At 58.6% G+C, this 281643-nt stretch overlaps 1 protein-coding gene, 1 long non-coding RNA gene and 1 other non-coding gene across 7 annotated transcripts; 1 reads left to right on the top strand and 2 right to left on the bottom strand.

Moving 5' to 3' along the window:
* Positions 1-132789: 132789 nt before the first annotated feature.
* LOC123811833 lies at positions 132790-135823 on the bottom strand. Its single transcript, XR_006784445.1, has 3 exons — positions 135740-135823; positions 133523-133611; positions 132790-133036 (listed from the first exon to the last, which is right to left on the bottom strand). It is a non-coding gene; the product is annotated as an uncharacterized LOC123811833 (long non-coding RNA).
* Positions 135824-142157: 6334 nt separating this feature from the next.
* On the top strand, positions 142158-257012 carry COBL (cordon-bleu WH2 repeat protein). Of its 5 annotated transcripts, none has more exons than XM_045826911.1 (16): positions 142158-142544; positions 185225-185428; positions 188588-188798; positions 190887-191115; positions 193433-193477; positions 196298-196398; positions 198119-198193; positions 205031-205213; positions 218538-218661; positions 221865-222035; positions 238859-239168; positions 248714-248814; positions 248988-250843; positions 251910-252029; positions 252578-252841; positions 255808-257012. In XM_045826911.1, exons 1-16 carry the CDS (start codon positions 142504-142506, stop codon positions 255823-255825), a joined length of 4053 nt encoding a protein of 1350 aa, XP_045682867.1. In that variant the 5' UTR covers positions 142158-142503; the 3' UTR covers positions 255826-257012. The 5 variants fall into 5 exon arrangements, with proteins under 5 accessions (XP_045682867.1, XP_045682863.1, XP_045682865.1 ...); XM_045826907.1 differs by lacking the exon at positions 142158-142544 and adding an exon at positions 170857-171303; XM_045826909.1 differs by lacking the exons at positions 142158-142544; positions 193433-193477 and adding an exon at positions 170857-171303.
* TRNAL-UAG lies at positions 186664-186745 on the bottom strand. Its single transcript has one exon. It is a non-coding gene; the product is annotated as a tRNA-Leu (tRNA).
* Positions 257013-281643: the final 24631 nt, after the last annotated feature.

Below are 281643 nucleotides of genomic sequence, written 5' to 3'. Positions count from 1 at the left end.
GAGGAAGTGACTGAAAGCTGGCGAAGGCTGAGCAAACACCATCATTCCCTCTCAGACCCCTCCCCCACAGACAGTGCCAAAACACAGCAATGTGAGTTGCCCCAGCCTGGCCAATACCTAAGGCTCCACCCCTTTCGATGTAACAGGCATTCTGAGACCAAAAAATATGGCCCAAATTAAAGAACACATCTAAGCTCCAGAAAAATACAACTAAGCAATGAAGAGATAGCCAACCTATCAAACACACAGTTCAAAACACTGGTAATCAGGATTCTCACAGAATTGGTTGAATATGGTCACAAAATAGAGGAAAGAGTGGAGACTATGAAAAGTGAATTAAAGGAAAATTCACAGGGAACCAACAGTGATGGGAAGGAAACCAGAACTCAAATCAATGGTTTGGACCAGAAGGAAGAAATAAACATTCAACCAGAACAGAATGAAGAAACAAGAATCCAAAAAAATGAGGAGAGGCCTAGGAATCTCCGGGACAACTTTAAGCATTCCAACATCTGAATAATGGGGGTGTCAGAAGGAGAAGAGGAAGAGCAAGAAATTGAAAACTTATTTGAACAAATAATGAAAAAGAACTTCCCCAATCTGGCAAAGAAAATAGAATTCCAGGAAATCCAGGAACCTCAGAGAGTCCCAAAGAAGTTGGACCCAAGGAAACACACACCAAGGCACATCATAATTACATTACCCAAGATTAAAGAGGAGATCATCTTAAAAGCAGCAAGAAAAAAAGGAGACAGTTACCTACAAAGGAGTTTCCATAAGACCATCAGCTGATTTCTCAAAAGAAACCTTACAGGCAAAAAGGGGCTGGCAAGAAGTATTCCAAGTCATGAAAGTCAAGGACCTACATCCAAGATGACCCTATCCAGCAAAGCTATTATTTAGAATGGAAGGGCAGATATAGTACTTCCCAGACAAGGTTGAGTTAAAGGAGTTCATCATCACCCAGCCCTTATTATATGAAATGTTAAAGGGACCTATCTAAGAAAGAGATGATCAAAACTATGAACAGTAAAATGACAACAAACACAACTATCAAAACCAAACCTAAAAAAAAAAACAAAAAAAAACCCTAAGCACACAACTAGAACAGGAACAGAATCATGGAAATGGAGACCACATGGAGGGTTATCAGCAGGGAGGTGGATGGAGGAGAACAGGGGAAAAGGTACAGGGAATAAGCAGCATAAATGGTAGATACAAAATAGATCAGGGAGGTTAAGAATGGTGTAGGAAATGTGGAAGCCAAAGATCTTGTATGTGTGACCCATGGACATGAACTAAAGGGGGGAATGCAGGTGGGTCGGGGGGTGCAGGGCGGAGGGAAATAAAGGGGTGAAAATGGGACAACTGTAATTATGCTATTACATAATTAGCATAATTATTGATTATTAGCATAATCAATAAAATACATTTAAAAGAAAAAAAGAAACAGATTCATAGATACAGAGAACAAACTGACAGCTATGAGAGGAGAGGGGGCTGGGGGTCTGGATGAAAAGGGTGAAGAAATTAAGCAAAAGAACCCCAAAACTCACGGGCACACGCAGCAGCGTGGGGATTATGAGAAGGAAAGGGAGTGGGGGCAGAGGGGCGAACCAGGCCTTGACTTGGACGGTGAGCACATGGTGTGCGGATGATGTGCTATAGAATCATACACCTGAAACCTCTATAATTTCACTAACCAGTGTCACCCAGTAAATTCAATGAATATGTTTCATATAGTACAATAAATAAATAAGTGAATAAAGACTAGCATGGGAATAACAAAGAAAGAAAGACCTTGAGACATAGGAACCTATTCTTTTTTCTTCCTTTTATTGACTTCTTTTTTCTTTTTTATTTCATTTTATTTTTTTACCATTGTTTATTGTTGTTCAAGTACAGTTGTCTATTTTCCCCCACCACCTCCCCTCACCCCAGCCATCCCCACTCCCCACCCCCGATCCTACCCCCTTCGGTTTTGTCCATGTGTCCTTTACAGGTAGATTGTTCCTGAAAACCCTTCCCCTCTTCCCCCCATTATCCCCTCCCCGCTCCCCTCTGGTTACTGTCAGTTCCTTCTTCGTTTCAGTGTCTCTGGTTCCGTTTTGCCTGCCTGGTTGTTGCAGTGAGTAAAAGTTGCTCCAAGCGGTGTCTGTGACCGTGAGTCCAGCCCTCTGTCCTCTCTGCTGGCTCCTGTCTGCCTTGGCAGGCTTCCTGTGACAACCGTGACACAGAGCGAGCCCTGGGAGAGCATTTTCTTTTTTTTAAGATTTTATTTATTTATTTTTAGAGAGGGAGGGGAGGGAGAAAAAGAGAGAGAGAGAGAGAAACATCCATGTGCAGTTGCTGGGGGTCATGGCCTGCAACCTAGACATGTGCCCTGACTGGGAATCGAACCTGCCATGCTTTGGTTCGCAGCCCTCGCTCAATCCACTGAGCTATGCCAGGGTGGGAGAGCATTTTCTTCTCCCCCAAGGTTCCGGTCCCGCCCCTCCCAAGGTGGGAATGCAGCGTCTCTGTGTCACAGCGGAGGACATTTTGGTTCAGTGAAATGTATAATACGGCAAAATAGTCAAATGTTCAAGTGCTAAGATCAACCCCCCCATCTAAGCCCAAATGCCACACGTGCTCTAGAATGCTTCCTAGTCTCGGCTAAAGCCCGTCTGTAGAAGCAGTAGCCCACAGGCTCTGTGTCTGTACCACAGCATTCAAGGGCTGGCTCCAGCTGGGGCTCCCACTGGCAGTTGAGCAGAGCACCTGGGTTCCCGCTCCCCGGGCCCCGACGGCACCACTCACAGGTGACGGGCCCACTGGGTGTGCCCACTCTGTGCCCGCAGGGGCCAGAGCGTATTGCTGTTGCAATCCTTTCATTTTTCCTTTGACCTTGGAATCCACTCCCTGACAGCCCTAAATGGTTTCTCCCTCTCACAGAAGCAAGATGAGCAGGAACTCACTGCTGGAAGAGCTCTGAGACACAATATGCTCAAAATAATGGATTGAATTGGCAATGCGAATCTGTAAAACCTATTTCCTCAAAAAAATCCTTGTCTGTGTGTAGCCATAGATATATCTTATTAAAATAAAGAATTTCCTAAACTAGAGCTTACTTTGCAATTATGAATCCATTCCTTTTGCTTAATATTGTGAAACAGAGCAGTTTTGCCTAAACACATGCTAATAGTTAGCCTTAAATTGCAATGATAATCTGCTTAATAAACCCGAGCGTGAGGTCGGCTGCCAGTTGCATTTCTGCGCAGGCAGCAAGAACAAGTGGCTCCTGTCTGGCTGTCACACACCATTTAGGAGTTGGGAAAGGTCGTGAATGCCACGAACACTTTTTTTCATTCGCTTTATTTAGAAAGTCCAGCCACGGGTCCGAAGCAGATTTTTTCGGATGTGTAACGTGTGGGACTCTTTCAAGGGGATAGGCTACTGTCAGAGGGAACTCACAACGCATTGTGTAGGGGAGGGGCCTTGGAGAACCGCCCCCCTCCAGGGCAAACCCCCGAGGACAAACGTCTGATGCAGTTGGTAAAGCTAGAAGAGGCAAGGCCCTCGCTGGGTCTGCCGTCAGGTGGGAACCTGAACTCCCCACTCACAGAGAGCGTGGCCTTCTGAGTTCATGAGGGCCCTGTCCCCAGGGGAAGTCCAGGTGGTGGCTCACGATTCCGAAGGGTTTCCCAGGCCGTGCTGAGGCTGCACGGGCATGTCGTCTGCAATAATGCGGTCCCCTGTCTCCGTCACTCAGTGTCCCTGGCCTGGACAAAACCGACTGAGAAAAGAGTGCGGCTGTGGTAGGGAAGAAGATCTTGCACTGACCCCTGCGGTGTCCCCGCATTTCTTCTGGACCTCGGAGAAGCCACAAAGGACACTGGGGGAGGAACGTCTCCCTTGGCAGGAGGAAGCCCACGACAGGACGTGGTGTCCCAGAGGCCAAACCACTCTGCGCTTCAGCGTGGACAGAGTGGGCCATTGCTTCCGAGGCAGGCAAGAAGTTGAACAACAAGTGCACAGAGCACTGGTCACTGGCTTAGGAAAGTAAAGCCACCGCAATCTGGTGAAAATGGAAGCAACCGGTTGAGGGAGACAAGGCAACATGAACTGAGAGAGTGTGGGTGACTGGGGCAGGGAGCTTCCTTGGAATGAACAGCACAGCCACAGCCAGACCTGAAGGGGCTCAGGGAGGGTCCGAATCTCTCAAGTTCATGATGCCTTCCGTAATGCAGTTTGGACCCTTGTCTCTCTTGCCCCTGAGTTCAAACAGTTGACAGCCTAGTACTGGATATTTATGGATGCATTTGAGTAAGTAGACAGAGAGTGAGGGAGAAGAATGAAGAAGGGGTAAGTAAAACCCCAGGAGACTACTCCTGGGGTTGGTGCGGAGGGGAACCTGGGGACCTTCCCGGGGGCGACTGCCGGAGGCGGCCCCTGCAAGGCTGGCGGGGGAGGGGGGGGATTGCAGTCGCGGTGGAGCTGGGCGCAGCGACCTGCTTGCTCCGCCTCCAGCAGAAGAGCGTCTGGGGGTCAGCAGAAGACGGGGAAGTGGCCGAGCGCAGACGAGTCCCAGATGCCCCCAGATAGTTGCCCCCTGGTGGTCTCACCCCCGGCTGGGGGCTGGGATTAGAAACTGGTTTCCAAGGCACGGGCTATGGCAAAAGCGATGCGAGGACGTGGGGAATGTGGCAGCCCCACACCGGGGTGCACCAGACCAAGGAGCACATTGTGCGGCAAGAGAGAGCTAGAAACGGACCGCGGGGCGCCCCGGCCTTGTCTGGGTGACGCCGCAGGTCTAACGGAACTGCGCAGTAACCTGCGTCAGCTGCGGGGAGTGGACACCTTGGCGGCACGCCTGCGCGGTGGGGTGCCGCACCCTGGCAGGCAGCACAGCACGTGCGCAGAGGCCCAGACCGGTGGTCCACAGGAGGCCTGAGTTCTCGCAATCTGAGGGTCAGCCAAGGTGGGGGTCTGGACGCCCAGGGAAGGGTGCTTCTGCGGAGGGAAGCACCACGGTGTCTCGTGGAGCTTGCCTGCGGCCCCCAGCTGGTCACGTGTGTGAGGGGCAAGGACCGCTGGTTACTGTGAGGGGCCAGGGGGCCGCCCTGCAAGGAGCGGGGAAGCAGTGCCAGGCACCTGCAGGGCGTTGTCCAGGGACAGCAGGACAGGGGTCCATGCAGCACGGGGGCCAGCTGAGAACAGGGCACCTGACGGCCTACTACCTCTCCTTTCAGAGAGGAAGTGGGGACCTCCTGGTTGCACGAAAACGGAGTCTCAGGGGGTACTGTGGGAGTCACAGGTGACACAGGTGGTGCGGGGCTGAGTGGGGGTCACGTGCCACGCAGCTCCGCGGGCCCACTCGGGCTGCTGTCACAGCTGCTGTTCCTGGGACCAGCCCCATGTGCACGGGGCAGACCCATGCAAGCCCAGGCGGCCAGAAGGTCACTCTGTCCCTCCCCGGGTCCCATCCGAGGCCCCTGAGTGTCCCACTCTGACCCTGTGTGTGTGTGTGTGTGTGTGTGTGTGTGTGTGTGTGTGTGCTTACCTTACAGAAACCGGACATACACCCCTGGGTACATGACTGTGCGCTTCCTGCCTCTTCCTCCCTGTTCACGCTCATGAGCAGGGGTGCACCTCCTTCTTAAAGAGAAAGCACAGCCCCGCCCCTCAGCCACACTCTCCGGGGAACTCCGGCTGTCCCCACCTCTGTCTGTCCTGCCACAAGTCACGTCTATTACATCCTGGGCGTCTCTTCCCTCTCACTGCTGGTCTGGGCCGGGACTATGTCCACACGCCTTCCAGGAGGAGGCGGAGGCTCCCTGGGCTCATGCGCCCTGGTACGCTCAGTGCCCGGGACGGTCCCTGACAGATCTCTGGCACCCCATAGTATCTGCGAAATAAATAAAAAAAAATAATCCTCCAGCCATCCCCAGAGCTTAGGGCTCCAGCGGCAGCTCCAAAGTCCCCCTTATTTGCTCCTCCGAGAAGCTAGGAGGTGACAGACAAGCAGGCGCCCTGCTGCTCTGCTCTGAAACCCCGCAGTTCCCACGAGCCCCACCCCCGCCCCCCGCCCTCCTGTGCCCGCGTCCTCTCTCCACGGAATGAGCAGCTCGTGGGGGGTCCACGTGACCAGCCGACACCCCCGTTCTGATGAGAAGCCCCCACCCCTCAGAGGCTCACGCAGACTCACGTGTACAAGGGAACTAGCCACCGACTTGGGAACTGCTTCAGCACCAGCGTAAACCTCTGGGGAGTTGGGGGACTCTGCTTAAATACTTCCATTTAAATAATATTAAATATTAAGTGATTTGCCTCTAACTGATAAATGATGAATGAATTTTCCTTCCCAGCATGGTTTAATAATGCAGCGGAAAAATCTCTCCTTGCACCTCCAAAATCATCTATTTCCAAATGGAAAGATAGGAGAGAGGCAATAGTTATTTTGCAAGCTCCGATGCCTCTTAACACCACAGATGGTCAGGTCCCCCAAGTCACAAAGAATCCCAAAGGGTTACCAGGAAGGGAGTGGCCTTGGGCAGAGCCCGGGAAGGAAGGACCTGGCTGGAAACCCTTGTGTGGGGCCCCCCAGAGCAGGACCCAGTGCAGCCAGAGGCCTTGCCCTCTGGGGGGGCTTGAAACTTCCTGAAGTGGGTCCCTGGCATGCGTGCATGTCTGCCCTCCGTGGGGAGGGCCACCCGAGGCTCCTGTTTTGAGACCATGCCTGGGAGGTATGACCCCTTAATACACAGCGTGGCCATTCTGGGAAGAGAATACAGTCCCTGGCCGAACTTGACCCATGGTGGAAGCCTCAGGGCTAGCAGTGAAGGCACCTGGCTGCACTGGTGCTGAGGGCGGGAAGGAGGAGCTTGGAAACCTGGGGCTGGAGTCCCAACCCGCATGCCTCTGTCTCTTCGTGGGAAAGCGGTGGAAAGAGTAAAGTCACAGGGTGGCAAGGATAATTAAGTATGACCTTGGCCTTCTAAAATCTTAGGTGCTGTATGTACAAATGTAAGCTCTTCTTCCCTGACTCTGACCTAATCGAAAGGGGAGACTCTGATTCATGGAGTCTGACCAATTGTCACGGTGCTGAAGGTCCCAATCCTGGCTCTTCCGAGTCCTGGCCACGTGTTCTTGGCCAAGGGACCTATCCTCCCCAAGCCTCAGTTTCCTCATCTGTGAAGTGGGGTGCACGCCAGCACCGAGCCCACCGCCTGCAGCACGGTCTTCAGGACTGAACAAACCGGCCAGCACAAAGGGCTTGGGAGTGCCTCTCACAGGCCGCACACCATCATTATTTTACGGAGCACCTGGAAGGGTCTTCCACACTTCATGGGAAACAAGCAAATCCTCCAGGGTGTTTAAAAGGCATATTTAATTCTGGAAATCTTCATAGTCATCTTCTAACTTCACTTTTATGCCAACTTTTCCACGCACGTACGTGAACTTCTGGCAGCACGAGTCCACGGGCGACGGAACGGCACCTCCCAGGACGCAGCCCTCCGTACCTGGCTGTCCCCACTCCTGCCTCCCTCCCAGCTCACAGCACAGGCTCCGGCGCCCTCTGCGGCAAGCAGAAAGCGACAGTGACACCGCCTGGGAAGGGTACACGCCCCTGCACCCCTCTGCCTGGACTCATCCTCCCCAGGAGCACTCCCCGAAACACGCTTTCATCGGAATTCTGCAGTCACGACTCCGCGGAGAAACCTTACCCGGTGACTCCCTCTGGACCGTTGCTCTCGGTCTGGGACCCCCACGAGGATTTCTTGAAAGCATGTGTCTGACTCAGTGTTACGGGTTTGGGCCTGTCTGTCTGTTCGTTTTGCTGTCACTACCTGCATTTCTTTGTTGTCTTTGACCTAGAAGGGAAGAGGAGGCCGTTTTCTTTCCCGAGAACCCTCCTGCGCGCTAGAATCTCGTTGAGGGAATCACGCGGCCGGTTGTAAGAGACCAGCTTATGATAAGTGGACACCCCGGCTGGGTCGGCTTCTCGAACGTGACACCGGACCGTAGAGTGGGAGCGTGTTTCTCCAGTTCACAAAGTGGGCACGGAGGTGGTCCGTCTCGGACCCCTTCCTTGTTCCAGCTCCATCACCCCGGAACATGACGCTTGTCTTCAAGGTTACCTCCCGCTCCGGGGCAGCGGGGAGGGCCCAGCCATCACGACTGGGTTCCACTCTCGGGGAAGGACAAGCCCTGACTCCTCCACAACGGTTTCCCAGAATTCCTGCACCTTTGCCCCTACCGGTGCCCAGCATCACCTGCTCCACAGCCACTCCTAGCAGCAAGCGGGGCTGGGGAAACACGGCCTTCACGGGGCACCAGAATAAAAGGGGGCTTGTGTTAACCAAAGGATGGGTAACTGGTAGACGGATGAAATGAGTAGTCAGTGCTACATGATCTACTAATGCAATTATCACGTCACTGAAATGGTTTCCTTATGGGCGTTACTTTCCAGCTTGGGAGGGCTGTGAGGACAGAGATCTCGTTTACTTATTGTTCATGTCACAGAGTCTAGTTCAATGCCTCTGTGCCTTGAAGAGATTCAATTTGCTGAAGGGGTGATTAGAAGGATGAATAAATAATTTAATCAGCAAACAAACAGATGTCGGAAATTAAAAGAGAAACACTTTGAAAATGCACTTCAACAATCTCATTCTACTTGAGCTTTTTCAATTATTGAATGCAATATTTATTCCCATTTAGAGTTTAACAAATTGCTTAACAGGAGATCTGAGATTATTCTGACATTTCAAATGAGAGAGAATTTTTCTTTGCAAACATCACAGTGCTATAAATTTTCATTAGTTAAGTTAGCCCATTCTCTAACATGGATGTGGCTTTTTTTTCTTTTCAAAGGTTAATTGTGTTTTTCAAATGTCTACTTTTGTTAACCTACATCGGGTACAATATTTAGACATAGTGACCTCATCCTTTTTCATATTTTACTAGCATTTATTCTAATCTTGTTACTGAAGAAATTTGAACATAACATTCCGAAATCTAATTCAGTTGCTTTCAAATGACATTGACTTAAATTTACTTTGGATTTCTAGAGCTTTTGCAAGAATATGCTGTTTCTTTTCTAAAGTAAACAGGTGCGTTTTATTGAAATTTGCTACTATAAATAAAATGTGAAGGCGGGGCGTCTATTCCTCTAAATCTTTAGGTTTTAAGAAATGGAAGAGTGAAGTGCTGAATTTCAAATATCCTTTGATTTGAAGTTAATTGCTGACTTAGATACCAGGGCTTTTATCATCTGTGCGCATTTAGCTGGAAGTGCACTTGGAAAAGTAGCACATTTCATGCATCATTAAGCACTTTAAATAATTAATAGTTGATTATTGTCTCTTCTAAGACGGTCTCATTTGTAATTCTGCCTCAACAATGAGATTGACCTTTAGGTTAAAATCCAGTGGCATTTCTATTTGGAAAGCAGGTCTTTATTCAGAGAATACAGCAGGTGGCACTGTCAAGCTCTAGGCCATGTAAAGGGCAAAGGTTTGGCCAATGTTATATAAACATTCAGTGGGGGATCAATGATCATTGTAATAATGCAATGCTCAAAGTGGCGTTTTCAATGCCTGACCCCTGGGGCCCTTTGCTAAGCCACCACTTGTCATCCGGTAAACAAGACACCACCCAGGTGGAGCGTTCATCCTCTGACCAGGGTTGCAGTGGCAGCCGTTGTAAAGCCAGGCCACAGGGAGGGCCCCCCCGCCCGCCGCAGCTGCCAGCCTCGCCCAGCGGGTTGATTTCGTGGCCCCCCGCCTGCCGCACGCGGGGGTTGAGAAGGAGCTGGGGAGCCTCGCAGGGAAGGCGTTGGCAGAGAGGGCTCGAGGTCCCTCGGGTGGTGGATGGGCTTCTCCAGCGCAGTGCCGAGTTCCCGAGTCTAGGTCCACCCCGGAAGGAGCCTTCAGCAGCTACCATCTAAGCCTTTGCGATCCACTGAGATCAGAGCAAAGGGGAAAATGTATGTAGTTCCTGGGGAGAAGTCCTCATGACAAGGCAGTTAAATAAAACCGTGTGGAGCCCCAAAGCACAAATTCTCTTCTCTCCACAACTGAGCTCTGAGCAGAGCTTGCATTTAAGTAAGACGCTAACTTCAACCCCAAGTTCCCCCAAGTCCCCAAGACAAAATGTGAAAAAATTTCAGGAGGGTCCAGTCAACCCTCCATAGCGTCAAGTGAAGTGAGGTGCCACTGACTGGTCTGACCTCTGCTGGTTCTCACGAAGAACCTACCCTTTGGCCTTTACCTGAACCCAGAGGTGTTCTGCGAACATGTGTTCCTCTTTGGAACTGTCGGAACCGTCAGCTGGGCCCTGGCAACTTCGGGTGCACGTGACCAACAAAGAAAATTGGCCTGGAACCGACATGCCCAGTGGCTGAGGAAGGCTGCCCCACCGAGGAAAGGAGGAAGAAACAGATGCACAGAATTCGACAACTGTATTTACAAAACAAGCTCATTCAATCCCCTTGATAGTCCTCTATGGTATACAAAAGTTGTCCAACTTCCAAATTAGGATGTGGTGGCTGAAAATGGTTTTAACTTAACATTTATTTAAGTAAATTACGAGAAGTCTGCAATTCCACAATGTTTGGGAATGATAGATGACGAAGGGAGAAACAATGTGGCTTAAGAAGGAAATAAAACCGTCACGCAGATACCATCTCTCTGGTCGTGAGCAGATGGTGAGGTAGGGGGAAAAGTGAATTCACGAAGTACAGACTTGAGCATCTGCTTCTCAGACAGAGCTTTTCAGTCCTGGAGTCAGAAATCTTTCTCCACGCCTCCCTAAGTGTCCTAAGGTACAGTTCCACCCACAAGTGATGCACGGCCATTCTGCCGTCGTGGGTGGTTCCACTTATGGTACATGAATCTTGTAGAGATGGCTAGCTGGAAGGCCAATAGAATGGTGGGGTGTTTCTGAAACCTCATCCTGCCCCTTGGCCCGCCTGGGTTCGTCACGTGCTGCAGGTGGGTTAACTTTACTCACGCACTGTGGAAAACATATAAATCTCGGTGCGCTGCAATTGTCTTCAGGGAGGTATTGACTTTTTATGGATGTAATTACTTTATGAATGATCACAATGTCTTAGGCCTTAGAGTGATATTTCACAGTGAGTGATGGTGTTTCACTGCGTTAATAGTTTCACGGATCCTTCCATGGCCAGAAAGTTCCACAGCAGGGACAGCAGGCATCTGAGCTGCCGGACTGAAGGGAGGGGGGTCTTGGAAGACAGACCACAGGGAAATCTGAGGCTAAGTAGGTGGAGATCGCATATGGAACATATGTTTGGACTCTTTCTTAACCCAAGTCGGCCGCATATTTGCAAAATCAGGGGATTTATTATAAGAAACATGTACATCTCAGAACACCGGCGACCCGGAGGCCGTGAAGAACCCCAACGGCTTCCTGCTCATCTTCACCTCCACTTCCTTCCGTGCCTCCAATGATTCTTCTCTTCTTTTTTTTAGAACACCTTTTTATTGTACATCAAATGATGAACATTTTGATTGCTATGTTTTTTATATATTTTCAATTCAAACAGTAAAAAAAAAAAAAAAATACCAGCCCTGTCTGAGACAAAACCGCTGGCTACCGATCCAAGATTGCAGGGCCAGGTTTGCCAAGCCAGCTCCGGATGCGTGTCCGGTCCTGAGTGCACGCACCGCGGGCTCCAGGGCGGCCGGCAGGTGACACTGCGCCAGCTTGGCGCAGAGCAGCCGGGGCTGCAGCTGCAAGGCAAGCTCATTGACGCTGGAAGCCCGACTGCAAGTTGGTTACACATGTAAGTTGGTTCTGCGAAAGATGAGTGAACTGGGCATGACTCCTCCTACTTTTCTCTTCTCCCCAGCACAACACAACACAACACAGTCGGAATGAAAGAAATAAAAACCAGGAGGAAGCGTGCACAAGGGCTGAAACCAGGCAAGAGAATGCTGCACATCAACCTAGTCCTGAGGGTGGCGCAGGCGGGAGCACGCTCCCGTATTTCCCTGGTGCATTGGGAGAGCAAACCCTGGGGAAGCCCCAAATTCAAAAGACCAACAGTGGGAACAGAGTTAGTATTTCACATGAACCCACTTCACTCCCTGGAGCTCATCAATGTACAGAAGTGGCCACAAGCACGGCAATGTTCGCAGACAGAGCTCCACCGACAATTGACAGACGTGCCCCCCGAATGCCAAGAACAGTGCTCCTGGCTTCTACGACCAAGAGTGGGAGCAGGAGCGCAAACACAGGCAGGTGAATAAAGATGGGGTCCGGGCAGACCCCATCCGTGGGTTGATGGGACAAATGGGACACAAAGAAAGAAAGACTAAAGCAACAAAACAAGCTAATGGATGAGATGTCATTGTGTGTATGTAATATAATTTCTCCATCCATTCAGCTGCTGATAAACATTTAGGCTGTTTCTTTGCTTGGCTGTTGTAAACAATGGTGCAGTGAACGTGGGAGTGTAGATACCTCTTTAAAATCTGGACTTCATCATATGGTAGTTCTAATTTTTTAATTTGGGGGGGAGCTCCCATGGCAATGGCACCATTTTGCATTCCCACCGAGGACACGCAAGGGTCCCAGTTTCTTCGCATCTCTGCCAGCAGTGATCTCTGTTTAATAGCAGCCTTTCTAGCGTGCGGGAGTGGTACCCCGCTGTGGTTTTGGTTTCCATTCTCCTGATCGTTAGTGATACCGAGTAAGTCTTTGTGGGGGGGCCATTTGTTTGTCTTCTTTTTTTATTTGGAGAAATGTCTGTTCAAGTGCTTTGCATATTTAAACTGGCCCATTCTAATTTAATGATTTTGCTATTTAGTTATATGAATTTCTTATATATTTTGGAGATTAACTTTTCATCAGATGTATTATTTGCAAACATTTTTTTCCATTTTGTAGATTGCCTTTTTAGTGTTTGCATTGTTTCCTTTGCTGTAAGGAAATCCTTCCCCTGGAGGAGACAGCAGTGGGTCTGGGGGGCTCTCCGCTCTGAGAAGGAATCAGTCCCGTGGGACAGACGGGCGGGGATGCCCCTCGCAGGAGGTGCCTGCCTAACACTGCCACACCCACAGAGATAGGAGCTGCAATGGCCACTGCCAGGCCATGGGCAAGGGGGAAATGGCAGGTGTGTTCCACGGGAACAAAGTTACAGCTGGACCAGGTGAAAAAGTCCTGCAGTACAACTAACACAGCCCTTGTGGTTCGCACTGCGGTGCGGGGCCCTTGTTAGAGGGCAGAGCCGGGTCAGGCGTCCTCACACACACACACACACACACACACACACACACACACACGGAACCTTCTGCAGGTGTTGGGTATGTTTATTACCTCATTATGGTGATGATACCACAGGTGTGTGCATATGTCTAAATTCATGAAATTGTGTACGTCTCATAGATGTGGTTTATCGTATATTGATTTTACCTCAAAAAGCGACCAAAACAAGGACACTATATATTATAACAGTAAAATAATATGCGGTCATAATAAACAAACTAAAATAGGAACAAATAAGAAATTAATGACTTTTTTAAATTAAAAAAAATAAAAATAAATCAGATTCTATTTTTAATGGACAACATAATGCAAAATTAACTAATAAAAATTGTACTGGAACATGACAAGGAGGCATTAAGTCTATAGTGAAGTTAAAGACAAGTTCTCCCAAATTTATAAAGGACAGAAAATTCTCATTCCAGATCATGAAAGGGAATTAAAAATAACAATTAGTATTTTCTACTCTCTCTTAAAAATCCAACAAAAGGCTGACATCAAAACTAGTCGAAGCAATTCAAAGAACACAGCATCTTCGAATGTGTATGCAGGCATCCTGACCAGAATTTGAACAGATTGATTTTAGCATTACATTAAAAGAGCAATGTATTGTGGTCATGATACAATAACTTAAGAACAATTTAATATTAGCAGAAATATAATAATGAATCATCACACTGATAATTAAAGGGAGAGAAAGCACACGACAGTTTTGAATCATTCTGAAAGACTTCTCATAAAATTCAGTCTGTTACTTGCAATATTGTTACTAAACTAGTAATACATTCGTACAACTATGAGATGATAGAGAAAAATCACATAAAAACAACACAGATCGTAATTAATAGAGTATCACCCACAAATCTTAGAAAATACGTCAGTGATGTTTACCACCCCGCTGGTTAGCATTGCTGTGGAAGCCTGTTCCTTCAGACGTCAGCATGAACAAGAGACATAAATATGGGGAAGACTAAACCGTCACTATTACTTACAGAATTATGGTGCACACTAGAAGAACAAACTGAAAAGCTCTCAGAAATAATGAGAGATCACTAATGAAGTCATATATAAAGTAACTATTAAAGTAACTGTTCTTCATTACAGCACTGTTCACTTCCATACACAAAACCCTTTCAAATAGTTTGAAAAATACAAAGTGCACCCAAATAGCATTCAAAAAGAAATAGGTATACCATATGAAAAAAAATTACACAGCATTACTGAGGGAAATAAAGGTTGACTAAATGAATTCAGGTATCAGGTTTCAAAACGGGATCTTTCCACAACTGTAAAGATTTAAAAATGCTACCATTTTCACAAAACTGTGATAAAATCACATTGGTATTGCTCTGGAACTTGTCAAGTTTGTTCTAATTATCATCTGGAAAGAAATTGGAAGGGATACGATGAGAGTTAAGTTTTGTTCCCACTGAGTGGGTTCTGCAGGCGCAGAATTCTATGGTCCATGTGGAAATAATTTTTTTTAATGAGAGCATAGAAATAAATGGCAAAGAGTGAATAAAGTGACTCAACCATTTATTTAAATTGAAAGTGGGACAATCAGATTAAGCTTAGCAAATTTCCACATGTTAATTTATCAGCTGGATATTTACTCTGATACAATAATTTGGGGGGATATGATATCTCGTTTGAAAGAACACCCACATCTAGGAATTCCAAGTATGGAGAAATCAGGCATAAATTTTGCAAGCATTAAAAATACGAGGGAATACAATACCATTCTGGAGACGACGACTGTGGCACACTCTCCTTCACATGTTTTCCCTGAGCCTACTGTGTGCAGCGAGAAGGGCTACATGCCTACTGAGTGTAGCGAGGACAGCTGCAGAGCCAGCCCCTGTGAGTGGTAAGACCATAAGATCCTCCTTCCTTCTCCACCATCAGTAAAACTTATCAAGAAGATGCCAGCCTAAGTGATTCGGGGACAGGTAACAGGGTTTCTATTTTGGAAAATACGGTGCATTCTTCCACCTGGGATCTATCTGAAAATGAGTAAATAAGCGTGGGGACACAAACCACCTTTTCCCTCTGGCGCAGTTCCAACTGGAAAGCCAGAAAATGAATTGTCATTAAGGTTCGGAGCCATGTTTTATCCTGAATTAGAAACAGGAAATTGATATATGCCCCTGCCACTAAATTAATCTCCCCTCGGTATTTCATTTTATTCCTCTCGTCAAAAATCAATGAACTCCCACCACCTGGCAAATATTACGTGAATCACTTAGTCCGCCGTTCTGTGCCCTTGAGGTGCTGACTTAAGCTTCTCTCTCCCCAAGACTATTTCGTGCTCTGGTCCAGCTCTGTCCAGCGGACATACAATGGGAGTCGCAGCTGTAATTTTAAATCTTAGTCACCCATTGAAACATGAGAAGAAAACATGAAATAAATGTTGACCATAACTTTATGATGATACCCAATATATCCAAAATAGTAAAATATTAATGTCCTATATTTCACTCCTTTTTGTTTCGTTTAGCACTAAGCCTTTGCTATCCAGTACACCTTTTAATAATTTGCAGCACCCCTCAGTTTGGACTGGCCACGTTCTCGGTGTTCAGTCGCCAGGTGTGGCTGGCGGCTGCCACGTTGGACGGCACAGCCCTCGCTGGAGCACGAACTCAATTCTCCCTTCGCTCCGTCGCTCCGCACGCCCCCTCTGCCGGCACTGCCCCTGTGCCTGTGGGGTGCGGCAGCCCCCACATTTTGAAGCCTCTTCTGTAGGGTTTCCTCTACGCCACGTCCCGTCCTGGAGACCAGACGTTTCAGGTCCAGGAGGGGCGTCGCCGATATGCCCGATCACGTCACTCACGCGGAATGGGGCGGCGCTGACGGGGGCCCGCTCTGCGATGCGCCCTCTGCGGTGTGACTCGGTGACGCGGTCCCAGCATCACAGCAAACAGCACGCTTGGTGTGCGTGCGGGTGCAACCTACAGCTCTCCCGGCTTTGTGATTCCAGTCCCCGCCTTCCTCTCCTCACTACGTGCTATTCTAGCCTAACATGCGTCTTCTTTTTTTTCTTACATTTTTGATACCTGTTTCTTGGAAAAATAAGACCAGTGCAAGGGAACAGTGTGGCCGCTCACACAGAGCTGGTTGCCCTCGTGGCACCAGTTTACAAATGGAGCGTGGACGGCTCGTCCTGTGGAACAGCCTGGATTTTGCGGATCTCGGAGGCAGGGAAATGCCAGAGTGACAAGGACAGATTGCAGGGCGAAGGGAGCTCACTGGGCTCCGGGGATGGGCACACGCTGACAGGTAATCTCCAGAGCGACGGGCGAAGGGGAAGAGAATGCACCTGGGAGGAAAATCTACCCCATTTATAAAATGATGCGCTGAGCTCTCACTTTTGAGGCAATCGTGGAAGAAGAAAGAGGTGAGCGGCTCCTTAAGCACGAAGGGCCATGGGTACTGAGTTGGCTTGCACAAGGCAGCAAACAGCGCCAGAATTAGCCAAGAACTAGGAACCAGCGCTGCGCTGGAACTTACGATGAGCCAGCTGCCAAGGGCTGAACAGGCACGGCTCACAGGAGAAGCCAGGAGTCAGAGACCCAGAAACGGACGTGCCTGCTGGGCGGTTCCTCCAGAACTGCCTGGTCTCTCCACCCCAAAACCTTATCAGCAGCACGCAGCGTTGTTTCTCGCCTGCAAACCCCTAGAGAGTATGTTTCTATGAGGGGGGACCCAACAAACCCCGGAATCATGTTCTGGAGGGCGGGCCCCTTGCAGGACAGGCCTCCCCCACTAGGGAGTGCTCTGGGAACCCATCTGTGTCAGTGCACCAGCTGGCGTTGTTGTGAGAGGCTGTGTTCAGCTTCAATGAATGATTTTTTTTTATGTCTCTTTCAGTGCGTTCTGCCCATTTCATGACGGGTGACTTACGAGCGCACCTGCCCACGTTGCACTGAGTGTTCCACAGTTCTTGACCAAACACGGTGTGAAACATGTCTCATCCTCCCTATTCACCCAGCCTCACCTCCACCCCGAGCGACTATTTTTTTTGTTGTTGTTTCCCCAGATGAAAAAAAGTCCTCGAGGGGAAACGTTTTGCTGATATGGAAGAGGCGGAACAGAAAACAGCAGGAGCTCTAAAAGGCATCGAAACGGATGAGTTCAAACACCGTTTGGAGCAGCGGGAAAAATGTCTCTGTAGGCGTATCACACATGCTGGAAAGCACTTTGAAGGCGACTGAAGTCTAAACATGTGAGAATCGATACACAGTTCTTTATAAATAAATCCTGGGTTTTCGGGGGCCTCCCGCTCTTACTCCTCGTGTTTTAAAGGCTGCCAGGTTCAGTTTTTAAAGCCCTCTGTGTTTCCTCTGGAATCCACTTTATCATCAGAAAATAGCGCTAGAAATACAGTCTGCCGGGCTTTTGTTTTCTAAACTGTTCCTTGTTGCGGAGGTCAGGGAAGGCAGCCCGCCAGGGCCAGCCACAGGGGGTTGCGGGAAGCCCCGCAGAACGGCCCCGCGTCGCGGTGTGTCTCTGTGACACCTGGACTGCGCTCCCTCGTCATTTCAATGTCTTGTTTGCTCTCCCCCAGCTTTCAAACCGCATCGAAATATCCTTCGGGTTAGTCTGAATTGAAGCTAGATTTAGGGGGGAAAAAATAGAGCAAAAGGCACGCATCTTTCAAAGAGTTTTTGCCGTCCTAAATATTTCATCGGGGAAGAGAGGGCGGTTTCAGCCTGAGTCCTTCCCTTTTGCAACACGCTGCTCTCCAGGGGACTGGTGGCCTTCCCCACACGTGCCCGCTCGTAGTTCCCGTAAGAAACACTGGTGGCCTAGATGTGAGCCCTAGGGACGCTCTTCATTCATTCTGCCTCCGTTATCTCCTCCTGTTGGGAACCGAAAAGGCAGCTGCTGCGATGCCGTCACTGACTGGCACGAGTCTCCATCCTGGTTACTCCATCTAGATATGTTAAAGGGCCCTGACTGTAGGCACTGACTTTAAAACTGTGAAAACGCAGGTGATGCAGGTCTGACCAGCGTGTTTATCCACAGCGGAGGTGAGGAAGGGCAGCCGATCACCCGCGCCCCCCACCACGGGGTGCCTGGAGGGCCCGGGCGGCTGTGCCCGCGTTGGTTGTGAGGCCTGAGCACCTGTCACTCCCTCCGCCCTGTGTCCAGGCTCTCGGTAGACACCTGTTACTGGGGCCACACTTAGAAATGATTGGAAACCTGGAGGGCTGCACGTTTTGCCCTGAAAATCTGGGAGAATGTTCTCAGTCAACGGGAAGAAAGTTGCATTTAAAAAAAAAAAATCTCCTCTGCTCCTGATGCGCTGGGAAGGCGGAGGAGCGGGATTCCTTCAAAGATGAAAGCGCCCTGGGGGCGGGACTTGGTTCTCAGGGCAGACGCTGTGCCCCCAGGCCCTCAGGAGAGCTGGCCCCGCCCCCGCTACTGCCCCGCCCACCTTTCCCCTGAGTAGGCGAGTTTTCCAACTGGTGGGGAAAACTTGAACTTCATAACGAGTCAGGTGCTTTTCCTTTTTCCGTGGAGACCCTCTGGTCTTCCTTCTTTTGCATTTGACAGTCCTTACATCCTCAGCATCGCCGGTCATCAGCCCCCCGTGATCGCAGTGCCCAGCGCAGCCCCCACCTCCACGTCCAGTGTTGGGGGGTGGGGAGAGAGAGGATGCATCCAGGCATCGGTTTCTGGGGATGTAGCTACCAGCAGACTAGCCAGGCCGGACGTTCTGCCAGAAAGGACAGAGCTCAGTTACCCACTGTTGAGGTGAAAAGACAGAAGACAGACACCTGGTTGTGGGGGCCCCAACGAGTCCTGGGGCGTTCGCTCCCCCCTCAGGACGCAAGAGAAGTGCACGCGCTGTCAGGCCCGCAGACTCCGGGAGGAGCGGGAACAGGCGGGTGCTCGGCCACAGCGGCACAGCCGTGGCGGCGCCGGGACAAAAGGGAAACAATCACTGCATTTCAAGTCAGGACTCCTAATTATCCGCTCCTTTCCAAATCGGGGGAGTGCTGCTATATCCGTCTTCTCACTATAGAACACAATGCATACTTATGTCCGTCTAGGACCTCAAGATACTGTTTATCTTATGCAAAAATGTCCCCCCATTTTCTAGCATTATTAGTGTATTAATATCGTTATAATGTGCCTGGTTTCCAGAAAGTATGGTCAGATTTAATCTATTGCAGCTATTTCTTCTTCTGAGGCTGTGACTCTATGAATGAAACATAAATCGGGCTTTGAAAGATGCTGTTATTTTTACGAATTATTTTCTTCTTTTCCTTGTATTTGGCATTATTATGCCTGCCGCTGAAGAAAAGCAGGGTAGTGGGGAAAAATAGAAAACCGTGGATTTTAAACCTAACCCTGCCATGTAATATTGAAGGGAAATGTATTAACTTCTCTGAAATGCATTTTGAAAAAAAAAAACAATCAAGGAATAGCATGAATTTCCTTATACACTTGAAAATTAAATATAATAATGATTTTGTGTTAATTCTCCCACAGTGAGACAGTAGCAAACACTAAGTATGTGTCAAATGCGGGGATACAGAATCTCATCACTGTGGTCCCTGAAGGCCATACCATCCCAGACGGGGTGCTGCCCGGTCGGCCCTCGGCTGGGGCTAGCTCAGGGGCCGGCCTTGCAGGACGGCGCGAGTGCAGCCGCCTCGCCGGATGGCCGGCTGCCCTAGAATTCGACGCTAACCAGGGAGACACGCTCAGCTGAGCCTGGGCAGTACACCATCATCAGAAGGGCGCTACCCTTGGCATCCGGTAGACTTCGCCAGGGGCTGGCTCTGCTATCCCTGTGCCACCTTGACCTTGCAGCTCCACTGCTCTGAGTGTCTAGCTCCTCCACTGCCCCATCAAGAGACAGCTGCCACCTCAGCTGCTGGGTGCGTCACCTGTTAAAATTCTAGCACGGTGCTTGGCCTCTGAGTCTCCGATCACTCTGGCCACCGATGTGGTTAATTGTGTTCGCCTCAGCTTTACTTTGTGTGCCCGATCCGACTTCCTTCCAGGCCTCCCGCGGGTATAGACACCCTCCCCCACCCACACACACACACAGCATGAACAGCATTCACGTACACACAACACACCACGCACAAAGCCCACACCCAAGCTCCCGTGGGCAAGCCCGCAGACGTGAGCTGGTAGGACTGAGTCATTCCATCGGACTCAGAGGTCCCCACGCCATGGTTAGGAGCCAGCCACAGCGTCCCAGGAGACCAGGTCTAGGCACCCAGGTTCCCCACGCTGCAGGCCTCCCTCAGCCTCCAAGCCGTGGAGACACGGCTCATAAACCTGTTCCTGCACTGTCCTTGCCCGTTCCCCGCTATCCCCGCTCCCGCGGGGTCTGGAGCGTAGCCCGGTGGCCAGGAAACAGGGCCCTCTACAGGCCGTTGTGAGAGCAGAGCCTGGTGATGGGTCCCTATCCCCGACCACAGGCCGGCAAGAAAGCCAGGTGCGGAGTCCAGGTGGGGCCTAGGGGTTATTCCACCCAAACCCCCGTCAGCTGGCTCAGCTCTAAGCACTCCCAAGCCCTTTGCTAGTTTTTCTCATTTCCCAGTTTTTCTGCTACGAACAGGTGACTTCTCTACCAAGAGTCCCCTAAGCTAGGGAGAGACAGGAAACTCCTCCCTCCTAATGCCCGGCTGCCCCCGCCAGAGCCGCCCCGTCTTCCCAGGAGGCTGGTTCGGTTTTCAGTCACGCACTCCTAGCTTAAAGTGGCCTGGGACAGGCCTGGACTCCCCCTTGCCCATGACGTGGGGGTGCCATAGGAGCCCGACATTGTTCCCACCCCCGCCCCAGCTCTGACCACCTCACCCCCACACACGGACTCAGACTCCGGGGTGCATTCACCCTCCATGCCCTGCGGCACGGGGCAATCCAGCCCCGGGCACCGTGGGGGAAAGCACTTCAGGGTCAATTTCTTGAGCCTGCTGGTGGGATGGACTGCAGTGTTCGCCGGCGGAGCGGCGGGGCCGAGGCCATTAGAAGAAAAAAGACGGCACCATCCCAGGGGGGCCTCAGAGGGAGCCAGGAGCCTAAACTCATTTGAAACGAAAGGGCAGAATGAATCAATACATCTGAACTTGCAGTTCAAGGTTATTCATTCAGCTGAAACCTCTTGAACATTTCAAGTTTCCTTCCTTTAAGTTCAAAAGGTTCATGCATTTGAAATGTGGGAAAAAGAAAGGTCAAACTTTACATTTTCACAGAAGGTGGCTCGTCTCTGGAGTAGTGGTTATTTGGGCTTCTGTGCGTTGGACCATTTAGTCAGGAAACTGCTGCTATTTGACTTTGTCCCGCAGCAGACGGGAAAGTTGAGAGGTGCTTTGGTGTGACACACTTCATCATCTTGAATCATGTTCGTCTCGTTGGGATGCTTGAATCACGCCTTTCTTGTAGTAAGTCAGTTTAACTGATATCCTCCTTTTGATTTATCTAGCCTTTTTTTTTTAATGTGAAAGGCAGCTCGAAGACCGAAGCCGGATACATGTCCGTCTTTGGACAGAGAGCCAGACCCTGCAGAGCAGAACACGCACCCAGCTGCCCTCCTGCTCTAGAAACATAAACACTTTCCGGGCGGAGGATACCACCCACCGCACCACTGACAGACACCCCCGCACGGACGGGGTTCTCAGAGCAACGAGGGCACAGATGGGAGTCCCCCCAACCCCGACGGCGAGCACAGAGGAGAGTTCCTCCGGAGGGAGAGGGGCCGGGAAACCTGGCGCGTGTCCTGCCCTCCTTTCCTAAGAGGGCGCTGGCTGTGCAGGAGACCACAGCCGCTGTGTCTCCTGGGGTCGGAACGGGAACAGGCGGGAACCTTGCTCAGCTCCCCGTGGCCCCGGTGCTCACCTGCATAGTGAGGACTGACACCATCCCCCTGCCCCTGCAGGGCTGTTTTGAGGGACAACTGATCTGTAAAGCACAGGGGACAGTTCGGCCACGAGATAAAGCGCTCCCTAAATGTTGCTATCATTATCCTCATCGTCCTCCTCACCTTCGTTCTTATCAAAACCAGTAGGGGCACTGTATATAAGGAAAAAATTTAACATGAGTATTGAAATCCAGAAAGGTTAACTAATTCAGGACCCCGAGGGCAGCCAAAAAGAAAATGGCATTCATTCAGGAGGGGTAAGGTGATGTGAAAATCACTAGAGATAGAAATGCCATTTTGAGAAACTTTTTTGCTGCACAGACCACTAGATTCGAGGTGAGGGGAATCGGGGAGCCAGCTTCACGCGGCCCGAGCCTTGCGCGGGATGACGACGCAGGGCCCAGCCCCCTTCCTCCCTCCGCTCCCCGTTGAAGAGCCTCTCTGCCCCCTGGAAGTGTTACAAGAATTCAACAATACGACAGGGGAAACACTCTGAGAACCACAAAGCGCTGTGAGAATAATTACAACAGCTAATATTTACCATGAGCTTAATTTCCAAAGAGCCTGCTGATTTTCTAAACTCTTTCCCCATGTTAATTATTTCAGCGTCCACAACTTCGCGATGAGAAGACACCATCACTCTCCTCACTAGACAGGTGAGGCCCGGGGGTGAGTGGCCCGTCCAAGGCCACACAGGTGCTAAGGCGTCCACCTGGCGCTTCAACACAGCCTGTGTCCAGGCCCTGACCCCAACCACAGCACACACAGTCTGGAAAACCACACAGTCAATCGATTGCTTGTTTGATCCCACAAGTGTGCCTTGAGCTCTCACCACCAGGGCCTGACACCAACACAGGCCCTGGGGTTCAACACTGACCCTGAACGACAAAGCAGCCGTCCTCAAGGATACTGCCTTGTAGTGTAGGAAACTGACCGAAAGGCAAACTGCATCGTTAGGTGGCAGACGTCGTGAGGAGAGAAGTAAGACCATGGAAAGGGGCAAAGGCGTCTCAGGGCACAGACACACCCGAGAGGACCTCCCAGGCAGGACGCTCTGCTCACGCAGCACAGGCAAGCGGGCAGAGGGTGTGAAGGAGGAAGGCAGGGGTGGCCACAGGCAGGGGTGGCCACAGGGCGGACAAATGCCAGACCCTTCTCTTTGTCTGTGGAGCGCACGGGCGGTCTTCGGGTAAGACAGTTGCGGGACAAGAAGGGCCAGCGGGTTCCAGGGAGAGGGAAGAGCAAGGGACGGCGTTGTGGGGCCAGGAAGCCCGGTGGGGCGGCGCTTAGCGAGCACAGAGAGAGAGACGGTCGGAGTGGCCGGGTCCTGGCTGTGTGGAGTGCACGTGAGCCTTGACGTGGGATGCCTGGGACACAGTGAGGAAGTGCCTACAGTTTCATTTGCGTCTTGGCACCCACAGTTTTATTGACAATTATAGTGTCAAAATCTTAAGTGCAAGCTCATGAAAAACGAGTTAACTTAACCAGACCACACACTGAACCAGAGGGAAGCCAGCCGGAGGGAGATTGGAGCAAGCAGACACCCTCAGCGTGAGGCACTGGTCGTCGGAAGGCCACTGAGTCACCCGCCAGTTTGATGGAAACCACGCTGTCCCTGGTGAACACCACTCACCTGCAAAGTGCTCTACACACGTGTGATTTCATTATCCAAACAGCTTCCAAAATATGCCCGTAACCAGGCATCCAAACAGCTTCGTATAGAAACACTCAGAGACAGTCATGGGAACTATAGTTTGTTGTGCGTTAACAAAACTTTATCCGTTTTCCTATTGTGTATACTTGTCAAGTGAGAGTGGCCAATCATCTATCAAACACCCACTAAAGTTTCTGAAACAACTGATTTATGCTCTCAGTAGGAAAGGTCAGGGTTCTTGGATTCTAACAACATCTGAAAGTACCCATCTAATTAGACCTTTAGAAGTCTGAGGAGAATTCATTTTACCTGCCTGTCACCTGAGCTTCCGTTGTCGAACTTTCTAACCAGTGAAAAGCAGCTGATGAGGTTACGCCGCCAACGAGACGACAGCCTGCCCAGTGCTGACGCCCTCGCTCGGAAGGGGCAGTGAGTGCCGGCCGGTGTGGTGTCAAGGAGACACGGCTGCTTTGTTCGGGGGTCCCCAGCCTCCGGTCCCCCAGCGCGCGTGCTTGTCTCTGACTTGACTCCGGCACCTGGCGCAAGTGCGTGCAGCTTTGCCTTTTAAACCAGGGACGTGATGTCACTCACGCTGACACGGCTGTCCAGTTACGCCATCGGCGCGCCCCAGCGGGGCTTCCTGGGGCGGACGATCCCCGGCACAGCACGGGCAGAACGGGACGGAGGAGACGGTGTTGGTGTTGCTGGACAGACATGCAGGGTGGCTAGAAACAAGGCAGAAGAGGTAACCCTGGACTACATCGAGGAAGGCCTTGGGCGTCACATGCTGTGACCGGTCCCTCAGGTCTGCTGCCAGAGTGCTGCCTTCCCCACAGAGGGGACAGCCGTGGGGACCCGTGTGGATGTAGACAAGGAGAGGTCGCTGACAGTGCCGTCAGTCCCCACTTCACGTTGTTGGTAGGTCCGGTGAATGGGAGCAAAACAACTTACAGTAAAACCAATTTTCCATAGTCTAACTCACACAAACAGGAATTAAGTTCCTTCCGTATCTCATCAGCATTATAATGAAACAACTTTGAGCAAAAGGACATTATTTGAGGACCTGCTCTACTCTGGAGGTACAGCTGCGAAACCACGGGCATCCAGGGTGGGAGTGAGAGCTTCCAGGTTCCCAATTCTTACAGCTGAGGACTTGGTGTAGTAACTCCTGGAAGGCACCGCGTGTCCCGGGCAGCCGCGAGGAACCCCGATTCCATTCCCACACCGTGACACATTCCCACCGACGGGGCTGACACCCGAGAGGGTGGACTCCTTATGAGCGCGTTTACTCTGCTCTGTTGGGTTTTATTGTTCAAGTAAGTGTGTCAGACCTCCCTCAAATGATAGAGCTAAAATGCTCTTGTCAACAAATACAAAACACAATGCGACTGCACCTTGGAAACACTGGGGAATCGTGGGACGTTCTTAAAAGTAATCAGAACAGGACTGGAGGGAAACCACCTTGGGTAGTGATGTAAGGAGAGGGTTGGGGGTTACTGAGACTGTCCCAGCTATTTAAGCGATGCAGACACAGTGCAGTGTCAGAAGGTGACGTGTTGACCAGGCTGTGGGAGGTAGAATAAGGGACACTCACCAACTGAACGCAGAGGGTGAGTCAGAGCAAGACTCCCGCAGCGGAGCTTAGTGGGCTGGGGGCTGGTATTACTGTGATTTAGGATAAAGGATATAGAAAGAAAATAATATGGGGGGTAAAATTAAAAATTCTTTTCTTAACAGGTTCATTGATGAAGTTAGGAGACTCAGTGCTGAGATATCCGCTATAGCATTGTTGCTCGAAATGGGATTCTGGACCAAAGGCTCACTTTTTGAAGTCTTGGGCAGATGGAGAACAGTGGTCCCCCGGGAAGGACGCTGTGGGAGAGATGGAGAACAGTGGTCCCCCAGGAAGGACGCCGTGGGAGAGATGGAGAACAGTGGTCCCCCGGGAAGGACACCGTGGGAGAGATGGAGAACAGACATGTGTTACTCACAGTACAGCCATTTGGTTGGGAAAAAATAATAATAATGGAGACGAAGAGGATAATAATGGAGAAGAGGAAGAAGGAGAAAGAGGAGAAGGAGAAGAAGAAATCAGCTTCCTTTGCATAAGCAACTATCAATGAGAAAACAGAATAGAACACTTTCCAGCCAGGACGTAAATGCTAGGACACTTAAAAAGATATTTAACAGGGATGGTGCAAGGCCTTTCAGAAGGCATGTGACTTCACCAGCAGCTTAGACTAAGCACACTTAGACTAAGCATATTATTACCAAATAAACCATCCCTAAACTATCAGTGACTTATAGAAGCACAACCTGTATCTCTCCTCCTGCTACCTGTACATCACGGTCAGCCGGGGCGCGACTCTGCTCGTCTTTGTCTGAGGTTCAGGCTGGAAGGACAGACCTGCAGAGACGCTTTGAAGGGAAAGAGGACACAGGAGGAGAAGAGGACCTGGTAGGGTCACCCCACGTTGGAAAGCACCTTCCCGAGTACGAAAGCGCCCCTTCCAGTCACAGCTCCCTCCTCAAATGTCCAGGTCTGACGTCTGTGCAGCCGATGGGTGATAAATGCCACAGAATTTAAACAGTCAGACTTTCCCATCCATTTTTACTGGCATTGATAAATTTTATAGCAAAAAAAAGGTGATTTTTTTATAGAAAAGTCAATCTTGTATAAATAAGGCAAAAAGAAAATGGACAATCATTGGCAAACTATTGGGTTGGCCAAAAAGTCCATCTAAGTTTTTTTTTCCATAAAATAAAAGACACATGTTTCATTTTCACCAATAGCTTTATTGGTTTGGGTATTTTGATTATGTCGGTTACATCCCCCATAGTAGAACATTGATTCTTCCCAATTAATGTCTCAGTTTGATCCCTATCAATTTCAGCTTGCCCACCCAACCACGGAGGATCATCCAGTGAGAAATCTCCAGCACAAAACTTCCCAAAGTGCTTCTGATATGTTCGACCCATCACAGAACCTGCTCCATACACTGTACAATTTTTTTTGCATTTCAGTTGCATTTTTACCTTTCTTGGGAAAATGAAGCTTAATATGCCAAAAATGTTGCTCAACTCCTTCCATCTCCAACATTAAAATGCTCACACAAAAGTTCACCAATTTTGATGTTTTTTAATGCATGCTGATATGACAGCTACATTACAACAAGATTGTTTTGAATGAGGTTAAAAACAGCTAAGTGCTACTAGAGCTGTCTTAAAACGAATGAAGGAAAACACAAATGAACTTTGTGGCCAACCCAATATACAAGATGAATTATCACCGCAGACTTAAGAGCAGTCTCCTAGAATGCAGGCCAACTGAGTCGTTCTGCCCTCCTTGGAGCCGCCCTCCCCAGGGGACAACTGCGCGGGAGGAAGCAGACGTATCTGTGTCCTTGGTCCACTTCACACCAGGCCTCTGGGTAAGACGGCATCGTACCTTCTCTTTATGCGTCTTTATACATATTCATTGCTTTTGCAATTAGCAAGTATCTTTTTCACAGGAATGGTAATGATCCTAAAATTGTAAGAAAATGGTTAACACTCCAATAGATGGATGGGTCATTATTATGAGTGGAACCATCACAAATTAGAAAATAGAAACAATACAGAAACATATGGAAAATGTCCAAGAACATTTTGTACTAAAAAGCGTAGAAATCTAAGGAATAATAAAATTCAATTTTACACCTATTAAATTAACATAAATCTAAATACATGTTAGGATTTAATCAAAAACGAAATGGAATCACACTAATTCCTTCCCAAGAATATTGCAAATTGGTTCAATTTTGGAAAACATAATGGGAATACATTTCAAGAGCTAAGAGAAAGTTATTAATCTTTGACCCATTAATCCAACCCCTGGGTGTATATTCCTGAGAAATGATTCAATGGAGGAACTCTCTCCAGAGCTTCATTATTTTGCTAACACAGACTTTAATTGAAACTTAGCTCATAAAACCATTTCCCCTTAGCCCTTCCGAGTGGAGCTGCCCATCGGTTGACACGGCCTAGAGTTGGGGTGAAGGGGTCAGCACGCACCCTCCTAAAGCTCCGCAGCTCCCACAAACCCCAGGCTTAGATGCAGCTAATTGGGAAGAAGCAATGCAGAACATGGCGAGAGCTCAACGACGGCTCCTCGGATGACTTAATTAAGGACCTCGCCATAGAGAAATTATCTTAATTATAAAACAGTAGCACCCAAGAATGTTATCAGTGACATAATTGGCCAAACTACTGAGTTTGAAAAATAAAGAAAGATGAGCTGAGTAAGGAGTAGTTTGAAAGGTCAAGCTCATTACTATGCGGCTGTCACTAAGAGAGATGCTTCTGAGGGGAACCTCAAGGTACGTCCTAAGCAAGGCAGTCACTGAGAACTGCCTTCCTTCCTGCTGCACGCAAGGAACACGCGTGCCCCCCACAGCCCCCCACCTCGGTCACAGCTCTGCGGAGCACGAGGCACACACCTGCACACTGAGACGTCATTCTTCATTTCAACGTTCTGCAGAGCCCGTGCCTCAGGAAATGGGGTGCGGAGTTGGGGGGGCGGAACCTGGCTGCCGAAGCTGAGGGCCAGGCTTCTGCGGGCAGCGCCTGGCTGCACCCAGACCCCTGTACCCCCCAACTTCGATGTGCTCCATGCCCACCGCCAACAGCCTGCTGACGGGACCCTCTGGAACATTCCACGCATTGCACTTTTAATCTTTCAATTAATCATCACCAAACTTCTCCTTTTAGTATCGATTGACTTAAACTCCAAATGCCATTAGCCCAAATTTTGAAGAACTTATCATATCATCCCTGCCTACTCTGATGTTTCTCATGTTCTTCACTTTGGGTGTGCGGTGCCTTTTCGGACGTGAGTTCTCTCTGCCCCTGCAGCCAATTCTCTCCTCGTTGGGTCTTCATTAGCCCCCACATGGGCCGCAGCGTCTGGGCCGGCAAGTCTCCTTCTGCAAATGGTCTCTCCCTAAGGAGCTCCGTCCTCAGGCTGCCCACAGGGTGATGAATTCCCGGAAAAAAAAATATGCCTGTATCACTCACTCTTTCTCCCTTGCTTTAAATGAGCTTCTCGCTTCCTTTCGTTTCCCATCTTCTCCAGTGACGGTCAGCGAGCGAGACTGAGCGCAGGTGCCGGGAACCACCCACACGGCACAGGTCTCCTTGCCCAGCCGATGGAGTCTTCTCTAGGTCACTTCTCCCGGGGGGGAATCCTTGCTCAGTCGCTCCAGGTCGCCCCAAAACAAACAAGACAGGTGACAGTTCAGGCCGGTTGCCCTCCACCCATGCTGAGTTTCTGAAACCTGTGAAAGTCTGGAAAGGCTAATGATACGTGGGCACCTGCCGTGAGCTCTCAGAGGAGCCCCGTGACGAAAACAGGGAGGTTTGTCTAAAACTTGCTTCTGTTCATTCACATTTTGATGTTCGCATTTCATAGTCCAGGTGTCTGATCTTGCGTTAGCAATTTCTGTACTTTTGAGAGTCCCTCATTTTTCTGGCAAAGTCTTTTTCATCCCACTCACTTCTCACCATTATAGAGTTCTTACCTCTGCCACGAGCCGCAATTGCGTTTCAGAATCTAATCTGCCTGACAAAACACAGACAGTGAGACGGGGCAAGAAAGCAGTCCCTCGCCACGAATTTCAGTGGGGCTGCCGGCAGCACATGCCCGGGCTGGGTAAACAGAGGAGTGGGTAGGCAGTCAAGGCCAAGGAGGGGCCACGTCTGAGACCCTCAGTCTTGCCAAGACCCTTCCGTGCAGGCTTCCCTGGGGTTCCGTGCAGGGACCCAGCGTCCCACGCCAGGGAGACACACAAAGGCACAGTCAGACCCCGGTGACACTGTAGCTAAAGGCAACACGCACGGCTGTGTTTCACGCCTGCTCGGCCTGCGGAGAGCTGTTCAGGGTAAAGTCAAAAACCTCCTCGATGAGAAAACAAAGAACATCAATCACCATAACGTGAAACTTGCATGCGATGGGGGCGCTATAAATAACTCCGAATGTTTATTGAACGCTACAGTTGCTTCAAAATATATAAATATAATCAGCCCTTGGATTGATGTATTCCACATCATGAACATTATCAGTTCCGCAGAAGGTAGTTTCAGTCCTTCTTCTAGGATCACAGAACACAGACGTAACGACCCAGTGCTGCGCTCGCTCCCAAAAAGGTCATTTAGCGACGAGAATCCTCACGAAAGGTTTTGAGCCGTGAAAACTGGGGCTCACGGGGTTCTGCCCCTTCCGTGCGTGGCTGTGGGGGGACATGTGAAGGGGTCCGCCCACCTCGGAATCTGTCCTCTGCCCCCCCCCCCACTGTGCTTCCCGTCCTCCCAGGAGGGCCCGCCCCACCTGCAGCGCGTCACTTACCAGAATTCATGCATTTTTCAGCAGCACTTACTTTACACCCAGGGAATAACTTGGGTATTGAAAAGTTTATGTCTCACGGTCTAACCTAGGGGCGATGTATTTCTGTTTCTTTCCTTTTCCAAGTTTTAACTGATACTTCATGTCACCAAGATGGAGAAGTAAGTGAAATTGGTCCTTGCTTCCTCCTGAACTCATCTTTGACACTAACTACTTGTCTCCGAGTCTCCTCCTGGGGCCCCGAGAAGTAATCATTAAGTCTCGCCCACGTGACAAGGTCCCGCCTAGGTGCCTCCCCCTCAGAAGACCCACCTTCTCCCACTGGCCGAGTTCCTGTGTCCAGAGGGCTCTGCGATCTGGAAGTCAGTCCCTCGCTGGTGTGTTAAAGAATGTAGCTGTTTAGACTTTGGAAAACTTGTACGGGCATTACCTAGCTGAACTGTGAGATAACCTGGTAGAAGTATTTCCATGTGATATAGATGGAGACATGAACCAAGTTGCCCAACAGTTAAATATCAAGTGGAAATTTTTAAGTTCAAATGTAGGTCTTAGAGCCCCATTTCCAAAGCTCCCGGTATTTCCAGTTTTATTCAAGGTGTGTTAACAAATGGCATGGACTTAAAAGGTGACACCACAGAATTCTGACAAGGGACTGGTCATCTCTGGCCCAGTGTCTCATGGAGTGGTCCCTGGGCCGGCGCCCTCCACCTCACTTGAGGACGTGTGCCTGCAAATTCCTGGGCCCCTGCCCACCCCTGCTGAGTCGGGGGCTCTGGGAGCAGGCCCGGCACCTGCGGGAGGGTGGGGATGGAAGATGTGTATGGGATGCAAGAACCATCGCGCGGCCGTAGGAGTTGGCAGGAGTTCAGCTACCTGGGATGCAGGAGCCTGCATCTGGCCATCGTTTTCAACCTGTTCCACCTCTAAGAGCTGTACACACGGGAAGCTGACATGGAAAGTTTAAGATGGCCTTCGACCCTCTAGTGCTGGATGTCCCGGGTGAGGCAGGGCCGGGGGGGGGGGGGGGTGGCGGGTCACAGAACTGGCCGCAGAAGACGGAGAAGCCCCGCAGCCCCACCGGAGGGGGGAGCGGAGCGGTGGCCCCACAGACTGCTTTTCTTGAGCGCCCACCTGGAGGGGGAGGAGGTGCTTGTGCTGACTGTTGCTTCCAGATTTTTAGAAAGTCACCACCAAGGGGGTGACTTCAAATAAGTCGTTAACGTGTTTTCTGAGTCTTACTTCACTCATCCGGAAAATCAAGGATTTGACTCACCCGTTCTTGAACTACGCATGACACAGTGTGCACAGCACTTCCTGTAAGTACCACTGGAAAAAAGGCAAACCGTATCTTATCAAACTTTTAGAGTGCCCCCTGCCGCAGTGACAGGAAATCAAGGGGTGGAGGAACGAGGTAGGGGCACCAGGGGGTGCTCAGATACCCCCATGGGGGGGGGGTCGGCCGACACACTCAGTGCCCTTGACATTCACTGCCTTGGGCTTCCGAAGTCAGGGGCTGCTCCAGAACTAATGAAGTTAAAGAGATAGATTCACAGACGCAATGTAATGCGTGGCACGTGACTGTTTCTTTGGTTTAGAAACATTCGGCTGAGAGAAGGCAGAGAGAGGCTGGCAGACATGCACGTACAGAGAGACTATTGCAAAATGGTCACCGGTGTTGAACCTAGATGGGAACGGATGGTCATTTTACTGCTCTCTTCGAATTTGTGTATGTTTGAATTTTCTTCAAAATTAAATGTTGATGAAAATAACAAAAATAAAGAAGGTTATATATCAGGAAGGATATTTTTAAATCCTTGCTATGTCTCTCTTCCCTAACCATCTATGAGTAAAGAAATCTGAATAAATATTTTTTTAAAAAAATAGGGAAGCGAATACACTTTTGTTGAACCACCTAGCCTATTTCTTCACCCTGTCCTATGATAAGAGACCAAAGCCCCTGGCTCTAAAATACGTCTCTTCAATTCGTATCAGGACTCCGAGGGCTGGGAGACCGTCCAAACATCTGCCAGGGCCGTGAGACAACTTCGAATCGGCTGCTTCAGGCTCCTCTGGCCCCTCCCTCTCCTGGGCTGCTGTTCTCCATGGCCTCCTTCTTAGACTCTGAAATATAACACGGAGCGTAAGGAGGATTGAGCAAAAGGGTTTTCCAGTCCTGGTGATGATAGGTATTAACATACACACACGTACATGCATCTGGGCGGGGGGAGAGATTGGTTGGAGGAGGTGGGCATCAACAGTCTCTGAAAGCTTCGTGAAATCATATTAAATTCTTTTTAAAGTTTGTACAAATAACAATCTTACTTCGAACTCTTCTAAATATTCCATTCCCAAATGAAAACATTTCAAATATTTCAGGGTTACATCACAGAACCACATTTTTTAAGAATTAAAAAGATACCGCCATGGCTCCTGAGGCTCGTACACCACCCTCTCAGGCCCCCCCCCGCCTTCATCTGGGGGCCCTTGCACCTCCCAGCCCCGGGAGGAGAGTGGGAGGCCCGTCTCTGGGCGGTGCCAGATCTCTGAGCCCGTCTTTCCCACACCACACTGCACGCACGGCGACGGAGACAAAGGGCGTGCATAGACAGGTGTGTGGTGTGTGTGTGTGTGTGTGTGTGTGTGTGTGCCCGAGACAAAACGTGACTCGTGTGTGTGCACGAAACCTTCCCTGGCTGCTGCTGTTTGGAACGAAGTTTTGAGAAGCAGGGGTTTGCTTCATGTCCTAGGGGTTGCACTGTTGGGTTATTTGCTTCCTTTCTCTCGTGAAATCTTCCCCGGGCATTTATTATTTGGCTGAAATGGAGCAGATGCGGGCGGCAAAACCTCCAGCTACGGCACCGCCGCCTCATAAAATAACGGTACAGCTGCCCAGGCCCCGTCCCCAAGAGGAGAGGAAATAACAACCTCGAGATGAGAACACGGAGGGCTGTTAATCACTTTCTAATATTCCGTGCACGGCAATATGGATGAGCCATCGGAAACCAGGCCCGCGGGGCCTGGGGTTTTGCTTTTGCGTCTTAGAGGAATGAGGCCGCCGCTGAATGTCGGGCAGTCGTGGCGCCATGGGACCGGGGAGCCCGCCTCTCCCCTGCCTCGAACAACCCAAGTGTCACGGTGACCTCATCTCCCGAAGAATTAAGTCCCATGGACTGCTTCAGGGCTCGAGTTTTCCTGGAAAATGTGCTCAGACCTCAAGTGTGTTTTGCTGCTGTGGCTTCTCAGAATATTCCAGGGAGGCTGAGGAGGAACCGGCCCAGGAGTGCAGTCCCTTCGCTTTGGGGTAGAACACAAGAAGCACCAGTGCGAGTTTCTCTGCACTGCTGGCCTTGTGTCATATGCGTGTCGACTGGGAACGAGACCCAGAAACACCCCCTAAAAGTGAACCCCTCTCCTGGCTCTGCCACAGCAAAGGGACGCTGTTCACAGATTGCTAATGATAAAAAAAAGAAGTTGATAAAGTTGAGCTACCATCATTTGCTGACAGAAGTTTGTTCTGTAAGAAAACCTAATATGTATTTGATATCATAAAAACAGGCCACGTTTATTTAATTGATTTTCTACGCCTAAAAATAAGGTGCAATTTCTTTTGCCAGGAAATAAATTATGGTTTCATCCTTGATTGAACACCCTGATTCTAATTTTATTTTCTCCAATAAAATGGCAGATTCTGAAGCTGGATTGATTCTTCCCTTTCTTCGGGCCCAACTCACTGCACATTTCTGCTGAAACAGAGAACTGCTTCATTTGGTGTTCCAGCAAATTCGCAGTAACAGCACCGATAGCCTCTGTTCCAAACATTTCTGGGAAAAAATTCACAAAGTAATGGAGGAGCTGTTCACTGTACGATAGTATCCAGACAGGAATTCAATACTCGAGTGCCTCAATTTCACTGAAACAGCCACTATAAGTGTGAATAAATAATGGCCCCTGGCTGGCGCAGCTTAGTGGATTGAGCGCGGGCTGCGAACCAAAGTGTCACAGGTTCGATTCCCAGTCAGGGCACATGCCTGGGTTGCAGGCCATGGCCCCCAGCAACCACTCATTGATGTTTCTCTCTCTCTCTCTCTCTCTTCCTCCCTCCCTGCCCTCTCTAAAAATAAATAAATAAAATCTTAAAAAAGATTGTTATTAATGGCGCAGTAATGACCAGTCCACACCTCAGGCCTGCTTGCGCCGCCTCTGACGAGCAGCGCACAAACACGCGGTCAGTCCGTTACGGGCCTCACGAAATTGTTGTTCACGTGTCAGGTGAGGAGCCCCATGTAAACAACTCTACCTCCCTAGGCCATGCAGCCAGAAGGCTCAAAAACTGAGATTCAAACTCATGTTTGTCTCAGCCCAGTGATGAAAATTTTTAAGTCTTGAACTAAAAGGCTTCTCCTATCAACCCCAAAACTATCGCCAGAATACCTTTTTATCAATTTCAACATATACAAATCTGACATGGAAATTAATTATAACTTGCAGTTTGTACAGGGCATTTTTTTTTTTTTTTTTACTTTTCTACTCGGGGGAGAGGGAAGCCATCGTCAGCAGGATGGCAATTTAACGTGTGTCTGTCGTGTCCTCTCCCGAACCTCCTCCCCTCGAGCCCGCCAGCCACCGGAACTGCCCTGCTTCCTGTCTCGGGGGAAGCGTCACCTCACCTCTGGGGGGGGCTGGGAGGAGGCGTGTGAGGCCAGGCATCCCTGAGAAAGGAAGCCAGTAGCCTGAAGTGCAGGGTAAACGAGCAAATCAGTAACAGAGGGCGCTCAACGGAAACATCAGAAACCCCAAGCGTGGCTCTCCTTTCGCGACAACCAGTCTGCCCAGGCAGGCTGTCCTCCACGTGGGGGCGGCTTCCCTGCTTCGTCAACACGGCTTCACGGTTCTCAGTGAGAGCATGACCGCGACTTGGAGAAGACAGCCCGCTGCCCAATCCTCGGTCTCCTCCAGCAGGTGCTGAGCCCCTGAGGGCGAGGAGCTGAACCCTTCACCCACCAGAGCCCACGAGGGTGTGAAGCTTAAGCGCTTTGAAGACAAGGAGCAGTGGGCACCCACGGGAGCAGCTCTATTTTAAAATTTGGAAGAGACACCAGAGAGGAAGATGCCCAAATGCCAGCGGTTACCAGGACTGGGCGCACCCAGCACCACCACCGTTTGAGAGCATGGATTTGAACCTGATTGGCGCCCCTCTGCGACCTCCGGGCAGGCTGGCCTCATGGGCAGGTTCAGTGTAAATCGCACAGACTGTGCCGGTGCAGGTTGGAAACGCACGGAGACGGAGACGTTCCCAGCCCCATTCACAAAGCGCAGACGTGGGGCCTGTCATCCCCAGGGGAGCTCGCGAGGTTAGCATCTTGGGAACAGCAGCTCACTGACAGATTCTTAATGAGTGGTGAGAAAGAAGAAGGAAAGATGGGTAAAGGGTACGTTGTGATCGCCAGTCCCCTTCCGTTCCGTGTTATCAGACAATGCCACGGAGTCCACCACCGACCCACCCCGGTAACTGGAATAGCCTCACTTCATGCAGGCCTTCAGACATTGGACACATTCCGTCACTCCAAGTTTTAAAAATCAGCTCTGTGCCTGATCATTTCTTCAGAAAATAGACAAACTATCTAGGAAAAGAACACTGTGGCTTGAGAAACATTTGACCTTTTTCACCTTTCTCTGCTATCAATTTTGCACTCAAAATATATGCTCGTGTAAATATGTTCTTAAAATCCCAGCTGTTTAAACACATTTGAAAGGTAATGGAAGAAACGTCCCAACGCATGTATATAAAAGGTGAAACTAAGGACAAAATAGTGTCAGCCTTACCACTAAAAATCTCACAGTTATTGGAATAGCGATAATAATCTCGGTTCCACTTCTTCTGTTTTAATATAAAACACCGAGGAAACCAAGCCGGCAATGCATTTCATTTCTTTTCAGTGCTACACCACCAAGAAAAATGTTAAGGTTTCATTGTTTTACTCTCTTCTCTGTTTTCTATTTCATTCTCCTTTGCATTGAAATTACTTACTGAAATACGTATTCCAAAGTGACTATATGATGGTTTAAATATAAAATGACTGTAATATAAGCCCTGTGAAGGAAAATGTCCTCTCTCTCTCCTCCTCTGTTGGCATCGCTCTCTGTTTCTTGATGTGTCTGTACTGCTACCATTTCAAACAGATTTAGGGCAATCCAAAACGTCAGATTACAATGGAACCAAAAGTCGACATCACACAACAGCACGCACGGTGCAAAGAGAAAGGGGAAGAGAGAATGGAATGCCAGGAACCTGACTTAGAAGACCCACAGTTGCAGAGAACTGTTAGCTCCTCACTCGGTGTCTCTGTTTAATTTATCTCCCCCTTCTCACGCCCCCGGGAAGAGGGATCGGAGCTCTCCATGCATCCCTGCCGAAGTCACCATGGGGAAGCGGCATCGGAGCACCCACTCAGGGCTGGGCACCACCCCCCACAGCCCCCTCCTCCTCATGCTGAAACCATGGAGAACAAACAATGCAAAATAGTTCTTAAAGACAGATTTGATGTAGCTCCACTTGACCGTGTTTTGCATTTGTGCTTGGGCTTTCTGGTTCATAGCCAAGCAATGATCGCCAAGACTAATGTCAAGTTTTCCTACGAGAATTGTATAGTTTTAGGTCTTGAATTTACATCTTTTTGCCAATTTTGAAATTATATTTTTCCGTATGGCATAAGGTAGGGGTCCAATTTCATTGTTTTGCATGTGAATGTCAAGTTTTCCCAACACCATTCGTTGGAGAGACTGTGTTTCCCCACGGAGGGTTCCTGGCACCGCTGGTGACGAGGAGTGGAGCGTACCCGTGTGGGTTTATTTCTGGCTCCTCTATCCTGTCCCATGGGTCTCTGTGTCATAAACAAGGGGGATTAAATCAAACTAAATTGCTCTGAACAGCAACCGAAACCAGGAACAGAATGAAAGGGCGACCTATGGAGTGAGAGAAAATATTTGCACGCCGCATGTAACTCTCAGGGTTCTCCTGAGACGTAGAACTAATGGGGATTACAAGGGGCCGACATGGCGGTTCAGGGCGCTGACCCCGGTGCCGTCAGAAGTTTGGACTCACCAAAAACTTCTAATGGCGCGCTGTTGACTGGGGGAAGCCTTACCAATACAAAAGCAGTTAATGAACACATGCTTTGTATGTTATGTGTATTACATGTTGTATTCTTACAAAAAAGTAAGCCAGAGAACAGAAACTGTTTTTAAGAAAACTGTAAGGAAGAGGAAATACATTAACAGTGTTTATTGAAAAAAATGCACATATGGGCAGCCCCATACATTCAAATGTGTGCTGTTTGAGGGTCAGCAGAATATATAACATTGTGAGAACTGACTGAGAGGGATTGGCTCACACAGTTACGGAGGCTGAGTCTCAGGCTCACGATCCCCTGTCCGAGAGCTGGAGGGAGACCCGGGAAAGATGGCGGCAGCCTTTCAGTCCTAGTGCAAAGGCCGCTGGTGTTAACCCAAGTCCAAGGGCAGGAGAGGACCCATGTCCCAGCTCAGCAGGCTGGTAGGAAACCAAAGGGGCAAATTTGTCTTCCCACCACCTTTTGGTTCTGTTCTCGCCCTCGATGGATAGGATGCGGTCCACCCACACTAGAGAAGGCAGTTTATTCGACTGAGTCCACAGACTCAAACGCTAATCTCACCGAGAAACACCCTCACGGACACAGCCAGGAATACTGCGCACCTGTGCACCCTTGGTCCAGGCCGTGACGCATAAAGTTAACTGTTGACCATATATTTGATAAGGGGTTAATATCCAAAATATATAAGTACGTCCTACAACTCATTTTACAATAGTAAAAGCAAACCAAAAAAAAATAACCTGTTTTCAAAAATGGACAGAGAACTTAAACAAATGGTTTCCCAAAGAAGACATGCAAGTAGCCAACAGATACATGAAAACATGTTCAACACCACAATTCATCGGGGAAGTGCAAATCAAAACTACATTCAGATAACATCTCACGACAGGTGGGTGTCTAGTATCCAAAAAACACTGCAGAACATCGTAAGTGTTGGTGAGGATGTGGAGAAATCAGAACCCTTCTACCCTGGGGGTGGGAATATAAAAGAGTGCAGCCCCTGTGCCAAACATGGAGGTTTCTCAAAAATTAAAACTAGAACAGTCAGATGACCCGATAATCCTACTTCTTTGTATACATGTAAGAGCTTTGAATTCAGGGTCTCTGGGAGATACCTGTACTTCCATGTACCGTGTAGCAGCATTGTTCTCGAGAGTCAAGTCATGGAAATCTTCCAGATGTGCACTGCATGTGTAACTGAATAGTACTCATCCTTTAAAAAGAAAGAAATCCCATCATCTTGTGGCAACTTGGAGGAACCCGGAGAGTAATAGGCTCCATGAAATAAGCCAGTCACAGCAGGACAAATACCACATGATCCCACGTATATAATATACCCAAAATATTCAAACTCATGGAAGCAGAGAGGAAAAGAGCGGTTATCAGGGTCAGGGGTCAGGGAGAGGAGAGCTGTTCGACTGGTCCGAAGTTTCAGGTGTGCAGGAGGGGTCCGATCCGGAGACCTGCTCTACAGCATGGCGCCCACAGTCAGTGACACTGCATTGTGCACTTAACATTTCCTTAAAAGGGCACATGTCACATTAAATGTTCTTACCACCAAAAGGAAGAAAGAGGAAACAAAGGGACATGCGGAAGCTTTCGAAGGTGGTGGACAGCTCTTCTCCCTTGATTACGGCGAAGGTACCACACATGAATGCAAGGACATGAGACCCAAAACTTCTTTTTGTAGATAGAGTTCAATCCACATGAGTCTCCTCCCTATCACAATATTACATTCCCAATAAAATCTGCTCTCATCACGCACTAGGGTCCAGCTATTTTTTTAATTAAGTATAGCTGGTATAGGATCTTATATTAGTTACATTCCTTTCCAAAGCCTAAACTACTCCCTCTCTGGTCCTTTATAGGATAAGTTTGCTGGGCCTGCCCTGGAATAATGCCCTCTTTTCGGTCATATCTGAAGAGAAACCAGTGTGCCCACGTGCAAGTCCTGGAACATAGAAAGGGGTGAAGAAGCGGAGTGGCCGTCACTCAAGGACGTGCGCTGGAAGCTGTGCGTTTTCCTCGTGTCCTGTCTTGTAGACCTGAACTTGGTCAGGTGCAAAGCAGACTGGGGGATTTTGCCTCACCCTGTGTGGCCCTGGGCCCAGGCACAACATTAAGAACCCCATCACTCTGTGAAAAGGTGAGAATTGTGGCCCTCGGAATGAGCACTAAGGCTGTCCTCATTTTCACTCAAGCAAGAAACAAGCCAACGCAAGGGCATCTAATGCCTCCGTATGTGTGGTGCTGCACAAAGGTGTTTCTTGGAAAGCGACAGTGGTCCTTCTCTCAGTCAGCCCCTGATGCCGTTTCCTGGAGCCCCGGCATTTTACGACTATACACAGAGCCTCCTGCAAGCCATGTGCTGGGTTCCGATTACTTCACAGTTCCATGAGGATTGTATTTATGGGGCTTTGGCCAGGAAAATTCACACATCATTAAGGACACGGTGAGGAAGCTGATAGAAAAACATGCATGTCACCCTTCCCCTTGGCTACACACACCCGGTCCTCCTCAATTTTTGATCAAAGATGATCAAAGTAAGTTCAGGTGTGTGTGTACAATAAATCTGCCCTCATTAAATTTTGCCTGATGATTTACATAAATGTGGGAATAGTGCAAACTGATCACATAAATCATTCTTGAGGTTTGCCTAGCTGAAATGTGTATAGATCTCTGACTGGGCTTTTAAAGGTCCTCTCTCTCAGAGCTACAGAGGCAAGCCAAGAACCCACCAGGACTCACCTGCACTTAGACCAATTCCTCCCTTCTCAGAGGTCTTCACGTGCACTAACATCACTGTGTTTCCCCACCTGGGGAAGGCACTTAAGAAAGAAATTGATGATCATCTGATAAATAAAAATAGCAGATATTCTTAAACTCTCTGAATATCTGCTTATTTAGGGAGGACCATAACTAGTCCCAGATTATTAACTGGTCCCAGATTAGGAAGTATATTAACTTACCAAGTTTGTGTCTCTGTTAGCAAAAAGGAAATAAAACAATTTTGCAATAAATATGATGGTCAGGGCCACTATCTTACCTACTTTAGGGATGTGTGACATACTGCAGATTTAAAATTTTCTGGGTGAATTTATAATGCTGCTTTAATAATAGGCATTCATTTGAATGTTTTGCAGTATAAAATATACTTGTTCATTTAACATAAAATCATAAACATTTTCAATGTTGCTTAATAATAATTTGTTTGAATTGCTGCTTAAAACTCCAGTGAATACACTAAGAAGTTTTGCACAGAACGAGTGACTATCAACAAAATGAGAAGACAACCTAATTCATGGAAAAAGTTATTTGTGAATGATACATCCAATAAGAGGTTAATATCCAAAAATATAAGAAGCTCATACAAGTTAAAACCTAAGAAGTGATTAAATTGAAAAACAGACAAAGAGCATGAATAGACACTTCTCCAAAGAGGACATACCGTTGGCCAACAGACATATGCAAAGACATTCAACGTCACTAATCACCAGAGAGATGCCAATCAAAACCACAGTGAGATATCACTGCACACCTGTCAATGTGGCTATCACCCATAAATCAACAAACAAGAGCTGTGAGGACGGGGAGGAAGGGGTGCCCTCACTCACTGTTGGTGGGGATGCAGAGTGGTGCAGCCATTGTGGAAAACAGTATGAACATTCCCCCCAAATTTAAGAATAGAACTGCCATACAGGTGTTGTTCTGGGCATGCACACACAACCTGAGTATGAGCCTGAGAAACAATGTGACTCTTGTTCCCAACACCCACACGTCACATCCCTATTAACAGCCACAAATAAACAAGTAAATCATCGCAAAAGACCTGCCCTGTTGCCTCCTGGTCAGCGTCAACATCTGTAAACCCACATCTTCCAGGATGCCATGGTGACGCAGTCCTGAGGAAGCCCCGGCTCCGTCTTCACTACTCTCAGTGTACGGGGCCTTGGGGGAAGCAGTTTATCTCATTGAGGTGGCAGGGGGTGGGGTCCTCTGCTGTAACATGGTGGTACCTGAGGATCGCACACCTGCGATGGCTTGGAAAGCAGGTCTGTTAACCCGGAACTTGGCAACACTGAACCGTGGGAGCTCGGACGGCTGTGGCATCGCTGGGGCCGTTCGGTCCCTGGACGCTCATCTGATTCCCTTCAAGCACCAGGGAGTCAGCGTGTGGGGGAGCAAAGCCGGGTGCAGAGCGGAGAAACCGCCGAGCTGACCGGTGGGAACGGCGGCAGGACGGGAGCCCAGAGCTCGCCCTGCCGCATGCCATGGACCTAACCAGTGGCTGCTCCGGCCCAGCATCTGAGAGACGCTGTCGTTTTTCAGTTAATCACAAGCCATCCGTTCAGAAGAGAAAATAAAACTTGTGTTGTGTATAAATTTGAGAAAATGTCTTGTAAGAAAGACGTAAAGTTTTCGGGGCTGTTTTGAGTGACGAACACGTTCTGAGACTGCCTGGGATGTACAGTTGCACATATACTAAAAATCGCTGAATTGTGAGCGGTGGGTAGAATTATATGGTGAGTGGATCTTATGTCCATGAACCCGTCAAAAGTAATTGAGGGGTTTGAATAGAGAGAGCACGCCGTTCCTTCCAGCCACCTGAGAAAGACGAGGAGCACACACCACAGGTGAGCTTGAAACTGAGGAGACTAAAGCCTCAGCTTAGATGCACTTCACTCCAGCTGGCGACAGTGAAAAATTACCCTGCTCCCCTGGTCCTCGGTGCAGGAATCAGCGAAAATCGGTCGGTGTGAAGGCGAGAAATGGAATCCAAGCACAGGGTTTTGGTGACTGTATGTGAAAACTCCTGTCACATCAAAAAATGTCCATTTTGTTTATTGTTAAAATTCTAAACTATTACTGGCTGGCGTAGCTCAGTGGGTTGAGCGTGGGCTCTGAACCAAAGTGTTGCAGGTTTGATTCCCAGTCAGGGCACATGCCTGGGTTGCAGGCCATGGCCTCCAGCAACTGCACATTGATGTTTCTCTCTCTCTCTCTTTCTCCCTCCCTTTCCTCTCTAAAAATAAATAAATAAAATCTTAAAAAATTTTTTAAAAATTCTAAACTATTAGAGAGCTGGCTACATTGCTGTTTAAAATGGCGTACCCTTCCTCAGAGCAAGACTCTGGCTATCAATAGTGCACCAAGGAGCCGCAATGTTACATACAGAAACGCATGCCCTTCTCCAAGAGCTGGGCAGGTAGGTGCCTTGACGGTGTGTGGCTTTATGAGTGCAAATGACATTCAGTCTTGTGTCAACCAGCACCAGCTATGATCCCACCAACCTTGTCAAATCTTCTTACCAGTCTAAAGAGAAATCGCTATATTGGGACACGGGGCTGGTGGCAGTGTCCCTTCCTCTAGTCGCCATGGGCTCCAGGTGGCCCCGGGAGCAGGACAATGAGCTCCGTGCCCACAGACAACCGCTTGCCTGCCTGCTGTCCACTTGCTGGCCCTTCACTGCCAGGCACAGGCCGGATCACGCGGAGGCTCACCCGCTTGCTTGCAAAATGCTCCTAACGATGCCTGTCTCGTGGACTCATGATAGAAAACCAAAGGAGTATTATGCAAATATCGCCTAGTTCCACAGGAGAGGCCCATCAGCCTTTGCTTCCTCCTTCTCCGTGAAAATGCAAACTGTGGTCGTCAGATCTGCGACATAGACAGTCCCAGATGCAGGTGGAGCCCTACAAATTGTAGTTCGTTAGCTCGGCTTTCCTTCTGCCCCGATATCTGGGGGCTGACCGCGGGGTTCTCACCTGAAACGTGTCCCGAGGGTTGGGAAATGGAAACCCCTGCTCCTGAGAAACCCGTTGGGGCCGTGAGGAGCTGGCCGGGACGGCCGTCGCAGAGACAGGGCTCTCCGTCCCAAGGGTCTAGTGTGTCGGGTTCGCACTAAACTGAGAAAGACTTTTTTTCCCTGCTGTCCCAGCATCGCTGCCCTTTGGCTTTATTTTTCTTCAATTCTTGGGGGAAGAAAACATAAAAACTCCCCAAACCCTCGAGTCTTTCCATCTCTAACCGAGGGTGGTGAACTGCCCTTTTCTCCTGTGTAGATACGAAAGGACATGGGCTCCCCTCTGGTGGTACTGGCTCCGTGGGAGAGAAGCTGAAATAACGCTCGGGACGCAAATAGACTGCAAATGAGCGGAGCCCTTTGAAAAATCACTCTCTCGCTATCGATTTTCCTGGGAAGGAAAGCCAGCGGCCTCATGGCAGCCGGCCCTGGCTGTGCTGCCCCAGGAGAGGCGGGCAGGCCCTGAGAACCTCTCATGGCCAAGGGCACTTAGCAACCTGCCCACCAGCGAGGCGAGCTTTCACCGTCTTCCAGCCTTTGGAAGCCACCCAATTTATTCTCAGCACACTCTTGCCCGCAGTCAAGTGAGGAGTTTGGAAAGAAAAATGAAATTATTATTGAATACAGTTGCTGTGACCAGCAGAGATATAGTAACACCATACATTTTGTTTTCCAAAGCTCCTGCCCGAACACGATGGCGCTGGAAGCCTCCCACATACCTGTGAGGGTTCACCTTCCGTCCCCAGGGGGCCTCCCGGGGCTGCCACAGGGCCTAGCCTCTGACAGGAGGGGGCAGGTGGGACCCCCAGCCTCTGATGCCTGCTTAGAGCGATCACGCCTCACTAGGAGCCTCCGGGGCTCGGGGCAGAGCTGGGAAGGCACCTTGAGCCTCTGTGCGGGACCAGTTAATGACTCATGTTAGAAACACACACGGAAAGTGGTTTAGGCTTTTGACACATGCGGTAGCATTGGGCACTGACACGGAAACAGCTCCATCTACACTGTTTTGGGGGGAGAGCAAGCAAGAACGCCAGAGGGGAACAGAACAATTTAATTGCAGTTTGGGAAAACCTTACGACATTTTAAGTATCTTTGCAAGGAGGTGTTAAGGGGGGCTCACAAAGTACTTAACCAAAGGCGTTACTCCCTCTGGAGGGAGCGGCAGGACTGGTTTGGGGGAGGGTGTTGGGGACAGAGGAGCAACCAGCACCTTCTACTTTTTCCAGCGACAGAGAAATGGCACCAAGTCCCTCGCCAGCCAGCCTGGGCTCGGACGTACCCAGCCAATGAGGTCAGAGTTGGGGCCTCGACGTTCCTTCCAGCGTGTTCGTCAAGTAACAGAACCATTTTGAACAAATAAAACAGCCCCGGGGCTGCAGTGCCTCTCTGCTCCGTCACCACCGCCCCGCACGGGAGGCGGCCCTGCGCGGTCGGCCCCCACGTGACACGTAATGGCTCCTCCGTACGACTGCTGCTGGGACAGGAGAGGTCTGCGCAGCGCAGGTCCCCCTACGTGGGAGGAGACGCCAGGAGTGAACGGGAGGCCCGCCCCTCGCACCGCACAGCGGGTGTCGTCATCTCGGTGTACCTCGGAGAATCTGAGGCCCGGCCAGGGGGCGCCCGAAAATGAAATCATTGCTGACTGCAGTAGCTGTATTCCCGCCGTCTCACGCAGAACCTGCACCCGGATCCGCCACAGCGGTCCACACTCAGCCCCCACTGCGGAGGCGAGCACTCACGGGAAGGGGGCGTTTACGGAGAGGAAGACCTTAGCCCTGGTCTCGCTTCTAAGACGAGCAGAGAACACAGGGAGGGACAGAAGCCGTGACTCGCCCCAGTCTCAGGAGCAAGCCACGCTCCTCCAGCCCCAACCTCCGCTCTCAAGGTACAGTAGCGACCTGGCCTGTTGACCCGTCCGCCCTCTGCATGGTCTGGAGGACACTGGCCTTCTCTCTGGCCGCCGTCCTGGGACCCCTGGGACGGGGAACTCTCCAGCTCGTGAATCTCAGGGGGAGGCAGGGATTGCCTTCGCTCTGGAAGTTCACAACACACGAGAGTCCCCTCCACAAGGCAAGGACAGGTGGCCTGGGTTCATCGCTCACGTCCCCACCCCGGCTGGGAATAGAAACCCAGTCGTCCAAAGTCGCAGAAATCCCACAGACTGCACCATGGGAGTGACGGCCTCCCTCTCCAGGGGCTGCGGTCGAGGTAACCCCAGAAGTAATATCTACCAGGAAGGGCCCAGGACTTGGGGTGCCTGCCAGTTTGGCAAGCAATAGATTGGAGGCCGCGCAGAGCAGGGAGTGAAATATTCATGATTCCTGATTTGTAATGTGATCTCAGACTCTGGGTTCTGGCATGGTCTTCGAGCATGAACCTGAAGCTCCCCTGGAAATTGTCTCAGCCACTCGATACCTTATAATATATTACCCTTCTGCTAAGGTGTGCCAAAGCCCATTGCTGTGGCTCAGCACCCAGATTAGCTGCTGGCTGGGGATTTATTGAGTGCACGATAAATGTGAATCAATGGTCAATGGGTGAGTTCTTCTTAGTGTTTCTACCCCTTGACAATGTCAAATCAATTGCACACGGACAGAAAACTGTATTTATTCCCTTTGTGTGTTCCTCCCCAGTCAGCAGCAGAGCATAATCTTTAAGCTCCTGGGAATACTATTTCCAACGGCGAGTTCGTCCCATTCACACTGTTCTGAGCCACACGCTTCCCTGCATTCTCCACTCTCCTCGTGGCGACCCCGACGCCACAGGGTGCGGTGCATTCAGCACAGGGCGGCAGCGGGGAGACAGGGGGCCCCTGCCGAGCTGAGCAGGTGCACTCGGGTGGAAACAGAAAATATCCTCCTGGTGTGTGCGGTCCTGAGGCCATTTGGCCACACCCCTGCGGCCTGTGCTGGAGACACGCCCTCTCACCGCCCCGCGCAGGCACGCCGCACACAGCCCAGGAGAGGACAGAACTCACCAGAGCCACCCTTCTCAGGGGACGCATCGTCCCCGTGGACTGCGCCAGTCATGGGCACCCGTTTCACCTCCCCGGGAAACGGGCGCTAGTTCTAGCTCCTTCTCTCTTGTTGGTAGAACCGTCCCGTCTCCACCATCCCATCGTCCCACCCAGGCCAACCTGGGGCTTATCATGCTCCTCGAGACACCGGGCACCAGACTCTTCCATTCAGAATCACGGCCAAACCTCCAAGGAGACTCTTTGCGTCCCGCCCACTCCCGGCCATGCAGCTAAAATCACCAGAGGGGTGGGCAGTGGCCACGCAAGTCAATGCTCCTCCATGTGGGTCTCCTAGGCCATCATTCAGACACTCGCCGGCCTCGCAAATTCTGCGCCCTGCCCAGGCCGTCCAAGTCAGAAAGTCTGGGGGTCCCAGAGGTCCCCATTATCACAGGCCCCAGAGGGGGCACTGCTGTCCACTCAGCTCAAAAGCCACCGTCATAACTCACCCCCGAGCTGCTCCTCCAATCCTCGTCCGCAATTCGGACGTGCCCATGTGACAGAGCCTCGCTGCCCACCCCCGCCTTGCTCGCCTGGGGAACCGCTGCCGCCCGGCAGGCATCTGGGTGACAGTCAGAACAGCACGACTCTGAGTTTGGTTCTGTTTGCTTGCGGCTCTGTGGAACACTGAGCATCCGTGTGTGCGCACATGCATGTGTCACCTGTGTGCATGTGTGAACACGCGTATGTGCTGCACAGTGCCAGAAAGGATAAGAAAGCGCTTATTGTCTCAAGCTCTTGCCACAAGCGAACCTTTTCTAGCTCATCCACCTGCACCTTCTTTAAGCAACTGAAGAGCCCGCCTGCCTACTTCCGGCCCCCGACCTGACCCGGGGCTAGTGACACCGGCCCCGTGACAGCACCTGGAGACTCAGCAATCTGCCCGAGGCCCAAGGGGCCTCCTGAGGGGAGTTTCTGGGGCCTGAGTAGGCCCCTTCCCACTTTTCTCTCCAGGATTTCGTGGGGCCTGCCGCCCCCTTCCTGCTGCAGGGATGGGCGTAGGAATGGGACTGTGGGAGGGAGAAGGGGTGGCGTTGGCCGAAACGACTCTGCACCCTCTTTCGGGCAGGTCTTCCGGGAGCACAGGGACTCCGAGCCCAGGGCGGAGGCGAGCACCGAGCTCTGTGCGTGAGCCCATCACGTAGGGGCCGGAGCGACCCCTTCAGAGGGGCCGGCCGTGGGGCAGAGGGGAGCTTTGGCCTCCATGTAGTTCAGGACGAGAACTAGAAGAACACTTGGAAGCAATCGGGAGTTTGGTTAAATCCAGTTTAGAAAGACAAATAGGGCTCAGATGTGTGTAGGTGCGGGGGCACCAGTCACCGAACTCCAAGGGCTGAAGTTTTATCGAATAAACACCCTTGGCACTGTCGGGGGTTTCCGCGTGCACCCAAGACTCATTTCAATCGCTACATGAGAAAAGGTATGGAAACAAAGTTGAAATAAGCCTTTTGGAACCTGTAGCTGCACAAAACCATTGTACATGGAAAGTGCAGAAAAAACAATTGGAATTATTTCAGGCTTTGAAAACTTATAATTATAGGTGAGTGGCTATTATGTTATTGGAACAGCCATTATAACTGAAAGGTGCAATTTGAGACACTATACGTGGGAACATTAATACACCATTGGATTTTTAAAGCAAGAGCATCCTCACACTGCATCCAAGTTCAAGTTCAGGGTCACCTTCCCAGATTTTTTCTGTGTTCAGCCCTTATTTTTAAATAGAGCATTTAGGTGAGCTAATGGCATCATTTCTCAAAAAAAAAAAATTACAATAATTTTTGGTTGGGCATTTTTTTACTACCATTAAAAGTCTCCAAAGTCTTTAACATTTAAGGAAAATAACCAAAATCAGAATTACCCATCATTACATTCTCCACATGGCTGTCACCTCTAAATTACTTTTGTTAATTGAATGGAGCTACGGCGTGGATAATCCAGAGGGAGAGCAATGTGGAAATTATCTGTGTTTACGCCTGTAATTTACATTTAAATGGAAATGTGGTTTGTGCTTTGAGGACGCCCTGGCTGGCCCCTCAGCAGAGTGAGGGAAGGCAGGGGACAGAGGGGCCGAAGGGGTTCTGTCCTGGCCTCTCTTCCCTTGTCATTCGGGAACAGGCCCAGTTCCCTGAGCCTCGGCGCCCTCATGAATCGAACCTACCCTGTGCTTGTCCTGAGAGTCACAGGGATGGACAGAAGGACACGCACGGGCAGAGGTGAGGGGCCGCGAGGGGGCCCAGAGAGGCCTGCACAGAGGAACAGGTGCAGACGCCGTGCGTGGTCCCGCGTGGGAGGCAGCTTCCTCCCGCCCCGTCAGGCGGATGGCCGGCGGTGGAACGGCTCAGCCGCCAAAACCGCATGAGCCGATTCCCACAAATAAAGAAATGAGACATCACATATTTTATATAATGTGTGATTGTCTGTGAGTCCTTCTCTCTGTAGAAGTACGACTAATTCTAGGGCCCAGAAACCAACAAATAGAAATCAAATCCCTGCCCTCTGGGATGGCACCAAAAAATTCTCTTCTTTCTTTACCACCCCCTTCTCCTGCTCACACTCGCTCACTCCTGAGTGACAGGACGCCTCACCCAGTGCAAATGATTAGATGAGCTTTGTTCCACTGATTCTAAACATTTTAAATATGAGTGCACAGACAAGGAAGAAACAAAAAATCACAACCTTACTCTACAACCAACCAACTTACTCTTTTGGAAACACACACACTGAAAAGGAGAAATTTTTGCTCTCACAGCCTCTGAAAGAGAGGCACTGTGCTCTCGCCACCGCCGCGCAAAAACAGTCCGCGCAGGCAGAGCCTGCGGGCCGTGCCACCGCGATCCACATACTCTTTCGACCCGGCCGCACGCTCACACGCGGCATTCCGTTTTCAGAACGCATTTAATGGGCAATATGGCCAAGTTACAGAAATACTTCCCGAGCATGTGCTCTCATAATGTACGAATAACTGCGGTGCAAATTAGCTGAATTATTCATCGAGGCGCGGTGCCAAACCACATTATCTAGGCTCGAATTCCTTACAGGTTTTGTTCATTTTTCAAAAACCGGAATTGACAGCTCCTTATGATGCCTGAGCGCACACCCAGTTCGCGTCTATGTGATGGTAAAGCGTTCGTGGGGAACAGGAGGCACTCGGCCAGTCACCCTCCGCGTGCCTCTGCCCACGGCCCAGCGCATCTGGGTGAAGACTCTGCACAACGGCATCCAGTTGACAAACTACGATGTTATGGTGAAACCTTGAAACAGGGTTGGTTTTTGATGGTTTTACAGAATGTAAGTCAAAGCCCTGGGTGTCGTACGTGGGGCGGAGGCCAGAACACGCTGAGTGACCCACGCCGACGGCATCTCTGGCAGCTGCAGCAGCCAGGGCAGGGGCGAATAGGGGCCCTCTCTTCACCCGAACACATTCCCGCCCTCTGTTTGCCTCCGGTCGTCTTTGTACAAATAAAACCCCTGGTTCGGGATAGATAGTTTCTTTAAAGGGAAACTAGATTCTCTTCCCAAAAACTGTCACGGAAAATTATTTGCAGCTGGTGTTCCGTATGTTCCGAGGGGAGCACCCAGCCAGAGGCTCGCTGGATGGGGTGCTCCACGGGGCTGTGGGCCCGATTCCCGTCCCAATTCCCTTTCGTGTGAGCCTTAGAGGGTGTTTTCCTGCACACCCAGCCCTGGGACCCTCCCGCCCGACCCTCGCCCTGGCGCTGGGGGCCCGCAGGACTAAGGAAAGCGGTTCTGCAGGAGTCTCTGAGTCGAACAGAAGAGGGAGGGAGGGTCGTTATGACGGAGATGATGACCTCCGACAGCCCCCACCCCACCGCCGCCGGTATGTTCACACTGCCCCCTTCCCTCTAAATCTGGGTGGACTTCCTTCCGGCTGATGCTGCTGTGCCACTCCTAGGTCTCCTTCTCCATAGGCCGGGCAGCTTCCACCTTTTCTCTCTGGGGCCCCAGGCCCCACCCTCAGAGGAAGCCGGTCGACACCGCCGCTGGAGGGAGGGACCTCAGGCGGCGTCCAGGCCTGTGAGTGGAGCCTCTGGAGAGTCCCAGACTCACTCACGGGGCCTCCGGTTTGCGAGTAACGGAGGATGAGCGACCCCAGCCAATTGGGGCTTGGCTGGATTCGGCCGACGCACAGAATTGTGACGAGCAAGAAATTGCGGTTGTCTCGATCCCCTGGGAGTGGCATTGTTATGCTACAGCGGACAGCTGAAGAAAGAGCTTCTAGTGTCATAGCACAACACATGTGGGCGACTTTAACTTCGGGCTTTTGAGTCAGGATTGTCACGCCGCATGAAAAGCTAAGGCAGCGGTCCCTCAGACGGGGGGTGAAGCGTCGTCTCCCAGAACCTGAAACAGCCGCCGCCCCCCACGTAACAAGCAAGGGGGAGCACCCTGTCGGGAAATGTGGAGGACAGGAGAGAAATGCCCAGTCTGTTAACAGGAGGGGCCTGACTCTCCGTACTGACACACGCGAAGATCAGCCAATCTGTTGGCGCGCGCTCGGTCTATCAGTGATGCAGCCCCCCGGAAGAGAATGGGCCAAGCTAAGGCTGGGGGGTGGGGGGCGGAATGCAGAGGTTCAGGGCAAAGCAGGGCGGCAAAGGGAAGAGCCGCAGCAGGCCGGGGTGGCGAAGTCCCCGGGCAGCCGGAGAGCCCAGAGAGTGAGCCCTTTGCTCTGAGGACGTACGTAGTTGGGGGGGTGGGAGTAAAACGGTTACATATCGGTGGCAGGTAGAAGTGGTGCCAGCTTTCCCAGGGAGACGTGACGACCCAAACTTAGGTAAGTGCAGGGGGCGGTCTGTTAGCCTGAGTCCTTATCCTGCTCCGACTGCATGTGTTCGCCTTTTGTAAAACAGACACATGACGGGTAATGAAAGTCGGGCAGTTACCCAAAGTTGTTCATGGGCTGTTTCTCTGGACACTGTGGACCCTCGCCCGCATTTCAGGCCTTGGGATAAAAGCACAGTTTCAAGGCTTTTCCCCCAGAGAGTGGAAACGCTGTGTAGAATTCCAAGGCCTTCCGTTCCCCCCACCCCCCCGCCCCCGTGCTAACACGGTGTTGCTTGTGGTGTTGGGACAGCTGGCGATATTATCGGACCAGGCTCGGGGCTGCTGAGTTGGCGGGTGAGACTCGTCTCCCTCCCCCTCCTTGCCTCGGTTTGCTGTTCATTCTACCCGAGTGCGAAGAGGCGTTTCCTGGCAACCAGGATGCTTGCCGCTGGCCGGCAACAGCGGTGCAGTCCCCGAGTTCTTCCTGTGCCGTCTCCTGCCTCAACTCTAACCGCAGAGGCATGCTGGGCTCCAGCCCTGTGATGTCACAAGCATCACATCAGTGAAAGTCCCTAGCATGGTGCCCACATCTGTCATGTGTGTCTTTCGGAGTGTGATCCCCAAGGGGTGAGAAAAGATCACCAGCGTGTGCACCAATGTGGAGTACAGGAAAAATACAGTCCCGCGGACTCCGGATCTCATTTCCCTCAACCCGCCGAGCGGGCAGGGCCGGGGGCGTGCTGGGCTTGTCACGCCAGCCAGGGAAGTGAGATTGTCATGCACGCTTATGTGCTTTCTTACGTCCCCCGCCATCTGTCCCCAGCACGGAATATACGCCGTGGCCTCGGCGATGTCCCCTCCTCAGTGGCGTCCTTTCGCCGCTCACCGCACACAGAGCAGGCCGGACCGCGCCACGGCTACGCGCACAGGTTCCAGAGGGCGAGGGATGGTGCCGCCACGCCATCTCCGTCGAGCTCAATGTTCCGTTTCACAGCCTTTGCAAGTGGGAGAAACCGGGCGCCCGCAGCCCCAGTCATCCGGAACTCTCGGCTGTCCTGTCACGGGACGGCGCTGTTTAGTCGCTGAGCCACGCACAGATGAACTCGTCGATGAGAACCCCCGACTGTCAGAGCTAAACCTGGGCCCCTTCGAGCCGGTGGCCAGGGGAGCACGATGGGCCCTGCATCCAGGGAACTAGAAAAATCCGAGAGACCGCGTGCAGAGTGCCGCAGACGCCTAGAGAGGAGAGGACGGCGGCCCGGGGATGTTTTATTGGATTCATTCAACTTCTATTGAGCACCTCCCCTGCGCTGTGTGTGCATGTGTGAGAACAAGACGGGCAACAGGACTCTGCTGAGTGAACACTGCTCTTGCCTCTGAAGTCCTCACCCCTGGGGATTTCAGCAGCGAACGATGAAAAAAATGTCCCGTTCTATCATTTAATTAAGAAAACATATTTTCCCAGCCCTGGCTGGCATAGCTCAGAGGATTGAGCGCGGGCTGCGAACCAAAGTGTCGCAGGTTCGATTCCCAGCCAGGGCACATGCCTGGGTTGCAGGCCACAGCCCCCAGCAACTGCACATTGATGTTTCTCTCTCTCTCTTTCTCCCTCCCTTCCCTCTATAAAAATAAATAAATAAAATCTTACAAAAAAAGGAAACATATTTTCCCATTATGTGGCCAGCTTGGCCCTGGGGCTGGAAGTGGTTTAGAAAGAGCCTAGACGGCACAGGCATTGTAAACATCCGGCACACGGTGCGGCACCTGGGTGACAGAGGCACACCCGGATGCCGCAGGTGTGGCTTCGGGGCCCGCTTTCCGGTTTAATCCAGTTCTGGAGACGGATGGTGGAGAGTCACGCGGTGTGAACGTCCATCATGCTACCGAACGTGCACCGGGAAAGCGTTGGGATCGTGAGTTTCATGCTTTGTGCAATTTGCCACGGTAAAAAAAAAAAAAAGTGTTTGTAAATGAAAAAAAATACAACGGGGGAGATACGGTGAGTTTTCAAGCAAAGAAGGAGATCATGTTTTCCGCACTGAGGAAAGTCAGGCACCAGGCAGAAGAGGCCGGAAGGCAGTGGAACAGAAATACTGGGAGGAGGCGCAAACACACACCCGAACCGGCACCGCGAGTGCTGCGTGTGACAGAGCGACGGGAGACCGCACACTCGGAGACACGTGTGCACCCACCTCGTCGGAAGCAGACGGGAAACCCGGGACCTGGCCCGCGCCTGTCCGGGCTGGGGAAACGGAAACGGCGCCGAGGAAGCCGCGGAGGCGGCGAGGGCGCTGCGCAAGGACCCCTGGAGGGATGTTTCCCACGTGAAATGACCGGGCAGAGCCCCGCCGACCGCCCGCCGGTCTCGCGCTCCGAACAGACTTGGCCCGAAATACGCAGCCGGAAATGCGGCCCTGGGGGCCGTGGGAGCCCGTGCGGGGGAGGAATGACCGCCGGGGCCTCGGCGCACCGCCCCCCAACCCCGGGACACCGAGGCTGGAGGGACTGGGCCCCCACCACCACGTGCAAACCTGACCACTCGTCTGCTGTGTTCCCTCGGAGCAAACGGCGGATGTAAAATGATGGCCAGTACCGTTTTGGAAATCACCATTTTCAGCACTGCGAATCTGCAAGTCACAGCGGTTTGGGATAAGGAAACAAATCCTGTGAGGGGTCAGCGGTTACCACCTCAATTTTTAGAAGAAAACATTGCATTAACCTCTCTGGGCGCCCCTGTCCGGCAGCAGAGCGGTGAGCCCTGGGCTCACACCGTCAGGGCACAGCCGCCCGGGGACCTCCTGCCGCAGCCCGGAGCTGAGGGGCTGCAACCTCCGCTCGCGGGGGCCGGCTCCTTCCACTAGAAAGGGCGGGGGACGGCGGGACCTCAGCTGTCCCCCGAGGCCACATTGTTGTTGCGGGTCAGGTCTCCCTTCCGCACAAAGCCCCGGGTCCCCGGGTCCCAGAGCGCGAGCGTGGTGCTGTTTCCCCGCAGGAACCCTCCCCACGGGGGCAGTCGGCAGCACCCACGGAGGGCGGGGTGTGCCGTCCAACACGCTGGGGAGGCGGCGGCTCTGTTGTCTGCACCGGCGTTGACCGCTGCGTAGGTGATGCACGTTCTCCGAGTCCGGTCTGTACATGCGAGGGCGGGAAGAGGGGCCCGCCCACAGCGCCAAGGCCAGGCCCCGTCGCGCCCCCACGCTTCGGAGAAGACCAGGGCGGCGGGGAGGGAACCGTCTCTGCCCAGGGCCTCCGCCCGTGGTGGGTCGTGTCAGCCCACTCTGCAGGGGCACTACGGGGGCCACCACCCCCTACCGCTGGCCTGCATTCATCCAGGGGTGGCCACCGTGCTGGGGACGTCCGGCACGGCGTCCCGGGAGGAGGTCTGCCTGCTGGGGGTCCGGAGGACAGGCTGGGGGGCGCTAGGAGGGGTGTCCACAGGATTAAAGGGCCGTGCGGTGGGTGTACAGGAAAAGGCACGTTTTTACTCGCCCGGATGCAGGGTCGGCACACTGGGAGTCCTGCAGGGAGGGGCCGCCTTCCCCAGGAAGGGCAGGCAGGGCCTCTGGGTCAGGAGCACCCACGGTCCGCAGATCCACCTGCAGGCGACCAAGGTCGCCCTGAACTTCCTGCGCGGCGCCCCTTGGCCATGACCCAGCCCTCCCCCAGTAACACTTTCGGCAAGAAGATCCTATCAGGGAAATAAAATATTCTGTGCTGCAACTGCGTAAAAGGAATTTTTAAACCTCCAATTTGTTTTTTTAAAAAGACGTGTGTGGTGGAAGATTATTTAGTGGTTTCAATCAACAGATACTTCAAGTCAAGAATTCTGTTTTTTCCTCAATCAGATTTCCCAGCCCCCTCGAGAGCGGATCACCCAGGGGTGTTTTATCAGCGACGCCGCGTGGGAGTCACAGTTTCAATTACAGTTCCGTCTCTTGTCTTCTGGGCCACACGGTGTGGGTCCCTAATTCTCACTTGTAATTTGTGGGTAATTACTCATGACTTGCCTTGTGGTCTGAAAACAAATAAGAAGTCGTGTTTCAAGGGGTGAGAAGGGTGGGTGTAAGTGAACTGCCTCCCCCCACGGTGTGCACGGCACGGGAAAGGTATGTTTCGAGGACATTACAAAACGATGAAGTGCGTTAGGTGAGGGCACACGCAGAAGGGAACGCTCACATTGTTGCCCACGGAGACTGGGCTCCCGCAGAGTCCGGAGCGTGAGAAGGCCAGGGAGGTGACATTTTCACGCACACACGCACTAATTACAGTCCCTGCCAAGGAGTCCAGAGCCGTTTTTACTTTCTTCAAGGAATGATAGATGCGGCACCCAAAATTTTAGTGGGAAAATTAAAGACGACATGTTGGTCTCTTTAAGAATAATTGGGTCGTTTAAGGAAATGAAACCCAACGTGAAACATGCGTGGGTTTTCAGCAAAATCTGTGAGTTCATTGTGCGGCGATTGTCCAGGACGTACAGATAGGATTACATCTGAAAGCAAAGACAAGCGGCACGGACCGGCGGTGTTGCATTTGTCTGGACTGGAATTGCGCATGGTGGGGATCAGTGTGTCCCTGGAGGCTCCGTGAGTGAAACACGGCCGCAGGGAGCCTCGGAGGCGGCCATGAGCTGAGACTCCGAGACGTAACTGGGAGTCCGGTCTGGACGGCAACCCAGACGCAGCAGAAACCGGGTACCGGCCGGGGCAGCGAGGGTTATGGGCAGCCTTCCAGCGAACAGAGCCCCAAAGCTGTCGATTCTTGGGACCCAGTGCAGTCAGTGTGAAATGAAGCAGTTGGAATTCCACGCCGATGGGCTAGAAGTTTTTCCAGTTTCTCATTCTTTTTAATGTTGCTTTTTACATCTTCCCATGTGAACAGCAACACGGACTACATGTATTCACTGCACACCAAACGACGGGCGTGAACCTCTTGCTTCTCGCGTTAACGCTCCTCAAGACGGACGTGGGGCTCTGAAGCCTCAACTGTGTCGCTGTCACTCGGCACCAGACGTGCCAGCCGCAGGCGCCACACTCAGAGGCCCGCCGGGGGTCCGCCTCGAACTGCCCCTCCTTTCCCGCGTGGTCAGAGACTCCTGCCGCCGTGCCTCTGCCATGGTCCTCATGGCGTCCTCCCTTGCAGCTGTCCTTCAGTCACCAGCCACTCTCCCCAAGGACAGGCACAGAGGGGGGCGAAAGGTCCACCCGTGGAGGCGCCACTCTCAGCTTGCCCCCCACCCAGTTTAGGGGAGGAGGTGGGCTTGTAAGCACCCAGGTGAGGCGTCAAGGTGGGAGGGGCTACTAGTTCTAAGGCGACAAGCCCTGCGAGACCAGCACAAGGGGGAAAGGTCAAGTTTCCTACAGCAGGGAGAGCAGAAACGGACTGGGAGATGGTAGCCATCGGGCAGGATGCTGAGACATTCGGTGCTATTTGGGCCTTCGCCTGATTGGACGAGGCCCACCCACCCGAGGGAGGGGAATCTGTTTTACTCAAACGGGTGATTTAAATGTGTCAATCTCATCCAAAAACACCCTCACAGAAGCACCAAGGACAGCAATTTTCCACCTTTTGCATCTCACAGCACACATAAACTAGCGACTAACCTGCAGCACGCCAACACACGTATGTTCTGCTGATCCGACAAAAATAGGTATCATTGTGATGGCTTCCCACTGGACAGCTATTGTGTTGGCTGGCATCAAGGTTTTTTTAACCGGACAACCTAAGGGGAAAAGGTCAATGCCCCGACCAAACACTCAGGTGTTACACATTTAGAAAATTTCTTGCTGCACACCAGTTAAAAATCTCTGACCTGGAATCACCTTTGACCAGACATCCAGACATGTTGTGGCCCAGTCAACTGGACACGTAGAACTGGCAATCGCGGTATAAAATAGAGACAGGGTCAGTGTTAGCAAATCATTGCCTGCCTCAGGCTAGTGCATAACTCGCCATGGTCTCCGCACAGCTCCTCCGTGAGACGGTGCCTCTTAAAAGCGAGACCCCTGTGACGCCAGCTCTGTCCCCCAAGGTCTGCACCGGGCCACGTGTGAAGAGAGGGCTCCGTAAGTGTGCATTTCGTACACAGCGACGCAAATTAACTTGTTTGGGGAAGGAAGGCTCTCCGAGGTGACATCAGCCATATACATGTACCGGCAAACAGCCCAGAATCCACTTACATTATTCCCTTTGGATGTTACTGTGAACTGCTGATACCAGGTCTGCGAATGAATGGAGGCTAGTTACACTCTCCCACCTTTCATGAGTGTGACCTAATGGCTGTAATTGCAGGAAGGGTGGTCCAGGACAATGGAAACAGATTCTCAGCAGACGGCTGCGCATCTTGCAGGCTGCCTGGTGACCTGTGCGATGGGAGCTCAAAAACCGAGGCTTGAGGGCGTGGCTTACCTTGACCTCGACGGCGTGTTCAGGGGGCTATGGTCATGTGACATGACCACAGGTCACACCCCAACTTCGGGGATCCCCAGTATTGCCTCCATGATGATCTCCCTACATGTGTGAAACATCAAGAGGCCACCCAGCGCCGCTTCCCTGAAATGTAAATATCGTTTGTTTTAGGATGTGTACAAACAGTATGCCACTGATTTCTGCTTTTGATTTGTATATCTGCGCCGAAATGCCACCGAAGCACAGATGATTTTGAAAATATCCAAACGCCATTCAAGCCTTTCCTCCACAAAGTCAGTGTTACCTGAAGTCGACTTAGAAGGGCCCACAGCACTGTTCCGGTCAGGCAGAGTAAACACAGCGACGTGAAAACAAACTTCAGCAGTTCTCCACCCCCAAAATTCGACTCTGAATAGGCAATTGTTGTGGTTGGATTCCTTGTTTGCATATTTTCTCGATCCGAGTTTGTATTAATGTTAGCTTCTTACTCAGGTCAGATAGATGCCTTTCCCCCCAACCACACTGTTCTAAAGTGAAAGTTGAGAATACGTCTCCCCCAGATCTGCCCATGGCTCTGACCGCCCGACAGACAAGGTGGTTGCCTGTGTCCCCTCGCGTGGGCGCCAAAATGTGCCAGCACACAAAATTCCGGAATGTCAACTAAAATGTTTCTCCGCAGCACTGCTTGTTACACTCTGACCTTCCTCTGTGCGACGGCTAGACCCAGGGGCATCCCCGGCTTCAAGGAAATGTTTTTATAACACGAGCAGCAAAGCAAAAAATAAAAAAGGCAAATATTTGGCTTTGAAGTTTTGAGAGCTGAGGTGCAGGTGTCAGAGACGAGGGATTGGATGTGACCCGTGCAAATCACCTCGCGGGCACGGAGAGAGAGCGGGGCGCCTTAGAGGATTTCGGCTGAGAAAACAGATGATAAAGCCGGCGACCCCGGCGACCCAGCATCAGCTCTGCAGACGCACGGCGCCCTGGCAGCAGCTGCTGCATGAATCCGCCCAGCTGACTGGGGTTACACCTCTAATGCTAGTGGTAAGCACAGGACACGTAAAGTAACATTTCTTACCTACCTAAGACGGTGGCTTAAGATTTGCATCTGCTGCAATAAAAAGCGCCCCTCTAGGGCCATCACGAATATAAAGTGAGGTGAAAAAATAATACCTCTTTCATGTTTGCTGTAGGTAGACATCCAGTTCTGGCTCCCACTACAGTTTGCATTCATAAACGAAAGTACCTCTTTTTTTTTAAGATTTTATTTATTTATTTTCAGAGAGGGAAGGGAGAGAGATAGAGAGAGAGAGAGAAACATCAATGTGCAGTTGCTGGGGGTCATGGCCTGCAACCCAGGCATGTGCCCTGACTGGGAATCGAACCTGCGACACTTTGGTTCGCAGCCCACGCTCAATCCACTGAGCTACGCCAGCCAGGGCTAAATAAGTAAAGTCTTTAAAACAAAACCACAGACAACAGAGAAATGAGCTTTGTTATCTAACACACACGATTGGCAGCAAACATGCCTAAATGTAGCATTTTTGTCCTCGTTTTTCCCACTTACATTCCTTCCTTAAGTGTCTTGGGTGTCCCTATCATCATGATTCCTACCAAGATATTTCAGAATTTCGCTCCTGTCTTTCCTTCGCCCCATCTGGCTGTCACTGTCCTGGTTCCCCAGGTGCCGCTGGTTTCTCTAGAGGTGACTCTGCTGCCTCTGAATTGTAGGGCGAAGAGGTTTTTTGTTGTAGGGGATCAGTCACAAAACTACAGGAAGGACAGGCACAACACTACGCAGCACAGGCTGAATGACAGTTTCCTACGCTTACTTTTATTCCAAGCGACTTTTTAAAAGGCAACTTACAGCCCTCCCCTTTATGAAACACGGTGCCAGCATCGCATCTAAACAAGAAAACAGCCAAGTGCAGCCCTGCCCTCCCTCTGCGAACACCGCACTGCGGCAGAGAACTAAGGCGCCGGACACTGGCAGGCAGACACGCACGGACAGGAAGATGTGAGCGGACGGATGAACGGACAGCTGATGCGGGTGGACCGTAAGGAGGAATCTAATGCAGGACGGACTCAGCAGAGAGAAGACATGACAGGCTTTTAAGACGCTGTCCTGCTCCTCCCACTTGGAGTTTGATAGGAATGGGGCTGTGGGAAGAATGCCAGCGTGAAGAGGACCGCTGTGGCTAGGAAGCGTGGTTCCGAAGTGCTCCGGAGAAACCGGACACTTCGGGGGCGCGGCAGACCTACCCTCCTTGCAGGCCGCAGCCCTGTTCCCACGGCGGAACCGCCGAAAAGTCGGACAAAACCAGTTAACGGGGAATCAAATGTCATCCTCTAGTTGGAACGTCTAGATTCAGTTATTAGACATAATGAAGAAGAGTGTCCCAGGTTCGATTCCCAGTCAGGGCACATGCCTGGGTTGCAGGCCATAACCCCCTGCAACCGCACACTGATGTTTCTCTCTCTCTCTATCTCCCTCCTTTCCCTCTCTAAAAATAAATAATTAAAATACTAAAAAAAGAAATAATGAAAAAAAAATAATGAGGAAGAAAGAGGCCCATGTTTATTCTCATTAAGTTTGCTTTGTTCACCAAGGATCAGCTTGCAACTTAAAATATCCAGAGAGAAAACAGGCCTGATTCTCATCATAGGACCAACAAACTGTGGAAATCAGTATTGCAACTCCCAACGCTGTGGCCTGAAGCAAAGCTTCCTCCAAAAGGTTTGTCTTGAGGTTGGGCTAGTTCTTGTCACATCGAGCCCCAAGGCCCCCTCCCACACCTCAGCAGCCAGGCCCAGGGGACAAGCAAGCCCACGTCGGCAGGATTTAAGGAAAGCCAACGCGGCATCAGAACGCGGTAGTGAACTGAGGGCCTCGTGGGTCCCATGCGTCATAAACAAAGTTCAGGCAGGTCGCTAGGGGACACCGAAGAGGCGTCGCAAATACTGAGGTCTGACAGACAACTACAAATATCACGAGTCGTCCGGCAGAGGAAAGGACAAAGGAATTTCGGGGACAGTGCTGGCAGAAAAGCAGATTGGAGGCCTCAACTCTGAAAAACCAAGAGCAAGTATTCCATCACAAAAAAATGTCATTAATAGCAGTATCATAAAGTTGTCAAGTTTCTTTAAGGCCTTTTTAGTTCCAGCTACTACTCTTTATTCCCTGGAAGGAACCTTTACTGAGCCCACATTCTGTAAGAGAAGCGGAGGGGCAGGGTCTCAGGAGCGAGCCCAAGTCACCCAGCGGGCAAACACGGGGGGATGAGTCCATCCCCGATCCCACTCCGAGTCCTTGCTGCTGTGAACAACGGCATCTCATGAAACTGCGTGCATGCATGGGTGTGCTCACGTAGGAAGATTTACACGTTTTGTGCACACACGCATACATACACATTTTAATTAGTGTGCGAGTGCATGAGTGTCAACCAGACCCCGCATGTGCAGGTTTGCAGAAATGCTGTAGGATCGTTGTTGGGAGGGCAGCGTAACAAGGCCCAGCTGCTGGTCCTTGCCCGTCACTGGCGGTGCCCTCCCACTCCAGTCGCGGGCCCTCTCTACGATGCGGTTTTATCTGTCAAATGGACATGCTCTTAGTACCAATCTCCCAGCATCTCGAGATTACACGATTTTTGTATCTAAAATGCTTAGAACCTTCCCTGGCACATTGTAATCGCTATGTAATTGTTGGCTATTGTTGTCACCATTGTCGCTATTGATGTGTTTTATTGAAAACTTTTCTGTTTCCTTTCTTCTTACCTTTTTACGGTGCAGGGATTTTGTGTATTTGTAATTTCTTGTTTTATTTTCCATAAGGAAACTCCAGCGGATTTTATAAGCCAAATTTATCTGAAGCAATGAGAGATTCAACTGCTTCCCAGGAGAGAAATCTCTATTTTATTGGCCAGAGTAAGACCTCTTCGCAACTGGCAGACACCCCAGCAGGGCAACAAAATTGACATACTGCCGCAGGGTTGAGCCATCGTGCGGTTTTTTCTTCGCTCCAGAGAACGGGTGGTGGTCACAAGAAAGAGGAGGGTCTGCCCATGCAGGGTCCACAGTGGCCATCGCAGGACATGTGCTCAGCACACCTTCCGAGGCCCCGGGCCAGATGCATCACGGACCTACGGCATCACTGGCCATTGATCCGAGTGTGGACAATGTAAATGCTCCCATGCAAGTTCCAGAGTCCAGTCTATCTTCTGTCTCCTGCTAACAAAACATGGCCCAGCCTATTTTCTACTCAATTAACTATTTACTATTTTCAGTTTCCCAAAAACCCAGTGTATCTCAACAGCCTCCTCGTCTCAACATGCACTGAGATGTGCATCCCACGTGTGCATTCAAACTTGGGTTTCCCCGGCCCTCTGAGAAGAATTTGCTGGAAACTCAAAACAAATCGATGTCAGCTTTACAGCATCATCCTAAATCTCAGCCAGGAGAAAACCATACTCTCATCAAAGTGACTTTTATAATTTTCCGAATGAAATCCATTTTTACAGGGAGCAACCAGATCTAGGTGCTTAGAATAATGCCATAAATTGGCTGAGCCAAGTACAATGGAGAAAAAAAACCAGTTAACTCAAATAAATTGTTCCATCCTTCTTGAAACTCAACCACCCACTCCCATTTCCACAAGGAAAGGCCAAGCTGAAGCCCTCTGCACTCAGTAAGCACATGGCAACCAGTTAATTCTTATCTACAGCCAACACACACACAATGTACATACATAAATGTGTGGACCCACACACATGCGCACGCACACACACACACACCACGAGGAAGGGGATAGTAGAACCTCCACCCTCCTACGCCTTTCCACAGTTGTGTTTATACAATGTGTGTTCTATTCTGCAACAGGCTTTCTTATCTTGCTTAAGGGAACTCAAATAAGTCTGTTATATCCAACCAAAAGCAACTTAAAATAACGGTTATGTTTTTAACCTATCACAAGGGTCTCTTTTACTTTCTACATGTTGAGGGCTGCAGAAAGGATCTTTCCCTGAATATTTCACCTGTTCTAGCAGGAGGCCCCATCTACTGAAAAAAAAAGAGACCTACATGTATGAATGCACACATACTCCTCAGTAGCATTCCAATTATTTGTAAAGAAATATCCTAAAATGTCTCCTTTGCAGATTTTTTGGAAAATAAAAGTTGGTCCAAACAGAAATGGATTTAAAAAACAAGCATGTTGAAAATGTTTTAGGTCCTTGGTTTTTTGTATTTTGTTCATTTTTATATGTAATTGGTCATTTTATTATGTAAGTTTTACAAATTTAAAAAGTTTACTTATTTTTTAATTTTATGTTCAATTATGTGCTAACAAAAGGTTTTCTTTCTTCCTCCCCAGTCTGTATGATTTATATTTCCTTTTCTTATCTTATTGCATTTGCTACACTGTCCAGTATCATGTTGAATGAGACTGATCAGAATGGACATCCCTCACTCGTTTGTGATCTTAGGGAAAACGCATGTAGTTTCTCACCATTAGCTCAGATGTTAACTGAACATGTTTGTAGATGTTCTTTAGGAAGTTAAGGAAGTTTCTTTGTAGTCCTAGTTTGCAGAGAACTTTTTTTTTCATTAAATGGTGTTTGATTTTGTCAAATATCTTCTCCAGATATTGATAATGATTTTCCCCTTTTTGATTTATTGATATAATAAGTTACAATCATTGATTTTTCTAATGTTAAACCAGCCTTGCATTCCTCACATAAGCCCCACATGGTCATGGTGTGCATTTCCCTATAAACATTTTTGCATTTAATTTACTGTTGTTTTGATGGGGATTTCTACATCCACCTTTATGAGAGATGCTGCTCTATAAGTTTTCCTTTCTTGCAATGTCTTTGTCTGGTTTTGGTATTCATGTCATGCTGGCTTCAGAATAAGTTAGGAAGCATTCCCTCTGCTTCTACTTTCTCTGTAGATTATGGGGGATGGGTACCATTTCTCCCGTAACTGTTTGGTAGACTTCACCAAAGAAAATATTTGTGCCTAGTTCTTTCTGTTTGACAAGATTGTTAATTTTTTATTCAATTTCTGTAATAATTTGTGTTTTCTCTCTATTTCCTCTTTGTTACTGTGGCTAGAATTTTATCAGATGCATTGATTTGTCAAAGAAGTTGCTTTGGTCAGGTTAATTTCCTCTACTGTGTTCCTGTTTTCAATTTCATTGATTTCTGCTCCAACATTGTTTTCTTCTATCTACTTTAAGATTAAATTTGATTTTCTTCTTTCTAGTTTCCTAAGGTGGAAGCTTAGATTATGGATTTTAGAGTTTTCTCTTTTCTAACAATACTGTAAACGTCCCCCAGGTCACTGCTTTCTCTGCACACCTCACACATTTTGATAGGCTGTATTTTTGTTTTCACTTATTTTAAAATATTTCTAACTTGTCTTGAGACTTCTTCTTTGATCTATGTGTTACTTAGAAGTGTGTTTTTTTAATATCTCAAATTTGGGGATTTTCCACCCATATATTGTGACTCATTTCCAGGTTAACACCACTGAGGTCTGAAAGCACACTCCATATGATGATCTCTGTCTTGGCAAATCCTGGTAGGCTAGGCCCTGGTAAATCAGTGCCTCCCGAGAGCCGCCCGGGCTAAGGAGAACAGGAAGCCTGGGTGAATCTAAAAGTGGTGGCTTTCCCACGGCTCCTGCCTGAGCCCCAGGCGTCTTCTTCTGCTCAGCACTGCGAGGACCCGCTGTGAAGCTGGCAAACTCGTGGAAGTGGAGGCCCGAGACTGGGAAACTTCGGAGGTTTCGGCTCTCAGCCTGGCCCACCCCGATCCCCCAGCCAGCCAGCCAGTGTTCCTGCCCGTGCTGGCTCTACCTGGCGCCTCTGCTTCCGGCACGTCCTCCCCATGGGCAGTGATTTTCTGAATCCTCCAATCCGCCTCCTGGTTTCCGGGCAACAGTTTTCTCTGTGACCTCGATTCTGTCATGGGGCTAAAAGGAGATGTTAACTTTCAGTTTTGTTCAGCTTTTTTCTTGTTGTGAATGTTGGAAGAATGGCTTCCAGGCACCTTCCATATAGGATCAGAACCCAGAAGTTTCCTGACCTCAGTTAAATACCTAGAGCCATGGCTAGGAACACCCAGCAGTGTTCTCCCAAGTTAGCACTTCATATCACCTTTTCATTCCATTGACTCTGGTATAAGGTAAGCTCATTGCACCAGCCCCAAGCCAGTTCTGCTGATTTCTAAGCCAGTTCTATTTCTCTTTTTTTTTTCGTGCCCTCAGCTCTGATGACAATACAGAATTAAATCTTAGAAACTGACCATTATGCTGAGATTCTGGGTCAAATGAAAGTGCCAGGAGAGTAAATGGTTTATTTCGAGTCAGTCAGCACATATCATCGGGGTGCTATTGCTGCAAGGCATAGATTCATGCAGGATCGGCACAATGTCTGGATTAGCAGGATGCTTGCAACCTGTCACGATAAAGTAAAGAATTCCTGCTAAAGGCTTGTATTCTCAAAGTCAGAATGGACCATTGGTCAATAAGCCAATAGAAAAAGTCATTTTCTGATCCTACAAATCTCAAACCAGTGGTCATTATAGATGCCAGGTTCCCAGAAGATGAGAACTATTTCTCTCCAGGGTGCTCTTCTATCCCCTGTACTTAGTTATCAGAGTGGAATGGAACAGCTGCTCATAACTATTTGTTGACTTAAATAAATGAAAAAATAAATTGCAAAATGTCTGCATCCAATCAGAATCATATGGAGATTCACCTGATAGCAGAACCTTAGAATTTCGGAAATTGAAACAGGATGTCAGCGCCTGAGTTTCTGCAGCAACTTCATTTTGAAGGTGAAAATTAGGGAGGGAGGGCGAATTGACTCAATAAACTGCCATTATTCACACCCACTGTATACCCCAGAGATCCCTGAGGATATTTTACTGGAACAGAAAATATATCGTTAGCTTTATCAATGTGGAAAGTTGAGGAAGAATGCATTTCATTAATCCTGAAGCTGACATGTGCCTGTCAGCCAAAGTGAGCTAAAACAGGTATACACAGCATCTGTTATTTACTCCCAGAACCTGTACTCACTCCGCAACCAGAAGTCCTATGCGGGGGTTTATGAATGAGCTGTGGAGGTCTTTGAATCCCCAGCAATCTTGTGCAAATGCTTTGCATATTCCTATACTTACGCAAGAAGAGCAGCGACTTTCGTCAGCTGCTGAAGTGATTATGCCAAATGGAGAAGGGCAGAATGGTAGGAGCAGCGGGGAAATGCCCCAGGAGCGTGTGCGCCACCTGCAAACGTGCCCTGCTGCCAGGGAGCAGGGGATGCCAGACATCAGAGAGTGCACACTCTGAGGAAGGAAAGACGGACCGACTGGCCTGCACGGACATCATGCCGAGCACTGAGAAGCCTCATCCCTGCCTCTCTGTGCAGCCTGGCCCTCAGGCAGGACAGAGAACAGACGCAACAACTGGCAGGAGAAGTTTTGAGATTGAAGTCTGTTTGAGATCTATTATTCATTTCCATTTATATAACAGCTGATCAATCCTTCCACTTTTATTTTGACACAAAGTATCTATTTAACATATTAAATTGTCATCAGCTAATGAGTAATCATTGTCTTTAAACAGCTGCACCACAGGAAAACAATAGAAAAAATCCAGAATCTATAATATTTTCATTTCCATTATGGCTGATTTAAGGACTCCTCTACACATCCCAACTCGGCAGCATTTTAAGCAACATTTCATGGAGGCTGATTCTTTCCTGCCTTCTCGCTCCTGCACAATTTATCACACTCCTTCTTCCTTCACCTTTGCCAGCCAGGGCACAAAAAAAGGCCAAATTCTCTTGACTTGCTTCACTTAAAAAAGGGTAAAGACCGCAAAGAGAAGCAAATATAGCAGATGCTCAGCACACAGCTCAAGGCAGCAGGAGAAAAGGTGTTTTGCCAAGTCAGGAAAGGGCAGGAAGGGGCGGGAAATGATGGTACCAGCAAAGGTCAGCAGCATCCTTAACCGTGGCAGCCAAATGTTGGCTCACTAATTGGACCATTTGCCTCCCAGAACTGTGACAGGCTTGCTCATCTGCAGTTCTCGGACCTCTAAACCCTTCTACTGATCCAGGGGCTTAGAAACTAAAAGATCCTGCTAATTAGTGTTGATTCCACAAGACGTGATTTTCTGTGGCGCCATGTCCAGAATGCCCTTCCTCCTGACAGGGAAGGAATGTTCTTTGTGTCTGGCGGGTAGCAAAGAAAGCCCTGAATGAGCAAGGGAAAATAAGGCACGTGATTTTAGCAAGAAAAACCAGCGCCCATGGACATTTTTTCTGCCACTTTGCCTGAATTTTGGTCTTTTGTTGGCACAGTTTCTGCACCCATGCCAATGAGCAGGTGCCAGGTGAAGGGAGAGGAGACATCCTAGGTGAACAGAATTCAAGGGAATGTTACAGATCCATGTGGAGACAAGTCCCTGTGCCTACACATTTGAAGGAGCTAAGAGCTTCTTTGAGGATCTAGACACTTATTTTTTAAAAAATATCCAGACCTAATTTCTTTCTCTGTACCTGGTCATGATGCTGAAGGCATCTCAGACACAGGAAACAATGACAGACTCATGGGTTTGAAGTCTTTACCTTAGTGATTTTGGGTTGAGTTTTGGGGCAGACATATTTTAAGGTACCAGCCTTATAAATAACATATTTGTTTTATAAGAGGCAATTATACAAAAAATTTCAGGTTGTACTTTCTTAAAAGTATTCTAATAAGCATAAATGTGTGTGTCTTTCTGGAAGCCAATTCACAGCAAGTATCAAGAATTATGTATACAATGTACACAATATGCAATGCACACATCTATACAATCTTATACACACATATACAGTACACGCAGCCTCACACATGTGTGTGCGTGTGTGTAGCTTTTGACCTAGTAAAATCACTTTAGGGAATTTTTCCTATAGAGGTGACTGAACACACATGCACAGATACATACAAAAAAATAAGTTTCCTGACGCAGTGCTGTGATCGTGAATGACTGGAAACTACTCTCCATCGATGGAAATAAATTATGGTAACGAATTATGGCACATCCACCCCAAAGAAAAACCTCCATCCGTCAGTGATGATGATACAGATTTATTTATCCACATGGAGACATCCTGAAGATTTAGTTGAGAGGGGAAAAAAATGATTAAAAATCATCACGTATAATAATATAGTGCCGTATGTTGGGAGGGAAAAACATCTGAGAAGTTTATTAAAATGTCAATGTCTGGATGGAGATTGTTTTCACTTCTAATATTTAATGTTTTTACATTTTATGTATAACCCTAAGTAACGCAATAAACCCGTTCTCCTTTTAGAGAGGAAAACCCCACATATAAAGAAGCATACAGAGTAGCTTCAGCAGAGTGTATCGAAGTAGCAAAACAACGGACAGTGATGGCCGCAGAAGGTCACAAAGCTCCCACGTGGGACCTGCCTCCAAGGCCGCCGGGCCGGGCCGGCCCGCGGGTCCCACCGGACGTCTCACGCTCTGCACTGGAAGCCGGCAGCTTCCCAAACCGCTGGGTGGTCAGAGGTTGCCCCAAGGTCGCAGCGCCGCAGCTCCCTGCGGCCGGGTGTGTCCCTCTAATTTCAGCCGTGCGGCACCTGCCACCCGGGGCCGGGTGCGACGCCGCCGCCGTTTCCACCCGGCCACACCCCCCGGAAGAAGCCAGGAGTTCCGAGGAAGACCCGCCCCCGCCCCCCCGCCCCCCCACCGCAGGCGCGAGGGTGCGACGCCAAACGGGCACGGGCGGGATGCGAGCACAGAAATCACAACGTAAAAAGGGGAGAACGCTCTCGGGGCCGTGAGACAGGCCCCGCGGGGAAGCGTAAGAAACAGCTGCGGCCCACGACGCTTGGGGGCAGAAGGGACGAAAGCAGAAAACGGCTTTCCAAGAGGGAGAACCCCCCAAAAGTCCAAACTGTGGTCACACCGGAACCGGAAGTGAGGGACCGGAAGTGAGAGCCCCGGAAGTAAATAGCTGGGGCGTGAGCAACAGGGAAGTGTCAGTCCCAGATGTTGACCCCAATGACCCGGCTTGGGAGACGGAGAAAGGGAGGCGGGCCATGGAGAGGTGCTTTGCATTAGGATGACACCTTGGCTAGCCTAGTAGTGACCTTAAAAAGCTGCGCTTGCGCCTGGCGCAAGGGAGATGGGCGTGACTTTGGTGATGCAGCTCGTTGTGGGAGGAGGCAGAATTTAAATGGGGCCCATTTAAACGAGAGTGGGCAGTGAGAAGGGAGAGGTAAGCGAGCAGCTCGGTGGTTCACAGTGAGGACGGAGGCCGGGCGGCCTGGACTGATAAGAAGGGAGGCGCTGCTGCAGCGATCGTGCCCGCTGTAGCTGACCCCGGAGCTGCAAAGGACTTCCTTGCCACATCCGGTCATCCCTGCCGCACCCGGACTGTACCTCGACTTTTAAGACCTGTGCCTGTCCTGAGTTTCACCGTGACCCAGAGCAACACAGGCGCATGCTTTTCTCTACTGTCACGCGGAGGCTGATGAGAAGTATTTCAGGTCCTGCACAGATACGGGCACGGAGAATTTGGGGGGATGCTTTAGGCTTGTAGTCTGGTGGGGAGCATGGGAAGTGCTGGGTCTCATGGGAAGGGAGGGGTCCGAGTTGAGGTGCTCTGAGCTCCCCCCGCCAAGGTTGCAATGTTGTAAATAAAGGTTTGCTCTTTACAGCGTTAATTGTTGGGTCATTCACCAAGGCGCCATGTGCGTGGGCCCCAGTGGGCTCAGCAGCAAAGTGAAAGGCAGGAAGTGAAGGGCAGGAATGTGAGTGACCGGAAGTGAACCCCCAGGAACACACTGCCCCAGGAACAAACTAGAAAACACACTGGCAACATAGGGTTCCATGTGGATCTGTGAGGACATCTCAGCACCCCTTAACCATTGCAAATAAAAGCCCTTAAGAAAGAAGAAAAAAATGGGTGTCTCTGAGGAAAGGGGAAGAGATGAAATAAGTGCACACATAAATTCACATGTCCAATTAATATGCTGAAAGTGTTGAACATCTACTGGCAACGGTTATACTACTTTTTTGCATACATGAACATTCTTGTAAATATTGGATTTATTCCCAGTATTGTGGAGCACAAGGACATGGACACTCCCATAGTCTTTCCATAAAAGTCTACTTAGTGCAACCTGCCTGGAGGGAAAATTAGGCAGCAGGAAGAGAAAGCCTCAAAAAAAAAAAAAAATAACAGCATGCATTTTGATGAAGGAGTTTTATTTCTAGCAGTTCGTCCTAAGGAATCAATCACAGATGTTTAAAAAGATGCATGTGCAATGCTGTTCCTCGCAGCATAATTTATAATAGTGAAAAATTGGAAACAATCTAAATGGCTGCCAATAAGAAATTGGTTTTTAAAATATGGTACATATAAACTATGATGAAATTCAAGAGAATGATTAGCAGTCATGTGCAAGAATACCAAATGAAACAGAGACATGATCAGTGAGAGAAGTAGGCTCAAAATAATTTACAGTGTGACCTAAATTTGGTTAAAATATGTGCAAATATAATGCTACTATCTGTATGTATAAAATATATGCAAGGGAAGGGGCTGCCTTTAAATAGAACATCATGTTACCGGAGACCGTCTAATTCAACTTTACAAATAAAGAACGAAATGGGAGGTCTTCCACCGCCAAATAGTGAGATATACTACAAAGCCTTGGAAAATGCCAATATTTATTGGCCCTTAAGAGGTGTCTATAAGCCATGGGTCTGGGCAGAGATACCAAATGTAGAAGGATTTGTATACAAAAATTTATCATTTGATGAAAACGTCACCATAATTAAATGGCAAAGTTTGAGATAATGTTCAGAAAACTGGTTTATTGAATGGGGAAAAATAAAAGTGGGTTTCTACCTTAGTGACAGATACAAAAGTAGACTTTAGCTATATTAAAGACTTAAATACAAAAGCAAAAACTTACAGTTAAGAGGAAACACTGTAGGAGACAGTTTTTCTGACACAGAGAGGAGTCCTCTCTGTAGTTAACAACCTAATTAAGATACAAAGAACTGCACATACTCAGTGTGTGCCGTTTGGTGAGTTGGGATACATGCAAACGCCCAGATGCCTTCTCTGCAGTCGAGATGGCAGACACTCAGCCCCTCCCAGAGCTTCCTCGAGTCCGTACGGTGCATTTGTTTTGTCTTTGCGCTAGAACCCTTACCACGAGATCTGCCTCCTTGGCAGATGATGTATTACAGAATTGTACACCTGAAACTTACAGAATTTCATTGCCCAGTGTCATTCCAATAAGTTCGATAAAACTCTTTTAAAGTATTACATAAAGAAGTAGACACGAGGCACAGAAAGAAGTTGAATGGTGTTTCTGTTAGTTATGTAAACATAGATGTCTGTTTTTTGCTTCTCCCTCCACCAGCCATTCATTTATCAAGCTGTATCTCTGCAATTAAGAACCAGTCACATATTTTCAAAATTAAAATGCACTATTAGATAAAAACAAAATGTCATTCCTCAGAGATGTTTAAGTAATGTTGCGGCATAACAAGTAAGCCTGGGTCACACCTCACAGAAAACGCTATGCAAGGGAGTCACTGAATACAACATGAAAATACTTTGTTCATGAATCAGTAAGAAGGCCGGACTGTATGTTTCTGTTCTACACAGTCAGGAATACGGTGTCAGCACTGGAGTCCCAAAGGATGTAATAACATATACAATGTAATGCCCCCCCGAGAAGTCACGCTCAGGCACCGCCATCAGGAGTAAGATGATGTCTTCAGGCTGATGAGTTCCTCCGCCCTTGCATCCAGACCCACTGGAGAGCTTCAGCTACACCTCCACAATTTGTATTTCCAGTGAAAAAGTCAATGAACTGAACATGCTAACTAAATATATTTCAGCTAAGTGAAAGGAAGGCTTCCTGACTTACTTGCATGAGTAATTCAAAATGTGGTCGTTCTAAGGAGGAGAGAAAAGTATAAAACAAGAAAATCCAGGGTCAGGGAGAACCACCACCACCCCTGCTGTTCTCAGAGGCATAACCAACCTCTTAGCTCAGCCTTGGTCGACAGTACTTTTTTTCTCTACCGGGAAATGGCAGCAGGGAAATGCCCGAGATAAATCCAAGCAAAAACACAACAGCGTCCACGTGCAACTTGAAATCTCCCTGTGGCAGAACAACTCAATAATTCCTATTAAACCCGCGGCTGATTTAAAAGTAAGCTCTGGCTTAGCGGATGAAGAGTTATTTTATAAACAAGGGTTTGGATGAGAAGCAGGAGAAAGCAGGCAATAAGTACATGTCCTAGACGTACGTTTGCAAATCGATTTTTCCAGACTGGAAAGCCATCGCCCCGGTGAATTTCCCTGGAATGTTTTATGGCTCTGCCTTCTAGTCCCAGCGCTTCTTTCCCTTCTGTCTGAGCGTCTCCGAACGGAAGGCTAAATAAAAACAAATGAAAGAATCGCAATAAAATTGCCTTCGAGAACATTTTAAAGATGTTTCTCGGATCAGTCCAGAAGCCGTTGGATGACATTGGCGGCTTCGTAGGACAGCATTGTGACATTGGGGTTCGCTCCCCGATTGGAGCCCTGCACCTGGTCAGGGTAACTGGGACAGAATGGTTCCAGCTAATGTGACTGGACAAGGGAATCTTGAGAAGAATATCAAGTACAAACAGAATTGAGAGGAAGGGTAGAAAACCAGGATCACAAATATAAGGGTAGATTCAGGAGCCTTAGAATTGAAAATTTAATAATAACAAAATTAACAGCAACGAGAAGAATGTTAATAATAGTTCATGTCCATGAACGAATACTACATAATAAGCATTACACTACACACTCTACAAGTATTGTCAGTAATTCTCACAATGACTGGGAGACAGTAACTATTGTCCTGCTTTAAAACGACAAATTGAAACAGAAAGTTCCTTGCCGAAAATTCACCTGCTTGGGACGCGGAGTCTGTCGAGAGACACATTGTCACTGCCCACAGTGACTCAGTCCCTTTCAGGGCAAAGGGCCAAGGGATTGGCCCCAGTTTTCTCCGTCCCCCCCACCGCTGTGTTCGAGGCCCGAAGGCCTGAGGAGACTCTGGAACCGAGGGGCAGCAGGTCCTCACACGGGGCCTGGAGGTCTCCCCGACTTCCGTGCCCAGCTCAGGAGGCTGCACCAGAGCTGATGCGCACAGTCTCATGTAGCCCGAGTGGCTCTCTCGGTTCGGATAGTGTAGGAATGCGTTCGAAGCAGCACATTTACTCTCCACTAAAAAGTCTCGTCTCACACATGAGGCTTGCGCATGGCGCACACCAGCCCTAACGGCGTCCGGCCGCACCCCGGTTGTGACCAAGGACAAGTAGAGCCTCGAGCTAAGGAGGAGCAGCCGGGACTCACCAGGTGGCCTCCGCACCGAGCCCTGAGCACCGTGGCTCACAGTGGCATTCTCACCCCCTGCTCCGAGGGTCCCGGGAGCGCAGGTGTGGCGTTGTAGGTGAAGACGTCCTGTTCAGAGACACCGGGAAGCTCTCAGGGTGAGCACCGGCCAGCGGCCCCGGCGTGACTTCCACCCAGTGTTTTTGCTCCCAGAGCCCACGCTTCGGCCCGCAGCCCGGGTCTGGCAGTGCTCGCCTCTGTCCGAAGTCACAGGAAGTGAAGGCCACACGTGGTCGGCAGGACCGCTGGGTCGTCTCCGAGAAGCTGGAGCTCCGGCCCTAACTCGCCATCATCTACGCGGAGAGAAGCTGGCGAAGTCACCCCAGGGCACGATGCTTGACCCCCGATGAGCCCGGAGAAAGTCGGCAGACCCGCAGAGAGCAAGCACACCGGGGCCGCCCAGTTCCCGTGGACAAGCAGAGGTCAATTCCCCTGGAGACAACCAGCCAGTCTCTGTCTCTCCAGCGTCCTGCCCCCTCTCCCGGTGCCCACGCGTGCTCTGTCACGGTGCCCTCGACGGCTCCTGAGACTGCAGGGCTGCATCGAGGTGCGTCTTCCAGTTCTGTCCCGGGTGCCGGTCTCAGGTTCCGGGGTGCCGTCACAGACACAGCTTCAGACCTGGATTCCAGCTCAGGGAAACACGAGTGGGAAGGCTGCTGCGGCAGAGCTACCCAGCAGAGGCGAGGAGCGGCCGGCCGTCTCCTGGTTCACGGGGCCCACCCGGCCAGCCAGCTGCGAGCAGTGAGGCGGGAGCTGGGGCCGGCTTCCGAGCGGGAGTCTGAGCAGGAGTCCGAGCAGGTTCTGCGTGAGCAGTGATGAGAGCTCAGCGAGGCGCGGCCTCCATCTGCTGCTCCAAGAGCAAGGCTGGCTTCAGGCTGCAAGGAGGAAAAAACGGCAATAAAACGTTAAAAGCCGTGGAAGTAAACGTTCCAGCTGAGCTTCTCAACCAGACTGCGGTACAGCGACAGAGCGTCTTCCCCCCCGTCCCAGTTCCCCTCTCCCTCCGGGCTTCCGGCTGGACTTTTTAAATTTCTCCATAATTAGATATTTTCACTACATTTTTCCATAATTCAATTTTTTGCAGTTCTGCAGAGCCCCTAGAAAAGTGTTTTACTGTGCGACTGAGAGAGAAAACTGCAGGCACCCTCTTCCTTGGGCTGATCAAGGCTTCCTGAGGCCGTGGCCGCGGCCGTGGCGAAGAGGGTAGCTCCCCGGGGATGCACCGCTGGGATTTCAGGGGTGGGCCCTGGGCGCCAGTGTGGGGAATGCTGCCCCCACCCCCCAACCCTCTCCGGTGGGTCCCACCTCCTGCCGACCTGCCCGTTCTTGAGGAAAACCAGATCCAGCCTAGCCAGGAGTCTTACTTTTTATTGTGATATGTTTGATACACAGTGTACATTCAAGGTGTGCAGTGTAATTTGATACATTTACATCCTGTAATATCACTGTCGTGGCAGTGATACTTAGCACCTCTATCATGTCCCATGATTATCACTCATTTTTGATAGTTGGAATAAACATGATCTAGTTTCTTAGCAAGTTTGATGCCTATAACACGACATCACTGTACTGTGCAGGAGGTCTCTAGGACTCGTTGAGTGCTCGTTGCAAATCTGAGAACACTGCAACTTTGTTTATTCGTTTACAGATACACCTCTGAGCCCCGGATGTTGAGAACGCACTGCCCGCCGTGTCCCCCTGGCTCAGCGAGGGCGAAAGCAGCCTGCACTCCCGAAACGCAGGGCCCTGCCTCCTGTCCCCCACGTCGGTGAAGTCACGCATTGGCGTTTTCCTGCTCTGGCCCCACACGCCTGGTTCCCCACCGTCTCGGCCTGCTCTTTCTCTGCCACCCTCTGTCTGCGCCGGCTCCTCCAGAACATTCTCTCAGCTCGTTCCCCAGTCTGTCCTCGTCCTCACAGCTCGCCCAGGTCATCATTGGCCCCTCCCACACCAGGAGCGAGTCTGGAACAGCGTGACTCCGTGACCACGGAACGAGAAGCACACGGACAATGCTTGTAGTTCTCTAGCGCCTGCATGAGAAGGGAGTGAGGAGAAATTAGCTTCAATCGTATATATAGCTGCGCCCAGTCTATTCAAACATCATTATTGTAACATGTGACACCAGCCACAGTGCGAGTGCTGAACAGCGAGAGGGCCCTCCCCACCGGCAGCCACAGCAGGGGGCGGGCAGACCCAGCACGCGCCGAGAGCTCTCACCGTGGGGGACGGACTCTCCGTCTGCCTCCCACAAACCCTGTCCTCTCTGCTTCACAACGAGAGGCCTGCCCACCAGGACACCATTCGTGGGCGGAAGAGCTGGCCTTCCGATTCAGATGTCTCTCTCGCCCCAGAGGGCACGCTCTTCCCTGTCACCGCACGTGGGAATCCCTCGAGCACATCCCTCGAGCACAGGCCCACCGCCCTGTCCCACGGCCAGCTGCTGCAGAGGGGCAGCAGCCCTCGGGAACCTCCTCCCTCCAAACACAAGGTCAGGCACAGGACAATGTGTTAGTCGCCTCCTCCACTCTCTGTGCCCTTGATATGTGGAGAAGGAGGGGCGGTGGGGAGAGAGAGTGGGGTAGAGGAAGGAAGGGGAAGGAAGAACCTAACCTCTATGAACGTGCACTAGCCAGATGCTGAAGCACTCTCAAAGCTGCTCAGCAAGCTTGCGATTTCCCGTGGACACTGGCTCACGTCTTGATGTGTTTAATAACCTTAACGTCTGGGTCACGTGGCTTGTTTTCCTCCTATCCTACTGAAACACTTTCGGAGGTCATCTTTTCACATTGTATCAAGTGGTCATTCCTCAGCCTCCCAGGCTCATGGGGGAACCCGTTCCTCTTGGGGACAAACCTCAGAACTTGTTCCACCTCCTCAAGTAGGAGCACAGTGCCTTGCAGATCAAAGGTGCCCAGTAAACATTTTGGTAAGTTATTATTCACACAGAGTCCTTTCTGTTTCTGCTGAGAGATGCTATACCGCCATCTCAATCTGCTTGAGCTGACACTGGGCCAGTTATAGGTCCATCAGAAGAGAACTTCTTCAAAAACAATGTCCCTGTGTTCCCTCACATTTCAGTAGAAAATATCCATTAACCTACCTTGGTCTCTAAATATATTGATTTAGAAAACTCTCTAAATGAGGATTCATTGGTGGTCTGTCTAAATAAATGGCAATCATGTCTAGTTTTAAATGTTGCTATTTCATCTATGGTTACAAGACAAATGAGGCTTCAGTAGAAAAAAAAGAAAAGTATTAAGTTCCTAAAGCACAATTTTTCCATAAAATTGTTTTATAGATCTCAAAAGTTTAAATTAAAATAAAAAGATTCTAGAACAGTCTGTGCCTGAGTTGAGGATGATGACTGTCTCATTGGCCAGTGCGGGGAGTGCGGTATTCTCAGGGAATGAAGAGATTCCAACCTTCTCCTTCGTGAGAAAAGTGCTCAGTCACCTACATGTGCCTTGCCCTTCTCCCTCTAAACCCCACCGCGTTTTCCTCGGCTCAGTGGCTGTCCAGGACGAGTGTCTCTGTTGCTCCCAAAGGCCAGCATTCCCGAGACCTTGATCTCATGGTCTGATCCCATTCACTCCTCTCTTCCTTTCTCACAACTTCCATCTAAGTTCTTCTAATATTTCTCAGTAACTTACTTCCTTCCCAAAGACCTTCTGATGGAGTTTTCTAGAAGGTCAGTAACAGCCAGCGGGCTTCTTCTCAACCTTGATGTGTTTCTGTTCCACTGACCAAATGTGTGCATTCCCGTACACCCCCGGTGCCCTATCGGAGGTTTGGCATGAAACTGTGCTCAACAAGAAGCTCTGGAATGAATCAACAAATAAATGGATTGATGGCTGAGTGACTGAGTGAATACGAGTTTTAGGAGGTACTCAACAATGTAGACTTCTGTGCACAAACACTCTGGGAACTGCCCCTACCGTACCATCTCCGGACAGTGCACACTGGTGCATTGAAGAAGCAGAGCCGGTGACCCCGGATCAGCAGGACCCCAACCTGTAAGCCCCTGGAGACCAGCTGGGATGCCGCAGGGGCTCACGTGTGTTGAGGGCAGAACCAGTGGGCGCTCGGGCACTGAGCTCTCAGAGTCCATGCTGCTGCTGGGACACAGAGGCCGACCCTGTGTCTCCCTCCCCCAGAAGTCCCCCCTAGAGCCCACAGGAGATGGCCCAAACCGCCCGGAAGTTGGGGTCGGGGCCTCTGGTGTCTGCTCCAGCCCAGGTAGGAGACGTGACTGTACTAGGCATTCGAGGCTCAGGGTCCCCACATCTGCCCTCAGGCTGATGGGTAACTCAGGGCCCAGAGAGCTGAGCGGGGGGTGAGGGTGGTCCACACAGGGAAGGTCTGGGTGGGGAGGAGTTGCTTTGTTTCTGCCCGTGGAGATAAGCAGTATATGTGAAATGGACACCTATAAAATAGTACGATACATTACACATGGTGTGTGTGTGTGCATATAGGCATGCGTGTGTGTACAGTACATATGTGTGTTTACATATTTAGTGCATGTTTAAAAAACAGGATCCATGGTTAACAGTCTTACAATTCCATGTTTATGCCCATTTCCAAGACTGACCAGTCCTTCTGACGTTACCAGGAGATCCCATAGATGCTGTTTTGAAAAGACTCTGAAAACAGGGAAATCTGATTTGACCACGCTGGATTTAATGCTTGCCCAGGTGAAGGCTTGCTTGATTTTAGTCTAAGCAATACAATGAACAATTCCGGTACTCCGCAGCCAGTGGAAGCACTAAAGAAACATGCTTCAGAAGTTCCGGAAGTTCGATCACTTCAAACAAAAAGCGAAGCGATGTAAGGGAATGGGGGGACAGTCGGTGGGCTGGACGTGCCTCTCTCTCTGAGAGACCACGCAGGGAGGGCCCTGGTGCTTGGGACTGGGTTTGTAAGTCAGATTAAAAATAGCGTTATTGTTCTCTGCCGCAACCTCTGGCTCGGACTGCAGACGGCCCTGGGGACGTGTCAGGAGATGAGGAGTGGGAGGGACCGGAGAGGCAGTCCGGGGAAATACAGGGCGTGCGGAGAGGAGGAGGGGAGGGAGAGGAGCCCCCAGCCGCCTTCTGTTCGGTCTCAGAAAACACCAGATAGTGATTCTAAGGAAGTAAAGGTTTCAGTGATACAGTCAGGGCAAAGATTTTTAAACAATATGATAGAACTTTGTAGTTGAAAGCAGCCTCGTATGATGCTGTTCTAAAAAAATAAGGGAGAAAAGATGTGTTTCTATCTTTAAGATGTGCTTTAATTCTCCCAGTTAATTGACCTGAGGGACAGGTGCGGACCGCTAATGAGCTGCGGATGTCCGACAGCCAGAGGCAAGCGAGAAAAGCATGGCTTGCCGGTGCTTTTCGAGAAAAGAGAGGAATGTATCTCCCTTCCTTCCCCATAAGCTCTGCTGTCCTGGAGGAACATCTCTGGCTCCCTCTTCAGAGGAGTAGTGTGCGTGCAGCTTTGAGAGAGGCGCCGATCTCCGGAAGCCCAGACCGGGGCGCCGCAGCGACCCAGCACGCCGCCCCCGGCCTGGCGTCCACCAAATTCCCGGACGCCCGAGACAGCGGGGCACAGACTGGCCGCCTGACCGTGGCTTTCTGAGCTTCACTCTTGCAGGCTGAGAACACGCTTGCTTCCAGGACGGATGCACAAGGTGCCTGGAAAGGTACGAGGTGCAGCAGGAGGTGGGCTGGGCTCCGGGCGTGTCTCTGGAGATGGAGAAAGACCCAGGCGGCTGCGGTGGGCGGGCAGCGGGCGCGGGGTGCCAGGACGCCCGTGGGCAGTCATGAATCGGCTCAGAATGCCGTGGCTTGCACCTTCAAGAGCCTGCTCCGAATCGGAGGTAGCTTGATTCTGACGCTCTGACCCACGTCTAGGGCAGAGGGGTCAGGGGAGGAGCTCCGATGAGCCCCAGGAGAGCCGGCTGTCCCTCACGTGGGACAGGGGGCTGCCGCCTGCCTTTGCAGCCAGATGCCCACGGCCAGTACCCCGAGCACCCACCCACAGGAAGCAGGGATGTCCATGCAGTGAGGGGTACTTCTCAAGGTCAAAGAATAAAGGAGAACAGACACCCAGGTTTCTTCCCCGCCCCCTCCTGAGGATGAGCTGGATTAAAACACCATTGCAAGGACAACGTGGCTTTCTGTGGGGCCTGGGGTAACAGGCAGGAACTTTTCAAAGCCGCCCCACGGTGCTCGCCAGACACGCACAGGCGGCCGTCAAAGCACCCGCCCGGGTGCCTGCCTGCCGACAGTAACCGAAACTGGAATGCAAGAGAGCCGACGCTTACAGGAGTTCTGCTTTTCAACAGGAAACTAGGGAAAGCCACTCGAGCTGGGCCTTCTTTCCAGAAGGTACCTGAGCACGAGCGGGTGCGGCAGGCCGTTCGCGGGGCTTTCTGCTGAGGGTGGGAGCAGAGGGTGACCCCACGGCTCCTGGACTCGACCCCACTCGGGCCCCACCACCGGTCAGGCCCGGGGGGGGTGCCTCCTGTTCTGTCTCCTCTGCCTTCCTCTCTCTCAGCCCCTGGGGACAAGACAAAACAAGCAAACAACATCATCTCAAAGACGCTGGTAGGAGCTCTCGGAGGTGGGACTCGCGGCACTCACATGAGGTTTGTTTCCTTCAGCCGGGTCACCGTCTCTCAGCCGGGTCACCGTCTCTCAGCCGGGTCACCGTCTCTCTCAGCCGGGTCACAGTGTACACAGTGAACGATGCTAACCGCGGAGCATGAAGGGGGAAGGATCAGTCTCAGAATATTTAGGTCACTTTTCACTCCAATTCCTTTTTTCCTTCTAACGCCGCCTAGAAAACATGCCAGCGCTGTTTCAAAGACGCCTCCTCACTCACAAAAGGCTGGGCACGTGCTCGCTGCTCGCTGCTGCAAGAAAACTTCAAGTTCTGGCAAACTGCCGCTTTCTCCTGGCCCTCGGACAAAGAAGCTGTTTTGAAATCCTGACTGCATCTTGGGGAAGAGAAGACATACCCCAGGTTTTTAGAAAACAAGGCTAGCTTATTGCCCAGCCTGGCGCGTGTCCGGTTAGCGCCTGCAGGGCAGGAACCGGCTGTTGAGCACAGATTGGGGTGAACGCAGCACCCGTGCCCCCGAGTTCCCACGGGGATTGGACTGTGCCCCTTGCCTGGACCCGTGCACCACGCCCTCAGATGCCAGAGGTCCCCTTTTCTCTGGAGCCCCCAGCCAGGCCTGCCTCCTCCTGAGGGAGACCCTCCTGGGGGCCGAGAGTAGCCAACGCAGGCCCAGCTGCCCGCTGCTTGGGAAGGCAGTACTCGGGAGGCAGGTGCTGGTGGGAAGGGAAGGGAAGCGGTTTGTTTGCAGGCGCCGGCTTCCCAGGAGAAGGGGAACTCTTTTCACAAAGCCCGTCTCCTTGGGGAGAGAGGGGACTCACATCTCAGAGCCCGTCTTCCGGAAGACGGGCACTCACGTCACAATGCCCCCCTCTCAGGGGGGAGGCAGGGGTTTTAAAAGGAGGGAAGGGAACAGGACAAAGAGGTCAGAGGAGGGGGTTGCAGCGTTCTCTACATGCCGACGGGCACCGTGCATCCCAGTAGGGCAAGTGACAGCGAGGTGTGCGCTGTCCTGATTTAGTCCCCTGGCCTCACGTCACCCTGGCGCCACGGCTGAAGGTCAGCGAGTCTCCCAGGGCTGGGAGGCCTGGAGGTCAGAGTCTGCATCTTCTGAAGTGAGTTCCAAGGATTCTTGCACAAACATGCCGTTCAGCCACCAGCTACACATCAGAGTCAGCACGTACTGAAACTGCCTCAAAGAAAGGTGGGGTGGGTACCAGTTCCCCACGGTTCCAATCCCCCACGGTTCCAATCCCCCATGGTTACAACTCCCCGCAGTTCCGATCCCCACGGATCCAGTCCCCCAGGGTTCCAATCCCCACTGACTCCAGTCGCTCCTGAGAAACGACTCCCCCGCACCTTTCTCTCTGTGCCCCGAACAGCACTTGCCCTGCGTCTGATGCTTTCCACCCCGCTCCAGCTCCTCCCTTTGGAAAAAGAATGTAAAACTTTCTTTAATTAGAGACTCAATCTTCGCTTTGCTCGAGTGGATGCGTGATCATTTCCACAGAGGAGGTGGGGACCCAAACTCCCTCCGGTGCCCAGCCTGCCAGTCCCTGTACCTACCCCCCTCCCACCCGCCGGCTGCCCTTGGAGGGCTGCGACCCATCTGCTGCCCCAGGGGACCTCGTGGTGAGATCCCCAGTGGAAACGCAGAGGGGAAATGGCTTAGCACCACAGTTATCACCCAGACCCCCACCCGCGGGGTTCAGTTTCCTGCAGGCATTCTCCAAGGTATTTGTTTGCTCGCCACCAAGCCCGGTCCTCTCTCCCTAGAGGTCCACCGGGCACACGCTGAGAGGACCCGGCCCAGGTGGGCCTCGCAGGCGCCCGGCATTTGGTGGCCAGAGGTGCAGCGTGAGCCTGGAGTCTCGTTTGTTGACGGTGAGTCAGTGAGCAGCTGTTCCTTAGAAAAATCAGTGGGGTTTGTGCCATTGTTCCTGGGAACAGATTTAAATCGAAACAAAAATAGAGCTGCATTTCCTGAGTGAGTGTGGGAAGAAAACAGTGTTTTCTCTCGTGCCCCTAACTCTCCGGTGGTCCGGGGGCCTTCCCCCCACCGGGGAAGTGGGCGCAGCATCGCCTCCTAGTGGTGAGACTCAGCAGTTTCAAACCCGGTCTCTCTGAAAGGGAATGTCCGTGTCAGGGTGGATTTTTTTTATTTACGCCTCGCAGGTACATTTTCGTATGAAACGTGTTTCCCGAGCACAGAAACACAAAGCGTGGAGGCGTGAAGAGTCTTCTTCAGTAAAATGGCAAAGGCGGCCACAAACCACAGCCACCCTCACGGCCCGCGGTCCTCCATCCCAGCAATCGGAACTCATTTTCCTTCGTGGGAGACACTCGCGCTCGTCAGCGGTGGAGGCGCTGTGTGCGCCCAGGTGCTGCCGGCCTCTGCCCGCAGACAGCGACCTCAGACAGTCACGTGGGACCCTCACGTGGGCTCAGCCCCAGAGCCGTTACAGCCCAGGCGGAGGCGCTTAACTGGGCGTTCAACGTCTCGGCTAACTAAGTGCTGGCATCCATGCAATGCATGAATATATTACATGCCGTATGGATATAAAGTGTGTTTTCCATGAATCACACAGTCCACACGCATCAGGGACATTTACATGTGCGGTTCCCTCTATGTACACCAGACACGCCGGCCCACGATGCTCTGGGCGTTAGTTATCATCCCACGACTGAGGGGGCGGGTGCAGATGGGTGAAAACGCCTACAGCGCCTGAAACAAATCCGCACTGAGGCCAGTTTGCACGTGTAACGTTGAAGCAACATTGCTGCGAAGTTCCCCGCTGCCTTTGAAAAGTCGCTGGCTGGCACAGCACAGCACCCCGAGGACCTGGGCTGGAGGCCTAGGGCCGTGCGGGTCCCAGCCTCCAGGGCTCACGCGGCTGCCTGCACAGGTGGCAGGTCCGTGCCGACTCGGGACGGGGAGGGGCGTGAACTCTGAAAGACGTCTGGGAGCCTTTTCTTCGTCCGCTGCTCGTCCAGTAACCTGTTACTCCTTCTGCAGCGGGGTCCAGCTGAGTCATTGTTAAGTGACCTCTCCTGGTGTTTATTCCGCGCCCAGAGGGGGGCGCCACAGCCCACAGTGCGGGGAGCCAGACAGGACCACGGGGGCCCTCGGAAACCTCCCAGGGTGCCAGCGCGGGCGCCGTGGCTGCAGGATCCCCGCGGCGTTTCTGGGAGAACGCACCACGCTGTTTGGTCAGCCAAGACCCTCCGGGCACCCCGGCCCCCACCCTGTCGTGCGCTTGTTTTCCCGGCGGAGATTTGAAGCCGCTTTGGTCGAACAGACTTTAAAAATGCCGCCGCCACCAGAGAAAAGCATTAGAAGTAAAATGTACATACAGCAGATCAGCACAGTGTATACAGTTCACACATCACAATTTATGCTCGCAAACGGAAGTGTGTGCAGGCCTTCCTAGCACGGGGAAGAAGAGGCAGACAGTAAAGCTCATTGTATAATAACCAGCCTGGTTTTATAAAGGAGATATTTTTCTCATAATGATTTTCTGACAGAATTAACGAATGCCCAGACCAGTGCATTAAGAAATAATAATATTCTCACCATGGTACTTGCTGACGAGGGTCAGACTTTCCACGCGGCTGGGCCTGCGAGCAGATAATTCAACGGCCGGGAGACGCGGGAGGTTATATTTTCATTTTACAGTAATTAAAATCATTTTTTACTCTACACAAAGAATCAATGGCATTTCTTATTAAATTCCATCTTGCAAGGAAAAGAGGGAGAAAAATCCTTTTATTCCGAGACCCCAGCACAATAATAGGCTTCAAATGTTCCCTGGTGTTCCCAATGCCCGACGGTCAACGCGGACAGAAGAGCAACGCTGGGCGCCGTCCCCCCCCTCCCCGCCCCGTGGGGCCCGCGCAGCCGGGGGCGGCAGAAGCCCGCAGGCAGGACCCCAGCGTGTGTGCCCGTCTGGCCACACCCAGGGCCGGGCGACACGTCAAAGTCGGAAAACCTGAACGTTTAATTCCACATCCAAGTCCTTGAGGGAAACCTCGTCGAATGGCACTTACTTAGTGCCATCGACTTTTTGTTACATGCGCGACCACAGTGCTCACAGGGGTCATAACGTGACTTTACATGCGAGGACAGCCAGGCTCTCGGGGGCTGGAGCCCCCCCAGTTGCGTGGCAGTGGAGCCAGCGGGGAACCGCAGTGTCTCTGCCCCTCGGGGCGTCTGTCCGGTTGGCCAACGTTACCCCCCCACCCCGCCCAGGTCCGGGCGAGAAGTCTCACTCGGGACCGCAGGGGAAGAGCAGGTTTCAAGGGAAGGCGGAGCCAAGGACTAGGTGTGATTAGGTGCGTGCCGGAAACCAGCTCACAGGAAGCACGCAAGGAAGGCCCGGCTCCGTGGCAGCAAAGGAGGCTGCGAGGTCGGCTCCAGGCCCCCTGAACTTCCGGTCCCCGGTGCAGGGAGCTGGTGGCCTCCGCGTGGAGTGACCAGGGCATGTGACTGGAGCACCAGACCTTAGCAGCCCAACAGGGACCAACTGGTGCAGTCACTTCCTGCTGAGCACCCCCCGCGGGGGGCGGGGGGCACCCCCAGAGGAGCTGGGTGGGAGAGAAGGAGGCAGGAGCCGGCACTTCTCCGCACTGGTCAGTGCGGAGACGGGCTTCCCGGTTGGCGGGTCCCGCATCTCCCGGCGTGGGGAAGCCGTGCCTTCTCTGCAGTCTGCAGCCATTACCAGCCGGTCGCGCGCGACCCCGTGCCGGGGCTAGGTACGCTCCCACACGCAGAAACCCATTCTCGAGTTCCTTTAGCGGACCCCCCACTAGAGGGCTCCGCTCCGACGTCCAAAGACAGGAGATGAAAACGCGGGCTGCTTTGAGGGCGGGGGGCCGCCGTGAACAGCCAGGTGAGAGTGTTCCCGCTCAGGTCCCTCGGGAGGAGAACCTTTTACATTATTTATTTTTAAACTGAAAAGAAGGCTTCCTTTTTTTCTCCTTTCCCTGCAAAGAGAGAAAGAAACATTCATCAGAGAGGAACCAGAGAGCACAGGAGCTCTGACAGAACCGCAGAGACCCACGTGGGCGCTGCTCGCGCGGAGCCGTGGTCCACACTCTGTGGGCCTCCGTTTCTGAAGCGTGTGCATGTGTCTCCGCGCACGTGTGTTCAAAGGAAGACAAGGAAGAGCCGGCTCCGTCTCTGGTGAGAGGGCTGGAGTGGACATGCAGCCGGGAGAAACTCCAGCCGCGGGGGTAGCTGGCCGGCCTCTGGGCCGTGGCGGCCAGCACTCAGCTGTGTGGTGTTGGCTGCCCTGGACCCGATGTCCCCAACCACCTCCACCACCGCCCCCCCACCTTCAGCAAAGTCTTCTCCCTGCAATGGTTCTCCGAGCGGCCATTTGGCGCAGAAGAAAAGGGAAGAGGCACTGTAATCAACGTTTTAGGTGAATTGAAGTGGAGAGAATTCAATACTCAGAGGAGCCAAGGTGCAGAGCGGAGATGGAAAGTTCCATGTGAAAATTAAATCCGCGGGCCCCGAAAGAGGCCCCCCCGGGGGGGCAGGAGACAGCCGGGGCTCGTGGTGCTACGACAGCAGAATCTCCAGACAGAGTTCTGAAAGCACGGGGCTGGGGGGTGCTCCAGAGTGACCTAGAATTCGGGGACACAAGAGTGACTGAGAAATCTTCTCCGGTCTTGAGATGTGGAGGGTGGCACCCCACTGCATACACCACAGCCCAGCCACCAAAAACAGCTCAGAGTGCTTTGAATGTCCGTGTAGTCTTTCCCGGCAGCGCCCACGGGAGTGCAAATCCGGGCTTCAGCCCTGGGGCGGGTCCTGCCCCCCTGCCCCCCACCCCGAACCTGACTCTGTCCTCCGGGAAGTGCCTGGCCAAGCACACTCACGCCACGGCTGGGAGCGCCCACAGAGCAGGCGCGCACCCAGCACCCGCTGGGGAACCCGCCGTCCTCTCTTCCCAGCCCTGCCTTCTCCTGCACCCGTGCTGGGCTCCGCTGGTACCCCGCCCCACCCCCCCCACCCCCGCTCTCTGCAGCGTCCCCCAAACCCCCGCTTCCCACATTGGAGTTCCCTGGTGAGAACGTGGCAGGTTCCTGTCTCACCTTCCTTCCTCGGATCAGACGCTCAGCGCCTCGCAGGGCGGTGATGCCAGACGGTGAGGTCGGTCGGCAGGAATCGCCGGTGAGAGAGGGGCAAGCAGCGTGCTCAGCCTCCTGGGCCCCCCCTGGGAGTCTCAGTCTGTCCCCTTTCGGATGCCGCACCCCGGGGACACCCGGACAAGCTGGGAGACGGCCGGCCGGGGGAGAAGAAACGGGAAGAGGGGCTCTCGGCGGCGCCACCTGTGAAACCCCTGCAGGGCCGTGCTGAGACCCGGAGGGGAGAGGAGACTCGGGACAGGACACGGCCATCTCCTCCTCGAAGACCACGGCCGGGACTGGTTTCCCCCTTCGACACTCAGCAATCGTCCGTCAGGACAGGTAGGCATTTGGGAAGAGTGTGTTAGTGACGCACGCAATGGCGTCGGGGGGCGCTTCCTTTGCTGGGGGCCCCAGATAAGTGTGGCTGCTGCCTCCCTGTCCCCCGAAGTCCAGGGCGCGAAGGGCCGGGGGAAACGGGACTGAAAGATGGCTGCGCCGGGAACGCCCAGAAGCCCCCGGGGCTGGCGCCGCTGTGCCCGAGGCGCAGAGGAAGCTGTGCCACCTCCTGGCGGGGCCGGGCGTGTCCTGGCCGAGAGAGCAGCGACGTGAAGTAAATCTCGTGTTAAGTTTTCATGCCTCAAGACTTTAGTTTATCTACTTCATTTGCACGGACTGTGTTGGTTATATTCACTTTGGGTAATGAATGTACGCAGGTTGCGGATGTACAGTTCTACGATACGTCGTCCGTCTGTGGTGCCCTGTGTCCCCCACCCACAGTCACGTCCCTCCCCACCAGCATGTCCATCCCCTCCTTCCCCTCCCCTGCCTCCCCCTCTGATGGAGTTCTGAGCCCCTCTGGTCCTCAGAACCCCGTCAGCCCCGGCCGAGACCCCATGCTCCTCAAGGGGGAGGGGGTGCGCTCACTCTCAAATCCGTTATCCGACATCTGCAACCAGGTGCAATGCGCAGCCCCCCGAGGGCCCGTCGCCTGGGCTGACGCGGCGGCTGCAGGCTGCACACGGGGGCCTGGCCAGCACCTCCGGGCCTCTTCCCGCTGCCCCTGCCGGAAGGGCCTGGGGTCAGACAGAATTGCAGACTCACCGTGATCGCGCCTCCGTTTCTCCTGCTAACGAGATCAGGATGGAGAAGGAACAATTGTGCCCTCCTGATCTGGATCTTTGTGCGAGGACTCGGTGCAACCGTGAACTTCAGTGTCTGTGGGTCAAGGTTAGGTCAGGATTAGGATCAGGGTCATGGCTAAGCCTAGGACTGGGGTTAAGGAAGTAGGGTTAGAGTCGAGATCAGAGTTAAGGTCAAAGCCAGGGTTAAGGTCAAGGTCAAGCTAAGGACTAAGGCTAGGGCTAGAGTTAGAAGTAGGTTTAGGGTCGGGTCAGGAGTAAGGAGTAGGGCTAGGACTGGGGTTAGAGGAAGGGCTAGGATCCATGTTCAGGTTAGACGTACGGATGCAGGGAGTGCACTGTCAAGTTCTGTGACCCCCAGTCCTGCCCTGGCTGCTCCGAGCGTGGGACGACAGCAGGGGGCGACAGCAGGGGGCACCCAGACAGTGTGGCCAGCCCACAGGAGCCCGCACGGTGCCTTTCCGGAGCAGGCGCGGCCCAGCTCACGCCAGCTCCGCCATCCTCACTGCCGTTAGCCCAGAGTAACGTGAAGTGTCAGGAGACGCATCGTGCCTTCAGGTCCCAAGATAAAGCTTGTAGCTACCAAATTCTCATCTGTTTTTTAATCTGGAGCTCTGTGGTCCATACCGACCCTCGGGAGTGTTGGGTTTGCCGAGTCCCCAATTTAACGTGTGCACGTGACCTGGCCCTGGCCCTGCCCGTCCCCTTCACTCTCGCCCCACAGCCCCGCGCACCTCCTGCAAGAGCCTGCCCTGGGCAGGCCGCCCTGCCGGACGTGCGACCACTCCTCGGGCAGGAGGGCTGTCTCCGCCTCCTGCTTCCCGGCCCCGCGCACACCCCACACTGACCTTAGGTGTGGGCTCGGGCTGAATTTCACCCCTGTGAGCAGTCCTGGCATCTCTGTGAGGTCGGGAAGTCTGGTCTCCTGGCTTGTCGGGTGGAGGTGACAGCCCTTGCCCCTCGTGGCTACGGTGAGATTTGGGAAGATGTCCCAGCCACGGGGCTCATAGTCACCTCAGTCCTGCCCTCTCACCGTCACCGAGCAGCTGTCCCAACGCGTCCAACCAGCCACACCCGGTCTCTCCGAGCCCCCACAGGGCTCCCCCCCTCCAATAAGGACTGTCCGCCCAGCACCTCGATACAAGTGCCTGTTCTTGCCATAAGAAACAAGACTGCAGTAAAGAAACACACAAAAAGCCCCGGCTGGCGTAGCTCAGTGGATTGAGCGCGGGCTGTGAACCAAAGTGTCGCAGGTTCGATTCCCAGTCAGGGCACATGCCTGGGTTGCAGGCCACGGCCCCCAGCAACCGCACATGGATGTTTCTGTCTCTCTCTCTCTACCTCCCTCCCTTCCCACTCTAAAAATAAATAAATAAATAAATCTTTAAAAGAAAGAAAGAAAAAGAAACACGCAAAAGCCACAGCCCAGCCCCGAGGGCCTCTCTTCTCCAGCACCAGGGGAAAGCCTCTCACACGTGGTTGCGTCGAGGGTGGGGAGCACCAAGTAGCTGCTGCCGTTTGAAGAGCTGGTAAACATTTTCTAGGCCGCCTGCCCCCCCGCAGAAGCATTTTTTTTATTTTTCATGTGATAGGAAGCACTGCGTTTCTCAGGGGGTTAGGGAGCACTCGGAGCTGTCTTCGAAATTTCCATGAGCTGCTACCCAGATGCTGTTCTTGTGGAGATTAGCGAATGCCGGCTTCCCGCAAACGCAGTTAGACGGGGCTGGAGAGGTTCTCACTGCAGGGCCCGGTCGGGGAGCTGATTGCATTCGGTTTCCTGCGCTGAACCCAGTTTCCTCCTGCTGCCGGGGAGCCTTCTCTCTGAACTGGGTCTCCCCGCGTTTTCTGCAGGGTGAGCCAGGACCGACGGGCGTTTGCTAGGAGCTGAGGGTGACGGGGCTGAAAACAAGACCCTGCCTGACCGTGACCTTGCAGAAGCTGGCACCTGTCAGTGTGAGGGGCAGTCGTGGAGCGAGTCTCTGCGGCTCCATCACCCCCCCCCACACTCACATCCAGGTTTCCTGGGCCCCCCCGCCCCTGGGGGCAGGAGCAGGCGATGACCCATCCTCAGCGCCACCTCCTTCTCCCTCGTGCATATCACACCCTGGCCCTGCTGGCCTCGCTCCCTCCGCCTGACTTCTGTCTCCTCAACGGCAGCAAGCTCCGATCTCATAATGAGACCGCAAGGTGACCTCGAGGAGGTGGGCGGGGTGTTACGTGTTTGATGATCGCATCGTGAACAGGCTCTGCCCAAAGCAGCTCCACCGCCGGGGACATCGTGTGGTTCATATATGGAATGTTCCGGTGTCCACATTTAAAAGCGACAAGGAGCCACACTGATTGTAATAACAGTGGTAGCCTAGTATGTTCAACATGTCATCATGTCAACCTGTAACACATGTGAAAAATGTTCACCATCTTCTCTTCGTACCAAGTCAAAGCCCCGTGGGAGCTGTAACTTGCAGACACGTCCCCCTGCAGCGGGCCACACTTCCCGGGCGCCGGAGCCCCTGGGGCCCCGCGGCAGCCTGGTGGGCAGAGCGGCTGCGGGAGTCACTGTGCCCGGGAGCAGAAGGAGTCCCGGCGAGCGAGACCAGGACCCCTGTCCCCAGGACGTGCGCTCGCGCCGGGGTGGCCCACAGAGGGCCATTCAAGCCCTCCATCCTTCGCTGTCCCCAGCACATCCAGGAACCTCTAAAGGTGCCAGCTCCCCTCCTCCAGGGCGCTTCCTGGGGGCGGCTTTTACAGGGCACGTGCCCCGCCCCCCCCGCAGCGGCGCGAGACACCTGGGAAACGCCCTGCCGTCTCTCTGGGTCTCTCTCGGGCTGCGTGATCGCTCTCCCCCCTTCCCCGGCTACGGTCTCCCCGGTGGTGTCTCCAAGGGCACCAGGAAACATGCCAGACTGACTGGCCTCTCCCGAAAAACCCAATTAATTTATTTTAGCTACGCCGAGAGATTAAAAAAAAAAACCCAATTTGCTGCTGGTCTCCTCCTCACATGCTCACTCCCCGGCTCACTGAGGGGCTGCACCTCGTCCCCCCTCTAACCTTGGCCCCTGGGACTGGGGTCCAGCCTGCTCCCCCGTGCTCATCTGCAGACGCACAGCCGCGGTTCGCTCCCGGGCGTGGAGTCCCACCTAGCCCTGACCCAGTAGCAGGAGCAGGTTCCTGCCGCCCGCTGGCCTCTGTCCTGTCGTGCCCGCAGAAGCAGCATCCGCACCTCTGGCCCCAAAGGTGCAGGCGCGCGCCGGCGGGCACGAGGTTTGCCTCCCGCAAACCTGAGTCAGGACGGCGCCTTCCGGGGGCACACGGTGCTCCCCCCTCTCCTCTTCTCTGCATCCGGTGCTCCGGGGGGAGGCCCCTGGGCGCCCTGCAGCCTAAAGGAAATTCTCAGGCATCGGGGGTGCCGTCCTCGCCAGGAAGGAGCTGAGTGGGACTTGGATGGGAGAGGCAAGCAGGCCTGACCGGGCTGGGGCTCCCAGATGGCAAAGTCAGGAGCCTGGCCTTCCACCCGGGGTCCTGTCCCGGGTTTAACGTGATTCTCCACTGAGCCGGATTGTCTCCTCTCCTCTGATGTGGTCGCTGCGTGCCCACCGTGCGCCACCCCCGAGAAGAAGTCAAAGATGAGTAAGTCGGTTCGTTCCCGCCCCAGGAGCTCACGGCCCTTGACCCGGTGTGGCGAGGACCCCAGGCCACAACCAGGAGCCGGGCACAGAAACACACACGGTGACTGACGTTCAGAACACCCCAACGTGGAAAGTAACCATCTATCCAGCCGCATTGAAATGAATAAGTGAATTGAGTTATAGTCTCATCGTAAAATAATACGTGTCGATGACAATATGTAACACACACCACCGAGCCTGAACCTGAAAAAGGTCGTGCTGAGAAAAACAGACCCTACAGTGCGGTCCCACCTCCGCGGGGGAAAACCAGTGAGGACGGCGCGTCGTTAGGGGTGCGCAGGGTGGGGGGGCGGCGGGCTGCAGAGAGAACCAGGGGTTGGTTAGCACGGGGGCAGTGGTCGTCTGTCTGACTGTCTGTCTGTCATGAGAGGAAGGACATGAGCGAGTTTCACAGAGGGCAGCCGGTGCTGCTGCGGACTCCAGCTCAGGGGCCCCGCCGCACCTGTGGCCCCCAGTGGCCAGCAAAGGTGGAGAGTCACAGGGCTTCCTGGGAGCTGTCACCAGCCTTGCGGCTCCGTAGAGCCCAGGAGAGAGGCCCCGCCTCCGCTCCCAGGCCGGCTCGCGGGACTTCCTCTCCCTGGTCCCCGCGGCCCTCCTCGCCCCGTCCGCCCCTTCCATTTGTGGCTCCGCCCCCTCGTGAAGCGGTCTGAAGTCCTTCTGGAACAAACTGGGGGGAAAGCACGAATATGTCAATAACTGACCAGATGGAACCATGAGGTGCCCAGGTCGCTCCTGAGAGACGCCAGGGAGCTTTGCAGACGACTCTGGCTGCCGCCATTGACCGAGCGAGCGATTCCACCCTGGAAGGTTCCGGAACAGTGAGTCTGAGGAAGTGCCCTCACCAGGGGTCCAAAGAGCAGGGCCCCTGCAGCCGCAGGCTCTGCACACGGAAGGGCACCGACAAGACCTGCTGTGGCCGGCCCCCAGGGAGGGCCGGGAGAGCTGTGGCAGAGTGTGGCCTGGCCGGGGACAGGGCGTCTGGCCCTCAAGGCTGTGGGGGTGAGAGCAGGGGACACGGGCTTCCGAACGAAACTCCCCGTCAGCCTCCCTGGCATCTCATCGCTACCTGGCAGGTGTCACCTTCACTTGCAGGGGTAGCTCGCATTGTCGGGACCGTGGCTGGGCCCAGAGTGAGGCTGCGTCTGCGCCTGCGCCTGGAACAGACACCTGGCCACGGCCCACGGCACCTGCTGGGCGGACTGCACCACTCGGGGCCGTGCTGACCGTCACCCCCCACGTCCTCGCCCCGTCTGGGGCTGCTCCCCCCGGGGACGGGGGCGTGACGCACGCCTGCTGCTGGGACCGTTCAAGGGTCCACGTGACAATCTGCTGCCAGTGCCATCCCCAGACTCTCAGAGCAGAAAACGTTCGGGAAATGTTACACTGTGCATCTCTGGCTTTTAAGAGCTCGCCCCCGGGAGGCGGTAAACCCCGAGAAGGCAGGATTATTTTACCCAGAACTTCAGAGCAGCGCCCGGGCCATGGCAGCCCACTGGACAGGAGGAAGTAGCCCTGCTCCAGTCCCAGGGCCTCCCAGGAGGGCGAGGCCGGCTCTTGTCCTGCAGCTGCTGGCCAGGGGTGGGGGGCCATCCCCAAGTCCCTTCTGACACTGACCCGAAGACAAAATGTCCTCCAGGCCCACCTCTGCCAACACGGGCAGACACTGGAACAGAACTGTGGGTCTCGCCTAGATGGCCTCAATGTTGAGGAAGCAACAGAAGCAAAAACAAAGAATTGTGAATGTGTGTGTGTCTGTGGTGTGTGTGCACGTGTTTGTGGTTTGTGTGGGGGGTGCATGTGTGTGGTGTGAGTGCACATGTGTGTGGTGTGTGCCATGTGTGTGCTGCATATGCATGTGTGTGTGGTATGTGCACACGTGTCTGTGGTTTGTGGGGGTGTGCATGTGTGTGGTGTGTGCCCGTGTGTGGTGCATATGCATGTGTGTGGTGCATGCATGTCTGCGGTGTGTGTGCACGTGTTTGTGGTTTGTGTGGGGGTGCATGTGTGTGGTGTGAATGCATATGTGTGTGGTGTGTGCCCGTGTGTGTGCTGCATATGCACGTGTGTGGTATATGCGTGCCTGTGGTATATGTGCACGTGTTTGTGGTTTGTGGGGGGTGTGCATGTGTGTGGTGTGTGTGCACATGTGTGATGTGTGTGTGTGAGATGGAAAACCTGCCCGAGCAGGAGGGACCGGAGCTCAGACGCCCGAAGGCGCCGTCCCCTGAGCCCCGTGCAGAGCTGGCACGCGGAGGATGAGGCGGGCGGCGGCAGTTGTGAGTGGGAGGGAAACGAAGTGATCCACGCAGCTCTGCTATTCTGGCCGTCCCTAAAACCTTCTGTCTTTAAAACGTTCTGTGCCTCTAAAGTCAGTTTCTGAGGCTGCAGCTGCAGCCGGTAAAGAGGTGCCCGGCCAGCTGAGAGCCAGAGGACCCTGCCTCCCGCCACCCCGAGCTCAGCGCCTGGCTGCCGGGGACAGGCCCGGGCGTCGGCGGAGCCCTCCCAGCTGTGACCACCGCAGGGCACCAAACAGTAACAGGTAATGCGGGGTCACGTTTAGCACCTGCCGACTGTCCTGGAACCCTGACAGGCAAGGGCCATCCCGGCAGGCGAACAAGGGGTTTGGGAAGAGTGCTCATGGCTCCACCTGCCCGGGTGCAGTGACTTGGGACGTGGGCAAGTTACTTAATTCTGCTCGTTTTCATCAACAGTGAAATGGAGATAATGGTCCCTCCCTCCTAGCGTCGTATGAGGGTTAAGTCAACAGCCACAGAGGGTTTAAAATGACACCTGGCTCACGAAAGCCCCGGCAGCGTCGGCACTCTGCCGGCTGCGAGTCCCCGACCAGCGTTCCCGAGCTCCGCCCCTCCTCTCCCACGCCTGGACGCGGAGGGGAGTCCCAGCGCACCGCCCCTCCTCAGGGCCTGTGTCCCCCCGGCCAGCCCCGGCCAGCTCCGCCACGGAGGCCGGCCCCACACCTGCTCCCCCCGCCCCGCCCCCGCTCACGAAGGCCAGCGGTCCCCGCCACGGGCACCGGGCCGCCACACGCCTGGCTCCAATGCAAGCTGCCGCGTGTCTCCCTCCCACGTCCGTGCAGGGAGCCTTGCGGACGGGCAGCCCTAAAAACCTAAAAGCACGGATACCGCGCCATGTGACGCCGAGTGCAAACACTCGCCCTCGCTCGGCCGCAGTCTCCTGCTCCGCAAACGGGACCAAATGGCAGCAGCGTCTTCTTCTCCTCGGTGGTCACAGAGGGTGCGTGAGACGGCGGCCGTGGCGAAGGGCTCCGTGGCCGGCGCGCATTTCGGGGACTGTGGTTCTGCCGACACCGCGGGGCAGGGGGCGGTGGAAGGACACTCCAGTTGCCTGCCACCAAGTTGTCAGCTTGGCAGGGACGGCTGAGCCTTCGCTCTGACACCGACCGCAGCCCCCGGTTTGGCGTGCACACCGGTCCGCACGACGCCACACCCCAGCCCAGCTCGGTGGCGCAGTTGTGTGATCTGCCCCCCACCCCCGTGCTCAGAGCTTCAGCGGTTCGTGAAAGCACCCGCACAGCTCGTCACCCCCCGGCCCAGCAAATCCCAGCTTCCGGAGGGGACGGTCCCAGGTGTCGGCAGGACACCTGAGCGCCCGGAAATGTCCAGTGGGCCACCAGTGCTGGGAAGCACAGTGCCTGTCTTCCTCCCCGCTGTTCACTCAGCTGCGGCCCTACTGTGTGCCGGGCACTGCTGTGGGCAGCAGCGACACAGAGGCAGCAGGGTGACGCTGCCCCCCACAGCCCACCGAGAGCTGCGAGTCGGGGAACCAGCAACGAACCACCCCAGCGCCAGTCCCCGGGGCACAGCCCCGAGCGCGGGGACCACACGCACGCGGGCGTGGGAAGGCAGGGAGTTTGTGCAGAGGAAGAGGCGTTTTCGAAGGAGGGAGGGGACTGGGGGAAACGACCTTCACCGGACTGAACTGCACTGGGAGGCCTCCAGGGTCTACTCGGGGCCGTGGTCGTGCGACACTTGGCTGTGGGTTCTGTTTGTGAGACGTCTCCCCGGGCGCCTCGGTGCCCTCCTAAAGGGTTCTCATCAGAAACGGCTTTCTGGGCCTCCTCCTCGCTCTGCAGAACAGAAGGAGTGTTTTCTTTTTTCCTCTAGCTGTGGTTTCTGCAGACGTGTCCCTGCTGGCCTTGAACTCCAGACATTTCGCAGACAGGTTTCTATTCACCAGTAAAGGTTGCACGCACAATTACGGGTGGACTCCGGGAGCATTTCTCCTTTTATTTTTCTCGCTTCAGGATCAATGCTGTTATTTTTAAAATTACCTCCGACCCTCTTCTTTGGAGAAGGTGGAGAGAAAATAATGAAATACAAAGGTCACTGCTCTGTAATCCCTCCATAGCCAGACACCGGTGGCTCCCACTCCCCGGTCTGGCTGCGGAGAGCAAGGACAGAGACTCGAGTTTGTTCAGCGCTGGGTGTGCGGCGAGCCATTCGCTCTGTGCTCGCGTGCGGTGTCTGAACCGTGTCTCCCGGGAACACCAGGGTCTGGGGCCTCACCTCCCCCGTTTCGCAGCCGCAGGGAGGAGGAGGTTCGGCAAGCCTGGGACCCCAGCCCGAGAGGGGCCTGGAGACCTGCGTCGTGGTCGGGGCCACCACAGCGCTGCTGGGCCCCTCCTCCGCCCCAGGCTCCACTGTGTGGTTGTCCGGGACCCTGTGCCTCTCTCTCCAGGGACTTCTCGGGCACCAGTCCCCAGGCTCAGCCAGTCCCCATCCCGGGTCCCTTCTCGCTGATTCGATCAGTTAAGCGTATTGTTGGTTGAGTCCCGTCCAGGGGGCGAGTACTATATTTTGTGCATTTCAGGGTTGTTCATCGCACGTATTGTGTAGCGTTTTTCTTGAAAGCGTTCCGTGCTCCATACTTTCAGTGTTTCATCATACAAAACACTTACTGAAGCTGTTTAAATCGTCACACGATGCCATACTTGCCACAAAGTAAATAGACTGAAAAAAATGTATAAAACTATTATTTAAAGTTCAAAATAGCCCTGGCTGGAGTGGCTCAGTGGGCTGAGCCCTGGCCTGCAACCAAAGAGTCGCTGGTTTGATTCCCAGTCAGTGCACATGTCTAGGTTGCAGGCCAGGTCCCCAGTAGGGGGTGCATGAGAGGCAACCACACATTGATGTTTCTTTCCCTCCCTTTCTCCCTCCCTTCCCCTCTCTAAAGATAAATAAATAAAATATTTTTTAAAGTTTTAACATAATATCTCAATGATGGTTTTTAATATTCAAGGGAATTACTTTTAAAATATCAGTAGATTTAAATATTCTTGCGGTTTCTCTGACTTTTATCAATAAAGATACTCTGGCTAGAAGAAAGAAAGAGATAAATTAGAGCTGCAGCCTGCTCCCGGAAGGGAATTCACAAGCTGTTACTGGAGGGAGAAACACACACACACACACTCGTGAAAACCAACACACGGGCACATCCTATTGGAGACGTTCTCTGCTCACTGTCAGGCGGTGAAGGCCACGGGCAGACGACCCCCTTGGGAGCCCGCCAGGGGGTGGGGGGTGGCGGTGAGGTGGGGCCTGAGGAGATCAGGACCTGGAGCCAAAATGAAAGAGAGAAACAGCCCGTGGCCCCCCACGGGCGTTCACCGCTGTGACCTGAGTCGGCCCCTCAGGGAGCTAGTCACAGGGCCGGTGCCGTCTCAGGCGGAGGGTGGGACCCGGGGTCCTGCATCTCCACCCAAGCCCTGTGTGAGGCCGAGGCTGCGAGTTCGGGAAGCACAGTTTGAGCAGCGAGGGCAGAACTGTGAGGTCCACGGGAAAAAAGGCCTGAAGGCCAAGGGGCAGGACACAGGAACGGGCCAAAGCAAGGGCGACGTGGGGGCCCACCGTGGGAGGGCGCCCAGGTCAGGCCCCGAGGGCATGGAGACGCCGGGTTCCCTTCCGAGGGCTGGACGTGGCCGGCCGTCGGCCCGAATCCTCGAGAGGAGGGCGGACACCCACGGGAAGCTCTCACGTGAAATCACTAGCCAGCGAAAGGTGAGGGTGGCGACCCCTCGCACTGCTGAAGTGTGCCGCGGCCCGGGGCCCACGCTCACCTCCGGGAGCCCGCCCATGTGCCTTCCTCCCACGTGTTCATCCACCTCCGGGAGGAGGGCGGCGTTCAGGTCGGCGCTCGGGTCGGCGTGGGCGTATTCCCAGCCCCCGGGGAGTTTCAGGACGGCCTCTGCACGCTGAGCTGCCCTCGTGCAGGAGCTCACAGGTCTGTTCCACGTGGAAGGGCTGATGCCCAGGCGCTGTGCAGAGCCAGCCCCGTGGACAAACAGGAGGGGGTGTGAACACTTCCTGGTGTCCCTCGCTGGTGCCGGGAAAATCACCCTGCAAAGCACCATCTCAGCCTGGAGCCCCGCAGCACCCCATTATTCTGTAGCATGTATGCAAATGCGGCTGCACAGCCCGCTGAGAACTTGGGGTTTGGAATCGTTTTCCTCGTTGTTCTGGTTGCTGCAGGAGCGCGTGTGGTTTTCGGAAGGAGTCTGACTTCTCCGTCTGAAGCAAAATAGGAGAGTGGCAGGCAGGATAATTTGACAAAATGGGCTGTTGCAGAAACTTCACACCCTGTCCTCCAAGGTCACCTTCCAGAGGCGGGGAGAGCTTGAAGGTGAACGCCAAGGACACAGAGATCAAGTACACGCCACCCCAGCGGCCCCAGGTCAGCGGCACCCACAGGTGAGCCCCGGGCCTGCCGGAGTGAGACACCAGCTCTTCAATAGTGAGGGAAAACCCGCTTGGGTCTCAAGTTCGGTTCCCGGTTCCACGTGATATAAAGGAACAGGATGTTGGAGTGAACAAAGACAGGCTGCCCAGCTCCAGAGACACGAGTCATCTGAATTTACGATAGATGGGGGTCACCTGCAGCAGGGCCCGGGAATCCACTCCCAAATCCAGGTGAGGGACAGTCTCTGGGGGTCCTGGCAGCTTGGTTCGTGGAAATACCGTAGTGGGACTTTCAAACCGTCTCCACTGTCCTCCAATAGGTGATGGGACGAGGGACGCATATTGGAGGGGGGGCCCAAATCGATGGGAACCTCACCCAGTGACGGCCTCTGTGATTGCACGTGGACGTGGAAGACCTGACGCGAACACAAGGGAAATGTGACCACGTGTCCCACAGGCTCAGAGCCTGACGTCATCCCTCCCCCATCATGCACTGGGGCAAGCAGCGGGCCAGGAACAGGGGAGAAGGGGTATTTTCGGTCCCATTTCTCGGTCCGACCAGGGACCGTGGCTCTCCAGACTCGGCAGATGGCAGACTAGACAGTTTTGCCTGATGAGCTAATTAGTTTTCAGCACCTCATTATCACCTCACAATGGATCTAAAATAAAAGCTTGGAGTGCGGAGTGTTTAAAGGGCCTCTTTGAAGGCAGTCAGGTGCTTTTCTCTAAGTTGAATTCTCTCATCAGAGCTGGGCTTCGTCTGCTCAGGAGATATTTGCACAGGATGAAGACTTAGGGGAAAACTGTTAATAAAATAGCAAGTCTCTAACACTGAAATGTTGTCAAAACTGTGACGTGCGCTCCAGACCAAACCCCGGTGAGCACAGTTTGTAGTAAAAAGGTCCCGGGGACCAGAAGATCTGATGCTCGTTTCATCTCAGCCACCGTCCGACCACCCGGCTGGAGGCAAGTTGGTTTCTCCTGGCCCCACTCCTGCATCCACGAAATGAGGTCGCGGGCCGAGCAGATGAACTCCACAGAGCCTTCCAGTCCTAAAATTCGCTTGTTTGCATGGGCTGTGAACCAAAGCATCGCAGGTTCAATTCCCAGTCAGGGCACATGCCTGGGTTGCAGGCCACAGTCCTCAGCAACCACACACTGATGTCTCTCTCTCTCTCTTTCTCCCTCCCTTCCCCCTCTAAAAAATAAATAGATAAAATCTTTAAAATTCTCCTGATTGACTGACACTATGATAGGGTCCACTCTGCAGCCATCCAAGGCACACTTAGGGGACACAATTTTTTCAGATAAAACAATGTGCAACGTTGTTCCGAGTTACAAAGCATTTTTCTTTCACAGCGTAGTGGCTCTGGCGGGTCCAGCCCGCCTCCAGCCACGGCGTCAGCACAGCCCGTGCCCAGAGCTCTGGTCAAGCTACAAATGCTGAGCCTGTCCAGCTGACAGTCAGGGGCTGGGGGTGAAATGAGAGCCCAGCTCCAACCCCGCGGCGGTCCGGGCCCAGTGGCATGCTTGCTGAGTGTGTCAGAACCTGCTGGGGGACACTGCGTTGTCCTCTTTCAGCGTCCGGCCCCCGTGCGGTGCTTGGTGATTTTTGCATAAAGACATGATATAAAGCGTTTTTGCACAATGGTCAAAACGCACTGAGATGAAGAATTTTTCCCTCCTGGAGTCAGGTTTTTCTTTTCTCTCTTTTTTTTTCTGACATGACGTAAAAGCTGCCACCATTTCCAAACCTCAAACGTTTCTCTACCTTGCACTCTCACAACTGCCCCATCGGATGGCCACAGGTCACGTGTGCCTATTTAAATGTGATTAGCATTGGGCAGAATTTAAAATGCAGCCTCTCGGTCACACTAGGCCATTTCACGTGTTGTTGACTGTCACGTGTGGGCTGGCAGGTGCCACGTGGGTCAGCGCCACATGCGGACTGGTGGCTGCTGTGTGAGACGGTGCCAGCTGACACCCCTTCCGTCACCATGGTGAGTCCCGTGGGCAGCGCCGGTCCAGACCGACCCACCCTGACACCACGAGGACACGACCCGCACTGAGACAGACACTCTCTGTGTGTCATCGGCCCTGTAGGGACTCTACTGCGGGCCACCAGGGGGCAGCAAACACGTGACTTATCTCACGGTATCACCCAGCAATTTCTGTCATTTGTCTTTGGACGAACGCCAAGGGCTCTCACCAAAAAATGCGCTAAAAGCAGCTAAAATTGGGCAATCTTAGGTCAGAGTTAGAGGTGTTCGAGGGAAAGTGACCGGGGAACAATGTGCACCTTTGTCGTTATTTCGTAAGTAAAGTGTCGAGCTGACCCAGCCTTCACTCCCTTGCGGGAGCAGGGCCGGGCGGGGTGTCGTGCGGGAATGCGGGCTCGGAGAGGAACTCTCTGTCCCCGCCCGGTTTACCTCCTGCCCTCCCGGTATTCACCTTTGTTTTCCTACCTCCATTTCTTTTTTGTAATACTTTATTGTCGATGCTATTAAAGGTGTCCTAATTTTTCCCCAGTTGTCCCAATTTTCCCTCCATCCAGCCTGCCCCCAACGTCCATAGTCAACCCCCACTCCAGCGTCCGTGTGCACGGGTCCTTCGTGTGAGGTCTCTGACGAGTCCCTTCCCCTCCTCCCAGTCGGCCCCGCCTCCCCTCCCCCTTCCTACCGCCGCCCGGCTGCTCCTCGATCCCGTGGCTCTGGGCCTGGTTCGCTCATGAGTTTATGTTGTTCGTTAGATTCCCCTTAGGAGTGAGACCCTGCGGTGTCTGCCTCTCACTGACTGGCTTATTCCCACTTAGCATAATAGTTCCATCCACGCTGTTGCAAAAGGTGAGGCTCCCTTCTTCCTAATGCATGGTATTCCGTTGTGTAAGTGCAGCACGGTTCTTGTACCCACTCCTCTGCTGACGGTCACTCAGGCCGTTTCCAGATCCTGGCTGTTGCAAACGGCGCTGCTAGGAGCGTGGGGGTGCGTGTACTCTTTCGGACTGGTGTTTCAGGGTTCCTAGGGTACAATCCCAGCAGTGGGATCACTGGGTCAAAAGGCAGATGCGTTTTTAGTTTTCTGAGGAGGCCCCGCAGCGGCCGCACCCGTCTGCATTCCACCAACCGTGCGCGAAGGTTCCCTTCTCCCCGCGCCCTCGCCAGCGCTTACTTGTTGATTTGTTAGTGACAGCCATTTGGGCAGCTTCCTCTCTCTTTGCTCTAATCCAGAGGCTGGTTTTGTTTGCCTCTACGGTCTTCTCATTGTAGAGATTTTTCTCCTCTTGACCCCTCTTCCTGGAGAAAGGTTAACTCATAAAAAAATGCTGATAATTATTTCTCCATGATCACGAACACTTTGCCTACTTTGTCCTCTTTCTTAGAGAGGTTCCCTCCCTGTCCCTCTGTTCGGGGTGGTCTCCTTGGGGCGAAGCATGGCACACGCCAGCAACCGAGGCTGTACGTATGTAGAGATTGCTTACAATGCCTTCAAACACTTTTTTCTTAAAATATGGACTCTCACAGTACTGGGTCATGTCAGAAATTATTTTGGCACGGTGCATGGGCTCGTGTCTCGGAATAAACAGGGGATACCCGTGGGGTTGTCATCTGTCTCTACTCCCTTCTTCCAGGAGTGACTCCTGGCTTTTCTCCTGCGGCTCCTGCCTCCTCTGCTCCAGGGAGCCAGCCAATCAGAGACCCCCTCCCCCGGGCCCAGGGCCGGGCTGATGGGCAGAACCCATTCAGGGCACCACCATCCACCTGGCCCAGCAAGGGCTGGCACCAGGTCTGCTGTCATGTGCTGTGCCCACGACAGCGATCTGGAGGGAGCAGAAAACCTGCACAAGGGAGAGGGTTTCGGGGGACACACAGAGAACCTGCAGGCGGGGGAGGGGGCATCTGCCCCCCTGAGTCCAGCTAGCCCGGCTGCCGGTCTCTCTGCTCCAGGACCTGTCCCCACCTGAAGCCTATGACAAGGATGGCACCTCGTGGGACTCCCGGCCCACAGCCTGCACATTTCTTCAAAGTGCGGGGCTCCAGCAGTGAGCGTCTTTCCAAAACACCTGAACGTGGTGACGCCGCCAAGCAACTTCCGTGCAAACACTGGCGAGGATTTCGGCTGAGGGCGGCTGTCCTCAAACCTTCCCACGCGCAGCGACAGCAGCCGCAGCCGCAGCCGCAGCCGCCGCCGCACGGGCGGAAGCGGCCAGCCCCGCTGTAATTAATAGGCACCTCGTTAAGTGAATTACACAAGATTAAAACACCGGCGAGGGGACGGAACGGGAGATGGATGTCCTCATCGGCGCTGGATGCAGCTCTTCTGGGGAACGGCGCTAGAAAGTTCTTTAATTCAAAAAATTACATTGCTGGGGCCTAGTATTGTCAGAAAGACAAATAATCTGGCTCGGAAAGAAATATAGATTTAGAGGATTGTACTTAAGGGCCCAGCTGGGTGGCTGTACATCACTGTCAGGCGGGATGTGGCCGGGCCGCAGGCGCCCGAGCCTGGCTCCACGGCCGAGTGTTGGCAGCCGAGGTGGCGCTGACCGGCGGCCCTGAGTGGGAGGCGGGGGGCCAGCCTCTGCGAGGTCACACGCACGGTCCTCACACGGGCTCGTGGCGACCCGGGGACAGCGAGGTCCACCAACCAGAAGACAAGCCCTGTTGAAAGACGGTTTCTTACTCACACACCCCGAGAAGGGGGCAGGCCTCACCGCAGGGCGACCAGGGAAGTGCCAGGACCGAGACGAGACAGACCAGGGCGTACCGTGGGCGAAGCTGCGGTGTGCGGAGGAAGGAAGCGGGTTCAGGGTTAGCGAGACGGAACACTTTCAGTGGGCCGTGGGGCCCAGGGCTGCCCCTGGTTGTTGGTCCTGGGCCCTGCGGTGATTGGTGGGGGGAGGGACCGGTGGCTTGTGGGAGCCCCACAGCAGCGCAGGGAGTGTGAGCTCTGCATCCGTCAGTTTGCATGTGAAGTTTGTGTCTCCAGGAATCTTACTAAGAGCGGGGCCTGGCCCTCCTCTGTCAGCAAGGCCTGGCATGCTAAAGAATCAGAATACCGAGAACAAGACATGTGGTCAATGCCCACAGGGACGGGCCCGCCCTCAGTGCCTGCAGGGACGGCTGGCAGTGTCACCGGGCGGTGCCCTTCCCAGCTCATACTGCCCGTCCCTGTGACCAGACCCTGCAGAGCCAGCCGACAGCCTGAGCGGGGCCAGCCGGCCCACCGGGGCGTCCCCACGAGGAATGTGGGCACTCAGTTTCCCACCCTTGGGACCTGAAGTGCCCCGAGGGCGTCCCTTTAAATACATGGACAAGGCGTGGATTCCGGAAGGGGTGCCTGCTCCTCGCAGCCCCCACCCTCTCCCGAACCCCTCTTGGCAGGGCTGCAACAATATTCTGGACTGGGGAGATGGCGGGCCCCCCACAGGCCCCAAAGAATCTCCACACTTTTGAGGGCCCCGTGAAGACCCGCAGGGGAGGAGAGGAGGCTGCCGCCCGGTCGTTCCCGGGGCCTGGAAATTGCAGGGCCCGGCTCCGGGAGGAAGCGGGCTCCGGCAGAGCAGGGCGGGCCGGCCTGCGCCTCCTGAGCATCCGGACGGGAGGGGACCAGGAGAAACGAGGCCCCAGCAACAGCCCCTGTCCAGGGGGGCTGCAGAGAAGCTCACTCTGCCCCGCCCTGGGGACAGGACAGCCGTCTCCTGCGGCCCCACCTGGACTGGCCCCCACCTCTCCATCAAAAAGCAAAAAACAAACCCAGAAGCCCAGCCTGTCGGCCCGAGGGAGCCTGGCCCTTTTCTCCAGCCTGGGGGACTGTGACAAGCGAACAAGATGGGTTCCCTGACTCCGAGCCCACCCGTCCCCGGGGCACCCGAGGTCCGAGCAAAGGTGCAGAAGAGGAAAGAGGAGACCCGAATCATGGGGGCTCGTTACTGAAAGGAGGCAGGTGCCCGAGGGCCCAGAGCAGGGCCCCGACTGCGCTGCAGGCCGAGGCGAGAGGACCCCACCCCATGGGCTGTGATCCTCCCCAGCCAGGTCCCCCGGCCGCTCTCAGAAGGACCGGCCGTCACACCCCAGGCGTCGGTCAGACTCGGCCGCGGGACCGGGGCGGGCCATGCGGGTTGCAGAGACCCTGCACACTCCAACCTTCAGCCCCAGCTGGGAGGCACTGTGAACAGACGGCATCGCAAGCCATTGTTTCTGGTTTTTAAATGTAATAAAGGACATTTATCATGAATGTTTATTATTATTATAAATAATAAGAATGTCATAGTAGAAGAAATTTTCCTGAGCCGAAGACAGACTTGAATGGTCCACAGACATAAGCCACCGTGCACCTCGCGGGCCCTCGCTAGCCTCCCGCGTGACTCGGCTGCTTGGGGAGGAAGCAGGACGAGACCCACGGGGCAGGCCGACCAGCCACCAGGATGGACGACGTGCGGGGACAGTGCTGGGGACACACACCCGAGGTGCCGGCAGGGGGACTTCCTTCCTGCGCAGATCCACCTTGGCTGTGAGCGGGCGAGGGGCCCAGAACCACCCCCCCGCGCCGCAGGATGCAGAAAAGGGGGCCCCCAGGCTCCCCACCAGCTGCCTGACGACCACGCTCGGTCAGAACAATGATCGCAAAGTGCAAGAAACCAGAGCAGGAGCGAGCTTTACAAAAATCCAGATTTCCACCCCGATGGCACCGTGGCCTGGCTTAGCGTAGGCAGCGTGGGTTGAAGGAAGACAATTAAATTTCGGGTTTCAGGGAGAGGGGGCCACGAGGCCGGTGGGCGGGGAGACCAAGGTGAGAGAGAGGAGTGCGCTCAGAGCGGGTGCAGCCCGCGGGCCGGACCCAGGAACCCAAGGCCTCGTGTCCGAGGGGCTGGCGCTGGGTGTTTCAGAGACTCGCCCAGGACGCCTGTGGGAAGGTACAGCCTCAGGGACCTTCCCTCCGACTCAGTTTCCCCTCAAAGACCTTCCCTCCGACTCAGCCTCTCCTCCTGGGTTTTTCTCGGACACCGTGGCCCAGGTCCCTTCCCAGGACCGGCCTCTGACAGCCCGCACCCTGCGTGGGGGGAGAGCAGTCTCAAGAAGTATCCGTGTTGTGCCGTCTGTAATGTGAACCCACGATTCTGACCTAGACTTTCAGGAAAAAGATCTTTCATTTTAATTTTTTTAAGATTTTATTTATTTATTTTTAGAAAGGGAAGGGAGGGAGAAAGAGAAAGAGAGAGAGAAACATCAATGTGCGGTTGCTGGGGGCTGTGGCCTGCAACCCAGGCATGTGCCCTGACTGGGAATCGAATCTGCGACACTTTGGTTTGCAGCCCGCGCTCAATCCACCGAGCTACACCAGCCAGGGCTCATTTTAATTTTTTAATTCATTTTTTTATTTACTTATATTTACATACTAGTTTTCTGTGTTATAAAGGAATTTTTAGCATTTATTTTTGCATATGATATCATTATTGCTTTCTAGAGTTACTGTTAATGCAGAAGCATAAATAAAAGAATTAAAAGCACTTATATAGATACAGAATTAGTACCACACGTGTATAATGCTCATCCTTATTTTCCCTCAAAAATGTGGACGAAAAAGTGCACATTATACAGGACAAAATCCAGTTCAGCCGTCAGTGGGCCAGACCCCAGTTTTCCAGCTGGTGCTGGGGACCTGATCAGGGGCTGGGAGGCCAGCGGGGTGGGGGAGGGAAACTGGGGCGGGGGCCGCCATGTCCCACATGAGTCCCAGGTTCCATCCCGGGCTGGCGGCCTAAGCAAGCAGGCACATAACGCTGGTACCCACAGCATCGCTGCTTCGCCACCTGTGCCGGCTCAGAGGCGTGAGAGAGAGAAGCTGGGCCCTGGCCAGGTGGGTCTGCCGGTTGGAGCGGTGTCCTGTACACCAAAAGGTTGCGGTTCGATCCCCGGTCAGGACACATGGGGGAGGTAACGAGTCGCTGTTTCTCTTTCTCTCTGTCTCTCTGCCTCCCTCTCTCTCTCTCTCTCTCTCTCTCTCTCTCTCTCTCTCTCTCTGCCTCCCCTCCTCAAATCAATAAAAATATACACACATCCTCCGGCGAAGATAAAAAATTTAGTTCACCTGTAATTCTGCTACTGGAAGACAACAAGCAGGTTTTGCTCCTGCCGCTGTGAGTGAGCACACGCGCGTACAGCGCCCCTGCCTAGCGCGCACAGGCCACGTGGTCCCTTTTCCAGGTTCTGCTGCCCGGGGCCGCGTGCAGCGTTTGAGAGCTTTGCATCGCGCCCCTGGACGCGTTGCCCGTCCGTCCCTCGGGCAAACCTGGATTGCTGCGCCGTTACATTCACGCGCTTTCAGAACGGGTTTCTGCCCCGTCGGGAGACACAGGCACAAAGGGCGAAGCGCTCTCCTCTGAGGGTTTTGCCGGTGCTGGGCGCCAGGCCGGCAGAGAGCCGGGAGGCCCGTGGGGCGACGTGGAGCGGGAAGGACCCGGCGCCCCCGCGACAGGAGGCTGTGCGCAGGCGCTGCGCCCTCCCCTCCCCCCTCTGCGAAGCCCCTGCCCTGCGAGGGGCCCCACCGCACAGCGACTCAGACCGCACTGCTCGCTGCTGGGTCTGCCGGCCCAGGGAGCGCTGGACGGGGAGCCGCAGCCCTGGGCACCTCAGTTGGACAGGCAGGGTGGGCAGCGACCCCGTGACACCACCCTATGCGACCTCTGCTTCCCGCAGCTCCGCGAGCCCCATTGAACAATAGTAAATATAACGACAACGTGGCTAATATTCATTAACTGCCTGCTTTCATGTAGTTACTGTTCTGAATGTGATCCTGTATTTATTTGCATCTGGAGCGTTTGCTATTCCATTACAAGCCCAGTCGGAACTGGACGAAGGTCACCTGGACAGAAGGTGCGCCCTCGGCCACAACCACCGAGCGGGGGGAGGGAGGGAGGGAGGGTGGGGACCTAGGTCTATAGGCGGTAGGAAGGATTCCTCAAGGGGGTGAAGCTGCTGACCCCAGAGCTAGGCGGGTGCAGTGCATGGCCCCACCTCCGGGGGGCTGAGGGGCGTGGCATCAACTCCAAAACAGTGCCTTCCCGCCAAGTCCCTGTGCCAACGCCAGCCACGTGGTGCGCTCTGAAGGCCTGTGAGCCGGAACTCAGCACGGGAGATGAACACGAGGCGGGACCCCAAACACCGTGCAGCTGCCCGGGATTTAACGAGGGACTGCGTCAAATGTGGGGGACTGTCCTGGGCCCTGAGGATCGCGTCCTTCTGCGTGCGTCCCGTTCCGCGCAGCTGCAGCCACAGCCACAGCCACAGCCACAGGGAAGGCACAGCGACCTCTACCGGCGGCCCGCGCGCGCGCGCACTTTCTCGGTTCCCCTTCCTCTGCCCTGTTTCAAATACTGCTTTCCCCGCATAGCTATCGCCGGGAGAGTCTCTTCTCAATATAGAAACTACCCCTGGGGCATCTCAGTTTTGCCGTGGCTTCATACAGCTGTAATTTAGGTGAAAACTCAACCCAAATAAATACACCCACTCCGGATCTGTCTCCTGAGCCCCCGCCTCGGCGTGCAATGCCTTAGAGAAATCACGGGGGCGTGAGCGCAGGGCCGCACACGCCCCACGGCGGAGAGAGTGGGCCTCCCTCCGGAGGCCCACTGTTTGCAGCTTCACTCTCAATGAGGAGTCTGCCCTGTGCCAATTTCATCTAATTACTCCCCCCTCTGCTTGCTATTTATACTCTATGTATGTATGATGACACAGTTCTCCCACATCTCCTGCCACCGCTCCTACCACTTCCAACTAAATCGGTGGATCTCCCCACAGTCCTGGTGACTCAGAACAGAGGTCTCGTCCGCCACGGCCGAGGCTGGCTCCGAGGGGCTGGCTGGCTGGCCGGCCCTCCCGTCTGCCCGGGGACAGTGGGGTTTCAACATGCCACTGAGGCCGGAGCCTCAGCCTTGGTGGCCTCATTATACGAGGGCTTCGAGGTGAAGATTTCAGCGAGGTGAAGTCAGTGTGACACTTCTGAGGGTCCAGCCATTGACGCGTGAATGTTCGAGTTGGGAGGGAAACTTCCACGGGACGTGATCAGCCAAGTTCAAATGCAAGGAAATCGGAACAACCACAACTGCCCCGTGCCTTTATCGTCTCGAGGAAGACACTGGTACCCCATACCCAACTTCTGAACCCGACACCTTTCCTTGCCTCCTTCCGATCGCAGCCTGCCTTTCCCAACTGCTGGAGCTGGGAGTTCCTTCCATCGGTAGCCCCATGAGGACACCCCCACTTGCTGAGCCTCACTCGCCATCACGTCCCAACGCGCCCTGTGCAGGTAACTCCACGATGACCCCACAGGAGGCCAGTGCGCATCTCCACATTTTACGGGTAAGAAAACTCGTGACTGCAGTCGAGGAGCTGCCGGGGGTCCCCTGACTTGAAACTCCGTCCCTCCTCTGTTATGTCCCCCCACACTTCTGAAATGCATTGCCAAGGGGACTCTTCCGGTTGCAGGTGGAAATGAGACAGGGGCGGGGCCTTTTCCTTTCAGTGAAGCCAGAGGCCTCGAATGGGTGGGGAAAGCGTTTGCCCTAGGGACAAGAACTGACGCTGCCCGTCTGCAGAGTGTCGGTCTGGACGTGGAGCCCCCCCCCACCCCCAGCTGGCCCTGCCTTCGTGTGAGCGTGAGCACAGAGTGAGGCCCTTAGACGCAGTCCGCCTCCAGCACCTCGGGGTGGTGGTTGGGGTGGGGGGGACTCCACAGTCGCCTGAGAGGGACTGCAGCGTCCCCAGATCTGCTGATTTGATAACCGTGTCTCTCAAACCCCCAGGGGTGTCAGCACCACTGTCTGTTCCAACGCCCAGCAGCGAAGCCGGATGACCTATCTGCAGAAGGCAGTGCATGTACGAGAGACACAAACACACTCAGACGGCCCTTGTGCCCGGGGCTCCGTGCTGGAATGGCCAACGTCCTTCGGGGGCCCACGCGGCACGGGTCGTCACCGTGGCAGAATAACCGCGCACTCCCCTCGCCCCCTGTCTGGCTGCAGGGCCCTGGCCGGGGCCTGAGGCCCCCGGTGAGATGTTTTCTGTGGGGCACGCCTCAGCCTCCTCGGTCCTCCCGTCTCCAGATTCTGCCTGAACTCCCAGGCTGCATGGCTCCGCAGACCTGCCCCGGCCTGGCGACCCCGGAGCGTCTCATCCACCAGAGAGTCTCCTGCTCAGCGCCGCCCAGGTCCGGAGCGGAGCAGACCCGTCTGGCGGTCCGGTGAAGGGAGGGGAAGGGGCAGAGCAGAGCCGGTGTCCTCGGAGCCCGGGGGGTGCGCTGGGGCTGGAGGCGACCTGGGACCGGTGATTTGATTCCGGGAGTCAGCTCCCGGGTCCCCAGAGCAGCTGCTGCTGGGCACGTGGTTGACGCTCGTTAAACGGGAATTAATGGTGAGGAATGAGCGAATGCAGGAAACCTTCGTAGTTAATGAGAGACAGAGAGACCTTCTCGCCTGTCCTTCAACCGTGGGGCTTCCCGGGGCACAGCCGGCAGGGGGAGCCTGGCCTGGGGTCGTCCCCCGCCCCCCAACTGAAGCTCAGTCTTGACACCGGCCTTCACGGTCGTGACGAGCACGTGACCTGAACGGGCGCCCAGCTCGGGGCAGGTGCTCCGGAAACGCTTGTCCTCACCCCACGGAGCAGCTGCGCCTGTGTGTGTGTGTGGGGCGGGGGGTGGGGGATGGCTTACAAACAACGTGACTAGTAACGATTCCAAGAGCAAGGAAGGTCAGCGCAAAAGTCTTGACAGATCGGATCACCTTGAGTCGAGTTCAAGGTCTTCGTTCCCCGTCTCGGGGACTCCTGTGTGTCCGGCCCAGACTGATTCTTCTCTCCTCATTTCACTGTCTAGGAGAGCTCATTAAGAGATTTACCTGATCAGGCTAAATGTTTCTTTCCTTAATCCATCTCATTATGCTTCCGACACCCCCGTACTGGCCTAAACATTTGAATTTCATAGCTTCCATTAATGCAAATGGGATCTCATCAAGGTCTAAAGCTCCCTAGGAGAGCGGAGATTGAATGTCTTCATCTGAATGCATGAGGCAGCCGCGGCTCCTGGGACAGGCCCCTTGTTTACAAGGTTTCCTCCGTCGGAGGTGAGCTCATCCGCTCCAGGCGGGGTGCACGGGTCCATTCCAGGGTCTCCAAGTGCCTGGAGGGGGCCCGCCCCCCTTCTCCACCTCAGACCCCGTCCGTCCGGTGGGGCACTCTCCACGAGCTGCGGGAGGCGCGGAGGACAGAGCACTGGCAGAGCATTGTTAACCTGCAGAAGTAGTCGGTCCTCAAGCCAACCACGAAAGAGAAGACAAGCACTAAAGAAGGAGACATCCCTGCCCCACGTCTGGGACCCGCGAGACGCCCCCGCTTCTCCGTGGGAGGGCGGGAGGCGTCGGGGTTCGAGAGAGCAGCTGTGGACTCGCACCCGCTTCTCGGCCCCACCGTGTGGGCAGCCCGGAGGCGTCAGTGAGCCTGCCTCCGCCTCCGCCTCCGCCCCCGCCCTCCTCCTGGGGACTGGAGTAGGAGTCCTGACCCCGGGAGGGCGGAGAGACAGCGGAGCAGGCGAGCGCTTAGCCCTCATGGAGGGCAGATGACGTGCAGAGAACCAGATGCCCTGAGGCGTACATTTCTGTGTCTGTGAGGATACATGGAAGAGCCCACTGCTGACATCGGCACATTCAACACCTTAGGTGTAGGCCCTGGTTGGCACAGCTCAGTGGACTGAGCGTGGGCTGTGAACCAAAGTGTCACAGGTTCAATTCCCAGTCAGGGACATGCCTGGGTTGCAGGCCATGGCCCCCAGCAACCACACATTGATGTTTCTCTCTCTCTCTCTATCTCCCTCCCCTCCCCTCTCTAAAAATAAATAAATAAAATCTTAATTTAAAAAAAACCTCAGGTATAACGGACGATTCTTAAAACTGGATTCAATACAGCTGACCCACGAGAATGCAGACTGACAAAAGTTGTTAAAGAAACTGAGGCGGTGTTCAGTAGCCTGTGTGTACCCACGCAGACACACAGACACGTGTGCACACAGACACACGTGTACACACAGAGACACCCGGCAGGCACGCACACACAGAGACATGCAGGCACATGAGACACGTGTGTGTGCACAGACACGCAGAACCGCCCACCAAACCACCCGCCGGGTCACCCTGACCGTGGGCGAGAATGTTGCAAACTCGGGCCCTCGGCGCGCTACGAAGTAATCGTGTTGTTGTTGTTTGTTCGTTTCTGTGCAGAGCCGGGCACCACTCACTCTCATAGAGGGTTAGCTCCGGGAACGGGCCAGGCCCTCCTGAACCCCAAGTTCAAGGCCGGCGTCGTCAGCCAGCAGGAGGCTGCTCACACCCCTGACACAGGACGCAGGGCCCTGGGCAGACCTGAGGGCCCCGAACCCCGTCCAGGGCAGCCGATCTGGGCGGCCGACAGAGGGTCTTCGGCCCTCCCTGTCGACCTCCGTCCTGGCCTTGGGCCTCCCGCCTGCTTTCACGCGGCTCCTGAATATCCTGCACATTTGTCCCCTTTCCCGTCTGTGGCTGGCTTCTAACAAGTCCGCGATGTACCCCTAAGACCGGTGCCATCTTGACAACTTGCTGGACAGTCACGAGACGCGCTGTGACCGTGTCCCTCCGGGCATCTCCCCAGGCGGGCCAGAGGTGCACTGTCCTTCGGGTGTCTGGTCTGATCAGTAGCCTCCACAGGACGTCTCGCGGGAGGCGCAGGTCCGTCAGATACTTGGAAGGCGAAGGGGCAGTTGCTCTCCGTGGGTCAAGGACCCACACGGAGACGACCAGCTGAGATCCCTGAGGACACGCGAAGGCCCGGTGAAAGCCCCTCGTCTCGTCTCGGACCAACGCCCTCTCTCCTAACGGCACCCGGCTGCTCGGGGTGGACTGTGTCCTCACGAGATGGCAGCGTCTCGGAGATGTCGGGACTGAGAGCCGTGATGTCAGGACGGCGGACTCCACCAGAGAAGCCGTCGTGCAATGCCAGCGCCTGTAGACCAGCTTCCAGATGCGTCTTCCTGACGTCAGGGTTTTCTGCTTCTGGCGTCATAAGGTCAGTGAATGAGTTCCCCTGCTGTCCTGAGACCTGCAGGGGGAGGTGCTGCTGGGGTGCGCAGGTGGGGTGCCGAGGGGTCCCGGGCCTGGGACGTGGTGCCTCTGAGTGCGGGCGGGCCTGGGAAGATCCCTGGACGATGAACTAATTCTCACTGTGGGCATTTCACTTAACGCAGGTCAGTCTCAGTTTGCCCACCGACAACATGGGCATAGTATCTTAGAAGTCTTCTGAACAGGACGATGCACGTCTAGAACCTCGAAAGTAGTAAGAATTATTGTTCATTATGTTATTTCAGGGTCAGAGACGTTAGTGGAACAGTTCGGAGAAACCAATTCACGAAGACTTTCTGTTTTATGAAATAACTTTTTCAAAAAATTTCCTTGTAACTCTCCACCTGACGTTCCCCAAAACACTGTAACTAGTTTCAATATATGTTTAAAAAACCTGACGGCTGAATTCCGGCTGAGACGCGGCTGTCAGGTTCAGCCCCTCAGCCGCACTGCTCCGGAGAAACCCGAAGTTAGGCGCTCCTACCCGAACAGAGCCTTCCCTGCGCACAGGTAGCTCCAGTGACGGCCACTTCTCACCACCGTGGCCGCGTGTGAGCTCGGGCTGTCCCCGAGAAGGAGGCAGAGCCGCCGCGGCAGGGCCGCTGCTCCCGACCCCGGCTCTGGACAGGAGGTTGGACGCCGCCCCCGCAGCCACGGGGACACACAGTTTCCAAGTTTGCAAAGCGCACGCATGGCTTCCCGGGCGGAGTCCGTGTCCTGTTGTTCCTCTTGCTCCCACGGTCGCCTGTGTCTCCGGGACGTTCAGCAGCTTGTCCAGGGTCACGAGAGGCAGTGCGCAAAGGAACAAAGCGCTGTAGCCGGATGCGTCCTGCTCTCTGAGACCACGGCTGGCTGCAGATTAATATGCAGATGGGCTAAAAGATTTAAGGTGGTGAGAGGGCTTAGCAGTCGCCGTTGGAATCGACCGCCTGGCCCCGCAGACAGGCTGCTGCACGCAGGACCCCCCCGCCCCCGCCCCATCCCCCCACACACGGGGGTGTCGGGTCCAGGCCTGGACGTGGGTCCCACAAGCCCCCTCTTCCCAAAGCGCCACCTCCTGGAGCTCCTCGGAGAACGTGTCCTCGCCACACTGGACACAATTTCCCGAGACCCTGGGAGGAAAACTGTGCTGGGTTTTTTCCAGCCGTCTCCATCCTGAGCTGTTACAAGTAGCCATTTCAGAAATGGCCGTATTAATTGGGTTCAATTAATCCCCCTCTGGGTTCGCTGCAGGTGGGAGGAGAGAGCTTCCCTCCGACATGGGAGGCTGCTGGACAGGCAGAGAGTTTTGCCAAAAAAAAAAATAAAAATCAGGATACGTTTTTCCTAATTACCAAAATTACTGTAATTCACAGAATAATCTGCAACAGCTGGTCATCTGTCGAAGAGACAATTTCACACTTTCTCGTAAAGTCAGAACCAGCCAGGACCGCGGCATCTGCCCGTCCCTGCCCGCGTCACCTCGCGGCTGGAACAGGCGATGTGAACGGTGGGTGTCACCTGCGTCCCAGCCGGGCCGACCTTCGCCACTGTGTACGTCTGACAGTGGGAAGTTTTCACCAACTTTCCGTCGGCAAAGCAGAGAAGTCGTTTTAAGACTGCATCTGGGGTGGGGGGGGGGCGTGGAATCCACCCCCTCTTGTCACTCTGAGAGAAGACAATTCTTCTTGATTTCTTTACAGGAAGGCACAGGTGGTTTTAAAATTTCAAATCAAGAGGGCTTAGGAGCTTTTTGTGTGTTTGTTTGTTTGTTTGTTTTGCAAAGGAAACGAGGCTCCCGAACCTTCTGAAGCGCTCTGGCAGATTTTTGAAACTATATCAAAATGAGACCAGCGTGCAGGGTGCCCAGGGAGAGAGAGAGCCGAGTCTGTTGGGCAGCGACACCTTGGTTGTCATGTTCTGTGTATCTAGTTGGGGTGATACCACCTTCCTTTGTATCGCCGATAGAAAGTGATAGAAAGTGTCGAGTCATGTACTGGAAACTCTCACCGACGTTCCGTGTGCAGCTCAGCCCGCGTTAGCTCAGCCACAGGCGGGGAAAGGGAACAGGCAGGTGTGAAACCGTGTCCCAGGAGCTTCAGGGGAGGCCACGGGAGGGGGAGGGAGAGGGGACAGAGCCGTGAGTGCTGCGATGTCTTTCCCGAGTGTGATCTCGGGGGACAAAGCAGGGCTGTGAATAAAGCAACTGTAAAAATCCATGTGCAGCCCTGGCTGGCGTAGCTCAGGGGATTGAGCGCGGGCTGAGAACCAAAGTGTCGCAGGTTCGATGCCCAGTCACGGCACATGCCTGGGTTGCAGGCCACAGCCCCCAGCAACCGCACATGGATGTTTCTCTCTCTATCTCTCTTTCTCCCTCCCTTCCCTCTATAAAAATAAATAAATAAAATCTTTAAAAAAAAACCCACGTGCAGCTTTCTGGGCGGACATCCGTTTTCAGTCTGTCAGCAAACCCCAGGGAGCGAGGTTGTAGGGTTGTTCTTAACTCGTGAAAAATAATTTCATGGGATACAGAATTTTAGGTGGGTGACCTTTTGTTTTGTTTCTGTTTGTTTTTTTTTTTCCATCTAAACGCTTCAAAGATTCTGCTCCACTTCCCTTCTGCTTGCATAGTTTCTGAGGACGTGTCAGATAACATTCTTATCTTCGCTCCTCTCCAGGGAAGGTGTTTTTCCCTCTGGCTCCTTTCAAGATTCTTGTCACTGATTTCCTGAAGCATCAGTCTGATATCCCTGGGTACCGTTTTCTGCGTTTATCCTCCTTGGCGTTCTCTGCGTGTCCTGGAGCTGTGCTTTATGGCCTGCATTAGTTTGGGGGAAATTCTCAGCCATCGCTTCTGTTTCTTCCTATCTTCTTCTTCTGGTGGTCTTGCCATAGTTGTGAATACATTTTTTAATTGTCTCAGTTTTTTTAATATTCTATTCCAATTTTTTTTCAGTCTTTTTTCTCTCTGCTTTTTACTGCTGGGAATTCCTATTGTCGTATCGTCCAGCTCAGAGGTTCTTCCCTCAGACTTGTCCAGCCTCCCAATGAGTCCGTCAAAGACACTCTCAGTTTCTGCTACGGCAGTCTGGGTCTCTGGGATGTCTCTCTGGTTCTTCCTTAGAATTTGCATCTCTCCACCTGCATGACCCACCTGCTCTCGTATGTGGTCTACTGTTTCCCTTAAAACCCTTAACACACTAAACACCGTGTTTTACAGTTTCTGCTCTGATACTCCCAACCTCCTTTTGATCTCTGTCTTTGGTTCTGACCCTTGCTTCTCTTCTTCAAACCCTGCATTGTGTCTTTTCACCTGCCGTCTAATTTTTGTTGCAGGGTGAACGTGGCGCAGCAGGGAAGAGGAACCACAAGGTGAGTGGGCTGCAGTTACCTAGTGCCCAGGAGTTGGGGGAAGGGAAACATGTTCTCTAGTCCTGGGACAGGTCTCCGTCTTCTGCTGAGCCTGTGAACCCCCCCCCAGTGCCTCTCAGGTTCTTCTCCCTCCCTGCCCCCCACCCCCAGCCCCACCCCCAGAACAGGATGCACTGGGGGCCTCCGGAGGCTCAAGGTGGGTATTCCTCCTCCCCAGCAAGTGAAGCGCTGGTGAATTTCCCCTGAGGGCACACCTGGTTAAAAAGAACAGAGTGCTCGGAGGTACTGCAGAACGGTTTCTTTTCCCTGCCCTCCGCTGGAAACACCAGGGGATTTTTCTCTCATTTTCTGTACAAGAACCTGGGGGAGCTCCGGGCAGGAAAATTCACAAAAGTGTGGGACCCTCCCCCATGACAGAGCCCCCCCACCTGCCTTCAGTGCGCCCACGCTGAGCCTCCGGGGACCCATTAGTCACCTGCCCCAACACCAGTTCTCACTCGGTCTCAGCTCTGCGGAGCCGTGGCCCTCCGCCCCGCCTGCCTCCCCAGTGTGGGGGCAGCGCTGTGCCCCGTGACCTCGCTTCTCTGACCCGTCTAAGAAGATCTGTTGGTTGTTCGGTCTGTTCCACCTTTTCCGTGTCGTTGGCACCGAGGGGTGGCCCCTGAGCCCCTTGTGTGCCCACCCGGACAACGGAAGCCCTCTCCTCCACAACTCTAAGACAGAGACCTCTATGAAGAAAATTCTCACTTTCTAAAAAGTTCAGTTACAGTATTGATTGCCCTGTGGCTCAGTCTGACTTTGACTTAAAGGAAAAACTGCTCAGAGCCTGAGCTGAGACAACTGGCACCTCCCACAACCCTCCAGAGCTGGTTCAGTGAAGCCCATGACCCCACCTCCACCTGAAGGGCCTGGAAGTGGGGAGCTGAGGCGTCCAGCGCCCACGGCATGCGACCGGCTCGCCCCTCAGCAGAGCGTCCAGGCGGGTGCCTCTCACCCAGGCTCTCGTCTCTCTTCTCTCGTCTCTCTTCTTTCGAGGTGACGATTTCCTCACCGCAATTGGCTCCCAGTCTCCTGTGCAGGTAAGTGCGGTATAAATACTCGTGATCCGTTCAGAGCCAGTCCTCTTTGTAAAATGTTCTCTTGAGACCCTGAGAGTTCTTCAGGAAGGTTCTTACATAAACCAGGCGGTGGTTCAGGAGGTGGCAACACAGAGTCCCCCCTTCTCTGCTTGCAGGGACCCCGGAAAGGGTGAGGGTCCACCCCGTCGAGGCTGGGCCATGGAGGAGGATACACAGAAAAAAAGGACAGACTGTGCAACCGACACATGAAAGTGATGGGTTCCACTAGCCGACCGTTAAGAAGAACCTACGTAACCAAGGGCACCTGCCACAGAACCCTCTGTGCTGGAGTCAGAGCTTCGAGATCTGACTTCAGCCTCAGTGCAGGGAGGGGGTGCGGGGGAGGGGATGGGGGGAACCTGCGGGTTGGGGGACAGGGACGGCCGTGCGAACGTCCACCCTGGGGCCTGGGAAGGACAGCACTCCTGCCAGCGCCCCTCCCTCGCCAGGGCTCAACATCGGCCCAGAAAGCCCCCACTCTGGGGGCTTCCCAAAGGACCCACACCCAGGGTCCGGGCCTCGGTGGGTGGAGACAGTTCTCCTGACACCCCCTCCAGGCCGCGTGCCCAAGGGGCAGACCGCTGCCCAGTTCTCCGAGGGGAGGGCACTTGCCGCCTGGTGACAGCTGGTGCCCGGAACGGCCCCCTCTGCACCCCGTCCAAGGCAGGTGAGCAGTGCGCAGGGAAGGTGCCTGGCCCTGTGTGGCCCCCTCGGGGTCGGGGCCCGTGAGGCCCCTCCCCCTCCGCGTGCCGGTGAGCCCTGAGCTGCCAGTCCCGATGGCAGAGAGGAGGGGCCTTCTGTGTCGCCAGGGTCACCCTTCCTGCTCACACCCACCGACAGTTCCCTGCAAGGGACAGGAGAAAGCAGTGTTTTCCCAAGGTGTCGTTGTCACGTTCTCGGGAAAACAAGGGTCGCAGGTGTTCAGACTGACTCCAAGCGTCTGTCTCGGGGGGTTTCGAAGGCGCGAGCGCGTCAGCACCAGGCAGGGACGGCGACCTGAGGACTGGACCTGGGGGCAGAGGCCCACGCCGGCTGCAGACCCTGGGGGGCGGGGACGGCGAGGAGCCGACCAATGGCGAGGCGCTCAGACCGGGGCGGGCTCCGAGGGGCGGAGACAGGCGGCCTGGCCCGGGTCTCAGTCGGAGTGGAGTCCAGGGAGCCGGCGTTTTGGGCAACGAGGAGGAGACGTGGTCGGGTGGGCGTTTGTAAGAGGCGACCCGGCCTGGTGTGGATGGGGGGCCTGAGCGAGGGGGGCGTGGGGGGGGGAGACACCGAGGGGGGGGGTGATTTGTGAAGCAGGCAGCGCCCGGCCTCCCGACCGGTCTGGGAGAGACCGCACAGACACGTGCGGCCTCGCCAGCGCTTTCAGCCCGAAGGTGCGAAAACCAGCAAGGACAGGCCGTGAGGGCCAGACAGGTGCATCCGTGGCGGCCACCGAGGACCCCCCCCGCCGGGGTGCATTTCCGGCAGGAACCTGGGAGACCAGGGCTGCAGACCTGAGCCGCCCGAGATGGCCCACCCTCTGCCCGGGGTGACGGTGACCGGCCCCCCTCGCTCTCCGCACAGCCCCGTCTCTCCCACACCCTCCGAGACAGGCGCTCGGGCACCGTTGCGTCACGCCGACACCCACGCGGGGCGACTGCGGCACCCGCAGAGCCAGGTGTCACCGGCAGGGGAGGGCGCGTTTGTCCCAGACGAGAGGAAGCCAGCGCCCTGTTCCCCGGCCGCCCAGGAGAAGACGCACTGGGCTGGAAGGGTCACCCGGCCATCCACCGGGAAACAGCCACCTCGGGTGTGCGGAGTAAACACCATGTCCGTGCCTGTTCTAGTCTAGTCCACGCCGGGCTCCCCGCTCTCTCCCCGGGAGCTCGGGGCCTCGCCCGCCCGAGGCCTTGCTCATCACGGGAACAAGGGGGGGGGGGGGGCGGTGGCCCGGGCCCGCATCACAGACACAGACGAAGATGGGCTGGTGTCCCTCCGGGGCCTGAGAGTCCGCACAGCACGGCTGCCGCCACGGGTGACGCCCGGGAGGGCGATGCTGGACCAGCAAACGCAGAACGGAAGGCGCTTTCGATGGGAACCAGCGTTTCACACCCCTTGAAAGACACACGGCTGCGTTCGTCTTGCCCAGATAGGTGTTTATTTATATTTATAAGGTAATTTTAGTCCCTTATATCCATCATGGCCCTCGCCCAGATCTCAGCGTTCCCTTGAAGCGAATTTCCAGCGCCAGAGAGAGAAATTGATTGTGCTCTGTTGGAAAGAATTAGGTCCCCCATTTAAAAGGCAATTATTCTCACTGACACCGCATTTGGCAGGGAGCCCGGTGACGGTGTCCCGGGCTGCATTTGTGGAGTGACAGGGGCCCGCGGCGCTCGCCTGAGCGCTGGCCCCCGCAGGGACACAGCCAGCGCGACCTCAGACCAGCCTGGGGGCGCAGTCCCCGCTGCCAACGGTGACGCCAGCCTGTGGCTTCCGATCCCATGGAGCCGGGTCCTCCCCTTTTCCAGGAGAGCGGGAGGCAGCGCTGCCCCTCCACGGCCGTGTCCACATCTGCAGCCCCCGCGGGCTGTCTCTGGGCCTCTCTCTTCCCTCCGTCCGTCCGTGAGCCACAGCGGGCGCGTGGCCGCCGCCGCCCCCTCTCGCGGGGCCTCCAGTGTGCAGACCCCGCCGTAGACCGGTGTCGGCTCTCCGGCCTCTCGATTCCGGGGCTGCTGCAGGTTTTGTTCTAAGAGCCGGGCGTCGGCGCGAAGAACCCGGCCTCACGGTCTCGTCTGAGAATGAAGTCAGGATAACAGAGCGAGGGGATGTCCTTGTCTCCGGTCTCTGCGCCGCTCTCTCTGCCTCTCGTTCTGCGGTGCGAGGTTTTAGCCTGAAAGTACATTTTTCAAAGCGTGTTTCCTGGGCCTTCCCTTTTCAGGTTGAGTCTAAGTTCCCGGTCTAGGCCCCCGAGGCCCCGGCTGTGAGGCCAGGCTTGCAGGACGCGAGCCGTGCAACGCGTGCTCTCCGACGTCTAGTGCGTGTGGGCGTTCTTTCCTCCCATGCTGTTGTTTTAGAGCAAGGGACGGGACCGAACGGCGGGAATGCGCACCCCACGGGCCCGAGCACCGAGTCGGGGTCTGCGCCCGCTTCGAGCTTCGTTCCGCGGATTCTTCCAGAAATGTGGCGTTTCCCTGCAAATCACTGCTGTGCGCTCTCTCTCTCTCTCTCTCTCCCCCCCGACTCCGCCTCTCTGGCTCCGGGCTCTCCCCACCCCAACCGCGCACGCCACCCCCACCGCCGCGCAGGGAACGGGGTGCGCCACCCACCGCAGGTGCACAGGAAACGTAACCAATACCTGGAGGAATTCGTCGCTCACCAACTGACTATCAGTGGCTGCCACTTGGAACCACTGCCTCTCGTTTGTCACCGCCTAAGGGGCTTCCTGCGCAGACCCCAGAGGGATCCGTACTGAGAGAGGTGGGAATCACTTTAGTTCTCAACCTGTTTACCCATTCCCCCAAAAAAGAGAAAAAAGAAAGAAGCGACAGGGAAGTGGGACCCTCTTTTCAGGTGAGGGGTCAGAGGCAGGCCCAGGTGACACCCTCCGCCCCCAGCAAACACGAATTCCACCAAACCCCATAGGCAACCCGACTTTTGACCTTTGCGGTTTCAGAAAAGATACTTTTGTTGAACGAGCAATGGAGTGTTTCCACCTGAAACAGTTTTTGGAAATACAGCTGTGGTGGTTGTCGCTTGGGAGACAGCTTTGCAGGAATTCCGTGGTGCAACAGCGACACCCAGTGGCAGGGGCCAGAACTCCCTCCTCCACCCCAGAGGAGGGAAGGGACTCAGGAAGAACCCCGAGGAGGAGGTGGTGAGAAAGACTCCGTGAGAGGGACAGGGACAAATGCATGACAGACGGCGATGTGCGGGGGCAGAGGGACATTCCGGTCTGATGTCACCAGCAGCTGGTCGGCGAGAGAGGAGCCAGCTTCAGGCCCCTGCCAGTGCCGACAACCCCAGCCAGGTGCAGGGGCAGGAGGATGCTGTGAACTGGGCGTCGATCGACGACAACAATGACAGGGCATTCGCGCTGGACCAAACCTCAGAGGCAGAGAGAGGTCAGGTGAGGCCCCTCAGCCTGTGACTTTGTGGTTGGGACAGAAGCCCAGCCCTCCTGGGCGGGCCCAGCTCGCCACGGCATCGGCGCACCTGCGGTAAATAGAGGGCGTGCAGAGTCGACAGGGAAAGGTAGGGCCTGCTTCTGACCTTCGTCGGAGGGCGTCGGGCTGGGGTTGGGGTGCTCGGCCTGGAAAATGGTGCAGATCACACGGGGCGGGGGGGCAGCGTCTCCTTCCCCTCCTGGAGAGAGTGGTGGTTGGGGGGCAGGGGCTGGACACTGTCGGCCCCGCTGCCGGTTGACGGTGAGACCAGCCCCCGACACCGCAGCGTCAGGAACTCAGAGTTGCTCCCAGCCATGGGACGCGTCTGCCCCCCGACACCCCCTCAGTGCACACAGAAGATGCCTGGTCTCCTAACCAGCAAAAGGCAGGGGCATTGCCGGTGGGAACCATGGAGTTTAGGTCTGGATTAGGCGGGTGTGGACGTGAGTTCTCGAAGGTGTCTAGGTTTGGTAAACGTCCTCCGACATTCCGGAGCCCAGGTCCCTAGTACACTTTAAGGTAATAAGAACACCTCACACAGAGAGTGTTCAAACTAACAACAGAAGCAAGTTTAAAACGACGGCATTCGAAACGAAATTGTAGCTATTCTGACATTTTATTATGAAACATAGCCCCCCATACAGAAGGGTCGAGAGCATTCCACAGTCGGCTCCTATGTACCCACCATCTGGACGCTACAATTAACATTTTCCTGCATTTCTGGGTCAGGTACCTCGCTGTCTTCCGAGGGTTTTTTGAGGCGGGTAAAATACCAGTCATAGGCAGATGGGAGGTCTAGTCCCCAGTAATACATTAGCAAACACTTCTAGGCCCCCAGATCCACGGTTGCTTCATTATTTCTGCATCTTGGTTTGTGGGAGGAGTTGCCTCAGTGACAGACGCACCTGCAGAGGGGAGGCCACCACCTGTCCAGGTGCAGCGCGATACCATCATCAGCCCGTTCTCTGGCGGGGCCAGCAATGCCAGACGCCGCCGCCAGGTGGCAGCAGCGGCCTGCGGTCTGCGGTCCGCGCCTCCGGCCGGTCCTCCAGCTCCGGGAGTTACCCGTCTTGCAAAGCCGAGACACGAAAGTGACGTTTTTGTTGGCGACCAGACGCTGGCAATGACGAAGAGCACCTGTGTGTAGGGATAGCATTTCTGAACGGGGAAATGAGTTGGAAACGAGAAATCCACAGAGGAGGCTGATGCCCGTGGGAGAGATCCCCGAGGCCAGGTCGCCGGTTGTCCTCCTTGGTCGCTTTCCCCAAAGCCGCAGGGGACGCAAATCGGGGGGCCGGTTCCGTTTCTAAATAAGATGAAACGCTGACACACTGATTGCTAAGCAAATCCTTAATCCAGAAAGACACTAAAAACTAAATGTGAGTCTGCGCGTGGAGGTACTGTGCTTTGTTGAGGGATCACATGTGTCTGAAAAGTATGAAATGTACTTGCCCGTCAAAAAGACCGTAAAATGCATTCCTAAATTTGCCAGTCTGAAGCCCATAACTGCGTATCTTTGGCAATAAACCCACGTGACAGGAGTTTGGCAAACTCACAATTATAAGTTTCAGAGTACTTTTGCATATTCAGGCGATTCGCGGCTGATGGAGCTGCTACAGGCCACCTCGTGTCTTCAGTCTGTGGTCGAACCACTGTCCAGCAGACACAGACGGGGTAGTTGCTGCTTGCCGGTGAGTTAGTTCTAAGCAGGCGGGACACAGGCCTGATCTGAGTCAACCAAGGGTCTGCCCCGCGAAGCTTGCCTTTTGCGAGGAAGAGCGGACCGTGTAGGAAGGATGTTCGTTGGCCGGAGCCGCTGGAACCGAACACCGCAGGCTGGACCACGGAGGTTTACCGCCGCCGAGGTCTGGGGGCCAACAGTCCAGACCCGAGGGGTCCCCTGGGGCCTTTCTCCTGGGCTTTCTGATGGTCACTGGCTCCGTGTCCTCACAGGGGTCTTCCCCCTGGACGTGTCTGTGTCCAGATGTCCTCTTCTTATAAGGACCCCACTCCTATTGGATTAGGGCCCACATTCGTGACCTTATTTTAACTTCGTGACCCCTTTAAAGACCCCCACATCCAAGTACGGTCGCGTTCTGATCTTAACATATAACTGAGGGGGGAGGGGAGGACACAGCCAGCCGGCGACCGTGGGTAAATGCTCCGTTAATGTCCTGGTGCCAGTGACGGCCAAGCACAAGCTCAGGCCGGGGAGGGGCGGGAAGGGCGATTTGATACAAGCCGGGAAGAGACCGCCCCTCCAGCCCCGAGGCCGGAAGAGAGCACAGCCGTGAGCTTCCGTGTCACCGCGGGAGGAAGGGCACTGGGGGCGGGGCAGCAGCAGGTGCAGGGCCCCGAGGCCTGGGCGGACCCGTGGGTTCAGGGCGGAGCGGGCCCGTTAGGCAGGCGGAGGGCCTGGCCCGGCGTCGGTCACACCAGCCAGTGGGGGCCAACGACGCAGTGGTTCAGGGGCCCGTGTACAGGCTGACTTCCCGCTGGTCGCCTAAAGCTGGCTGTGATGGGAGGGTTCACCCCTTAGAAATGGGGGACACGGCCAGTCAGGGCCCCCCAGCTCCCCACCCTTCATTAAATGTTGAGGACATCTCAGTGGACAGGGGCAGACACAGCCAGAGGTCTGGTCCTGAACGCGTCATGAAAGGCCGGCCGTGGCGAGGGCATTGGCTTTGGTCCTGAGGGAGGTCAAGGGTCTGGGGAGGCTCTGAGGGGAGAGGGGGGGCTGCTGGTTTCCATGGTGATGGGATCGCTCTGCAGCAAGGTGACACGCAGACCTCCGGGCCGGGAGCCTAGAGCAGGCAGAGCGGCCAGGAGGCTGCTGCCAGAACCGGGCGCTTGATGGTGATGGGGGACCCGCGGGAGGGCCCTGGCTGTGTGGAGACGGGGCCAGACCCCCACCGGCCTCGTTTCAGGGGGGGAGGCCATCGGTAAGGCTGCAGAACAAAGTGCACGGGGCAGGGAGGGGGAGCCGAGCCCGGGAGGCCTTGGGGGCTCAGCTGGAGCTGCAAGGAGGGGGCGCTGTCGGTGGAAGAGCCGGTGCCACGCGGACTCTCAGAGCCCGCGCCTGCGTAGACGCCCCCGGGTTTCGGAAGGGCAGCCACGCACACGTGCCCCTCGTGGGGTAGGCAGAGCGGTGTGTTCAGCACCCCAAGTCCTGCCGCCTCCCACCCCCACTGATGCCCCTCTACCCTCCGCTGCCTCCCCACCCCTTTCCCTTGGTCACCACTACACTGCGGTCGGGTCGGTGTCTGTGAGGGCTTGTCTGTCTGTCTGTCTGTCTGTCTGATCCCTTCACCTTCTTCGTGAACGTTTAACGCAGAACCACACAATGGACTTCAAGGACTGGACTACAGCCTAGTGTCAGTGAAAGCCTGGGCCGGTGCAGCGCTTGCGACCACGCGCCACTAGAGGGCAGTGTGGACCAACATTCCCTTCCGTGCGGCCGGCTGCACGCCGGGTCAGCCCGCCCACCGCCCACCCGCGAGCTTCCCCCTTAGGCGCTGGGTGACGTCAGCGTTCCCCGGTGTGACCGGTGCCCCGGAGCGGGGAGATTTAAAAACCGGCCTGGTCAGAATGAGCGAAAAGGTCGTTCTTCGCTGGAGTTAGACCCGCTGTTTGCTCACTGTGTTTGCCCAAACGGCAGGCGAAGCGCTGCCTGTCGCCTCTCGGTGCCTTAGCGCGCACCGCGGCGCGGCCGGGAAGAGCGCGGCCATGCACGGACCTCTGGTCGGTGAGCAAAGGCAGGGGCAGGTCCGGGCGGCCCGGAGGGCCCTGAGTAACGGGCCTTTGCAGCTCGTCCGCCTGGTTGCAGTTTTCCAGAAAGGGCACGGCGTGGCGGGGGAGGGGGGCCTGTTTCCCGAGAGAAGGATGGCTGGGAGGCCACCCTGGGGGGTGATCAGTAACCAGGTGGGACGCATTAAAGGAAAGTCTAACGGGAGCCCAGGAAGGAAGCAAGGAGGACCCACGATCGCCGTGGGACGCACCGCTCGGAGAGGGCTATCTCCACGAACTAGGAGGGAAACGTCAGAAAGACACCCTCGTCCAGCCCTGGGTCTGCCCCCCGCCAAACCGCCACGCCTGCGCTCCCACTCGATGCAGTCCAGTCCTCACAAAAGACACTGAGACCACAGGGACGGTGTAAAACACATACAACTGTATGACAGTTGTGTGTCTGTCTGAGTTTTCCTCAAACGCTTGGAGGTGTCCGGCGAGCCCCTGAGGCCGACACAGCTTTTACCTGTCTGGCTCCTCCTGGGTGAGCCAGAGACCCGCACCTGCCTTGGGCCCCGGGGATCGCACCCGAGGCTGTGCCTGAGTGTCCCTTCCCCGCACAGAGTGAGGCCCAGGCCGCCGGAACGAGGGGGCCCCTCGCAGCGGAACAGAAAGGCACATCGACCGTTGTTCCGGAGCTTACACTCCAGCCTGCCTGTTTAAAACTGTGCTAGCAGCACAGGCGCGTGTTTTCAAGTGAAATCTCGCCGGAAACAATGTGTATATTTTGAGTAAAAAGCAAATCTGCTGCATGTGCATGGTAATTTCTTAAAATCAAGGTTAACCCTGAAAAGGACACGTGTTGTTTCACGGTCCAAACCTTCAGGACCTGGCAGTCCGTGGAAAGTGTGCCCACGCCCCTGGGTCAAGGTTCCGGCTTCACGGCCGCGGCTCAGACAGCAAATGTGCGAGTTGGCACCCCACGGCCAGACTCAGCGTTTCTTCCAGGTCCCCCACTTCCGCTGTGGGGCCCGGGCACTGAGGACGGGAGTGCACGGCTCACTCTCCTCCAGCCCCACCCTGTCTCGAATCTGTTCACGTCCCACAGGCAGCACCAGGCCCCTGCCCCGTCCTCCTGTCCCTCTGGAATCCCACCCACGGTGCTCGGGAGCCCCCAGTCTGTCCGTCCCTCCTGCTTCCCCATCCGTCCTGGCTCGTGGTCCCTAACCCTAACACTAAGTCCCTCCCTTGCCCGACAGGTGCTGAATGCCCCGGCCTCGGCAGGATGAGGTCCCCACACGCAGGTGCAGGGACCAGGCTGTCAGCCACGCTGCCCTGCCACTCCGCTGTCTCGCCGAGTGCCCCCTCGTCTCTGCAATCAGCCACTGTCGCTCTGGGGAAGGTCACGGAATGGGCCGGAAGGACACGGAAAGCAGGGCGTCCTGCGGCTGGGCTGCTTCACTCCCGGGAGGTCAAGGTCCCTGAGGGGAAGAGCAAAGGGGGGAGGGGCAGTCCGTGGGGCAGGATGGACACGTAGGAAGAGATGACATCAGAGTGGGCAGGGCTCGGGGGCGGGGCTGAGGGGCTGGCCGAGGGGAGCGGCTGAGCTCCAGCCCACGTCTGGAAGAGGGTGCGTCAGGCAGCACCTCCCCTTCGCTAAGGCCCCGCCGCTTGAGTCCCGGACGTCACGCTGAAGGCAGCGAGTGCCATGTCCACCTCGCACGCGTGCGAAGAGCAGGCACCGCAGCTCCCTTCGGAACAGCCCAACCCCGCAGTCAGCCCGACGGTGAACCAAGAGGAGATAACCAAGAGGAGCTAACTTCCTGCCGGACACCAAAAACGGCTGCGCATTCGGTCCCGGGTCAGGGCACCTGTGGGAGGCAGCCAATCAATCTCTTTCTCTCCCCACCCCCTTCCTCTCTCTCTCTAAAATCAGTAAAAACATATCCTTTGGATAAAAAAGAATAGACCAGATAAATAAACTGTGATGTGGTCGTACAACAGAATAATGTAGAGTGATGCCAGGAACAAATGGCTACTGCTTGCAATGCCATGGGGGGTGCATGCAACACCATGGGGAGACATGCAATATCATGTGTGGCACACACAACTCCGTGGGTGGTGCATGTTATGTCATGGGGGCACGTGCAATGTCATGTGTGGTACGTGCGACACCATGGGTGATACATGTGGTGTCGTGGGGGGACACCTGCAACTCCATGGGAAAACATACAATGTCGCATGTAGTGCGTGCAACACCATGGGTGATGCATGCAATACCATGGGGATGCATGCAACTCCACGGGGGAGACATGCACCTCCATGGGTGAATCTCACAGCTAAAAGAATCCAGACGCAACGGACACACAGCACCCCCTCTAGTGTGTTGGTCAGGAAGGGACCCCGAGCCTTTCTGAGCACTGGAGGTGGCCCTGCTCTCTCTGTGGACCCCCAGTGTGACACAGGTGTACACACTTACAAAAACCCCTGAAGCTGAATGTGTAAGAAACATGAACCATGCACTTAAAAACATGTATGACATAGAGCAAAAATAAAACTAGAGAAGAGCTTTGTTAGATGGTAAGTAGCAGTTGTAGAGTGAAACTAAGATTTTACTAAATGAGCGAGACCTGTTTTCTCTGAAAACAGAATGTCAGGTCCCCAAAAGGATGAGCTCAGACGCCTCTCTGCTGCCTGGGGAGCCCCTCTCTGATAAAACAGCCTGCAGATGACCGCACCCACTCAGTACACATGTCGGTGATTTGTACACTGAAACCCATCAAAAGGAGCAATTCAATGAAGTAGCACTTGGAGATGAAAACGTTAGTTTAAACCGAGAGTAGACACAACAGCAAAACAGTCCTTTGAAAACCCTCTCTGGCTCTCTCCTCCTCTTTAAATATTTCTTTGTTTTTAATGACTGTATCCTTTGTGGTGGAATCAAGGCTCATATTTGTGGCTCAAGAACTATTTGTTTCAATTTTTATAAATCTGATACATTCGGGAAACCTTGTAAACCAAGTTTTAATTCAGTGTGGAAACCCTGGACCTTTGCCAAGAGCCGACGATACCGGAATGAACAATGGCGAAGTGAAACTTCCGCAGGTGACGGATAAAGCCTCTTTGTGGGACTCCGGGCCAGAGAAACCTGCCCGGCGGGTGGAGTGTGGAAACCTGGACAGCAAGGCCCCCCCAGGCCGCCAGTCCCAGGCTGCCACAGAAAACGGTCACTGAGCACAGGAAAGATGGGGCGCAGCCCGAAGTGACTTTTCCCACGTGCAGCTGCCTGGGGAAACAGCCCCCTAAGCGTGGGGCACGGCGTCACGCAGGGGGCTGGCACAGGTGGCTCAGCGAACCAAGCTACTGCGCCATCATGCGCAACAGCCCCTTCCAGATTTCTTTCTCGTTTGTTACTCACTTTTGCGTTTTTTCATTTTGGAAAACATTTCAGTTAGAGTCGACATTCAACATTATAAGAGTTTCGGGCGCGCAGCCCGCGGATAGGCACCGACGTAATGCATGAGCACCGGTGAGTCTAGTCCCCGCCCGGCCCCAGGCGGTGATTACAAAATTAGTGACCGCGTCCCCTGAGCTGCCCTCCGCGGCCCCTGACTACTGCGCCACTGTCTCCTTGGACGCCGCTGCTACACTTTCTCGTCATGCCTCACCTTTTGGGGCTTCGGCATTCCGACTGTAACAGCCCAGCGACCCGCTCAGGAGTAGGGGGCGCCCGCACACCCCGCAGGGAAGGGCGCCCGCAAAGGCTCTCCTCCGCCTGAGCATCCCGGGGGCGCGGCACCGCCTGCTGGGCCACAGCGCCACCTCGGGCGCCTCCTGGTAGTGCAAGGAGGGCGAGTCCCAGAGTCGGGTGCGGCCTGTGCTAGGACAGGGTTTATAGTTCAAGGTCGTTTTGTCACAACGTTGACGAGATGCCGTAGGAACGGAACTGCTGTTTATATCAACTAGCCTGCAGTGAAACTGGGTTCGCGGTACGTCGTTCTGCCTGCAGTCGCAGAACCTATGGACGCCGCTGAGGCTTCGGGGTTGCGTGGTTTAGAAGTGGGGGGTGGGGTGCATGGAGGCGGTCGGGAGGAGCTCAGCCCCGAATCTGACCACCAGCCTGCACCGGGAGGTTGCTGTGTCGTGAGGGCCCAGCCCCGACTCGCTTAAGGAAAACGGTTCCCACGCACCAGACGCACGGGAGGGCGATGCAGACAGACACCGAATAACTTAACCTGGGACGCGATGTATCCCTACGGAGAAGAAATGTTACCCCAGCCTGCAGGGGGCGTCCGTGCTCCTGTTGGACGTGGGACACAGACCAGAACCAGAAAAAAAGGAGAAAGAGGCATGTGTCAGTCTGAAGGTCAAGTCCACGGAGTCACCGCGGTTGAAGGCCACCGTGTCTCCTGGAGACCCAGAGGCTGCCGTGGCCTCCTTTTTCTGGGTGCTCTGAAGTACGCACCTGCTGCGTATCAGCTCTTTCTGCACCGATGTTTGCGGGCCCCAGACTCGTGGGCACACTCAGACGGGCCGTTCTTTGGGGTAGCTTCTTTTTCTTTTTAAGATTTTATTTATTTGTTTTTTAGAGAGGGGAAGGGAAGGAGAAAGAGGGAGAGAAACATCAACGTGTGGCTGTCTGCCACGCACCCTCCACTGGGGACCCAGCCTGCAACCCAGGCCTGTGCCCCGACTGGGAATCAAACTAGCGACCCTTAGGTTCACGGGCCGGCACTCCATCCGTGAGCTGCACCGGCCAGGGCTGTCTTCATTATTATTTGTCCCTATTTCGTAGACGGGGCTGTGAGGCTCAGAGGTTTTCGGCACTGGGCCCTAGTCTCTCTCTCCGGTGCTCAGAGGCTGTGTGTCAAACAGGATTCAAACGCAAACCCCGCCCTCCAGTTCCATTTGCCTTTTCACAGAGGGCAGGCGACCCAGAGCCCAGTGCGCCCTGTGGCAGCCTGCGCGAAGACATTACCACCGGCACGCTCCGCAAGCGAGGTGTGAGCACAGGCAGGTATGAAGCGCAGCTTCCCGTGCATCCCGCGGGCGGGGCCCAGAAGCGGGCTGCCCCGTCTCAGGAGAAGACGCACTCAGGACCAAGGAGTGACCGCCGAGCGCGTCCCTGAGTGTCTGTGGTCTCCCGGAGGGAAAGGGTGCCACCGGGCACACTTGACACCGGGCGTCCCAAACGTCCTTCCGCGGGGGTGGAAACTCCACACCTGCCTTCCCCACGCACAGCCTGCCGCCCCGCTCCTTATTTGGAAGGTGCCGCCGGCTCCGGCCTGAAACGTGAGCAGCCTGCCCCTGGGCCGCCGGGATTGTGTGTCGCGGGAACATCGGATCCAGAAAGAGACACGGGATGCTGTGCGCTCGGGCGTCCTGAGGCTCAGCGCGGTCCCCACTCGCCGGCCGCCGGCCGGTCGGCGGCCGGAGAGCACACTTGGGACCGCAGGAGGCCAGACGAGGAGGGCCGGCCAGCGCGGAGGGCTCCGTCAGGAAGCACGACACTGTGCGCGCTTCTCTTCACGTCGACGCGAATCGACAAAGTCCGCGACTGCCCCTGTCTAGCCAAACCCACCCCTCTTTTCTTTGGAGGTGAGCCAAACTGCACATGCGCACGAGCCGTGGGGTTTAATTACTCTGTCTTGGACCAGACAAGTCAAAGATCTGATGTCCCGTTATCTTCTCCAGTTGCCCCGCAGCAAATGGGAGACAGAGACAGAATTCATATGTGCCCCCTCACGGGTGCATTCCCAAACGAAAAATCGAGTTTAAAAATTCATGGTGGAGCTATATTTGATAGTAATGAGACCTGCAAAAACACACATTTCCTTAAGACTCTGTGTTTGAAAAGAATACGCAGTCATAAGACCCCAGGACAATATGTAATTTCCATGGGAAACAGTTCACGCAGTGGATGGAGTACAAAGTATCCATGTGTTCCCACCAAGTTCTTAAGATAATAACCCGGTTTCCAATGGTGCTGGCCACCCAGTCTTCATGCTGACCGGCAGCTCCATGGAGTAAGCCAAAGTGTTGGCCTCTAAATGTATTTAGCATAAAACAAGGACAGTGTTTTGTATTTTTGTTGCTGCCTCTTTTACAAACATCACCACCAATGTGAGGAATTCATCTAATTCCTAGGGTGGCTCCTGAGACTGACGTTTTTATAAACCCATTCTATAGGTGGAACCTGAGTCACGCGACTCCCTTGTTCAGGAGCTCAGCCAATGGGAGCCCTCGATCTGTGCCCACTGCCCGCTGAACATATGTACATATATGTGTATAAATGTATGCATGGACATAAAGTCACACACAAAGGATCATGGTTTTCCAAGTTATTAGGGAGGCATGATGGGTATAATGCCATTAAAGTGACTCAGTGACAGAATTCTGCAAGCAGAAGGCCTGCTGGACTGGGCAGCCCAGCCCCTTGGACAATGACCCTGTCCCAAGGCCACCATGTGCTTCAGCTTGGCGTCTAACCCCTCGTGCAAACCCTCTGTGGGAGTTTATTGCTGAAGCCTTCATAGCGTAACACCACAACCTTCTGGTCTGCAGCTGCCTCTGGGAAGGTGGTTAGAAGTTACATTCAACCTGAGAAATGTGTCGAAGTGCAGATGTTAAACCGAGAATCACTAACCTAACATCCTTTAAAGATGTCCAAAGAGCGTAACTGACTAGTGGTCAGTCACGTGAGGAAAATACCAGCCCTTTCACTGAGGGCTCCAGGACGGCGCCAGGCTCCAAAGGTCCCCTCCTTTCGTCACTGCTGATGCACTGTAGCCAGAAAGCTTTCTTTTCCAAGCGGAAGCAGCCTGAACCCTGGAGCAACGCTTCCTGCCTGCCTCTCCCGGTTCCTTTTCCTTTGATGGGAAGGAGGAGAACGTTGTCTACATAATTTTTACTTTTATTTGTATTTTTGCTGCCGCCAGGGGACTCTGTCCAGGAGCGGGCACGTGGCACATTTTTGCTAGGCAGGGGCTGGCATTCCTTCCTCTCCAGAGGTGCGGCGTGGCGAAGGAAGAGGGGCGGGCGGGTGGGTGGCTGCAGACGCAGGGAGGGAAATGCAAATTGTGGAAAGCTCGTTGCCAGCCTAACGAGAGCTGACAGCTTCTTGTCTCTCCGTGGGGAATGGCATTTACTAGCGAACCAGATAAGAGGGGGCTGGGCTTGATCCGCCCGCCCGGGTGAACAGCCTGGGGGTTCTGGGAACCCGGGGTCTGGGAACCCGGCTGCATCCCCACCCCCTCAGCGGAGCTCAGCTCCCCAGAGAGCGCGAGGACCCCCGGTCCCAGGGAGCTGTGCAGAGAATGGGGACCAGCTTGCACACTGGTGAGCCCGCTGGGCCATCCACACCTGGTGGCAGGTGGCAGCGCGCCTGAAGACAAAAGGCTTTTGTGGGCGGGTTGGCGCCATCTGGGAAATGCTCACGGAATGGCCATCTGCATTCTGTCTCCCCCTCCGGCCGCAGAGCGGGAGAAAAGGGGGTGCCCAGCTACGAAGGGGGAGGCAGGAACTCCCCTTTAACCCTTCGAGGCCCTGCCTGTTAGACCTGAGACGGGGGATGGGAGACCACGAGCAGACTTTGCGGCGTCCGTCTGGGAGCCCACGGGCACCGGAGGGTCAGGGGGCCCACGTGCAGGAGGGGTCAGGGACAGGAAGTTAGAGCGGCGTCTGTGTGACGTCCGGAGCCGAGGACCAGGTAGGAAGGCCCCTGAGCCTTCAGGGGGGACAAGGGTCATCCACAGGGTGGCGAGAAGAACAGATGTTCAGCAATTAACAGTTTGCCCTGCCCTACAGATGGGCCATAAAAAGTTGATTCTAGTGATAACTCTTATTATAAGCAAAGTCCCTAGTTTAAATTCTCGAAGGGGAAGAATTAAAGTGTTTCTTGAGCCTGCAAGGCCTCCCTTGGCTTCAGCTCGAAATAATTCACCTGCTGATGTGGGCAACTGGGGGAGGGGGTGTCATTCTTAACCCCGTCGCTTTCCAAGGCGGAAGGTGGTGCCACGCCTCCCCAGAAAGGCCGGAACTTACCCTGATTGCAGAAGTCTCTATGGGGGGAGTTTCACCGCCCACATTAGCCACCAGCCCGTGTAGGGAGCAAGGCACTCCCATCGGAGCTCTGCCCTGGGCCCTGGGTTGAAGCTTTCTGCTCGTCAAGCCAACCCAGCCCATTCTGTCCATAAAACGGGGTGTTTCCCGCCACCTCGTGCGTCCGCTGAGAAGGGCTTCAGACTAACCTCAGGCCAAGAGGGACTTTGCAGGGTGAATTTTACGGCGAGTTACAGCCCCGTAAAGAGAAAGCAAAGACAGAGGGGACCCCACCTGGTGCACACGCCTTGTCTATGTAAACAGCTGTGCACTGATTGCTACTTTGTTTCCTCGCTGGTCTCGATGCCACAGGACACACAGTCAGTATAAGACGGAGGCTGCCGCACGGCCGTCAGGACAGAGGACGGCTCCTGTCTCCGGGTGTGAGGCCCCCACCGGTGGGAGCCGCAGGCTGCCGCTCTTCCTCCTCTGCTGACGCTGAGCGCTGGCTGCGGCCTCTGCGTGTAAACCGTCCTTCTTATCTAAATGGGCATTCACGTTACATGACCTTACAGGGTGGGTTGTTGACTTTCGCTCGCTCGGGTTATTTATCTTGTGTGGTGTGACATAATCAGGGCCTCCGGGGCAGCACCGCGGGCACACCCTCCCGGGAGGGACGGCCCGGCCTCGGCTCCGCCCAGACGAACCTCCAGAGGCAGCAGGTCCCGCGGGGCGTGGCCCACACCTGGCCCACCTGGGCAGCCCCTCGGCTGCCTCCCGGTCTCCGGGCGTGCGCGGCTGTGAAGGACCGCGTGCTGGGCGGTGCACAAGGACACCCCAGCTCTCCTGGGCCATCCTCTCCGCCGGGCTCTTGACTTTGCTCCGGGCCAGTCGGCCGACTGCCGACAGCAGACAATACTTTCTACTTCCTTCATAGCTCCCCTGCTCTCCCCCAGCTGTTCGCTGCCCACGGAATCTAGGCCACGCGTGCTGCTGAACCGTGGCAGCCACAGCGTGCTTCCGTCTGTATGAATTAGAGCCACTCCCCTGGGCCCCCTGTGCAAACCCCGCCCCACCCCCGCCCCCACAGAGCTGCGTGCCTGCTGCACGAGATCTGAGCGTGCTTTCCTTCCAGTGTCAGCCAGGTCGTCGATAGAAGACAAGGAGCAATCCTGGGCCCCGGCCCCCCCCCCCGAATAACACCTCCTCTGCTGCGCCGGCTATCGACGTTGCCTGGATAGCCACCCTCCAGGCGCGCACCTCCGGCGGTGCTCTCAGCCCTGCTGGCGCTGCCTCCTTCCTCCCAGAGCCCAGGGCAGCTGTCCGTCCGGGGTGCTCCGTCCGCGAGGCACAACCGCAGGTGCGGGGCGGGTCAGTACCTCCCGCGGCGCTGAATCCCTCGCTCCCTGAGAGAGCACAGCCCACACCTTAGCGAACTGTCTTCTAGGACAAGAAAACAAGGCAATTAACTGTTGTGAAGGAGGAGATCTGTGCCCACGACCTGGTGTCTCCACTCGTCCCCACGTCCCCAGGCTTATTAGCAGGCTGTCTGTGACACGGTCACTGTGGTTCACCTTCGGGGTGTCCCAGAAGTGGCAGCTTTCGCCAGCAGCTCTCTCTGCGCTGGGTGTTTCGTGTTTGACCTTGCCCTCAGTCTAGCTGCTGCTCAGTCACAAATGTCTGGCTCGGGTCACCTTCCCACTTCACGACATCGCTGGGTGCGAAGGGGACACGGTCACGCCGAGGAGAGCCAGGTCCTCAGGAGGGGTGTGGCCTGAGCAGTGTCACCCAGAGTTTTACTGCTACTTTGTGGTCGACTCTCAGAGTCACAGGGTGGGAGGAGCCCCGTGGGAGGTCCCTCTCCGCCACCAGAGCCCAGCCGGCAGCCCCCCCGCCACCCCGGCCCGGCCTGGCTCAGCTGCCACTTACCTGGACGTACTTGACAGGTGACATTCGTGAAGTTCACACACATTCTTGTTTTGCTGAGTGTTGTTTTTCTTTTCTTTTCTTTTTAAAATCTGGAATGGATATTTAAATTTTACCACATGGTTTATTTTTCTCCATTGACTCAGATAATCCTATGGTTTTTATTTTTTTGTTTTATTAACATGATAAAATACATTGATTGACTGTTTCAAATTAAACCGTTTATTCCTAGGACAAATCTCGCTGGCCCCTAGGTTTTATCATATTATGTATCTTTTTACATAGTGTTGAATCTCACTTGCTAAGACTTTTTACATCTATGTTCGTTTTAATTATGATCGTCCTGTTCTGTCTTTCCCTGGTCCTGGCATCAGGGCCGCGCTGGCCTCGTTGAATGAACTAGGAGCTCCTTCGTCCTCACTCTCCAGGGCACTTTCTGTCCAGTTGCTCTTCTTCCTTCCCGAAACGTTTCGCGGAGTTCGTTAATGAAACCATCTGTGCCCGGGGTTGCCTTTGTGGGGAGTTCGTTAGTGACAAATTGAATCTCTTTAATGGCCATTAGGAGTTTCAGGCGGCTTCCCCCTGAATGCGATTTGGCAGTCTGTGTCTTTCTCGATATGTGTCCGTTTTATCTAAAGTGTCAATCATTTTAGAACAAAGTTGCCCGTGATGTTAACTTTGTTTCTCTCCTAATCTCGGCAGAACCCCCAGAAATGTTCCCGCTCTCATTTCGGATATCAGTCATTTGTTTCTTTTCTCTCTCTTTTTTTTCTGATTAGTCTGTCTAGAGGTTCGCCAATTTTATTGAAAAACTGGCATTCGGTTTCATGGGTTTTCCTCTTAAAGCTTTGTCTGCGATCATTTCATTAATTTCTGCTCCAATCTTTATTTTATCTGCTTAGTGGGGGTTGTTCACTTTCTTTTTTTCTGTTTTTTTTTAAGATGAAAATGGAGGTGATTGGTTTGAGACCCTGCCTCCTTTATTAGCAGGAACTCCCTGCCCCCTGCGGTCATCCGGTCTGATGCTGCAGCGGCCCACAGAACCTACACACGGTGTTTCCACTCCCACTCCACTGAAAATACTTTCTAATTTTTGCTTTGACTGCTTATTTGGCTGACTCGGGTGTGTGGCATGTGGTTCTCAAATCCGAGGGTTTTCCAGATATTTACTTTGTCCTTGGTTTCTTCTCTTTCTTCCTTTTTTCCCCTCCAATGCTCACAGTTCTCCCAGGCAGAGCTACATGAGGGGGTGGGGGGTCGGAAGGGCCCTAGAGCTGCAGCCTCTGCCCCTGTGGGGTCAGGGCAGCCACCCTGCTCGGGCACCAATGGGCTCGCCAGCCCAGAAACTGCCCTGAGCCCCTGGGTGCGGATGTTTAGGCCTCGGTTTCGTGACACCGTCAGGATGAACTAAAGCTGCACCCTTGGCCACGCGGGTGACTCGGCTGAAGGTTCTGGCCCTCTAGCCAGGGCTTGCTCCCTCTGTCACAGGGACTCCGGCCGGGTCCCAGCCGAGGGCCCCCCAGCGGTCCCTTCACGAGCTTTGACTCGGGTGTAGTCCAAAGTGACTCGTGCAGAAAAGACAACCCTCTCGGGAGATCCCAAGCATCTGGGGGGCTCAGTGCCGTGACCCAGAAACCCGTAAAGAGATGCGACGTGCCCTGCACCACACCACACGGGGAGTCGGGGACTCTCTAGTGACCGTTTCCCAGCGTCCCCCCCGGCTCTCGCTCACGGCGCCCAGAGGACGTGCTGCCAATGGGCTCCGGTGGTCTGGCCTGTGTGAAGGTGCCCTTTGACCCAGCACACTATGGATTGGGGTTGACCCCCACGGGCGCACGAAGACCATGTGCACTCCGCAGCGGTCAGGCGGGAGGTCAGGTTCGCCCCCGTCGTCGGTGACACGACTTCAGTGTGGAAAGTGCACGGTGGGTCCTTTCCCTAAACCGACTTCACAGCCGGCACACAGTACTGTATCGGCTGCAGGGGCACGGTGTAGCGATTCCACATTCGCACACCCCACAAACGGGGGCCCCTCACGGCCCAAGGTCGTCACAACGTCACCGACGCTGTTCCCCAGGCCGCAGACGCACCCGGGACATTCCCCCCTCCCCCCCTGCTCTCCCCCCCACGGCGGGTCGTCAGTGTGCTCCGCTCAGCTGAGAGCTTGTTCTGTGTCCTGCCCTCGGCTTGTCTTCGCGTTCCACCTCCCAGTGAACTCACCGCACGTGTATCTCTCTCTGCCCCTCCGCCATCCGCTTTCTGTTGGCTTCCACTGGGCCCAGAGACTGCGCCTGGTGTGGCTGGCCAGCTCTCCTGGTTTTCTGAGGCCCTCCCCTAGGGTTTTTCATCTGGAGGGGTGCCGCCTGCTACCTGGGTGTGCGCTCCCTCCCCCCCCCCCCCACCGAGGCTCAGGAGCTGGAAGAACAGGAAAGTCCGCAGCAGGAATGTGCGCCCAAGGTCAGCGGCTGTCCTGGGCCTGGGCCGGCGCTGCGGTCTGCACGGCGTTTGCCCCGCGGCTGAGTGTCCCGGAGCCCGCACGGCGCTTTGAAGTCGTCCCAGCCTCCAAAACTGGGGCCGGATTCCCTGCCAACATTCCAGCTCCCGGACTCCAGACCCCCAGCCCCGAGGGCCCGGCCCAGCAGGGGCCCCTGAGTGGCCCATGCAACCCCACGGACCGCGAGAGGGGCAGCGGAGCCGGATCTATCACGGGCCTGAGGGTGGCACACAGTGTTTAGACTCGACTTTGTGTAGTGCTGGGAGCCACTGGGGGCCAGGGAGGGCGAGAGGTGCTGGTTGGGGCCTCGAGCGGGGATGTGTCTGGCCAAAGCTGCCTGCGGCAGTGTGGACCACGGGATGGGTGTGGAGGCCACGGGGTGCGGCCCCGCCGTGGAGTCCCTGAAGCCACCAGCGGTCTGAAGGTCACCAAACCGAGGGTCCTTCTCTGGCCTGGCTCAGAGGGGGGACGTCGGTCAGGCCAGCGGCCTCTTAGGGGTCAGGCAGGTCAGTCCGGCTAAACTGAGCTGTTCAAAGGGCCTCTGGGAATTTCCTCTGGCTCTCAGATCACCCTCCCCGTGTTTTCTCATCCACCAGAGCGGCCACATGAGCAGGAAAATGAAGGGGAAGTTGAGACAAAGCCCCAGATCGGGGGCCGACCACACGCAACACCCTGTCCTTTCAGCCCACAGGACCGAGACAGTGACGGACCCCGTGCGCAGAGGCGTCTGGGACTCACTCTCACTGCCCGGAGTTTAGGATTCCCCCAGCCACGTGTTCTGTCTTCTGTGTGCACTGACCACGGTGAGATGTGCCGGGGCCCTGGCTGGGCCGCTCAGTGGGTTAGGGCGTCGTCCTGATGCGCCAAGTTTGTGGGTTCGATCCTCCGTCAGGGCACGTACAGGACTCAACCAGTGAACGCACAGGTGAGTGAAACAACAGAGTGATGTCCCTCTCTCTCTCCCTCTCTCTCTCCCCCCTCCCCTTTCTCTCTTTCTCTGTCCATATGTATATGTGTAAAATTTTGCAAAAAGAAAAGAAGCCAGTATATTTCCCAAGCATACATTCTGAGATGACAGACGTCACTGGATTTTGCGAGTGTTTTGCTCGGGGCCCTGAGGTCGGTTGCCTTACGGCCCCGCCGCCGGTGGTGTCCACAGATGCTGGGCTGGCCAAAAAGTTCACTCGTGGTTTTTTTTTCCCTTAAGACGGCTCTAGTGGCACGCCTTCGTCTCTAACTTCATTTGAAATGATTTTGTGAGACTGTGTTATGGGAGCCATCACATCAGGGTGCATTTCAAAAGACTGACCAAAAGCGCTGAATGTCCGTGTAGCCATTTTAAGAAAAGAAGCGACACTTTTGGCCCGGGATGCCCTGTTGCTTCCAGAAAGGCAAAAACGCGCAGCCGTGCGGTGAGTGGAGCAGGTGCTGTGGCGATCGAAGGCGTCAGGAGCCGTGTGTGCAGTTCCGCGCTGGGGATTCCTGCTGGACGGTGCTCCCCGGCCGGGCGGACCAGCCGAAGGTGGTGGCCATCACACTGAGACATTACTGAGAACAATCAGCGTCATGTAACACGGGACAGAGCCAACACACTGAAAATGCCTGAATCAATACAGTTACTGTGGAAACGAAACGCGTGCCTTCGATCTCACGGAAAGACACGAGACGAGACGGACTTCTCCCCGGCCCAGTCCTTCGCTGTGCTCTCAGCAGCGGCTCCCGGAGCTCAGGGAAGCCAGCCCTGCGCCCGGGCAGGGCTCCCATGGCCCCCCTGCCCCGCCCCTCCCAGGGTGTCCCTCGGGACAGAGCAGACCCCTGCGCACTTAGAGGCACCCAAGGGTGCTACCCTGCACCCCTGCCTCCTCGCTCTGAGGCCACGCCCGGCTGCTGGAGCCACCGTCTCCGTGCCGCAGGGACCTCCTCACGCCACACCGCACTGCACCGTGACACTGACGTGGCCTCCAGGGTCTGCCAGAGCCGCGGCATCCCCAGGGGTGTGGACCTGGTCACAGGCTGGAGTGAGTGTGACCCCCTCTGACGACAGAACCTGCGCTTCCCCACCCTCTACGGGCAGGATGCACTCCTTCCAGAAGGTTCCTCGGCCCCTCCAGAGACGGGAGTGCCGCAGCCCCCCCCCACCCCCCCATGCCCCACTGGCCTGGAGCTGAAGGCAGACACCGTGGTGGCAGCCGGGAGCCCTCCCGAACACTAGGTGTTTGGGGACACGAGAACCCAGAGCCAGCCTTCCCTCCTGTGTGCAGAGTGTAGCCCACAGACTCCATGTAAGGAGGAAATTGTCGCGTTGGGTAGGAGGCCTCGGAGGGTCCCAACGACCACCAATTTTCAGAGCCTTGAATTGACAGTTTGGAAACTGCGGCCGTTGCAGCCCGTTGGCTGGGTCCTGCCGCTCTGGAGCCACGGTAGGCAGCAGGGTGGGCAGGCAGGGCGGCGGGAGAGGAGACGGACGTCGCTCCGGCCAGCCTGGTGTGGGGGATGACGTCAGCTGGAATGACGTCAGCTGGAATGACGTCAGAGCCGAACGCCACCGAACCCCCGCGGAGGGCGGGCACAGACGCTCACCCCTGAGCCCCCGGCTGATTTAAAGAACTCCCGCGAGTTCCCAAAGGCAGAGTCAGGCGTGAAGGCAGAAGACACACTGGCCCAGGCCGAAAACCCTCTCTGGTCACACCTGCGTGGGTGCCTGTGCAGGGCAGGCTCGTCTTTCCACAAAACGCTGCAAGAAACCCTAAACCCCCTTGCACAGCCCGCGCGTGGGCGGAGGGCAAAGGTCGGCGTCCCAGGAGTTCAGGGCGGAGCGTCTCTGCCGAGGGCCTCGACGCCTCCCCTCGCTGTGCCCACGGGACCGCTCCGCTCCTCCTGTGACCTCCCAAGGGGGGGGACAAGGGTGACAGCTGGCGACTAAAATAAAAGCTTCGGGACGTAGTGGCAGGAGAGCCGGACCTACACATTCCCCGCATCCGCCGCTTGGCAGCGAGCTCTGCGCGCGTGTGCCGGCACGCTGCAATCCCTCCGCGTCCGCGTGGAACGGTCGCGGGGGAACTCGGTGCTGGGCGCGCATCACAGCCGGCGTGGGCGCGTGATGGCAGACACTCCAGCGTCTCCGGGGGGAGGGAGGGAGAGAAAGTGCTCACGGACCCGGGGTTCGCTTCGGGGAGCGGGGTTGATGACGTTCTGAGGCTGCAGAGTGGCGGTGGTCGCACCACTCCGCACAACCAGAGATGTCTGTCTGTCACCACCGGATGACACACGTAAAGTGACGGGCTTTGTGGTAGCGGAGTTGTGTCTCCATGACAATGCAGGGCTGCTGTCAGCCAGCGATGCTTACATACACACATCCTGTTTCAATAACGTACTGTGTTGTTTTAAAAAAAATTATTAAAGCCTGGTCTGAAGCACACTTGAGAGTGTCTCTTCCTCTTCCCAGGAGGCCCCCAGTCCTGAACAACCAGGTCCCCACCGCCACCCTGGGACCTCCCTGGATCTCAGTGAACTTCCAAAGGTCCCACCTCCAAATACAGAGGAAAACTTCAACCTACGACTTTGGGCAGGGACACAGTTCAGCCCATAGGACATTCCAAATAAATACCCACTGTGGCATCTGTATATTGATCTTCTGCTGGCTTTAAAAAAAAAAAAAGTTTGTTGCCCTGGCTGGCGTAGCTCAGTGGATTGAGCGCGGGCTGCGAACCAGGCATCGCAGGTTCGATTCCCAGTCAGGGCACATGCCTGGGTTGCAGGCCACGGCCCCCAGCAACCGCACATTGATGTTTCTCTCTCTCTCTCTCTGTCTCCCCCTTCCCCCTCTAAAAATAAATAAATAAAATCTTTAAAATAAAACAAAGTTGGTGACATACTTCAAGCGGGGTGAGCCTGCCCTGCAGACCCCGGGTCGGCCCCCGGGACCCTCCCTTCTCGGGGAAGGCGAGCCAGGCCTGGAGAGCGAAGGGAAGCGCTCTCAGGGACCCTGCCGGGGAGAGGGGGCCGGGCCTGAGCTGGTGTGTGTGTGCGACCCTGGACCTTGCAACTCAGACTGGGGTCCCCGGCAGCCACTCTGCCTGGCTGGGAGCTGTTTCGAAATCCAGACTGGCAGGTCCCGTCCTGACCCCGCTGGGTCGACGCTACATTGTAACAAGATCTCAGGAGTGTCTTGACCTAGTCCAGTGCCTGAAGCACTGCTAGGACAAAGGTGGCCCTGGGGTGCAGCGTCCCTCCTGTTTTCCTCCAATGCCAGGGCGGGCTCAGGGGCTCTGGGCACTCCAGGCCCCCCCCCCCGCACTGGCTGTGGGGAGGACGCTGGGGCTGCTGCGGTCCAGGGCGGGCCCGCACCAAGGAGAAGGTGAGGCCTGGGGGGCAGGGAGTGGGAGCCGGGGAGGGGCGCAGGGTGTGGGGGCGGGAAGGGCAGGGGAAAAAATGTCCCAGAAGTGGCCGCAGCAGCCCTGGCCTCAGCAGCAGGAGCAGCTGTTGCTCCCCGGGCGTGGAGCTGGCCGCATGGCAGTGGGGAGCGGCGGGCAGGGCTGTGCGCTGACAGCTGGCACAGGGCACCAGGGCACCAGGCCGGCGCTCAGCTGTGCTCCCTGGAGCAGGCAGGGGGCTGCAGGGCTGTGCCGGGGCCCGGCGGCTCCAAGTCTCCCAGGTGCCAGCGGTCACACCACTAAAACGCCCTTGGGTTACCTGTGACCCACGGGCCAGACCTTCTCCAGGGGGGTCAGGGGGCCTGGGCCCCGGCCACAGCCCCTTCTCCCCTCCGGGCTCCCTGCCTCCCAGGCTGCGGGTCTGCACCTGCCGCTGTGCCCAGAGCAAGGCAGCCTCTGCAGACGCTGGGAAGGACTGCTGGTTCCCATCCTACAGGTGGGAGGACAGCCTGGAGACACACGCACTGGCTCCCCGCACTCTCTTCTGTGGAGCAGCCACTGCCCCACCCCCACCCCCAGCTCCACCCCCACCCCCTAGGCCCCTGCCTCGGTGCTGGGGGCAGAGATGCAGGGAACTGAGACTGATGGGGCGGGCAGGAGACTGCGGACACCCTGGGACAAAACGTATACTGAACACGCCGGCTATCGACACATCTGTAATTCATCCACATAAACGCGTACACCCATGTATTTGTTCCTACGCGGCTACCCACACCCACATAAACTGTTCGCTATAGGCGTAAACAAACTTTTGTTTAAGTACACACACAGTGATAAGTGCTCAGACGAAAATCGGCAGGACAAGGGGAGCCGGGCCTTCCTACCCAGGAGGCTGCGGTCAGAGCATAGGTGCCAGCGGCAGCGCAGGCCGAGCCCCAGCCCCAGGCCCCAGGTGGCGGGCCTCTGGGGAGCGGTGAGCTCCAAGGCCAGGCGCACAGGTAGGAATGCCATTCTGGGTGGGCACCCCGCCTAAGCCCCAAGGCCTTCGGTGCAGCCGCAAGGACTTTGAACTCCGGCTGCAGGCTGGCCTCCCCGCTGTTACCGACAACGCGGGGATCCGCTGGGAGGGCTGGGGGAGGGGACTCGGCACCTTACCGAGTGCAGGGTCCCCGGAGGGGCGCCTCCTCCCACGCCGACCACTCGGGCCTGCGCCTTCTCGGTCTTTTATTCCCAGTCCCTTGTGGGTCAGACTTTCTCCCCGGCCCAAATCTCTTTTTCTGCTTTGGGGTGAGTGAGGAGGAGTGTGAGGGTGAAGTCGGGGCAGATCGGGGCGCCCGGGTGACTGGCTGGGGCGCCAGCCTGGGCTGCTTCTGCTGCGGTTTCGGCCCCGGGGGCCGCCCTGGGCGCCTCCACGGGGCTGTGCAGCCTCAGCGCCGGGCAGGGCGGCCTGGCAAACTTTCCCGTGCTCCGGGTAGGAGCTCCGGCTCCAGCCCCAGCCCCAGTGTTTCCGATTTCCCAGGACGGGGGGCGGGGGCGGCGCATTTCCAACCAGCCCCCGGGTGCTGCGGGACAGGGACCCACTTTGAGACCCTCCGCACTAGGTGTTTGCCCCGCGCAGGCAGGTTCAGTTGGGCTCCACGGTCTTCCCGGTCCGGCGACACTGGTCACTCGCTGCTGCTCCTTCTGCAACCTCAATCCTGCCCACGCCGGTCCGCCCACCTCGCCCTCCTCCCGCCGCGCCGCTGCCAGGTGGTTCCCCTCCCTCCGCCCCACCCCGCCGCCGCCTCGCAGCCGCGCCTCGGGCCCCCACCGGCCCCGAAGCAGCGCGCTCCCTCCTGGGGCGGAGGTCCTGGGAGCCGGCCGGGCGGGGCGCTGCGGCGGGGGCGGCGCTCGGTGGGCGCGGCGGAGCCAGCCGGGCGGGGGTGCCGCGCACCTGGCTCACAGCCCCTCCCCGCGCGGCCCGGCCCCCGCCTGCCCCGAACGCCTCCAGCCCCCGCCCGGAGGCCCGCGGCTGTCCTCCGCCGGCGCGCGTGGGCGGACGATGGGTCAGCGCGGAAAAAAGTGAGTGAGGACGGCGGCCGCAGCGAGCGCCTGACTCGGCCCGGCCCGCCGGCTCCATGGACGCGCCGTGCGCCTCGGCGGCCAAGCCCCCCACCGGGTAAGGGGCCGGGCGGCGGGGACGCGGGCGGCGGGGAGGGCGCGGGGACCGGGGGGGAGTGCGGGGCGCCGGGGAGAACGCCGGACCGCGGGGCGGGGGCGCAGGCAGCAGCGCTTGCTGCGGGCCGGGCGCCCGCCCTCTGAGGGGAAAGGGGTTGTGTACTTTCTGCGCTCCAGGCGTTGCCCAGGTGACAGTGTCGGGCGGAGAGGGCCCGAGCCCTTTTCGCGCGCGCGCGTGAGTGTGCGCGGGCGCGCGCCCTTTCCCGGGTCCCCGCAGGCAGAGCCCCGGCCGAGCCCCCGCGACCCCTCGGGCCACGCCCCGGGGGGAGGAAGGCGGCGGAGGCCCGGAACTCCGACTCCAGCCGCGTCTCCGCGGTGCCGGCGTCTGGGGCCTGGGATCCCGCAGGGCGAGGGGGCGGTTCCGAGCCTCGGCAGCCGCTGGGCCCCGCGGTCGCGGAGGGTCGTGTAGAGGGCACGGCCTGCAGGTTTTCCTGACAATCGCCCCCGTCCCCGACTTTATTTTCCGGGGCCCCGGGGCAGTGGACGGAGCGCCCGGTGGAACCCAGCTGACCAGGGGCCACGGCCTTGGACCTAAAGTCAGGGCTTCCGGCCCGGCCGCTGCCGGCACCTAAACGGCGTGTTTCCGTCTCACACCTCGCGTGTGCGGATCACAAGCCGCACGCACACTTGACTCGCAGAAAGAGTCACCCCCCTCCCGCCGGAGAAACACCCTGCCCTTTGCCGGGGCCCGAGCTGGCGCTGGAACCGCGCGCGACCCAACCAGGCCGCGGGCCTCGCGCAGGGGCGCGCGCCGCTCCTGAGGGCAGGAGCCGCCGCCCGTGAGTCCTGCGAATGGAATGAGCGGGGCGGCGGCACCTGCTCCCCAGGGGCCCGCTTTCCGCTGGGCAACTGCTCTTGAACCAGGCCGCTTTGGGGACAACTAATCTCTTTCCTCCGCACTTGCGTCTCCCTGACTCACCCTGCCCCGTGCGCGTGGGCCTCTGTGCCCCGCGCCTGCAAGAGAGGCCTTCGAACTGGCTGCAGAACAAAACAGAACAGGACGAAAACCCCTCCCTTTCGTGCCAGGAAACAGTGAGCCAGGTTAGCAAACCGAATAATGCTGAGGCCGAGGAATGTTGACTACAACTTTTTTTTTAATTGCACTTGGTGGCGGTTATGTAATTCCTGCTGAACAAACAAATCACACCCCCCCCAGAGGAAAGTAAGTGTGGGCCCCGCCAGGACAGGGGCGCGAGTCGCAGAATCACCTTTGACTCTGCGTTTCCCTGGGAGACTGCGTCATTGCGTCACTGCCACCTGAGGTGGGACCGTGGGGAGAGAGCACTTCGAAGAGGCCGGAAACAGTGATGAGAGTGCCTGTAAAGCATTTGGAGAATTCAGACTGCGGAAGTGTGACCCGGAGACGCCCCTTTCCCGCCTGGGGCTGCACCCAGGGTGTGGTCCTCACGGCCTTTCGGAGCTGGGGGGGGGGCCCTCTAACCCTGCATCCCCAGAGACGCGCAGGACGCTCACTATGATAAGGCTGAGACGTGGCCTGGTTCCCGCCCCATGTGCACACCCCCAGCACCCGATCTGCTTCTCTGGCCAAGCAACAGGGGCGCACGGCCTGCGACCTCTATGATCCCCAGTTAGTTCCCCCACTGGTGTTTGTCCGAGTGCCTTCAAGGAGAGGCATGGAGAAAGTATCCATGTGCTTCTGTGTTCCAGACAGGAATTGCCTGTTTCATAACAGGGTCCTGTGGGTTAAAGCCCAGGGAGAGAGCCCGTCTTGGGCGTTTTGAATCTTTTATATCACATAGGTGTATCGCTTGCTTCCAGGAGAGATAAGGAGTGAGATTTCTGGCTTAGGTGCGGGCTTGGTGGCTTGGTGGCCATGGGGTGCTGGTGGCTCTTTGGGGCAGTGGGGGTCCCCCCTCTGAGACCTGCTCCTCTGTTGCCTGACAACGAGGCTGACCCCCCTGCCCCCGCATGCCCCCTAGCCATATCCTGGCTCTCCAGGGGAATAAATGTGGTTTCCCCGGGGCTGCCGCCGAAATGCTTAGCCAACCAGACAGGCAGTCGGCGATCAGTTTTCCGACTGATGTCACGAACGTGACTCACTCTGGCGTAGAAAATTGCTAGTTGGGCACGACGAAGGGAGGGGATTTCACGTTGCACAACCAGCTCCCCCGGAGCCCCTCCTGAGGGCTGCTGCAGGGGCTGGGAGGTTCGAGAATGCAAATTCACGGATCGGATGTCTGACTGAATTATTCATAGGCAGTCGATTCCTTATCTTTGCTGAGAACACAAGTCGGCGTGTTTAGTGGGATTGAGATTGTGTGTGTCCCTTGGTAATTCTATTAAAACAACGGCCGGTGACTCGTTTCACCGCTGGGGAAAACCGTGCTTCTAGGAAGGAGGACGCACTCAGGGAAACTCCCGAGTCAGACTTGGTGTGACCTCAAGGAATTTTACTGCTCAGCGGACGTGTGATGATGGGCAGAATGTTCTAGACCACGGGGAAAGGCAAGTTGCCTTTTGGTAAAGTTTTAACACGTGTTTGTCAGAGCCTCCCCATGGCTGGTGGTGGCCCACAGGGCCGCGTCTCCCGCGGGCCCGGTGCGGGGAAGGGACGGGGTGTTCGGGGTCTGGCGGAACACGGGTGACGTTGTTCCTTAGGGAGGAAACGCGTGTTCCCCGAAGTGGAGCGCTCTCCAGCGGTGGGGAATGCCCCAGCGGCGGCGCATTGGGTACATGGCCGTATCCAAGCCCTGTGCTTCCAGGAAACTGGGCGGAAGTTTCCGGTCAGTTTTATCCACAGGAGAGCTTCCTGCCGATACAGCTGGCATTCATCACTCTAGCAACTTAATCAAGTTATTAGCACAAGGAATACTTTTTAAAAATTAATTGAAGTGGGGAACTTGAGTGTACCCACTTTCTATTGAGGACAGCAGGCCTGCTGCCCTTGTAGCCAAACACAAGGACATTTTTCCCGCAGCTCTTACAAGCGTGCAAATACTGATGGAGTGTCAAGTGTGTGCCCTAGGAAGACACTTACATGGGTAGCTTTTTTTCCCCCTAAGTTTTCTGGGAGTTTGACTAACATATTAGAGAATGTGTTTGCATTGTTTAAAATGATCGCATGTATCATGATTTGTCCCATTAAGTTTTTCCCATTTAATTGGAACTGTGTTTTTAAAAGAGGTTACTTCTGAGCTATTCTTTTTTTTTCTATTAAATTTATTGGGGTAATACTGGTTAGTAACATCATATAAAGGAGCTATTCTTTATGTAGACAGTTCATCCTAGAATGTAGAAGTCAGATATGATTTGATGTGAAGTAGAAAGTGGGCCTAGGAATTTTATTATTGTGTAATTACAATTTTTCTTAATAAATGCAAGGGGTCAGACACGTTCCTGACACAATATCAAACAATCTTAGAGCGTTCCGAATGTGTCCCAGTGTTTGCGGCTGTGTGTGCGTGTGCCGGAAGTAACAGATGGTTGAATGTGCTCAGTGCCAGGCCCCCGCCTCCTGGAACTGCGTCCCCGGCATCCCCGCCTCTGCCCTCTGCCCTCTGGGTGCCCCGCGGAGGGGCAGCCCCACACACGCAGGGCCGCACCCCGGGGCCCCTTTAATTTGGGATCTGGGAAGAGAAGCCGTAAAATCCGTGTGCACCCGAGACGGCGGCCATCATTATGAAGGAAACAAGATTATAGGCTGTGCCCACAGACCGTAATGAGTGGTTGAGGTTTCTAGGCCCTGCCGCGCTTGGCTATTAAATTTATCGTGAAGCATCGTCTTAAAACTGATGAGACGTCTGAACGAGGGAGCAGGAATATTTGATAGTAAGTGTGTTTGGGTCGAGGAGGCACAGATTTAACACACGGGCTCTCGGCTCTGTCTGCCGTAGCCGTACACGGGCGAACACAGTCGTCGGAGGGAGGGTTTCGCTACCTGTGACTCCGCTCTCCCTGCATCCACGTCCGATGGCCGGGGTCCGGGAGCTTGTGTGTCGGTTCGTTTCAGTCACACATTTCCAGTCGCTTCCACCGCAACAGAACACAGATTTGGTATATATATGGACGCTTTTATGTATCTTCATCTTTGTACTTTTTCTCCACTTAAAATATTTAACACGGCCTATTAGTGATAGGTAAATAGATAAATAGATAGAGATAAGAGGCCTTCGTGATCAATTTTAAATTTCAGCCCCGCGCCCTCCCACTTCGTACCTTGGCTTCCTCCCTGTCACCTGCGCCCCGGGCATCCACTGCTCCGGGCCACCTGCTGGCTTTCAGAGCCCGCACAGGTGGCCGTGGCCGCAGCCTGTGGCCTCACTTTTCCTCCGTGTGTCCCTAGGTTTTCACGTTTCCCTGTCTCTCCCTGCGGTCCTGTTAAACTTCCTTCTCGTGTGTGGTTCCTGGGCTTTCCTTTGCGTCTTACGAAGCTCCCAGTGGTGGCTCTCTCCCAGCCCCGACGGTGCTGATGCCGCACGGGGTCTCGCTGCGTGCTGGGGGACGGGGTGGTGGGGGGGGGAATCCCCACAGCGTCTGCATTTCCCACTCCTGGCCCCCATCCCACACCTGAGGAGCAAGCTCCCGTCCCAGCTGCGAGGGGCCGTGCAGCCTCAGGAGGTCCCAGGATTCCTTCTGTCTCCTGCAGGTCGAGCCCAGTGAGAATGCATACATCCCACAGCGAAAACCACTTTTATTTAAAAAGAAAAAGGAAGAACAAAGGAAAAGCTTTTCAAGCAACCGTGAGCACGCAGTTTGTTCAGTTGCGTGTGACTGGGCAGGCTCCCAGACCGCACACCAGCGTGCAGACTCGCCCCCCCGACACCCCGCCCCCCGACACCCCGCCCCCGGGGCCTGCAGACGCTCCGGCTGCTTTGGCTGCATCAGTGGCGTCCTTGTCCCCGCCCCCCACGTATGTGTCTGACACGAATCCCCAAGGATGAGCCAGATCCCACGAGGTGTGGTCCTCATTCATGACCCCCCCCGCCTTGCCCCCTCAGCTCGGTGCCCGAGAACCAGAGGAGGAGCCGTTCACTGTGTTTGGGTCGCTTTTGCCTTCCGGTGGCCCGCTGTCCTCCGTCGGTCGTCGGTCGGTGTGGCAGGCGTTGCTGCCTCCTACTGAGTGCAGGGGTGGGGGTGGCGCCCCAGGCTGTGGGGGGGGGCAGCGCTCCCCAGTCCCGGATGCCTCCTGCCGGGTCACGAATCCTGTGTGCCTTTCTGCGACCCTGGCCAGCCAGGCGGGCCTAGTGGAGGGGACCCGGGCTCAGGAGCAGGGAGCCCGGTGGGCCCCGCCTGGGCGGCGAGGGACACCCGGTTGTCCCTCCCTCGGGAGTGTGGTTCCGGGTTTCGTTGCTCCACTCCGCCTGGGCTCCACTCCCTCCCCGGGCTCCGCGGGGCCTGCACCGCCCTGCCTCCCCACCCAGCACGCTCGAGAGCTCGGGTCCTCCCCGTGCTCACCGCCGGGGGCCCAGTCTTCACCGGCCGCCGAAAGGCCCGGGGGAGCGGGCCCAGAAACCAGGGGGTTTCAGCCGTCTGTGCTGAGAGGGTCCTATTCCTAAAGCTCGGTGAGGACGGGGGTGGGGGGGGGAACAGCCTGATGGCTGACCCTGCCCCTCCCCCCAACACCAGAGCCTGAGAGACCCCGGTTTCATCCGCAGGGCTCCCAGCGGAGCCGCCAGAGGCGGCGGGGCAGGGCGCAGAGTGTGGCCGTGGTGACGGGACCAGGCCCGGCTGGCCACTGGCGTCTCTCTGGGCAGCAGTGCCCCTGCTTCTGAGCACAGAGAAGGAGGGTGTGCCCGCCCCACCCAGGAGAGGGCTGCCACCCAAGGGTGGCGGGGACCGGGCTTGTGGGTCGGGGGCCCACATTTCTCTTGGACCAATGTCTGTTCTTGTCATCCTTGCTGCACCCCCATCTTGGCTTCTCGGGAAGGGGTACCAGCCGAAAGGGGGGGAGGGAAGGGGGTTTCCGAGTCTGAGCTCCTGGCGTGGCTGTGGCGGGGGGGGGCACATCAGGGCGTCGTCCTCCCTGCTGGCCTGGGGTGGGGAGGGGGGGGCTGGTTCTCAAGGACGCCGGGTGCTGGCCTCCGCGTCTGCGCCGAGAGAAACACCCAAGGGGTGGGCCCTTCCGACCCGTGTGAATAGCTCCGACCAGCAAAGAGTGGGTGAGCGAGTGGCATGTATGTGTGTTGTGTGTGCGTGTGAGTGTGCGTGTGAGTGAACACACGTGTGAGTGTGTTCACACACGTGCCCGTGGGAGGGAGGTGGGAGCTGACTTCCAGCCCTTGGCCCAGCAGTGCACTCCCAAACCAGATTCCCCAGCCTGCCGTGTGTGTGGGGGCTGGATTTAAACGCCCGTGGGCGGGCGCGCTCAGGCAGCAGCAGTGTGTGTGCGTGCTCTGTGGCCGGCTCCGGGGGCTCCGCGCAGCTCCGCTGGCCGGGGCCCGGTTCCGCAGGACAGGAGCGGAGCCCAGCAGCGTCCAGAGCCGGAGCCCTCAGGCGGCCAAGGGACAGACGCGCCCCGGCCAGAATCCCGGCATTCGCCACTGAGAGCAGTGTCCTGCCAAGGCCCCCGTGGTCCACCCGTCCGCCCACCTGCGCCCCCCCAAACCTCCGTGCGTCTGTGATTATCAGGTGGAGTCGGTCGGGGTGGAGCTGAAGGCTTTCTCCCGCCCTCTCTGGGTAGGAACCTCCCTCACACGCGGTGGTTAACTCGGTGTCCTGGCACCGCCTCGCACAGGGAGTGGGGAGCGCGGATGGCAGACGCTCGCAGATGCTCGCAGACGCTGAGTCACCGGTTCGATCCCCAGAGCTGCGGGGGGAAGGAAGTCTGTGCACGCCCCACGCCCGAGGCCCCGGAAGCCCCGCCCATCCTCGCCCCTCAGACGGGTCTGATCGTTTTCACGCACAGACCCGTCGCTGAAGAATATGCCGGAGTGAGGTCAGGGTGCAGGTTTCACAACGTTCGACAGAGTGTGAAAACTAGTTGGGAAGCTGGACTCCTTTAAACTGAAAAGGACTGTAACTGAACTATTTCCTCCCTCTTTGTCCCTATTTTCTCACCGCAATGTTTCACATGTGTGGAGTGGTGAACTTGGGGCGACACATTTTTCTAGACGGAGGAGACAGGACTGCCTCACCTCAGCATCTCAGTCACCTTGTTGGCGGTGACATCCTGCCGCCAGCAGCAGACCGGTCCCCTGCCCTGCACTGGGCGCGTGCACCCCCACCGGCCCTCCGCTTCGGGTGGCAACGCCCCCGTCCGGTTTCCGGGTGGGACTGTCACGTGGCCCGGGCGGGCCTGCTCCCCCTCCTAGTGGTCCTCGCAGCACGAGAGCTAGAAGCCCGGGACACGGTTTCCAAAGTCCCTTTTCCTAAAGCCACCGCCTGCTTCATGCAGGAAGCCAGGGTGTCTGTCACTCAGCTGTGTCTACACCGCCGACGTTTCTCAGCCACGTTTTCCTGAAGCCACAGTCACTCGGGGGCAGCGGTGTGCCTGCTTCCTCCTCGTACGGGGCCCTCGTGACGTTACCCGCCCCCCCCCACCCAGCCGCCACCACGTGGATGTGTCTCCAGATGTTTAACTCCTGGGGCCCACAGGGGGAATGTGCCGTGTGGGAGGCACTCCCACGGTGCGGCCAGCGAGGACCACGCCCGGCCGCCATGGTGGAGCCCAGAACGGGTGTGTGGGTTGGCGTGGAGCGTCGGTCGAATCCCACCGTCTCTTCTCTCCCGGCAACTGGGCAGCCGGGACCCAGCTGATGGATGGGGAGCCGTCTCAGAGCGAGTCTTGTGGCCTGGGTGCTGCCGCTCGCTCCTCGGTCTCCGGCCCCCCACGGGGGGGAGCTCAGAAGGAGGAGAAAGGCCGGGTGGGGCCTTGCAGAGCTGGCTGCGGTCCCCTGTGTCTGGCCGTGCTCTCCGTTTGGTTCCAGGGGCCGTGGGGGGGGACACGCTGACCGTGTCAGCAAGGCCCACTCACTGGGCATCCCACCAGCGTCCAGCCGGGGGCTGCTGAGTGTCAGGCAGGTCCTGTGGACACGTGAGTGAATTTGACTGTGAACTCTTCAGTCCATATTGGCTGTCTCCTGTCTCCAAATTTTATGCAAGGGCCTAAAACATGTCTGAAAGGGTCACCCTGAAAGTGAGGTCCGCTCTATAACTGTCAGTGAGGCTCGGGGGCCTGTCAGCTCAGCCCTGCACCCCGGAACACTCTGGTGTGTGGGCCCGGGGCCTGCAGCCATGGAGGGGGCAGCAGCTTGCTTCTGAGCCCGCGGCCTGGTGAGGGCCGTGTCGTTGCCGTGGCCGCAGCATTACGTCAGGGGAGCCGGGCCAGCGATTTAGCGCGTGCCAGAAAGTGAGTCACCTGCCCGCCTGCCCACGGGGGCGGCGGCAACATCCGTGATGCTCGGATCCCTGAGCTTTCCGCCTGGGGTCCTGTGGGAGAGTTGGGGTGCCGTTCCTGGGGGCCACAGTGAACCCAGGCGAGCGCCCTGCCTTCCGGAAGCACCCTCGGCACCGGCAGGGCGGCTCCTGGGAGACGTGTGTGCTCTTCCCACGGTGCAGCTGGGAAGGGTCCCTCCACTGCCTCCCTCATGGGTGGGGGGGGAACGTGGAAAGAGACTCACAGGAGGCTCTCCCAGGACGCTGCCCTCCTGACCCCCTGTCTGGGGGGGGGGGACATGGACGGGAGTGCGCGCGGTGTGCGAGATGGGGACGCTCAGAGGGGCAGCGGAGTGCTTGGCCGTCTGTTTAAAGTTTGGGGGGCGGGGGAAGGCTCCAGTTCTAGGGCCTGCCCTCCCTCCAACACGACCTGTGCGCCCTGTGGGCAGAGGGGGGGGGCTAACACATGGAGAAGGTCAGGCGTTGCTGTTTGTGCTGAGATAGAATTGATGGATGCGTAACATTGTACTCGTTTTAGCTCTACAACGTGACAGTTTGGTACGTGAGTATGTGGTGAAACAGTTACCAGGGGAAGTTCGGTTGATACCCACGCCTCACGCAGTCACCAAAGACACTCTTTTCTGGAGACGGGGACCGTCCACAGGCGTGGAAGCCGGGAAGCTGGCCCGTGCGCACGCGGCAGGATTGCCCGTCCCGGTCTGCGAGGGCCACCCTGGGGGCTGGGAGGGGACTGTGGGGGATCCGCAGGGGGCCCTGCGGGGTGCGGAGCCTCGAACACTGTCGGCTCTTTCCATCCGAGCCCGTGGGGGCCTTCTCCTTTCCCTGCGTCCCGTTCCCCGGGGGCTTTCGGTGAAGACCCGCCTCGGCTTCTCCCGGGGGCCCTGGGCAACCTGCTGGCCCGTCCCGGCTGAAGATGGCTCCCCCATTCGCCCATTCATCCATCCGTCCTCCGGGTGAGGCCTGGAGTGACCTGTATGAGTGCGGGCACCGCCCCAGCTTCTGGGCGTGGGCTTGCTCTGAGGGAAACTGTAGGCGTGGGGCACCGTTGTCCTCCGCCACCAAACGTGCTCCCCGAGGCCTGTGTGGGTGCATGTCACTGCGCTTCCCGTGGTTCAGGCTAGTGGCTTTGGGGACGGGCAGCCCCACTGTGCATCGAGCACTCCTCGGTCCCCGGCACCGGCCGTGAGGGGGCCCCCCCCGGGCGGGTCAGAAGCAGCTGCTCTGGGAAATACCTGCGCGCCCGTTTGTCGGAAGATCAGCTGCTGATCGAAAAGACGAGAAATAGCCAGCCTCTGTGAAAGAACGCTCTGGCGAGAACAGCGAAACCACAGAAAGAAAGTGAAGCCACGCTGAGTTCTCTCCTTGCCCTCATCCGATTCTCTTCCAGCCTCGGAAGGCCAACTCCGAACGGAAGTCCTCTGCGGGGGGTTATTCCTGTGCGCACTTTGCACCCCATCTGCTCCCACAAACGGGATGGGTGTTTAAGGACAATACCATCCATGTTCACTGGTAGAGATCCCCTCTAAGTGGCATGCGTTTCATTAGCTGTAATTTTTTTTTCAGAACATCAGAGTGCATTGAAACGCGCCCACGCGCTGTCATCCTGGGTGGGTGCGGGCACGTTGCCCCCGACCTGACAGAGTCCAAGTGGACGGGGGAGGTCGGGTCCCCCAACAAGCGTCCCACGCGGAGCTGCTGGGGGGCTGGGAGCCGAGCGCCCCAGGAGCGCCCACAAGGGAAGGGCAGCCCGTCCCGCTGGCAGGGCGGGGCCGCGAGCCAGCAGGGTTATTTTTATGAAAGGCCTTCTCAGAAAGAGGTGGCGCTGAAACAGTTGTTAAATATAACACCCCTGCCGACGCCCAGAGCGGCCAGGCGGAGGGGCTGGCAACGCCGCGCCGAGATCAGCTCATGGACACCGGCACCGGGAGCTGCATTCGGTGGGCGTTCCTTTTCCCCTGACAATTGGAGAGGAGAGCTAAGAGGTGTGGACAGGTGCAGAGGACAAGCCTCCACGAGGCTGTCAGCATGGGGTGCCCGGTCTCCGGGAGGTCGCGTGCGCTTTGCCGAGGTGGGGGGGACCCTGACCTCGCGTAGACGTCCCCCTGGATGGGGCAGGGCAGCCGTGACTGCTGGCGCCGCCCACACTCCCGGGAGTCTGCCTCTCCTTCCGGTTAACGGGGCGGCATTTCACAAAAGAAGTAAATCCAGTAACGTTCATGGAACAGGTGACACAGGTGAAGCTTTTAATTCTGCGTCAGCAGGGCAGAAGCCGAGCATGACGAGCCCCACGCTGGGTCCCCAGACGCAGACGTCCGTGGGTGCCCCTGGGCCAGCGAGAGCAGGGGCAGGACCGCACCCAGCCGTCATTCAGACGCTGCCGTGGGGACTACAGTGGCCCCTGCCTGACGGAAGCTGAGGCTAACCGCTGTCGGGCAGGGGCTGAGGCTCTCGTGCTGAGGTCGCCGCGTGGCCAGGTGCCCCTAACACGCCACAGTGACCGGTCCTGCAGCCAGCGGCCCTGCGGGTTCTCACAGACACGCTCGGTCACGCTCTTCTCCCCAGCGTTTTGGAGAGGCCTCTCTCAGACAGTGCGTCCGTTTTTCTCCGTGCCATGGAGACAACGCACCGCAGGCCGCACCCGCCGGTCAAGATCGGGGTGGGCTCGTACACAGACGCCGGGGCGCACGGGTCGGAGAGTGTTGGCCGACGTTTCCGCCTTTGCAACAGTCACCCGCAAAGATTCAACGCCCTCCTGTCCGGGCCGGAGGCTTCCGGAGCCTCTCTGCAGCCGGGCAGCCACTGACCCGAAGCCTGTCCCTGCAGGCGACTTTGCGCATTCTAGAATCTTCTCTGAGTGGCATTGTGCACACTCGTTCTCCTCTAGTTCTTGTACGCGGCACGGCTGTGTCGACGTGCAGTTACACCGCAGTGTCCTGTATAGTGTGGCGGGGCGTGTCACTCACCGAGTCCTTTACAGCACGCCTGCCTGTTCTCTCGTCGACACACGTGGGTGTGGGTGGCTCCGGCTTTGCTCCTGCGAACGTCCATGTGTCGTCTTCCCGTGGACCTGCACCCCCTTTTCTTGGGCGACTACTGAGGGACGCGGTAGCGGAGCCCCACGGCAGGCACATGTCTGCAGGGAGTGGAACCGCTCCACCCAGGACCGGGGGGGTTTCCGCTGCAGGGGGGCCCGGCACCTGCGACCCAGTGAGCACCCACCCCAGGGGCCCTGCGGTCCCAGGGGTCCAGGTCCTCGTCACTCTGGACGTGCCAGGAGCACAGACAGCTGGCTGGGAGCTCGCCCCCGGGCCCCGCCCCGGAGGCGGGCCCAGGTACACCTGCCCGGCTCCGATTCAGCCCTTTTATTTCTATGTCATTGTCACTTATGTTTAAATCATACTCACCCTGAAAGGTGAGAAAAGATCACTTGGATTCGATGACTTTTCAGGGAGCTTCCCCAAGACTCCATCCACTCCGCCCAGTGAATGACTTCAAGTGACAAAAACGGTTATTTTTCTTTTCCAAAAATACGATGGAAGTGTGAAAACACATGAAAGTAGAGGACAAAAGTACAGAGGCTCCCAAGTGCCCGTTGTGGAGCTTCTACATTTTAATCTCTGGGGGGAGGAGCATCACTACTTCACGGGAAAGGCCCAGGGCCGGCTGAGCGGCGTTCGCACACGCTCCCTGGGCACCGCTGGCTAACGGGGCCGCCGGGACTCTCCTTCCTTCCTTCCTCCTGAGCGCCGAGCTTCCTGTTCCCGCGGAAACCTCCCAGGCCGCCCTCAAGGCCGCCGTGTGCACGATCGTGGGAGCTGCTCAGGCTGAGCCTGCCGGTTGGCACCGCTGGTCCGAGGAGGAGATGGCCCCCGTCACCTCCGGCCAGGCTGACCCCTGCCGGCCCCACCACTGCCAGCGCCTCCTCGCTGCCTTCCCGTCTCTTCCTGGCCCTGCAGCTCCCTCTGCGTCTCGGCCCCGCGCCCGTCTGCCTGTGTGCCTGAGCCACCAGGGTGGGTCGGGGTGTGTGCTGTGTGCCCCGTGTGCAGATTCGCGCTGCCCCCCCCACCCCCAGGCCCGGGCTTCCTTCTAGCAGGGTGGGGGCGGGTCGTGACCCCGCAGCACAGGGCGATACTGTCCCGGCAGGGACCAGCCCAGAGCAACCAGCATCGCTCCTGGGGTCGTCTTGCCGGAGGCGGGAGCCCGGAGCCCCCGGGAAGCTCAGCCCTGCGTCTGCGGGGAAGGGTGACTTGGCATTTACTGGGATTCTCTGAACCTTCCGAAGCTCGGGGAGCAGGGAGGGGGCTGCGGTGGTGAGTGGGGTCGGGGAGGCAGTGGGGAGCGGAGCTGTGGGGTTGCCTCTGGGCTCTGGGAAGACGACTCGGTCCTTCGAGCACCCCCTTCCCCCCGAGTCTGCGTCTGTCTGGGGAAAACCCACTTCTGGGCCAAAACAAGATCCAAAGGGAAGCCGATCAGTACCCCCGGAGACTCCCTCTCCTCCAGCCAGGGTCCCGGGGTCCCGGTGACCTCTGCCGGGGCAGACCCTGGCCCTCGGCGGGCAGGCCCCACCTGGCCGGCTGTTTTACCTGTTGCTTCCAAAACCCAGTTCCCCTGCCGGCCGCCAGCCCCCAGATTTCCAAGTCCAACTGATCAGAGGTGCCTGTGGCACTTCCGTGGCCTCTGGTCTCCAAGGGCACCGAGGACAGGCCTGGTGACCGGCCCGTTGCCGTGTGTCCCCGTGATAGTGTCTGACACCTGATTGTGTTTGCTCAGGGCCAGTCCCCCCCTTGCACAAGCGCTGTCTCCCTGGTTCGACTTGACCCTGGGCCCAGCCCGAGTCTCCGTGGCTTCTGTGCACGTGACACCCCCCAGCACTCTCTTGGGGCAGCTCCGTCCGTCGTCCTGCACGGCCGAGTTTCTCTGTCCCCCTTGTGTCCCCGAGGCCTTGGCGCAGGGCCTGCGTCCAGGAAGGCTGATGGCACCAGAGAGAGAAAGCTGGGCCGGGGAAGGGCGAGCGAGCAGAGCTCTGGCCAGGAAAGCGGTCGACGCCCTGGGCAGCTAGGGGCGTGCTGCTGCCCGTGGCTGCCACCGTGAGAGTGGGGCACGTGCCGGTCCTCAAAGGGGGCCTCATTTTCCTGGCCCTGAGAGGGAGCCCATGACTCACGCATGGTTGTTCCGGCCACTGCTGCCCACGAGCAGTCTGTGCCTTGCTGGAAATGTAACTCCGGTCCTCCCCCAGAAAGAAGACGTCTACCAAGAAGGGGCCGCCAGTGGGTAGCTGGGCTCTAATTTGAAAGCAGAGCCTGGCAGCCAAGTCTAAACGGGGGCTTCTCGGCAAACCGCCCACCTCTGCACTGCCCTGCCCGCGGGCACTGTGTTCCGGCCACTGATCAGCCCTTATAAAGGAGCTCCTGGGATCCTATTTCCCCCAATAGGACTGAGACTTCCCCCATCCAATCAGAGCTGTGCTGCCGTGTCCTCATTAGCATCTTCACAGAGCAATCAGAGCAGCTCCATTCCAGCCAATCAGGACAGTGCTTGCTGGGCCAATCACACTGTGAGGATTTGGAGTCCTCATTTGCATGAGAACTCACCAATCGAAGACCAGAGGCGAAGACTGCTGTCTCTCTGTCGGCTCCCCTGGGGGTGGCGACCCCGTTCTCCCCTCCAGGGAAGCCTGGAGACCACGTTTCCCCAGCTGGAGGAGGGTGTCCGGCTGCAGCAGAGCTGTGCAGCCAGAGGGGCTCACCTGCCCGTGGGTCCCCTTGGAGCTGTGCTGTTCCACAGCCAGACTGCATTGCACTTGAGCTGTTTGCACGGAATAAAGTTGCTTGGTCACCGTATCCCAAATTCGGAATTCCTGTCGGTGTTGAATGGGTGCCGATGGCCGTCGGTGACCCTTCTAATTGACGCTAGTGGTGGCCCGCCACTGTGTGGGGGGTGTGGCATTAGTGGCGGGAAGAGCGGGGGCCTGTGGCCCTGTGTCTGCAGGTGGGGACGAACGGCCCGCTGCCCTGCATCTGCGGAAGGCACAGAGGTGTGCGCGGTCCAGGCTGTCTCTTAGGTTGGACTTGTAAGGTTCTTTTTTTTTTAATAAAGATTTTATTTATTTATTTTTAGAGAGGGAAGGGAGGGAGATAGAGAGAGAGAGAGAGACATCAGTGTGTGGTTCCTGGGGGCCATGGCCTGCAACCCAGGCATGTGCCCTGACTGGGAATCGAACCTGCGACACTTTGGGTAAGGTTCTTTATGTAATGTGGATACAACTCCTCGGTCACATATGTGATTTGCAAATATTTTTCTCCCCTTCTGTCCTTTGTCCTTTGCTCTTTTAACTGTCCTAGAAAAGTAGAGGCTTTTAATTGTGAGGAAGCCCCGTATTTTTTGCACTTTATGGTTTGGACTTGCATTGGGTGCTGTGTCTAAGAATTCTTGCCTAACCCCAGGCTACGAAGATTTTTCTCCGGTTTCTACTTTTCCATCCACCTCTGCAATGAATTTTAAGTAAACTTTCATACAAGGTGTGAGATTTAGATCAAAGTCCAATCTTGCCTTCCTATTCCTCTTGGTTACCATCTTCTTTTTCTTTGGTTGAATTGGTTCCTCCCCTATGTTTCTTGGGCTGTGTTTGTCATTAGAATTATCCGGATTTTAGCAGCAAACTGGAAAGACATTATAATGTCACGACTGAAGTTCACGTCTAGAATGTGTCTGGCCCCTTTCACATGGACCAGTTGTGAGGCCCCGCAGTAAGTCACTGGGTTTTTACCCAGCCAGGCCCTATGGTTATTAGCTTCTCGGTGCTGGGCCAGCGCACAGGGTGGGGCCTGCTAGTAATTTGAGAGTGGCAACAGCTGTGCCAGTCCCCACAGGGCCACAAGTGTCCTGGAGGCGAGGCCAGCCACCCGCCGGCCGCATGGTGCGTGGGCGCAGGGATGGGTCGGAGGGAGGCGTAGAGAGAGCCAGCGCGCCCAGCCTGTGCCGCCGCCGGCTCTCTCTGTCACTGCCTGCTGCCTCCAGCCCGAAATCATCTGGACGGGCAGGCCTCGCGGGTGGAGCGCTGTGCCCGTTGTCCAGATGGCAGCTGTCGCCGGTTTTACTGCGCGGAAGCACAGCGCGGTGGGGAGAGGCTGGGGCGCAGCTCTCTGGCGCCGCTGCCTGCGATCACGGACCTGTTCTAAATATAGCACCCTCGTCTCCAGTGCGGCTGGGGGGAGGGGGGGACGCGAGTGGCCGTAAATGGGAGCGAGGCCGGTCCCTGCGCCCTGACTGCGCCGCCCACACGGACGGGACAGGCCCAGGTCTCATTCAGTTAATCTCCGGATCAGATTCCCCCCGTTTGGTGAGCAGGTGTGTGGGAGTTTCTGTGAATGTGGAGCTTCTAAATTTGCACACCATTCGATACGGGTATTGACGCGCCAGTGTTTGCGGCGCTGGTACGCGAGGCCGGCCACCGTGCCGGAGTCCGGGGATGGGACCGTCCTCCCGGCATCCCCACGGGCCACACGTCCTATTGTTTGTGTCTCTCCGTGGCATCTCCGGTGGGTACAGGGTGCAGGCCGGCAAGTGACATAAACTGATCTGCTTTGTGCTGGTGACACGTGCGTCCTCTCTCGTGTGTGACCTTGGGAGATGCAGGAACTCCCTGAGGAACTTCAGGCCACCAGTGGGGGGTGACCATCTCAGTTGCTGGGTCACTCTCCTGGTCATTGTACTGAGGGGGTGAAGGTAAAGTAACCACTTCCTGTGAGATTCAGTGTGGCGTTCTCCCGGAACACTGGGGGGGCAGGGGACAGGGGACAGGGGACAGCCAGTGACGGGCCCCGTGGAGCTGCTGACTGGGCAGGGGTCGCCAGTGCCCCAGTGCCACCTGTCTGCCGACAGTGGACGCGGCTGGTGGTGTGGAGGCCCGACGGCTGCTGACTCCAGGCAGAGCCGTGTCCTCGGCCGTCTCTGCAGGGTCGCTGGTGGGTGGGCTGCGGCCAGGACGGGGCCCCCCCAGCTCTGCATGGTCGGCCAGGCGCCCGGGACTTCGCGCTGCCCCGCCTGACAGCCCTGGCAGGCCCAGTCTTCCTCTTTGCTTGTGAGTCCCCCGGCCCCCTCTCCCCTGTGTGCTGAAGCACACAACCTGATCCAGGTGCCTCCGTGGCCAGTCCCCACCAGAGAGTCCCCTTCACAGGAGGCACTGGGGAAAGGCTGGGCCCGGGCCCCGGCCACCCCCGTGAGCCCCCGCACCTGCGCACGTCCCCCTGGGGACCCCTTCCTGGAAGGAGCACAGCAGGACAGGCAGGCGCTGCTGCCCGCCACCGCCCGAGGACCCGGGCGTCTGCATGACGACGCCTCTGATGAGCAAAGGAACATCTTATCACAAGTTCAGAGTGTACCCGCCTGGGCGGGGGCCGCCCAGCCCGGCCCTGCGAGTGCTGATCAGAACAGATGCCCTGGGCTCCCTGCCCTGTTGGCGAGGAAAGGAGGAGCCGTCTCCAGAGCCAGGTGCCCGTCTTCCCGTGTGAGCACCCGATGTCGCTGGGTGGCAGTTCCTTCAAACCACACGCTCCCCCCGAGTTGATGGCCGTCACTCAGCTTCTATCCGTGGGGAAGCAGAAGGTGTTTCCTGGGGAAGCGACCGGCTCGCTGCCTGGAGGAGGGAATAAGGAGGCCGTGAGGGCCCCTTCAGTAAAACACAGACACCCACAAACCCCTGTGGGGCAGAGGGAAGGAGAAAGGAGAGAGAGCCGGGGACAGCATGAGACCACAAAACGTCATCAGTGTCAAAACCACGGTCCTCGAAAGACGCGGAAGGAGCGCCTCCTCTCTCCCCTGCCAGGTGGCAGCTGGACTGTCCCGGGTGCTGGGTGACCACTCCTCACTCTGTCCCCGCCAGGTGGCGCGGCCTGAGGAGTCCAGGGCCCCCCAGCTGACAGACGGCAGGGCGGCTGGGCGGGGACCGCTCCCCCCTGCCCTGGATGGCTGAAGCAGCCTCAGGGGATTTGTACCTGGACGGTGCGGCCTGGTTCCAACAGAGCCTTTTATGTGGACACCAGCATCGGGATTTCGTGTGATTGTCCCAGACGAGAAAATCGTCGCCTTTGGGTTTTTTTCTCCGACCGTTGCAAAGTTGTGGACACCACCCTCGGTGTGCCGGCCCTAGGGAGACACAGCAGGGAGGGGCCGGCCTGCCCACGCCTGGGCCGGACCCGCCTGCCTTCTGCAGCAGCCCGGGGACCAGGGGACGCAAGCCATGCCCACTGTTTACGCTTCGCTCTAGAGCAGTCACTCCTGGATGTCGCAGCCCCCGGACTCAACTGGAAGCAGGTGCCTGCAGCAGGGCGTGGATGGAGGTTCTTGCTCAGAAGGACCTGGAATAAGGACCCCCCCCACATGAGGGCTCACGCCCCACTGCCCAGAGCCTGCTGCGCATGACCGTGATGTGTTTTGCATGCTCCGGAGTCAGAGTCTGGTAGGGAGTCCGCATTTTTCAGAGGCTCTCCCTCCGGGTCCTCTCTGCCCTAGAGCTTGTGAACGGGTGCACAGATGCACAGACCCCCAGCACCGGCGTGAGCCGGCTCTGACCGGCTGTCCCTGGGGGGTCCCCGGGAGCAGGCTCTGCGGGGTCGAGGGCCAGCAGCATTCGGTGGACGCTGGAGAGGCAGTGCCCGTTCCTTAGCTGATGAGCTGCCACAGCGCCTCTGTAAACATAATCAAATGCGACCAAACAGTGGGTGAGATCTCGGCACCGTGCATACTCGCAGGTTTTCCCAGTGTGGTATTCTTTGGGGCTCTTTTTTTTATATTTCTGCTTTAAGTGGAGCAGTGCAATGCAGTTCGGCACTGACTTCACACTAAAGGAACGGCCGTCAAATCCACGTTGACGAGAAGGACCTGGGGCTCTCAGGTCTCCATCCTCGTGACTTCAGTTTCCGTGCCTACCCTCCCCCTTCCAGCGCCCTATCTGCTTTAGAAATAGCCTGCCCCCAGTGTGGTCCCGCGAGGGGATGGAAGGGTGGTGCTCCCTCTCCACCCGCACGCCGTCTCTCTCCCAGGCATCCGGCGTCTGCATTTTCTCTGCTGACCCAACGCAGAGCGTTCTCCCTCTTCACAGTGAGCCGAGCACCAGCCGGCCAGCAGTCGAGGTCTCCTGGCCCGGCCCGTCCTTCCCCTCGAGGCCCTGTGCACAGTGCAGGGCGCACCGCGGGCACGGGACGCGGGGGAGCCTGAATGAGCCCATTGAGGACCCCCGGGCCTCCGACCGACAGTGCGAGCCGCTGGGGGAGACCTCGCTCTGAAGCCTGCCCAGCGGAGCCCCCGCCGTCCGGTCGGCCGCTGGCTCTGAGCGGGCCGTGCTCCGGCGGCACAAAGAGGCCTTTCTCGGGCCCGTGTCTCTCTCCCCCGTCTCCTGACAAGGCTGCCTTTCACTGCCCGCCAGGCCAGCCGTGCGCGCTCAGACGGGCGCCCCGAGCCGGCCGCCCGCCCGGGTTATGCTTGGCACCGAGAGCACCTGAGACAACACAGGTGTCGGCAGCCCCTGGCGCGGCCGCCCAGGTGCACGGGCGGGCCTCAGGTGGGAGCGGGCGCACTGCAGGCTTTCTGGCCTGTCTCTGTTCTCCCGGTTTGCCGGCTTGATTGAGTCCAGACGGAGGGGGGAGGAGCCCCACCCACCATGGGGGCTTCTAACGGCCCCGTGTCCTGGCGAGCCCAGCTGCGCACTTGCTCGCCGAGGGCTGCTGCAGGGTGCACGCGCCCGCCGGGATCGTCGTCGCGGCTACAGAGCACACCTTGTTTCCCCACCAAGGCTGCTTTGACGGACGATTGGCATGACTGTGCACGCCAGTTTTCTAGCTGAAACTCTGGCAAACTAACAGGCAGTGTCTGCAAAGAAACTGTCAAGAAATCTCGCTCCCTTTCCTGGCTCTGGCTTTCACGGATCAAAGGAGATTGGGGGCAGTGAGCTGGGGTCACGGCCGTGCCTGCTCTGGTCCAGGCTGTGTCTCGTCTGTCTGCTGCCCTGGAGGAGACCAGGGCGCCCTGGGGTGGGACCGGCCTGGGGCCGGCGCTCTGGACCGGGACCCCGAGCTGCCACGGCCAGGGTCCAGCCTCAGCAGGTTCCGACCCAGCGCCCACGTCTGGCGAGAGCCTCACTTCCTGGTTTGACCAGTCAGATCAGGGGCCCTGCGTGGCGGCTGTCCCTCTTGTCCCTCTTGTCCCACAGGAGCAGAACGTGACGCCCTGGCTTCCCTGCAGGGACACGCCCCTCTCCCCCTTCCTGAGCCGCGGACGGTCAGACACCAGGTAGAACCCAGCCGTGAGGATGAAGTCTCCTTCCTTCCGCCCGTGATGTTCCTCGGAGACACAGCTAGGATTCTGGGGCCTGTCCCAAGGGGCACTGAGCAGTTAGCCGGTCACAGAGCTGGGGGCACTGGGGACCTGCTGTCTGCTGTCTCTCCCCCACCGCCTCCCCCGCCCCATCCGCCCTGGGGTTGCGGGACCTGCCGAGGCGCCAGCCCCTGACCTGGAGCTCTGTCGCCCAGGGAACGTGAACAGCACAGCTCGCGCTCCCAGCCCCCCACCAGCCACCGGCTCGGCAGGCACCTGCTCTGTCAGGCCCCGGAGGTCCCGCTGTTTGCCCGTCATGACTCCTCACATAGAGTGGACGCTGGGTCCCTCGGGGCCCCTGTGGCCGTTTTTGATCCTCGTGGGACGAGGTGGGAGGGAGGGCCATCGGGGGCAGGGGCAGCGCTCTGTGCACACTGCCGACCGTGCTGCCCCTGGTGAAGGGCATGTGGCCCCACGGAGGGCTGCCCCCGCTAGGGGGTGCCCCCTCCTGGCAGACACCCTTGAGCTGTGGGCGCTGCTTCCCCCACCCAGCTCGGGGACACCTGTCCGGAGCACTGCCCCCGGTTTCAGGTCACCTGCCCTCCTGGAGGGATGCAGGAAGTTTCCTGGCTGCGGAAAAGAAGGCACAGGGCACCCAGGACATCAGCCCCGGACACCCTGCCCTCCGGGGCGGGGGCCACACCAGGCCACACGCTGCTGCCACAGGTGTGGAGCGGGAGGTGGCCCCCGAACAGAGGGGTGCGCCCCGCTGACCTGCCTGCCTCCCCTTCCAGTGGGCTTGGGGGAGGAAGTGTTTGTTCTTGTGCTCTCCTTTCCAAACGTCTGTCTCTGCATAACTTCTGTAGTGTTCACAGTAAATAGTGTGCTATTAGGGTTTATAAGAAATATACAGTCGGCCGTTCAGGGGGCCGAACTCTCTCTCTCACATGTATTTGGTGTCCCCGGCTCGCCGCCCCCGCAACTCCGGAACTTCCTCGGTGTGGGGGGTGGTCAGGGTCATGTGAAGGGCGGGGGGCGGCTTTGGAGGCAGGTCAGAGCAGGTTGGGAGAAATCCGACTTTGAACACACAGCAGCCACATTCTCCCTGTCCCCTGTCCCCCGGCTGTGCGGTGAGGGGGCCTCGCCTCTCCGGGTCCCCGGCCCCCTCTCTGCAGTGTCTCTGAGGCGGGGCAGCGGGGTGCACGCCGCTGGGCTCTGGGCACCGGAACCGGGAGCGGGCGACCGTCTAGACCCCGGGCAGAGCCGGGGCGGCGGGAGACCTCTCTGGGGTGCCGCCCTGCAGACGGGCCCCGCCCGGGTCTCCAGTGGGGTCTCCGCGGCGGCTCAGCCCCGGGCCGCTGCCCCCTGCCTTCCAGGGGGGCTTTGCACGGGGTCCGGCACACAGAACGTCCTTGTTCTCTTACAAAATCCTTTCTTACAAACTGCGGCGAGCACGTAACTCTGCAACAGAACGGCACTGCAGCACACCCTATGACATTTTAGGTGAAACGTTCAAGTTAAAACCATAAATGTGACGCCCATATTATTACCCCTCCAACCACACGCCAGTGGGCCTTTGAAGAACCGAAAGCTGGGGCCCACCAGCACCACAGAGAGGCCATCCGTCCGTGCGTCCTGGGGCTCAGGGGAGACCGGACCTGGCGTGTGGGGCCCCTCCTGCTCCACCGTTAAGGGGTAGCACGTACTTATGGAATATTTCTTGCATTTGTGTGTGTGTGGCGGGGGGGGTCATGGGGAAGTCACCCCCCCCAGATCAAGGCCGGGACCGCCCCAGGCCCCCTTGCACTCCGCCCCACCCTGAGGCCCCTCCCTGGCTGGGCTGGGGTGTCCCCTGTCCCGGCTGCAGGGGCCGTGGCGAGTGCCTGGCTTCGAGCGTCAGGGGCTGCTTGGGGGTCACGTTTGGTTTAGGGGTTACGTCCACCGGCCCCACGGCACGGAGCGCCTGCCCTGCCCTGCCCTGCCCGGCCTGGCCCAGCGGCGTGGCGCTGCGCGGCGGGAGCTCGCCGTCCTCGATTCAGACCGCTGCCGCTGCTGGAGGCAGGTGTCGTCCGGGGAGGTCTCGACCCCGCGTGGGCCCGTGGCTCCGCGACCCCCCCAGGAGGCTGCGGCTCAGGCGGGGGCTCAGACCGAGCGGGGGGTGGGGGTCCGCTCCTTCCCTCGCCACCCCCCAGGTGTTGTCCCCTCTCTCATGGAAACGGGGCCGTCCGGGGCACTGAAGGAGGCCTGGAGTCCATGTGCGTGTTCGTGGTCGGCGTGGCGTGCCCGCCGGCCGTCTCCCGTCCTCGCTGGAAGCGGGAGTGGCAGCGGACCCCCTGTCGAATGCTCCCCCTGTCTGCGGCGTCCTCACGAAACGGGGGCCGGCTGCCAAAAAGGTGTCTAGTGACGGGGACGGCGTCGCCACCGGCAGTGCGATCCGGTCCAACCAGTCTGGCCGGCTCCCTCCGGGCCGTTCCAGTCACCGGCTGCAGCTGAAACCTGCCTGCCCCCCCCCACCCCACAAGGAGCCACACCTGGGTCCCTGCCCTCACAGGTACCCGGGCCCCCGGCGCCGGCGCGGGGGAGACCCCCAGCTGCTGTGGGGACAGGCGGTGCCCAGTGCACCCACCCGATAACCCGCCAGCGAAGGTTCCCCTTCCCGTCCACGGGGCAGCTGCAGCGCCATCACACACACTGCTTCCCCAGCTGGGCTCTGCCGCTCGTTGTCCTTGAACCTCCAAGGAGGGTCAAACAATGTGCGAGCGTCTTGGCCACGTGACTGATTTGAGATCCCGAGGTGCCCGAGGACGGGGCCCTTCTGATGGGGACTCGGGACCCACCATGCTGGGTGCGCCTGCTGCAGACCGGCATCCGAGCCGGCACCTGCGGCCCCGTGGAGGTCAGCGCTGCCCTACCCCTGACAGCAGGCTCGCGGCCATGGGGCCCAGGCGCAGGAGCGGGACGGTGCTGGAGGGAGAAGGTGACCCGCACCCTGAGCTCCCAGTGCCCCCTGGGCCTCCCCGGCCCCCACCCAACAGCTCTCCGGAGGCCGTACAGACACGAGCCCCAGGGAGCTGGTGGCCTGACCCATGCGTCCCCCTGTGCGGCCTGCATTCCAGTTCCGGCCCCCAGCAGCTCCGCCCGGTTTCCTTGCTGGGGTTCGGCCCTGGGCTTCCCAGTCCCTCCCAAAACCTTGCCCCTGTTACGTAAGCTGTAAGGAGCCCTTGAATGCATTCGATGAAGGACACCCACTCTCTGCCGGGGCCTGGGCCTCACACCCATGTCTGTGGAGAGCAATGCCCACTCCATTTAGACCGTCCCTTACGGAAGCAGGACGTGGGAGAGGACATGGTTGTGGGTTAAGCAGTGCAGCAAAGTCATAAAGCTTCTCATCAGACACCTGTGTCAGGTACCCGTCGGGGACCCTCGTCGAGTGTCACAGCGTCTCTGAGTTCTCCCGTCCTGGCTGGTGACACTGGCCTGGCCCCCCCCCCCCGCCACAGGGCTCCCGTGAGTGGGGACATGTTGGAAGCTGTCTGGGAGCTGCACGGAGCACCCACGGGTGTCCCCAGGTGGTGGAAAGTGCACGCGGGTCCCGAGGCTGCCGTGGCTCCCTTCCTGCGGGAGGCCAGCATCTGACTGGAACGCAGAACCACGCTGGGCCGTCCGTGCCCGTCCGCGGCTGTGAGTCGCGGTGCCTGCAGAGAGGCCTGGACGGCGGGCTTTTCTGCCACGGAGCAGCGTGCCCGTGGCCCGGACGGGTCGCTTCCAAAAGCCCCGGGAGGAGCGTGGCTGGAGCGGCTGCTGCTGGGCCAGACCGCCCGGGTGTCCGCCCTTCCGTTCAGGAAGCACAGGAGGAGGAGGAGGACGAGAACTCGTGGGCCTAGGCGCAGAAAGCACCCAGGGGCCCACTGAGCGGCCCGAGTCGTGGGCCCGCTGCCTGGGAACTCCCCACCTGTGTGTCCGGGACCCGCTGGGCAACTGCCACCACCACGTGCCGTGGAATCTGAGGTCCCCCCGGAGCCGCCCGGCTCTGCAGAGCCCGGCTCAGAAACCCCTGTGTCTGCGAGCGTGTCAGAGCAAGGAGGGAAGACGGCCACCAGGCCGTGGGGGAGGGATGGCCGCACTCTGACCCTGGGTCCAGGCCACGGGGCCACCCCCACTCTGCCCCCCACACACAAGGTGGGTTCGCACGCTCCACGGGGGCTGGGGGCGCAGCAGGGGGGGGGGCCGGTCTCTCAGGGGCCTGGGGGCTGACCCTGCCAGCCCTGCAGGGTGGCCGCGGGGCCGTGGTAGTTTCACGAGGGCCTGGCTCCCCACAGGACAGACGCACGGGGAGAACCCTCCGCCACCCCCTCGGACCCGGGGTCCTCTGTCCCGCCAGTGGGTAGCAGGCCTCAGCGGGAGGATCGCCCCGGGCCCCACGACAGGCCATCTCAGACCACGTTTCTTCTGCCCCTCCCTCCATCCTGGGCGAGCCTGTGCCTGGCCACACTGCCCAGCACGGCGCGCCAGCCGCTCCGGGGTGGGGCCGCGGGGGCGACCTTCCCCAGTGAGGGTCAGCACGGCGTGGGGGTGGGAGACAACTGGTCCGCCCGGGGCGGGGGTGCTGTCTGCCCTTCCTCCGGTCTGGTCACGGGTAATGCAGCAGAGAGGGAACGCTACAAAACCCGCGGTGCGGCTGAGTGTCCCCTCCCCTGAGACGGCGAGGGCACGTCCAGCAGCAGCAGCAGCAGCAGCTGGGTGTCCAGTCTCCCCCTGGTGGTCTCCCCCCGGTGGGCTTCCCGGCATGTTCCCCGTGAGCCCTCCCAGCGGCTGCGGGAGGCGGCCGGCGGCCTCTCTGAGTCTCATTATGCATCTTGAACATGTATTTTTAGGCGGCGGAATCTGGCATCCTCCACGCAGCGGGGCCAGGAATAGAACGGAGCGTTCGGGTTGACCCCGGCCTCCCGTGGGAGCCGTGGCTCGCGAGCAGCTCTGAGGGACACGCGTTTGGCGGCCGGCTGCCACTGCCCAGCAGGCGGGTCGTAATGAGCGGAGGGGGGGCTCGGCCGAGGTCGGGGCGCGTGGAAGGAAGTGGCCTTTCCCATGCCGGCACCGCTTCGACATCACCCGCCCACAGACACCGTCCCGGCGGCCCCCGGGCTCGCTCACGGGGCTCCCCGCCGAGGGCTGAGGGGGTCGGGGGGGTGATCCGTGGAGCTCACCCTCCCGACGGTGCCGTCTTCACGGAGACTCCCCCCCACGGCCTCCGAGGTGGCCACGACGCCAACAAAAGTTGCAAGGGTCACTCACGGGGTCGCTCTATCGGGCCCACAGCCTCATGCAAACTCCACCGGCCACTTTCTAGGAAACGCTAGGCTGTGGGCATTTCTAGGGTCTAACCTGGGGAGTGGAGGGGAGGGTGGGGGCTGTTTTCCAGGGGACTCTCTCCAGGAAGATGGACAGGAGGAGGGGGCAGAGCCCGGGGGTGGGGCGTGGAGCCAGGGTGCGGGGGTGTGGTCTGCGTTTTTCCTGAGGCTTTGGCGTGGTTCGGGTTCCAGGGTAGACGCGGAAGGTGTTTCTTGTTCGTCCCCTGTACACCCAGTGGCACATGCGAAGAGGGAAAATTATAGAAAGCTGAAAACAAATACAAACAAAGAAGCGTAACTGTGCAGGTTTGAACACACTCCTGCCCAGAGTCAAGGGTCTGTCCTGGGAGTTTCAGAGCAGAGCTCCCTGACCGAATGTCCTCAGTGGAACGCAGTTCAAGAGCAAGAGGGACAGCGAGGAACTCGCGAGCTCGCGGCCGCTCAGTGACCGCTGGTGGCGGTGGCGGTGGCGGTGGTGTCGCTCTGAAGTGACTCCGTCGGGGTGCAGGGCGGGGGGAAGGGGTAGGGTACGCTAATGGCATGGAACGTGGAAGTGGGAACTGTGGGACACTGGATTCTCTCTCTCTCTCTCTCTCTCTCTCTCTCTCTCTCACACACACACACACACACACACACACACACACTGTACAAAACAGCAATGGCCCCTGCCTTACAGTGACACTACCCGTGATTCCCCACGTAAAGTCTTTGGAGAAGTGGCTTATCCCGGGTGTTGACCTGAGTGCGTCGGGGCCGCCTCGGGCCGGAAAGCAAGGACGAGTTCAAAGCCCCGTGAGACTGATGTCACGGAGGCCCAGGAGCTGCTCCAAGGGCCCCCACCAACAAGAAGAAAAGTAACAGACTACAGGAGTTCCGTTTTAAAAATGCAGCAGTCCCGAGTGTGTCGCGAGTCCGTGGTGCTACTCAAACAGGCAAAGGAGAGAGGAAGGGAAAACGTCGGCTAAATATATTCCGAAGAAATCGTGCAGCTTAAACATCCCCGACGGGCGGTCCAGGCCTGGGCAGGGCTGGTGACCGGACGCTCACGTCACGGGGGCAAGCGTGGCCGGAGCCCCGGGCGGCCAGTGACCCTCGTCCTCCAGTGTCCCCCCACAGAGTGCCCACCACTCCGAAGGGGGAGCACAGCCGTGCGGCGGAGCCGCCTGGCCGGGCCCCCCCACCCCGAGTTGCGCACAGGCTCCGAACCTGCGGCAGAGGGGCGGACGGCCTCACTCCACGGGCTCCGCGAGTGGTGCCGAGGAAACGGGGGTGCTTCCCTGCGGTTTTCTTGTGAAAACAGAAACCGTTTCCCGTGAGTCCGGGCATGAAGACGCAACTGGGCCCACGGGGGGCGCTCTGCAGACGCTGCCGCGTGCGCAGTCTCCCCCGCTGCATGTCTCCGGCAGCTCTGGGAGAGTGTGTTGTCGCAAGTGGGGCCGGGAACGAGCAGCTACCTTTTTTTTAAACATCTATGATCTTTTTTTAAAGATTTTATTTATTTATTTTTGAGAGGGAAGGGAGGGAGAAAGAGACAGAGAGAGAGAAACATGAATGTGCGGTTGCTGGGGGCCATGGCCTGCAACCCAGGCATGTGCCCTGACTGGGAATCGAACCTGCGATGCTTTGGTTCGCAGCCCGCACTCAATCCACTGAGCTGCGCCAGCCGGGGCAGCAGCTACTTCTAAAGGTCACGTACAGCGGGGACACTGGCTGAGTCTCTGATGCAGCGCCGAGCCCCCGCCTCCAGGTGCAGGCAGAGCAGCCCGCCCTACCTGCTGTGGGCCCTTCTGTGGAGGGGTTCCGAGTTGCTGTGCACCCTCTCTCGGTGGGACGCGGGGGTCTGCGGCTGCAGCAGTGCGGGAGATTCGTCCAGCGCCCCGCGCTCCGCCCTCACGTGCCGGGGGGCTCCTTGGGCGCAGACAGACTCACTTCAGCTTGCTCCCCCACCGGGCTCTGCGGGGGGCGGGGGGGTGAAGGAGGATTTGGGGAAAGCCTCGGGCTCCAGGCTCAGCCAGAGTTTCCTGCTGGTGGTTGTCACCTCCCGCCCTTCCCCGTCCAGGTTTCCACTTTCTGAGACAGGGTTAAGCCCTGCTTTGTGTCTGCGTGGCCCGAGTCTCGGGTGGGGGCCGTTTCTGTGGCAGGAGCCCCCCCGGGGCCGTTTTTACCCCTCCCTCCGTCCGCACCACCTGTCGGCGTGCCTGACCCTGTCAGTGGCCCGCGGTCTGGGCCAGCGCAGGCGGCGTGTCAGGCGTGAGGCACATGCAGATTGGTTCGGCAGTGCCGGCCTGTGAACGCACCGGACAGGAACCACAGCGCACTGAGACTCAAGGTGTCTGCCCCAGGACACAGTGTCTCCAGCCAGTCTTCTGCATCCGCCCAGGTGTCCCGGTGTCTCTGGACGCCTCGGATGGTTGAGGTGTTACTGCAATCAACTTGGCAAAGTTATTTTCCAGGACGTGAAGGTCAGGAAATAGATCTGACTCTTCTTTGGCATAGTTCTGTTGCTTTGGCGATGACTTGACTCATTTTCCCCTTAAAATCCAGCCCGGCCAGCAGGTGGCATGTTTGAGGCTTCTCTTATTTTTATTTAAAAAAAAAATTGCCATTGAAAATATTTTTCAGGGTCTTTTAAATGTAAGCTCCTATTTAGATAGTTACAGAGACTGGCTGAGCCAGGGGCGCTAGAACAAATAAAAAACGCAGTGATGATACTTTGTGTCTGTGGGAAGTAATCTTCAGTGAAACATCTGCTCCCTGGTGGTAACTTGGAGGACAGTGTATCACGTGTGCGCTGCACGCTTCCAAAACACGCATTTCAGCTCCTGCTCGGCACCGGGAGCCCTCCGGCCGGCAGCCCTCTGGGGAGGATTGAACAGGTGACTGAAAGGCTCCTGCCTTGGGTGGCTCGGTACCAGGGGTGGGTGGGGCCCGAGTCACCGCCCCGCCCCGCCCTCCCCCACGGTCCCGGTGTCCTTCAGTTCAAGTTCCGGGATGCGAGAACCCCGGCAGCCCAGGGCCACCCCTCTGCCGCCAGCTGTAGCTGGGCGGCCGTCTGATGTGTTCTGGTAACAGTTCACTGGTGTGGACCGTTGTTTCTCGGGGACCTTCATAGCCATAGCTGGAAATGTGACCGAGTGTCCCGCGCGCACACGCACACACACACACACACACACACACGTGTGTTCTCACCGAAGTGTGGACGAGGGCCGCCGGCAGGGCCGTCTTCAAGCCAGCACACCGTAGAATGGCGTCCCCGAGAACGGACCGCTCCTTCACAAACACTCACCCGCCTTGCTGCCAGTCAGCGTTTCCTGCGTTCGTGAGTTATATGACCGTGATACGGTGCCACACCTGTGCCAGGTTATGTAAGCGCCTGGCTGTCCCCCGCCCCCGCTGGGGCGGATGGCGGGGCGCGCAGGCCCGGCCTGCGTGTCAGGGACGAGGGTCACTCCTGCAGTTTTGGGGAGTGACCCCGTGCAGGGGTGGGGACGCACAGAAACGCTGGCGGGGAGGAGTCACGTCTACAGTGGGTGCCCGGGCCGCCCCGGCGCTGGCAGGACGGCGGGGCTCCTGGGCTGCCGGGACTTGGAGGAGGTGCCCGTGGCTCCCGCAGACGCCTGTGGCCTCCGTCCCCCGGGCCGAGCGGACAGTGACAGCCCGTCCGCTTACTTCACTCCTGTCATCCCAGTAGGTGCTTCCTTTTTTGCATTAAGACTAGGATTTGGGGGGCGGGGTGGGGAGGATTTAAATTCATGGAGTGATCAAAAGAAGTGAGATTTTCTAAATGCCACGAGATATTTTTAGTCCTTTCTGCCGGAAAGTCAATGGCACGTGCACGGCGCCCGGTGAGACCCGTAGGCGCCCGGTTTTGCGTTCGCAGGGATCTCTGTCCCATCGGAAACTGAGTCTTGCATCTCGCACTGCCCACCCTGTGGTGGTTTCCTTACCAGATGCTGGGTCCTCGGCAGGCGGCTCTTGTCTCCTCCCTAACTCTGTCCTTCCGACTCTGATCCTGTTGGCGGCGACCGCAGGAAACTCCTCACCTCCGAGCGGGGCGTCTCGGGGGACCCCCCCCCACTTCCCTCTGCTGCGCATCCATGAGGGGTCTGTCCTGACCTGGGACTCTGTGGTCGCAGGCTCTGTCGGCTGCAGGTGACCGGGCAGACACCAGTGAAGTGTCCCCTGTGCGCGCCCCGAGACCTGGGGCCGTGCCGTGTGGATGACAGGACGGCCCCGTGGAGAGTGCCCTGTGCGCGCCCAGCCCCAGTTACGGGATGTTGGTGTCCGTTCGCAGTTTCACGGTCTTTGCGGGAGCAACACATCCCCTGGGTGGGGACCCATCAAGGCCACGCTCTCGGCAGGCGGCCGGCTGCCAGGAGCTCCTGGAGGTGACGGCTGAGCGGGAGGACACAGACTTATGCTCCAGGGAAGGGGTGGGGGCGGGGGTCCAAGCCCCCGTGGGGCCCTGGGGAAGGCTCTGAGCCCCCACATCGGACCCGAGATTCAGCGGTGGTGGGGATCAGGCCCGAGTTTGGCTGGGACGCCGGTGGGGTGAGGGAGACTCGGGCAGTTTAGGGAGAGCGGAGGTTTCCGTTGAGTCCTGAGGCCGCTGCGAGCAGAGGGACCCCAGCAGCGAGAGCCTGGGCTGGACGGCAGGCGGGGAGGGAGGGGAGGGCGGGAAGGCCTCGCTGGGGCCGGAGGTGGACACAGGCCTGAGGACTGGGTGGGGCGTCCACACTCTTTTAGGGGTGTCCTCTTCAAGACACCCAAGAGCGCCCCAAAACGGTTGAAGTGCACGGTCACGCCTGGGTTTGCTCGCCCGGAAGCACCCGGACGGACCCGGAGGACGCGGGCGTTGATTGTTTCGCTCCTTCCTGTGCTCCTCCGTGACTGCCCCCGAACGTGCCGGTCGTTTACCAGGGACTTTGGGGGGCAAAGGCTCGGTCAGACTCAGCCCTCCCTGTCCGGAGCTCCCCGCCTGGACGTGGGTGAGCTGCAGACGCCCAGGCCAAGGTCGCGGGGCCCTGGGGTCGGGCACCCGTGTGCTGGTGACGCGTGATCGCCAGCTCTCTGGAGCGGTGGCGGTGTCACTGCAGATGTCACGGACACGGGACCCTGCGTAGAGCCCGATGCACAGCAGTGAGGCGGACGGTACCCCGTCGGTCACGAGCGGTGCGGTGTGTGTGCGTGGAGCCCCCGGTCGGGGGCGGCCGTGGCCGCGTGGACGCGTGGTGCGGCTCCGAGTGGGCGCTGGCGGCGTTTTCAGGGACCAGTGAGACGCGGGCGGGGGCTCCGCCCTTTCCTCGGTGACCCCGCCTCCTCCTCCTCCGCCGCCGAGCGGCGGCGTGAGTGTGGGGGCCCGAGGTGTGTCCCTGACCGTCTGTGCTGCTGGCAGTGGGGAGGGGGGGAGAGGGGCTCCGCAGCCCTCTGAGCCGCGTGCGCCCCAACAGCGTTCTGTGTCCCCGTCTGAGGTCAGGCCGGTCGCGGCCCACGGGCCGGGCTGCGTGTGGCTGTGCCCGCCGCCTGCAGGAGGCCTGCACACTTTTGGGGGGGTTTCATAAAAAAGCTAACGGAGAATATTATTTTATAAGGCAGAGGCGTTTTGTGACATTCCACGTTCAGGGTCCGTAGGTAAGATTTCACGGGACCCCTGTTCCTTCTTTCCTGACACATTGTTCTCGGGCTGCGATGGGGACACGGAGGGGCAGCACCGGACGCCACGCGGCCCGGGAAGCCCAAGAAGTCTGTCCCGTCTGGCTGCTCGTGGAGAAAGCCTGCTGGTGCCCCGTCTAGGCACCCGGCCACCGCCGAGGGCGCCCGGACCGGGAGTGCGTGCGCCCGTCTCCGGCTGCACCGTGGGGCGAGGCCCGAGAGCAGGGCGGGGCAGGGGACGCGAGAACGCCAGGGGCCTCGCCCCTCCCGCGGCCTCCCAGCCCCGGAGACGCCACCGCTGTAAACAACCTCAAGGGCACAGATAACAGTCCTGGGGGGGCGGGGTGGGAGGTGACCGCTGAGAGTTTATTAACTTTGTTCCTGACGCAGTTTATGTAATCGTGAGTGCATGGAATGTAGTTGTTAACAAGGGCCCTGTTCCTGACATTCCTGAGGCGTGAGCACCTGGAGGCACCTCCAGGGCCCCCTGGGGAAGGCCCCCGCTGGGCAGGGGGGATGGGGGCTGGGAAGGGGGGCTTCCGGGGCTGGGACTTTCAGGGTGAGGCGGCCGGGCCGGGGGCCAGCAGGGAGAGCTCCCGCAGAGGAGGGCGGGCGTCAGGTGGGCAGGGACCGACCGGGGGCTGGGCTGCAGCAGCTCGGGAAGGCGGCTGGGGGCTGCCGGACACACCCCGAGCCCCCGCCTCGGGTAGAGACGCGGGAAGGGGGTGGCAGCCGAGTACCCAGCACCAACGTGGCCCCTCCCTTGGCTTGGGCTGAGGAGAAGACACGGCCTTCCAGCTTGTGGAGAGACGGCGTGGGTGTGAGCACACGGGGTGTGTGTGTGTGTGTGTGTGTCAGCCCGTGTCTTCTGTCTGTCCCAGGGACACTTCCGGGGACAGGGGCGCGGGTGACGGACCCTCCTCGGCCGCGCTCAGCCCCACCCTCCTGGAAGTCACGAGGAAAGGGACTGTGTGTGTGTTCCCAGGACAAGGGAGGCTCCTGGAGCCGCAGGGGCAGGCGTGTTGTGTCAGAGCCCCCACTGGGTCTCGGGTCCGCTAGTGAGTCCAGTGTGGGTGGGATTTCCTTCTCCTCCTCTGTCCCCCGTGGGGTCTGAGGGCACAGAGCCCTGGGAGGCCCACGGTGTCAACAGAGCCCCCTGTGGCATCGGCCAGCACGCCCTGGGCTGCCTTTGCAGGGCCCAGCCCCTCCCCCCCAGCTTCCACTCGGCAGGTGAACCTGGAAGCTCCAGGGGCGTGTCCGGCCGGGGCGGGGGTGGGGGGGCCTGGGCCTGGTCCGAAGAACTACATAACTGCGGCTCTCTCGGCCACCATGCCCTCGCCCCGCACTGCTTGCAGTGCCCTGAGTGACGCTCCGGGACAGCGCCCCCTGACACGTCTCCGTGGTCACTCCTAGCGCGTTAGTGTTCCTAGACGGAGGTGGCTTTTAAAATCCCCCCTTGGAGTATTCCAGGGTCCTGCCCGAGGAGACCGATGACAATGGTTCCAGGGTTTTCAGTAACACCACGTGAAGGTTTCTGAAGCTGGCGTGGAACGGCAGGCGGGTCTGCGTTGTTACTGTAGCCCCTTCGTCCGGGGGAGGGGGGGCTGGCCCCGCAGGGCAGCCTGTGGTGCAGCGAGGTCAGCAAAGGCTGAACGCGACTGAACTCGACTTGCGCCGGAACGTCTCCCCGGACTTGACCTTTGAACATTGTTGCTGTTTGCGTTTTTCAGTGGCCTTGGCAGAGCTTCGGTGTAACTGTCTGTTGACTTGAAAAACTCCGCAGGCACATCTGTAGGAAGATGTAGAGAAGAAGTGTACTGCTTTATTTGCTTAAAAGCTTCGTGGGGTTTTTAAACAGGTTAGAAATGTCACAGGTTAGGGAAATGTCACATTTTAACACTGAAGAGACAGACACTAGAGGGTCCCAGTGGAGTGCCGGGTGAAGCAGACCAGGATGCAGGGACGGGGGTGGCGGGTTCTGGGGTCCGAGACCGGGAGCTTCAAGGAGCTCACAAGGAGGATTCAAGGACTCCCAGGCGCCCGGCCCTGAGCTGTATCACTTCGGCTTTGATTCGAAGGAAGCAAGCGGCAAGGAACAGGGTTGTCAGAGAAAATCCAGGAGGGCGGGGCTGCTTCCCGGGCCCTGCTGGGAGGCAGCCGCTGCAGGCCAAGGTGAGGGTTAGGTGAGCAGTGGGTGCAGACTCCAGCCTGGGCACGCAGGACACCAGGGGGCACCCCCACACCCCCTGCGTCAGGAAGTGGTGTGGGTGGGGAGGGCGTCAGTGGGCTGGGCTGTCCCCAGGGCTGGGGGACAGACAGTCGGGTGTGGTGGGCAGACCGGGAGCCGCCAGCCCCCCTCTGCAGACACCCCTTGTCCCCTGAGCGTCGCCCACCCCAGAGGCCTGCCCTGTGCATTCTGCACACGCCGCCCCTCCCCCGGGGTCGGCGCGCCTGTTCTCAGTTACTGGCGGGGGCCCCGAGCTGCAGAGGGATGGCCAGGAAGGAGCCCACCCCGGACCCATGGGACCCCCACATCAGCACCGCCCCCCCCTTTAGACGGCACTGCCTGGAATTATCCTTGCCCGAGGGCTTTGAGCTCCCACCTGGTGCGCGTCAACACCAAGCGCGAAGGAGTGTCTGTTACCGGCCATGAGCTGTTATATGCAGGAGGGGACCCACCCCCGAAAAAGAACGTGCTCACCTGGGGGGAAGGGGAAGGGCCCCGTGGAGCTGCCCACCCCCCCACCACCCCGCTGCTCCCTCTGCAACCCAGACCCCCGCCCTCCTGCAGGGCGCCCTCTGCTGGCTGCCGGCGCATCCAGCCCCCTCGGGACGGGCCTCCCTCCTGCAGAAATGGATTTTCTCTCCTTTGCACGACTCCGGAGACCCTCCCTTCTCTCCTGGCACCGGCTGTTCTCCCGTTTGCCCGCTTCCGAACCCTGCGTCACAGGTGAAGTCCCGTGCGATGGGACCCGGGTTTCCTCACTGCCAGGTGTCCCCTTGCCCCCACTCTGCCGGTGCTGGGTCCGGCCGGTGCTGCCCAGAAAAGCCTGGGGCTTTGGTGAGTCTGGACCCCCAAACTTTAGGCCGATTTCCTCTCCCGGGAGGTGAATGGGCCAAGGCCGGCCCCCGCCCCCAGGAGGGGGCGTAGTTGAAACTCTCGTTGCTTGATGGGGGGCGTAGCCCGGGTTGAGGGACAAGGGTACGACTTTCTGCTAAGTTGTTCTTGTGACCCTTAGGGAGTGAGTGGCCTCTGGCTGGGCAGGACAAGGTGGGGGCGATGGGGGCTGGGGGCGCTCTAAGCAGGACGGGAGTGGAGGGGGTGGGGGGGATGGCCGGGCTGGGAAGTCCACCTCATCTCACCCTTCCGGCCACCACAGCTGGATGGGGCGCCCGCCCAGCTTGGACACAGCTGCTGTCCCCGGCCCCTCTGCTCACGTGTTGTGCTCTAGTATCGTTCTCTTAAAGACACCCCTGCGCAACCCGGGGCCCCTCCAGCCCGGCTCGGCCCCTGGGGCAGGTGCCGCAATCAGGGAGAAACCTGGGGTGCCAGGCACAGGGACCGCTCGGAGAGGCCGAGACTTCGGACTCTCCCTTCCCCGTGTCCGGCGTCGGGCTGACCGGAGGCGACGGCCCCCGGAACCCGCAGACTTGCAGTAAAACCTCTGGCGCTCCTGCGGGGTGGTTTGAGGTGGGCGGGGCTAAAGGCAGGCCCCGGGCAGCAGGCAGAATGGACCTGTCTGGGGACAGGGAGGGCCCTGCCTCCCTCCGGCCCTCTCCCTCTGCTTCCCGCAAGGATGGGGGGAGGCCCAGCGGGCGGCGGCAGGCCCTGCCCGGAGCCAGGGAGACTGACAGAGTGCCAGACGACACGGGACCAGCGTGGCCCGGCCGACCTGGCCTGGCGTTCCCCAGGCTCCTCGGGGCGTGCCCTTCCCTGGGAACTCTCGGTTTTGGTGGTGACCGGAAAGCAGGCCTGGCTTTGCTGGACAGCCCTGTGCCCCCCGGGGGCTGTGGGCAGGTCCTCGGGGCCCGGCGGAGCCTTGGGGGCCGCGGCAGTGGAGCCCTGAAGCCGCCGGCTCCAATGTCCCCAGGCCAGGGACCGGCAGGCCCTATTTTGAGCCACAGTGTTCCCGGGGGAGGTTATCAGGTGTCATATTTTCAGAGGAGAATTAAAGGCGCCCAGGACTTCGCTCTCGGCCCAGCAAACGTCCCCGTCGACACCCAGGGCCCCGGGGCCTCTGGCTCCGCCTGTGCTCTTGTCGTGCCCCCCCGCCCGCAGTTTCTGCCGAGGCCGCCTTTGATTGCAGAGCACGCCAACCTACACACAGTGCCACTTCTGTGTGTTCTAGGTGGCGAATGTCAAATTCACTGCCAGCGGCAGCGGATGCAGGCTATAGCTGTTCTTACGTTACACACGCCCGAGTTTGCTTGCAGGAAGGTCCCCACATGCAGGGAGGCAGTGAGAACCCAGGCTCAGAACTCAGAGGTTCCCCAGGAGACCTCCGGTGACAGGGGACACAGGGACGGCCCTTCCCGGAGACCCAGCGTGGCTCTGTGAGGCGGGGCCGGGAGGGGGCGCGGCTGCGGCACTTTCCGGCAGGTTCCCAGGGCCCCGCTCCGATCCAGTTACTGGCCGCGCCGCGAGCGGGCTCGTCAGATTTCCCGCTTTTCAGTGCTTCACAAAAGGGGCAGAGCCGGACCCGGCTTATCGCCGGCGGCGGCGGGTGCATTTCAGAGCCCGGGCATCCTGTCTCCCCTCGCGCCCCGCGGTGTTTATCCCAGGGTCCCCACTTGGGTTCGTTCCTGGTTTTCACACGTTGCTAGAGGGAACTCGATCCGGCCCTGCCCCGCGTTCCCACCGGAGGGGAGTGGGCCCTGGTGTGCGGCTCCCTGAAAGCCAGGCTCGGCCGCCCCTGGGCCTGGCGCCCCGTCTGCCCGCGATGGGCGGTTTATTGATATTTCCCGCTCCCTGCCCGCCCCGCCGGGGGGGACTGGAGGGACACCGGGGGTCTCCCGTGGGGCTTTAGAGCTAAAACCAGTGCCAGCGAGGCCGCGTGACTCCTTGGGTGCGACAGCGAAGCCCAGAGGTTTTCTGTCAGTGCAAACAGTCCCACGTCTGCTGCCCCCCCAAGGGGGTGAAACCAGAAGGGACTCCGTTTCACTGAACCTCTGCGGGCGTTCCCTCTGGAGTGCACGCAAGAGCGGCTCGACCCCCGCGTTTGTTTTCTCTCCTTCCTCCTGGGGTCGGCGACGACCCGCCGTTTCCATAGTGACGCGTGGTGTCGTTCACTCCGGGTCCACTCTGTGACTATTTATAACTCGATGCCGCAATCGGCGGGCGTCCCCGGTAGTTTCGTGGAAAATGGCCACCGATGGCCCAAGCCGGGGAGAGGGGGCTGCCGCGCACCGTGGGCAGGAGCGCCGCTGCCCCAGGCGGGTCAGCTCTGTTGGGGGTCGGGGGCAACCCCTCTCCAGCCGTGAGGGCGCCTCCTCCTGGGTGCTGCCCAGCCTGGAGGCTCCCTGAGACGTGGCCGGCTGCCCGGCACCCTCCTCGGACCCCCGCTCTGCCTTCCTGCCCACCCTTGCGCAGTTTAGAAAGCCCGCGACTGTGAACGCGGGAACCAGGGCGACTTGTGCTTCCGCGTGCTGGGCCCGCGGGCGGCGGGCGGCGGGGGCGTGTCGGCGGGCAGCGGCGAGCGCGGCCTGAGCCTGCATCGGGTGGCACCTGCATGAATAAGTCACGAGGCCGCCGCATCCCAGGCCTCCCCCCGGGCTTGGTCTCACAGCGCGGCTCCCGCCCCGACGCTTCTGGACGGCGACTTTCCTTTCCTGGGGGACTGGCTACAGGGCCCCCCGCCCCCGGAGAGCCCCCACTCTCCCCCGGGGGTGGAGAGGGCGCTGGCTGGGCATGTGCGCCAACACGGCCAGGTGGTTGGGGAATCGGTGAGTTTGCCCCCCCCGCCCTGACCTGCCCCGCTCCCTCCGATGGGAATGCTCCCGGCCCAGGCGACACTGCGGCCTCTCTGGACGGAGGGAGCCGCCCTCCTGTCCCGCTGCTCAAGGCCTGCGTCCAGTTCTCTCTGATACGCGCGGGCCGCTCTGCGTGGCTTCCCCGCGGGGGCTGTGCAGGGAGGGCCGTGGCCCACACCCACTGGCCCCGGGGCCCCGGGCGCCGGGTAATCGCTGTGGGAGCCCGCGCCCGGTGCCCCGCTCCGAACACGAGCCGATGTGCGCTGAGATACCGGCGTTCCCACGCGCCCGGCCAGGTCTAGAGTTCGGCGGGCCTTACGGGGGGGGTTTTGTTTTTGTGTCTCTGAGAATCCTGTCGGGAACGTGAGTCTTTTTGTGCCGCGTTTCTGAGAGCAACCCCAACCCCAGGTCAGAGCTGAAACTCTGTGGTGAGGGTGATCCCGCAGTCGGGTTGGAGTGCATGTGCTGCACATTGGGGCTTTTCTCGGGCGTCTTGGTGAGCGAGCTTCCACTCCGACCTCCGGAGACAGGAGGCCGCTTGTGTTCTTTGCTGATTAACCCCAGAGGGCACACCCCCTGTTACAGGGAAAGTAACTGTAGCGGCCGGCCACCGGGCGGCGAGGGCCGGCCAGGAGCCAGAGCCGCACCCGAGACTCCCCTCGCTCATCCCACTTAACCCCTCATGTAAACCCCCCCAGGTGAGCCCGGAGATCTCTCTCTGGCCCACAGGTCTCGGGGTGTCGGCCGAGTAAAGCCGCCTGCTGGACCGGGGCTTGCGTCTCTCTGACCCGGAGCGCGTCTCCGGGGCTGGCGGGCGCGTTGCAGCTGTGAAACGGTGTGCAAAGGCGGTCTGTCTGTCTAGGTTGCCCTCGGAGGTGGTGTTTCCGCGGGGACAGCCGTCCCCCTGCTTGGTCGGGGCAGCGTGGAGGTGCTGTGTTTGCAGCCGGGCGTTCCCTCACGCTGGAATGTGGCTTCTAACGGGACGGTTCCCTGGGTCCCCTTTTTAGCCCCCGCGTGTGTGGGCCTCGGGTTGAGGTTTCTCTCGGTTTAAGTTTTGTTTCTCGGAGCAGAGGTGACGGGAAGCATCAGGGGCCTTGGCTTGCTTCTCCCCGGTTAGAAGGAAGGAATTCCTGTCCTGGCAGGAGCCTGGCCCTGGTGTTGGGAGGGAGATGCTGAGCGGGGGGGGGGGTGTGGCGGCGACTCTCCCCAGGGCCCCTGACAGCGCCCGGCCGTGTGCGGAAGTCACCAGCCTGCCGAGGTCCTGGGTGCCTCCCGCCCGGAGGAGCCCCGGGGGCTGTGGGGAAGCTCCAGCAGGGGCTGGAGGTGGAGGGGGCTCCGACTCTACTTAGAAACACGGCAGGTTCACCCAGACCGTGTCACCACAGAGGGCTCGCGTCGGAGACTCGGGGCCACCGAACCCACCAGGGGCAGGGGTGCCCGTGGCGGGGCTGGCCCGCTGCATGGAGAGGCCTCGGCCGCTGCTCTGGCCTCTCCAGCCGTGCGAACCTCCGTCCGTCGCCCCACCCGCGGCACGGGAGGCCCCGCCGTCCCGTGGGGACTGACCGTGCACGAAGGCCCGGGCCGCGGGCTCAGAAGTGTCCCCGAGCCAAGAGCCACGAGCCCAGTGGCGGGACCCGGGACAGGGAGCAGGGGACCCGACGGGGCCAGTGCTGTCCCCTCAGCTGTGCCCGCCGTCCTCGGGGCTGGGCCGGGCTGCCTGCACGGCTCTCCCTTCTCCGAGGTGCTCACTCGGGCGGGGGCAGCCTGGTCCCCGAATCCCAGTGGGGGTGCCCCCCGCGCTGGCTCCAGCAGGGCTGCGAGCCGCTCTGGGCCCCTGCTCTGGGGTGGGGGCCAGCCAGCTGCCGGTCAGAACGCCCCTGATCGAGGAGGACCCGTGAATGTGAAGTGGGCGGTGCCCTGGGAAGGGCACGAGGGGCCACTGCGCCAGGCGGGGCCCTGGTCCTGGGGCGTGCGTGCGGGCGGAGAAGGGGGGCGGGGACAGTCCAGAGGGGAGGGAAGAGCGTGTCCAGCAGGGGGAGCGGCCTGTGCGGAGGCTGCCGGTGGTGGGGGGGGTGGACCTTGCCAGTCAAGGTGCACACGGAGGGGCCGGTGGGCGGACACGGCCAGGGGGTGGGAGTCGCTGAGCTCGGGACCTCAGGCCCCACACAGCGTCGTGTGCTGTCCCGTCCCAGTGCCAGCGCACAGGGACCGGCTGCGGGGCTGAAGCAGCGACATGGCCCTGCGGTGGAGTCCGTTCTGAGTGACACTGTGCAGTGGGACCTGCCAGCAGAAACGGGGTGCAGGGCGGGGAAGGAGCCTGTTGGAAATCAGGGGGCTGCCAGGGGGCCCCGGTTTTCCTGCATGCCCACAGCACATGCTGTGCGCCAGCTCCCTGCCAGGCAGCCAGCGAGTAAATGGGTGGAAGTCGCATAGGCGTGTCGCTCGGGGGAGCTGCCGCAGCCCAGCCGCCGACGCCAGTGCCCACGGAGCTGGGCCGTGGGAAGCAGTGTGAGGGGCAGCAGGAACCCTCAGGGTGGCCGTGGGGCTGCGCGGGAGAGGAAAGGTGCGTGGGCTTCCCGTCCCGTCTGCAGGTCTTGCCCCCCCCGGGCTCCTGCGCCGGGCAGGCTGCTCCCCTGTGCAGCAGCGGGGTTCTCTGTGGCCACCCAGGGGCGGGGGGGGGGCAGGCACGGAGTCAGCCCGTCGGGGGCCTCTGACTCGGGAGCAGGCCCCCGCAGCCCTGTGTCCCCAGGCAAGTTCCCAGACCCAGCGGGCGGCCCTGGGCTCCGACGTGGGACCCGGCCGGCTCGGCCCGGAGGTCTGGACAGCAGACACGGGGTGGTTTAAGCTCAAGCCACTTGGAACCCCAATGGGTGACCTTCGAGATGCCAGAGATGTTTCCACAGACAGTGTTTGTTTTGTAAGTAGTTTCTGCAGGACACGGCCGGCCGTTCAAGCTGGAGGGCGCCGAGGGAGGGCGAGCCCCCTGCGCGGGGACCCACGGCCTCTCCATGCGGGGCTGAGAGGGCCTCCCCAGCGCAGGCCCCTGCTGCCCGCCGGGGCACCTGCCCCTGCGCCCTCCGAGCCAGGTCGCAGGGGCGCCCCGCGCACCGCGCCGGCCAGACCTTCCGAGAGCAGCCTGTGGAGGTGTTCGGGGTCTCAGGAGACCTCTTAATGTTTCGCTTTGTTTTGTTTTTTCTAAGAGAGCCAGAACCTCATTCCGTTCGTGTGAAGTGTCTGAGGGTGTTTGCACAAGGCGCACACACGTGTGCCCACACCACACACTGCGCTGGAAAACGGCCTCAGTAGGGGGGTGGGGGTCGAGGGTGCCTGTGGAGTGAAGGGATCCCCGTGGGCCTGGGACGGGCAGACGGGGCTGTGGGACGGGGCCCATTTGGGCAGACATTGGTGCTGAGGGCTCCTCGGTGCTGATGACGGGCGTGGGGGAGCGTGATGGGGCTGTCTCTCGGGGGGCTCTGGGGGCTGGGGGCGTGGCTCGTTGGGAGTGGAACCCTCACACCCCCCCCACACACCCCCTGCCCTTGTGCTGGCTGAGCCAGAGAGGGCGTCAGTAGCGTCTCCCTTCTTGACTCTGCTGTGGAGGGAGTTCGAGCCGCCGCATGACTCCCCGGCCGTACACGCAGCCCCCGCCGGGAAACCCTCTCTTCCTGGACACGGGCAGCAAGCCCGTCTTCTCTGGCGCACATCGGGGAGGGGGTGCTGGCGGCAAGGGGGCCGCTCGGGATGGGCCTGCAGCCGAGACCCTCGGCGGGTTCACCCGGCCTCCACCGCCGCCTCCTCTCCGCGCGGATGTCCCAGTTGTGGGGTGTGGGGACAGCTCCTCCTCCTCCTCACGGACACCGGAGCTCAGGGCGGCTAACGGCTCTGGCTCAGGAACAGCCATCTGGGTTTGACAGTAGCCCCGGCGCCCCGAAACCCCGGAGCGGGGCGCCCAGACTCCTTTACCCCTCAGACAGGGACGGGGCCAGAGCCTGCTCAGGGCGGTTGTGAGGGGCAGATGCGTCATTCACATTCCACCCTCGGACCAGGGCGACACAGGCTGGCCGCCCCGTTTCTGCTCCTACAGATGGAGAGAAAGAAAGAATGGGATGGGTGAGAACGAAGCATAAATATTATACCAATGGGCCCTGGCTGGTGTGGCTCAGTGGATTGAGCTCGGGCTGCGAACCAAAGGGTCGCCAGTTCGATTCCCAGTCGGGGCACATGCCTGGGTTGGGGGCCAGGTCCCCAGTGGGGGCCATGTGAGAGGCAACCACACACTGATGTTTCTCTCTCTCTTTCTCCCTCCTTTCCCCTCTCTCTAAAAATAAATAAAGTCTTTAAAAATAAAATACACCAGTTTCCTAAAAAAAATTTTTTTTTAATTGTACAAGTGATGATGCAGATGTAAGGCTTTTAACCAGGAGGAAAACAGAATGGATGGCTGCCCATTTGTCATAGGGGAAGCTGTGACCCCGAAGTCCCTCCTCAGTCTGGTGCCCACCACGTGACGCGAACCACGGTAGTCCGTGGCCTCCTCTGAGCCCCGCTTGCTGTGCTTCCTTGTTTGTACATGGTCTCGCTCGTCTGACGAGTAATGCGGGTGCCAGTGCTACCAGTGCTGTCCTAGAGAGACCGGGAGAGGCCGAGACGCGAGAAGAGTGAAACAAGCGTCCTATTACCCGCCACCCAGGGATCGTGGTTGTTCGTTCTTTGCTGTATCTCTCTAGACGGTGTTGTGGCGCATGGCTACAATGTGTACCTTGCTTCGAAACAGGATTTCCCTCAACAAAGGATACTTTGAAGCTTGTTTCCTAACAAACCCGTATTGAGCGTGCTGGCCGGTCCAATCGTTTCCTCCGAAAGGCTGTGTAAGCAGCACCGGTGTGACATTGTTTCCCAGCGCCACGACCTCCGGGGAGTGTCTCGCACGGACTTGCGGTCGCTCTGTCTGCTCTCACAGAGGATGCTCTGAGCACCCTTGAACCTGGCACCGTGCGCACCTGCGGGGCTGGTTACTCCTGCAGGACACACTCGCAGGAGTGGGGCGCCGTGTCTGACACTGCCCGCCCGGGTGCGGCCAAGCAGCGGGCGCTGCAGGAGGGGTTAAGCCGCAGGGGCCGGGCTCGCCCGCCGCGGGCTGGCCAAGCAGAGCGGGCAGGAGGGGGCGGCGGCGGGGCAGCCGGGCGTGTACCCCGCTTCACATCCCGGCGTCCGCAGCCCCTGCCCTGGAAGACGGGTCTCTCGGACCCTCAGTTTTCTCAGCGGCAGGTCTGCTGAGGACGCAGTGAGGCCAGCTTGCCGGGGTCACTGTCACCGTAGGTCCCCATGTCTAGGAAGTGCGAGCTGTTATCATAAAACACCATGGCCCGTATGAAATAGGTTCTTATACATAAGTAAGTGTGCGTATGTGCACTGATAACATACACGCATACAAACACATGCACGTACATAGGCAGAGTTCACAGAGAGTGAAACACCTGCACAAAGCAAGGGCGGGCCCTCCCTGAGCGTCTGGAGGAGACGGGAAGTTCTCAAACTGACCACCAGGGGGCGACTCATGGTCAGGGGCCGGGGTCTCCTGCCAGGGGGCCTGAGACTCACGGCCTGGCCACACTCGCCGCCCAGCTGGCCGGCCGCCCGGCCAGGCCAGCCCCAGTGCTGGGAGCTTTACGACCCACAGAATGTCTAGTTTTGTGTTTGATGCTTGTCCAAATGGATCGTAATTATATTGTTTGCTCAGGTGTGTACTGCTGCTGCTGTTGCTACTGAGAGCTTTATAATTAAAAAAAAAATAAGTGCCCACGGACCGGTTTTAACCACAGACCGGTTTTAAAAGGCCTCTCCCAGGGTGGGGCGACGGCGCCCACCCAGGAGTGGGACTCGGGCTCCCACTCAGGGCCACCGCGGGGCGCTGCCCACGGCGGGCCGTTCCTTCCCGAGTGGGAGACGTCGCTTCATTCCGTCCCCCCCCCCGCCCTCGTTCCAGGAGGAAGATGAAGGCGCGCGCGCCCCCGCCCCCCGGGAAGCCCCCCACCCCGACGGCGCAGAGGGGACAGAGCCCCCACCGCAGCGCGTCCCCCGCCCGCCCCCAGAACCTGCTGCACCTGCAGGAGAACCTGCGCGACAGGGCGCTGGACCTGACCGTGGTGCTGCCCAGCGGGCTGGAGAAGAGGAGCGTGGTCAGCGGGAGGTAAGGGCCTGGCCGCGGGGTCGGCCTGGGGGCCCCCCCGACCTGCCTCACCTGGCCGGCCCCGCGAGCTCCCCTCAGTCCAGGACCCAGAGCGCAGCACGGCACACCTCCCCAAGAGGCGCGCTGGGCTCACGCAGGGCGCGTGGGTCACGTCCCATGCCAGGCGGGCGCCCAGCCACCTGCCTGCGCTGGCACCCCGGGCACTGCAGTTGCACCGCCAGGGGCACCCCTGAGTGAACCGCCCAAGTGTCCACTCACGGGCTGACCCACTGAGGGTTCGTACACTGGCAACCCACTCTCTGAAGTCAAGTTTAGGCTGGGAAATAAAATCTTGCCCTGGCCGGTGTGGCTCAGTAGATTGAGTGCTGGCCTGTGAACCAAAGGGTCATCGGTTCGATTCCCAGTCAGGGCACATGCCTGGGTTGTGGGCCAGGTCTCCAGTAGGGGGCGTGTGAGAGGAAACCACACATTGATATTTCTCTCCCTGTCTTTCTCCCTCCCTTACCATCTCTCTAGAAATAAATAATTAAAATACCTATAAAAAATAAAGTCTATTTAAAAAAATCTGACCCACGGATTTTAAACGTAAGGGAATCGGTCTCCAGACTTGTGGGTTCCACTGGTCTGAGGATGGGGACCACTTCCATTCTTAGGCCCAGCCCGCTCGGGCCAGGAGCCAGGGCTCCGGGTCGAGGGCTCCTCCTCTCCCCGCAGGGGCACAGCCTCCCCCCCCCCCCGTCCACGCGCCGCGGGCTTCATCCCCAGAGGAGCTCCTGTCCATGGGCTCGCCACGCACCACGCTTTACCGTGGTCGTGTTGCTGATCGATTTTGTGCAGCTGCTACGGTCGTTACTGATGGCTTCGCTGTAAAAAGCCTTCACGAAGTCACGGGAAATGGAAACGTGAATGTCGACGCAGCGCTTACTGCAGTGGGCGCGACGGAGCGGTCAGCTACGGAGACTTCCCGGCAGGACCGCCAGCTCCCGCCTGCTGAGGCCGGAGCAGCCCTTCTGTTTTTTTTTTTTTTTAAGATCCCATCCATCTATTTCTAGAGAGGGAAGGGAGGGAGACAGAGAGAGAGAGAGAGAAACATCAATGTGCGGTTGCTGGGGGCCGTGGCCTGCAACCCAGGCATGTGCCCTGACTGGGAATCGAACCTATGACACTTTGGTTCGCAGCCCGCGCTCAATCCACTGAGCTACGCCAGCCAGGTCAAACAGAGACCTACAACGGTATGGCAGCGGTAGGATTCGAACCCACGCCATTGAAATGACTGGAGCCTAAATCCAGCGCCTTAGACCACTCGGTCACGCTACCTCCCCAGGAGCAGCCCTTTTAAGGAGCAGAGGTGGGGAGGGGGCGGGGCCATTCGGGACCTGGGCATTTTATTCTCGTGAATACGCTGGACTCGGTGAGGCACCAGTTTTATTTTTAAGTATCAGTTTTCAGGGTCTACCTAAACCTTATTAATGAAAATTTATATTTAAACTTAAGCTTTCTAATGAACATTCCAGGTGCTCGTTTAATGGGTAAAGGGGTCCATACGTTTTTTAAATTATCCACGGGCCCTGTGAACAGATGCTGGAGAAGCAGCCCTCAGCCCCACCCCCCGGCCGGGGCGTCTGCCGGGGCTGGAGCTGCGAGGTTGGGGCCCCAGCACCTCCCACACAGGCCCTGCCCACCTGCCGGGGAGTCCACAGGCTGCCCCTCTGGGTACCTCCTGATGCCCTGAGGCCCTGGTGCCGAAGCGAGGGCTGCATGGGACCCACAGGGCGGCACCAGAGGCCCCCGCGGCGGGGATGGCGTAGATTCGGCAGACTTTATGACTTCGGTAGAAGTGCCGTGCCCTGGACAGGGACGAGGCCCTCGGCCGCCCCCACTGCGTGGAAATCGGACGTGGCCTCTCCGGCATCCCTGTCCCTTCCGTGGGGTCCCTGACAGCCCGCTCACCGTCCCCTGGTCCCGAGCGCCCCCACATTTGGGGAGCGGTGCGTACTCACACTCTGCTCTGTCCAGCTCTCCCCCAGGGTTTCAGGAAGAGCCCCGTGAGAAAAACAAAAAGACCAGTTTGCTTCTTTTTGACACCACTAACTCATGCGAAAACATGTTGAAGTCTCTTTGTATCTGGAAAGTAATACTTATTTTTAAGAAAGAAGCAGAACAATTGTACTCACTTTTTAAGTTTAAAAATAGAGACCACACAAATGATGACAAATAATTTCAAGTCTACATTCTGGGCACTTAGAAGATGTTTGGGGAACAGAGATAAAGAAGTAGGAGAAGAAAAGATAGGAATAAATAAATAAATTTGTTTAGCAAACTCTGGCATCAAATTGATAGGCTGGCACTGTCCTAAGAAAGGCATACTTTCTTTAGGAAATAAAGAAAAAGAAAAGAAAGAAAGCTGTAATCTTCTTCAAGTTAAAACTTTCAGGGGTTTTTTTTCAGATTTTATTTATTTATTTTTGGAGAGGGAGCAAGGAGGAAGAAAGGGAGAGAAACATCAATGTGTGGTTGCCTCTTGCACGCCCCCTACTGGGGACCTGGCCCACAACCCAGGCATGTGCCCTGACTGGGAATTGAACTAGTGACCCTTTGGTTCTCAGGCCGGCACTCAATCCACTGAGCCACACCAGCCAGGGCAAAAATTTCCTGTTTTTAAGGCACACAAACAACTGAAAATCTAACATCTCGTGCCCCCTGGGTACAGCAGGTCCCCACATTACATCTTGTTCAGCTGTCGTTTTGTTAGAACGTTGATGAGATGCTGTAGGCGGAACTTACTCTTGCTTACATCAGTTAGCCTTTGGCAAAACGGGTTTCGTGGTATGCGGTGTCCCCTAGAAGTCTCGCGGAACCCACTGATGGGACTGTGGGAGGACTCCATGCACTGCCGCCGTGGTCACTGCCCCGACGAGATGCCAGCCAGCTCACCACGGAGGTAGCTGGAAAGCTGACTCCTTTCCCAGCTCGGTGGTTTGGGCCTGGCACCAGCTCCGAGAATGCCAGGGTGTGGCGGCACCCTCGTGCCCAAGGACTCTGTGCGCGGCCGCTGTCTTTCCTGGGAAGCTTGCCCACCCACCCGCTGGCCCGCCCATTCTCTCCCGGCCTGGGGGGAGGGTGCAGACCCCGCTGACCACGCCCCGCCTCCCCTTGCAGCCACGCCATGATGGACCTCCTGGTGGAGCTGTGCCTGCAGAACCACCTGAACCCGTCCCACCACGCCCTCGAGATCTGGTCTCCGGACTCCCAGCAGCCTTTGAGTTTCAAGCCAAACACGCTGGTGGGGACCCTGAACGTGCACACCGTGTTTCTGAAGGAGAAGGTGCCTGAAGAGAAGACGAAGCCCAGCCCCCCCAAGATGCCCGAGGTCAGTAGGACGGGGGCCCACCGCAGCCCAGGGACACACAGACGCCTGCGGTGGGCGCAGGTGCCGACGGGGGAGCCCCTGCTACCTCCCCGACACCTGCACACGGCTGGGGAGGCGGGACTTCCTCCGTGCCAGGCAGGGTCGGGCACTGAACTGGGTTTATTTGAGAGGATGGAAGTTTCTGGAATTTTAGAATGTCCGTTGCTGTGACGTTGTTCCTTCGGACACGTCAGAAGAAGACGTGGTCTAGAGTGCAGGCAGCCATTCCGGCTCCCAGCACAGGTGGACTCGGTCTACCCTTCCGCACTTGCCAGGTGACAGCCACGTGTCACAGGCAGCTACTGAGCCGGTGCAGCTAGTGTGACCGAAAAACTGAACTTGCAGTTTATTTCCATGCCAGTAACCACAGTGGCCACCCTACTGGACCAGGCCTAGAGGGTCCAGTTCGGGTCTGGGGGTCTTCCTGCCCCAGGGAGCAGGCCGGATGCGGATGTGAACATTTTCCTAGAGATTGGGGATGAGGGCAGAGATTTTCTTTTGAAAAATCGGTGTGAGAAATACTCATTACAATTGGAAAATATTTTATCATATACATAGATTTATTTTAGGCTTTTAATCATCGATCCACATTAATCCCAGCTGCTTACTGTGCTTTTTAGTAAGCATTTGCTATGGTTCTTTAGGTCCAATTGTGAGTAATGCTATTTCATTCATTCAGATTCTTAGAATATATACAAAGTTTTCCTGCTTTTAAAAATGGCAGTTTAGCCCACAGTCCATGTCCTGGGAATTCTAGGTCCGGGCAGTTAACACATTCTAACTGATGCCGTCCGCCCTCAGTGTGGAAGTTTCCCCGAATTCTTCCAGGAAAGCCTGTGTTTGGGGCAGAGATACCTTGGTTACACCCTGTGGCTTCCCTTTCCTTCCCGCCCCCCAGGCACAAACTCTGCGGGCAGGTGAGCCCAGGGCGGTGCCTGATGCCCGTTCCAGAAACACGGACGAGACCGTGTGCCCCGTGTCCCAGCCTCGCATCCGTGGACCCCCTGCACTGAGGCTGGTCCGGGGTCTGAGGTCGGCCTCAGTGCCGCCGTAAACCCCCGGCTCCGCATCTGCCCTGCAGGCCCTTGGCGCCCGGGGGCGGTCGGGAAAGGCTGGCAGAGGCAGCCGCCGGAAGCTTTGCCAGGTTCAGTGTTTCCGATGGGCCACGCTGCACACACTTAGAATCAGCTCTCGGAAAAGTGACTGTTTTCCCTTCTGATTATCACAGACCTCATGTTCAGAAACACTAACATGCTGTGCTAGCTTCAAATACGTCTGTGTGTATAAACAGGTGTGTGCCCAGGCGTACAGACTCAGGCTCTGTATGTAATGGGTATTTATACACTTACGTGGATATTTTGATTCCTTTTTTTTTGAGAAGGATTGTTGTTAGTTTCTCTTTTTTAAGTATTTTTTTAAGATTGTATTTATTTTTAGAGAGGGAAGGGAGGGAGAAAGAGAAAGAGAGAGAAACATCAATGTGCGGTTGCTGGGGGTCATGGCCTGCAACCCAGGCACGTGCCCTGACTGGGAATCGAACCTGCGATGCTTTGGTTTGCAGCCCGCGCTTAATCCACTGAGCTGCGCCAAGCAGGGCGATATTTTGATTTCTTAAACAAGACTCTGATGTCTTGTTTGCTGAGGGTTTTTCTTTACATTGAATTGTACTCGCAATACTTCTAAGCACGTTTGCTTTACAAAGTGCACAGAGGTGCCTTGCCTTCGAGTGTAGTCGGAATTCTTAGGAGGCCCCGTGTGTGTTGGTCTTGAAACGGGGCCCCTCTCCGATGTCCACTTCCTCGTGTCCTTAGGGGTCTGTCCCTCAGTGAGAGAGACTCTGAGGTCAGTTTCCTGTTCCGGGCGTGTCTGGGCCGCTGCCCTGTCTGCCGTTTCCCCACGACCCGCTGAGTCGGAGGGGGAAGGTTCAGCCCACACGAAACCTTGCCCGACCCAGTCCGGGGGCGGGGGGGGGGGGGGAGGCGGAGGGCGGGGCCGTCGGGAGGACACGCCCACAGCGTTCCCCCATCCAACCCCGCCGTGTTCCTGCAGAAGTCCGTGCGCCTGGTGGTGAACTACCTGCGGACGCAGAAGGCCGTGGTGCGCGTGAGCCCCGAGGTGCCGCTGCTCAGCATCCTCCCGGTCATCTGCGCCAAGTGCGACGTGCGCCCGGAGCACGTGGTGCTGCTCAGGGACAACGTGGCCGGCGAGGAGCTGGAGCTCTCCAAGTCCCTGAGCGAGCTGGGCATCAAGGAGCTCTACGCCTGGGACAACAAGAGAGGTGGGTGCCGCCCGGGGCCGGGCCAGGGGGCTGGTGGGAGCATCGTCCCGGTGCGCCGAGTTGCGGGTTCGACCCCCGGTCAGGGCACATGCAGGAATCAACCAGTGAGTGCATCAGTAGGTGCAGCAGCAGCAAAACGAAGGTTCTCTCTCTCTCCCAAACCGATAAATAATTTTTTTCATAAAGAAAGAGAGGGGAGCCCCTGCCCCTGAGAACACACAGGGAGCACACCAGGTCCGCCGCCCCTCAGCACGATGCCCTGCACACCAGGTGGGCAGGTAACGTGAACTTTCGGGCGACTCAGGTTTTGTCCAGACCGGGTTGAAGTGGGCAGGAGACTAGCCGAACTCGCTGTCATGCCCTGGTTGCAATTCTGCCTCTGGGCCCCCGTCCTGGGCACGCCCCTACCCCCCCGCCCCCCGTCCCCTGGGAGCTTCTGTGGGATCGGGGGAGGGACGGGAGGCACACCGGAGCCTCCCCTCTGCGGGGGCCTCCCAGAACCCGCCCGGGGACCGCGTCCTCCTGCGCTTCCCCTCCAGCGCCCTCTGGCTGCCCCTGCGTCTCAGACAGTCACCCCCAATCGCAGCCAGTGGCGAAAACACGTCCAGCCGATCCCTAGAACTGCCCAAACGACCACCCAGTCCCTCGAGACAACTCAGGGTGCCTGGTCCCCATCGGGGCTGGAGACACCTTAGTCCTCGTGAGAACACGCCGCGTGGCCGGAGGTCACAGCTAGAGCCACGGGGAGCAGCCGGCCAGCCCAGGGTTGGCACACAGACGGATACGCTGTGTGAGCAGGTGTCTCTGGCCGAGTCAGACGGCAAACTCTCTGAACAGCGGTCAGAACGTGCCCGCCCCCGCCACGTACACACACAGTTTACTGTTGTTTGACCTTGGGGTTGTTAAAGGGAGCCTCACTGAAGCGTCTAGTGTAATGAGCCGCCCTGGGCATCATTATCGGTCACCTTTGTATTTGTTCCACACACACGGGGCAGGTTGGGCTTTAGAAATATAGACATATTCAAGTTTCTTGAGTTTTCCTACAGCTTTTTAAAAAGATTCTTGTAATCGAATAATTGCTTGCTAATTATAAAACTTATTGGGAAGTCCACAATCATAGCAGAACCACGCCCTGCCCCCACACCTGCCCCCACACCTGCCCCCACACCTGCCCCTGGAGGTTCAGGAACCCAGAGGGCATTTGACATTCGAGAAAGGGTCTCAGGTCCGTTGAGTGCGAGATGCTTGTGCTGTTCGCTCCTTCGTAAGGAGCGTTCTGACACAGGAGAGCGCGGCATCTTCTCACGCAGACACAGCTGACACGGCTGTTCTCAGCCTCCGCCACGCGGGCCTGGCAATGGCGCGTCTGCCCGGTTTCGTCTGCCCGGTTTAAATCGGGTTTCTGGGAGACTTTGGGAGCAGCGCTCACTCGGCGAGACGGAGGAAAGGAACACCGTCCCACCTTGGAGCGGTTTTTAAGAGAAAGCCTTACTCAAACACGTATTTCGGCTGTGTGACAGTCACAGATCTATCTTGAAGGGTAGATGCAGAACCTATTACCGGGGAACCGTCATAGAAAACCGGCCTCTCCACTCGGGGGGCGCCGCCCAGCGAGCCCCTGGTGCCCGGAGCTGGGGGGCTGAGCGTCCCTCTGGGAAATCTCCCCCAAGCCGGGGCCCCGCGGTGACCCCCACGTGGGGAGGACGCCTGGAGCAAACACCTTGGATGCTCAGATTTGCCACCACTTCCGAGTCAGGGAAATGGCGCTGCCCACGCCCCCGGGTCCCCCCTCTGCTGCCTTGGGCACCTCCCTCCTGGGGTCCCAGCAGCCTCCCAGAGAGTAAGGGGAACACCTGGCATGGTGAGGGGGCGGGGTTCCAGCCCAGGGGGCCCACGCCCCTTTCCTCTGGGCCAGACCACGCCCTGTGCATGCAGGCTGTGAAACGTTTGATGACCGTCCCTGACGAAGGCCTCCCCGTGCCCAGAGGACAGTGCAGTGTCTGAGCAGAAAAGAGAATGTTCCACAGGCCGTCCCCCAGGAGCCCCCCTCCTGGGTCTGTGGTCCGTCCGGGTCTGCCCCCTCGCAGCCAGCAGCTGAGAGATGGGTCGTTGGGTAGTGGCTTCCTCTGCTGGAACCCCGGCCCCAGCGGCCTGCAGAGGCAGAGGACTCTGCTGCCCCCTGCTGCTGCAGTGGCGCTCAGCAGCCAGCGGCTGCCAGCGCTGGGACAGCCCCCACTGCTGGAGGGTGCGGCCGGCCAGGGGCGGCGGAAGGTCCCTCCCTGCCCACCCTCACTCTCTCCCCGCCTGCCTTTTCCAGCTCTCCTGAGCAAGACTCAGTCGGAGCCTTCCCTGAGCTGCCGAGGTACGGTGAGCCCGCGCTGCACCCCCCCCCCCCGGGCTGCGGCCTGCATGGCTGGGGGCCGGGGCGACAGATGCACGGGGACCGTGGGCCTCGGGGGTGCCTGTGTGGCAGCTCTGGGGAGGCTTGCTGGTGCACCTGAGGCTGTGGTTTGGGTTCTCAGCACTCTGGTTGGCTGAGAAAAGAACGTCCTTTGAGGGAGGATTTGCTGTGTCGTGCTGGCTGGTGGCACAGGAGGCTGCTGTGTGGAAAATGGCCCGTGGGAAGGACCCAGGGCAGAGCCCAGGCCACCTGTGTGGGAGAGGCAGCATTTCTTCTTACCTGGGCTTACCTGGGCTCACCTGTACTCATCTGTACTCATCTGTGCTTACCTGCACTCATCCGTGCTCACCTGTACTCACCTGTGCTTACCTGTACCTATCTGTGCTCACCTGTACTCACTTGTGCTTACCTGTACTCACCTGTGCTCACCTGTGCTTACCTGTACCTATCTGTGCTCACCTGTACTCACCTGTGCTTACCTGTACTCACTTGCACTCACTTGCACTCGCCTGTGCTTGCCTATCTTTGGGATTCATCCTGCCTGCTGCAGAATGTAGGCCAGCGTGGTTTGTGACATTTAGCCTTTGCTGTCCTAGATAAGTATGCAAATGATGAGTCTGGATTTTGCATTTATTATGATACCTATTTCTTATAAACTGTGCATATGTACTTAGATACATAGATATTTGCACACACACACAGGCACACACACATATGTATTCATATTTTAATGAAATGTTTGGTGCATGCACACACACAGGAAGGTCGTGAAAATCCCAGTGAGGTTTTACATTGCACAAAACCTTCTGTCCTCGTGAAAGTGTCAAGCACTAGGTTTCGTTTCTAGAAAAAGAGACGAATGCAGGACACTCGGCGCTGGCCCGGCACCAGTGTGGGGCATGGCGCCGGGCAGCGGTGCCCTCCTGGGGGGGGGGGCGGTGGCCGGCCGCTGTCGCTGTCCCAGGGGAGCCACCAGGGGCTCGATCTGGTGGCCGTTGTCTGACCCCCGTGTCATTTTCGGGAGGTGTCCCAGCCCGAGTGCCAGGAGCGTGCTCCCCTGTGCTCGCCTGTGGGGCACCGCAGGGTCACGCATCCGCCCCACCCGTGTCCCACACGGCCAATCGGTGTGGACAGAGGCCGGGCTCACCCGCGCACACCCTCGCTCGCAGTGGCTGACGCCCAGCCGTACCCTGCGGTGCAGCGCACTCTCCTTTCACCTTCCCAGCCGTGTGCCCTCGGGGCTTCGATGTGATTCACTGTGAGATCTGCGTGCACACGTGCGTGCACACGTGGGCACACGCGGGTGCCCGCCCGCCGGTGTGGACGTCTGTGATGTGAGGCTGCGGACGGCTCGGCCCCGCCCAGCGCCCCAGCGCTCGAGACTGAACCCGAGCCTTTGCTGCCCGCGGAGTGATCTCATGCGTGACCCGGTGCGCCCCGGGCTGCGCCGTGGGGCGGCGGCGTTGGTGCGCACGCCGCTGTGTCACCGACACGCCGACCTCGGGTCCGTGTCCGACTGGACCGTCGAGTGCTGGCCGGCGCCCAGGAACGGGACTGGCGTCTCCGTGGCAGACTCTGCCCCTCCCCGCCCCGATGCCCCCTCCCCACCCCGCGGCCCGGCGGCCCGCAGCGGGCAGCGGTGTGGGGGTGTCCTGTGTCGGTCCCTCGGGGACACCCACATTTCCTCCTCCCGCCATGTCCTCGTGGCTCAGGGGAGAAGACGGGACGAGTTGGTGGCACAAGCCTGGGCTGGCCCCCGGTGTGTCCGCACCAGCGCGTGATGCCGGTCCGCCGGCGCGTGGCCCTGGGGTGCGGCAGGTTTGGGTGTCCGTCCCCCCACCCCCCGTCTGCAGGCGGGGACGCCGAGGCCCAGGGCGCTGGGGCGGGCTGCCGGGGCGGCCCTCACTGCGGTGCCCACCCCCTCCACGCCCCCGGCCCTCAGCGCTGCCTGTGCCCCTGACGCATCCCTGGGGGTGCGCTCGTTGGACGCCCAATGCTGGGCCCAGCCCCGAAGTTTCTGACTCCGGGACCAGGCCCGGGCCCAGTTCCTGGGCTGCGGACACTGCGGGCCCCTCCCGTCCCGGGAACCACAGGCCTCAGCTGAGCGGTCACCTGTCTGACAGGGCTGCACGTCCCCGTGGGCGGCACAGGGGTGCCTGGTGCGAGGTCCTGCTGGCCTCCAGCGCAGGGGACCTACCGGGGACATTGCAACAGCTGCCTGTGGGGCCAGGTGGGGGCCGCGGACTCTGGAACTCTCATGACGGCCTAACCCCTGTGCTGTGCCCCTGCAGCCAATGCAGAACAGTGCTGAATGCCAGCTGCACTTGAAAAATGAAAAATTAATAGTGAACAACCCCCAGTAATGTAATAGTGAAACTGTGATAAAAAAAAATAGAATCCTGATGAAGAAGAAGGTTGAGCATTTAGAGCTCAAGAATTAAAAAAAAAAAAAAAAAAAACAGAAGAGGAAATGCGCCCCCTAGAGGCTGTCGTTAGGAAGGAAAACAGGCTGGCCAGGCTGACGGAGGAAATCTGGATGTGTGACTGCACCCTGAGAAATACCGCCCCTGAGCCCACTAGAGAGCGTGAGACCCTGTAACGATTTCATGAATGGGAACTGGGGGCTTTGGGGGGCTCCACATGCTTTCAAAGAAACAGTTGGTGGTTTTACTCTCTAGTAAGAACTAAAAGTGTAAGAGTAGAGAACATATTTTTTGAGATTTTAACCGGAAGGGCTTAATCTCTCACGCTGAAAAATAACTTGGTGCTTTTTGCCCCCAGAGCCCTTCAGAAAAGCGTCCCTTGGCAACGACGAGACAGATAAGGAGAAGAAAAAGTTCCTCGGATTCTTCAAAGTCAGTAAAAGAAACCACAGCAACAAGGTAGCGGTCACTGCGTGAACATGCTCTCTGGGGGTGTTCGGGCTCTAGCCCCCCTGGACGGTCGGGGTGCCTTCGGGCAAAGGGGGGCTCGTCAGTGTGCACCGCGGTGACGGAGCCTCCTTCTGCGTGTGGACCCCGAAGCCGTTCTCGGGGCGAAGGGGTGTCGCTCACCAGCGGCCCCTGCGCCTTGTGCCCGGGGCTGGGGCTCAGGGAAGCTGCTCCCACGCAGGAGTGGGAGTGGGCGGAGGGTGGGGGCTGGGTAGCGCGTCACAGCCCGGATCCCCGCCGCCGACGAACCCAAGTGTCAGAGGGAGCCCGCAACGCCCGCCTGCTTGTGCTCACGCCTCGTGAGACTGCGTGCTGGAGGCCGGCCCCGGACTCCCTGTGCTCCTGGCCGGGGGACCCCGGGAGACGCCGCGGTGGCGGAGCCCGCCCGTGGTTACGGGGACTGCCCTTCTCCTTCGGTCCGTCTCGGACTGGCTCGGAGAGTCTTCCTTTCGCAGGCGCCTCATCTGGGCCTTTCCCTCACGTTAGTGTGGTGTCAGTTCTCTCCGACATCGTCCGTCCGTTCATGTCCTTATTGGCTTGTTGGTGGCTGCTGCTGGGGGATTCAGGTCTTCCTTCCTCGTCTCTCTCCATTTCCATCGTTCGAGATGCCGCACTCAGTGCACTCTCAGTCCGCCTCTGCGGACACCTGGGGGGAGCGGTCGGTCGCCCCCCCCCCCGTCACGGGGGAGGAGCCCGGAGTCCCCGCCACGCCCTGAGCCAACCCCCACTCTGTCAGGGCCCTCACTTACCCCTCCCCCACGCTGCAGGTTCCGGGACAAGCCCCTTCCCCCTCGGGAGGGTCTGCAGTAAACAGTTATTGTAATGATTTCTGAAATCCCGTGATGCCTGACAGCGTGCACACGTGTCGGAGCACAGAACACGGAGAGCATCCAGGCATCTAAGCTGAAGGAGCCTTCACTGTCTCTCCTGGAAGGAAATAAGTGTGTGTGTGCGTGTGTGTGTCTGTGTGTGTCTGTGTGTGTGTGTGTGTGAGGTCTCAGCAGAGACTATACTGAGAGGGGTTGCACTTTGGTTGGAGTAGATGAGAGCAGATACCCTTTCTTGTTTTAAAACTTTGGTGCTTTGATGTTTTTAAAACACGGTAAGTCGGTGCCACTTTGACATTTGTTCTGCCGGCCCAGTGGTTCCCAGAGCACCTCAGCCCCTCAAGACAGTGCCTTCCCGGGTCACGTCCCCAAAGATGCTTACTGGGAGGTCAGGTGGGGCCCCGGAGCCGGTTTTCCCACCGAACCAGGCAACTCTGAGCTCCTGGTGCACACACCTGGTCGGTTATGCCTGTGTGCACCCACGCGACGCTCAGCAAGATGCTGAACTGAGTGTAAAACTCACCAACGCTGCAGCCCCAGCCAACCAGCGGGTTCGCCCCAGCTCCCTCTGTCACTCGGGTGCACCGCCGCCCCGCGTCACCTGTTTTCTGAGCCAAGGGAAAGGAGCCTCAGCACCTTGAGTTGGGGGGGTCAGAGCTCTGGGCTCCAGCCAGCGAGCCTTTGAGGGCGGCTTCCAGGGTCACAAGCGAAGGACGTGGCCGTGGACTAAAAGTACGTAGGCCACGCGGCCACGTGGGCAGCGCGCCTGAGCGTTTGCCGAGGGAGAGGCGGTGGTTCGTGCCCGCTCTCCCCTGGAGGTGACGTGTGCTGTGCCCCTCTTCCAGGCGGAGCCCCCCGGGCTGGCGGGAGCGGACAGCGACGAGGACACCTCGCGGCCGGCGCCCGGCCAGGGCTCGAACGTGAGTACCGCGCCGCGGCGCCCCTCGCGAGCGGGCAGGGCTGTGCCATGGCTTGCATGGCCTCCCACAGAGTGGAGGCATGGGTTCCTCTGGTCGTATGGGGGGGTTGGGGGTGTCTGCTTTGTTCTGAGCCCAGGGAAGCACACGTTGCATCTGGCTTCACGTTCTGCGGCCGGTGCCGCCTTGGCCGACGTGGGGGGGTGTCCTAGTTTCTACCGCCCCCCCCCCCCCCCAGCACCCGGCAGCCTGACCGACCTCACTTACGCTCGCCCGGCCGAGCGCTGTCCGTGACCCGGCCCGGCCGCCGGCTCTGCAGACACACCGCGCCAGGCCCGGGTCCGCCGGCCCCCAAGCTCCGCAGCCACCCCCCTCCGCGGTGCTGTCATCACCCCGCCTGGGCCCTCACCCCTCCACGCTGGCCTACGGAAAGGTCCTTCTTGGTTTTAAATTCTTGGAAGGACATAATTGACAGCCTCTGACAGATACTGGCCTTTACAGTGTATCTGACGAACGTTTGGTTCTCGCCATCGCTCTTTGCGTGTGGCAGAGACCAGCTCGTCTAGAACGTGAGGCGTTTTCACGACTGTTCTTTCTCTGGGCTTCCCATCTGCACGCCAGCCGCCGTGTAACCCCCTCCTCCGCTCAGGATGGTTTCATGCCTGAAACTTTTTTTATCAACGCGTGCAGTGATAAAAAAAATTGAAATGAAATGGGATAGAAAATGTAAATGTCTCTCTCAATTACATTTTTAATTTTGTGTGATCGTATAAAGCGAATTCCGTAATTTTAGCGGCCCCAGCCCCAAGCGGACGCTGAGGAGCCGGAAAGTGCGTTGAGCCAGCTCGGCCACCAGAGGGCAGTATCTTCACAGGCACAGGGAGTCGGGCCACTCCACCATCCGCCCTGGAGAAGAACCTGCTAAAATTCGTTGTTGTTCTTAAAGTGCTCGCAGTGAATAACAGAAAAGTGTCCTGAGGGCCGAGCCGCATGTTTGTGCTGCAGAGCTGATTTTTATTACAAATCAGTACTGACGAGGCATTTTAAAAGTGGAGCTTGGACCTTCCTCAAGTGCTTCATGCCCAAGCTCACAAAGTCAGTGGGAGACGGAAGGTCGTCAGAGCAGGTGCCGGCAGCCCGGCGGAGCCCCTGGCCGCCCCGGCCTGCACAGAGCCGGGCTCCTCCCTCGGGCAGCCCCTGCCGCCCACAGTCGGCTCCGGCGCGCAGGGCTGCTGGTCTTTACAGCTGAGTGTCTCCTGGGAACTGGGGACAGGGCGGGTCTGTTTCCCCCCGGGGCAGCGCCTCGTGGAGCTGCCTGCCCTCTGCCCGGGACTCCTTGCTCCTCTTCTCCGGCGTCGTGAACAGTAGGGGGGCCCTCGGCCCCCAAAGCCCTTTCCCACTGGGGTGGGGGGATTCCTTATGCAACAGACTTCAAAGGTGTCGGGGAATCGAAACCAAACCGTGGGAAGGAACTCGGAGCCCAAACTGTGGTTCAGAGACATGATGCTTGGGTGCTTTGCACACCTGTTTGCCCATCGAACGTAGTTTTGAGAGTCTCCATGTCACACACTCTGTCGTGCGATTCTGGGAACTGTCAAAGAGGGTTTTATTTTTAGAGCTTCAGCGAGGTGTCTTTTTCCCAAAGCACTCAATTCTTAGAGTAAGCGTGTCACTTAGGTACATAGGTATGTGGGTAGGAAGGTCGGTAGATAGGTAGGTCGGTGAGTAAGTAGGTAGGAAGATAGGTGGGAAGGTAGGAAGGTAGGTACATAGGTAAGTAGGTAGGTAGGTAGGCAGATAAGTAGGTTCGTAGGTCCATAAGTAGGTATGTAGGTAGAAAGGTAGGAAGGTAGGTGGGTATGTGGGAAGGTAAAAAGTTAGGTAACTAAGTAGGTACATAGTTAAGTAGGTAGGTACATAGGTAGGAAGATAGGCAAGTAGGTGGGAAGGTAGGTAGGTAGGAAAGTAGGTACATAGGTAAGTAGGTAGGTAGGTTCGTAGGTCCATAGGTAGGAAGGTAGGTGGGTAGGTAGGTAGGAAGGTAGGTAGGTAGGTGGGTAGGAAGGTAGGTGGGTGGGTGGGTAGGAAGGTAGGTGGGTGGGTGGGTAGGAAGGTAGGTAGGTAGGTGGGTAGGAAGGTAGGTGGGTGGGTGGGTAGGAAGGTAGGTGGGTGGGTGGGTAGGAAGGTAGGTGGGTGGGTGGGTAGGAAGGTAGGTGGGTGGGTGGGTGGACAGCAGAGGAGGGGGCGGTGACAAGCCACACAGGGGCCCACTGTCACGGAGGCTCTGCTGTGGGAGATGCAGGTTTGGGGGGCGCCGTGGATACAGAGGGGTGGGCCACACCCCAAATGCAGGAGAGAGGCATGGGGAGCCCCTGGTGGGCGCCACTCTGACCCCTGGGGCCTGGGCCTCTGGGTCTTGTGAGAATGCAGATGCAGGGCCCTGGGGCGGGGCCCGGACTGCACTTCTGGGGAGATCCCAGGTGAGGCCGCGGGAGCCACGGCGGGCGCACCGCTGCAGCCCGGAGGCAGACAGACCCAGAGACGCCCTCGGCACGAGGGGGGCAGCGGCCTGGGCAGGACAGCGAGGAGGGTCCGGGCTGGGCAGGCTCAGCTGGACCCAGCCTGCGATCAGCCCTGGGGGTGGCTGGTCGTGCCTGGGACGGGGACGCCTCCAGCGGCGGGGACATCCCGGCCACGCAGGGTTTTCCTGATCCTCATCCGTGGTGTGTGCGTGTGTGTGTGGGTGGGTGTGCATGTATGTGCCTGCGTGTCGGGGCAGTTTTTAGTGACTGGAAACGTGTACGTCCAGAAGGAGGCCACAAACGACTCACTGGTTCCCCACCTTTCTTGCTGTCACCTCCATCCCGGGTGACAAGGGCCAGGGCTCCCTGTGCACCTCATGGCCAGAGACGTGCCCCCCCTCCCCTCCCCCCGGCCGAGGGTGTCTGCTGCCCCGGGTGACAGAGCGCGGGTCTGTAATTACACCCCAGGAGTCACTCTTCCAAATGATGGCCTTCGACAAAGTCCCACTCGGGGACGCGGCCGGCGGCCAGCTGACCCCCGGGGAGCCTGGCGTCTCCTTGCGGAGGAGACGCCGAGAGCGGTTCCGGCCAGGCCACCCGAGAGCTCAGCGCCCCGCTGCGGGCCGAGGGGCTGTGGTGCGTTCGGGCGGGAGCTGCTGTGAGGGCGTTCCCGGGGGATGAGAGAGGAAGGAAAACCAGGATCAGGGAAAAGGTAAAGGGACAATAGTTTCACCTCCGTGGCTCAGAAACGTGTGTATGCGATGTGATGTGTGTCTGTCAGTTTGTTGGTTGAACTACAAGAACACGTGTTTCGTGGCATGTCCTCCGTGGGCTGTCCGTGGTGCTGGTCTTCCCTCAGCAGAATGGATTTCTGTCTTCCGTCGTCTGCACGGCGTTTGAGGCTCGTAGCGGGAAATCGGGCAAACCGTGGGGGCCGGGGACGGGGGAGCTCACTCCCGTGGGAAGGTCTGGATGCACAGAGAAAGACCACGAGTCTCACCTGCATCTGGCTTGTCCTGACACGCCCTCCCCGGTGTGGCGTGAGCTCCATGTGGGCGCACGGAGAGGGGCCGACGGGACTGTTGCCACTGCCGACGCTGACGACCCAGGCCCGAGTCCGGTGTCGTTCTGGCGGGACCGGGCGCAGAGGCGAAGCCGCTCACGCCCTGCGACGGCGAGTGTGCTAACGAGAGGTTCCGGCCGAGGCAGCTCCGTAAAACGGCAGACAGCCCGTGAACGGACCTGGAGTGGGGGACTCCCGAGGCCCAGGGAGGGGAGGGAAGGAACCTGGGGGCCCACCTGTCACCTGGACACTCAGGTGGTGGGGTGGGAGCGGGGGGATCTCCAACAAGCCACAGCCTTTCCTGCTCACGCAGAGCCCTTGATGTAGTTTGACTTGAACTTCACACGGTCCCGTCATTTTCGGTTCTGTCTCGGCAATTACCGGGGCACGGCCCCAACAACCCAGCCCGGAATGTGCTTCCCCCAGCTTTTCAGTGTTGCTGTCATAGGTCCTATTATTTGTATTACATTTTATTTCAGCCCTTCCCGTAATGCTTCTCACATCCTTACAATGTGCAGGTAGATGAAACTCCTCCTCACGTGTGCAGGAGGACGCAGGACTTGGGAGAGGAGTGTACTTTGTCCTGAGACCACACGAGGTGTGACTTAGAGGTGGCCGTCACCGCAGCGTGGGCACAGCTAACGTGTGGACACAGGCCACCGGTGGGCAGGTGCAGGGGCCAGCCCCTTTCTGCGCCCGGGGAGGTGGCGCTCGTCCCGCTGACGAGGGAGCCGCGGCACGTCCCCACTACTGTGTGCTGGGCCGGTGGCCCTTCAGCTTGTGTTTTCGGGGGGTCGCTCCCTTGATTCTTTGACAAGCCATTAAGAAAAGCGCTGAACTCTTTCAGCAGCGGGCAGCGTGGTGCAAGGAGAGGCAGGACTCACACAGGGTCCCGGATGGCCGGAGGTTTAGTCCCAGGAGCCCCCCAGCCCCCCTCCCCCGGGCCCTGGTTCCCTCCCTACTGAGAAAACCAAGTTAAAATGTGCCCATCCACGGCAGTCAGAGCGTGCACGCGATGTGCAGTCAGTTTGATGGAGAAAAATAACTTTTGGGGAAGCACATGGGAAAACATTTCAGTTTCCGTGTTTTATATTTACATTCATTTCCATTTGTAATGGTGATAGATTTAAATTTCCCACCCTTGGGGGCAATAACCGTTGAAAAGTCTCCTATGCCGATCACGTCCGTGGAACACAGTAATTATTGAAAATGATTATTTCAGAGATTGCATGCCAACGAAAGTCTAAAACAGACGTGTTACAAATGAAAAGGAAACTCTGAAACCGTGCCGCCCTAGCAGTGTCCGACCTCACTTTGGAGAGCCTGTGCTGAGTGCACTCTCCATGGTGCTGTCGACCAGCCCGAGGGCGGCCCAGATGGTCCCCGGGACCCTTAGCAGCCTCCGGTCCGAGTCCCTCCCCGGCCACGTCCGGAGGCCGCGCAGACCTGGTAGACTGGCTCACGTGGCTGGTGCTCACAACGTCCTCCTTGCCAGCGTGGACAGTTTGAGAGATGGGGGCACCATCACGCCCCACCCTTGCTTCTTGGGGGTCGGTTTGTCTTGAACAGAAGGGTTGCAAGCACAGCACGTCCCATTTGTCTCCAGAAGCATGTTCCGCGGGAGTCTTGCTCTCTCCCCCCACCCATCATGGACAGGGCTCCCTCCCCAGGCCACATGGCACGGTGCATGCCTGTGTGGCTGGGTGGTGTGTGTGAGAGCACACGGGTGGCTGTGTGCTCCCGTGGAAGAGCAACGCTCACCTCGGCCCCCAACACAAGCCGTCCCCGCATGAGGTCCTGCCCGTGTGCGCCTGGCGGGGGGGTGGGGCTGCCCAGGAGAACCGAGGGCAGTGCCCCCCCCTCAAGGAGGGGAAAGGCCGGGACGTCAGCATGCCACAAAGGCAGGGGTGCTGCGGAATCCAGCCTGACCTCCGGGCACAGCCTGGGAAGTGCTTTCAAGGGCCGTTGTGCACAGACCTTCAGAGACCGCGCAGGGCACTCGAGGGGCAGAGCGGGCGTCAGGCGGCCGAGCTGCGGGCAAGGGGACCTGGACATCCCGGGTCCAGACAGGGTGCGGGGAAGAGAAGCAGTCAGCGTCGGGGCTGGGGAGCGCAGTGTCGAGATCGGGGTGCTCACGGGGCCCTGCGGAGGGCCCGGGGGACTTCCGAGACAGCCATGCTGGAGAGCGTGGTGTGCGCCCCTCCCCGGGTTTCACACGCCTGGACGAACCTTGGCATCTTCCGTCCGCCTCCCCGTGTGGGGGGCGGCGGGGTGTGAGCCAGCCCCCACCCAGGGAAACCGCGGCACCCCTCCAGACCCTGGCGGCCCCCCCTCTGGCCCCTGGTCTGTTCGGCAGCCCCGAGGTCTGCCTCCTTGGGTCCTCACGGCTGCCCCGGAGGTGGGCGGAAGGCAGAGCGTCCGACCGAGGCCACCGTGCAGTGACCGGTCCACCCGGTCACGGGCCTGCTGGCTGCAGAACTCACGGCTGGGACAAACATGTGTGCTTTTTCTTTCCTCGTTTCTGTGGGAGCCCAGGTGGGCATGGGTGAATTTCCCAGGTGTCCACCCACGTCCTGCAGATCCGCACCTGCTTCCTTCGGGAGCCTGCAGTTGGTGAACGAGGTGCCGGACCCCCGGCTGCCCGGCGTTTCCCAAGGGAGCACGACCTGGCGTGCCCAGCCACCTGCGGGGCCCTGCTGGACAGGACAGGATGGCGGGGCGCGGCGGAGAGGGGGTGCACGGGGTCGGGTGGGGCTCGGTCCCGTTTTCCATCTGAAACTGGGGTGCCGGTTCTTCCAGCGCCCCTTCTGCACGGGCCCTTCCTCTCGCCAGGCAGGTCCTCATGGGAGAGTCTCAGAGGTAAAAGTCCGCTGTGCTGTTCATGACCAAGAACACGTGCGGTGCTGGTCTTTCTCGGGCTGACTCATGCCGCCGGGCACCGTGCCCCCGAGGGCCACCCCGGTTGCGGCGAGTGCTGAGATTCCACTCTTTTTTACGGCCAAGTCGTGTTCCGTTGTGCAAAGGTGTCGCAGCTCTGGCATCCCCTCGCCTGCCGAGGGGCCCTGGGCTGCTTCCCAGCCTCACAGCAGGCGTCTGTCGTGTCACATCTTCCCGGACAGTTTTCCTGCAGAAGCGAGAATGCGAGCCCTGCCCAGGCTGGCCACGCCCACCCGCCCGCCCGTGCACCGACTGGGCGGAGCTTCGCGGAGAGAGGGCGTGCCCAGTGACCACCTGTGTCTGTCTCTCCCCCTGCAGGGCTGTCTGACCACGCCCAGCTCCCCGTCCGTGAACTCCCGCTCCGGCACGCTGGGCCCGTCCCTCTCGCTGAGCAACATCTCCGGCGTGTCCGTCCGGTCGGACCTGAAGAAGCGCCGCGCCCCGCCCCCTCCGGCCCTGCCCGGGGCGGCACCTCCAGTGCACGACAAGGCCTCGGAGAAGGTAAGGGGAGGGCAGCTCTGGGGACAAGTGCTTGCTTTGTTTTTTTCAACGCGCGCATCAAGATGTTTTTCACTGTCCTGTAACTTCAAGGGGTGTCTGATGTTTTCATGGTGCGTCTTTTTTTTAAATATTGTGCTATTTTTATTTGTATTTATTTTTTAAGATTTTATTTATTTATTTTTTAGAGAGGGAAGGGAGGGAGAAAGAGAGAGAGAGAAACATCAATGTGCGGTTGCTGGGGGTCATGGCCTGCAACCCAGGCATGTGCCCTGACTGGGAATCGAACCTGCGACACTTTGGTTTGCAACCTGCGCTCAATCCACTGAGCTACGCCAGCCAGGGCCCTCATGATGCGTTTTTTTATTATGTATTGGTTTCAGGCGTACGGCGTAGTGGTTAGACAATCGAATACTTTAGATAGCGTTCCCTTCGATATTCCCAGCGGCCACCTGGCCTCCCACGTGGTTATGATGACATCACTGACTGTGTCCCCTGTGCTGTCCTGGACATCCCTGTGACCATCTTGTAACTACAGTGTGGCTTCTCAGCCCCCGCACCTCTTCCCTCCAGCGCCCACCCCCTCCCCCCCCACCCGCAGCTGTCAGTCTGTTCTCCGTGTCTGTGAGTCTGTTTCCGTTCTGTTCGTTCATTTATTTGTTCTTTAGATTCCATGTATAAGTGAGGTCATATGGGGTTTGTTCTTCTCTGGTCAACTTAGTTCGCTGTATTATAACACCCTCTGGGTCCATCCATGCTATCAGAAAGGGTAAAATTTTATTCTTTTTCATGGCCAATTAATATTCCATTATATATGCGTCATACAATTCTTTTTATCCACCCATCTATGGATGGACACTCGGGCTGCTTCCAAATCTTGGCGATTGTAAATAACGCTGCAATGACTATAGGGGTGCATAGATTCTTTGAAATCAACATTTCAGATCTCTTTGGATGTACTCCCAGGAGTGGAATCCCTGGGTCATAAAGCAGTTCCATTTTTAATCTTTTGGAGTGACTCCATCCTGCTGTCCACAGCGGCTGTGCCAGTCTGCACTCCTACCACCGGTGCACGAGGGTTCCCCTTCTCCACATCCTCGCCAGCACTTGTTGTCTGTGGGCTTACTGATGGTGGCCGTTCCGACAGGTGGGGGGTGATAGCTCAGTGTGGTCTTAACTCGCACCTCTCTGATGGTCAGTGGCCTTGCACATCTTCTCATGTGCCTGTCGGCCCTCTCTCTGTCCTCTTTGGAGAGGTGTCTATTCAGGCCCTTTGCCCGTTTTTTAATTGGGCTGTTGTTTCTTTGGCGCTGAGTGGCCTGAATTCTTTATAAATTTCGGATATAATAAATCCCTTATCAGAGGTATCACTGGCGAATATGTTCTCCCACTTAGGAGCTTGTCTCTTCACTTTGTGGGTGGTTTCCTCTGCTGTGCAAAACCTTTTCAGTTTGATGCCTCCACCTTTGTTTATCCTTCTTTTGCTTCCCTTGCCCGAGGAGGCACGGCAGACAAAATGCCGCTCTGTCAATGAACCGGCGAATTCCTGGACCTCCGCCGGGCGCGCCGCAGTCGTGCCAGGCTGTGGCTTTGGCGAGGAGAGTGTTGAGGATGCATGTTTAGGCTTTACCTGGAGTTGACGGTGAGATGCCGCCCTGCGTTGGTTACGGGAGGCAGGAAACTAGCTTTGTGCCAACCGTCCTTCCAGTCCTGTGCTTGTTGGTCAACGTCATGTTATTTTTAGCATTGACATTCTGGGCATCGTCGTGATTGCTTCCTGGGGAAATGGCACAGGCAGGACAAGGTGAGACACCTGGACTTGGAGAGACGGGGCGGGGGTGGGGGGGCACGCCCTATACTTTGGATGCCCCAGCGGCCGAGTCACAGCCAGGCGGAAACGCGTGTGCCTTGCGTTGCTCTGTGTGATGTCACAGTTGCCTGGGGAGCCGCCTTTTCCAGGGCGGCCTCCAGCGCCGGGGGCTGTCAGTACCTGTGGGCCAGAGGCACCTGTGTCTCCGTTCTTCCCTTCACCTGCCTGCCGGGGCCTGAAGGTAACCTGACTCGGAATATCAAACCCTCACTTTTCTGGGGTGCGGGGGCACTCTTGGACAGTGACTCCTTCTTTCGTGGCTGGGAACGTGACAGGGTAAAAGACAGACACATTTTTTATGTTCCAGCTCTCCCTCCGTCGGGTGGGCATGGCCAGGGCGGGGCCAGGCTCCTGGCTGGTTAGAGGCCGGGTTCTCCGGGCACGCGGAGCGGCGTGTGCCCGGCAGCAGGCCCGCGGGCCTCCAAGGCTTCGGGCCGACCTGCAGCGCAGAGATAAGGCCGCCGCGTGCTCTGGAAGCTGAGACGGTTCCGGGGCCCTGCGCCCCGCTTCCTGGGGAGGTGTCGGGCACGCACTTGAGGCGCGTTTACAGGGGACGGACGCGGGGAAACCCCCTCGCTGGCCGGGGAAACACCTCTTGCATCCGGAGAAGGCGCCGTCTTTCCCGGATTTCGATGTGCTTGGTCAGGGTGCACAAAGCGTGCCCGAGGGGGAAAGAGCTCAGGAAGTAGGAGACCGAGGGTTCCGAATGGAAGACAAGCAGCGCGCCGCCCCGCGGAGGGAGCGGCGTTCCCCTCAGGCACGGGCGGCGGCGTCTTCACTGCAGTCGGCCTTGCTGGGCACGGATCGCCCGGGGAGGCTGGCCCACGGGACCGTCTCCTCCTTCAGGCGTATGCGTGGCATATGGGTTCGCTTTAAGCATGTGCTATGAACATGTGTTTTTTTTCTTTTTTAAATGAAAGCTATGTTGCTGTTTACTAATTTCCGGGAAAGGAACCCAAAATGTGTTGTCGTCACTGTCGGGGAAGAACGTCAGTTCCTTCTTCTTGAACTTCCTTCCCTGTGAAGATAAGGCGTCTGTTTGGGGAGCCTTATTTCTGTGCCATGGCTACCAACACCAGTACCCTGAGCGAGAAGAGAAGGGTGGTTTTGAAGGGCATGGCGGCTTTATAAGAAAATGAGCATGCCTGTACTAAAGTCTTTCTTCTTATCACCTAGTATTAAAAATCCAGCATTTGCTTATTCAGGTCATCTAGGAGGAATCATTTCAGCCATCTTCCAGTTCATCTCAAACTTTTTAAGAAAGGTCATCTTTGTATCAGCATCGGTTACCTGATTATATACTCATATTTGGTCATTAGTGTTTGTTATTTTTTTCATCCTCACCCAAAGATACAGTTACTGCTTTTAGAGAGAGAGGAAGGGAAAGAAACAGAGAAGAACATCACTGTGAGAGAGAAACACGGGTGGGCGGCCTCCCGCCCGCGTCCCACCCGGGGATCAAACCCGCAGCCTTTTGGTGAAGAGGCCGAGGCTCCAACCAGCAGAGCCACCCGGCCAGGGGTGCGTTTGTGTTATTTCTCAAAGCGCTTTCCAAAGACCTGCTCCGGTGAGAGACGTGAGTGCTGCCCTCGGTGGGGTGCGGGCGGGGGACGGGCAAGCCCGTCGGCCAAGGACCAGACCAAACAGGCGGCAGGACCGGCGGTCTCTCAGGAGGCGGCACCAGCCTCCATGCCAGCCGCCCCCCCTCTCTTCCCAGGGCCTGGGGTGCAGTTTCAACCATGTGGGACATTCAGCCGGGCGTGACACAGCACACACGTGTCATGACCCCCTGTGCCGAGTGGGTGTCCTTCAAACCCCAGGGGGGTCAGAATCACCCTCCTGTCTCCTGGGCTCCGCGACGAGAGTTCTGGGGCAAGTAGGTCGGGGATGGAGCCTGAGAAGCTGTGTTTCTCCCAGGGGAACCCCACTCTGAGAACCCCCGCTCCGCAGCCTGCCGCCTCCCCGTTCTGAATCCGGGCCGGTCACGGGCGAGAGAGGGTCTGCTCAGCGCCAGTGTCTTTCGCAGACCTGCAGAGCTTCCTCGGCGGGAAGCTATCTAAAATGCGGGCATCCGGGCTGTGCGATGGTAACGATGTACGATTAGCTGAGGCCTGGAGTCCCGTGGCGAGGAGCACGTGGCTGCCCCTCCTCGCGGGGACCCCGGGGTGGGTCACGGGAGGGACCAGGCACCCTCGTCTTCCACCTTGGAGGACGACGCCCTGTCCCCGCACCGAGACGACCCGCTCCTGTCCTCGGCCCCGAGCACCGGCTGCAGTGCTTGCGGCCCCTGGGTTTGGGTCCGAGCCCCCTGGTCCACCAAGTGTCGGCCCCCTGACCCCAGGGCGGTCCGTGGAGCCTCCCTCGGTGGGAAGCAGGGACTTCCGAACTTGTGTGCAGATGGCATGTCATGGATTGCTTTGCTCGGGGAGTCAACCTAGAAAGGGGGCAAGTCCGGACAGCACCTGCGGCGTTCGCTCATCTCCAGGGGGCAAGAGCTGCCAGCGAGCCCCGGATGCGCAGGCACCCCTGGGTGCTGGGGCTGGGAGTGGCCGTAGCAGTGTCTCTGTGCAGACCTGAGCGGCTGCCGGGTGGGACAGGGACCCTGGGGCGTGGCCGCCCTCCGAACGGGGCACAGTGATGCCACTGCTTCTGCTGTCCTTGGTGAGGAAGAGCAGGGTGGGCTGTGAGGCGCAGACACCATGAGCAGCGCTGGGTCCTGAGGGCCGGGCGAGGGAAGGAGCAGCAGGTGTGCCCGAAGGCTGGGCGTGTCCCTGAGCCTCTGTCTCATCTGCACTGCAGGTGCCGGGGGCCTCCCACGGGGGGGAGGGGGAGGATGGGAGCGGGAGCACCAGCGAAGCCCCTCCTGTCCCCCCTCCCCTCCCTTCCTGGGCTGTGCTGTTCCGTGACCCGGGCGTCTGCCACTCGCACGCTGGACGTCCTGTCCACCCACCACCCCCGTCCCTGTGGTGTCCCGGCGCCTCTTGTGCACGCTTCCTCCTCGAGGCCCCACGCACACGGGCATCACGCCTCCTCACCGCTTGTAAAAACAAATGGTCTGAAACAGCCCCACAACCTTCCAGGCAGGTTTGCTGAGGACGCCGTCCCTTCCCCGGCTGAGCTGGGGAAACTGAGTCTGGCACCGAGGGGAGGGGCACGCCAGGGGCCACGCAGCCGCTGGCAGCCCCGCCGGCTCCCCGTCCCCCAGCCCCACGGGGCCCCGCCCGCCCGCCGCCGCCCTCCACCAGGGAGGCCGTGAGGGTCCCGCCTTCACCGGCAGGAGGAGGAGGACAGCCGAGGCCCAGCGGGCGTGGGGAGGGTGCACGTCCCCCCTCCCTGACTCTGTCGGAGACGCACACAGACCCTGGTGAGGGAGAGGCCCTCGGCGTCCGGGCGGGGCCCCGTGGCCCCCACGGACGGCGCTTCCTTCGCACCGGCCGCCAGGACCCCAGGTGCAGCTGCAGGCTTCCTGCTCCCTCTGCCACTGGGACGAGCGACACGCGTCTCTGTCGTGGATACGAGGGGCCGCCCTTCCTTCCACTTCTCGGGCCAGCTCCTCCCGGGAAGGTCAAGAGCAGGGCAGGTGGCATTTCGGTTCAGCTGCAGGTCAGAACCGCCAGGGCCCACCCACCCCTCCTGCAGAGGAGCTGAGCGGGTGCTGGTCACCCTCACGCCCCCTGTGCTCCTGCACCCCCCGCGCCCCCTCACCCGCCCCCCCCGTACCCCAGCGGGTCCTCCCTCCTCGTCTGGACAGGAAGGGCGCCTCCCTCCCAGGGCCGAGCCCTGACAGACCTTCTGGATTCTTCCGTGTGTCTGTTTCTGGGCTGACGGGGAATGCCTCTTTCTGTGGAAAACTCAAAAGTCCTGGAACAAGAGACATTCCGAGCCCCTCTGCCCGCAGTGTGCCCCCACCCCCCCCTTTCTGTCCCCAGCAAGTCACTTCCTGTCAAAAAAAGCCCTGCACTCCCCCCAGCACCCTCCCCCCCCAGCCCAATGCCAAGTGCCCTGCTGTGGGCCCGCCCACTCGGGTCCCTGGCTGGGGGGGGCCCTCCCAGCGGCCCCTGCACTCGGGGTCACAGACGGCGGCCCCTGCACTCGGGGTCACAGACGGCGGCCTCTCTCTCTCCAAGGGCCCTGCGGCGCCCTCCCCAGGGGCCCGTCTGTCCCCGTCGTCGGGGTGAAGACCTGCTGCAGTGCCCGCGGCCCAGGCCGCCTGCAGGGCCCTGGTGCTGGTTCAGTCTCACGTCGTCATAGTGACGACCCACGTCGTGAGCTCCTTTCGGAGCGGGGGCAGGGGCCGCTGCGGACAGCGACCGCCGACCTCCGGCACCGCCCGACAGTGACTGGCTCCCCACCCCGCCCCAGCCCCTGGTGCGCAGGGAGGTGTGGGCTCGGCAGCAGAGCAGCGGGGCAGTGTCACTGCGGCTCCGGCTCCGGGGCCTGGCCGTCCCCGGTCTCCTGGAACAAGCCCTGGTCTCTCTGGGGGGAGGGGTCTGGCTCTGGGGGAGGGGGGGAGGGTGTGCTGCTCCTCGGCGGCCTGGGCGGGCGGGTGGGGGTTGTCAGCATGCAGAGCCATGTGACAAGCTGGGCCGCCCGTCAGTGGGCGGTCGTTCGGGGTGGGGGCAGGGGGTATAGAGGCCAAGCCAGGGACTCCGGGGGCCCCAAAAGCAGTCACTCCTGTGCCCCACATGCTCTCAGTCCCACATGAGAGCAGCCCCCGCCCCAGGTGCCATCCAGTCCCCTCCCTACGACCCCATCCAAGACTGACCCTGGGCCCCTCGATTCCCAGGGCAAAAGGGGGCTGTCTGGCCAGTGACAGCCCCCAAGGAAAGGGCACAGGTATCTCGGGGTGCCGGCCGTCGGCCGAGGCCATGCAGGGGTGAGGATAGCCCTTGCCCCCTGCAGTAGACGCGTGGCCGTCGCCCCGCCAAGGTGACGCCGGCCCCACTGTGCGCCGTGCCGATGAGGCTGCACCTGCGTGGCCGTGGCCGACGCCTGCTTTAAGAGACGAAAACTGACGGTGCCCAGAAGAGAGCATTCTGGGAACTGAGGAGACCTAGACGTCATCCCGCACGAGTTCGCCTTCCCGTGTCCTCACGCAGTAGGCGCTGTTCTTCCCCTCATCGCGCTGAGGCCCACACCGAGGCGGACCCGGGAAGGGCAGCCGCGGCAGCTGGACGCCTGGCCTGCAGGGGCTGGGGGGCTGGGGGGCTGGGGGCTGACTGGCATCACAGGGGACCGCGTGGCCAGCAGGTGGCGACGTGCAGGGTGAGGCGTGGGCGGGATCTCCTCCGCGCCGTGGCCCGTGCTGGCGCCCCAGCCGGCGCGGTGGGAGCTCGGTGGGTGCGTGCGCGCCCCTCCGCCGCCCCGGGCCGCCAGGGAGCCCTTCTCGCAGGCAGCGAGCGTTTGGAGTGGGAGACTCCCGCGTTTGCGTGTCACCAGCAGGGACGCCGCAGGCTGGCTGTCGGAGAGAGCCGAGACTCGGAGGGTAAAAAAGCGTGGACACCCTGGAGGGAGGGCAGATGCAGGCTCTGCAACACGCGGGAGAGCCGTTCTTGATGCCTCGCGTCGATGGCAGCCCCCTCGGCCACCCCCTACACCCCCAGGGCCCGTCAGGGAAGGAGTTCTGCAGGGGGGACATCAGGCGGAACCAGCGCGGAACCAGGGTGCTGCCGTGCCTTACCTTGGTCAAGGAAGGGGCGTGAGCCGGGGGCCGGGGGCGAACAGTTACCTGCTGTGCCGTGCGGCTGCTGAACACACGGAGCCCGTCCCAAAGGCGAAAACTTGGCGGGTCTGAAACCCGCCCTCCACCGTGGGAAAGGAAGGAAGGGCCCCGGCCGGGTGGCGCAGTGGGCTGGGGTGTCGTCCCGAACACCAGCAGGTGTGACAGCTGGGGGAGGCGTGCGTGGGGGGCAATAGATCCATCTCCCTCTCTCTCTCTCTCTCTCTCTCTCTCTCTCTCTCTCTCTCTCTCTCTCCCCCCCTCCCTCCCTCTCTCCCTCTCTCCTCTCTCTCTCTCTCTCTCCGTCTCTCTCTCCCTCTCTCTCTCTCTCCCACCTCTCTCTCTCTCTCCCTCCCTCTGTCCCTCTCTCCTCTCTCTCTCTCTCTCTCTCTCTCCCCCCTCTCTCTCCCTCCTTCTCTCTCTCTCTCCCCCCTCCCCCCACCCTTTCCTCTCTTTCTAAAATCAATAAACATAACCTAGGGTGAGGATTAAAAAAAGGAAATGAAGCACCCAGCCTACACTGCAGGTGTGGCCACACACCCCGTACGTAGGAACATGTACTGGTACAGCTCCGATTGGGCCTCTGCTGACTTTTCGGGGTGCGGCCTGTGTTTTCTGGCGCCATCCCAGCTTCCAAAACCCTGCTGATCTGCCCGATCAGGACGTTCTAGGGCTTCCGAAGTCTCTGGGCTTCGAGAAGTGAAGGGTAAAGCAAGGGAAGACCTGGATGCGGGTGTTTTGGACCTGGCCAGACTGCTTTTGCGTCTGCGTTTTTTAAAAAATAAAGGTGTCCTTTCCCCTTCCAATGTCCCAGAGAGAAAGGAGAGCTGCCCGCTTGCTTAGTAAAGAAACAAAAGGAGGGAAAAGCCGCACCGTGGAGTCACACGAATCCCTTTCGCCACCCACAGCCGGGGACAGGTTCCGCCTCTGTCCGAGGACAGGGGAAAGCCAATGTGAAATTTATTGCGGCGCAGAACAACCCTTTTCAAACGGCTGGAGGAAGCGGAGGCGCCAAGGAGTTCCGCCGCTGGGCTGGGGACATCCCGGCTCCCCCGCTCCCCCGCTCCCCCGCTCCCCGGGCCTGGGCCCGGGCCTGGGGCGGAGGAGGCTGCATTGTGTTCGGGAAGTGCACTTCCTTCGCCAGAGCAAACAGCCCTGGGAACCGCGGGCCCCCCTGCGGAGCGGAGGGAGCCGTGAGAGCGGCCCTCGGGTGCAGACAACTGGGTGGCCGGGCCTCCGCGTCCCCGGAGAAAGGAAAAAAGGAAACGGCAGCCCTTTTCCTCGTTTCCCATCCACCTTTTGTTGTGGACTCTTCCCCCCTGGACGCCTGCCTGCAGCTGGAGAGGCTGGTGTGTGTTTAAAGATTAGAGCGCTGTGTATTTTTAGCTTCCGTAGCGTGTGTGACATTTCGCGCAGGGCCCCTGATAAGATCAGAATGAAAGTCAGGCTTGCCGCGTTCCTCCTCGTCGGCTTTCCCGGGGCACCGCGGGCACGAGAGGCTGGGCCTCGCATCCCAGTCGAGCTGTTCAAACAGCCGCTGAGCAAACACGCCGTTCGCAGCCTCAGGCGCCCGCGCTTCCCTGCAGGTTGTTTTGTCTGTCCGCCTCGTCAACGGTGCGCTTCTCGTTGTGAAGGGAAACTGGCGTGAGTGTGATTTCATTTTCACCTTTTTATTTTGCTTCTTTTCTGTTTTCTTTTTATTTTTTAATATTTTGTTTACTTTTTGAGAGAGAAGAGGAGGAGAAAGAGGGAGAGAAACATCAATGTGTGGTTGCCTCTCATGCGCCCCCTACTGGGGACCTGGCCCACAACTCAGGCCTGTGCCCTGACTGGGAATCGAACCAGCGACCCTTTGGTTTGCAGGCCCATGCTCAATCCACTGAGCCACAGCAGCCAGGGCTATTAGTTTGCTTCTTTGCATCTAAGTATTTTCATGGTCCTTTCCAAGCACCTTCATAATCGGCACTCCGACAAGCGGGTTCTAGAATGGCAGCCACTACCGGCAGTGCACAGTGGGGAGGGCCCCGGTTCCATGCAAGGCGTCGCTCAGCCCCTGGGGCCCGAAACAGCTGCCGAGTTCTCCCCCAGCTCCGCCCCGGCCTGTGCGTCCTTGCCCAGCTCAGCCCGGTCTGATCTGGGTTCCCTGTGATGAAGTGACTTTCCTCTTTAGAAACAGTTGACCTATTCTTCAACCAAACTCACACTGCTTCAGTTTCTGGGAAGCTTTTACTGCTGTCGCCCACGGGACGTGCTCAGCAGAATGAAAAAGGCAACCACCGAAAGGGGAGAAGAGACTAGGGCTCTCGGGGGGCGGTGCCCTTCAGCGTGTCACCAGCTGGCTGGAACGCAGAGAGGCTCACGGCAGTGTGGGCGGGGGAGCCGGCGTCGCGCCCGAGAGCCCAGGCGGGAGGGAGACCGTGGGCCCAGGGAGTGCAGGCGGACGAGCGGGAAAACAGGCCGCCTGGTGCGCACTCGCCTGCCGGAGCCCCCGGGGCCTCCTCCCACACTCCTGCGCAGCAGCCACACAGCAGGGATCCGTAAATTGGGGAAGCAGCGTTAGACTTGGAGGTGTCTCCGGGTTACTGTTCTTCACCTCTGAGGTTGCAGTAAAAGGATGTATTGAAACCCCCAAAAAGAAAGAGAGAAAGGAAGAGAGAGAGAAAGAGAGAGAGAGAGAGAGAGAGAGAGAGGGGAAGAAAAGAAAAAAGAAAAGAAAAGAAAAAGAAAAGAAAAGAGGAGAGAGGAGAAAAGAGAAAGCAAAGGGGAACAGACAGATGGGACAGCCACAGTCACTAGGGTGTTCTGAGCGTTTGGCCAAAGCCAAAGCACCTCGGTGTCCCACCACAGTCCGGGGGGCAGATGGAATGAGGGCTCGTGGGGCGCAGGGTGGACCAGGCAGCTGAGGAGATGTGGCCCATCACGATCACGTGGGCTGGGCTGCCCCCCTCCTCCTGACGCCCCCGGAGATGAAAGAACAAGGGTCCGTGCACCACACCGAGGAGGGAGGAGGAGTCACAACCCTGCTCAGCGGAGTCTTTGGAACAAGAATGGATGGAGGCCGAGAGCTGACTGCCGGGGCGGAGGGCCCACCGGGAGAGACCGGTCTCTGGACGGCGCAGGAGGGGAGGCAGAGGCCCCCCAGCCCCCCAGCGTGAGGAGCCGCTGACACAGGACCGAGACGTGGGTGTGTGGCAGGGAGACCTGCAGACGCAGCCCACCACGCGCAGCCAGGGGTCGGCCCTGCAACTGTGGGCGTGAACCAACCTAGAAACTCCGACGCCAGGGCCCAGGCGCGCCGAGTGCACCAAAACAGGGGGAGTCGCACTCCACGCGCTGACCGGGACCCAGCCCCCCCGCAACCCTGCTCTGAAAGCCAGCTGCCACCTCAGGCAGAAGGCTGGGAGGCCCCCTCGTGTGGAGACCATCCTTGGCTACTTGGGGGTCCCCCGAGAAGTAGCCGGGCTTCTGTCCGGGCACCCGCAGTCTCCAGCCGTGCCTGCCGACCCGTCCACAGAGACACCTTGATGAGCGGTCAGCCGGGGGGAAAGGTCACAGGATGACCGACAGAGGCCAAGACAAAGAGGGGGGAAAGGGACTTGGAGACAAGGCATAAAATAGGAGGAAATGAAATAAAAAAAAAAAACATTTCAAAAGATGTGCATGACAGCCTCGGAGAGACAGGGAAGGTGTTGTGTCCAGGAGAGCCAGTGCTATGGATATCTAAAGCTACAGAACAGAAAAAGGGCTCTTGCACAATCGAAGCGCAGTCACAGGATTTTGTAAATTCACGAAAGCTGGTAAATGAAGTCAAGGAAATTTCCAAGAAAGAAAAAAGAGTGTTTTTAAGTTAGGCAAGAGTATCCCAGGAAAGTTAGAAAACTGATTTAGAACCTTCAGCGGTTCAGCTAATCAGAGCGCCGAGAGGGAGAGCAGAGAGGGAAGGGAGACCCGGAAGGCCCAACACCAGAACGTTCTGCAGAATGCAGGGGCGCGCAGGTGTCCGGCGGGATTGCAGGTGTGCGGACCGCGGGGAGGACTCCACCGAGGACTCGCGTGGTGAGATCCAGGGCTCCGGGAGAGACAGCACGCCAGCCTGCGGAGGAGAGCAGGTGCCCCGGGGGCCCGGGGGCGCCTGGCGCGGTTTCCACCTCGGAGCCGGTGGGCAACGGGCCAGCATTTTGAGAGGCACCCACTGACAGCCTAGATCCCATACGCAATTACGCTGACTGCTCAGGGCGGTGGACTAGAAACCCTTTCAGATTTTCAAGGTCTCTTAACGTCAGCTCATGCGCATCTTGTCTCAGAAAGCTGGTAGAGGTGGTGCTCCGCGGAAATGAAGACGTGACCTCTTAAAAAGGCGGAGGATCCGAGAAGCGAGGGCTAAACAGACTGCGGGGGGCGGGGGGCAGGAAATGATAGGAAACTGAGAAAGCAAGTCAGCCGTCCAGTTCAGAGAAAACAAACAAAAAATACCCTAGAAAGAAATGCAGGCAACAGACACATCGCATCTCTCAGCTGGGAGAGACGCCTCCGGCAGAAAACTTGGTTTGCACAATTGTGGTATCTGGGAAACCCGGTAGGTGGGACTGAACAGGGGATGGAAATCTCGCGCTGTGATTTTTTAAAAGATTGGGGAACTGGATTGAAGGGTGTGTGTGTGTGTGTGTGTGTGTGTTTATCAAAGAACTAAACCCTTGTGTGTACTAGGAAGCCAATATCTAACATGGAAACAGTCAAGAAAGAAGCTTATTATTTGCGAAAATAGAGTAAATTCTAAGAGAAAAAGGAGCTCGAAGCAGCTGGGGCTGTGGAGGGGTCGGCGGACCAGATGCTGCTGGTTAGACCCGGAGCTCTGGGGAACTACTTGGCTTTTTCTCATGTCTGTGTTTTACGTAAAATACAGAGGGTTTTTTGGTGTCATTTATACAATGATGTGTAATTACTGTTTTTTAATGACAATGTTTTTTATTTTTTTAACAAACATTTTTTAAAGATTTTATTTATTTATTTTTAGAGAGGGAAGGGAGGGAGAAAGAGAGAGAGAGAGAGAAACATCCATGTGCGGTTGCTGGGGGTCATGGCCTGAAACCCAGGCATGTGCCCTGGCTGGGAATCAAACCTGTGATGCTTTGGTTCGCAGCCTGCGCTCAATCCACTGAGCTACGCCAGCCAGGCTTGTAATTACTCTTTTTTATTTTGCATAGGTAATAATATAGTATAGAAGGAAGGAAAGAATATGACTTTTAAAGGAAAAACTAAAGACCAGAAAAACGTATGCCGAGTGTTAGTGGTTAAACTGAGTGTTAATGAAGGGGTTTCTCCCTCCCTTTTGCTTGTGTATGTAATTTTCCAAACCTTTGAAACTATGTGTATGGTTTTTGCTCTTCCCCTGCGTGGGCACCGTCATGGCAGCTCTTTGTACAGCTTCCAGAAAAAGTAGTTTTTCTTCGTGTTTCATTGGGAGCGAAGGATCCCCTTTCTCACCTCCATGCTGAGAAGTTACCACGTTGCCTACTTTGTCTGGGTCCCGGGGGGTTCTCTGAGCTTCCCTGGTCGCCTTAGGGCCACCCCAGAGTGACACAGCAAGCCTGCCCTGTCCCCTGGGGCCCCCGGACCCAGGAGGGCCCGCCCCACCGAGAGCACTGTGTCCCCCGAGCTGGTGTCGTCCCCACGCTCGGGGCCCCACGGGCACCCCTCCGCAGCAGGGCCCTGACACGGATGTCCCTTTGCGCCCACAGATGTCGCTGGGGTCGCAGACGGACCTGCAGAAGAAGAAGAGGCGGGCGCCGGCACCCCCGCCGCCCAGCCCCCTGGTGCCCCCGCGCACCGAGGGCCGGGAGGAGCACCGGAAGAGCACGACGGGTGAGTGTGCAGCCTGCCGCCTGCCGCCTGTGCCCGCCCCGGGGCGGCTGTGCCTGCACCCTGCCACTAACCTCGCGGCTGCCACTGGCCTGGCATTAACACGGAAGCACTAACGCTGACGAGGGGGCGGGTGGACACAAGCAGTCCGGCCGAGGGCATTCACACAGTCTCACGGGCGCACAGGAGGCAGGTGGGGGGGGCGGGGGGGCAGCGGACAGCGGGGGGAGCCAGGGAGGGCAGGCGTGGACAGTGTAACTGCGGGTGTGTGGCCTGCGTCTCCCAGAGAGGAGGCACCCGGTGACATGTATGCACGGCGCTTCGGAATCAGACTTTGGTTGACGGCAGTGGGGTCATTTGTGACCCCCTCGCTTGGAACTGATCTGCACTATATCGCAAAGGCCCTGATATTTCAGAAAAGGAAAAAAAAAAAAAACAATCCAGAGGAAAGAGGGAAGAATAGTAATGTCCCTGAGCAGAGACCTAAATCCCGCCCCCTTGTGGCCGGGAAGTGGAGAGAAGGGGCGGACGTCTCCACCTGCCGGCGACGGTTGATTTATCCTGACGCCGTTCGTGGCGGTTTCCCTCGCTGGTGCAGCGCAGAAGCAGCTCTTCAAGCTCGGGGTGCTGCAGACACCCCCGAGGCTGCAGGTGCATCATAGCCCCTCACGGGAGCGGGCGGGTGGCCACCCTGAGGCCCTTTCGTCCACCTGTCGCCCCATGCTTTGCCTTTGACTCAATGGCTGCAGCGCCCCCTGCAGGGCGAAGGCGCCTGGGGCACGTGGTCGCTGTGGGTGTGTGGGCTGCAGGGAGAGCTCCTCCGCTGCTGGTCAGCGTTTCTCCCTCGTCAGCCCCTCCCTGCTGATAGCTGGGCGCTTCCCGGCCCGGGAATCGATGGCCCTGAGGAGCAAGAGCCTGTCTGTGCACCCTCTTTCCGAAGGGAGACAGGCTCAGGTTTAAAGCAGACAGGCTCAGTAGCTCACTAAAATAAGCCTCGTTTCTTCCTTTCCCATGATGAGACCCCACCCTCCCTTCCAAGCCCGCCCCCCCCGCCCCGCCCCCCCGCCCCTTCCGTGAAGAGGCAGCAGCCCGCAGATTCAGCGTTCCTGGTAGAATTCTAAGAAGCGGCCCCTTTAAGTGGAGGCAGGGACATGGCTGATACAGGCCGGTCCTCGGGCCACAGGGCCCCTGTCCGCACAAGCAGGACCTCCTGACTCGAACCCGAAGGGCCAGGGCCTCGTGTCCGACGCGCTCGGAGAGCCAGGCCTGGGGCGGGGCACGAAGCGGGGTGGGCGTTTGAACATAAAAAACCCCGGACGGAGAATCCCCTCCCCCGGGAACACGCCACAAAGCAGAGGTGTGGCTGGTGCTCCCTCACCACGGACCTGTCCCTCTGGTCCAAAACTTTTGTGTGTGAGGGCGGAGGGGGCCGGGACCCCTTCCTCGGAGGTCACGGGCTAGCAGAGAAGGTCCTGGCGGACGTTTGGAGGCAGACTCCTCCCCCCACCACAAATCCCCGAGAACGAACGTAAAGCATAGTACTGTCACCACGAGGAGAACTTACACCCAAAGTCTACACTTTAGTTCGAAGGTGCAAAGGTCGAGCATCTTTTTCTACTCAGAAACGGTAGCTGGCTAGACTCGGGCCTGACCCGGATTTCACAGCAAACAGGAGTGAGCTTCCGGCGGCCCTGCCGGCCCTCCCGGGGGCCGTGCCCAGGCCGGGCGGCGCCCACCCACACCCTCTCAGCTCACGGGCTCGTGGGGGCAGGAAGTGACTCCTCCAGTGGGGAGACACGGCGAGGTCCCTGTGTCCCCTGCCTAAGGAATGGCAACCAAGAGCAGGAGTAAGTGGGTGTATCTCTCGATGGAGGAATGATGCTTTTCTTAATAGTTTCACTCATAACCTGATCAAGAGCATGAAGCAGTAGATCTGTTCGTTTCTAGAAGATTCTAAACGTTAAAGTTTGAAGAAAGCATCTTTGAGAGAAATGATAGGAAGCTTGACTTACGACACTAGTCATTCACATCACCGATGGAGTCACGGACTTTCAAAAACTGCATTAACAGAAGGAAGCCTCATTTTGGTGTAGAACTGGGAAGGGAGCCCTGGTGTGTAAACTCCCCAGCTCTTCCGGACAGAGTTTGAGTGCAGTTGCCCCCAACGGCGGAGCAGGTTGGCCGTGTAGCGAGGCTTCGAGGGCTGAGCTGAGTCAGTGGTCAGTCCGCCGTGGTGGGAGGGGCACTGACAGGCAACGAGAGGGAACTAAACAGCAGGTCTGTGGGCCTGGGACAGACCGACGTGAATAAAATGAGTTCCTTTTAACTTGACAGAGAACATTCGGGCACGTTTAAGAACAGTTTCAAGCCCAGTGTTTAAAAATAGTTGGGCCTACCAGAAATAAATTGCAACTGAGCAGGAGTTTCCGAATGGGCCAGAGGATCATACGCCGTGTGTGTAAAATGTTAAACTTTGAGTAAAGTCAGTTTGCTGCCAGGCATGTGTGGGTTTGGGGCTGGGTGAGGAGGGATTTAGTACGTGGTGTGGTTGAATCTGGTGTCAGGTGTGGATTTGAAGCCATGTGTGGTTGGATTTGGTGCAGGGTGTGGTTGGATTTGGTGCAGGGTGTGGTTGGATTTGGTGCAGGGTGTGGTTGGATTTGGTAGTGGGTGTGGATGGATTTGGTGGTGGGTGTGGTTGGATTTGGTGCAGGGTGTGGATGGATTTGGTGCAGAGTGAGGTTGGACTCGGTACAGAGTGTGGTTGGATTTGGTGCAGGGTGTGGTTGGATTTGGTGGTGGTGTGGTTGGATTTGGTGGGTGTGGATGGATTTGGTGGTGGGTGTGGTTGAACTTGGTGCAGGGTGTGGTTGGATTTGGTGGGTGTGGATGGATTTGGTGGTGGGTGTGGTTGAACTTGGTGCAGGGTGTGGTTGGATTTGGTGGTGGTGTGGTTGGACTTGGTGGTGGGTGTGGATGGATTTGGTGGTGGGTGTGGATGGATTTGGTGGTGGGTGTGGATGGATTTGGTGGTGGGTGTGGATGGATTTGGTGCAGGGTGAGGTTGGACTCGGTACAGAGTGTGGTTGGACTTGGTGCAGGGTGTGGGTGGAATTGGCGAGGGGAATGATGGCAATGTGCCTTCCGTTGGAGGGCGGGAGCCTCTGGCCTTAACCTGCTGAAGTAACCCTCATTGATCCCATCAGGTGTTGGACGGCAGGTGCCACAAAAGCCGCCCCGAGGCACTGCTCGGGGGCCCCCCCAGTTAGTGCTGCCCCCGCCCCCGCCCTACCCTCCTCCCGACACAGACGCGGCAGAGCCTCTCGGCCTCCCCGGGGAAGGCGCCGCTCCCGAGGCCTGCGAGCCGAGACCCACACGTAGGTGCCTCTCGTCGTCCTGTCTGTGTGTGTTGACCGCTCACCTCTCTGGTCCCTGGTGTCGGGGCTGGGTTTCCGGACCTTCCGTTCTCACCCCGGGGTGTCTGTGTCTGTCTTCTCCAGCTTCTCCTTCCAAATGCTCACAGCAATGTGTCCCGGCCACCAGTGAGTGCCGTGCGGGGACCCCTAAAAAGTGATCTAGCCCCCCTGATCCCTCCGACTGTGGTTAGACTGCAGCCGAGGTCGCACCAGGTGGGCGGAGACAGCCGGCCGGGAGCCAGGGTCCCTCGGGGCAGAGCTAACCCCGGCATGTCTGCAGGCAGCGGCAGCGCAGCCCAGCACGGCGGCGGGCAGGCCTGGCCGCGGGCTCGCCCGGGGAAACGGTGAATGCAAGGTGGGGCTGTGCCCGCCAGGAGCTCGGAGGGCCGGGCAGCCAGGTCCCGGCCATGTGGCCAGGGGCCAGCTCCAGGCCCGTCCTCCGCAGAAAGGGACACAGGGGCGCCAGAGGGAGGAACGGCCAGGCGTGAGCGCAGCCCTGGCCAGCATGAAAGCCTCCTCCTGTTTCCGTCTTGTCCCCGTGGGGTGAGGCCGGGCTCACGCCGTCCCCTGCGCCTCCTTTTGGACACTCGTGAGCACTGCGTGTAGCAGCCCCGCCTCCAGATGGGGCATGTTTCATATGTTTAACCAGGTCCGTGTCTTCCTCGCCTGGCATCACCTGGCCGCGTGCCGGCGCGTGTCTCCACCAGGGCGGCCTGTCCCAAAGCAGGCGCGCCCTGGGCTGCGTGTTCCCAGCGTGTCCGTCACCCTGGGCCCCACTGCGGGGAGGGGCCAGTGCCCACAGGAGCGCCAGACAGTCCATTCTTCTCCGGCCCTGGGCCGTTGCGGCGTTCTCTGTCCTCTTTGGAAACGCAGACCTGCCCGCTGCCTGCTTCTGGGTGAAGGAGGTCATGGCTGCCTTCCTTCCCCAGCAGAGCAGTCCTGGTCCGTTTCATCTTTCTTCACAAACACTTCGTTCCAGCCTTAAAATGCGTTTGATCGTCTGGACGTTGGGCGCGCTTCCGAATGTGAATGGGTTTTTCTGGGGCGTCGGAAACTCGGGGTGAGATGCAGGAGGCCGAGGCGACAGCCGGGGCTCAGACCACCCTCAGCGTCCTGGGCCTGAGGCAGTGGGTTCAGCTCACAGCCACCAGCTCTCCGTGGCCTCGCCTGGGGCTGCCGCTGTCCCCTGAGGAGTGGGTTCCTGGCACGTCACTTTCTTCTGACGCCTGAAGTCGTGGTCAAGGCTTGAGGTTCTCTCTGTCTCTTCTCTGCATCATCTTGGCGGCTGCCCTCCTCAGGCCGCGGGTGAGGGGCTGTGGCTGCATTTTCAGGGGGGGAAGAGAGGCCGTCTCGTCCAATAGCTCCGTAGGAAAAGGAAACCTCTCCCAGGAGCCCCCAGCTGGGGTGTCTGCCATGCCCCACTGACCGTAGCTGGGCACTGCACGGCCCCAGTCCCTGGGGAGGACAGAGTCGCCGTGGGTAACTCAGGCCCCGCCGACCGCCCGGAGTCGGGTCCGCTTTCCCCAGGTGTGTGGGCGGGTGTCACTGTGCTGGTTGACACTGGAGCTCGGTTCCTTGGCAATGCGGGGACTCACAGCTGCTAGGCAGCTGGCAGCGACCCCCACACCAGGCCCGCAGCCCCCAACGTGGTTGCAGCCTGGAGCGTGGAAGACGTGTGATTAGGAGTGCTCAGAGGTGTCAGTGGTGACGAGTGAGTTGGTGACTCACAGACAGGGTGGCCGTGCCTCTGAGAGTCAGAAACGGCCAAGCAACCGTTTGGGCCTCAGAGGGGAAGTTTAATGAGGGCCTGGCTTCCGCCGTGTCTAGCATTTCCTGCTTGCAGCCCCGAGGAGTTGCCGGACATGCCCCTGACGTTAGGTGGTGCCCAATTAGTGCCTGGCGACAAGCGGGTCTGGTTGCTCGATGACCCGTGCAGCTGAGAGCAGAGCGAACAGGGCTAGCAAAGTCGTGTGCCGGACCTGCAACTCTCTGGAGCCCTGTGTCTCACTGGCCGGTACTGCCTGCTACACGGGGCATAATTGTATCTCTTGCAAAGTGAGCTTGCAATAGACCAATGTAGCCGTGCAATGCCAGCTCAGGGCAGGTGGGCAACTGCGTCCACCATCACCTGGTGCAGAATGGAGGCTCCTCTCGGCTGCTCTGTGGCGCCAGCTCCTTCCTGGCGGCCACCACCACCGCCGGGCCGGCCGGGGAGCCGGAGCCGGCGCACCCTCACTGCATGCGGCACGTGTTGGGGGGGGCTGCGGCCGAGCTGTGGACCGGCTCCAGCTCGTGGACAAGCGGTCATGGCGAATGGGCCTCTGGCGATGCGTGCGGACACCACTGTGGTCGAGCAGGACAGTGGTGGGCTGCTCCGTGTCCCATGACCCTCCTCTTCTCACTAACAAGCTTCCCCGTTAACCGCAGCGGCGGTGCCCTCACCCGTGTGTCCGAACCAGCAGACCTGCATGCGGGTGGTTTTTCTCGTAACTTCCTAACGAGCCTGCTCGCTGCTCGCATGCGATGCCCGTCGGACCTTGCTGTGAAATGACGCGGACGGGGCCTGCCCCGCTCGCTCGCTGCCCTGAGTGGCTCGTTTTGGAGGTTTGCGGGGCGGGCCGTGATGGGGCTGCTCTCCTCTCCTCGATGCCTCGTCCCGGCGAGAGGACCCTGGGGACTTCAGACAGCGCACAGAGAGCTCACACGCCAGCCCCTCAGTCTGCCTTTTACGTTTCCACTGAACCGTCTCCTGAGAGCCATTGTCTGACACGTCTCCCCCCGCCAGCCTCGGGCAGCTCAGCCTCGGGCAGCTCAGCCTCTCCCTGGGTATACGGGTCCAGGGCAGCTGGCAGATGATTTTAAAGGGGAAAGGGGGCCATCGTCTCCTGTTCCAAGGGACACGTGGAGTTCAAGAGCCTCCGCGATGCTTCCAGCCGGTCGGTTTTCAGGTTGTGAACGGGCCGCTCCTTCTACGGAACTTGAAAGCAATTCCGAAACAAGGAAATGGAATCAGAGAATCAAACCATGCATTTGCAATCAGAAGACAGTAATTCGAGTTTGCGCGATGTAAAATCGATACGAGTGACAGTAATCGTTCACAGAGTGGGCAGCGAGGCTCAGCAGGAGGACCGAGACGGGGGGGGCAGCACGGGCGGAGCCCGGCGGTGTCCTGGCAGGTGGACCAGGCGTGTGGTGAGGGCTGTGCCCGGGGAGCAGCCATGAACTCACCTGAGCAGGCAGCGTGAAGCCGGAGAAGACAGGACAGGAATCTGGCCGACGCCCTCACCTTGGGGCCCACCTGCTTCCCAGTCACCCAGCGTCGTGCTCTGAAGTTTAAACCAAAATTAAACAGGTCGCCCGTTTCAAAACAAAGCAGCTAAGCCCAAATCTGTGAGACAGTGTGATTCTGAGAGTCCTGTTTGTTGGGGAAGCCCCCTTGACCTCCCGCTGGTGTGTGGACGTCAGGGGCCAGCCCAGGGACGCACGCTGGCCCTCACCTTGCACTCACTTGCCACTTTACACGCCCCGAGGGGAGCCGGCCACGCAGCTGCTCCTGCGGCCCCACAAGAGGGCGCTGCAGCCAGCGAACAGGAAGGGGATGGGATCTCGGCTCTTCAATGGGCAACATGGGAGGAAATCGGCCACTGTGGGAGCACAGTCCGCCCCTGCTGAGAGGTGCACTCGAGAAAATGGAACTAAATGCTTAGCCTGCTGGTATCGACCTTGACAACCGTTCGGTGCACCCAATCTGAGCTAAAGATCGAATTCTCCTTAGGTGCAAAGCAACGAGAATCTTAACAGAGCTGTGTGATTGCATTAGAAAAGGAATCTGATGAACTCATTTCCTTTTGTTCATCATTTTTTTTAGTCCTTTACTTACAAGCTACTGTGTCTCCAACTGGAGAGAGATTAAAGAACTCAGTTACAGCTCATTGGGGCCTGAATGTGGGGGAGGGGGGCCCAGACCTGGACACATTGTTGCAATTTCAAGAATGTTGCAAGCCAATCACTAAATGCAGCCATTATTAAAGAGTACATTGTGTCAGCTTATAATTAAATCAGTGATGCTACAAACGAAAGTAACAAATGCTGAAAACTCAGCACTTCCTCCTTACTTACTGCCTTGGACTATTTCTGCTCGATACATTACATGTATCGGGTCAGTACGGTCCGACAGTCTGTAACAGTGACAATCCTATGTAGCAGTCAGCTGCCGGGAACCTCTCCCTCACGGCCCATTCGACAGCCGAGGTCCGTGGCTGGAAGTCCACAGGAGGGGCATGCACACCACGGACATCAGCAAAGGTGGCGGGCCAGCTGGCCGCTGTCTCCGCCAGTGGAGACCTCAAGGTTCACGTCAACTCCAGATAGTTGTACCTGACAACCTAGACGCAGCGGCGAGAGCCAAGACGCCCACAACTAGCTCCTCCGGGAGACGGAACCGTGCGTGCTGGTGCACAGGGCCCTTCCCACGACGGCCGGAGACAGAGACGGGAAGGAAACGCAGGGGCCACGGCGGAGGGTCCCGCGGGTGCTCCCTCTCTGTGCGCTGCCGAGTCCCCAGGGCCTGCACGGTGCATGCCAAGGCGACGTGTGTGCTCACGGGCGCATTCTCACCCTGCCGTTTATTCCCCCACAGTTTACTGCTGCGCGTCGTTTCCTAGCCACGCCAGGCGCTTCTGACGACGGCCCTCACGGAACTCCATGCCCCTGGCCTCTGGCCCTCCGCAGCCCCGGCCCCGACACTCCTGTCCTCGACACCACGGGGCTCGCTCGCGCGGCACGGTCGACTCTCTCTAGAACTGACCGACACGCATATCGCCGGCAGAGATCGGTTTGACCAGGGTCCCTGTGTCCCCGTAGGCGGCAGAGACTGTCCTACGTAAATTCTGGTGGATGACCCTGACCCGCCTGAGATTCCACTTTCACCGATACATGGACACGCTTCTGCTACGAACCTTGCTTTATTTTAATTCATTATTAGTTCACATCTTTCTCCACTGGTACCCGGTTGCAGGATGCCGTCCCTGTTTGCCTTTGAACTAGATCGTGTCTGTAAATCGGCCCGTGCGGTCCGTCGGGGTAGGAACAGTCTGCCTACCCGGTACGACTCAGTGCTTGCACGCGTGAGCTAGAAGTTTCTGTAGGAGCTCACGGCTCATGCCTGGACCTGCGTGCTCCGGGATACGCAGGACCCCACGTTTTTGTAAGGGTTCTCCAGGGTTCCCTATCACTGTCTTCTCCTGCACTCGGGCCGCTTGCAAACCGAGGGGCGAGGAAGAGCACCTCCGCCCTCCACTCGGTGCGCACTCCGCCCCTTGCCCCGCCCCCGACTCGGAAGACGCGCTCACCGCCGGCCTCGCACCGGGGCTGCCAAGGGAGCAGCAGGTGGCCGCACACCTGGGTTCTGCTGACCTGGGCTCCCCGTGCCCAAGGAAGTAACAACCACTCCGTTTGACAAATGCTGGTCCGGAGGGCTGTACGCGGAATAGTGGCGTCCCAGGGTGCGGCCACCAGGTCCCTAGAGGGGCGTGGCCAGCTCTTCCAGGAGCCACAGACCCCTCTCCCTTCCTGGGAAAACCCATGGTCACCTCAGCTCTCCTGAGATGGACAGGCAGGGGGCGGCAACCTCGTTAGGGTTCGGGGCTCAGGGTAAGGGGCTCACTTGCTTGGGTTAACGTTCGTCATCATGCACAGGTGCAGCTGAACTGGAGAAGCTTGTCGTGTCTTTCTCCAAAAGACTTTTTTTAATGTTATTGCTCAAAGTAAGAAAAAGAATTGGTTGGTGTTTTTTACGTGTGTAACTGTTCTCTGGCGGATCACGCTGCAAATGGCAGTGATGACAATGTAGGGTCATCGCCGCTGACATTGGTGTCCATAACAAGGAACCCAGAGCTAGAAGGTGTAGAAATGCGTAGCTGGAGCTCTGTGTAACCGATCTCGTGCCGTATGTTGGTGCCAGGAGGGTACCAGAGAAAAAAAACAGGAGGTTATAGAAATCACTCACAAGAAAACAAAACAAGTTTAAAGTGCCTTTTTTCCCTTTTGCATCAAAATAAAGAACTTTTGTCTGATAAGGAGCCATCCCTTGCCCTCAAATCATTAAGTGGGGAAGTCTAACAGGACGAGGTAATGTGTACCTAACCGCTGGGGAAAGCCCCGGGGTCCACGACCCGGACTTCCCGGACCCCGGAGGACGGCGTGCAGTGGCAGCAGGAGGCGTGCGAGCAAGAAGCGGCTGTGAGGCCGCGGCGGGGGGAGGCAGGGCAACGCCGCAGGCGCACAGTCCGGAGAAGGGCCGGGCAGGCCCGGGGGCTCTTAGAATGGTGGGTTAAGGAGGCAAACATGTAAAGCAAAAGACAGCGCCAACTCTGTGAGAAATAGAGGACGCGGGCGTGGAGGGGCGGGGACAGGGGGAGAGAGACTCAGCCTTGGCACCCTGACCGCCTGGGGCGTGCAGCTAGCCGACGGCCTGGGTCCTGGACAGAACCTCAGGGCTCCCGGCCCCCAGGGCGGCCCGATACGGGGCTGCGCGGAGCTCAGGGCGACGCGGTGAACGGGTGCTGGGGATCCACGCCTGTCCCGACACGGTGCTGACCGGCGATCGCGTCGTCTAGGAATCCGGCAGGTTCACTCAGGGACACCTTTTTCTCCTCAAAGCCCGCGCACCCCAGAGCCGTTCTGGCGTCTGGCGCAACCTCAGAACCCACCCCTCCCTGCAGATCGCTCGTCCTCCCTGCAAGCCAGCACGAGACCCACCTGCCTCCTCTCCTCCCTGACGCAGCATCGGGAGCGACGCTCCAGGAGCTCGGGTTGGAAGTGGCCCCCGCCCCCCAGCAGCGAGGCCCCGGTCGAGCCGGCCTCCTGCGGCCGGTCCCCGTGGGAGCTCACAGCCAGTGCCGAGGCCCAAGAAACATGGACTCTGAATCACCGTCCGTCCCCAGTTGGCTCAGACCCTCACATTTTCACCAGGGAGTCCTGTGGGGGGGCGGGGGGCTGGGAGCAAGCAGCGGCCTCTGACCCGCCCCCCTGTTTGCAGGGTGGGGTGCACTTGTTTGGTGTCCCCGCGGCTCTCGGCCTCCCGAGAAGGCTCTGCCGGTGCTCAGCGGTGAGCTCAGCCGCGCCCAGCTCCGCGGGGGAACGCCCTGGAGGAGCCGCAGTGCAGTGTGCTCGCCGGGCGGCGGTCGGGCCTCGAGCCTGCGTGTGTGCTGCCGGCCAGCCGCTCACGCTCGCTCCCGTGCGGTTTGGGTCCGTGACCCGACACCACCTGTTTGCAGCCTTCGTAACGCGTGTGATCCGATGCAAAATGTGTCCGTTCGCAGGCTACCGCTTTTCATAGCAAAGTTTCCTGCGATGGGGGCAGGATCAGCACCTCGCGAACACTCGGAGAGGAGGTGAGGGCCCCTCACACAGTGCTGGAGGCGGCTCGAAGCAGGGCCACCGTCCGCTGTCCAGGATGTCCTCCGCCCGGGGAGAGGGGGCCCTGCCCTCTTCTCTGTGTTCTGAGTGGGGTGTGTGTGTGTGTGTGCGTGCTCTGTGTTCCTGCAGCTGTGTGTGTGTGTGTGTGTGTTCCTGCATGTGCCCATATGTGTGTGCATCTGTGCACGTGTGTGTCCCTGTGTGTTCACAAGTGTGCGTGCAAACTTGTGTGCTGGTGCGCATGTTCCTCTGTGTGTGTGTGTGTGCGTGCACACATGCTGTGAGCATCTGAGTGTGTGCTCCTGTGTGTCCACAAACTCGTGTGCACCTGTGTGTGTGCACACGTTTCTGTGTGTCTGTACAAGTGTCTACACACCAGTACCATTGTGTGCACATGCCTCTGTGTGTGTGTCCCTGCACGCTCATAGACATGTGCGCACACCTGTGTGTTTGCATTTTTGTGCACACACCTGTTTGCACGTGTGTCTGTGTGCATGGTTGTGCACACACCTGAGTGTGTGTGTGCATGTATGTGTGTGCACTCCTGTGTTCACAGATGTGCCTGTCTGTGTACTCACACCTGTGTGCATGTGTGTGTCAGTGTGTGTGTGTGTTGGGTACTTCATGGCTTGCACCCAACAAGCACAGAGCAGGAGGAACACTCAGAATACCTTACCCCCCATTAGTCGCCGTGGTGAAATGCTGACAAGTGACAAGCAAACTTCAGAGGCCCCGGCGAGGACGAAGGTCCAGGTCTCACCTGCGTGAGGCTCAGCGTTACCTGTGCCTGAGCTCCCGGCTCGGTCTGCCACCTGGAGCGACACGGGGCCGCTCACTGTCCCCCCCGACACTTTCTTCCCAGGGGGCCGCGAGATGCCCGCCTTCTCCTCAGTTCATTCTGCCTCGAATCGCTCTCTCTAACCCTCCTTCTTTCTCCTTAAGAAAACAATAAGCTTTTATGACTCTGGGTGAAGCTACATGACAGTCAGAAGGTTGTATCCACCCATACCCTTCAGAAAAGAAAGAGAAAAGAGAAGAGAAGAGAAAAGAAAAGAAAGAGAGAGGAGAGCTTTGAGACCGCCGGGACGGCCACACCGTCCCCAGGCTGGCGGTCCGAGGCTGGCTCTGGGAGGAGAGGGAGGGCCTGCGCCCGGCTGCAGCGGCCAGCGTGGCCCAGGCACCCTTCCCGGCCTGTGAGCGACTCGGGGGACAGAGGCGACGTGCGAGGGTCTGTTTTGCGTGAGTGAGGACTGGCCTTGTAAGACTTCCTGTGCGGCCCGAATCCTAACCTCCAGGAGAAAGTGGGGGGCAGACGTCACTCATCCACGGCCGTGTCCCCTTTGAGGAGCAAAGTCGCCAATGTTAAGGAAGGGTTGCCTTGCAATTCTGTCCCCCTCGGGGCACAGGGTGGCCAGGCGTCTAGGCAGCCCCGCCCCGCCCGGCCCCCACCAGCCCCTCGCCCTGCGGGGTGAGCCGGCTGCTGCAGGGGCCCGCCGGCCGGCACGGGTGCCCGTGGCTTCCCCACCCCGCTCCTCCACCAGGGGGAGCCCAGGCCCTCCCAGCGGTGGCCGCCTGAGCTGGGAGACAAAGGTCCAGCTGGTGACAGTGCGTGCTCAGTGGCCGAGTTCAGAGGGGGAGCCCTGCTCCTCACAAAGAGGGGACAGTGAGGCCAGCCGGGGCAGGACAGCCTGTGCCCGGAGGGCTGACTCTCCGTCCACTCTGGCCGGCGTGATGCAGACTGGGACCTAGAGGGGAGCGGAGAGCTGACGTGTGTGTCCGTGCATGCGTGTGTTTGGGTGGGCGTGGGCGTGTGCACGCAGAGCACGGACGCCGACGCCGCCTCTCTGTGCCGGAGTTCAGTTTGCCAGCGAAGGTGGCTCTGAGACCAACCCGTGCAGGTGACCAGCCGTGCAGGTGACCGTAAAGCATTTAGAGCAACGGCCAGCTCCCAGCGAATCCCGGCCACGAAACAGGCCAATGTTTAAAACACGGGGGACCGCGAGTTAAAACCCTGACCGCTGCTTTCTCAGCACCATCAGGTGTGGCAACACCAGTTCCCCTCGTGAGGGAGACGCGTGGGAGGCGGTGGCAGCCGGCCCTCCTCCGAGCCCCGTGCTCACTCGCGGCCCCACCCCGTCCCTCCCCGGCGTCCCCTGGAGGTCCCCGGCCCCTTGAGGGGGTCAGCTGGGCTTCCCCGCCCTGGTCAAGCTGCAGAGATCAAGGAACTCAAGCCCTCGTTTTTGAAAAATCAGAAAAACGTGAAGGCTCTGTTGTCCAATAAGCTTCGCTCGTTCGATTTTCTGCGTTGCCCGCTCTCACGAAGGATGCAGGGCCGTGTCTAGCCTCCGGCTTTTCCTTCGGATTTCAGCGACTGTATGTGTCACCCTCAGAGAGATTTCTTTAAATGAGTCCCTTTGCAGCTCCCGACAGTGCGGTCCCCGCGCTCAGTGCCTGATGCTCTCTGGGCCCTCGGATGCAGTGCATCCGCCCAGCCTGGCTCTGAGCGGCTGCAGGGTGCCTGCAGCCAGGCACGTGCCGGGTCAGCGAGAACACGGCCAGGCTGGCTTCTGCACGTGCCCAGAGCCCTCCGCCTGCCGCCGAGACCCTGAGCGCGCGCTGGGAACGGAGGCCGGAGCCCGGGCACAGCCTGTGAGGTGATTTGGGGTCCTGGTGGGTTTGGCTGAGGTGAGCACCTTCTGGCCAAGAAAGCTGAGTTATCTGGGGCCACCACGGTTGTGGGTTAGACAGGTGGGTTTTGTGGGAGACGTTGGCTTTACCAGCTGCGTAGTCTGCTGACTTTGCACAAGGCTGGAGACAGTTCTGTACACGTTTCCTGCAGTGACGGCTCTGACTTCACAGACGCCAACTAGAAACGCTCACGAGTTTAACAGACCTCATAGACGGCCAGGCGTCAGAAACCGCCATCAGAAAAGGGAAGGACAGGCAAACCAAGATGCAGCTTCATAATCAAACAGAGTCCAGGAAAAAAAAAAAGGCAAAAGGTGTTGTTTTTCTTTTGATCTTCTCATAACAACACCAGCTAAAACATTTCCCTGCAGAAGGACAGTGACCATTCTGTCTGCTCCCGCCGACCTCCGCCTTCCGGCACAACCGGAGGATGGGGGACCGAGGCGCGGCGGGGGGGGCCAGGGGGTGGAAGGCAGGGAGGACATGCAGGCAAAGAGCACGACTCTGTTTGACCAGAAGAGGGAAGAGGAAGATGAGCTGTCATTTCAGGACCAGTTAAACGGACACTTGCGTAGAAGGCCTTGCAGGGCGAGACGGACCCTCCGCCCAGCCGCGGCCCTGCACAAAATACAAAGGCCAGCTTCATGCGGCCACTTTTAGGTCAGTGTCCAGTGGGCGGCAGCGGCCGAGCCCTGCGCTGTACAAAGCCAGACACGCATAAGCCCCGTGCTCATCCCTGCAGTCCTCATCACGACTGGTAGAACTTGGGGGGCAGGGCCAAGTTTTCCTTGGATCATCGATGTCCCATGGCAGATGAGGCACCCCCACTTCATGCCACAGCTGAGCCCTGGTCACCTCCAGACTGAGTTCCCGGGAGACCTGGCAAGTCCCGGGAGGCCCGGTTTCCAGAGGCGCCGACTACATGCCAGCCCCCGTTCTTTAAGACGCCAGACCACCTGGAGGCGGCCTGTCCGTGTGGTGTGGATGCCGTCCGCCCCCTGGGCCCACACCTCCCGTTCCCGCCTGCGCTCAGCCCCAGGAACGTTTATGTCAGAAAGGACCCGATTTTTTTTCTCAGCACCCGTTTAGAATATACTGAAACCCCTGGACAAATGGAGCAAGCTTCTCCCTGAGAGCGTGGAAGAACGGGTTTCGGCAGGAAAGTCTCGGCGTAGCTGTGGTGCATGATTCCTTCAGCGTTTCTCGGTGAAGTTACTGCGATTCGGCTCGTGCCCGACACGGGACCGTGTGGCCCTGAGTGGACTTGCCCGTTTGGGAGCCTGGCCCAGTGTGTCTCTGCCACACGCAACTTCAGGAACCACGTGCTGGCCAGGGCTTCTTATGTAATGTGCAGAAGAGAAACAATGACACCCACCCTGCAGGGGCACTGCAGTAAATCAAGGGCTGGGTGGATAGGATCCGCTTGAACGTTACAGTGTCAAACCCAGTGACCCCTGTGTGGGCTGCAGGTCCCGGGGTTGGGCTGTGCTCCTGGACAGTAGTTAGCCAGCGGTCTGATATTGGAGGCCACCCTGCAGCTATGACACCCCCTGGAGGAGGAACCCCATTTAGAAATACGCCAGAGCAGACGCGTGGAAACACAAGGAAACCTCCATTTCTGGAGGGAGGACCCGCGCCCAAGGACCGTCACCCAGGGCCGGCATTCAGGCTGCTGAGGGGAGCCGGCCACCCCGCCCAAGGGCTCTCTCCCCGGCAGGTGCCCCCCTCCCCCGCCCCACGGACGGGTCCTCAGTCCGACCCGCCCAAGGCTCCGAGTTCCATCCTCAGCAGACAGCGAGGGCATGTGCGGAAGGGCCCGTTCCTCTCATCACCGACCGGGATGCTGGGCGTCGCGTTGGCTGCAGAAAGGGGGGACTCACTCAGCACGGACACGGAGGCAGGGAGTGTGGGGCGGCCGGCGGGGCCACCGTCTCCTACCCGTCTGTAAAGGAACAGCAGCTGGGACCCGGCCCTGCTTGACAGTGAAGAGTCGGAGCTTCCCGGCCCAGACTGTCCAGTTGGCACTTCAGGATTCTAGGGTTCGAGTCATGGTTCAGGCGCTTGAGAAGCACCGGCTGATGGGCAGCAAGAATACCGTAGAACCTTGGCTCTGAAGAGAACCCAGGTCTATTTTAAATCCGTGGGCTCTTTGACGTTCTTCATTGTCCTGCCTTCTTGGAAAGAGTTATATTTACACATGCACGCACACAGAGCAACGGTCTATAGAGAGCGGGCCGCCCTGAGACCCCGCCTGCAGTGTGGTGAGGGGCCACGGCTGCGGGCCCCTGGGGCTAGAGGGTAATATAACAGGTTAAACCGGGCCCCACTAAAGAGTCCTCGTGTCAAACAGCGTGACGAGGTGAGCGTCACTTTGAGGAACCAGCGGGAAAGAAGGAAGCTGGGATTGGAGCCCCAAGTCAGGGCAGAACGGCCGTGGTGCCCGGGACAGAGGGGCCCCCGAAGCCTCACCCTGAGCCGGCCCCACCCCCTCCAGAACGTTCGCAGCAGGCGTGGGTGCAAGCGCACCCACCCCCAACTCTGCCTGGGCGAAGGGGAGCTCACTCCTTGTTACACGGAGTCTTCCGGACATCAAAGTGCTATCGTATTGGGATTCCTTTTAGTACATGTTTTAAAAACAAAGGTCCGTTTAAAAATTAATATTTACAACGCAGTAGAAATTACATCTGTCGCCACCAATTGAACTCATGATGGAACTCTCCAGATGCCAGTTAGAAGTGGGATGGACAGCGGGCGGTTCCGAGTCCCCCGGGAGGGGGTGTGTGAGGAGCGGTGCTCATCTGCACCGGGTCGGGTGGCGTCCCTCGTTCGGGGCGTTGCTCTGCAGCCACCTCGATGCCCCCTTTCCTCCCAGAGCCCGGACCCCGGGGAGCTGGATCCCGGTGGCGGGGGGGCAGCAGCGAGCACTCCGGCTGGCTGCGGGTGGTGGGCAGGGCCTGAGGCACCCGCGTGGGGCGGAGGGTGAGGAAGAACTCTGTCTCTGACACATTTCCTCTGGGCCGAGTCCGCCTGCCCAGACTGACTCTGGAGAAGTTGTCCTTTGTGATGGCCAGCAAGGAAGCGATGTCATGGGATGTACGGCCTGTCGTTTGCATTTGATAAGAAGAAAAACCTGAATCCGTGGGAAAGCTCTCGGAAGAAAGTGACACTTAGGGCTTGAGGTGGTCTTTGGGGGCTCCGCACAAGGAAAACTCAGTGGGATAGTTCTGAACCGAAGATGAGCGAGTTCCATGTTGAGACATTCGCAGCTTTGAGCTAGCCCTCCCTTCTCTCCATTTGATCCGGAGAGTTCCCCCAAGGTCTCGCTTACGAGCAGCTCTGAGGGCGTTTGGGCCGCGGGATCATACACGTTGCGTGGAGGAGCACGGTGTGGGGGCTGGTATCCCGAGTCAGGCTCCGTGGCTGTTCCTCTGCAAAAGGACTTCATCACGGGTTTCTATTAGGCTTCTGCTAAAGACAAAGTAAGTGTGTGTTTCACATTGGCAAAACTCATGCAATGACGACTTTTTAGTTCAGAAAGGCTGTTCGCACCTTAAGGGAGGCCACGGTGCCGGCACATTAATCGACTCAGAAGTGACGACTCCCACGTTCAGTGAAGACAGAAATATCGTCCGGAGAACGGGGACACCCAGGTTCCAATCGGGGGTCTCAAAGACGGTGGAGCTCCAGCTCTGGGCGGGGGGGGGGGGCGTTTGCAGCCTGTCAGAGCCCCCTTGCTCGTTTGGCTGGAAGGGAAAGGCCTGCCCGCAGTCCGGAGGAGGACGGGGACCAGGGGGCGGGATCCGGACTCTCGCTTGTCCCCCCGCTGGCCCGGCGCGGGGGTCCCCGCTCCAGAGGCTTCACGGGAGCCCCTGGGGCGGAGGGTGGGAACTGGGACACAGGGTCTAGAGGACAGCCCCAGGCCCCCACACCATTGTCTCAGTCAGCGATTGTGAAAACATGTCCCGGCGCCTGGGGTTAACAATAGGGGCCGGCCAAAGGAGGGACGATAATGAGGGGACGGGGGGGGGGGTCCTGGGGGGGTGGGGGGGCGGCGTCTGATTCCGAGCTAGACTCGGTCGGGCGGAGCTGAGGGCACAAAGAAACGCCGACCTGCAGGGCGCCTCCGGGGGCCCCGCCCCTGCCTTCTGCCCTCCCCCGCTGTCCCCGCCGGCCACCCCATGCCCCTCCCGGGTGTACCCACCGCCCACGGCTCACGTCAGCGCACCGGGCCCCTGCTCCCTGAGGCACACGCACTCACACACACACACATGCTCCCTGACACACTCACCCTTTCGATTCCCGGGGGACTGCCCTCCCTTCGCCCTCCGCCCGGGTGCTCTCCCGCCCAGCACCAGCTCCCCAGGCCCGGCCCGGCCCAGGCGCCTGTGGGGGGTGGGTGAGCCCTCACTAAGCACCTATCGGGTGGGCTCAAGGGCAGTGTCCCCCAGCCCTAGGGGAGGTTACCCCTGAGAAATGGAGGGCTCGCCTGGGCAGGAGGGGCCTCTGGTAATCACGCCACTCGTTGTACGCCCAAAACAGTCTACCCTGTGCCCGCTGAATGGCCAGCCGTGCCCCTGCCTGTGCAGACACACCCAGAGGGGCGTTTCTGTAGGCCACGGACCGTCCGTCTGTGCGTGTCTGTCTGTCCCGTCATGAACTGTGCGCCACCACACAGCCCGGGCTCTCGGGCTGGAGACCGGTGTCCCTGGTTCCGTCTCGGGGCCTTTCCTTGCAAGGTGCATCGGAACCCCGTTCTGCCTTGCTGCCGCAGTCCTGCGGGCTGCACCCCACCCCCTCTCCTGGGTGCGCCTGAGACCAAGGGTCCAGGCTCCCCGCCCTGGGCAGCTCTCCCCCGTTCCGGCTCCACAGGGACCTGAGGCCAGGTCCCTGTGACCTGGTGCTCATCCGCACTGTGAGAAAGAAAACGTGTCCCTTTGGTTGACCTACTTTCCAGGGACAGTGGTGGAGGGAGGGCCGGAGACTGGGGTCTCCACGGCCGTCAGGGCAGCAGCCCACAGCGGGGCGGGGTGGGGCGGGGCGCAGCTGGGAGCGGAGGCCAGAGGGTGACGCCTGGAGGCTGAGTCACGGGCTGCACGGCCGGCCGGAGCGGCGGGCCACCCTCCGAGGTGTGACAGCTTCTCGGCGAACCGCTGTCAGGAAAGGGCCGGCTGTGCTAATCCCTGGGCAGCGCTGCTTCTCCTCTTCGCCCTCTAATTACGGCCCCGCAACAAAAGCCAGGAAGGGAGCCGGGAGAAAAGGGGCATTGTTGGGAGGCGGCCCCGGGCCGGGACACATCGCCCTGCGCATCGGGGCCTCTCGGAACAGCCCTCCTTTGTGCCGTGTCTGTCTCTGCACCCCTGTCCTCTGCTGTGTGTCATTGCTTGGGGCCGCGGACGCCCCAGCTGCGGCAGGGGCCTTTCTTATTTCTTATTTTTCTGTTAATTCTGGGTTGCCAGTCTGCTGCCCCGGGGGCACGATGGCAGTGTTGAGTGTGACGGGGCTGCCGCCGGACCGCTGCTGTCACTGGACTCCCGGTGGCCGGTTGCGTGGGGCGTGTGCCGGGCATGCCGTGGCCCTCGGTCACCTGAACGCCGTGGGCGTTCAGTCACTTACTGGGGGGGCGGTCTGTCAGCAGAGCACAGCGAGGCCGCAGCACAGCACACCCCCCGTTTCTGGGACCACCCCAGACGGAGCCTGCTCCTGTCACGCGTCCCGAGGTGTCAAAGTTTGAAATCTATTTCTACGTGACATTAAAACAAGCAGCTCGGGTGCGGAGCTGGCTCCCGGTCACACGGGCACACGGGCACACACCCCGGCCTCCCAGCTTCCGCACCAGGAAGAGTTTCCGCTCCAGCCGCAGGTTTTACAAACCCTGGAAGCTCAGTGGGAGAGAAAACAGTAACCTCGCTGTCCCGAACACGGTTTCAAACAGCCCGGGGGAGGTGCGGAGTGGCCACGGCATCCCCACCGTCACCGTCGCTGTGGGCGGGGAGGGGGCTTCGGTGATGAGTTGCAGCTCGGCGCACGCCAGCGCTTCCACGGCGGGAGGCCCCACGGCGCTCAGGGCCCCGGCACCGCAGCTCAGGGTGCCGTCGTCCTGGTTCCCCTCAGCCCCACGTGGAGGTCCCCCTGCAGCCCGTCTCTCCCCCGGGCCGAGACTTGCTGTCTCCATGGAAACACGGAGGGACAGCCGGACGTCCACGGGGGCCGTGCCGTCACTGTCTCAGGCCAAAGTTCGGGTGTCCCCCTGGTCTGTTGGTCACAAGCTCCCACACAGACATTTGTTTATGTCTAAATTTGTTAAGATTTTTTCAAAACCCCACTTTTCAAAGAAGAGAACTCGTTTTAAAATAACGTCCACGACACTGAGGGTCGGTCTGAAAACCGATGCCTCCGCCATGTGGTCGGCCTGCACCGTGAAAGGTGTGCCCACCGTCCGTCCACACAGGACCGAGAGGCCAGCGCACAGGGTGGTGATTTTGGGGGGGCTGTTTGCTCTCCGCCACACGTAGGCCTGGGGCCTCCCCGAGTGGAGGTGTGTCTGGAGGAAGCCGTGTGTTTGAACCCCTGCCTTCCTGGCACCCCAACCCCGAAGTGCCGGTGGGCCGGCCGGGCGGGCTGGGTGGTGCGGGCACGCAGGTGCTGGCTGACGGGTGTCCTTGCCGTGTTCCGCGCAGTGAGCCTTCCCCTGGGGCCCGGCGGGCCCGGCGGCGTGGACAGGGTCCCGCCGGCCACCCCGGACGCCGAGGAGACGGTGTCGGTCGGCAGCTGCTTCGCCTCGGAGGACACGACGGAGGACTCGGGCGTGGTGAGCTCCCCCTCCGACATCGTCTCCCTGGGCTCCCAGCACGACAGCACCAAGTCCAGAGAGAAGTGGGCCACCGACCAGGAGGACGGCAGCGACCAGGACCTGGCCAGGCCCCCCGAACCGGGCGCTGCGAAGAGCCCCACGTGGGAGAGGAACGGCACCGGGCCCTGGCACTCGGGGTGAGTGGCGGGACAGCTGGGGACGGGGGGCCCCACCCCAGTCTCCGGGGTGGAGAGGGGCCGCTTGTCCCAGGGACCGGGGCTTGTTTCCCACGGTGACGTCGGCCTGCTCTTTCCGGGTGTGCAGGCACTGGTGAGTAACTAGGGGTGGTGGTGGTGTGTGTGTGTGCGTGTGTGTGCGTGTGCGTGTGCGTGCACACGCGCATGTCCATCGATGCCCGGGGCCCTTCACGCAGGGTGCTCGTCCACCCAGCTCCCTGCTTCCCAGACTTCTCCACGGCCCCCCACGTCGTCCTCTGTGCCTTCACTTACTCTACTTGTCAACAAGCGGGCACGCGGCTGGTCTGGGTCCCCACCGCCGGGAGCCAGGTGTGCACATGCTTCTGCTTGCACGCCGGGAGTGTCCCGGCGGAGAAGGGATTGGGCTCTTGGAGGAACAGGCTCTTGACGTTCTCGGTGATGGGCGCGCTGCTCCCGGGAGGACCAGCTGGTGCGCCCGCCCAGCAGGGGGCGCCCCGCGGCTGCACCCACCCGCGGGGTGGCAGGCGGATGGCGTCGCGTGGGGCTCCGGTTCGCGCTCCCCGGGCCGTGAGGACGGGCGGCCTGCCGCACGCGTGGGGGCAGCCCGGTCTTCCGAAAAGACTTGGGGCTCTTCAGAAAAGGGCGGTGTGACTTCAGAAACAGTCGCCCATCTCCCCTTGGCCAGTGGTCACACACGGAGAGTCCTGCAGACGCTGGCTTCGGTGTGACGCTCTGCTTGCTGTGTAGAAACTGCTGTTTACTTTTGGCATTGTTACCCTCGTCCGCGTTCCCCCAAATAGGTGCGTCCTCTGTGTATTTAAGGGACCCTTCTCACGCCCTGAAGCAGCGGTCCCCGACCTTTCTGGCACCAGGGACTGGTGTGTGGAAGCCAGTTTCTCCCCGGGCGGGGGGGTGGGGGGGCGGGGAATGGAGACAGGAGGCGGAGCCTAGGTGGTGATGCGGGTGGTGATTGGCTGGCTCGCCGGCCCGCCGCCCGCCTCCTGCTGTGCGGCCCAGATCCTAACAGCCCGCGGGCTAGTACCCGACCCTCGCCCGGGGGTTGGGGTCCCCTGCCCTAAAACACCAAACGTTGTCTGAATTTCTTGTGAAAGTTTAGCACTGCTTTCTCACATTTGGGCTTCTGGTCTACCTGCGGTCTATTCTGGGCTGTGATGTGAAAAGGAAACCCGCTTTCTCCCACTGACTCCCAGCCCCACTCGGGTCAGGTGTGAAGTTTGCAGACGCACGCCCGTCTGCCCCGGTGCCCTGCTCCGCGGCTCCCGCCCATGCGGCCATCTCGGCCACGGTTCTTTTTTTTTTTTTTTCCTCTTTCAGAAAAAAAGCAGGTTAATTCTCTATAGCCCATGGACTTTTTTAACCTTTTGGATAATTTTAAGAGCCAATCACATGATGCCGTGAAAGCATTAGTGGGAATAAATAATAAGTAGAGTAATAGGAAGCAGCTCGGGAGTCACTCACCAACGTGGATGAGGGCTTTCGCCCTTCTGCTGTTTTGCTGCACCGGTGTCCAGGCGAGCGAGAATGTTCGTCTGATTAATGTAACGTTGCCATCAATATTATGTTATTTTGACTCATTTTTACCTAACGGGCTTGTCATGGGCATTCCCCGGTTGTTTGTTTGTTTGGTTTTTACACTCTAATAGTTTTAATGCCCGGCTCTTCCGTCTTAATGGCAATTCCAAGGACACGTGCGTGTCTCATCAGGCAGGAGATTCGGAGTTGGCTGGCAGCGGGGTTCCTGTTCCCCGCCCCCCGCCGCGTGGCTGAGGTCAGCCTGCGCCTCCTGCCTGTGTGAGAGCAGAGAAAACGGCGCGTTTCCTTCTCAGTGCACTGAACGGGAAGGAACACCACGTTCTCCGCGAGCCCAGGTCCCGTCTGTGGGTTTGCACGGGGCCACCCACACCGCGCTCCGCATCTGAAACGAACTAAGCAGGCGCTCTCGGCTGCCCCGGGGCGGGGGGCCGGGGTGGGGGAGCAGGGAGGTGTAAACTCCAGCTGACTTCCGCCGCCGTGTGAGAGTTCGTGCTGCCTGTGGCCTCGGCCACGACAATGACGGAGTCTTTGCAGGCTCTTGCTTTGCCCAGGCAGGGGGCAGGGCACGGTTTTCTGCCCCCATCTCAGGTGCACCAGGGTGTGGGGGGGCTCCGGACCCTCACCTGCCCGCAGGGGAGTCCCACCGGCACAGACCGGTTGTCCGGCCCGCGAGAGCCCACCTGACTCCCCTGAGCTGTGCGTGTCGCTTACGCACACTCAGAGGACGCTGCCCGCCTGTCGGAGGGGCGGTGGGCCGTGAGCCCCCCCCCGCGCCCCCGTGCTCGGGGCTCCATCGTCACTGCCACTGCTGTCCACTGGGAAAGGGAGCACCGTGAACACCCTCAGCAGGTCGCTCTCCGTCGGGGGTCAGCTCAGCTGCCCACAGGGGACGGCGGTCCGAGCCCCCAGCCCAGCTCGCGCTGTCCTGTCCTCTGACCCGGAGCTGGGCCCCACGCCCCGCCCTGACTCCCCCGGAATGACCACAGTGTGTTTCCCGGGAGTTGCTCCCCCGACAAACTCGAGCAACTCGGAGCTTCACCAAGGTGTGTCAGGCAGGTGTGTCAGGCAGGTGTGTCCAAGTGCACGATTTTCAGAGAAGCTCGGGACGCCTCGAAGGCAGAACCCACTGTGTGACATCAGGGGTGGGTGCGCACTCAGAGGGAGGCGCGGAGACAGCTGTGGAGAGCACGCCCCCCCTCCGAGGTGCCCCCTCCCCCCCAGCCCCGCCGCCCGGCCCTTGCTGCCCCAACAGACCACAGACCTGGAGAAGCCAGAGATCTCCCTGTTACTCAGGGTCTCCTCAACTCTAAAGGCTGGCAACCGAAGCACGTCTGCGCACTGGGCATGTCCTGCCCCGAGTGTGCCCGCTGCGGGCTGTGAGAGGGCGCCGGCCCTGCCTCCGTCCCCGTTGTCCAGCCACAGAGTGTCATCACTGTGACTCGGGCTCCCCCCCCCCCCCGGGAACATGGCTCTGCAAAGTATTTCTTCGCAAGCGAACCCGGGAGGTCGCTGCACCTTCCTCTCGGTGAGATAGGGCAATCCCGTGCCCATTCTGCAGCAGGGAGGCCGGAGCTGTCCAGCGCTGGGCCTGGGGAGCTGTCCAGCGCTGGGCCGGAGGGCGTGCCGGCAGAGTCCAGGGGAGCCCCGATCAAGCAGGCTGGTTCCGGGTTTCCAGACTGGTCAGCGGTCAGGTCCAGTGCCGGGGGGGCCCTGGCGGCCCGAAGCAGGCTGATGCTGCGTGGGAGCAGACCCCGCCCCTGCCGCCGCGGAGAGCGGTTCTGAGCTGGGACGGACGCGGCCGTGGGAACCCTGCCCGGGGCAGCACTGTGTGCAGGGAGCGGTGGCAGCGGCAGAGAGAGAGAGAGAGAGAGGCGGCCACGAAGAACGCATTCCCTGACACCTGCGCTCCCAGGGCGGGGCGGGCTGGGCTCTCTTCTCGCACCCCAGACGTGTGTGTGTGCACCACGGCCGCCCCGGGGGGCAGGGGGGGGACAGGCCGCTGTATCGGTGCCGGCTGCTGGTCCCTTCTGCAGCCTCCTGGCTCTGCCCTGCCGGTCCTCCTACACGGTTTCTACGGTTAGTCCTCCCACGGCCATTCGTGTTCCAGAGGACGTGGCCCGCCTGTGACCACGCCGCCTCTCCATCCCCTGCACACGGCAGGCCTTAGGGGGTTGTTTGCCATGACTGGTGAGGCTGGGCCTCTCTGGGGGAGTGGGTTCTGAGGTGGTGAAGCCGTCCCCGGCGGTCTCAGACCCCTGGGCTTGCAGAACCGCCCTGTGCGGCCAGTCCCGGTGGACTGAGCAGTGCCCGTGGGCTGCCGCGTTGCCCGAGGGCCCGACACTGTTGCCGCCCTCCTGGTCCTCGGGAATCCGCCGAGTTCTGTTGGGGACGGGTAAGACCCTCCGGGGCCTGAGAAGACCGTGTTCATGAGGTCCACACGGTGAAGTGCCCGCGTGTGTGGGTGCTTCTCCTTCCTCTGCACCCCGTGCGCGGCACAGTCCTGCAGACGTCCTCGTCTAGGGCGGCCTGGGGCTGCCGGTTGACAAACTGGAGGCCAGCACTATTTCCTCCAGAGCTCCCTCCTGCTCAGCCGAAAGCATCCTCCTTAGCCTCTGCAGTCCCGGGGCAAAACTCCCGGCTCCTGTCCCGTATGGGTGCTGCAGAGGGACCCCTCTGTCAGGGCTGCTGCTCCCCCGATGGCAGCGTTGGTGGGGCTCCCTTGTAGGGGCGCCACACGGCGGGGGGGGCGGTGAGGGAAGTGGGGTCAGTGGGCTTCGGGCCCCGTGTGGGGCAGCAGGGTCTCAGAGAGGCCGTGCAGAGCCACAGGAGACAGCAGGTGTCCCGGTGGCGGGCCCCTCCCTGCATTGCTCTCTGCCGGGACACCCCTGGGGTTCCTTCTGGGCCCCACTTGTCAGGGAGCTGTGGATGCGATGGCTGGGGGAGCGAGAGAGTGCTGTGGCCCTCAGGGTCATGGTTTCAGGTCCTAGCCGGAGCCCTGGTCGTTTGCACCAGTAGGAGCTCCGGCCTCAGGAACCTTCAGAAACATGTTACAGCCTCCAGAGCCCCGAAACTTTGTAACTGTAGGAACTTACTTTGGAAACACTTTATGCCATCCAGAGCCCTGAAACATTGTAACTATGGAAACTTTGGGCCCATGGGAACATTCAGGAACATTTTAACACCTCCGAAGACCCGGAAACTTTGTAACCACATTTACAGAGACCCAGGAGAATGAAGCTGTGCAGGACGGTGGCCCCTGGTCACATCTTGGCCGCGAGCGCCTGCCACGTGGCCCCGCCCACAGCGGGATGTGCCGCGAGTGTGAGCCACGCTCCAAATGTAGCCCGAGGACAAAAAGCAATTTTATAGTAATTACACGTAGACATGGTGGAAATAATTAGGGTTAAAGCTGAGTTAAATAAGGTGCGCTAATTGAAGCTGAATAAGGAATCTCTCTGCAGTCGGTCTCACCTACTTCTGCCTCGGTCGGTGGGGCTCCGGGGAGCTCTGGGGTCGCACTGGCGGGTCACATTGCGTCCCTCTGGGGCACGGAGCCCTGGAGCTCCGTGGGGCTCTGTCACCACAGGCCGCCCGCTGGCGGAAGGGGCGGCGGCACAGACAGGCCGTTGTCAGCTGTGTCTTCTCCCCGGCTTCTCGCCTGCGGTTTATCCGGTCCTTGTTCTGAAACCCTGTGCGTTGGCTTTGTCGGCATCTGCTTGTGGTATCGCCACCTGAGAGGGGCATCTTTTTCTCTCCCGACTCTTTTTCCTCCCGTGATGTTGCCGTTGGATAAATTACTTAAAGAAACTCTTCCAGCCACGTCAACCAGGAGGATGACCGAATGGGTCCTCATTAGCCCAGGCTCCTCCCCACCCCCTTCTCATAGAACATGAAACCGAACCCAACCAAAAAGCACCTATTTTCCCCGGCACCGACTTGAGCAGCTGCCCCCGGTGCATGTGACTGCTGAGGCGATCGGGCCCGCGCCCCCTGGGGCTCCCACCCCGTCCCCTGGCCCGAGGGGAGCATGCAGTCCCAGCCGGGGCAGACTGTGGTTTCAAACTCACCAGGGTTGCCCTTTGGCCCTCATACTCGACGCAGCCGTGTCCTGAATATCACCCTGTTCTCTGCAGGGTCACACACCCTGTGTGAGAAAATGCCACTGGCCATGTTTGTTCAACGTGTGCAGCCCGGAATCCAATGTCTGGGCCGTGTTTGTCCTTTGTTTGCTTGGTCTTAAGCCAAAGCAAAGGGTCACAGGAGCCGTACGTAACTGAGGGCCGGGGAGCGAGCCGGGCTGGGGAGCGATGCCGGAGAGGGCCTCCGTGCGGGCGCTTCCAGCTGAGAGACGCTGGCGCTTCTTGCCAGCCCCCCGCCCCTCGGGGACGTGACCTCGGCCCTGCTGCTGGTCCTCAGCGCGCTGCCCGTGGCCAGGGGCAGCACGCTTCTCTCTGGCTTTGGGGGGGAGGGCGGGGGGCAGAGAGAGAAAGGAAAGGAAAGGAAAGGAAAGGAAGGAGGAAGGGAACAGAAAGAAAGAAAGGCTATTAGTAACCCTTGGGAGAAGCCGGTGGCGGTGGGTGAGGAAGGAGAGACGAATCCGGCTGCATCCCTCCGTCCTGAGATTTTTTCTGGCACAGACCGTGCCAGTGGCTGCGCACTTGCCAGACGGTGCATTCATGCCGAAGTCCAGGGCCCAGAGCCCGTGGCCCAGCGCGGCCCCAGGAAGAGCCAGCTGCAGCAGCCAGGTGACCTCTCTGCCCAGGGACGGCAGGCTCCGCCGGCCCGGGAGACGCCAGCCCTGGCCCCCCTCCCCCCTCCCACCCTCCCCTCTGCCGCCCAGCCTGGGTGCTCTGGCCACTTTGCAAAAAAGAATTGCTCTTCAGTGGAGGACCAAAGGATGATTTAAAATGTTTCCTGTTTAAAAGATCGTTTTATCCCTCAAGCTGCTTTGTAAGAACACGATTCTAAAAAAAAAAAAAGGGACAAACTATTGGCTATAATTCATCCATTTCTCCAAAGCCCGCTGGCCGGTGGGTGCCCAGATTGCTGCCTCACCCCCATTCACAGGTGTGTGCTGTTCTTGCATCCTCGGTCATTGTGCGTGACACACAGGTGACCCTTGGACGATGTGCAGGAGGGACCAGGGCACGCAGCCCGTGCAGCTGAAAATCTGAGTGTAACTTCCGACCCTCCAAACACGGAGCTGCCCCTCCGTGTCTCCAGCATGCACCCCTCCCCCGTGGATACCAAAATCCAAAGACACTGGAGTTTCTGATACAAGGCGGCACAGAACGGTTCCCATAGTTGGCCCGACACCTCTGAGGACGCCCCGCCACGAACTGGAAATGTTGGCTTCCATCCTCAGTTGGCGGAAGCCACGGACACGAGACCCGGGAGTACGACAGCCCGGCTGTGTGTGCGCTTACCGATCAAAACCAGCGCCAAAGTGGACCCGTGCACTTCAAACCCGTGTAGTCCAGGGCCAGCCATGCACGTGTCGGTCTCTTCTTTGCGGGACATCGATGTGTATTCCTACGTTGACATCACGGGCCCCATGCTGACCGACGGCCACGCCCTGGGGCACCGACCGACGCCCGGTGGGTCCGCTCACTCCCTACCCTCCTGTCTGGAGACCGTCCCGTGAAGGCAGGGACGGCATTGTGTTTGTGTGTTCCCTCCCGCGGGGCTCCCTTCTCAGGGTGAACTGTCGAAGCAGACTAGTGGGCCAGCGTTCTCACGACGTGGAAGTGACACTTTTCTTCCTCGAGGGCCGTGTCCCCCGTGCTCCCCGGTTAAACCCAGGAGCGGCGGGCGAGCACCTGAGTCGCTGCCCTTTTGTCAGCACGCTGTGCCTTGTCCCCTCCCCCGTCGCGTGTGTGTCCAGGGAGACCGCCGTCCGCGGAGGGGTCAAGGTCATTTTCACTTCCCTTCACGTCGTTCCGTTCTCATCGACCGAGGTGACTGTGCACCGTCCGATCTGCAGGCAGACGCTTTAAAGCGGAACCGCGGCTGCGGGTTTGCGTAGTGTGCTTTCAGAAAGCACGCTGCGCGGAGAGCCGGCGTGTCCCACGTGCGCGGTTTCCCCGGCTCAGACGCCGCCTTACGCAGCGCTGCCCACGTTCCCTGCGCCACAGGCATCGTCGAACATTTGCATTCGGTGTGTCGAACCTGCCCCGTCCCGTGAGAGAGGAAAACACAGCTTCGGTGAGACGCACGGAGACAGGGCCCAAGGCAGATGCCGTAGGACAGGCGGTCCGTGCCTCTGAGGCCCCTGTTAACTGCTCCGCCGGCACACGCGTCTGCCGCCGGCCCCTTCGTCTGGGTCGTCGGGGGACGTTAGCGGAGAGAAATCTGGAAGCCCCCTTCCTGGCTCCCCGGAGGGCCCAGCGACCAGGGAAGAAAGGCGTTTGTCAGAAGACAAGCTCTGCTGCGTGGGGGCCGTGCAGGGCGCCTTTCCTGCGCCCCGACCGGGGGCCGGGGGGCCGTGCCGGACGCCGTCCTCCCCGGCTCTAACGAGCAGCGGGGAAGACCGTCACCTTCTCCCCCTGGTGTGGACACTTGCCGAGTGCACATCTCCGTTCTGCGTGTGGCCGGAACCTAGAGACGCGTGTCTCCGCCAAGACGGTCTCCCGCTCGCTCTCCTAGCGGTTGTCCCGTGGGCGCTGCTGTCCCGGCGATGCACGAGGCGAGGCCAGCCCTCCAGTGCAGGCGCAGGCGCAGGCTGGCGGATGTCCGCCCAGACGCCCGGGGCCTGGGTCCAGGCTGTGCCCTGGATGCCAGACCTGGCCGGTCCTCCCCCGGACCTAGGAGTCCCACGACCTCGGGCCGGCCTGCTTGTCCCTTGGCTCCGTCTCCTGTGGGCGCAGAGGCAGCAACGGGACGCTCTGCCTTGCGAGCCGCTGGCGAGAGTGACAGCGAGAGAATCGGTGCGGAGCGGTGCCGGGACACGCGATGGCCAGTGCCACCTCCCGCCGGGTCTGGGAGGAGGCCCCTGGCGGGGCACGAGTGGGCGCGGTTACTGCTGTGTCACCGCTGCCGCCGTGACTCTCTGTTGTCATCGCTGTCACTGTGATTGTTTCTCTACTTCCTGTTCCGGAATGCAGGAAGCGTGGCTTTGTGGGTGGCACACTCTGGCCCTCCCAGCCCTTGTCCCCTCGGTCGCCTGTCCAGGGTGCACGTTAGGCCAAAGTAACAACGTGGAAAGGGACGTACTGGGCCACGTGGCACCCTGCAGGGGCGAGCGCCCCTGGAGGCCAGGAGCCTGGCCGCGCCTCTGGCCAGAGCCTGCAGCCCCCACCCCCGGAGGCTCCGGGACCTGAGGGCGCCTCCTTGTGGGCTTGGGGACACGCCGGCTGTGCAGGGCCAGCGCAGACGTGTGCCTGGCCGCCACGGGCCCTTGCACACCTGGCCCCCGGAGGGCCTCTGTCCTTACGACCGTCGAGGCGGGGCCAGGTGCTGTGCTGACAGGTGCTGGGCACGTCAGCCTGTCCGTGCTGCGGCGGGCGGTGCACATGCAGCGTGGTGGACTCGGGACTGCGGGTGAAGAGAGCCAGGACGGGGCGCGAGCTGTTCACTCTGTGGGGCCATGCACACGCACACACACTCACACACACCACACCCTTCACACACCATACACCTCACATGCACACACACTCCATGCATGCACACTCCATGCATGCACACTCCGTGCACGCACACACACCTCCCCCACACACACACCACACCCTTCACACACCACACACCTCACATGCACATGCACACTCACGCCACACACACCGCACACATGCACCGCGCGCCGTCTGTGCCTCGGCAGCCCCGAGGACCCGGCGGTCCAGGGAGCACGGAGCAGCACACCTGTGAACAGGGGCTGCCCCTCCCTCCCTCTCTCCCTCGGATGTCTCTACAGAGGCGTGAGGCACACGTGTGATAAGGCACATGCGTGCCCTCGCTTCCCCTCTGCTCCCCTCTAGCGCTGAGAACGCTGCTGCAGCCTCCGAGGACGACAGAGACCTGCTTGTCACCGCCAGGCGGCTGGAGCCAGCCCGGGCGGACCTGGACGGGGACCCAGAAGGTAAGGGCGCCCCCATGCAGGTTTTCCTGGGCACGTTCCGTGCAGCGATGCCCCAGGGGGCAGCCCGCCCGCGGGAGCAGGAGCTGCCCAGCTGGAGGACAGCCGGGGCGGGTGGAGGGGCGGGCGGCATCTGTGGGCGTCCATGACTCACTCGTGTTTCTGCTTCTCCGCAGACGGGGAGGAGAACTATGAGACGGACACCAGCTCTCTCGCCGGCTCCGTGGACGGCACGTCCGGGCGTGGCACGCAGGACACCGACCCTGACGCCATCCCGGTGACCTTCATCGGGGAGGTGGACGACCCCGTGGAGTCCGGGCTGTTTTCCAACAGGAACAACAACGCTGGGTCTTTCGACCGGGGGCGTGCTGCCGGCGGGCCGGCCCACCTGCCGCCGGCCCCAGGGGGGCCCCAGGAGCAGCGTGGGCAGCAGAGGGTGGGCGGGTCGGGTGCGGCTGCTCCTCCCCGAGACGCCGGGAGGGACGCCCGAGCGGCCTGGGCCGACACCGGCAGAGACACGCATCCCGTCAAAGCGGAGCCCTGGGTGACTTCCCAGCTCCGCCAGCGCGCCCCCAGTGCGCAGGAGACAGGCGGGGAGCCCGGCTCTGCTCTTGGCGGGGGGGCACGGACCACCGAGGCCGTGAGCACTCCGCCACGGAAGGAGAAGGACAGTGACGAGGAGAAGGACATCTCGGTGCCTCCGTCGTGGTGTCAGCGAGGCCAGAACCCAGGGGGCAGTTTTGGATTTAAATACGGCCTCACGACGTATAAAATCGTCCCCCCAAAGTCCGAGAGGAGGTGCTACGACAGAGGCGTGTCACTCTCCACGGGCGCCATCAAGATCGACGAGCTGGGGAACCTGGTGAGCCCCCACGTGAACGGGGGCAGGACCGTGGCGCTGCCCTCACCTGCTCTGGAGAAAGGCGCCCAGCCCCTGGGGGGCGTCCAAGCACTGCTCCGGCGGGCCGGCTCCCTGGAGAGGCGCTCTGGCCGGCCCCTGGGGAGCCCGGCCCGGGGACCCCCCACCCCCACGGCCCCGGCGGAGGCTCCACATCAGGACGGCGGGGGCGGGGCAGAGCCCAGTCCCCCGGACCACACGGCACCGTCGCCCCCGCAGCCCCCCGCCCACCAGGGTGACGGCAGGCCGCTGCCCGAGGGGCCCAGCCGACCGCCCTCGACAGCCACCTGTCCCGTGAAGGTGCCAGCAGCTCACACCACCCAAGTCCCATTCCTCAAGCCTCAGAGAAGGACGTCCAGTCAATACGTGGCCTCGGCCATCGCCAAGCGGATGGGGACCCCGCGGGCCCACGCCGACTCGGCGAGGAGGCATGACGACGCGGAGAAGACCCGGGGAGACGGGGGGCTGGAGCTGAGAGGGTGGCCTCGTGCCACGGAAGGGGACACCCCCCGTGGCCCGTGCCCAGAGCCCCACGGACGCGAAGGGGAGGCCAGGTCGCCCTGCAGCCACCAGCCCGACACCAACGGGGAAGCGTCGGCAGGGGGGCAGGTCGGCAGCCCCCCCGGGAAACCGTCCCCGCCGGACTGTGCGGCCGGAACCCGCGGAGGCGCCCGTGTCCCTCTCGTCACGGCGGCCCAGAGGGACCGGGATTCTGCGGGACCGAGCCGTGGTCCCGGCGGAACGCAGGGCGCGGGCGTCCCCAGGACCGGCTCGGCGCCGGACCCCAGACGCACCCCGGACGGCCCCGAGCGCCCACTCTCCGGCTCCGGAGGCGCTCAGGCCCCCGGCGGGCCCCTGGTGAACGGCTCCGGGTGGGTGCCCAGCCACGGCGAGCCTCCCCACGCTCCCGGGACAGCTGGCCCGGACCGCCACGCCGCCCTCCAGCAGGGGGAGAGGCCCGACGTGCCGTGCACGGACATCGAGGACCCCGACAGCACGCCGCCCCCCAGCATCTTTGGGCCGAAGAAGAAGTTCAGGCCCGTGGTGCAGAGGCCGGCCCCCAAGGACACGTCGCTGCACAGCGCCCTCATGGAGGCCATCCACGCGGCGGGGGGCAAGGAGAGGCTGCGCAAGGTGAGTGCGCAGGGCGGGGGGGCCTCCTTCCACCCCTGTCCGCTCGGGGCGGGGAGGGGCGCTGGGGTGTAGGTGGGACCAGGCTCCTCTCTCACGCACACGGAGGGGCCGAGCGGAACCGGCGGAGACAGGCAGCGGGTGGTGTGGGCTGTGCACCAGCCCTTGGGGCTCCCCCACCCTGGGGGCACCCCGGGGCACCCCGAACAGTCCGGGGAGCAGGAGGCGGGCAGTGGGGGGAGTTCATGGTCAGCCTGGGGCCCCTCCTGCCCGGCATTCTTCAACAGCAGTAGGCATTGAACTTGTTACAGGTGTAACCGCATTTCACTGTCACACCAAGTAAAACAGTCTCTCCGAAACCAGAGGGCAGCATGAGGTCAGGAGGGTCGCTGTCCACGGGCACCTTGGAGGTTGACGAGCTGGGGAAGCTGGGGAACGATTTCCTCTGATTTCTTTGTTGTTATTTATTTGTTTGTTTATTTGTTTATAGAGGGGGAGGGGGAGGAGAAAGAGAGGGAGAGAAACAACAGTCTGTGGCTACCTCTTGCACGCCCCCTACTGGGGACCTGGCCCGCAACCCAGGCCTGTGCCCCGACTGGGAACTGGCCAGTCGAGGTGACCCTTTGGTTCGCAGGCTGGCACCCACTCCACTGAGCCACACCAGCCAGGGCTCCTCCAGGTTCTCGATGAGGAAACTGAGTCACGGCGAGGCCCAGTAACCTGGCCCAAGGCCACCCTGCCGGCTGGTGGGGACCCAGGTCTGCAAGACCCAACAACACATTGTCAGCTCTGCAAAGCCAGGGCCAGGCACAGGAGGGACCTGACATCACAGGCCAGACTCAGATGTCACCACAAATGCACGGCGGCTGTTACTTAGCACAAGGTCACTACCGCCTCTCAGCACGACAGGCACCCGGCAAAGGCCCGGCGTTCCTGCATGCCAGGCCGGCACGGTCGGTCGGTCCGTCGGTCGTGAGCGCGACGCCGTGGTTTTCTCTCCTGCCACCTCTTGGTGCGCGTGTCCCCGTCGTCTGAGTGACGCGACGCGTGTTGACACTTCCTGTTCTAGACGGTGGAGCCCGGCGCAGAGGGAGGGCCCAAAAAGCCGTCCTACGTGGAGGCGGAGAGCGAGCACTCGGCCCTGCTGGCCGCCATCCGGGGCCACCGCGGCGCCTGCAGCCTGCGCAAGGTGAGGCGAGGGGGCGGCCGGCCGCGCGTGCCGGCGGTGCTGGGTCTTCCCGGCCGAGGGGAGCCGTCCCCCGGTGGCCCCCCGCCCCCGCCGCTGCCGCCCAGACCGGCGCGGAGGGGTGGTCACTGCACCGGGGTGAGAGCGCCCAGGAAGGCTCCCTCCCTTCCCCCCCTGCCCACCTGCCCACCCGAGCATCTCCCGAGTCCCCGGAGGGAGTCCCAGTGCGGCTTCGGGGCACAGAGCGGCCGGGGTCCCCAGGAAGAGCGTGGTGGACACACTGCGCACTGAGGAGGGGGTGGGTCCTCCCAGGCCCTCGGCCAGGTCGGGGGTGTGGCCTTGGGCCTGTCACATGCCCAGGCCGCAGGGAACCCGAAGGCCCCAGTGGGGCAGGACAGGACTGCCACCCTGCGGCTTGCCCTCGGTCACCGGCCACGGGGGGAGCCCAGGGACAGGGAGCAGACATGCCTCTGGCCTGACTCGGGGCAGGGCCATGTGCTGCCCTTGGAGGGGACCCTCGGGGTGCTGTCACTTAACCGCGTCTTCTCCAGGTGGCGTCCTGTGCCTCTGAAGAGCTCCGGAGCTTCCGTGAGGCCGCGAGCTCCGCGAGCGGGTCGGAAGCCTCGAGGCTGGAGGACCTGGCCAGCCGGCCCCCGCCCACACTGCCGCCCCCACCTCCTCCAGCCGCCCCAGCTCCCCTGGCATCCAGGACGGCGACCAGGTCCAGCTCCAGCCCCCTCAGCAGCCCCGGGGACGCCAGGCAGGCCTTGATGGACGCCATCCGCTCCGGCACAGGGGCGGCCAGGCTGAGAAAGGTGAGGGGTGCTGTGGGCATCACCGCGGAGCAAGAGGGACACGGAGAAAGGCCACTGCCTGCAGGCAGAGCCTTGGGCCCCGGGCAGCAGTGGGGTGAGGGTGGGGGTGGGAGGGGCGGCACTGCATCCCGCACCGCGCTGGCCGGAGGGCCCCGTGCTGCGCACCTCCCCCCGGTGGGCCGTCAGCCTGACCAGCCCCGGGGGGCGCAGGGGACGGTGTGTCCTGCCCCCAACCCCTGTGCATGTCCATCACCCCTGGCCCCGCAGGCCCAAGGACGTGCCGGACGGCAATCTAAGGTGCGTCTCACGCGGCGCAGTCCTCAGCCCGAGGGGGGCCGCCCCGTGACTTCTCTCGTTTCTTCTTCCCCTGTGTAGTGTACGAAACGGCTGGTTTCACGCCCGTGGGCCGGGCACACACACCGCGCGGCCTTGTGCTGTGCTGCCCGCCCGCCTCGTCCCGGGGAGGAAGCGGAGAGGGTGTGTCCCTGGCCACGTGGTCCCCAGGTCAAAGGGGCCCCGGGCCCAGGGCTGCTGGGACCTGTCCCGGCTCAGGACGAGTCTGAGACTGCGGGGACCCTCCCTCCCCGCCTGTTCCCAGGGGCTGGGCACTCGGGCCGACTGCAGGGCGGCGGCCGGCCGGTGTGGTTTTCTGAGCCCCCAGGCCGGGACCCTAGGCCGATGCTGCCGCACGGCCCTGCAGGGGAGGCCCCTGCGATGTCGTCCTCGTCTCCCAGGAAAGTCAGTGGGCTCAGAGGACCGGGGACCCACGTGGGGCTCAGCTCGGGCACAGGGAGCACGTGCAAGCAGGCAGTCCCTCTGCTGCGTGCCTGTCGGGGCGGGCGGCCCGCAGGGCGGGGGCCGCTGTCACACAGGCCTGCCAGCCCTGCCCGAAAGGCCGCTGCTCCCCACTCGGAGGACAGAGTGGGGGCCCCCGTCCCTGCGGGCAGACCTCGCCGAAGCCGGAGGTGCCCCCACATTCCCGGCGTGGGCACAGCCTGAACACCCACTGTCCCTCGCGGCCCTGGAGTCCCCAGGGCTTGTCTGTTGTGACACTGAGGCGTCCACGGCTGTGCGTGGCCCTCGGTGCGGCCTGAGACATCGCACAGCAGGGACGCAGCCCCGTCCCCGGGAGCTCGGCCCCCCCGCCCCCAGGTCAGGGCGCTGGGGGTGGGAAGTGACTCTGACGGATGGCGTGGGTGGGGCGGGGGTGGCAGACTTCACACGCTCCCTGTGGGGGGGGGGGCCCAGTTGGAAATTACTGACAGCTTCTAGGTTTTTGCATGTTTTAGTTTTAAGTTTCTACTGGTGAACTTAGGCAGTTCTATCCCGTAGAATGGGGGGACGTGAGGAAATGGGGGTGCATGGAGAAATGAGGGCCCTAGAGTCTGGGGCGTGCGCGCTGGGAGGGAGACGGGTCTGCGTGGTCAGTCCCAAGACTGCCCCTCGGCCGGACACGTGCCAGGCCACATGGAGAGTGCGCCGCACCCCCCGCCCCCCACCAGAGTGCTTCTCCAGGGGTCAGAGCCATGCAGGGGCGGCCACCTGGCCGCCCGCGGATCCCCAGGGACCTTGCCCACTGCCTTTGACACCGTTTCTCCAAGGGAAACCCGTGGGACATCGGCAGCCACAGTCAGGTTTGGGGGGCTTGAGCCTGCACCCCTGCAAGTTTCGAGTATTGACTGAGTGACTTCCCACTCCGGTTTGTCGCCGGAGCTCTGAGTAGCCTTTGAGTAACAGCGAACACGGTTGCTGCTCACCCATGTCGCTGCCGCACTGAGTGACGTTTGAGCTTTTCAAAGGAGACGTTTCTCTCTCCACCTTGCAGGTGTCCCCAGGACCCCGGGGCTGGGGGGGCGTGGGCGTGCCAGCAAGGGGCCGGCACTGCGACCGGCCGCCTCGGGCTGCCCCTCTCTCGGAGCACGCGCCCTGCACCTCCCAGAAAGCGGGGAATCAGCTGGGGATTGTTGGATAGAACGGAGAACGTTGTTGGTGCTTCGGGAAAGGAAGTGATCGGGGGGTGGGGGGGGGACGCAAGGACAGTGGCCGGAGAAGGGCCGGCTGGGCACCCGGTGATGGTGCAGGCGCGGATGGGGATGGGCGGGTCTGGACCCCAGGCCGGTGGCAGGACACCTGGGTGAGAGGGGCGGAGGCCAGGCCAACCTCCCCACCACCTCAGCTGGGGTCTGGCCGCCCCCAGCGGCGTCCAGGAGTGCACGTCACGTCCTCACTGCTCCTCGGAAACAGTCGGAGTGTGTGTGTGACCCCCCCGCACCCCCATCCTGGACACAGAGGCCTGGCAAGTGAACACGGGCGCGGCCTGTCTGAGGCCCTGACGCCCGAACCCTTTTCAAGGTGCCCTGGGCCTGAGAGCCAGGCCTGGGCGACCAGCATGAGTGTGTGACCTGGGACACCAGGTCCTTTCGCCCTCGATCACTGCTGCTCTCTAACGCGCCCCGACTTCCACGGCACCCCTGGGCGTCCGGGTGTCTCTCCGGATGCCGCCGCGGCCGGGCACCGGGAGCGGCCGAGCGGGTTGCTTCTGCGATCTCTCCTCCGGCCCGTGAGGGGGATGGGGACCAGGGCCGAGAGCCGTCGGTGTTTGGCCCCGGCCGGGCGGCTCAGTGCTCGGAGCGGCATCCCGTACACCAGCAGGTCGCAGGTTCGATCCCCGGTCAGAGCATGACCCTAGGTCCTGGGTTTGATCCCCGGTCGTGGTGCCTGCAGAAGGCAACGGACTGATGTTTCTGTCTCACGTCAACGTCTCTCCCTCTCTCTCTCTCTCTCCCTCCCCCTTTCCTCTCTCTAAAATCAGGGACAGCACCTCGTCAGGTGGGGGTGAAAAAAACACTCAGTGTGTCGGGCCAGGGATGCAGCCATCACCGGTGTGTGCACCCCTCGGCCCCCAGACGCCTGCACCCACAGCTTCCCACAGACCCTGAGTAACCGGGGCTGCCTCTCCCCTGCAGGTGCCCTTGCTTGTGTGACCCGCCGGGAGGACGACGGGACCGCGGCAGGAACGCCCCCGCCGGACGCCCACCACCCCAGCCCCCGGACGCCACGCGGCCGGGGCACCAGGACGTGGCACCCTTCCTGCCTGCAGCCAGACCCCGCTGCTGGTTTCTGGTCCCGCCCACGGTTCGGGGGGAGGCGCCCGCGTGCTCGCTGCCCCGGCTGCGGGGCTCCTGTGCCAAGGAAACGTGTTATTCTGCCTCTATTTAAAGTTGCCAATCAACGGTCCTCGCTGGCAGGCCGCTGGGGGCCGCTGAGACTGTGTCCACGTGCCGCCGAGGGGCCAGCCCCACCCAGGTCTTCGCGCTCGCACTCTGGGGGAAGACGGGGATGGAAGGGCCGTGCACTGCGGCGCAGGGAAGCCTGAGGTCTTGTTCCTGCAGGGCCTCGGCCGGGAGCCTGGAGGGTGCAGGGGGGACAGCAGACCGGCCATGGGGATCTGACCCACTGAGGCTCCAGAAGCCGGCGGTGACCGCCCGGAATGACACTCACACGGCGCAGAGAGATGGGGGCGGGAGGGGGCGCTCTGAGCCCCGCCAAGGCAGCGCCGCTGAGACCCGCAGGGCCCTGCAGGGGGCGGTCGGCACCCCGCCTGACAGCCGTCCCCAGGGCTGGGGGGTGGGGGGCTGTGAAGCGGCATGACCCTCCCCCTGGGGGGGCTGAGCGTGGAGCCCTGGGGGCCTTGCCCATCCCCCACGGGGCCAGGGCCGGGGACGCTGGGTGTCGCCGCGGCAGGCCCAAGATGGGCTGAGGTCTCATGATTTGAAAAAAAAAGGAAAAGGTGTCGACACGTCTGCCCAGCAGGCCAGGGTCCCCCCCGTACCGCGTGGCGGTCTCCTGGTCGGGCGGCCCGCAGTCACCGGTATTGATGAGGACAGAGGCCGCGGCGGGTTCTCACAGCGCCCCCCAAACAGAGCTCCGGAGACCTGGAAGGCAGCTCTCTCGGGGGGAAGCCCCCTTCCCAGCGAGGCCACCGGCGTGGTCAGACGCGGGGGACCTCCGGGACCATCTCGGCAGCACGGGCGCTGGGCTCTGCGGTGCCTGACGGACGTCACTCACCCTTCCCGGGCGGGCGGCGGGGGCACCGGCCAAGGGCTCCCAGACCTCGCCGTCTCCACACGCGTGTCTTTTCGTGCCACAAATAAAACACTCTGGAACGGTAGCCACGGTGCACGTGTCATGGCTTCGGCATGTCTGTGTGCACTGCCCCCTAAGTGGCGGGACTGCACTGGCTCACTCTGTGAATGCGGGTGGCACTGGGGGCCAAGGTAGGTGTGCCCTCACGTGGGTGAACCCCAAAGCTGGCCCCTCCCTCACTGCCCTCCCCCCGCCCCCCGCCGGCAGACGATACTGCGAGAGGAGGTGTTCCCGCGTCAGGAGGTAGCGGCACGGAGCATGCTCAGTGCTGTCTTGGACAGACAGGGAGTGCCCGTTCCTTGCTCCCCCGGGGACACGACTGGTAGAAAGGCGTCCCCCGCACGGCGCCAGGGGCAGGGGGTCGGCAGGTCTGGGACAGGGATGACTCGGGCCTCTGCTCCTGGAACTCCAGAGCTCGGGGCCCCACCCAAAGACACAGCTGCAGTCCTGTCCTCGAACCGGGTGTCCCAGCAGCACCCAGCAGCACCCAGCAGGGACCGCCGTGTCGGCAGGTGGGTGAGCTCGCCCGCCCTGCTTCTCGGGGCTGCCTGGGGAGCCACCAGGGCCCTGCGGCGGGGGGGGGGGGGGAGTGGGACTCAGAGAGCTGCACGTACAGGCGCACTCTCCCAGTGCACAGCCCCATCGGGACGCGCCCTGGGCCGAGACAAGCCTGGGGGGCTCTCACAGAGCTCGCTAGGGGGCACGGCAGGAGCCTGACTCGGGGCAGGGGGCGACCTCCAGGGGCTGCTCCTCGGCCCCACCGGTCCCGGTGAGGGGGGAGACTTCCTGAGCTGGAGGCTTCTGGCTCTGCCGCCCTGGGCCTGGTGGCCTTGAGTAACGTGTGGCCTGAGCCCTCCCTGCTCTGAGGCTGTGACCCCGGGAGGGGGGCGCGGCTCTTGGTCGCACGGTGTCCACCTGCTCCCGGCTCCCACGTCCCCGGTTCCCGTGTGCTCGGCAGGCTCAGAGCTGACTCTCGGTGCCGGCCGGGGCCCCCCACACCCTGGCGTCGCCAGCGACCCCCCAGAATGGCCTCGGGGTTCCTGTGGGCGCCTGCCTGAGAGGGGTGACGTTTCCGGCGTGATCTGTCCCATCGGAACGGCTGTTTCAGCTCCGGACACCCGCTCGCTGCGAACAGAGGGGCCCCACAGCTGCCCTCAGACGTGGCTCAGGTGTCGGCGCACAGGACAGGCCCCGGCGGGGGGCTGCGGCGGGGGCGGGGGGGTAGGAACGGCACTCTGGGGTCAGAGAGCTGGCCGCGCCTGGCTTTGTCGTCGTGAGTCCCCCCAGGCCACCTGATGGGGACAGTGACAGTGCCCCGGAGTCTCCTCATCTGCAACCCGGGCAGAAGCTCAGCAAGGACATTCCAAGGTCGTGAGCACAAAAGGGCGAGGGAGCAGGGTGCAGTCCATCGCCTCCAGCCTCCCGAGGCAGCAGGGAAGGTGGGAAAGAGACAGAGAAAGTTCTGGAAAGGCGAATGAAAGGTCCCTTCCAACGCCTCATGAGGCAAAGGAAGCCAACGCTCATCAAAGCACACGTCACAACCACGCTGTGTGGAAGGTGGCGGTGACCAGCCCCCAGCGAACATCTGAGTCCGTCCGGCGTCCACGTGCAACCCCTCCGACGACACGGGGCTCCCCCTGTGCCAAGGGCTGGCCTGAGCTTCCTCTTCCACCCACGTTTTTGGGGGGCACGCCTCCACACCTCTCACATCCCAAAGGTTAGCGTGGCCTTGTGCGTCACCTCCCTAAATGACACGTGTGGCCGGGGAAGAAGTCCAAGGTGCTCCCAGCGCACCCCACAGTGAACATGCTTGTCCACAAAAAGTCGGGGTCTCACAATGTAATCATCGTGATTTAACCAACTCCTCTATTCCCGGCTCCTCAGGGGCTGGGATGAGCCAACTCCAACGGGGAAAAAACGTTCAAGAAATTGGGCGACATTGATGAATCACTGATTTGTTGCAAACGGCCGTGGCTCGGCAGCAATGCGGGATTTCCGGGCACCCGGAGGGGACAGCAGCAAGCGTCAGGCACCAACAGTGTCCAGCGGGTGACCGCACGGCCTCGTGACGGATCCATCGGCTTTGGGACCCACAGGGGATGTGGGGATGAAGAGAGGACAGGTCTTGAGCAAAATCAGACGTGAGTGGGCCTCCCCGGGGCTGTCTCTGTCCTCTCCTTAAATCCCACCACCTCGGAGGCCGCGGAGCCGGGCCCTGGGTGGCGCGCGGCCAGAGCAGGGGGCCATGGCCCCTCCCGCGCTCGGGAGGAGCTGGGCCTCGTGGGGGCTGGGAGACAGGCGGGGCGCTACCGCACGCAGGGTGCCGTGGGACCGGAACAGAGGCCCCAGCCCCCCGCCCAGGGTGTCGGGAAACTTCCCCGGGAGAGGAGGCGACCTCCGCGTTGGTAGCCGAGGAACGAGGAGGCAGCCGGGGGTTCCAGGCAGAGAGAGAGTGTGCGCGCCGCGGAAAGTGCCGGAAAGCGTCCCCAGAGGCGGACAATGGAATGGTCGGAGCAGCAAGTGTGGGCTTCGTCCTGAAGGCGTCGGGGTGGGGGTAGGGGTGGGGGTTAGAGTCTCTCAGGAGAAAGTAAGGAGGTCCTTCCAGGGACATCGCGCTGGCGGCAGCGGGGGGGTGGCTCAGCCGGGCGCACGGGTGGGGGAGCGATGCCCGCATCAGCGTGGGAGCCCCAGCCCCCAGAGCGAGGGGGCGGGGCCAGGACCAGCTGTTGTCTATGGGGAGCGAAGGGGGCTTTCCCGACACCCCAGCTGCAGCTCCAGCAGGGAGTCCCGGAAGGAGTTGGAAGCTGAAAGCAGGCACCGGGCCACTGAGGGGGCGAGGTCAGGCCCCACAGGTGAGGTCAGACCGAGGACCCCCGCGATGCCCCGCCACCCCGTGAAGGGAGCACGAGGGACGCGAGGACAGGGTGCTCCGAGCTCCCTCCTGTGGCTGGTGCTGCCCCGCAACCACGGTGAGAGCGCGTGCTTCTGCGTTTCCCGAGTCCGAGGCGCCCGAGCCCGGGCCCCGGGCCCTGCAGCTGTCTGCGGCCCCTGTGCAGGCCGCCTGTCACCTGTGACAGAAACCCGGGGGGGCAGTGAGGACGAGAAGGGGGCAGGTGTCCGACACCCCAAAATGCACCTCCTTGGGGTATTGACCACCTTGAGTTGGTTATTTTTAAGGAACAGAAACCTCCGGGAAAAGCTCCTGTGGTCTTCCTCTCCGGGGAAGGTCCCTGTCCCCGTGGAGTGGGGCGTGGCACACCGTCCCGCAGAGCCCCCCTCCCTCCCGCTCCACCCCCCCACCAGGCGAGACGCCCACCCGGGCTCAGCCCGGCGGCCACACCCCACCACACCCGAGCCCAACCGGCCCTGCTGGGCACCTCGGAGCAGCGGGGCAGCCTCCTGCCCCCCTGTTTAGAGCGAACGCTGGGGGCCAGGGAGGCCGGGTCTGGCTCCCCCTGCCCCAGGTCCCGTGGGCTGGCCGGACAAAGCCCCTCGTACCCCGAGTCACGGGCCTCCTCAGGAGGTCTCGCAGGAGGGCAGGCAGGCAGGCAGGCAGGCAGCAGGGGCCGACTCCCAAGCCCCTGCGTCCCCAGAGCTGGCGGCCCGGACACACCTGGGCCTCCCGTCCCTCCCCTGTGCCGCTGTCCCCACCCCGGGCCCTCGCTCACCAGTTTCCTCCAGGAAAAGTGCAAGAAATTCCATCTGTCGTCCAAATAAAACTCACGGGGAATGGCTCTACAAAGAAATGACTCAAATAGTCTCCTTTAACCCCGGTATACGACGCCCCCCCCAGTGGGAGGGGGAGAATGTCCGTTACCACGGGAGCTGCTGTCTGTGTCTCGGGAACAGGAAACGCTGAGGAGGGGGTGCCCCGAAGCCTGGGTTTCACAGCCGGGTGCTGTCCCACTGTGGGCGTGGGGTTCAGGCAGGCCCACCCCTGGGTGCCCCCACCTCCGCCACCCTCGAGCCCCAGGACAAGCCCGGAGGCCACCGAGCCTGGTGTCCCGAGCTGCAGGGGTCCCTTCTCCCACCATCTGGCCATTGGCACTAACTCCGGGGCACTCGGCGACTCAGGGACCCTGGCAGCCCCCTGCTGCCTCCCACCCCCAGGACTGGGGTCAGGGCTGGAGCGGGACCCGGGGTTTCTTCATGACTTTTACCAAACCATCTGCCCTGCACCCCCTCTGGCCCCCGCCCTTGGAGAAGCCGGGGTCTCCAGGGTGTCTGTGTGGTGGCCTCTGCACCCCCGGGGCGTCACTGAGACGTGTCCGGCGGCCACTCCCCTGTCCCCACGTCACTCAGGACCTCGGAGAGCGGGACGGAGGAGCAGGGAGCGTTGCCCCCACGACAGACCACGTGTGCAGTGGCAGTGGCCCGTGGCTGACCTCCCCTGGGCCAGGCGATGCTGCCCTGTGCGCATCTGCCCGCCCGCGCTCCTGGCCGCCGTCCCCCCCGTGCGCCCTGTCGCCCGCCTCCGATGACGTGGGGTTCACTGGGACGCCTTGGACCGAGTCCTCCAAAGACTCGCCCAAGTGTCTGTCTGCTCTGGACAGTGTGGGTTCATGTTCTCTGGATGCGGCACGTGACAAAGCTGTCACAGTCCGGCCGTCCAGACAGCCTCAGGCCGTGTGTGGAGGCCGTGGCCCTGCCAGCGCCGCCCTGCCCGCTGCCAGCTGGGGGGGCCGACAGAGGGGTGTGCGGAGGCAGGTCCTCTCGGGGTTCCGTCACGCCAGGGATTGGACCCCACACCGTCTCTGTGCCTTCCCACTCTTGCTGGGACCGGGCTGTCCTCTCCGCAGCCCGGACTCTCCCAGGCCCTCGGCGGCGGAGCCCCTGCGGCTCTCGGCACCGGTGCCCCATGGGAGCCCTCCACACCCCCGTCCCCGGCGCCGAGAGCTGCCGTTTCAAGAAGTGACCACCCACCTGCCTTCCGTCTGCAGCCCTGTCCTCTGCGGCTCGCTGCCAGAAACGGACGTGCTGCCCGACGAGCTTGGCCGTGGTGGAACTGGGACGGGGCCCGTCGCAGAGAACGCCCGGGGCACCTGGAGCAGAGCCGCAGGCACTCCACCGCCCGCTGCGGGTGCCAGCCCGGGTCCCGGTGCCAGCAGGAGCCGTGGCTTCTCCGCGGGCCCGGGCCACGCCAGCGCCTGCCGCCGGCCCTCTCTGCACACACGCGACTTCTCGCCGCTCCACAGGGCACTTTTTAGGGCGCGGAAGCCTGCACGGGCTCCTGGGATTATCGGAGTACGAACGGCCGGAAGCGGGAAGGGGCCGGCTTTGTTCAGCTGGCGGCTTCTCAGGGGGCAGGGCCGCCCGCAGGCGGGGAGGCCCCGGCAGGCAGGACCGGTCAGGGAACGGTCATTGGATCGGTTCTCTTGTCTGTCCCTCCCTCTGGACGAACCTCTTCGGGAACTGGAGCCCCCCCCACCCTCCGTGCCCGGCACTCTGGGGTCGGCGTTCAAGGGCTGGGGTGTGGCCTGCAAGGTGGGTGGCCCGGAGGAGGCCGGGAGGGAGGGCAGGAGCAGGGCAGAGCGAGGAGAACGAAGCTCATCCTTCACGCCGTCCGGTCACCTGGCGGTGCCAGCAGACGGGGGAGATGCGGCTTTTAAAAACCACAGCCTCCGGGATTAATGCTGCCACCCAGATACGCTGGCCCGTCATCGGCCTCCGTCACGACTCATGAACACCCCGCAGAGTCAGACCGCGCCCCGGCGTTCCGTAGCTCGTCCTCGCCTGCACCCCGGGCGTGGGCGCGGGATGGCAGGTGCCGTCGGGCCATGCTGGCGCCACGCCATGAGTGGAGGTGAGGTGGATGTCGCCGAGCAGCCGCACCCTCAGAGCCCACCCAGTGGACCTCACGGAAGGCGCCCGCAGCAGGCTGCCCCCCTTCCCTGCTCTGCCAGGGATTTCTGGGGCTCCGGGCTGCACCGGGTGTCGTGGGAGGCTCTCGTGATATTCCGTGCGCGTGAGACATGGAGCCGGGCCTCGGAGAGACGGCCACGGAAGCAACAAGAAGAAGAACTCGACGGTCCAGTGTGTCACGACGGGAGCACAGACTCGCGCACTCTGGGGTCTGAGGACGGACACTCGGAGAGGGAGGCCCCCCCGGGGGCAGAAGCAGGGCCATGGGACAGAGTGCGAGGCCACTCCCTGGGAGGAGAGGGGGCGGACGGGGGCCTCTGAGCACGTCCGTGGGTCCCTGGACGAGACCCTCCTACCCCTGTACCTCAAGACGATGGCACCACTACACGAGACGATGACACGGTGTAAAGCAGGGGAGCGTACACGCACGCACGCTAGCTGGCGGACTCGCACTTCCTGGTGAGCGGTGAGCGCTCTGCACAATCACACCCCAAATGTAAAGAGACGGGAGACGACCTGGAACTTGACGCGCCGCCAGCACCCACATGGAGTGGGAGCTCCGTCTCCGGCCCCTGCAGTGGCCTGGGTCTCTGAGTCTGGTCGGCCTTGGAGCCCAAGGAAGTTTAACAACGAAATCATACTTTGTTCAGTCAGTGGCCTTTATGGAACAAAATAAAATCACAGAGGAAATGCACACGGGTCCTCAGTAAATGTTCGGCGACGCTGGTGATCAGGGAAGCATTGGAAGAGTAACGGCTGGTGTTTGCTCATCCCAGAACCTGATGCTGTCGTCAGCAGGTGAAGAAACAGGACTCTCTCCTGAGTGGCCCGTGGGACTCCGGCATCCCAGGCCGCGCGGCCGGGCACTCGGCAACGCCAGCCAAGGAGCCGCAGTGCTGCCACCTTTCATGGGGTTGGAACGAGTCATTGGAGTCCTGGGCTTTCATCCTAGAGAAATAACCACCAATATGAGCAAAACTTCAGCCAATAGGTTATTCATTACATATTGGTTTTGATAGCAATACATAAGTGAGCAAGTGGACAAAATAATCTAACCCCCCCCAAAAGGGAAAATAGTTTAATATCCGTGAGTGTTGTGCTTTTTATTCTCCACATTGTCCGCTTCGCTCCCCCAGCACCAGGTCCTGGGGTGGGGGGGGCATGTGCCCACTGGCCCTGCACCGCTGCCCTCCGCTGGGAGCTCTGCCCCTGCCCCCTGGCCGGCACCCCCACCACACACCACACGCCACCGGGTCCGCGCCCACTGTCCCAGGGAGGTGCCTCGGGTCCAGCCCCAGGGCAGGGGACCCGGGCGATGGGAGGGCACCGCCCCTCCCCCTGCAGGAGCTGCTCCAAACGCCTCCGTCCTGCCGATGGTGAAGGTGCTGATGCCCGGCTAACCGTTCCTAACAGAAGGCTCCCCGCCGTCCCTTCCCCGAGGCCCCTCGGACACTCCGAGGCTGTCAGCACGCTGGAGTCCCACGAACGTGTGGCCTCTTCCGTGAGGCGCTCACACCACAGCTCCCTCCTCGGCACCCAGCGCGGGACCGAAAAAGGTGCTGGGCCAGCGCCAGCCGGGGCTCACCAGGAGCCCCTGGGAGGAGCAGCGGGAAGGTCGACGGGGGGCTGAAAGCGAGACTGGGACCGCTGTCACAGCGCCCCGTGGCCGGAGACGCTGCCCGTGAGTGGCGTGGGTGCTAGACCCCCGGCCATGAGGGGTCAGGTGAGCGATGGCAGCAGGGGGCGGGGCTGGGGAAGGGATGGAGACGGGGTGGCTTTTCCGACCCCGAGGGGAAATGCAGGGGAAGGCGTCTCCTCGCCCCCCAGTGCACAGTCCCCCAGACGAGAGTGGAGACACCCGATGGGAGAACAGGGTGGCACGGTGGGGCGACACCCTGAGGGGCCCTGAGGCCGGCCGGGGTGGGATCGGAGCAAGGATGACGCGAGCGAAGGTCTCAGAAAATGCCCCAGGTCGTGTCCACTTGACCTTCACGGGTGAGGATGTCAGAAGAGAAAGAAACTCAAGCTGCTGGGACTTAGGGGGCAGCTGCCAGGGTGAGTGGGCAGTGCGGGGCATGGGTGTTGTTTCCCGAGGGTCCGGGTAACTCTCCCGCCACACCGGATGCGACGGCCATCGCTTGTGGCGGCTTGGCGGGCTCCCGGGCCCCAGCCAGGCAGTCCGGCTCTAACCTGCGTGTCCCCGTGGGGGTCTCTTGTGAGCATGACTCACGCACACAGTCAGCCGACGTTGTCTGGGGAGGCCGTCCTGGGAGCTGGGCGGGGCGGGGGACAGGGCTCACACAGTCCGCTGGAAGGCTGCATGTACAGAACTGAGGGGTCCTGAGGGAGAAGAACCACCGGCCCCCCCCTTCCGCACCAGGGACTCCTCGCTGGGCCCCCCCGGAAGGCCGGCCCTGCAGACCCCAGGCTCACCTGGCCAGCCCCGGCAGCTGCATAGACCTTCCAGTCTGCCTGCGTGTCTGTGCGTCTGTCCGTGCAGGATCTACCCCTCCATCCGGGTGTGTGTGTGTCTGTCCACGTATCCATCTATGTGTCTGTCATCTGTCTGCATCTGTCTCTCAATCATCCACCTGTCTACACGTCTACCTACAGCTACAGTCTATGTGTCGTCTTCCTGCATCTGTCTGCTGGTACCCACCCAGCTGTCATCTATCATTGACCTGTCATCCATCGGCATCCACCTATACTACACTATACGGATACATACTATCTATACATACATGTACTATACAGATACATGCTATCTCTACATACATATACTATACAGATACATGCTATCTCTACATGCATATACTATACAGATACATGCTATCTATACATACATGTACTATACAGATACATGCTATCTCTACATACATATACTATACAGATACATGCTATCTATACATACATGTACTATACAGATACATGCTATCTATAATACCTAGAAGCACTGTATGTATCTATATGTATCTATATAGTGTACTATGTATATAGGTATGCACATGTTATAGTTATACACATAACTACATACATAGTTATACCTGTCACCTGCCCACCTATCTGTCCATGTACCCATCCGTCCTCTGTCCCCTGCTCTCTGTCCCGCCGACTCTCTTTCTGAAACCGGTCTCCGACCCCACACCAGGCTCTGTCGCACTGACCGACGACGCCTTCTTCTCCTTCACGGGAGGCAGTGTCCCCCGCCCCCTGGAGGAGGGTCCCCCCCAGACAAGCCCCCCTGGAGAAGAAGGCAGCGCTCCTGGGCCGTGGGAGCCCCCGCCTGCTCAGAGGACCCCTGCCCCCTCACCGCCCCCGGCTGAGCCTGCTCAGCTGTGGGAGGGAGCTCCTCCCCCGGCCCCTGCTGGCGTCGCCGCCACACCCCCGAGGGTCACACTGACGACACGGCGGCCACCTGCGCGGGCCACACACGTCCCCGGGGCGGAAGGGGCGCCGGCTGCAGGCAGCGCGGGACTGGCGTCGCCCGGGGCGCTGCCCGGAGGCTCCGTGGGTGTGGGCGGAGCCCGCGTGACTCCGCACCCTGTCCCCACTCCGCAGCGAGGGAGGACGGGGAGGACCGCGTGTCAGTGGCCGGGGAGCTGTCCCCAGCAGAGCGATCTGAGGGAGGATTCTTCAAGGGCTACGTCACCGGGTGGCCGAACAAAGGCACAGTGTCCGGCGACCGCCCGCATGACTGCCCCGCGCGCGTGTGTGTGTGTGCGCACAGCCGGGGGCGGGGGGGGGCAGGCACACCTCTCGTGGCGGCGGCGGTGGTCCCGCCGGGCAGGGTTCCCGGGACGCGCAGACCCGGACCTCGGGGCTGGGAAACGGTCTCGAGCCTTGAAGACGGAGCCCACCTCCCCTTGGGCTCTGTTCTAGGAAACCCCAGCTAGATGGCGCTGGGGTGTGGTCGGCACCAGACACGCCTCACCCTCACGGGACCCCCGACGGACCAGCCCCATCAAGACCCTCCTCTCACAGGAGGGCACCCTGGGGACCCAAGGAGCCGCTCGGGTTTGCCCAGAGACGGGGGAAGCCGGGCGTGGGGCCACCCCAGGTCTCAGGACGCCCCAGGCCCCGCCCTCCACGGTCACCCATTCAGCCAGACTCACGGACGGGCTGTTGCGTTTCTCTGCAGACAGTGAGTTTGCCTGGGATCTTAAAGGTGTAATTGTGACGTTTTTAAAAGGCCCTTTCAGGGAAATCGAGAGAATGTGTTTGCATGGAGCTTCACCGTGCTGTTCTCAGAGATTCTTGTCTCTTTGCCGGGTCGTGACCTCAGCCCCCAGGTGCCCCGGGAACGCGACGGGCTGGTCCGGAAGCTCCCCGTCCTGTTCAAGGGCCGGAGTGGACCTTGTGGGAACCAGGCTCTGCCCCACGCCCCTGTCCCACGCACGCCGCGGGGCGTCCTCCGGCCCACGGTCACGGGGTGGGAGGCCGCTGACCGCGAGCCCGGCACGGCCCCTGTCAGGGGCAGGGGCCCCGGGAACAGACCCCTGGCCGGTGCCTCTGCCCCCTGAGGGCCGGGCAGGGAAGTCAGGATTCCAGGGACCCCCAGAGGCACCGCCCCTCCCTAGAATGACCTGCGGCCTGGCCCAGGGCCTCCTCTCACGCTTTTTACGGCACAGTTTTCCATCTCGTTTTGGCTCCACGGGCTTCTCTGTCGTCCACATGCAGCCACCCAGACGGACCTGGCTGTCCCCGGAAACCCCCGCCCTGCTCACACTCACGTGCCCCTCTGTCCCCTCTGCAGCGACTGGCTGCCCCCTTCACGTCTGGTCCCTCCCGTAGGCCCCGGGGAAAAGGAAGGTCCGTCCGCTGGATTCTGGCACTGCCACCATTTGGGCCACCCCCCCGCCCCGCCCGCTGTCCGCTCGCTCCCAAACCGGGGTCTCCAGCCCAGGCTCCCCCTGGCTCCAGACCTGCAGCCCACATCCACGCAGCAGAACTCGCCCCTTTCTTCCTCCTCAAAACGCGCTCCTCCTCCCCCACAGCCATTCTCGGGGAACCACACGGTCCTCTACCCACTTCACTGTCGGGGCGGTGGGGAAAAAAGCCAGAAAGGGACCCTGCCCACGTCTCCGTGACATCTCCCCACGCAGCTCCTGCCGGAAACGCCCTGACCGCCACCGGGACCACGGCCACCCCTGCCGGGCGTGGCTGGCCCTCCACCTGCAGGCTGGTCCCCAAGGGAACTGCTCGCTTCCTGGGAATCCCCAGGGGTGTTCCCAGCCTGGACCTCGGTGCCCTGCTCCCCTCAGGGAACAGCAGGGCCACGGCCAGCCCTGCGGTCGGTGACCCCGCCCCCCACAAAGAGAGCAGACCCAGGGGTCACGTCCTGTTGACTGCCTCCTGGGCACTGATGGACCCCAACATCCGAGCGGTCAGCCCTCTCGTTGGTAACTTTAGATCTCGGTGCCGGCGCGCTGGTTCGCACGGCAAAACTCGTACGTAATCAGAAAAGTGTCAAGTACATTGTTACCCACCGCAAAAGCCGTGAAAAACTTCCCTGCCGCCGGCAGTGGGCCTTCTGCCGCTGCCCCCAGGAATTTCCCCAGGAACGCTATGAAATTCACAGGAGGACAAACGTCTAGAAACGGACACTGGGCGAACTTCCTCCCAGCGTGAGGGAAGCCGTCGGAAGAGTGCCCCGCCGCCGCCCCCCGCCCCCCCGGGTCACATCAGCGTGCCCGGGCCCCCACAGCAGCTCACCACCGCGTTCCTCCACACCCGCCCCCTCCAACAGGCCTCCCACGCTCCTGGCCGGGCGGTTTTCTCATCCCAGAACTGGCGGTAGCCGCCGGTTCTGAGAGACCTGGCCCGGCGTCGTCCCCCGGCCACGGCCCCCCGACCCCCGCCCTGCTCTGCGAGGCCGCTCCCACGTGCCCCCAAACACCTGCCTCCCGCGTCCCCTCGGCCGTGACGCCGGCAGGCAGCACCGTGCACCCTGTGTGCGAGTGACTACGTGGCCCCCACAGGGGACCCGTCACATGGGGTGCTCCCGCTCTGTCCACAGCGTCTCCCGCCCCCACGCTGAGCCCCTCTGTTGCACCCACAGCGTGTCACCCACGGGCCTCCTGCCCCCCGGGCTCTGTTTGCGCCGGGACGGACAGACAGGGTGCCTGGCGAGCTCCGCGGCGGCCGGGGCCGGCGCACAGGAGGGTCCCCGGGAGGCCTGACGCCCACCGTGCAGTCGAGGCCGAGAGACGGACCAGGTTCCAGGGAAGATGTTTATCCGGATCGACGGAGTAAATGTTGACGTTGCGTCCCCGAGAACCCCAGGGTTAATGACCCCCGAGGACAGGCAGCGCCCTCGTGTCCGCTCGGCCAGCGGTTGTCTCACCAGTGGACGCGTCCTCCTCACGAGTGGACGCGTGTCCTGCGGTGAGTTCCCACCACAGCTGACCGCCGAGGGCCCGGGGCTGCGCTCCGCCGGAGCCCCCCCCCCCCACCTGCCGCCCCGTCCCTGGGGCCGGCGGCCGGACCTGTGACGTCCTCTCGGGCCGCATTATTTTTAGGGACTTCAGCCCCACGGCGACCACAGGGCCTTATCCAAATAGCCCATCGTGGGTGGAAATTACAGACTGGACGTTGTCTTGTCTTCTCGTCCCCTGTTTTGGCCCAAGAGCCGTCTCCTCTGTTTCTAAGGAGTTTCTAAGGGTTTTTTTCTAAAGCTGGACCCAAACGTTAAGGTGGGACCTGGCCCCAGGCAGAGATCTGGGGGACAGGCCTCCTTGCCAGTGAAGGGGACCCAGGACGCCCATCACGGGGGGCGGGGGGCCTGTCACAGAAGGCGTCCGCTTAGCCACCCTATTTTACTCTAACGGGGCAGCGCCTCCGGAGGGCCCACTGTCGGTGCGCGCCGGCTGACGGCTCCGTGGCTGTTTGAAGGGGCAGCGTGTCTCGTGCGCAGCTCAGCAGGGGTTTCCTCCTCCAACCGAAGTGGCGTGGTGGCCGGGTCGCCAGACGGCTCGGCTCGTCCTCTCCAGCCCGAAGGGACCTCGCCCCATGGGGATGCTGCAGGCGGCGCCCCCTCTGTGCCACGTGCTTGGGTGGGAGGCTGCTCCTTCCCAGGGCCCTGACGGGGGGAGGGGGGGCTGCCCCACAGTTACGGGACATGGCAACGAGGCCACTGAGCCCAGAGGAGCCTGATTCCCGGAGAAGATTTCTTCTTCTATTTCTTGGGTGTTTGCCCCACGGCTTTACTGAGATGTGATTGACGGATTACATCAACTTAAGGTGTGCCTCGCGATGCTCTGAGATGCGTGTGCATCCTGAGACAACGGCCGTAGTACAGAGGGCTGGCATCCGTCCCCTCGCCGAGTCCCCGGCTTTGTGCGCGTGGACTTCTGGTGCCGCGGTTTCGGTTTGCCGGGTTAGCCTGGCGATGAGAGGCGGCTGCTCTCCGCTGGGAATACCAGACCTTCACGCAGCGGGGACTCGCTCACCTGCTTCTCACACTCAGTCGCCACAGTCCGGCACGCACCCTTGTCACGGTGCATGCCCTCCCGGGCCCCCGGGCGCCAGCGCGAACCCCCGAGGGGATAGCTCTCTGTCCAGGGCAGCGCCGACCGGGACTTCCGATGGACAAGGTCACACGTTTCCAAACTGTCTTTGCAACCAAAGTGTTGGATTTGAGTAGAAGAGAAAAAAAAAATCTGTGGTTGCTTCTCAGAGGAGATCCTTCCGTGTCCCAGGTGCCCGTCCCCTGTCCCCTGGGTCCTCTCCTGCTTTGCAGGGGGCCGGCCCAATGGGATGACTGAGAAATCTGCGGGGAAGATCTGTGCTCTGGTCAGGAGCGTCCCCGCCTGGCCGCTGCCGGTTTTCTGCCGAGCGCTAACAATCTAGGAAGCAAATTTTTTGCCTGGCCTAAGTTCCCATCTTCATCCACCAGGATGGCGTTATTATCTGTCTTTATGGGGGGGGGGCAGTTCCTGGGGTAGACATATTTATTTAGTTTAGCCAGAATTGCTAGAAAAGCTAGGTTATTTTTTTAAGATTTTATTTATTTATTTTTAGAGAGGGAAGGGAGGGAGAAAGACAGAGAGAGAAATATCAATGTGCAGTTGCTGAGGGTCCATGGCCTGCAAACCCAGGCATGTGCCCTGACTGGGAATGGAACCTGTGACACTTTGGTTTGCAGCCCGCACTCAATCCACTGAGCTACGCCAGCCAGGGGAAGCTAGGTTATTAATGTGATATCCTGTAGAATCCAACATACACACATATACTACATCAGGGTGATCCCAGCCAGCGACTCAACCATTCAGTGTGGCGAGACACGCCCCTGGTGATAGGATACTTCTTTCTCGACGGTGACACTGGCCAACAGCAGCAGGTAGGAGCTAGGGCTCAGACACCTGGACCAGCGTCCGATCTCTCCCCTTCCAGCCCAGGGACCCCGGGCCGAGCGACGCCCTCTCGGCGCCCGCTTCCTGAGGGGCAACCCCGAGACCCTTGCAGCACGGAGTGTGGGGCTGTCTGGGGAAGGCGTTAACAGTCGAAACACGCTTGTGGGAGTGTCTGGGGTACGCGTGGCAAGTGCCCTCTCCAAGGCGTCCGGTAAGTACATGCACTGGTGTCTCCTGCACTGGTGTCTCCTGCACTGGCATCTCCTGCATTGCACGCCTGCTCTCAGCCGACCCCCTCCCACCCTGGCCACGGCAAGTGCTGGGGACAATCCTCCAGGGTCTGTGCTGCTCGGCCGGTGAGAAGCCAGACCCCCAGGAGCGTGGGTGGCTTGTGTCAGGTGACTGGGCCGTGGCAAGCTCTGGGATTTGAACTCGGGTCTCTGGGCTCTAAAAACCTTGGTTATACTTTTATTATAACATCGCCCCTTATAGGATTCAAAAGCTACTTAAAAAAAAAACAACAACCGTCACCTGAGAATACTCTGTTATTACGGATTTGAGAGAGAGAGAGAGAGAGAGAGAGAGAGAGAGAGAAACATGGGGAGAGAGGAGCACTGAGAGAGGAGAGAGGAACATCAGTTTGTGCGCGCCCCGGCTGGGGGCACAACCCACAGCTCCTTGGAGTGTGGGATGGTGCTCCAAGCCGCTGAGCTGCCCGGCCAGGGTTCAGAGGCGACTGTCACCGAGCGGTCACCGTGTTCCTGCCACTTTCACACACGCTGTCTCAGCGCTAACAACAAGCCCCCTGAGGGCGCACGCCCCATCGGCAGGCCGGACCTGGCGCCCACGGGAGCCAAGGTGCCCGGGGGCAGGGGGGCAGACTCGGGGCTCCGGCTCTGGGCTCCTGAGGCTGAAGCTGCATCCCCCCGCCCCGCCACACGCCACAGCCACGCGGAGTCACGCGTGCTTGAGCGACTCGCACACCTCAACCCTCTCACGCCTGGCCTTTCAATCTGGAAACGTTCAGCTGGTCGAGAAGTGGGGAGAGAAGAACAGCAAACCCCCTTTGCCTCAGTTTAGCGACCACTGCAGTGTGAGTGTTTTCAAACGCGTGGGAAAGCTGGAAAGAAATACTCAGAGGGCCAAGGGAGGTCCTCAGGATGCCTGTGGTTGGGGCAGTGTTCCTGGCCCGAGGCTCACCGCTGGGGTCCGGAGGACTCTGCCCTTGGACTTGGGGAGCTAGCTGGCCCCCAATCCTGGTGTCTGGGGAGCTCTGAGAGGTGGTGGAAAAGACCATGCACCTTTCTGGAACTTCCTTTTTTATTCTATAAATTGGAGACAGCACTATTTTTTTTCAGTATATTTTACTGGTTATGCTATTACAGTTGTCTCATTTCCCCCCCTTTATTCCCCTCTGCCCTGACCCCCCCCCACCAGTATCCCTCCCCGCCTCAGTTCATGCCCATGGGTCGTACATATAAGATCTTTGGCTTCTCCATTTCCCATACTGTTCTTAACCTCCCCCTGTCTGTTTTGTACCTACCATTTATGCTTCTTATTCCCTGTACCTTTTCCCACTTTCTCCCCCTCCCCCTCCCTGCTGATAACCCCCCATGTGATCTCCATTTCTGTGATTCTCTTCCTGTTCCAGTTGTTTGCTTGGTTTGTTTTTGTTTTGCTTTTTTTTTTTTTTTTTGGTTCAGTTGTGGACAGTTGTGTTTGCCATTTTACTGCTCACAGTTCTGGTCTTCTGGAGACGGCAAGTCTTTGACGTGGCTCCTCCACGTGGGGTCCACGAAGCGTGTTCGAGATTCGGAATCGCTGCCCGAAACTCACCCAATCAGGAGTCACTTTAGCCAGCTCCCGATGGGACTCCCACGCGGTCACGGTTGGGACTCCGCATGGGGGGACCCCGTCGAGAGAAGACAGGAGCAGGCGCTTCCGAACCGCCCACACCCTGCGCCCCTACGCCGGCCCTGCTCGCCTCACGTCCTCCGGCGCGCGCCCCGTGGCCGTGGCCGGCATCATTTCAAGCTGGTGGATGATGTCAGGGCAACACTTAGAGTTTGTCGACAGGTCTCGTCGGTGAGAGGGAGGCCGGGTGTGTGCCGCACAGCTACTGCGGGCAGTGACCAGCAGGGGGGTGTCCAGCAGGCCTTGACCCCGTCCCCCTGAGTCCTGCCGGGTCCCGGCACGTCACGCCGGAATGACCGAGCTCCAGGGCTGTTTGGTGGGCACTCCCCCGTCTCACTGGGAGCCCGTGCACAGCAGCTGTCTGCGTTTATAGGCATCGCCCCATCCTCAGGACCGAGGGTGCTACCGTGGGGCGGAGGGGACCAAGGCAGAGTGCCTCTGGATGGGTGGGCGGGAGCAGAACAGGAGGGGCCCAGCTGAGGGCACCCCCGAAAGCTCCGGAACTTGGCCGTGAGGCGGCGCCAGCTGCCTGTGGCGCTGAGGCTCGCCTGCGTCCGTCCGTAGGGCCGGGCGGAGGGCAGCCCTGTACTGCAGGGGGTGCTGCTGCCCTTCCCATCTCCAGCTCGGGCCGGCCAGCGCCGCCGGTCCCCTGAGCGTGTGTGTGAGTGTGAGTGAGTGTGAGTGCGCTCCAGGCCTCGCGGGGTGAGTTCTCCGGGCCGTGTGGGGCCCTGGTCTTGGGGCTCCCGCTGGGCAGGCTCTGCAGGGCACGGGGAGGCTGTTTGCTCTGAGAAGTGGCTGGAAGCTGGCTCCTTCGGGCTGGAGTTCTCTGCGTGTTGTCACGGGCCGGGCCGATGGCTGACTCTCCTGCTTCTCCTGCCTCTTCCTCAGGAGCCCGATTCCGCCGTTCGGGGTGGTGGTCAAGGATGTATTTTTCTCAGCTGCCCCGCGTCATCTTTCCAATCAAGCAAATCGGTGAGATGGTTTACAGGACGCTTGATCCCCGAGAACACCAGCTACAGCCCCTCCGAAGTCCAGCTAGGACAGGGTTCCCTCCTGGGGGCTCGTTAGATGGAGGAAGATCAGTGTCCCCATCGCACAGGCGGGAGGTCTGCGGCGGCCCTGCGCCCCCTGTGATGCCCACCCCGCCGGCTGGACTCTCGCATCAGTGACCACGGGTTTGGCCGCCCCGGACAGTTCATAAAGCCCCCTCCTGTGCTCTGCCTCCCTGAGTCCAGGCGCCTGGTTAAAATCGGTTGGATTTCGGGAACCCTGTGAGTGGCCACCGTGGAGAGCGGAGAGAGCCAGGACTTGGAACGGGAGGGAAGCTGGCACCGGCCGGGAAGCTGCCAGGGAGCCAGGGGACCTGGACCCGCAGCAGCAGCACCCCCTCTCTCCCTGCACTCTTTGGTGGGGGGGGTGCCCCGGGAGGAGCCCTGCTCTGCTCAGCACAGCTCAGGGCAGGGGACCCTGTGTCCTACCAGGTGCCTGAGGGGCAGCAATGCCACCCCTGACGACAAGAAAAACGAGGGGAGCCCATCGGGTGCCCCAACGCATGATGGCGAGCTGCCTGCGGTGGGCGCAGGGCCCTGGAGCCGGAGGGTGTGGTCGGTGTTGCGCCCGGCCACCTGCTGGAGGTCATCGCTGTGACCGTGACCCTGCGGGGGAGGTGTGGTGGGGCGGGGTGCCCGCCAGCCTCCGGGACCGGAGCTCCCCCAGATGAGGAGGCGGAGACAAGCCCATCCCCCGTGTTCATCGGGAAAAGGCGCACAGCGCGTACATGGCTGACAGTTTTCGCGTTTTGACCGTCCCGGGAAGCTCACGCGTGTAAGGGGAGTTGCGACGAGGCGGAGGGGCTGAGGAGAGGTGCTCGGCGTCACCCCAATTCCCCTTTTCTTGCGTCCGTTTACACCCCCCAAAGTGAGGTCCTTCCCCTGCGTCTGCCTCGGTCCCCGCTCCGGTCCCCGCTCCAGTCCCCGCTCCGGTCCCCAGGCCGCAGGAGAGCCCTCAGGGACAGCAGGGTTGGGGGCTCGGCTCCAAGCTCACCCCGGGGCCCGTCCCTTCCCGGGGCCCGTCCCACACCAGGCCCGGACGGGCAGGGCCGGCCCCTCCGGCCAGGAGGTCCGCACTGCGGGCCTCAAACACGGTCCCCTGGCTTCCCCGGCTGCCGTGCTGAGTCCCCCTTCCCCGGGAGGGCCGCAGCCAGGGCCACGCCCGGCCGGGCCGCCCTCCCTGCGGCGGGGTGCACCCCGGCACGCCCAACAGCCCAGAGCGGTGGGGTGCCGTCCCAGCCCCCCCCCGGAGAGCAGGCACCGAGCACTTTCTGTCTACCGTATCCTGCTGTGTAAAATGTGCACTTTTTCGCCCACATTTTTTGAGGGAAAAAGAAGGAAGCACTGTATACGTGGGTAGGACCAGTTCCAAATCTGTATGTTCTTAATTCTTTGACTTACGCTTCTGCGTTAACAGGGGGAGTCTAGAAAGCAACAACGATATCTGTATGTAAAATAACACCCTGGGATACGGGAATCATTTTTTTCCCCTAAACTAAATAAATAAATAATTGAACTGAACCATGGAAACGAAAGATTCTTTTTCTTAAAGTTCGGGCCGGGAATGTGGGTGCGCCTTATACATGGCGAAACACGGCGCGTGGACTCGGCGGCCAGCCACCACCCCGCGGCCCCCGTGTGATGACGCCCCGTGTTCCCGGTGGGGCGCAGGGGCAGAGGCGGCATGGCAGGCACTGGCTCACGCGTGGCAAAGCTGACAGGCAGGCGACGGTCATGCTAGACACAGTGACCCAGCCCACGCCCGGGCCGGCCCCTCCGCGGCGGCGCGGTGGGGAGCTGACTGATGGGCAGCGTCCCTCCGCTGCCGGGCTCTGCTCCTGTCGTCTCCGGGAGAGATGGGTGGGCACACACCGCGCCCTGCCCTTCAGAGCTTCTTGGGACCTGGGGCGGCTGCGCCCATCCCGGGCCTCTCACCCGGAGGCGCTCTGCAGCACGGGGTGCTGAATGCCCTCCCGTGGCCGGAAGACGCCCCTCAGCCCCGCTCAGAGTGACCAAAACCCCTGAGCGAGTCCTCACGGGGACGGTGTCTCTGGCAACGTGGGGGACAGCGGTCCTTCCGGAAAAGCCACGTGGGACTCTATCAGGCCGCAGCGCGAGGTTTCGGGTCGACGAGGCACGCCGCTCACCCACGGCGGGGCCCGGCGTGCCCTCGGGTGCCGCACAGGCTGCGGCCTGTCCCGACTCACGCCGCGCACCAGACCGAAAGGAAGAACCGGAGCCCGGGGCGCCTGGCTCCGAAGCGCTGGGCCTTGACCGGAACAGCAGTGCTCCATCTGGGGGCCCATCTGGGCGCTGGGCCGGTGGCCTCTGGGGGGACAGTCCCTGATCCCCCATGGCCCTGCTGGAGAAGCCTGCCGCAGTTCACGTGACAGGCGGAGGCGGATGCTCCGGGGAGCCTGCTGCTGGCCCTGCCGACTGCCCCCCTTCACCCCCAACCGCCGGGGGCAGTCTGGGAGCCTAGTCTGCTCATGCTCCTTGTGTGGGGTGCCCCTGGGAGCCTCTGCTCCACGCACCCTCCCACCAGGAGTCGGCTCCGACCCCGGCATCCTGCTCGGGAGCCCTCGGGAGACCCACGACGCCCTCTCCGAGTGGCCTTTCCAGCCCCGCTCGCTCAGCATTGCTCCGGACTCTGCTGAGCGCACGCGGTGTGTGAACACGTAAACCGTGCCCCCACGGCCCTGGCCGGCGGATGCTCTCCGCACGGGCACCAGGTCCGCGCCGCTTCCTGCCCGCTCCCTCGCCCCTCCTCCCGAACCCCCGCGGCGGCTGGGCCTGCCGGGTCTGGTCCCAGGGGACCCGCAGAGGTGCCGGGATCACAGGACCCGCGGAGGCCTGTGTCCCAGTTCTGGCTGTGGGACACCACCTTTTCCTGCTCGCAAGGCCTGACCTCCTGACCCACTTCCTGCTGGACCGAAGCCCAGCCTGGTCCTTGCCCAGCCACCGAGCACCTGCCTGGACTTCTGTCCTTGCCTGGACCTTGTACCCACATTGATCCACTTGCCCAGCGACGAGCATTCAAATGTCACCTGGAGTCTCCTCACCATGAGGGCCGCCCACACACGTCTCCTAGCTCTGCTGGACCTGGGTCCTCGGCCTGGCTGCATTCACTCTGACCCTGCTCCCTTCTCCCCCAGCTCCTCCCGCTCCCTGCCTCACACCCGTTTGGCCCCAGGGGGCGGGGTGGGGGGCCTGGTCCAGGTGGGCTGAGTTCCCACCCAGGCTCCCCGAAAGTGAAGGGTGGGGCTGGCACACAGGTTAACACCCCCAACTTGAAAAATAAAGGATCTAATATCTTCCTCCACCCCGGATCCGGGGACAGGCAGGGAACCCCAAATACAGGAGAACGGAAGTGTAAAGAAAAAAGTCCCAGCAGGCCATACATTTAAACAGCTGGTGCCATGGAAAATAATAAAACGGCAAGAAATGACCATGGAGACAGAATTCGTGGAAAAAGGCAGGTCTTGGGTCAGCCCAACATGCTGCCACTTATTGGTTGTCTATTGATAAGTCATCCTGAGGAGCCACGTGGCTTCTGAGTTGACGCCTTCAGCCAGGAGACGGAGCGAGACAGTGAACCGAACTGTCCGCGTGCACGGTCGGTTGCCGTGTGTCCCATGGACTGTGTGTCATCCTCCCGTCACCTGACCTTGCGTTGAGGCTGAAGGGAGAGGAGAAGAAAGAGACGACGAAATGAAACATCAGGGAGGAAGAGGAAATACAGGGTCCCTCCCTGAACAGCCTGCCATATGCCACCACTCCATCTTGAAATTGGACGAGTTCTAAGTGGTGGCGACCCCGAGCGAGGCTGACACGTGAATAGACGAGACGGACCGCACATGACCGTGAAACCCAGTTCTCTGCGCAGCTGGAACGTTCCCACGTGTCAGCCAGCAGCGCCGGGCCCAAAGTGGCTGCCAGGCCTCACTCACACACCCTCCACCCGGGCCCGAGTCTGGACGTCACGCCGGTGCCCGTGGGGATCCTTCATCAGGCACATCTCTGGGATTAGCCGGTCTGTTTTCTGTAGTCTCACACCTCCCGCAGGCAGGTTAACCCTCTCAAAGAAAGGATGCTGACTAGTTGAAGTAGCTTCAGGTTTTCACAATGCAAACATCACCTTGAAGAGGATGCCTTCAAAAATGTGCATTTGCTCACCTCCGCACAGCCGAGGACATGGTGCCGAGGCCGAATGTCCTGTGGCGGGAACTGAAGGTTACCCGTCCTGTAGTTCTGTTCCCATTTTGGATTCTATTAGCTCGGGAACTCCGGGGGTGACAGCCCTCAAGTGTATGGAGCTGCAGAATATTTCGTTAAGTGACGTTTGTCAGATACGGCATGGGACAACCTTGAAAGACAGAAAGCAACCAGTGGCTTCAGGCAGCGGGGGCCAGGTGGGTTTCAAGGGCTGAGAGGGAACCTTCCGGGGTCAGGAAGTTGTTCTGTGTCTTCGCGGACTTCATGGTCACACGACTGAATTCCTTTCCAAAATACTCCACACAATGTGACTTCTCTCCTGTAGGCGAATCCAATCTCAGCAAGTCAGACTGAAGCCACATCGTGGGTGAGCCCCCGATTCGGCTGTGAAGCCGGTTTGTCTCGGGAAAGGGGGAGTTCGTACGAAGTTATTGTGGGGAAAATGCACCTCCATGGAAGCCTGACCCAGGGGCCCGGGGGGGCGGGAGACAGAGGGCATCTCCTTGGGGCATTTTCGGTGCCTCCGTTCACACAGGGGGGCTGGCTCAGCTGCCCCTCCCCGGGGTTCCGGGCTCCACAGCCCTCCAGGGCTTCCCGTCAGACTGCCAGGCGCAGGCGTCCGACTGGCCCACCTTTCCAGCCCGAGGCAAAGGCACCCAACGGGAGCCCTTGGACACAGGCTCGTCCCAGCAAACCAACTGCCAGGCGGGGGCCCAGGGGAGGGGTGCTGCTGGTGGGACCACATACAGATGGACGGTCCCACCGAGGGGGAATTGTGCTGGAGACCTCGCACCCCGTGACACGTCGCCTCTGGGGGAAGGTAAAGACAGCGGAGCATGGCGATGAAGTCTCCTCTGACCTCTCCAGCCTGGCTTCTCACCAAGCCCCCAACCTGCCCCGTGCCCTCCAGCCCCAGCCCCGGCGCCCCAGGAGGAGCTGCAGATGCCAGGTGAAGTCTTTCCTGGTTGGGCACTTGCCTCTCCCTCTGTCAGGCCCTCCCTCCCAGCGCCTCTGGGGCTCTGTTTGTCTCGGGCGCCCCAGGACCCTGCTGGCGCGTGGCCACTCCTTCCCCAACCTCACCAGGTCCCCCAGCATGTACTCTGGGGCAGCCTGTGTTTCTTCTCTGTAGAGGATTCAAGGGATCACCTGGTGCATTGTGGACCACGGGGAGTCTGTTCAACATGCAGGGGTAAAATCTGTAGGGTGGGGGGTACCAGTGGTCTGCAGGGGGAGCATGTGCCCACGGGGGCTCAGAGGCGGACGTTAGGATGGTACGCAGTTGCAGAGTGATCCCGGCCCCCTGGGGAGGGCTGGCGTGGGCCGGCAGTCCTCAGGGCCTGTGATCGCTGGCACTGAGTGCCACTGGCGGGGGTGGGGGCCGCGCTCCCACCCGTCCCCCCTTGCGGGCTGGGCCATGGGACCGGCCTCGGCCCCCGTGAGCAGAAGTGAGGGCCACGCCTGGCTGGAGCGTCTCACTGCCAGGGTGCCACTCCCTCGCTCTCCTTCCCTTCGCCAGGGCTGCCGGCAGGTCGTAGACGGTGCTGGGCACTCACAGCACCTCATCGGTGAGCTCTGCTGGTAAGGCCGTTGGCACGATCTTCCTTCCCAGCGATGGCCTCTGTCACTAGTGCCCGCTCAGGGCCAGGCACTCCACCTGCTGGGACGACACCGGCGAACAGCAATCAGTTACCCTTGTCACACGCTTGGAGTCAGCAGGGGAGACGAGTATCCACCCATTCATCACTAATTATAATCAGTGTCTGTCCAATCCGCTCCCTTCAGCTGAAGGAAGTCTCTCACTCCTTTGGACAATGGGTCTCTCACTGTCACAAACCCTGCTTCCCGCCCGGACACCTAGCTGCAGCTGGTGCGCCTCCCCTGGCTCCTACAGTGGTCCCGGGGAGGGGCACTGCCCAGAAAGTAGCAGAGGTGTGTCGGAGTCTGGGCAGACCAGAGCGCTGTGGGGAGGGGGGCGCCCGTCCCATCCCGGGGATCCTGGGGACCCACGGCAGCAGGAGAACACTCGAGGACACCTGTAGACCCCTTCTAGGTCAGTGGCTGTGAGGCAGCTCAGTGCGGCCCCTGCCAATGGATCTGTGCTGAGGCCAAAGAAGTACAGTGAGGGTCAGAACGGTCGGCACCGGAACATGGACCTCGATTAGACACGCGCCTTTTATCGATACAAGCTTATGAGTTTGGTGACCGCACGGAGGTGATGTGAGATACCATCGCTGTTCTTCTAAAGGACCTGGCAGAGCACCGTGGAGAGTGCCCACAGAGTGTTCAACCTGCCTTCAGGTGGCGCAGAAGGAAGGACAGGTGTGCTCTCCGCACGCCTGCGGGAGGCCCGCCTCCCGGCCGGTGCGGGCACTTGGTGCTGATGGGCCGGAAGCACAGCGGGGAGGTTCAAGCTGCCGCGCTTGTGAGACGCTGGCCCAAATCGAGTTTTCTCTCCTTCCGTTTTCTCGGGAGTCCCCTGCGTTTGGGTCTCCTGGGAAGGTGCCGCACTGGCTCCCCCACGATTTTCCTCTCCCGGTCGTCTGAGCGTGGGCCAGCGGGCAGACATTTTTCAGGGGGGCTTGGGTGCAGCCACAGAAAAGGGTGGCCTTTCCATCCACATTGCCGTCCAAAACTACAGGAACTACATAAAAAGTGCCAGAAAGGGGCTGGGGGATCGCCCACGTTGCGCACCGACCACTACCTGACTTCCGGCAAGTTGCTCCACACCCGGGAGGCGAGGCGGCTCCCTAGTCCGCCCGGGTGCCTCTCCCAGGGGCGGCTCTCAGGCCCAGAGTCCGGGCTGGCGGGGTGAGAGACCCCTCGGTGCTCTTGGCACAAATGCATGTTCAGCGAAAGTGAGTTATTGTTGTGGCTGTTTTTTTCCAACATCGAGCCCCAGGAAAAGACATCATTATCATCCTATTTGCACGGTAATGTCGACTCCGTAGAGACGTTAGTGATTATATTAATGACAATGACCTCATGCCGGGCACTAGGTGTCAAAAGTGGGACTTTATCTACCCCCAGGCCGGCCTGCTGCCCATTTCAAAGATAAGGACGGGAGGCTCGCTGGTATTAAGAACCTGTGTAGGGCCTCCACCCTCCACTAGCAAGCACTAGCAAGTGCTCTCACGCAGACGGGGAAACTGAGGCTCGGAGAGGTGAGGCCCCGGACCTGGCTGGCTGTGAGCAGACAGCGCAAGCTCAGGAGGTCCCCTTTCCCGCCCAGGAGCACCGGCTCCTGCGCCTTGCCCTTCCGCTGCGC

Source organism: Phyllostomus hastatus, unplaced genomic scaffold (assembly GCF_019186645.2).
Source record: "Phyllostomus hastatus isolate PE091 unplaced genomic scaffold, TTU_PhHast_1.1 phas_scaffold_78, whole genome shotgun sequence".
Lineage (NCBI taxonomy): Eukaryota > Metazoa > Chordata > Mammalia > Chiroptera > Phyllostomidae > Phyllostomus > Phyllostomus hastatus.
The sequence above is the reverse complement of the archived record's forward strand: the minus strand, read 5'-3'. Positions and strand labels throughout refer to the sequence as shown.

Bases quoted from the DNA above. Each gene is read 5' to 3' on its own strand.
- COBL (XM_045826907.1), top strand. From the start codon at position 170,861: ATGGCGTCCCCGAGAACGGACCGCTCCTTCACAAACACTCACCCGCCT. The intron at 248,815-248,987 runs GTAAGGGCGCCC...GCTTCTCCGCAG, and splicing joins CCTGGACGGGGACCCAGAAG to ACGGGGAGGAGAACTATGAG. The intron at 250,844-251,909 runs GTGAGTGCGCAG...TTCCTGTTCTAG, and splicing joins GCAAGGAGAGGCTGCGCAAG to ACGGTGGAGCCCGGCGCAGA.